General features: G+C 37.0%; 1 protein-coding gene across 1 annotated transcript; it reads left to right on the forward strand.

Annotated features, from left to right (window-relative positions):
* Positions 1 to 294: 294 nt before the first annotated feature.
* LRRIQ3 (leucine rich repeats and IQ motif containing 3) lies at positions 295 to 174,375 on the forward strand. The gene is made up of 7 exons (XM_052637937.1): positions 295 to 543; positions 4,232 to 4,555; positions 22,846 to 22,979; positions 37,333 to 37,486; positions 89,289 to 89,397; positions 160,064 to 160,793; positions 174,219 to 174,375. The coding sequence occupies exons 1-7, from the start codon at positions 295 to 297 to the stop codon at positions 174,373 to 174,375; spliced, it is 1,857 nt and encodes a 618-aa protein (XP_052493897.1).
* Positions 174,376 to 288,358: the final 113,983 nt, after the last annotated feature.

Below are 288,358 nucleotides of genomic sequence, written 5' to 3' on the forward strand. Positions count from 1 at the left end.
AACTAAGAACCTTCACGGGGAGCTCTACTCAATACTCTGCAATGGCTTATATGGGAAAAGAATCTTAAAAAAATGGGTGGTTATGTGTATTTGTATAACTGATGCAGTTTTCTGTATACTAATAATACAGCATTGTATATCAGCTATACTCCAATAAAAATTTAAGAAAAACTCAAAAATGCTTTGGGATGGAAGATTCTTAAGATTAAGATTTCTAAGATTCTTACTCTTAGAAAATATTATTTTCAGACACGTTTATTTGAGAAAAACTCAAAATTTCTCATTTTTTCTTAGATGTTTCATGGAACAATCATAGAAGAGCTAACCAATCACAGAGAATGGAGTCACTATAATGAAAATATAATAGAAGATCAAAAAGATTTTGTTTTTGTGAAGTTCAGTGGCCTTCATTTAAAATCTATGGAAAATCTTCAATCTTGTATCTCTCTTAGAGTATGCATCTTCTCAAACAATTTTATTACAGATATTCGTCCACTTCAGAGTTGCATGAAATTAATCAAACTTGATCTCCATGGAAATCAGGTAAGCAGTAGTCATTTCACTTGTTTGCATATAAATGAAGCTGATATCTAATAAGCTCGTAGGTTATCTATACACAGTATTTCTCCCAGGTAGTCTTTTGTGTGAAATATAAACAATTCGGAACTAAATAAAAAATAAAAAAAATATAAACACAAATATAAGCAAACACTTAAATTAACCATTTAATAAACACTTTAAATATAATCAAACATTTGTAATTTAAAATATGTAAACCCAACAGTGTGTGATTTGGTTTATTTTGCTTCTTAAATCCATAGTGTTAAGACTACTTCTTGACTGCTTCATTTTTTTAATGATATGTACTAGACATACAGCATTATATTAATTTCAAGTATACAACATAATGATTCAGCATTTGTTTATATTGCAAAATGATCACAATAAGTCAAGGTAGCATCCTTCCCTAAAAAATTAAAAATTTTCCCTCATGATGAGAACTTTTATTATTATTATCTATTTTCTTAACAACTTGCAAATATATAATCCTATGGTATTAACTATACTCACCCTGCTGAATATTATTGAATATATCCCCAGGACTCATTTATCTTATAACTGAAAATTTGTATCTTTTTTAGCACCTTCACATTTCCCCCACCACCTCTGCCTCTGAATCACTGATAGTTCTCTGTAGGAGTTTTTTTTTTTGTTTTTTTCAGATTCCACCTGAGTGAGATCACATGGTACTTGTTTTTCTCTCTTATTTCATTTAGTGTAATACCCTGAAAGTACACCATGTTGTTTCAAATGGCGTGATTTCATTCTTTTTTTGTGAGTCAATAATATTACACTGGATGTGTATATCACATTTTCTTTACTTACTCTTCCATAGACAGCAGGAGACAGACATTTTGGTTGCTTTCATGTCTTGGCTATTATAAATAATACTGCAGTGAACATGGGAGTGTATGTGTCTATTTGAGCTAGTATTTTCACTTCCTTGTAATACATTTCCAGAAATAGAATTGCTGGGTCATATGGAAGCTTTACTTTGAATTTTTTGAGGAACCCCTGCTGTTTACCTAGTGACTACACCAATTTACAATCCTCCAAACACTGCACAGGTTCCCTGTTCTCCACATCCTTGCCAACACTTTATTTTTTGTCTTTTTGATAGTAGCTATTCTCACAGGCATGAGAATGGTCCCATGGTTCAGTATGCATTTCCCTGATGATTGGTGATGCTGAGTAACTTTTGATGTACCTGCTGGCCACCGGTATGTCTTATTTGGAAAAAACATTGTCTTAGATCCTCTGCCTATTTTTTAGTTGGATTTTTTTTCCTATTGTTGTATGAGTTCTTTATGGTTTTTTGATGTTGGCCTCATCTCAGATGTGATTTGCAAATATTTTCACCCATTGAATAGGTTACCTTTTCTTTTTATTGATGGTTTCCTTTATGTGCAGAAGCTTTTTAGTTTGACATCATTTCACTGTTCAGTTTTGAGTTTTTTGCCTTTACTTTTGGTGTCTAATTGAAAAAACTATCACCAAGACCCATACCAAGGTGCTTACCACCAGTGTTTTCTTCTAGGAATTTTATGGTTTCAGATTGTGCCTTCAAGTCTTTAATCCATGTTGAGTTTACTTTTCTGTACAGCATAAGATAGTGGTCAACTTTCATTCTTTCACATGTGTATGTCCCGTTTTTCCAACACAATTTATTGAAGAAAATGCTCTCTTCTTAGTGTATGCTCTTGACTCCATTTTTGTAAATAAATTGATCTTTGCTGTAAATCAGTTTTGTAAATCAATGTGTAGGTTTATTCATGGGCTGTGTTTCTGTTTCATTGACCTTTTTAAAAAAAATGCCAGTACCATTCTGTTTCTTTCTTTCTTTTTTTTTTTTTATTGTAGCTTTATATTATGCTTTGAATTCATGAAGTGTGACAGCACCAGCTTCATTCTTTCTCAAAGTGTTTGACTATTTGAGTGTTCTTTAGTTTCGTACAAATATTAGGATTATTTGTTCTATATATGTTAAAAATGCCACTGGAATTTTGGTATGGCTTTTGTTGAATCTCTAGGTTGCTTTGGGTAGTATAAATGTTATAACAGCAGTAATTCTTACAGCCCACAAGGACAGAATATCTTTCAGTTTTTTGTATTCTTCAATTACTTTTCAGTATGTTTTATAATTTTCACTGTATATGCATGTCTTTCACCTCATTGGTTAAATTTATTTCTAAATATTTTTACTATTTTGATGTAATTATGAATGAGATTATTTTATGAATTTCCCCTTCCAATATTCAATAGCTCAGGCATAGAAAGACTGCATAATTTTGTGTATTGATTTTGTATTCTGAAATGTTAATTGATTTTGTTTATTCTGACAGTTATTTTCTGGAGTATTTAGGGTTTTCTGTATACAGGCATACTGTATTTTAGTAGGTATCACTTTATTGCACTTCACAAGTACTACATTTTTTACAAATTGAAGATTTGTGGCAATCCTACATTATCAGATGATGATTAACAATTTCTAGCAATAAAGTATTGGAGTAGGCAATGGCAACCCACTCCAGTACTCTCGCCTGGAAAATCCCATGTTCGGAGGAGCCTGGTAGGCTGCAGTCCATGGGGTCTCTAAGTTGAACATGACTGAGCGACTTCACTTTCACTTTTCGCTTTCATGCATTGGAGAAGGAAATGGCAACCCACTCTAGTGTTCTTGCCTGGTGAATCCCAGGGATGGCGGAGCCTGGTGGGCTGCCGTCTCTGGGGTCGCACAGAGTTGGACACGACTGAAGTGACTTAGCAGCAGCAGCAGCAATACAGTATATTTTACATCAGATGTATACTTTGATTTTTTTCTAGACATAATGCTGTTTCACACTTAATAGACTGTGATATAGTGTGAACAATTTTAATATGCACTGGGAAACCAAAAAACTCCTTCTTTATTGCAATATTTGCTATATTGCAGTAATCTGAAACCAAATGCACAAAATCTCTGAGGTGTGAATGTAGGTCATTTAATTTGCAAAAAGTGACAGTTTTACTTTTTCCTTTCCAATTTAGATGCCTTTGTTCCTTCTTCTTGCCTAATTACTTTGACTAGGACTTCTAGCTCCCAGTGCCATGTTGAATGAAAATATAAAACTGGGCATCCTTGTCTTATTCTTGCTGTTAGAGGGAAAGATTTTATCTTTTTACCATTGAGAATGATGTTAGCTGTAATCTTGTCATACATGGCCTTTATTATGTGGAGGTACATTCCTTCTATACTCTTTGTTGAGAGTTTTAACTATAAATGGATGTTGAATTTTGGCAAATACCTTTCTTATATCTATTGAGATGACTATATGTTTTTTATCCTTCATTTTTGGAGTATCATATTGATTGATTTGACCCCTTACATTTTTCATGTAAGGGAAATATTTTAGAAAAGATTAAAAAGTCTACTTATTACAAAGGAATTTTTATTGAATGGATTATATGTTTGTTTGTTTAATTACTCTAGTAATTACAGGTACCTAATGTATTTTAGTTTACCCCAGTCATCCTTTGGACAATTAGAAATTCCATTTTTGTTTACTAATGAGAAATTTGCTATTTACATTGAATATTGAATTATAGAAGATATTTAATGTTTTTCCTTTTTTTCCATATAATTCAGGGATTACTGGTATTTGTATTTAAAGTATTACTATTATTGCTTCAGATAAAGAGTCTACCAGGTACCAAATTTTGGAGTGGATTGAAGAATCTAAAACTTCTCTATCTACATGACAATGGGTTTGCAAAGTTAAAGAATGTATGTATGTTATCTGCCTGTCCAAGCCTCATTGCCCTCACTATGTTTGATTGTCCAGTAAGCCTTAAAAAAGGATATAGACATGTTCTTGTCAACAGTATATGGACTCTCAAAGCATTGGATCATCATGTGATTTCTGATGAAGAAATAATTCAAAACTGGCATCTTCCTGAAAGATTCAAGACATGTAACCACCGACTTCTCTTTAATTTCTGCTCTGCTTTGAAAAAGGTAGTTGGCTTCATTTGAGTTTCGTTTTAAATAAATGAAGTAAAACCTTAACTTCTAATTTCTATTACCTAAGTTATACAAATCAGTATTTTTATCACTTACATGAAATATCAGAAACTAGTGAATATATTATCATACTAATGTCTTAACAAAATTTATAAAAGCTTATGTGCCTACTGCTAAAAATTACTGATCATGTGATTATCAAATTGTGGAGAAACAAGTATTTAACATTTTGAGGGGTCTCCATTATGTTTAATAGCTTTAGGAACGTATAGCTTATATGCTATAAAATTTACCCATTTTGCATTTATGAGTCCATAATTTTGGTAAATTTGCATTAATATATAACTGTATAATTGTCTTCACAATCCAGTGTTAGAAATTTCCACCATTCCCAAAATTCTCCTCCTTCCCATTTGCAATTAACCCCCACTGTTACCTTGGTCTTACGTAATCATTTGTCTATTTCTGTCTCTGTAAATTTGTTTCTCTAAACATTTTATTTATTTTTAATTCAAAAAACATTAATTAAACATCTTTCTACAGCACGCTAGACAGTTTAAGGAAATACATACACAAAGATGAATGTAGAATAAAATATTTCCTTACTGGCAGCTGATAGACCACATGGGATGAAAAATAATCACTAAGAAAATATATAGGGCCCAATTATTGGGCCTGTTATTGAGGATCCTAGAAAGTTTTTGTTTATACAGATTATATACATAGATATTAATGTATTAAAAATTAAAAGAGAATTTTCAAATATATACTTAAGTCATTTGAAATAACAAACCCATTTTATATCAACATAAACACATTTTATGAAAAAAATATACTTTCCAAAATAAAAATAATTAAAAGAATGACATTATTTTACATTTTTGTACATCTCTTCAATATGTCTTAATAAAACAGATATTTTCTCATATCTACTTCTGCATTCAAACTGTTGTGATATGTTGTTTTGACTGAAGTAAATAAAGAAAATATGGCCTCATACAGATATGTAATTAGAAAAAGAAGGCCCTCATGGGTTCTTGAAGGGTCTTGGGGCCTCCCAAGGATTCTAAAATCACATTCTGAGATTTACTGAATTATAAGAAAAAAACATTCTATCAAATTATGTCAGTTATAATTCTAAAATGAAAGTAGTTAGATTGGGCATCCCCTGTCTGTATTAAAATACTAAATGAGAATTAATCTAACAACTTAATTCTTATACTCAGTAACCTAAATGCCGAAGGATTCTATATCTAGAATCCACAGGATTTTCTTTTCTTTTTTTTTTCTTTTTTAAGTAAAAGATCATCATATAGTACAGTTGTTTTTAAACATGGCTGCTCATTAGAAACACATCTGGAGCTTTTGAGAAAAATATCAATACCTGGGCATTTGTATTTTTCGAAAAATTCCATGATAATTCTGATATGCATCTGGATTTTAAAAAATGATTACAGGATTTGTATTAAATGGTAGAGTTAGTGATATAGAATTCTATTATTTTCTGTTTATCAATCATGATACAATGATATTAAGCAAATAATAGTTATATAATAACAATAATAAATTATATTTATCAGTTTTCTTAATCAGTTCAGTTCAGTTGCTCAGTCGTGTCCGACTCTTTGCGACCCCATAAATCGCAGCACGCCAGGCCTCCCTGTCCATCACCAACTCCCGGAGTTCACTCAGACTCATGTCCATCGAGTCCGAGTCCGTGATGCCATCCAGCCATCTCATCCTCGATTGTCCCCTTCTCCTCCTGCCCCCAATCCCTCCCAGCATCAGAGTCTTTTCCAATGAGTCAGTTCTTCGCATGAGGTGTCCAAAGTCCTGGAGCTTCAGCTTTAGCATCATTCCTTCCAAAGAAATCCCAGGGTTGATCTCCTTCAGAATGGACTGGTTGGATCTCCTTGCAGTCCAAGGGACTCTCGAGTCCTCTCCAATACCACAGTTCAAAAGCATCAATTCTTCAGTGCTTAGCCTTCTTCACAGTCCACAGTTCACAGTCAAGCCATAATGGAAACATGATTAACCTAACTATAAAATAATTGAATACAATTTGGGGGGGTCAATTGGAGTGATTAGTAAGTGGAAATGCATACGTACACATGTTTTCATCTGCCCAGCCAGTCTATGTCTTTGGGTTGATGCATTTAATCCACTTACATTGAAAGGTGGTTATCAATATATATGATCCTATTACCATTTTCTAAATTGTTTTGGGTTTATTTGTTGTTAAGTTTTTTCCTTATCTTGTATTTCTTGTTTAGAGAAGTTCTTTTAGCTTTTGTTGTAAAGCTGGTTTGGTGGTGCTGAGTCTCTTAACTTTCGCCTGTTTGGAAAGCTTTTGATTTCTCCATCAAATCTGAGCAAGAGTCTTGCTGGGTAGCATATTCTTAGTTGTAGGTTCTTTCTTTTCATCACTTTAAATATCCTGACCTTCTCCTCTGATTTGTAGAGTTTCTGTTGATAAATCAACTGAAAACATTATGGAAGTTCCTTGTATGTTACTTGTCATTTTTCCCTTGTTTCTTTTGACATTTTGTCTTTATCTTCAATTTTCATCATTTTGATTACTATGTCTCAGTGTGTTCCTCCTTGGGTTTATCCTGCATGGGACACTCTGCACTTCCTGGACTTGGTTGACTATTTCCTTTCCCATTTTTTTAGGAAAGTTTTCAGCTATACTTCTTCAAATATTTTCTCAAGTCCTTTCTCTTTTCTCCTTCTAGGACCCCTATAATGCAAATGTTGGTGCATTTAATGTTGTCCCAGAGATTGCCAAAGAATTGATGCTTTCAAACTGTGGTGCTGAAGAAGACTCTTGAGAGTCCCTTGGATCTCCAGGAGATCAAACCAGTCAGTCCTAAAGGAAATCAACCCTGAATACTCATTGGAAGGATGGATGCTGAAGTTCCGATACTTTGGCCACTTGATGCAAAGAGCAAGCTCTTTGGAAAAGACCTTGATTCTGGGAAAGATTGAGGACAGGAGGAGAAGGGGATGACAGAGGATGAGAGGTTGGATGGCATCACTGACTCAATGGACATGACATTGAGCAAACTCTGGGAGATATGGAGGACAGGGAAGCCTGGTGTGCTGTAGTCCATGGAGTTGCAGTCAGACACAGCTGAGTGACAGAACAATAAATCAGTTATAAGGGAACACAGGAAAATTCACAATTATGTAGAGATTTAAAAACTTACAACAACCAATGTATTGAAAAAAAAATCTTAAATGAAAACAGAATGACAACTAATAGGATATAGTAAAAGCTGTTTAGAGGTCATTTTATAGTGATAGATGCCTACATTAAAAAAAGAACTCAAATGAACAACATAACTTTATACCCCAAGGAACTAGAAGAAAAGAACAAATTAAACCAAATTTTGTGAGAAGAAGGAGATAAAGACGAGAAATAAATGGAATAGACATTAAAAAGACTACAGAAAAGATAAATGAAACCAAGAGATTTTTTTTTTTGAAAAGATAAACAAAATAGACAAACTCTTTGTTATACTTGAGAGAGAGGATTCAAGGAAGTAAGGTTAGGAAGAAAGAGGAGACATCACAGTTGATACCATACAAATACAGAAGATTATGAGAGACTGCTATAAGCAATTGTATGCCAACAGACAACATAGAAATGGATACATTCCTAGAAACATACAACTTACTAAGACTAAATCATGAAGAAACTAAGGCACTAATTAGCAGGGAGATTGAATCAGTAATCAAAAGTCTCCTAACATAGAAGTTTAGAACCAGATGGCTTCACTGGTAAATTCTATCAAACATTTAAGGAAAAACTAATACCAATTTTCTCATACTTTTCAAAAGAAATAGAATCTAAAGGAACACTTAACTGAAACCAAAACTATATGAGGACACTAGAAGAAAAATACAGATCAATATCCATGATGAATATGGATACAAAACCCTCAACAAAATGTTAGCAAACTGAGTTCACTAATATATTGAAAAGATCATACATCATGATGAGGTGGGATTTATCCCTGGGATAAAAATATCCCTAGTGAATATAAACACAAAAATCTTTAACAAAACATTAGCAAGTGTAATTTAGCATATGTAAGAAGAATTATATACCATGAGGAAGTAGAACTTGTTTCAGGGATTCACAGCTGATTCAATATTTGAAAATGAATTAATATAATCTCCCATATCAGAAGACTCAGGAATGTTTTCTTCCTAAGGCTGGGAACAAAACAGATGGCTCTTCTTATTCCTCTTGTCAACATGTTGCTGGTAAGTCTAGGTGGTGCAAAAAAGTGAGAAAAGGAAATAAAAAAATACCGATGAGAAAAGAAGAAATAAACTATTTGCAGATGAAATGTTCACCTATGTGGAAAATGCCACAGAATCTACCAAAAAATTTCTTAAAACTAAAAAGTGAGCTTAACAGGGCTACAGGGTGCTAGGTAAACAAAAATCAATCCTATTTCTGTGTACTAACAGTGAGTACATGGTCAACAAAATTAAATACATATTGTCATTTATAATCACTCAAAAATGAAATACTTAGATGTAAATCTAACAAAATATGAACAATTGAACTTGATGGAAAAAATATAGCTTTTTCAATAAATTTTACTTGGAACAGTTGGACATACATATACAGAGACATACACACACAAGAAATGAACTTCCTTAAGTTTTACAACTCAAAAAAATTAACTCAGATTGGTTCTTGGAGTTAAATGTAAAACTGAAAACTAAAAAACAAACAAAAAAAACAACAAAAAACTTTTAGAAAAAATAAAATTGAAGGAAATCTTTAGGATCTAGGCTGAGGCAAAGACAGATCTGATACTAAAAGCACAATCTTTAAAAGAAAAAATGGTGAAGTGAACTTCATCAATTTTTAAAAATACTCTGTAAAAGACCCTATGAGGTGAATGGAAAGATAAGCTCAGAGTCAGGGAAAGCATTTGGAAGTGAAATTTTTACAATGACAATAGGGGTGGTCCTAAGATGGCAGAGGAAAAGGACGGAGAGACCACTTTCTCCCCCACAAATTGATTGAAAGAATATTTGAACGATGAGCAAATTCAACAAAACAACTTCTGAATGCTGGCAGGGGACATCAGGCACCCAGAAAAGCAGTCCATTGTCTTTGAAAGGAGATGGATAAGTCTTGAGACTACTGTAAGAATAAGACTGAAATCCAGGGGCAGGAGGCTTAAGTTCAAAACCTGAGAACACCAGAGAACTCTTGACTCCAGGGAACATTAATCAATAAGAGCTCATCCAAAAGCCTCCATACATACACTGAAACCAAGCACCACCCAAGAGCCAACAAGTTCCAGAGCAAGATATACCATGCAAATTCTCCAGCAACACAGGAACATAGCCCTGAGCTGCAATATACAGGCTGCCCAAAGTTACACCAAACCGACTGACATCTCAAAACTCACTTCATTGTACTCCAGAGAGAAGATATCCAGCTCCACCCACCAGAGCACCGACACAAGCTTCCTTAACCAAGAAACCTTGACAAGCCACTTGACCAACCTCACCCACAGCGAGGAACCTCCACTATAAAGAGAAACCAAAACTGCCAGAATATGGAAAGGCCACCACAAACACAGCAATCTAAACAAGATGAAAAGGCAGAGAATTACTCAGCACGTAAAGGAACAGGATAAATGCCCACCAAACCAAACAAAAGAGGAAGAGATAGGGAATCTACCTGAAAAATAATTCAGAACAATGATAGTGAAAATGATCCAAAATCTTGAAAACAAAATGGAGTTACAGATAAACAGCCTGGAGACAAGGATTGAGAAGATGCAAGAAATGTTTAACAAGGACCTAGAAGGAATAAAAAAGTAAATATATAATGAATAATGCAATAAATGAGATCAAAGACACTCTGGAGGGAACCAGCAGTAGAATAATGGAGGCAGAAGATAGGATAAATGAGGTAGAAGATAGAATGGTAGAAATAAATGAAGCAGAGAAGGAAAAAAAGAATAATTAAATGAGGACAACCTCAGGGACCTCTGGGACAATGTTAAATGCCCCAAAATTCAAATCATAGGAGTCCCAGAAGAAGACAGAAAGACCATTGGAAAATCCTTGAGGAGATAATAGTTGAAAACTTCCCTAAAATGGGGAAGGAAATAGTCACCCAAGTCCAAGAAACCCAGAGAGTCCCAAACAAGATAAACCCAAAGCGAAACACCCCAAGACACATAGTAATCAAATTAACAAAGATCAAACACAAAGAATAAACATTAAAAGCAGCAAGGGAAAAACAACAAATAACACACAATGGGATTCCCATAAGGATAACAGCTGGTCTTTCAATAGAAACTCTTCAGGCCAGGAGGAAATGGCAGGACATACTTAAAGTGATGAAAGAGAAAAACCTACAGCCCAGATTACCCAGCAAGGATCTCATTCAGATATGAAGGAAAAATCAAAAGTTTTACAGACAAGCAAAAGCTGAGAGAATTCAGCACCACCAAACCAGCTCTCCAAAAAATGCTAAAGGATCTTCTCTAGACAGGAAGCACAGAAAGGGTGTATAAACTCAAACCCAAAACAACAAAGTAAATGGCAACGGGATCATACTTATCAATAATTACCTTAAATGTAAATGGGTTGAATGCCCCAACCAAAAGACAAAGACTGGCTGAATGGATACAAAAATAAGACCCCTATGTATTTTGTTTACAAGAGACCCACCTCAAAACAAGGGACACATACAGACTGAAAGTGAAGGGCTGGAAAAAATTACTCCATGCAAATAGAGAGCAAAAGAAAGCAGGAGTAGCAATACTCATATGAGATAAAATAGACTTTAAAATAAAGGCTGTGAAAAGAGAGAAAAGAAGGACACTACATAATGATCAAAGGATCAACCCAAGAAGAAGATATAACAATTATAAATATAAATGCACCCAACAGAGGAGCACCACAATATGTAAGGCAAATGCTAACAAGTATGAAAGGGGAAATTAACAATAACACAATAATAGTGGGAGACTTTAATACGCCACTCACAACTATGGAAAGATTAACTAAACAGAAATTTAACAAGGAAACACAAACTTTAAATGATACAATAGACCAGTTAGACCTTAGTGATATCTAAAAGACAATTCACCCCAAAAGAATGAATTTCACCTTTTACTCAAGTGCACACGGAAACTTCTCCAGGATAGATCACATCCTGGGTACAATCTAGCCTTGGTAAATTCAAAAAACTATGAAATCATTCCAAGCATCTTTTCTGACCACAATGCAGTAAGATTAGATATCAATTACATGAGGAAAACAATTAAAAATTCCAACATATGGAGGCTGAACGACATGCTGCTGAATAACCAACAAATCACAGAAGAAATCAATAAAGATAAAAATATGCATAGAAACAAATGAAAATGAAAACACAACAATCCAAAACCTATGGGACACTGTAAGCAGTGCTAAGGGGAAGGTTCATAGCACTACAGGCTTACCTCAAGAAATGAGAAAAAAGTCAGCTAAATAATGTAACTCTACAACGAAAGCAACTAGAAAAGAAAGAAATGAAGAACCTCAGGGTTAGTAGAAGTAAAGAAATCTTAAAAATTCAGTTCAGTTCAGTTCATTCGCTTAGTCGTATCCAACTCTTTGTGACCCCATGAACCACAGCACGCCAGGCCCCCCATCCATCACCAACTACCAGAGTTCACCCAAACCCATGTTCATTGAGTCGGTGATGCCATCCAACCATCTCATCCTCTGTCGTCCCCTTCTCCTCCTGCCCTCAATCTTTCCCAGCATCGGAGTCTTTTCAAATAAGTCAGCTCTTCTCATCAGTGGCCAAAGTATTGGAGTTTCAGCTTCAGCATCAGTCCTTCCAATGAATATTCAGGACTGATTTCCTTTACGAGGGACTGGTTGGATCTCTTTGCAGTCCAAGGGACTCAAGAATCTTCTCCAACACCACAGTTCAAAAACATCAATTCTTTGGCGCTCAGCTTTCTTTATAGTCCAACTCTCACATCCATACATGACCACTGGAAAAACCATGGCCTTTATTAGACAGACCTTTGTTGACAAAGTATTGTCTCTGCTTTTTAATATGCTAAGTTGGTCATAACTTTCCTTCCAAGAAGTAAGCTAAATGCAAAGAAACAAAAGAGACCTTAGCAAAAATCAAAAAAGCTAAAAGCTGGTTCTTTGAAAAGATAAGTAAAATTGACAAACCACTAACCAGACTCATCAAGAAACAAAAGGGAGAAAAATCAAATCAATAAAATTAGAAATGAAAACGGAGAGATGGAAACACAGAAATATAAAGGATCATAAGAGACTACTATCAGCAACTATACACCAATAAAATGGACACTTGGAAGAAATGAACAAATTCTTAGAAAAGTATAACTTTCCAAACCTGAGCCAAGAAGAAATAGAAAATCTTAACAGACCCATCACAAGCATGGAAATTGAAACTGTAAGCAGAAATCTTCCAGCACACAAAAGCCCAGGACCAGACGGCTTCACAGCTGAATTCTACCAAAAATTTAGAGGAGCTAACACCTATCCTACTCAAACTCTGCCAGAAAATTGCAGAGGAAGGGAAATTTCCACACTCATTCTATGAGGCCACCATCACCCTAATACCAAAACCTGACAAAGATGCCATAAAAAAAGAAAACTGCAGACCAATATCACTGATGAACATAGATGCAAAAATCCTTGACAAAATTCTAGCAAACAGAATCTAACACCATATTAAAAAGATCGTACATCATGATCAATTGGGCTTTATCCCAGGGATGCAAGGATTCTTCAAAATCTGCAAATCAATCAATGTAATACACCACATTGACAAATTGATAGATAAAAGCCATATGGTTATCTCAATTATCATATGCAGAGAAAGCCTTTGACAAAATTCATCATCCATTTATGATAAAAACTCTGAAGAAAGCAGGAATAGAAGGAACATACGTCAACATAATAAAAGCTATATATTACAAACCCACAGCAGACATTATCCTCAATGGTGAAAAATTGAAAGCATTTCCCCTAAAGTAAGGAACAGGACAAGGGTGCCCACTTTCACCACTACTATTCAACGTAGTTTTGGAAGTTTTGGCCACAGCAATCAGAGCAGAAAAAGAAATAAAAGGAATCCAGATTGGAAAAGAAGTAAAACTCTCACTCTTGCAGATGATATGATCCTCTACATAAAACCCAAAAGACTCCACCAGAAAATTACTAGAGTTAATCAATGAATATAGGAAAGTTGCAGGATACAAAATCAATACAGAGAAATCCCTTGCATTCCTATATACTAATAATGAGAAAATAGAGAAATTAAGGAAACAATTCCAGTCACCATTGCAATGAAAAGAATAAATAACTTAGGAATATATCTACCTAAAGAAACAAAAGACCTATATATAGAAAACTATAAAACACTGGTGAAAGAAATCAAAGAGGACACAAATAGATGGAGAAATATATCATGTTCATGGATCGGAAGAATCAATACAGTGAAAGTGAATATACTACCCAATGCAATCTATAGATTCAGTGAAATCCCTATCAAGCTACCAACGGTATTTTTCACAGAGCTAGAACAAATAATTTCACAATTTGTATGAAAATTCAAAAAACCTCAAATAGCCAAAGCAATCTTGAGAAAGAAGACTAGAACTGAAATAATCAACCTGCCTGACTTCAGGCTCTACTACAAAGCTTCAGCCATCAAGACAGTATGGTCCTGGCACAAAGACAGAAATATGGATCAACGGAACAAAATAGAAAGACCAGAGGTAAATCCAAGCACCTGTGCACACCTTATCTTTGACAAAGGAGGCAAGAATATACAATGGAGAAAAGACAATCTCTTTAACAAGTGGTGCTGGGAAAACTGGTCAACTACTTGTAAAAGAATGAAACTAGAACCATTTCTAACACCATACATAAAATAAATTCAAAATGGATTAAACATCTAAACATAAGACCAGAAACTATAAAACTCCTAGAGGAAAACAGGCAAAACACTCTCCAACATAAATCGCAGCAGAATCCTCTATGACCCACCTCCCAGAGTAATGGAAATAAAAGCAAAAATAAAAATATGGGGCCTAATTAAACTTAAAAGTTTTTGCACAAAAAAGGAAACTATAAGCAAGGTGAAAAGACAGCCTTCATAATGGGAGAAAATAATAGCAAATGGAGCAACTGACAAAGAATTAATCTCAAAAATATACAAGCAACTCCTGCAGCTCAATTCCAGAAAAATAAATGACCCAATCAAAAAATAGGCCAAAGAACTAAACAGACATTTCTCCAAAGAAGACATACAGTTGGCTAACAAACACATGAAAAAATGCTCAACATCACTCATTATCAGAGAAATGCAAATCAAAACCACAACGAGGTACCATTTCCCTCCAGTCAGAATGGCTGCCATCCAAAAGTCTACAAGCAATAAATGCTGGAGAGGGTGTGGAGAAAAGGGAACCCTCTTACACTGTTGGTGGGAATGCAAACTAGGACAGCCACTATGGAGAACAGTGTGGAGGTTCCTTAAAAAACTAGAAATAGAACTGCCATATGACCCAGGAATCCTACTGCTGGGCATACACACTGAGGAAACCAGAATTGAAAGAGACATGTACCTCAATGTTCATCACAGCACTGTTTATAATAGCGAAGACATGGAAGCAACCTAGATGTCCATCAGCAGATGAATGGATAAAGCCGTGGTACATATACACAATGGAGTATTACTCATCCATTACAAAGAGTACGTTTGAATCAGTTCTAATGAGGTGGATGAAACTGGAGTTTATTATACAGAGTGAAGTAAGCCAGAAAGAAAAACATCAGTACAGTATACTAGTTCAGTTCAGTTCAGTCACTCAGTCGTGTCTGACTGTTTGCGACCCCATGAATCACAGCCCGCCAGCCCTCCCTGTCCATCACCAACTCCCGGAGTTCACTCAGACTCACGTCCATCGTGTCAGTGATGCCTTCCCTCCATCTCATCCTCTGTCGTCCCCTTCTCCTCCTACCCCCAATCCCTCCCAGCATCAGACTCTTTTCCAGTGAGTCAACTCTTTGCATGAGGTGGCCAAAGTACTGGAGTTTCAGCTTCAGCATCAATCCCTCCAATGAAATCCCAGGGCTGATCTCCTTCAGAATGGACTGGTTGGATCTCCTTGCAGTCCAGGGGACTCTCAAGAGTGTTCTCCAACACCACAGTTCAAAAGCATCAATTCTTCGGCGCTCAGCTTTCTTCACAGTCCAACTCTCACATCCATACATGACCACCGGAAAAACCATAGCCTTGACTGGACGGACCCCTGTTGGCAAAGTAATATCTCTGCTTTTCAATATGCTATCTAGCTTGTCATATATATATATATAGAACTTAGATAGATAGTAAATTTAACCCTATATGCGAGACAGCAAAAGAGCCACAAATGGATAGAACAGTCTTTTGGACTCTGTGGGAGAAGGGGAGGGTGGGATTGTTTGGGAGAATGGCATTGAAACATGTATATTATCATATGTGAAATGGATCACCAGTCCAGATTCAATGCATGGGATAGGGTGCTTGGGGCTGGTGTACTGGGATGACCTAGAGGATGGGGAGGGAGGTTAGATGGGGGTTCAGGAAGGGGGGAAAATGATAATAGATACTTCAAGTGGTGGAAATTTGTGTTAAAGTTTTTTGCTCTTGTACTTTCATCTGTCCTAAAAATTTTAGTGTTTTATTATTATGCTTCTAAATTTTTTTTTGGTTATTTAATGTTATTTAATTCAGGTGAAATTTTTTAATTGGTGAATTGTCTAAAGTTTGTTCCCAAAGTGTTTACCAGTGATCCTAAGAAATGTTGATTTAAAATAATATAAAATCTTTCTAGCCTTTGTGGGGAGTTTCAGAGATACTCACCATTTCATGTGAGTGTTAAAGTGAATATATTACAGATAGAATAAAAAGGTGAATACTGCATGTTTTTATTCTATGTGAAATACATACTTCTGGGAGTAGCATAATTTACATATTTCAGTTATGCTGAGACGAATGTGTCAAATCAGTAAATTCTGATGGAATAAATTACAAATAGAATTTTAAAAGAGTATAGGGAATAGATACATATAAAAGAAATAAAAATGGTGAAAAGGAAGAAAATATAAGTACAGGTGTATTTAGAATATCAGATTAATTGGGAATCTTTGTGTAATTATATTTACAATCTGAGAAGAATGTAGTTTGAAATTTTGTTTTTTAAGCTATGCTTCATGTTAGAACACAGAGCTCTATCTTCCATACGAATCATGTTTCCAAAATTCTTCCCTTTCTTGGAAATGCCTTGTTATGCTTTATGCAAGGATTTGCAGTAGCCATTTTTTCATTCCAAGATTAAAATGGCAAGTGAGAGAGTACAGATATTTCATTATTTTATCATCTGTTTTTTTGATTCTTGATAATATTTTCTGTAAATGTGTGTTGTCCTTTGGCAAGCTTTTTACTATAATTCTTTAATTCATTTTATTTGGTTGAAAATATTAGTTTACAGTTAATTTCTTAATTTTGTTATGTTTGAATAAATTGCTTAGTAAATTCCTGTACTAATTTGTTAAATATCAAATAGAATAAGGTATACAGAAGTCCTTAAGCTGTTGACAGATGACCTTATTTGGTTGCTTTAAATGTTTTAGCACTGTTCTATGTGCTTTACAAATATTTTCTCACAAAACCCAAATGACGTTTTCTCTATTTTACAGATGATTAATAGGGGACAGATGGGTTACTTACCCTAGATTGCATAGTTAGCAAGTGGTAGAAATGGAATTTAAACGTAGGCAGTTTTTCTTTAGAGTCATCACTCATGTAGTATAGGAAATATGCATTAGTTTCCCTTAGAAAATACATCCATTTGTCCTCAGCTATCAAATGGTTTATGGCATTTGTACAAGTTTGCAGTGATGTCTTTTTTTTTTTTTTTAAATTTGGAGTGTAGTTGCTTTATAATGTTGTGGTAGTTTCTGCTGTACCTCAAAGTGAATCAACCACACATATACATATGTACCCTCTTCCTTGGATTTTCTTCCCATTTAGATCACCACAAAGCATTGAGTAAAATTCCCTCTAGTATACAGTAGGTGGTATCTTTATTGGCATTTTACAGCATAATTGTTTTAGGACATCATAAATCTTGACTATTGTCTAGAGGTTACTTGCTTTTTGGCAAAGACTCCTATGCTACCCACAGCTGATGATTTTCTTTATTGCTTAAAAGAGAGGGATTATCCATACCTTGGAGGGAAGCAAGACTCTGCTGTAAACTGCAGTGTGAGCTTGATGGTTCTCTGCTGGTGAGAACTGTGGAGTCTGACCAGGACCACTTAAACCTAGCCATCTAAATTCTTTCCTGTATTACTATTCCTCACTTTCAAACTAGAGGATGAAAAACAATTTTCCCTCTACCCTTCTGAGCTCTTGGCTGAGACCCTGTAATATAAGACTGGTTAACAAGAGAAAAACAAACAGAAGCTTATTAACATTTATATCTCATGAGTACTGAGAAGATGCTAAGGGAGAACTGAGCATCTCCTTGAGATGGGAATTCATTCTTAATACCATCTAAATAGGGGGAAAGGGAGGGAGGATATAGGCCTCTTATGAGACAGTAAATTATTTTTAAGAAAGACAAATGGCTCTCTAGAAGAATAGATGGGAATTTGTGACAAAATTCATTTGGTTGTAATGTCTTCTAATTTTCTCCCCTTCTAATCACCTGATCTCCTTTCTTGTGATATGACTCCTTTCCTGGTTGATAAAATATGACAATTGAATGCCTTTGGAGGAATCTGTCTTTAGAAAGATAAAGGAAGTTCAGAGAGTGCCTCTCCCTGCATTTGCTGTTTTTCAAATGCCTCTGACTCAATAATCAGTATACAGAGAATGTTTGAGGCGGCATACTTTATTACTCTAAACACACATGCACATACACACATACCGTGAGCTCAAATGCAATGAACAAAAAACTCAATGAAGACTGGAGGAAATCACATCTTTACTAGAAACCAGTAAAGGATAGGAATTAAGTAATAGATTGTATCACAGAGGTACCTTTATACATAATGAAGAATTTTTGATATAATGAAGATATGATTGAATTAAAGGTAGGGAATGGGTCAGCCTGACTTTGAGCTATTCTTCCTGAAATGTAAAACAAAATGACAGAAATTAGAAGAGATTCTGCAAATCTCCCTATTTGTCACAGTTGATAGTAGACTAACAGATGGAATCTCTTGCTAGAAATCAGAGGATACATGTCATGGAGAGGCCCTCATACAGGCAGGGTTATAATAGCAAACTGTTATAGTTTGTGGAAGGACTCGTCTGTGATAGGGCAGACAGGAGTTGCAGAAAGGAGCTTAGGCTCAGCCACATAACTGAAGTAGTTGACAAGCTATTAAAAAACCTCAGTATGAGAAAGCTAACCTTTGACAGCATGGCTTCACCAAATTGAGAAAAAATAACTGAAAATGATGAGAAAAAAATGTAAAACATCGAGGTGAGCTCTAGAATACCTACTACACATGAATAGGAATTAGAGTAGAGAAAATAAGGAAAATTAAGGAGAAGCACTAATCAAAGAGATGGGAATACCAGACCACCTTACCTGTCTCATGAGAAACCTGTATGTGGGTCAACAAGCATCAGTTAGAACTGGACATGGAACAACTGACTGGTTCAAAATTGGGAAAGGAGTGCCACAAGGCTGTATATTGTCACTCTGCTTATTTAACTTGTATGCAGAATGCATCATGTGAATTGCCAAGCTGGATAAATCACAAGCTGGAATCAAGATCACCAGGAGAAATACTAACAACTTTAGATATACAGATGACAAGCACTCTGATGGCAGAAAGTGCAGAGGAACTAAAGGACCCAGTGATGAATGTGAAAGAAGAGTGAAAAAACTGGCTTGAAACTCAACACTCAAAAAACTAAGATTATGGCATCCGGTCCCATCACTTTACGGCAAATAGATGGGGAAAAAGTGGAAGCAGTGAAAGATTTTATTTTCTTGGGCTCCAAAATCACTGCAAATGGTGACTGTAGCCATGAATCTAAATATGCTTGCTCCTTGGAAGGAGAGATATAACAAACCTAGACAGCGTTATTAAAAAAACAGAGACATCCCTTTGCTGACAAAGATCCATATAATCAAATCTATGGTTTTTCCTGTAGTCACATATGGATGTGGGATTTGGACTGCAAATTTAGGCTGAGTGGCAAAGAATATTGATATGTGGTGCTGGAGAAGACTCTTGAGAGTCCCTTGAACTTCAAGATCAAATCATTCGATCCTAAAGAAAATCCACCTTGAATATTCACTGGAAGGATTGGTGTTGGAACTGAAGTTCCAAAATTTTGGCCACCTGATGTGAAGAGCTGATTCATTAGAAAAGACCCTGATGCTAGGAAAGATTGAAGGAAGAAAAGAAGGGAGTGGCAGAAGATAAAACTGTTAGATATCATCACAGGCTCAATAAACATGAATTTGAACAAACTCCAGGAGATAATGGAGTACTGGGGAGCCTAATATGCTGCAGTCCATGGAGTTGCAGAGTTGTACGTGATTTAGCAACTGAACAACAGCAGCAGTAATCCAAGAAATAATGAGAAAAAAATATAGATCTGAATATGGGACAAAATCTGTGAAAGATCTACATATGTTTTCTTTAAATTTTTGCACTTCATACCTACGTGGGAAAACAGCAAAATCAAAAATATTTATACTTCAGATGAGTTTTTTTGAAAATAGGAAGTAAAGTAGATAGAGATGTTGGCAATTGTGGAATGTTGAGATAGAGTAAAAAGCATGGCAAAGGCACAGAGGTGACGCTAAACGCAGTTAAGTGACCACAAGTGATTTAGTGTTCTTGGGGTTTAGAAGACATGCTTGAGCATGACAAAGGATGCTGGAATCAAAAATAGGATTAATAGAGCAAAGGGAGTTACGTGTAATACTAAGAATATAGCACAGTATGTTGTAAGATTTGGGGGAAATATTTAAGGATTTTAGATGACCTGATTTTCATTTTAGAAAAAAAGTCTTATATTCTGTAATTTTGGAGTGGAGGGAAATTGAACATAGGGAAATTAGAGGAAAGTCTATAGGTCGGACCCTAGTTTATAAGAGCTGATTTAGTAAATTGGTAGTACATATAGATTATAGGGAACAGATTGAAGAGAGATGTTTTTGATGGAATTAAGTGATTTAGTAGATGGAAAGGAGAGAGAAAGAAGAATGTGAGTTTATTTGGTTGATAAGGTAGAAAATAATTTTAATGACTCCATCTGTAATGTGGTATGAAGTATAGATTGTGGGTGTTTTCAAATGGGAAGAATTATTTCAGTTTTTGACATGTAAGTAGACAAATGGAACTAGAAGTTCCATTGGAATTAGATAATTCCAAGAATTATCTCAGAGATAATTCTTGCTAGGAGATATATAGGATAATCAGCATATGTGAAATAGTAACATATAGCAAAGAAGGTGCTCATTCAAAGAAACTTAGCACAGAGAAGTGAAAAAAGAAGCAAACCTAAAATTATATTCTACTTAAATAGTTATAGAAAAAGAGCAAACAGGAAAACAGACTGAAAAATAAAAATCCAAAAGGTAGAAAAATTAGTATGTTACTACAACCAAGTAAGAGTTAAGTTATAAGAACAGATTGACATTGCCACAGCAAGCTTGGAGACCAATATGAAGGTGTACAAGTGTCTGTTACTTAGTGATTTAATAGTCAACTGATATTTGAATGCCAGTTACAAACTAGATAGCTTACTTACTCATAGAGATTCAGTATAAAGAAAGAGGTGTTACACTTGATGAGTTTATGTTGCAGTGGGAAGGACAGACCAATAATTACTTTATAGCATAAGCTTATCAAATAAAATAGCAAATCAGGACTTAAGAGACTTTTTCAAAAGGATTATCTCAATGGAGGGATAAGGGCTATTGCAATAGGCAAATGAATATTATTGCAGTAAGGAGAATGCTTCTGTTAAGGTCTATAGCATCTTAAAGGTGATATTTTGCCTTCTTTTAGAGGAGGGATTAAGGCTAGAAAGAAATGGTGTGGCTAAGTAGAACGGAAAGACCCTGATGCTAGGAAAGATTGAGAGCAGGAGGAGAAAGGGGTGACAGAAGATGAGGTGGTTGGATGGCATCATTGACTTAATGGACATGAGTTTGAGCAAACTCTGGGAGATAGTGAAGGACAGGGAGGCCTGGTGTGCTGCAGTCCATAGGGTCACAAAGAGTCTGACATGACTGAGCAACTGAAGAACAAAGTAAGGTGAGGGAAAGTGGCATGATCTGACAATAGAACAGAAAAAGAGAGCCTGGGATGGTTCAGGGTTTCTGGATTAGGTTTGTATGGGCAGTACCACCATTCACTAAGAGCATGTGAGAAAGCAAGTTAGGGAGGAGGATTCATATTTGGACAAGTTGAGTTTATAGGCATATCTCATTTTATTGTGCTTTTTGATCACAAATTGAAATTGGTGACAACCCTGCGTGGAACAAGTAATAAGTGCCATTTTTTGGGGTGGCTAGCATTTACTCACTTCATGTCTCTGTGTTATGTTCTGGTAATTCTCACAATATTTCAAAATTTTTCATAGTTATATTTCATTATTGTATATTTATGAGAATATAGGAGTCTGTGGTTCCAAAATCTAAAAATATACAGGACCAAATATCTTAGAGATAATTTCTTTAAAGATAATATAGAAGTCTTTACCCCAGGGAATGTACTGTCTTCCTGTAAAATATTTAGTTAAGATGCAACAAAATTTTGAACTGCTGCAAGTTGTTATAAATCCAACATATATAAGTTTCATCTATGATGATTCACAGAATACTTTTAAGGGTCTTTGGATATCTATTCATGCCCCTACCTTTCAGAGATCAACATGATTATGGACAAAATTTTATACCTGTGATAGCAGATAGAAGAATCTAGAATGGAAAAAGTTATCCTCATTGATCTTGAATTTTGTGTAAAGATTTGAAATTATTTTGTGCTACTAATTCTTGACCTTATGATCTAATAAAAATAGATTTGAAAATGTATATGTTACTTAAGTATTATGTGTATAAGACAGCTGTGAATGTTTTAATAAATAGTTTATACCATCAGACTAGCAAGTTAAAATATCTTTTGGAAATACTTTCATGAAATATGATTATTAAGTAATTTTCTTTATACAGGGATCAACCTATGAAGATGAAATTGATAATATCAAACACATTATTTCAAAAGTTAATGAAATTCTGGCTCATAACTCACCAGTTTTGATTATTCAAAGATGGACACGTGGTTTCTTAGTTAGGAAAAAAGTGAGGTATGTTTTATTTTATTCACTATTTCAATATTAAAAGATAATTGACAAAAGTCATTTCTGTAATAATATGCATTTTTGTATTCCCTATCAACCTGGTAATGTATAGACTATTTAATTTTGAGAAAAACATCACAGACTCTATAATACTATAATATTTAGTATAATCATTTGATTACCTTCTTTCTTTTAAAATGGCCATATAAATAACTAATCAATAAAGTTTTTATTAATCTTGAGTAATTCTGACAGTGTTATAAATTAAACTTAAAAGCATTAGTAGAAAATGTAAATTAAATTTCTCTATGTAATGGGACATAATAGAAATATAAGCCATGTACAATATAAGAAAAAAGTACAAGCCATGAATATATGAGGATTTTGTGTTTTGTTTGGATATGAAGATAGTTTTGCCAAAACATCTGCTACCACCTTAATCTACATTATCCTTTGATTAATACTTTTCCCTCTCTCTTTGTTCCGTGCATCCCTTTTCAGTAGCAGACATTTTACAAATACAGGAAATTTTTCCCTGTAAGACTCAACATTGTATCTGGAGAGGGAAGATAGTATACTGTGACATCAGTGTATTTGTGTTAGTCATGCAAAACACTAAACACATGAGAAAAGAAATGAGCTTTCTCCTAAAGCTTATTTTCAGATGCTAAACGGTAGAGTTCATAAAATAGAAACAGAACATGGCCCTGAAATACAGGTAGGATTAAATAGATCTGGAGTTGGGAAACAGACATTCCTTGAGAAAGAAAGATTAGGAAGTATCACTGAAATGATATTCAACGTTCTGTGGTAAAGCAGAGACAGTGTTGTCTTGTGTTAGCCTGCATGTACTACATCATAGATGGCAATAGCCCTGATAGAGATCAGTATGGAAGACAAAACTGAACATAATACAGTGCCTGCAACTTCTGAAGAAGAGATTCCATATACTTCTCTAACAAAGGCCAAACTGTGGGAGAGACTGGGCTTATGAATGAAGAAAAGTAAAGTGGTTTGGAGTAAAAGATGTGAAAAGAATCAGGCAGTTGCTAATACATACATATTTATTTAAAATATTTTTTCTATCTCATGTTTTAGTTAAATTGTATGTATTTTATGTGAAATAAACATTTAATTAAATGGACTTGTCTTTAATTTATGCCCCTGGGATTGAGTTTTTCTCTCTTAGAATCAAGGTTTCCTTTGATATTCATGTACCATGAGATAATAACCTTGTACATGGAAACAATCTGAAAATTCAGCAGGCAAGAAAAGGGTCTGAATGAGCTTTGTGGGGAGAAATGTCAGTAGTAAAAATATATCACAGTACTTCAAGACAGACTGATTTTAATTCTTTTTCTTTTTAAAATGCCGTTCCATTAGGTGTATTACTCACCTACTGTGGGCCGGAGTTTCCTGATAAATTACTAATAAATGGTAGAGAGCAGGGGCTAATAGCAGTACTTAATTTTCTACTTGCTTGTGAGAATTGAGGTCATGAATATAACCCACATAGTATCAGGCAAATGTGAATATTCCATTCTTAATAGCTGATTTTTTATATATCATTATTATTGTTGTTCTATCTCATATACTCTGTGCTATTTGTTTGCATGGGAAACAATCTTTCCTTGAATTTCTTGCTCCCTTCCAATTACATTTACTACAGCATTCACAGAGTAATCTTTTAAAATTATAAATCAAATCTTAAAATCCTCCAGTTGCTCCTAATTTGCTTAGGGCAAAGTATTGGGATATTGGCCTCTACAATGTACATCACATACTTGCATTATCAACATTTGGAATACTGTATTGAAGTTGTCTGAATAATTATTTATATCTTATACCTACAGATATGTTCAGTTCAGTTCAGTTCAGTCGCTCAGTTGTTTCCAACTCTTTGCGACCCCATGAATCACAGCATGCCAGGCCTGCCTGTCCATCACCAACTCCCGGAGTTAACTCAGACTCACGTCCATCGAGTCAGTGATGCCATCAGCCATCTCATCCTCTGTCGTCCCCTTCTCCTCCTGCCCCCAATCCCTCCCAGCATCAAAGTCTTTCCCAATGAGTCAACTCTTTGCATGAGGTGGCCAAAATATTGGAATTTCAGCTTTATATCAGTCCTTCCAATGAACACCCAGGACTGATCTCCTTTAGGATGGACTGGCTGGATCTCCTTGCAGTCCAGTGAGACTCTCAAGAGTCTTCTCCAACACCACAGTTCAAAAGCATCAATTCTTTGGCACTCAGCTTTCTTCACAGTCCAACTCTCACATCCATACATGACCACTGGAAAAACCATAGCCTTGATTAGACGGACCTTTGTTGACAAAGTAATGTCTCTGCTTTTGAATATGCTGTCAAGGTTGGTCATAACTTTCCTTCCAAGGAGTAAGCGTCTTTTAATTTCATGGCTCCAATCACCATCTGCAGTGATTTTGGAGCCCCCCAAAATCAAGTCTGACACTGTTTCCACTGCTTCCCCATCTATTTGCCATGAAGTGATGGGACCAGATGCCATGATCTTAGTTTTCTGAATGTTGAGCTTTAAGCCAACTTTTTACTCTCCTCTTTCACTTTCATCAAGAGGCTTTTTAGTTCCTCTTCACTTTCTACCATAAAGGTGGTATCATCTGCATATCTGAGGTTATTGATATTTCTCCTAGCAATCTTGATTCCAGCTTGTGCTTCTTCCAGCCCAGAGTTTCTCATGATGTACTCAGTTCAGTTCAGTTGCTCAGTCATGTCCGACTCTTTGTGACCCCATGAATCGCAGCACGCTAGGCCTTCCTGTCTATCACCAACACCCGGAGTTCACTCAGACTCACGTCCATAGAGTCAGTGATGCCATCCAGCCATCTCATCCTCTGTCATCTCCTTCTCCTCCTGCCCCCAATCCCTCCCAGCATCAGAGTCTTTTCCAATCAGTCAACTCTTCGTATGAGGTGGCCAAAGTACTGGAGTTTATACCCAAAGAGAGTAAAAGGGAAGGAATAATAAAAATAGTATCAAAAACTGATGAAATATAAAACGAGGATACAAAGAACATGAGAAAATTTGCAGGAATATCAATAAAGCCATGAGTTGGTTATTTTCAGAGTAATACATTGATAAAGCTCCAGCATGACCGCTCTAACAAAGAGACAGAAGGAAAATTTTACCATGATAAGGAATGAAAAAACAACATTGCTGCAGATCCACAGAAATTAAAGGGAATACAGTGAATAAATTTATGCCAAATAATTTGATAATGTGTGTGAAATGGACAGATTCTTTGAAGGAACACAATTTTCAGTCTGACAGAAGAAATCACAATGCTGAATAGTCATTCATACATTAAAAGAACTGAATCCATTATTAAAATCCTTCCCATGAAGATTCTTCAATTGTAGGTTACTAATGAATTATCCTGGACATTTAAGGAATGTTTAACACCATCTTAAACCAAAATTTCCAAAGAGTGGGAGAGAATGCTTTTCAGGTTTTGAGAGATCAGCATAACTTTAAAAGTAAAACCTGACAAGAACGTTATAAGAAAGGAAACTTTAGGCTGTCTTATGTATGCCCATGTAAAAATTGTAAGTAAAATATTAGAAAATTAGACACAGAGCTATGCAAAGTGGTTAACATCCTATAACCAACATAGGTTTATTCCAGGAATAAAAAGTTAGTTTAACATTAGGAAACCAATCACATTAATACAATATGAGTGAGGGAAAAACACCTCAGTGTTTCTCACTTTGTTATCACATTAACTAAAATTTGTGCATACTTTGAATGTACTCTCATTTTTCAAGCTTCTAAAGTAACTGAGATTTGATCTCATCTAATTTGTGATAGGCAGAATTCCAAGATGGCCCACGTGATCTTTGTTCCCTGGTGTTACTCCCATGATCATGTTATATTGCAAGGCAGATGGTATTTTGCAGATGTCACAAAGTTCTTTACTAATAAGCTGACCTTAAGATAGATTTTCTGAGTTAGTTTAACCTAATCAAATGGCCTCTTTAAAAACAAGAGTGTTTTCTGACTGATAGCAGAACAGGATATCAGAGAAAGTTGAAACGCAAGTAGGATTTGATATACTGTTGCTGTGTTAAAGGTAGAGTGGACCACATTCAAATGACCTGAGAGTGACTTTATGAGCTAGGAGTAACCCTCCACCAACAATCAGCAAGAAAATGGGGACATTAGTCCTACACAAGGAACTGGATTCTACCAACTACTTGAATGAGCTTAGAAGCAGATGTTTTCCCCTAAGCTTCCAGATAAGAAAGAACACAGATTGCTCAGTTTGTGCAATTTGTTACTCAGTAATAGAAAAAATAATATGCAGTAGAACTGTGCAAAATGACAGTATAGTTCTGGTATGCACAGGGATTAATTAATGTAGTTCTGTGTAAAGTGAGGACTGCCTGAATACAATCATCTTAATGTCTACACAAAAAATATAAAATTCAGCACTTATAAAAGGTTAAAAAAAGAAGAACACTTTTAGCAATCTAGGATTAAAAGGAAACTTTCTTAATCTAATTATATGTATTTTAACACATTTATTAATACTTAGCAACATCTTGAAATTATTTCCCTGAGATTAGCGAAAAACGACAAGGGCATCAGCTGTTAGCACTTTTGTTTAGTATTGCTCTGGAACTAAGTGGAACTGTTCTGGAACTATTGCTAATGAAACAAAGTAAGGAAAATAAAAAGATAAAAGATAAGATAGGAAAAAAACAAAATTATAATTTCTTATAGCTGTTATGATTTGAATGTGAAAGCTAATAAAAATACAAAAATCAATATTATTTAGATATGTAGTACCAATCACCAACTTGAAATTAAAATCTACCATTTATAATAGTATAAAAACCCCGCTACTTGTTGGATTGATCTTTAAGAGGCAGACACATAAACTAGATTAAGTGTACAAGAAATTTATTGGGAGTAATAACTTTGACAAACAAAAGAGGAGGAAGTGGGAATAGGCAGGGAAACATATTCATGCTTTTATGCTAATCTGTGAAGGGAGAGAGAAAATGAATTGGGCAGAAAGAATTCAGCATCACAACTCTGAAAAAATCTAGGCCAGACCAGTGGGGGATCCCTGAGCAAAGCTTGACCATTTTAGGAATCCTCCATCAGGTAGAAATGGGCCAGTTCTATTACAATTCCTCAGTCAATGACTGGGAATAGCCTTGGCAAAATGTAGTGATGGATCTAAAAAAAAAAAAGGCAAGAGCTGGGGCTGTCAGTCAGCTGTGCTCCTCGTAGTGGGTCTTCTTCAAGGAGATCTGAGCAGTACACTTCCATAGCTGTCATTAAACATGTACTAAGGATACATGAAAGGCAAGATGTGAATTACCTCTAAAAAGAAACCTACCAAACATTACTGATAGAACAAGATGGAAATAAATATAAGACTATATCATTTTTATGACATTGAATGAATCAGTGTAATAAAAATGTCAGTTTTTCCTAAATTGATTTGTATGTGCAGTGCATTCCTAAACACAATTGTAGGAGTTTTCCTTTAAAACACATACTTTGAAAAATAATATCATGCTGGCCTTTCAGTTTGCCTTTGCTCACTCTAAATCCCATTTAACTGATAATGTGAGGATTTAGAAAGGCAAAGGGCAAGAGAAGTGTGAAGAGAAAGATGGCAACAAAATTTTGCAAAGTAAGAAGCAAATAGGTATGTATAACTGACTTTGCAGATCTTAGAAGTCTACAACTAGAAATCAGAAAACTATGGTTCCTAGGACGGCAGCCTGATTTTGTAAATAAATTATATCAGAACACAGTCACACCCATTCTTTTATATATTGTCTGTCAATGTGCTTTTTAAGCTATAATGGAAAAGCTGAATAGCTAAGATACAGACTGTAGTGGCCACAAACCTAAAATATTTGCTATCTGTATTTGGCTCTTAAAGGAAAAATTTGCCAACTTCTGCTATAGCTTATCCTGACTATATCAGAAGCCCAAGAGTAAAGCTGTGATTCATATTGCAAAACGCAGGCATAATTAGAATTTAAAGATGCTAGGAACCAGTGCTGCACGAATAGGAACATTTATTAAATCCCTGTTTAGAATCAGTTAAACTCTCCTAATTTTATTCTAATGTAAGTTATTTAGTGTTTTATTCTAGAGATGAAAGTATAGCTGACCATCACTAGACATTATTTAATCACTCTAAAATTATAGACTAAAACAAACAAAAGCATAGGGAAATTTTTTTCCTGTGTGAAACTTGATATATACTTTTGAGAATTCTAATTTTATGCTGATAGATATTTTCCTTTAGCTCACTGAATATATTTTCACTATTTTTGGCTTTCATTGTTGCTGTTGAAAGTTAAACTATCAGACTAATTTTTCATTTACAGGTTATCTTTCTTTTCCCTCTTACTACTTTTAAATCTAAGGTATTTCTGATATTTTTCTAAAGATGTTTTCTTTGACAATTCTAAAAATCACTTTATTTTTATTATGCAGCTTAATATTTATGCATCTAGGGATTGGTTTCTCCTTTATCAGTTCTGGATGATTTCCAGCCATCATTTTATTTATTGATAATCTATTCAAAATATCTATATTTCCCATTTTTCTTATGATGGGAAGTTACCGTCTTTACAGTGGTGTCTGTAAGTAAATTAACAGGTAGACTGGAACAGAGGTCATGGTCACAGACTAACTTGACATTTGGTAATGCCATTGGGTTTAGGATTTCTTCCTATTGATCCCAGAGTCTAATTGGAGATAATAATCAGCCCTCCATTGAGTTTTGTTCTGGTTTTATTTTCTAATCTCTAGCTCAGTTTCTTCTCTACTCTATATTATGGGTAAATTTTAGTGGTTCTTTTATATTGCTTTGATTTGATTTGTGAAGCAAGATCTTTCTCTTATAATTTATTTAGGATGCCTTTTAATTGTATCCCATTCTCATTGCCAGCTGTAATGGTGGAAAGTTACCTAGATGCTGTGACAGCCTCCAAGTAAGTTACCAGGCAGTCTGTTTCAGAGCTCACAGAATAAAAAACCTCAGAGATCAAATTAAGATGCTTGAATCAGGTTATTTAATCTACTTAAAACATATAGCAAGAAATGAGGGAGAAAAATGGAACAGAAGTGAGTACAAGTGGGGTGAAATGACCATGTTATCTGAGTCATGTATTATGCAGTGTTCATGTATCCTGTTTCTTACTTTGTTCCATCAGGCTTTCTCTGATGGTTGGGTTATAAGAACCAGAGTAGAGGTGAGTGAAGGTCTTCAACAGCCAGAAAATGATTGGAGCCACCATACTCTTGACTTTTTAGAGAGGTGTAGGAGCAAGTGTTCCTCACCATAGCTATGAACTAAGTAAATGACAACCTGCCAAGAAGTGATGAGTTTTATTTGCATGTTTTGGGTATAGCATGCATGAGGTTGTATTAGGTTACTGATGGATGATTGATTTGGTGGGAGCCATAGCTGTGCCTCTGAAGATAATGTAATAAATGCTTTATGAATGTTCTAAAATGTTAATTTAGTCCTTCCATGCTTTATTCCTTCCTTTATGACAGTATTCTTCACACACTTGCTTCATTTATTACATAGTGTTTTTCAGGTTGCTACCTTACTATGTATACCTGAGACACCTTATGAATCTTACCTGTATCTCTCATTTGCTTGTTCAATATCTATACTTGGCATCTTAAGAGGTTTGCCTGTTCTAAGTGTTTGTATTCTTTCCCTTTAAAATATAATTGAATATTCTTAAATCATACAACAAATACAAATTTACAATGTCTATTAATATTTATTTTATAATTATTTCTATTCTACATCCTATACAGAAGATCCTTAATCTTCTAGTTGAATAATTTTCTCCTCAGTGATATATAATCTGCTATTTAGCCATTGAAATTTTCATTTTAATTATTATATATTTTAATAGGTAGAAGTATTGTTTGGTTCTCTTTCAGATTTTGTTTTCTTAATAGCTCTTTTCTCCTATTTTTAATATCCCTTTATTTTTTAAAAAAAAAACATTAAGCATACTTATTTCAGTAGTCCATAACTCTAGTAGTTGCTGTCTTTATGGATTTGATTCTGCTATCTGCTTTTACTATGGATTTCACCTACTGTGCATTATTCCCTTGTCCACTCTTAATTTTGAAAGTCAACTCATATTCCTTGGAACTTTTTCTAAAGTCTTTGATACTCTGTTATGAAGATTGGTTTTTCCATAGAGGATGTTTTGGTTACTTTTAAGTGTCTATTGAAACTGAAAAGGATCATCTCCAGTTTTTACAGATTACTCAGGTCATGTGAGAAATATATTGCTTTTAAAACTTTTCAGTAAAGACTGTTTTCCTTTCTTTGGACAAAGTAGGTCCGTGATGGAAACTTTCTTCTTCTGGAAATTTTTAGAGTGAGGGGAATAGTGATGTTGGTGCACTGGAAGTGCACTTCATATGATCCTAGATTTTTTGTGAAAGTTTCTCATTATAACCACCTTTCTGATGAGATGCTACACTCTCCTCTATTTGTAATACCCAAGCCTATGAGTAATACCAAAGGTCAAGATTATCTGAGTGAAGTAAATGTCCTGAGGTTGAAAGTTGGGTTTGGGTTTATTTTTATCTCTTTGCACTGAGGCTTTCAGTTCAGTTCAGTTCAGTCTCTCATGTCTGACTCTTTGCAACCACATGAACGGCAGCACGCCAGGCCTCCCTGTCCATCACCATCTCCCGGAGTTCACTCAAACTCACGTCCATCGAGTCGGTGATGCCATCCAGCCATCTCATCCTCTGTTGTCCCCTTCTCCTCCTGCCCCCAATCCCTCCCAGCATCTCAGTCTTTTCCAATGAGTCAGCTCTTCACATGAGGTGGCCAAAGTGCTGGAGCTTCAGCTTTAGCATCATTCCTTCCAAAGAAATCCCAGGGCTGATCTCCTTCAGAATGGACTGGATGGATCTCCTTGCAGTCCAAGGGACTCTCAAGAGTCTTCTCCAACACCACAGTTCAAAAGCATCAATTTTTCAGTGCTCAGCTTTCTTCACAGTCCCAACTCTCGCATCCATACATGACCACTGGAAAAACCATAGCCTTGACTAAACGGACCTTTGTTAGCAAAGTAATGTCTCTGCTTTTGAATATGCTATCTAGGTTGGTCATAACTTTTCTCCTTTTGTGTTTAAATTTGAAGGAATGTAAGAATTTTTTAAAGGAAGTAAAATTTAAAAAAGTAAATTGATATAGATTTCTGCATTATGAGAAAGATAATGGCCACATAGTTTACCTCTCTACACTTTACTTAACAGTAAAGAGACTCTTATCAAGCATCCATTCTCATGCATTCTATATTCTTAAAATTTAATATATGTTTCTTAATAATGTTAAAATTGATGCTTTTGAACTGTGGTGTTGGAGAAGACTCTTGAGAGTCCCTTGGACTGCAAGGGGATCCAACCAGTTCATTCCGAAGCAGATCAGCCCTGGGATTTCTTTGGAAGGAATGATGCTAAAGCTGAAGCTCCAGCACTTTGGCCACCTCATGTGAAGAGTTGACTCACTGGAAAAGATTCTGATGCTGGGAGGGATTGGGGGCAGGAGGAGAAGGGGATGACAGAGGATGAGATGTCTGGATGGCATCACCGACTTGATAGAAGTGAGTCTGAGTGAACTCCGGGAGTTGGTGATGGACAGGGAGGCCTGGCATGCTGCGATTCACGGGGTCGCAAAGAGTCGGACACGACTTAGCGACTGAACTGAACTGAACTGAATAATATTAAAAATAAACACATAAATAAACAGATTTTGGTAATTCCATCAATGTTAATGACCTATTGTGAAATATTTTATAGTTGACAAGATTTAAGGAGTACTCATTTATACAAGTAACACCAGTGTTCCTATATATTATCAACCTTTTACTTGTGTCCTCTATATTTAACTGTTCCCAATATGTGTAATATGATTTGGGCTGATTTGACTATACACATCACACCCAGATGAGTGATTTCTGACATAAGGAACTTTGTTTTTATTAATACTAAGATTGATTTGATTATCTTAATAAAAGAAGTAGAAGATCAAAAACATTTTATATTAGGGTAGAGCCAATTAGCAATGTTGTGGTAATTTCAGGTCAACAGTGAAGGGACTTAGCTATACATATACATGTATCCAAAATAGTTGAACAGAGGAAAAAAAAAGAAATAAAAATATCCAAGACAAACTAGTATAAACAATAAACAGATATATTAGTTTATGTGAATGAGCAGACAGACCTACAGATATTGATTTGGAATCCCAAATAAAACCTGAATCCCACCCTAACCCTGATATTACCCTTGAAGTTTGTACCAGTTTGAGCTTTTTACTGTTATGTGTAAAAAGAAGTTGATACTATAAGGAAGAGATTTCAAATTGTAAAATTGGCTAAACTGAAAAGAGAATGGTGATAAATTGTTTGTCCTGAGCTGGGCAGTTGGTCTTTCTTTTTATGTAGTTGAGAAATAGTTGGTTAAATTTTTATTTATATTATAGATTGACCTTTGCCTACAGAAGGTATGAAATTAAGATGATTAGTTGGAAAAAATAACAGATATTGAATATTTTGATTACTTTTGGGGTCCTATGTATCATCAACATTTTGCTTATCTCTTCTCTAACTCTAATAGTATATTATTTTAAGAAATATGCATATAATAATTAACTTGAAATGGATATAAATGAAATCAGTGAAGGAGGAACATACAACTTTGCCAAGAAGTGTCTTTTTTGCCCATGATCTGGGATTCAATTTGATGAAACTTTTGCCATTTGGGAGTCTTATCAAATAGAAAGGAAAATGTATTTTCCCCAAGATAAAGTTAGGACTTGGAAAGGTAAGACATTAGAAGAAACTAGTATCTTCTGTAAAGCATTCTCTTTCTGAGTCAAAGACTAGTAAACCTCACTAGAAAGGTAGAACCTTTGATGTTAAAGAAATACTAGTCGACCCCCAGGCAGAGCTTAGCTGAAGTTGTTAAACTTAATCCTGTTGGGAGGGCAGAGAAGAATGTCTTCATGCTGACAGAAAGGTTTTTTTCCATCTAGAAAGTTGTTTGTTTTCAAGGGTGGGCATTAAAAATATGAACTTGCATACTGAGTTTTTAGGGAATGGAGTGGCCAGATAAATCTAGAGCTATTTTATTTATTTATTTATTTTTTTAGTGTTAAGACTGCTTGGTCTCTTTCAAGGCAATTTTATCATCCTATTTTTGCTTTGACTTTTTTTTTTTTTACTTTATTTTTCTTTACAATACTGTATTGGTTTTGCCATACATCAACATGAATCTGCCACGGGTGTACACGTGTTCCCAATCTTGAACCCCCCTCCCACCTCCCTCCCCATACCATCTCTCTGGGTCATCCCAGTGCACCAGCCCCAAGCATCCTGTATCCTGCATCGAACCTAGACTGGCGATTTGTTTCATATATGATATTATACATGTTTCATTGCCATTCTCCCAAATCATCCCACCCTTTCCCTCTCCCACAGAATCCAAAAGATAGTTCTATACATCTGTGTCTCTTTTGCTGTCTCGCACACAGGGTTATCATTACCATCTTTCTAAATTCCATATATATGTGTTAGTATACTGTATTGGTGTTTTTCTTTCTGGCTTACTTCACTCTGTATAATCGGCTCCAATTTCATCCACCTCATTAGAACTGATTCAAATGTATCCTTTGTAATGGCTGAGTAATACTCCATTGTGTATATGTACCACAGCTTTCTTATCCATTCATCTGCTGATGGACATCTAGGTTGCTTCCATGTCCTGGCTATTATAAACAGTGGTGCAGTGAACATTGGGGCACACATGTCTCTTTCAATTCTGGTTTCCTCGGTGTGTATGCCCAGCAGTGGGATTGCAGTTCTATTTCCAGTTTTTTAAGGAATCTCCACACTGTTCTCCATAGTGGCTGTCCTAGTTTGCATTCCCACCAACAGTGTGAGAGGGTTCCCTTTTCTCCACACCCTGTCCAGCATTTATTGCTTGCAGACTTTTGGATCTCAGCCATTCTGACTGGCATGAAATGGCACCTCATTGTGGTTTTGATTTGCATTTCTCTGATAATGAGTGATGTTGAGCATCTTTTCATGTGTTTGTTAGCCATCTGTATGTCTTCTTTGGAGAAATGTCTATTTAGTTCTTTGGCCTATTTTTTGATTGAGTCATTTATTTTTCTGGAATTGAGCTGCAGGAGTTGCTTATATATTTTTGAGATTAGTTGTTTGTCAGTTGCTTCATTTGCTATTATTTTCTCCCATTCCGAATGCTGTCTTTTCACCTTGCTTATAGTTTCCTTTCTTGTGCAGAAGCTTTAAATTTTAATTAGATCCCATTTGTTTATTTTTGCTTTTATTTCCAGTATTTTGGGAGGTGGGTCATAGAGGATCCTGCTGTGATTTATGTCGGAGAGTGTTTTGCCTATGTTCTCCTCTAGGAGTTTTATAGTTTCTGGTCTTACGTTTAGATCTTTAATCCATTTTGAGTATAATTTTTGTGTAAGTTTTCTTTCTTTTAATGTATTTCACCCTAACTGTGGTGCTGGAGAAGACTCTTGCGAGTCACTTGGACAGCAAGGAGATCCAACCAGTCCCTCCTAAAGGAGACCAGTCCTGGGTGTTCATTGGAACAACTGATGCTGAGGCTGAAACTCCAATATTTTAGCCACCTCATGCGAAGAGTTGACTCATTGGAAAAGACCCTGATGCTGTGAGGGATTGAGGGCAGGAGGAGAAGGGGATGACAAAAGATGAGATGGCTGGATGGCATCACCGACTTGATGCACATGAGTTTGAGTGAACTCTGGGAGTTGATGATGGACAGGGAGGCCTGGCGTGCTGCAATTCATGGGTTTGCAAAGAGTTGGACACGACTGAGCAACTGTACTGAACTGAACTGTTTTATTCTTTTAATGTATTTCACCCTAATTTTAACTCATCAGTGAAAATATTTAAGTGAAGGAATAAAGTGATAGAACCCACTTAAAACATTTCAGAAATGAAAAAATTGCTTTCCTTGGTTAATTTTTTCTTTTGCTGTTTAATAGTAATGGTAGCAGTAAGCTTCCTACCTGTTTCATCATTTTAGTTCAAATGATTTTGCTCTTTCATCACATGTAATAAATATTACCGGTTTTTGGTGATTGTCTATATGATATTGAAGTAGCTTATTTTATGTCCGCTCTTAAAAATTTTTGAATAATGATTGGTTATTGAATTTTATCTTGTGCCTTTCTGCATCCATTTATATATTTTTACATTTTCTCTCTATTATTTATGTAATGAGCTTTGTAATAGTTAATCATAGTGCTCTTATTATTGTTTGCTTACATTGCTGAATTCTTTTTACTCATGTTTAGAATTTTTACATCTGTTCTCAAAGATTAGATTGGGTATGATTTTCTTCTTATTGCCTCATTGGACTGAACAGGGCTTTGAGTACAATGTTGAATGTGTTGAATAGGTTGGGTGAGAGATGTTATCCCTTGTTTTTGATCTTACAGAACTAATGTTTATTATTTTATTATTACAATATTAAGTTATTTATGTCATTTATCTAGTAATATTTTGAATACATTAAGTTAAATAAAACATAATATAGTCATCTTTTTATCTGCAAGAGGTTGGTTTCAGGACCTGCTGCAAGTACCAGAATTCGCAGAAGCTCTAGTTATTTACCCTTGGTCCTGTATACCTATGGTTTTCACAGTGTGATAGATTCAACCCACCACAGATAGTATAGTACTTTTTTTATTGAAAAAAAATTCATGTATAATTGACTCATGTAGTTCATACTTGTGGTGTTTATGTGTCAACTGCATTAAAATTAATCTCATCTATTTATTTTCACTGTTTTTTAGCGTAGCTAATATAAACTTTTAAGTTATTTTATGGCATACGTTACATTCTCTTGGACAGTGTTGCTGTAGAGTAGTATTCCGAGGTGGAAATAAGGTATTTCATAAATGGAGAAAGAAAGTAAGAAGAGCTCACATTGGTTATCTTATATCCCTATAGATAATTTAGTCATGTTCTAACATTATATTATAAAATTCATAGCCAGGTGTAGTTTGATAATTGTTTGGGCATTCATATCACCAGAAATTTCTTAGCACTCATTCATCCCTTGATGAATGTTGATGAGAAAGTCCTAGAGTGCCTAAATAGTTTTATATAGTAATAATATGAAAACAAGTATATTAAATTTACCACTATGTTTTCTAAAATGTAAGTGAACTCAAAAGTAGTTTTCTCCCACTTTTTTTGGTAAAAAGACTAAACGGGAATTCCGTCTTCCTTATATTCAGCCACTTGTTCTTGTATAAAAAACGTGAAAAATCTATTAGTGAATGTGAAAAAAGATGGATTTACAAGCACAAAGGATTTGATGATAAACTCTTTAAGGAACTCTTTTTTCAGCCTGGAACTAATATAACAGAAAAGTTTGCACGCTGGAAATATGTAAGTACAATTATTTTATTATGTTTCTCTTTTATTACTATTTTTATTTCTTTATTTTTTATTATGTTTCTTTGAAATACTGTTAAGATACTATAGTTATAGTTCATATTATATTAATAATTTCCTTAATCTCTTTTAATATCTTCTATTATCTTGTTAATATTCTTCTTGATATTTTTGTGGTATGATAAAAGTCATATAATATAGTATAAATATAATTTTTGTGGTATATTAATCACTCAAAAACTAATTTCTGCTTTGTATATATGTTTTCTCTTATTATTACAAGTAATTATTAACAGTGATGTAAAATCTCTTCTCAGTAGCTGAAAACATAAAGAAATATTTAGTTTATTAAAGACTGCTAATTGTACATATAGCAAAATATTCACTGAGTGATTTATGCTAAATTATGTATTGCTTTAAGGACACAATAAAAATAGAAAGAAATTTGTATTTATTGAGTGCCTACTATGTACCAGGCACTGTGCTAGATATTTCGCATGTGGTAGGTAGTTTATTCTTCACAATACTGTAATATAGGTACTTTTACCTCTTTTTTTATGAGTAGGGAAACTAAAGCTCAGAGGGGTCAATTAACTTGCTAAAAGCCAGACAGTTAAGTGACGTTGCTGGGACTTAAGTCAGAGATCTTCTGACCTCAAAATTTGTGCCTTTTTTATTTTTTAGAGTTTTGCTTTGAACGCTAAGGTTAAAGCGTCTGCCTGCATTGCAGGAGACCTGGGTCTGATCCCTGGGTCAGGAAGATCCCCTGGAGAAGGAAATGGCAACCCACTCCAGTATTCTTGCCTGGAGAATCCCATGGACGGAGGAGCCTGGTGGGCTACAGTCTATGGGGTTGCAAAGAGTCGGACACGACTGAGTGACTTCACTTTATTTTTTAGAGTTTTGCTTTGAACACTAGGTAATTGTAAAAATGAAAACTTGGCATTATAGTATAATTAACTGAAATGAACTTTTTGCGAATTCTAAAGCACTGTTTTTGTATGTAAACTCCTTCGTATTTGCAATTGTACCTGAGTAGCCTAAGCTACAAATGTTTCTATTACATTAACATAATTAGAAGGAAATGCATAATTAGAAGGAGTGCAATTAGTCTGATTTCAGTGTAATTGAGGACATGTGTTCTAGACACAGTAGATATAGGAATGTCCTCAATCCCTTAAATCCCACCAAAGTTTTTCCATTGAATAAAAGGATAGATTTTAAAAAGCAAATTATCCTATTCAAAACATTTTCCTCACTAGCACTCAGTGCCAACTGTATTAATTTACTCCAGATAATAGTATGCACTGTAAAGATTATGTGAAACATCTTTTGGCTCTCTTTGTAGAATATAAATTTAGTAATTTCAGCATGTCCCATGCTTTTTAATGTGCTTTATATAGAGAAGACTTTCACTGATGTTGTATAGTGATATCCAAGTTGGATATGGATGTGTTATATACTGATAATCAATTTAGGTATGCCAATATCTAATAACCATATGTAAATACAGATCCATATATACATACATTCATATATAATATGTTGTATTATAGCAAGCAACTATTACAGATAAATAGGAATAGGATATATTATAAAGGTTATGTTATTTAATGCCTATGAAGATATGTAAAATATACAATTTTGGATCTTTGGAAGTATTTTGAATACTACAAATATTTTGCTAAAATATATTAATTATAAGGAGTTTTCTAAAGCTCCTTGATGTTAGTAACACTATTAACCACATCACTACTAATGTCATTTATTAAAGCTATTCTTTTCTAGTCTTATGTTTTTTCACTGCTTATAGCTACCATTCATGGAGCATTATTCATAGAACATTATTGAAGTTGTCTCCAAAGCTCAATTTCTTTTTTAAATTTATTTTTTGCTGTGCTGTTTCTTCATTGCCTTGTTGGCTTTTCTCTACTTGCGGTAAACCAGGCTACTCTTGCTCGCAGTGTGTGGGCTTCTCGTTGTGATAGCGTCTCTTGTTGGAGCGCATGGGCTCCGGAGTGTGTGTTCTTCTGTAGCTGTGTCATGTGGAATCTTCCTGGATCAGGAATCAAACCTGTGTCTCCTTACCACGGAGCCACCAGGGAAGCCCAAAGCTCACTTTCTGAAAGTAACTGAAGTACTTTTTCTCTGTAAGATTCATCTTTGAATCTATGCCTTTTATATAAAATTGCCATTCCATCTTATGTTAGTTTCATTTTTAGTCTTTTCTTCAGCTCACTCTGTTGATATATTATTCTTTTATTATTTTTACTACTCACTTGTCTAGTCTTTATTGACTTGGTTTGTTGGAAACTATAGTGAGAATAATTAATACCCTAGATGCCTAAGAAAACCTAGGATCCAGAAAACACTAAAGAAGTTAGGGAGGAGAGAAGGGGAAGGCTTGAGAAAATATCAGCATTTAATAATGGAAGCTCATTAGAAAAATATACTGAGAGCAAAGTAATGGAAAGGGTTAAACAAGAAAGGAATTCAGGTTTCAGTAATTAGATAAAGTAATCATTGTCTGAATCTGCTCCTCTTTTGAGATGAAAGAGCCAGAGGAGTGAGTTCAAGACACATTCATTTAGGAAATGTGTTTTAAAGCCAAAAGTCCCTTGAACATCCACAGTTCATGGTGCAAGAATAAAGTGTAAATGAGATACAGAACCAAAAATCAGAAGCCATGATGAAAGAATATGAAAAAAAAAAAAGTATTGACACAGAAGAAATTGAGAATCTAAAACAATTGCTATGGACATTATTTGTCCCTGGCTTACAGATTTTCATCAGAGGGTGGTTTTTCTATTGTTACTGAATCAGTTCAGTTCAGTTCAGTCGCTCAGTCATGTCCAACTCTTTGCAACCCCATGAATCGCAGCAATCCAGGCCTCCCTATTCATCACCATCTCCCGGAGTTCACTCAGACTCACGGCCATTGAGTCCGTGATGCCATCCAGCCATCTCATCCTCTGTCGTCCCCTTCTCCTCCTGCCCTCAATCCCTCACAGCATCAAAGCCTTTTCCAGTGAGTCAGATCTTCACATGAGGTGGCTAAAGTAGTGGAGTTTCAGCTTTAGCATCATTCCTTCCAAAGAAATCCCAGGGTTGATCTCCTTCAGAATGGACTGGTTGGATCTCCTTGCAGTCCAAGGGACTCTCAAGAGTCTTCTCCAACACAACAGTTCAAAAGCATCAATTCTCCGGCGCACAGCCTTCTTCACAGTCCAACTCTCACATCCATACATGACCACAGGAAAAACCATAGCCTTGGCCAGATGGACCTTAGTCAGCAAGTAATGTCTCTGCTTTTCAATATGCAATCTAGGGTGGTCATAAATTTTCTTCCAAGGAGTAAGCGTCTTTTCATTTCATGGCTGCAGTCACCATCTGCAGTGATTTTGGAGCCCCAAAAATAAAGTCTGACACTGTTTCCTGTGTTGCCCCATCTATTTCCCATGAAGTGATGGGACCGGATGCCATGATCTTCGTTTTCTGAATGTTGAGCTTTAAGCCAACTTTTTCACTCTCCTCTTTCACTTTCATCAAGAGGCTTTTTAGCTCCTCTTCACTTTCTTCCATAAGGGTGGTGTCATCTACATATCTGAGGTGATGGATATTTCTCCCGGCAATCTTGATTCCAGCTTGTATTTCTTCCAGTCCAGCGTTTCTCATGATGTACTCTGCATATAAGTTAAATAAGCAGGGTGACAATATACAGCCTTGATGTACTCCTTTTCCTATTTGGAACCAGTCTGTTGTTCCATGTCCAGTTCTAACTGTTGCTTCCTGACCTGTACAGATTTCTCAAGAGGCAGGTCAGCTGGTCTGGTATTCCCATCTCTTTCAGAATTTTCCACAGTTGATTGTGATTCACACAGTCAAAGGCTTTGGCATAGTCATTAAAACAGAAATAGATGTTTTCCTGGAACTCTCTTGCTTTTTCCATGATCCAGTGGATGTTGGCAATTTGATCTCTGGTTCCTCTGCCTTTTCTAAAACCAGCTTGAACATCAGGGAGTTCACAGTTCATGTATTGCTGAAGCCTGGCTTGGAGAATTTTGAGCATTCCTTTACTAGGATGTGAGATGAGTACAATTGTGCGGTAGTTTGAGCATTCTTTGGCATTGCCGTTCTTTGGAATTGGAATGAAAACTGACCCTTTCCAGTCCTGTGGCCACTGCTGAGTTTTCCAAACTTGCTGTCATATTGAGTGCAGCACTTTCGCAGCATCATCTTTCAGGATTTGAAAGAGCTCAACTGGAATTCCATCACCTCCACTAGCTTTGTTCGTAGTGATGCTTTCTAAGGCCCACTTGACTTCACATTCCAAGATGTCTGGCTCTAGATGAGTGATCACATCATCATGATTATCTGGGTCGTGAAGATCTTTTTTGTACAGTTCTTCCATGTATTCTTGCCACCTCTTCTTAATGTCTTCTGCTTCTGTTAGGTCCATATCATTTCTGTCCTTTATCGAGCCCATCTTTGCATGAAATGTTCCCTTGGTATCTCTAATTTTCTTGAAGAGATCTCTAGTCTTTCTCATTCTGTTCTTTTCCTCTACTTCTTTGCATTGAATGCTGAAAAAGGCTTTCTTATCTCTTCTTGCTATCCTTTGGAACTCTCCATTCACATGCTTATATCTTTCCTTTTCTCCTTTGCTTTTCACCTCTCTTTTCACAGCTATTTGTAAGGCCTCCCCAGACAGCCATTTTGCTTTTTTGCATTTCTTTTCCATGGGGATGGTCTTGATCCCTGTCTCCTATACAATGTCATGAACCTCAGTCCATAGTTCATCAGGCACTCTATCTATCAGATCTAGGCCCTTAAATCTATTTCTCACTTCCACTGTATAATCATAAGGGATTTGATTGAGGTCATACCTGAATGGTCTAGCGGTTTTCCCTACTTTCTTCAATTTAAGTCTGAATTTGGTAATAAGGAGTTCATGATCTGAGCCGCAGTCAGCTCCCGGTCTTGTTTTTGTTGACTGTATAGGGCTTCTCCATCTTTGGCTGCATAGAATATAATCAATCTGATTTCGGTGTGACCATCTGGTGATGTCCATGTGTAGAGTCTTCTCTTGTGTTGTTGGAAGAGGGTGTTTGCTATGACCAGTGCATTTTCTTGGCAAAACTCTATTAGTCTTTGCCCTGCTTCATCTGCATTCCAAAGCCAAATTTGCCTGTTACTCCAGGTGTTTCTTGAATTCCTACTTTTGCATTCCAGTCCCCTATAATAAAAAGGACATCTTTTTTGTGTGTTAGTTCTAAAAGGTCTTGTAGGTCTTCATAAAACCGTTCAACTTCAGCTTCTTCAGCATTACTGGCCGGGGCATAGACTTGGATAACTGTGATATTGAATGTTTTGCCTTGGAGACTAACAGAGATCATTCTGTCGTTTTTGAGATTGCATCCAAGTACTGCATTTCGGACTCTTGTTGTCCATGATGGCTACTCCATTTCTTCTGAGGGATTCCCGCCCGCAGTAGTAGATATAATGGTCATCTGAGTTAAATTCACCCATTCCAGTCCATTTTAGTTCGCTGATTCCTAGAATGTCGACGTTCACCCTTGCCATCTCTTGTTTGACCACTTCCAATTTGCTTTGATTCATGGACCTGACATTCCAGGTTCCTATGCAATATTGCTCTTTACAGCATCGGATCTTGCTTCTATCACCAGTCACATGCACAACTGGGTATTGTTTTTGCTTTGGCTCCATCCCTTCATTCTTTCTGGAGTTATTTCTCCACTGATCTCCAGTAGCATATTGGGCACCTACTGACCTGGGGAGTTCCTCTTTTGGTATCCTATCATTTTGCCTTTTCATACTGTTCATGGGGTTCTCAAGGCAAGAATACTGAAGTGGCTTGCCATTCCCTTCTCCAGTGGACCACATTCTGTCAGACCTCTCCAGCATGACCTGCCCGTCTTGGGTTGCCCCGCAGGCACAGTATAGTTTTATTGAGTTAGACAAGGCTGTGGTTCTAGTGTGATTAGATTGACTAGGTTTCTGTGAGTATGGTTTCAGTGTGTCTGCCCTCTGATGCCCTCTTGAAACACCTACCATCTTACTTGGGTTTCTCTTACCTTGGGTGTGGGGTGTCTCTTCACGGCTGCTACAGCAAAGCACAGCCGCTGCTCCTTATTTTGGACGAGGGGTATCTCCTTACTGCTGCCATTCCTGACCTTCAACATGGGATAGCTCCATAGACTAACAGACATATAGAATTTGGTGGTAATTAGATCAAGCTATAGGGACATTTATATATTATTATGGAGGATTTTTTTGAAAATCTAGATATTATTGTGATGAATTTTGGTGGGGTACCCAAAAATATTTGAAATCTGCTTTGGCACAGTCAATCTTTTTACTCGAAACGTTACTCAAAAGTTACCAAGGAGAATATATGTATAGAAAGTAATAACTAACAAAACAGTTCCTAACTGAGGCTTTGGTCTAAAATTAAATTGCAATATTTTAGTAACCTGGACCACACTATGAGATATTTTTTGTCACCTATGCTTTTTTATCTTGAATAGTTATTTTCTATATTGCAAACATGAATTTTAGAAGGGATATAGTATAAGAGAAAGTCACACTCATTCTAATCTAAAGGTTAAGATTTGAAGTCAGGGAAAGGAACTTGTCATGTATTTCTTTCAGAGTAGCTTTGTTTGTGACTGAAAGACTACTCTTTCAGAGTAGTGACTCTTTGTGACTGGATGGACTGCAGCACAACAGGGTTCCTGGTCCTTCACCATCTCCTGGAGCTTGCTCAAACTCAGGTCCATTGAGTCGGTGATGCCATCCAACTGTCACATCCTCTGTCATCCCCTTCCTCTCCTGCCTTCAGTCTTTCCCAGCATCAGGATTTTTCCAGTGAGTCAGCTCTCCCCATCAGGTGGCCAAAGTATTGGAGCTTTAGCTTCAGCATCAGTCCTTCCAATGAATATTCAGGGTTGATTTCCTTTAGAATCGACTAGTTTGAGCTCCTTGCAGTCCAAAGGAATCTCAAGAGTCTTCTGTAATACACCATTCGAAAGCATCCATTCTTCGGGGCTCAGCCTTCTTTATGATCCAGTTCTCACATCCGTACATGACTACTGGAAAGCCATTGCTTTGATTATTCAGACCTTTGTCAGCAAAGTAACGTCACTGCTTTTTAATATGCTGTCTGGGTTTTCAAAGCTTTTCTTCCAAGGAGCAAGCATCTTTTAATTTTATGGCTACAGTCCCTATCCAGAGTGATTTTTGAGCCCAAGAAAATAAAGTCACCATGTCCATTGTTTCCCTATCTATTTGCCATGAAGTGGGATGGGAGCAGATGGGACGAGAAGATGGGACCAGATGCCTTTTCTTAGTTTTTTGAATGTTGAGTTTTAAGTCAGCTTTTTCACTCTCCTCTTTCACCTTCATCAAGTGGCTCTTTAGTTCCTTTTTGCATTGTGCCATAAGATGATGTCACCTGCATATCTGAGATTATTGATATTTCTCCTGGCAGGTTTGACTCCAGCTTGTGCTTCATCCAGTCCGGCATTTTGCATGATGTACTCTGCATATAAGTTAAATAAGCATGGTGACAATATACAGCCTTGATATACTCCTTTCCCAATTTGGAACCAATCTGTTTTTCCATATCAAGTCTAACTGTTGCTTCTTGACCTGCATACAGTTTTTTCTCAGGAGATGAGTAAGGTAACCTGGTATTCCCATCTATTGAAGAAATTTCCACAGTTTGTGTGATCCCCACAGTCAAAGGCTTTATCATAGTCAGTGAGCAGAAGTAGATTATTTTCTGGAATTCTCTTGCTTTTTCTATGATCCAACAGATGTTGGCAATTTGATCTTTGGTTCCTCTGCCTTTTCTAAATCCAGCTTGTACATTGGGAAGTTCTCAATACACATACTGTTGAATCCTAGTTTGAAAGATTTTGAGCATTACCTTATAGCATGTGAAATGAGTGTAATCATTTGGTAGTTTGAACATTCTTTAGCATTGCCGTTCTTTAAGATTGGAGTGAAAGCTGACCTTTTCTGGTCCTGTGGCTGAATTTTCCAATTTTTTGTGGCCTATTGACTGCAGCACTTTAACAGGATCATCTTTACAATTTGAAATAGTACAACCGGAATTGCATCACCTTCACTAGCTTTGTTCATAGTGATGCTTCTAAGGCCCATTTGACTTCACACTCTAGAATGCTTGTCTCTAGATGAGTGGTCACACCATCGTGGTTATCTGGGTAATGAAGATCTTTTTTGTATAGTTCTTCTGTGTATTCTTTCCACCTCTTCTTAACGTCTTCTGTTTCTGTTAGGTCCTTCCTGTTTCTGTCCTTTATTGTGCCCACCTTTGCATGAAATGTTCCCTTGGTATCGCTAATTTTCTTAAAGAGATCTCTAGTCTTTCCCTTTTTATTGTTTTCTCTATTTCTTTGCATTGTTCATTTAAGAAGACTTTCTCATCTGTCCTTGCTATTCTTTTGAACTCTGCATTCAGATGGGTATATCTTTCCTTTTCTCCTTTGCCTTTTACTTCTCTTCTTCTTTTCAGCTATTTTTAAAGCCCACTTAGACAACCATTTTGCTTTTTTGAGTTTCTTCTTCTTAGAGATGGTTTTGATCACTACCTCCTATTCAGTGTTATGAACTGTTTGATCCATAGTTCTTCAGGCACTCCATCTATCAGATCTAATCTCTTGAATCTATTTGTCACTTCCACTGTATTATCGTAAGGGATTTGATTAGGCCATACCAGAATGACCTAGTGGTTTTCCCTGCTTTCTTCAATATAAGTCTAAATTTCGCGATAAGGAGTTCATGATCTGAGCCACAGTCAACTCTTGCTCTTGTTTTTGCTAACTGTATAGAGCTTCTCCATCTTTGAGCGCAAGGAATATAATCAATCTTATTTCACTATTGACCATCTGGTGATGTTCATGTGTAGATTCTTCTTTTGTGTTGTTGGAAGAGTGTGTTTGCTATGACCTGTGCATTCTCTTGGCAAAACTCTGTTAGCCTTTGCCCTGCTTCATCTTGTACTCAAAGGCCAAACTTAAGGCCTATTACTACAGGTATCTCTTGACTTTCTACTTTTTATCCCAGTCTCCTATGATGAAAAGAATATCTTTTTTGGGGGGTGTTACTTCTGAGTTCTCGTAGGTCATCACAGAACCATTCAACTTCAGGTTCTTTGGCATTAATGGTTGGGGCATGTACTTGGATTACTGTGATGTTGAATGGTTTCCCTTGGAAATTAACCAAGATCAATCTGTCGATTTTTGAGATTGCACCCAGGTACTGCATTTTGGACTCTTTTGTTGACTTATGAAGGCTAGTCCATTTTTTCTAAGAGATTCTTGCCCACAGTAGGAGATATAATGGTCATCTGAATTAAATTCACCCATTCCAGTCCATTTTAGTTCATTGATTCTTAAAATGTCAGTGTTCACTCTTGCTATCTCCTGTTCGACCACTTCCAATTTACCTTCATTCATAGGTTCCTGTACAGTATTGTTCTTTACAGCGTTGGGCTTTACTTCCATCACATGTCACATTCACAACTGGGCGTTGTGTTTTCTTTGGCTCCATCTCTTCATTCTTTCTGGAGCTGACCTGGGGAGTTCATCTTTCAGTGTCATATATTTTTGCCTTTTCATACTGTTCATGGCTTTCCCAAGTCAAGAATACTGAAGTGGTTTGCCATTCCCTTCTCCAGTGGACCACATTTTGTCAGAACTTTCCACCATGACCTATCCATCTTGGGTGGCCCTACATGGCATGGCTCTTTGTTTCACTGAGTTAGAAAAGATTGTGATCTATGTAATCAGTTTGATTAGTTTTCTGTGATTGTGGTTTTCATTCTGTCTCTTCTTTGATTGATAAGGTAAGAGACCTGTGGAAGCTTCCTGATGGGAGGGATGGGCTGTGTGTAGAACTGGGTCTTAACTTTGGTGGGCAAGGCCATGCTCAGTAAATCTTTAATCTAATTTTTTGCTGATGGGTGGGTTTGTGTTCACTCCCTGTAGTTTGGCCTGAACGACCTCCTTCAAAAGGACTTATACTGGCAAGTCCTACTCAGTCTATTGTGGGGTCACTGCTCCTTTTTCCTAGGTCCTGGTGTGCACAAGGTTCTGTTTGTGCCTTCCAAGAGTCTGTTTCCTCAGTCCTTTGGAAGTTTTGTAATCAAAATCTCATTTGCCTTCAAAGTGTAATTCCCCGGACACTCTCAGTCCCTTTATCAGATCCTCCGGTTTGGAAATTTCAGTTGTGGGCTTACAACTTTCATAGCAGTGCGAGAACTTTCTTTGGTATAATTGTTCTCCAGTTTGTGGGTCACCTGCATGGCGACTCTATGGTAGGGCTAATGACGACTTTCTCCAAGAGGGCTTACATCATACTCCCCCTCTTCCAGGACTGCTGCTACCTTGAGAACCCCTGTGGTAGGCCACGGCTGACCTGTGCCTCTACAAAAGGCACTCAAATACTCAAAAGCAGGTCTGGTTTAGTCTCTTGTGGAGGCCACTGCTCCTTTCCCTGAGTCTTGATTCTCACAAGGTTTTGTTGCGCCCTTCGAGCAGCTTAGTTGCCTCCTTTCCTGTTGCCCTCATAACCTCACATCTGAATCTTCCTTGAGCTGGTGTAGTAATATGTTGTTTGGTAGGAAAGGAATCACCTAAGAGGTAAGAAAACGTGATGGCCTGGAACCTTTGCAGTTAAAACCTCCTGGAAAGGAAGAACATTCTATGTGTTGTGGATCTCTATCTTCTTTGGCAGCCCAACTCCTAGAATCATATTCTAATTTTTTCTTAGGACTTCAGCAACAGTCTCCTGTCTTGAGGCTCTGATATTGGAATTTCACACCCTTTATCTTGACTCATCTTCTGGAGAGGGTACATATGTTCTCCCTAGTAATCAGCAAATGAGGAAAAAGATCGATAGGGCAATCCAATCAGCTTCTCTGAAACAAATTTCTTAGTTTGATCTACTTCTAACACAATGAATGTTCACATCTTGTTCTCCTTATGGCATTATATAGTTCCTGGAAACATAATATAATATAGGAATCATCTATACTAAAGTAAGATTTGCTTTAGAACTGCTAATTTGTTTGAATTCTAGGATACTTTTATTGATTTTCCTTTGCTTCCAAAGATTTATTTTTAGCATAACTAATACAGATAAAACTATTACATTTCATGTTGAATACCATTTCTGTAAAATAAAATAGAGCAGAGTATACTCAAATTTAATCCTCCTGTGAACCTTTTCCATTGATCACTGTTAAATACAACACACACATACACATACACACACACACACCCCTGAGGTTGTTTAATGTAATATTTAATAAGATTCAAAACTATAAACTGACTTTTAAATTATATCATATATGCATTCAAAATACATGAAAATCCAAACCATCAATATGTTAATTGTGGTTATTTAAGAGGCAGAATGTTATTATTCCTTTCTTTCTGACAGTTTTGTATATTCATTTTTCTAATTGAAACCATGTTTTATTTATATAATAAAAACAACGTTTTTGCATTGTGAATGAAAACATTTTTCCCCATTTTTTATAATATAAGTATATAAATATTGGAGAAGGCAATGGCACCCCACTCCAGTACTCTTGCCTGGAAAATCCCATGGGTGGAGGAGCCTGGTAGGCTGCAGTTCATGGGGTTGTGAAGAGTAGGATATGACTGAGCGACTTCACTTTCACTTTTTACTTTCATGCATTGGAGAAAGAAATGGCAACCCACTCCAGTGTTCTTGCCTGGAGAATCCCAGGGACGGGGGAGCCTGGTGGGCTGCCGTCTGTGGGGTCGCACAGAGTCAGACACGACTGAAGCGACTTAGCAGCAGCAGCAGCATATAAATATTGCTTTCAGGAACCTCTATTTTGTGTTATATTCCACATTAACTATTCTCTTTTTTTAGTTAAACATTCTCTTTAGAGCACTTTTAGGTCCCTAGCAAAATTAGCAGAAAGTAAGGAGAGTCTCTATGTACTGCCTGTCCCCACATATGTACAGTATCCATTATCCACATCCCATACCACAGTGGTATATTTGTTACAATCAGTGAACCTACATTGACACAACTCTATAATATTATAAGCCAAAAAATGCTGAAAGTACTTTTGACCTTTTCTTTGTTTAGTTTAACAGTAAATTATATTAAAAAGTATTAAGATGGTTGATCTTATATCAGATTTAGAAAATATGGAATGGGTCACTTTATTTCATTAAGTGGGTTGTTTAAAAAACTTGTGGATAGATATTTCAATTTTTGCATTTCATTGTTTTCTGAAGAGACATTCCTTACACTAGGAACTGACCTTTGTTATCATGAGCTTCTGGGATGTTGTACTAACTCACCTCAGTCTTAAGAAAAAAGCTTTGTAATAACTTCCTTACATCTTGTCTAAGAATTGCTCTTTATTATTGCCTATTAGTCATTTTCAGGCCCTGTCAGCATAACAGCTCATTTCAAATGGGTATTTTTTGAATACTTAGAATGCCCTTAGCACTATAACAAATTCTAAGACCTTAAAAATTGCCATCAAGCAGTTACTATCTGGAACTTTTAGGGAGATGGGGGGAAATAGGAGAAACTTACTGGGTAGGGACTGATGATATAATATGTAACTGAAAGGTGTAGGCAGATTCAAAGCAAGTTTCATCAGTTGCCTGACTGATGTCTAAGGGTCTGATCAGAGGAGTTGGAGTTTTGGGAAATAGTGGCTTTTAGGGTAAGATAGAAATATGAGATATTTATCAGAAGAGTCTCTTAAAAGTAGATACTTGGGCTACCAGGAGTTAAGGACAGTTTAATTCACCCTTCTTTTGGGACCCAAAGAAGGAAACATGATAACTTATAAGTGAAGCTATGGCTTACTGACTTAACACATAGGGGCTAACTTTTATCATTTTTTTTCTTTTTTCAGTGAAATATTTATTTATTTAAATATATAGATTTATTGAAGTATAGTTGATACAATGTTTCAGATGCACAGCAAGCTGATTCAGTTACACAAATACACATATATTATTGAAATTATTTTCCATCATAAGATTACTAGATATTGACTATAGATCCCTATGCTATACAATAAATCTTTGTTGCTTGTTGCATATCTATTTTTTAATTAGAAATCTAGCATTCTAGTTATACTAAGTCAAACAAGTAGAATCAAAATGTCATAATATTTTAATCAGGCAAAAATTCATAAGTTTTCTAAAATATATATATTTACATATTTATATATATATGTATATGAAAGTTCTACTACACTTGATAAAGACTTAAAAAAGAACATCAAAAAAATGAGATGGAGAAATTTTAGAACATAAACTAAATGAAATGGGAGCACTAAGTATGAAATAGAAAAAGTGAAACAAACTAAATAAAAGTGAAAATTATCATATAGTCCAGCTTTTAAACATGACTGCTCATTAGAAACATATCTGGAACTCTAGAGGAAAAAAAGCAATACCTGAGCATTTGTATTTTTCAAAAAATTTCAATATAATTCTGATATGCATCTGGGTGTTAAAAAGTGATTACAGGTTTTTCTGTTAGACCCTAATTTTGGTGATATAGAGTTCTATTATTTTTCTGTTGACCTATCATGATACAGTGGTATTCAGTGAGTAATAGTTACATAATCACACTAGTAAAAGATGTTTATCAGTTTCCATAATCAGTAGCCAAACAAAAAATAAAAGACAATTACAATTGCAAGCCATAAGGGTAACCTGATTAACAATATCAATGGTTACATACAATTTGGAGGGGGGGTCAAGCAGAGTGAAGTGGTAAGTGAAAGTGCATACATGCACATGTTTTCATCCACCCAGTCAGTCTATGTCTTTCGCTTGGTGCATTAATCCATTTACATTTCAGGTAATTATCAATATGTGTGATCCTGTTAGTGTTTTCTTAATTGCTCTTGGTTTATTTTCTGCAGGTCTTTTCCTTCTCATGTGTTTCCTGCCCAGATAAAAGTTCCTTTAGCATTTGTTGTAAAGCTGATTTGGTGGTGCTGAATTCTCTTAATTTTTGCTTATCTGGAAAGCTTTTGATTTCTCCATCAAATCTGAAGGAGAGTCTTGCTGGGTAGAGTATTTTTTGGTTGTAGGTTCTTCCCCTTCATCACGTTAAATATATCATGCCATTCCCTTCTGGCTTGGAGAGTTTCTTTTGAGAAATCAGCTGATCAACTGATGGGAGTCCCCTTGTATGTTATTTGTCATTTTCCCCTTGTTGCTTTTAATATTTTATCTGTCTTTAATTTTTGTCAGTTTGATTACTATGTGTCTTGGTGTGTTCCTCCTTCGGCTTATCCTTCCTGGGACTCTTTGTGCATCCTGGACTTGATTTACTATTTCCTTTTCCATGTTAGGTAAATTTCAGCTATTATCTCTTCAAATAATTTCTCAGGTTCTTTCTCACTCTTTTTTCCTTCTGGGACCCAAATGTTCATGTGTTTAATGTTGTCCCAGAGGTCTTAGGCTGTCTTCATTTCTTTTCATTCTTTTTTCTATACTCTGTTCTGTGGCAATAATTTCTACTGTTTTGTCCTCCAGATCAGTTATCCATTCTTCTGCCTCAGTTATTCTGCTTTGGTTTAGTTATTCTTCCTTCTCATATATTTTTCATCTCTGTTTATTTGTTCTTTATTTCTTCTAGGTCTTTAATAAAAATTTCTTGCATCTTCTCAATATTTGCCCCCACTCTTTACCCACGATCCTGGATCATCTTCTCTATCATTGTTCTGAATTTCTTTTTCTGGAAGGTTGCCTATCTCCACTTTATTTAGTTGTTTTTTAGGGGTTTTATGTTGTTCCTTCATCTGACAACTTTCTACTTTTTCATCATGATTAACTTTCTGGAATATGGTTTTTGGTTTAGCTGCTGTGGGATTGTTCTTCTTGCTTCTTCTGTCTTCCCTCTGATACATGAGGCTAAAAGTTTCCTGTAAGCTTCTTGATGGGAAGGACTTGCTCGGGTGGGCAGGGCCTTGTTCAGTAAAACTATTATCAGCTGATGGGTGGAGTTGCACTTCCTCCCTGGTAGTTGTTTGGCCTGAGGAAATCCTGGGGCTTAGGGGCTCCATGATAGGGTTAGATGTTTCCCCATCTATTTGCTATGAAGTGATGGGACTGGACACCATAATCTTAGTTTTCTGAATGTTGAGTTTTAAACCAGGTTTTTCACTCTCCTCGTTCACTGTCATTCAGAGGCTCTTTAGTTCTTCTTCACTTTCTCTCATAAGGGAGGTGTCATCTTTGTATCTGAGGTTATTGATATTTCTCCTGGCAATCTTGATTCCAATCTTGATTCCTGGAATCAATTCCTCCAGCCCAGCTTTTCCCATGATGTACTCTGCACATAAGTTAAATAAGCAGGGTGACAATATATAGCCTTGACATACTCCTTTCCTAATTTGGAACCAGTCTGTAGTTCCATGTCCGCTTCTAACTGTTGCTTCTTGATCTGCATACAGATTTCTCAGGAGGCAGGTAAGTCTGTTATTCCCATCTCTAAGAAATTTCCAGTTTGTTGTGATCCACTCAGTCAAAGGATTTGGCATAGCCAATAAAGCAAAAGTAGATGTTTTTCCAGAACTCTTTTGCTTTTTTTGATGAACCAGCATATGTTTGCAATTTGATCTCTGGTTCCTCTGCCTTTTCTAAAACCAGCTTGAACATCTTCAAGTTCATGGTTCATGTACTGTTGAAGCCTGGTTTGGAGAATTTTGAGCATTACTTTGCTAGCACGTGAGATGAGTGCAATTGTGTGGTAGTTTGAACAAACTTCGGCATTGCCTTTCTTTGGGATTGGAATGGAAACTGACCTCTTCCAGTCCTGTGGCCACTGCTGAGTTTTCCAAATTTGCTGGCATATTTAACAACATCAATTTTGGGGGATTTGAAATAGCTCAACTGGAATTCCATCACCTCCATTAGCTTTGTTCATAGTGATGCTTCCTAAGGTCCACTTGACTTCGCATTCCAGGGTATTTGGTTCTAGGTGAGTGATCACACACACCATCATGATTATCTGGGTCATGGAGATCTTTCCTGTGTAGTTCTTCTGTGTATTCTTGCCACCTCTTCTTAATATCTTCTGCTTCTCTTAGGTCCATACCATTTCTGTCCTTTATTGTGTCCATCTTTGCATGAAACTTGGTAGAATAATAATTAACAAATAGTGTAGGAATAATTTAATTGCCATATATAAAAATATAAAGGATTTTTCTTGTAAAATTAATTTTTTCAAAAAATTTAAGTATAGTTAATTTATAATATTAAGCTAGTTTCAGGTATACAGAATAGTGATTCAGAGTATTTTTCCAGATTATACTTCATTATAGGTTATTAAAAGCTAATGGATATAATTCCCTGTGCTAAATAGCATACCTTTATTGCTTATCTATTTTATATATAATAGTTTGTACCTGTTAATCCTATATCCCTAATTTGTCTGTCCTCCCTTCCCTCTCCCTTCTGATAACCACAAATTTGTCTCTGATAACTATGGTTTTGTTTCTGTTTTGCATATACTTTTATTTGTTTTAGTTTTTAGATCCGATATATAAGTGATATCATATAGTATTTGTATTTCTCTGTATGACTTACTTCTCTAAGTATAATATTTCCTAGGCCCATCCACATTGCTGCAAATGCCAGTATGTCATAAAAAATATATACATAAAGTTATATCCTTATTACAATCCCAAACTAAATAATCTCTAAATGGAATAAATATTTAAAAGTAAAAATACAAAAGCAATAATGTCAGAATAAAATGATTCATCTTTTTATAATCCCAGAGTTGGGAAGAATTTTTTTTAGCATTGTATAAAGAATAGAATCCCCAAATACTCACTGGTTTGATCACTTTAGAATTAAAATTTTCTGAACAGAAAATGACACTAATAAATAAAAGTAATATACAAATGATAAGCTGGAAAAAAACATGATAAAGAAAAATTCACTGAAATTATTCCTTCCAAATTAAATGGAGTAAAATTCTATATGGCAAGTGCATACCTACAGAATAATGTAAAAAGAATATGAGCAAAGAAAAAGATAATAAAGATAAGTCACAAAGTAAAAATAAAAGTGGTCACTGTAAAGAAGTTATCTTTTATTAATGATAAATCTAAGTCAAATTTGCATGTTTCATAATACAACTATATTATCTTATTTGTTGAGACATTTCCAAAGAGTTTAAGGTTTACAAAGTCATTTAAGTTTATAAATTTTTAAAGTTAATTATCAAACTGTGACATAATCAGAGGTAAGAGCCAATGAGCCATAGGATATCATTTAGAAGGGGATATTAATAATTTTGTAGCATAATGGAAAGAAAAATTACAGTAATAGGTTGGGAACTTATCAGGAAAGGGGCCTGTAGCAAATTTAGCTTACTTCAAGTGAAGGAGAGAAGAAGCAAAAGGACAGCTGTCTGAAAGTGTACAATAAGACTATGGTTTCAGAATTACAGCAAAAACCATGATCATGCCAGAAAACCTATCTTAAGAAATGGTGGTATAAGTGCCTATAGTATGGAAAATGAACTGGATGAAAATAAATTAAGGACATAAACTTGAGCCAGTTTTCTTCTTGTCATAAAATCAGTATTCCCCTCTGAGTCAGTTGCCAGGAAAAAAAAAAGGGAGGGGGACCAAGAAACTTTGAATACCAAAGAGAACTGAGCTGAAGAGTGTGTGTTCTCAGCTGCTTAGTCATGTCTGATTCTTTGTGATCTCATAGACTATAGCCTGCCAGCCTCCTCTGTCCATGAGATTTTCCAGGTAAAAATACAGGAATGGATTGCCATTATCTCCTCCAGGGGATCATGCCAACCCAGGGATTGAACCCATGTCTCTTGCATCTCCTACAGGGTACCAGGTATATTTCTAGTCTTTCCATGATATAATTCAGAGAGGAATACTCCTTTCAGTCCTTGGAAATGTGGACACAGTATCTTTATACACAGAGCAAAAGGTAAATTCCACATTGTATATTTTAACCAAAGAAGTTCTGTGGTTACAGTGCCAGCTGTTCTCTAACTAGTGCCAGAGGGTCAGGATAACATGAAGATATATGAATATGAACTGCTGAGGTGGAAATATGATTATGAAAAACATTTTTCAATAAGAGAAAAATGGATATTTCATTGAATAATATTAACAATAAAGGAATTTTTACTTACATTTGTATTTCTATTTGTCTTATAACCCTTATGAGAAAGTCAACATATTGTATATTACAGTTCTTAGGTATGCATGTGGAATCAACAGAATTGACATTTGCAAGGAGATGTTAAATCATGCCAAGAGTTACCATCTCGTATAATTTATAGGTATCTCCCTTATAAGTTTTTCCTCATTTCTATCTATCTCAGGTTTAAGTCACTTCATTCTCCTTTATTAACCTCAGTATACAAAGTATTTGCTGAGTAGTACGGGCTTCCCAGGTGGACCTAGTGGTAAAGAATGCCTGCCAGTGCAGGAGACATATGAGATGCAGGTTTGATCCCTGGGTTGGGAAAATCCCCTGGAGAAGGAAATGGCAACCCACTCCAGTATTCCTGCCTGGAGAATCCCAAAAGAAGACTGTCAGGCTACAGTCCATAGCATCACAAAGAGTCATACACAACTGAAGCAACATAGCACACATAGTCTGTCATGAGCACTTCATAGTTCCAGTCCCTGTGCCTTTTCCACATGTATTATGCTCTTAGGTAAATCATCTGCTCAGTTCTGTCATTTCCTAGTGAGCTCTCTGGTGACTCAGGCAACCCTCACAGTTTCACAGCTTTAATTATGTGTTAATATAGCATTCACTTGCTACTTTTTAAAAATAATTCTGAAATTTCTGGATTTAAAAAATTTTCTTATCATGTCTATGGAGTCAAGCACAGTTTGTGATGTCACAGGTTTTTCCAGAAAGGAAGTACCATGGCAGTTAAGTGTACAAAAGTTTTAATGGGAAGTAACACTCTTTAAGGGCTTCCCAGATGGCACTAGTGTTCAAAGAGCCCACCTGCCAATGCAGGAGACATAAGAGACATGGGTTTGATCCCTGGGTTGGGAAGATCCCCTGGAGAAGTACATGGCAACCCACTCCAGTATTCTTGCCTGGCGAATCCCATGGACAGAGGAGCCTGGCGGGCCATACTCCATAGTGTCACAAAGAGAGGGACATGACCGAAGAGACTTAGCATGCACACAGAAAACACTTCAAAGGAAAATGGAAGAAATGGAGAGTCAAAGTTTCTGCCAACCAACCAGGAGCTCTGAAGCAAAGTCTGTCTCTATCTGAAAGTCTAATAATGACCAGTAATGGCCAGGTCCTTGTAACACTGCCTTAATCAGTAATCACCTAAAGCTGGCCCAGAGAATAATATGACCTCAACTTGAAAGCAGGGGTGAACACTGAACAGCTAACAGCTGGAGCTGTCAGCTAGCCACATCCCTTGCATCTGAGTAGCTACAAATGTTGTCTCATATTACCCTACTGTGACTCTGTCCTCAGTTCAGTTTAGTTCAGTCACTCAGTCGTGTCTAACTCTTTGCTATTCCATAGAGTGCATGACATTCTTTGCCAACTAAAGTCCATCTAGTCAAAGCTATGGTTTTTCCAGTAGTCATGTATGGATGTGAGAGTTGGAATATAAAGAAAGCTGAGCCCCAAAGAATTGATGTTTTTAAACTGGTGTTGGAGAAGACTTTGAGAATCCCTTGGACACCAAGGAGTTCCAACCAGTCCCTCCTAAAGGAAATCAGTCCTGAATATTCATTGGAAGGACTGATGCTGAAGCCCCAACACTTGATCACCTGATGTGAAGAGCTGACTCATTGGAAAAGACCCGGATGCTGGGAAAGATTGAAGGTGGGAGGAGAAAGGGATGATAGAGGATGAGATGGTTGGATGGCATCACTGACTCGGTGGGACATGAGTTTGAGGAAGCTCTGGGAGTTGTTGATGGACAGGGAAGCCTGGTGTGCTGCAGTCCATGATGTCGCAAAGAGTTGGACATGACTGAGCAAGTGAACTAAACTGATTTAATTATGTGAACTTATGTGCGTATGTATTCACTTATGATGCTTATGTGTAAATCTAACTAATGACAGCAATGGTACAAAGCATAATTAGCATAATTAGAAATTAGAATTACTTTCTTATTAAATGGCACTTAATTGTACCTGTGAAGCTGTATAGTGTTAATTTAAGTGAACTTGGATGAGTTAGAAGTTTATATTGCAAACTGTGACAACAATTAAAAAGATTTTAATAAAGGATTAATGGTATTCTAAGAAAGGAGAGAAAATGGAATTATATAAAAAATGCTCAATTAAAATTACAGAGGTCGGAAATAGTATAGAATACAAGAATGAGAACAGAAAAAGGAAGGAATTCAGTAACAATTAGGATAAATATTAATCCAACTATATATAGCCACTTTAAATGATGATCCAAGTGCATGTTATATATAAGAAACTTACTTTAATTATTAAATACATATGTAGATTAAAAGTAAATGGTCAAGGAAGGATATACCATGTTAACATTAATTAAAAGAAAATGGAAATAGCTATGTTAAGTTCAGACAGAGCAGACTTCACAGCAAGGGAAGTTGTCAGGCATAGAGGAGTATTTGTTGTTATTGTTCAGTTGCCAAGTCATGTCATGTAGACCCCATGGACTGCAGCATGCCAGGCTTCTGTGTCCTTTACTATCTCCTGGAGTTTGGTCAGACTCATGTCCATTGAGTCATTGGTGCCATCCTCTCATCCTCTGTTGCCCCCTTCTCCTCCTGCTCTCAGTCTTTCCCAGCATCAGGGTCTTTTTCAGTGAGTCGGCTCTTTGCTTCAAGTTGCCAGAGTATTGGAGCTTCAGCTTCAGCATCAGTCCTTTCAGTGAATATTCAGGGTTGATTTCCTTTAGGATTGACTGGATGGATCTCCTTGCTGTCCAAGGGACTCTCAAGAGACTTCTCCACAGTTCGAAAGCATCAGTTTTTTGGTGCTCAGCCTTCTTTTTGGTCGAACTCTCACATCTGTTACATGATTACTAGAAAAGCCATAGCTTTTACTATATGAACCTGTGTAGCAAAGTAATGTCTTTACTTTTTAATACACTGTCTAGTTTTGTCATAGCTTGTTTTTCAAGGAGCAAGCAACTTTTAATTTTGTGACTGCTGTCACTATCTGCAATGATTTTGGAGCCAAATAAAATAAATTCTGTCACTGTTTCCATTTTCTCCCCCTGTCTGTTGGCCATGAAGTCATGGGATGGGACTGGATGCCATGATCCTCGTTATTTGAATGTTGAGTTTTAAGCAAGATTTTTCACGCTCCTCTTTCACCTTCATCAAGAGGCTCTTTAGTTCCTCTTTGCTTTCTGCCATTAGGGTGGTCTCATCTGCATATCTGAGGTTATTGGTATTTCTCCTGGCAGTCTTGGTTTCAGCTTGAGCTTCATCAAGCTGGCATTTCACATGATGTACTCTGCATATAAGTTAAATAACCAGGGTGACAATATATAGCCTTGATGTACTCCTTTCACAGTTATGAACCAATCCATTGGTCCATGTCCCCTTCTAACTGTTGCTTCTTGACCTGCATACAAGTTTCTCATGAGGCAGGTAGAATCATCTGGTATTCCCATCTATTGAAGAATTTTGCAGTTTGCTGTGATTCACACAGTCAAAGGCTTTAGCATAGTTAATGAAGCAGAAGTATATGGTTTTGTTTTCTTTTTTTTTTTATTTCCCTTGCATTTTCTATGATCCAGTGGATATTAGCAATTTGATCTGGTTCCTCTGCCTTTTCTAACCGATCTTGTACATCTGGAAGTTTTTGGTTCACGTACTGTTGAATCCTAGCTTGAAGGATTTTGAGCATTATCTTGTAGCACGTGAAATGAGTGCAATTGTTCTATAGTTTGACCATTCTTTGGCATTGCCCTTCTTTGGGGTTGGAATGAAACTGACCTTTTTTAGTTCTGTGGGTATTCTGGGTTTTCCAAATTTGCTGGCATACTGTGAGTGCATCACTTTAACAGGATCATCTTTTAGGATTTGAACTAGTTCAGCTGGAATTCCATCCTGTCCACTAGTTTTGTTGGTAATAAGGCTTCCAGTGTCCCACTTAACCTCACACTCCTGGACGTATGGCTTTGGGTGAATGATCACACACTCATGGTTATCTGGGTCATTTAAATCTTTTATGTACAGTACTTCTGTGTATTCTTGCCACCTCTTCTTAATATATTCTGTTTCTAATAGGTTTTTACCATTTCTGTATTTATTGTGCCCATCTTTCCAGTAGACTTTGCATTTTCATTCCTAATTGATACAGATTTACTCAGCTTTTTTGTTTCTTTTCCAAACTTTCCATTTTATTTTTTCCGTTTTCTTTTTTCCCTGTAGCTATTTCAAGCTTGATTTTTCTTTTTAAAAACCTAGTAAGCAAAGTAACTCTATAGCCTACATCAGTTTAAATAACTCAGGTCTTTAGTACTGGTCACTGTATTTGAAATTTTATTTTATGGAATTTTGGACTCTAGAAGGAAGATAGTTTCCTCCAGATAGTATTTCCATTTGCTCTCACCAAGTTCCATCAATACTGGTCTAGCTGAAATTTCAAAACTTGAGATTTTATGAATTATTCAAGTTTCATTTTTGTTTACTACTGTTCGCTTACATTTTAGCATGTAGTCTTTTGAATTCCCAGTTAAATGTGGACAACATCCTCTCCTTGGGTGGACATGGGCTTTGATAATTGACTCTCAACCTCCTGAGCCACCAAATCTGTACTTTAGTTTAAAAAGTTGTTTCTCCAGATAATCTCAGAACAAAAGCTGCTTTTAGTGCTGGGCCTACCTTGCTGGGGTTTTCCCTTCTCTTAAATTTTGACCTGATAAATCCTGACTTTCTTGATAAATCTCTCCTGCTTTTCAAAAGAATTTTTAAAAATTCTTTTATCTGGAATTTTTAAATTTCAGAATTGGCCCAAATTTCTGTTCTATCAACTGTGAGTGTGTGTTGACTCTATATATTCCCTTTCTGTTATTAAATAACTGGAACAGTTTTTTTTTTTTTTTTCCCAATAGCTATTGTCTTATTTTCTTAGAGTGTGTTTTAAATCTCAAATCTAATTTACTTTACATTGATTTTATAATTTAAAGGGTTAACTGTATTACTCAGTGTTTCTTTTTGCAGTCACTGCCACAATAGTCTGTATCTTACACATTATTGTTTGCTATGGAGTAACTATTATGTGTTTGGTGGAATATGTACCCAATAATTGTCATTATTCTTTTATTTTACAGTTGAATTCTGATAATGTTTTATCTCAGCCTTAAAATAAATGGTTTTATAGGTTTCTCTCTCAGTTTTAAGTAGTATAGCTTGAAACTTGATTCATTATAACTTTTTAAATGCCACTGATAATTTGTGTTGGAGATTCAGAGTAATAAAACATATTAAAATTCTATTAATGAGTTCAAATGAAATTTCTTAAAGTGTATATGCTTCAGTTCAGTTGTTCAGTCATGTCCAAATTTGCAACCCATGGACTGCTAGGATTCCCTGTCCATCACCAACTCCTGGAGCCTACTCAAACTCATGTCCATTGAGTCAGTGATGCCATCCAACCATCTCATTCTGTGTTGTCCCCTTCTCCTCCCACCTTCAATCTTTCCCAGGATCAGGGTCTTTTGCAATGAGTCAGTTCTTTGCATTACATGGGCAAATTATCAAGTGTCAGCTTCAGCATCAGTCCTTTGAATGAATATTCAGGACTGATCTCATTTAAGATTGACTGGTTTAATTTCCTTGCATTTCAAGGGACTCTAAAGAGTCTTCTTCAATGCCACAGTTCAAAAGCATCAATTCTTTAGCACTCGGCTTTCTTTATACTTTCACATCCATACATGACTACTGGAAAAACCATAGGTTTGACTAGATGGACATTTGTTGGTAAAGTATTGTCTCTGCTTTTTAATATGCTGTGTAGTTTGATCAAATTTTTCTTCCAAGGAATAAGTGTCTTTTAATTTCATGACTGCAGTCACCATTTGCAGTGATTTTGGAGCCCCCCCAAATAAAGTCTGTCACTGTTTCCATTGTTTCCCCTTCTATTTGCCGTGAAGTGAAGAGACAAAACATGGTCCCCTGGAGAAGGGAATGGCAAACCACTTCAATATTCTAGCCTTGAGAACCCCTTGAATAGTATGAAAACACAAAAAGATAGGACACTGAAAAATGAATTCCCCAGGTTGGTAGGTACCCAATTTACAACTGGAGATCAATGGATAAATAACTCCAGAAAGAAGAGACAGAGCCAAAACAAAAACAGTACCCACTTGTGGATGTGACTGGTGATGGAAGTAAACTCTGATGCTCGAAAGAGCAATATTGCATAGGAACCTGGAATATAAGGTCCATAAATCAAGGCAAATTGGAGGTGATCAAACAAGAGATGGCAAGAGAGAACATGGACATTTTAGGAAACAGTGAACTAACATGGACTTGAATGGGTGAATTTAACTCAGATGACGATTATATCTACTATTTTGGGCAAGAATCACTTAGAAGAAATGGAGTAGCCATCATAGTCAACAAAAGAGTCCGAAATGCAGTAACTGGATGCAATCTCAAAAACGACAGAATGAACTCTGTTCATTTCCAAGGCAAACCATTCGATATCACAGTAATCCAAGTCTTTGCCCCTTCAGTAATGCTAAAGAAGCTGAAGTTGAATGGTTCTATAAAGACCTACAAGACCTTCTAGAACTAACACCCCGAAAGGATGTCCTTTTTATTATAAGGGACTGGAATGCAAAAGTAGGAAGTCAAGAAACACCCGGAGTAACAGGCAAATTTTGCCTTGAAGTAAAGAATGAAGCAGGGCTAAGGCTAATAGGTTTTGTCAAGATAACACACTGGTCATAGCAAACACCCTCTTCCAACAGCATAAGAGAAGACTCCACACATGGACGTCACCAGATGGTTGACACTGAAATCAGATTGATTATATTCCTTGCAGCCAAAGATAGAGAAGCTTAATACTGTCAGCACAAACAAGACCAGGAGCTGACTGTGGCTCAGATCATGAACTCCTTATTGCCAAATTCAGACTTAATTGAAGAAGTAGGGGAAACCATTAGACCATTCAGGTATGACCTAAATCAGATCCCTTACGACAATACAGTGCAAGTGAGAAATAAAATTCAATGGATTAGATCTGATAGACAGAATGCCTGAAGAACTATGGATAGAGGTTTGTGACATTGTGCAGGAGGCAGGGATCAAGACCATCCCCGGGAAAAAGAAATGCATAAAGGCAAAATGGTTGTCTGAGGAGGCCTTACAAATGCTGTAAAGAGAAGTGAAAGTGAAAGGAGAAAAGGAAGGATATACCCATTTGAATGCAGAGTTCCAGAGAGTAGCAATGAGAGATAAGAAAGCCTTCCTCAGTAATCAATGCAAAGAAGCAGAGGAAAACAATTGAATTGGAAAGACTAGAGATTACATCAAGAAAATTAGGGATACCAAGGGAGCACTTTATGCAAAGAAGGCCACAATAGAGGACACAAATGGTAAGGACCTAACAGAAGCAGAAGATATTAAGAAGAGGTGGCAAGAATACACAGAAGAACAATACAGAAAAGATCCCTATGACCCAGATAATCACGATGGTGTAATCACTCACCTAGAGCCAGACATCCTGGAAAGCGAAGTCAAGTGGGCTTTAGGAAGTATCACTATGAACAATGCTGGTGGAGGTGATGGAATCCCAGTTGAGCTATTTCAAATCCTAAAAGATGATGCTGTGAAAGTGCTGCACTCGATATGCCAGCAAATTTGGAAAACTCAGCAGTGGCCACAGAACTGGAAAAGGTCAGTTTTCATTCCAGTCCCAAAGAAAGGCAATGCTAAAGAATGTTCAAACTAGTACACAACTGCACTCATCTCACACGCTAGTAAAGTAATGCTCAAAATTCTCCAAGCCAGGCTTCAGCATTACATGAACCATGAACTTTCAGATGCTCAAGCTAGATTTAGAAAAGGCAGAGGAACCAGAGATCAAATTGCTAACATCCATTGCATCATCAAAAAAGCAGGAGTATTCCAGAAAAACATCTACTTATGCTTTATTGACTATGCCAAAACCTTTGACAGTGTGGATCATAACACACTGTGGAAAATTCTGAGAGATGGGAATACCAGACCACGTGACCTACCTCCTGGTAAATCTGTATGTAGGTCAAGAACCAACAGTTAGAACTTTACATGGAACAACAGACTGGTTCCAAATTGGGCAAGGAGTACATCAAGGCTGTATTTTGTCACCCTGCTTATTTAACTTACATGCAGAGTACATAATGTGAAATATCAGTCTGAATGAAGCACAAGCTGGAATCAATATTTCTGGGAGAAATATCAATAACTGCAGATATGCAGATGACACTGCCGTTATGGAAAAAATCAAAGAACTAAAGATCCTCTTGATGAAAGTGAAATAAAAATGTGAAAAAAGTGGCTTAAAGTTCAACATTCAGAAATCTAAGATCATGCCATCCGGTCCCATCATTTCATGGCAAATAAATGAGGAAACTGTGGAAACAGCCGCAGATTTTTTTTAGGCGGGTTGGGTGGTGGGGGGCGGGGGCTCCAAAATCACGGCAGATGGTGACTGCACCCATCTAATTAAAAAATTTTGCTTCTTGGAAGAAAAGCTATGACCAATCTAGAGAGCATATGAACAAGCAGAGATGTTACTTTGTCAACAAAGGTCCATCTAGTCAAAGCTATGGTTTTTCCATTAGGCATGTAAGGATGTGAGAGTTGGACTCTAAAGAAAGCTGAGCACCGAAGAGTTGATGCTTTTGAACTGTGGTATTGGAGAAAACCCTTGAGAGTCCCCTGGACTGCAAGGAGATCCAATCAGTCCATTCTAAAGGAAATCATTCTTAAATATTCATTGGAAGGACTGATGCTGAAGCCAAAACTCCAATACTTTGGCCACTTGAAGCAAAGAACTGACTCATTGGAAAAGACCCTGATCCTGGGAAAGATTGAAAAAGGGAGGCAAAGGGGATGACACAGGATGAGATGGTTAGATGGCATCACTGACTCAATGAACATGAGTTTGAACAAGCTCCAGGAGTTGGTGATGGACAGGGAAGCCTGGTGTTCTGCAGTCCATGGTGTTGCAAATAGTCGGACACAACTGAGTGACTGAACTGGACTGATGCCGTGATTCTCATTATTTGAATGTTGAGTTTTAAGGCAATTTTTTCTCTCTCTTCTTTCACTTTCTCTAAGAGACTCTTTAGTTTTTCTTTGCTTTCTGCCATAAGGCTTGTGTCGCCTGCATATCTTAGGTTGTTGATATTTCTCCCAGTAATTTGATTCCAGCTTGTGCTTCATCCAGCCTAGCATTTCGCATGATGTACTCTGCATATAAGTTAAATAAACAGGGTGACTATATGCAGCCTTGATGCACTCCTTTCCCACAGTCTGTTGTTACACGTCCAGTTCCAACTGTTGCTTCTTTACCAGCAAGAGATTTCTCAGGAGGCAGGTCAGGTGGTCTGGTATTCCCATCTCTTGGAGAATTTTCCATAGTTTGTTGTGATCCACAGAGTCAGAGGCTTTGGCTTAGTCAATAAAGCAAAAGTAAATATTTTTCTGGAACCCTCTTACTTTTTCGATGACCCAGTGGATGTTGACAATTTGATCTCTGCTTCTGCCTTTTCTAAATTCAGCTTGAACATCTCTAAGGTCACGGTTCATGGTTAGTTTTTGATAAATGTGTTGTTTTGCACAGGTAGTTTGCATTTCAGTTTCAGCAAATACTAAAAAAAAAAGATTCTGCATGTTTATTTGACTTTTTGTTTACATTCCTTAACTATAATGAAGAACACTTCTATAGTTTTTTGAAAACTTGAATCCTAAACACCTGGAAAATCATGTCTCTTAGTATTCTGTTAATAATTTTGATACTTTATAATTTAAGCATTTCATTAGAATTCTGACAAGCACTACTGAAACTATTCTCTACAGTTTTTTTTATAACATCTCTACTGAGATATGACTTACATAACACAAAATTCATCCTTGTTAGGTATATAACTCAGTGGTTTTTAGTCTTTTCACAAACATTCCCAAACCTACTATCTAATTCCAGAACATTTCGTCAAAACCAAAAATACCCCACACCTATTAGCAGTACTCCCAACAGGCCTTCAGTTCATTTCAGTTCAGTCGCTCAGTTGTGTCCGACTCTTTGCGACCCCATGAATTGCAGCACGCCAGCATCCCTGTCCATCATTAACTCCGGAGTTTACTCAAACTCATGTACATCGAATTGGTGATGCCATCCAACCATCTCATCCTCTATTGTCCTCTTCTCCTGCCCCAAATCCCTCCCAGCATCAGGGTCTTTTCCAATGAGTCAACTTGCATGAGGTCACCAAAGTATTGGAGTTTCACCATCATCATCAGTCCTTCCAATGAACACCCAGGGCTGGTCTTTAGGATGGACTGGTTGGATCTTCTTGCAGTCCAAGGGACTCTCAAGAGTCTTCTCCAGCACCACAGTTCAAAAGCATCAGTTCTTCGGCACTCAGCTTTCTTCACAGTCCAACTCTCACATCCATACATGACCACTGGAAAAACCATAGCCTGGACTAGATGGACTTTTGTTGGCAAAGTAATGTCTCTGCTTTTGAATATGCTATCTAGGTTGGTCATAACTTTCCTTGCAAGGAGTAAGTGTCTTTTAATTTCATGGCTGCAGTCACCATCTGCAGTGATTTTGGAGTCCCAAAAAATAAAGTCTGACACTGTTTCCACTGCTTCCCCATCTATTTGCCATGAAGTGATGGGACCAGATGCCGTGATCTTCATTTTCTGAATGTTGAGCTTTAAGCCAACTTTTTCACTCTCCTCTTTCACTTTCATCAAGAGGCTTTTTAGTTCCTCTTCACTTTCTGCCATAATGGTAGTTTCATCTGCATATCTGAGCCTTCAGTTCTGTTCAGTTCAGTCTCTCAGTCGTGTCCGACTCTTTGTGACCCCATGAATTGAAGCACCCCAGGCCTCTCTGTCCATCACCATCTCCCACAGTTCACTCAGACTCACGTCCATCTAGTCAATGATGCCATCCAGCCATCTCATCCTCTGTCGTCCCCTTCTCCTCCTGCCCCCAATCCCTCCCAGCATCAGAGTCTTTTCCAATGAGTCAGCTCTTCGCATGAGGTGTCCAAAGTACTGGAGCTTCAGCTTTAGCATTATTCCTTCCAAAGAAATCCCAGGATTGATCTTCAGAATGGACTGGTTGGATCTCCTTGCAGTCCAAGGGACCCTCAAGAGTCTTCTCCAACACCACACTTCAAAAGCATCAATTCTTCGGTGCCCAGCCTTCTTCACAGTCCAACTCTCACATCCATACATGACCACAGGAAAAACCATAGCCTTGACTAGACGAACCTTAGTCAGCAAAGTAATATCTCTGCTTTTGAATATACTATCTAGGTTGTTCACTTTTCTTCCAAGGAGTAAGCGTCTTTCAATTTCATGGCTGCAGTCACCATCTGCAGTGATTTTGAGCCTTAGCAACCATTAATTTATTTTCTATCTCCATGAGTGTGCCTCTTCTGACAATTTAATATAAATTGGATATAAAATGTGTGATCTTTGAGTGGCCTCTGTCAGTTAATATAATATTTTAAAGATTTATCCATGTTGTAACATGTATTAGTCCTTTATTTTTATAATTTAATAATATTTCACTATAAGAATATACCACATTTTAAAGTCAGTCATTATTTGTATTGCTTCCTGTTTATGACTGCTATTACTAATTCTGCTCTGAATAGGCATATACAAATATTTGTGTGGACATGCTTTCCCATTTTATTGTGTATATATCTATTAGTGGAATTATAGGATGATGCAGTAATTATGTTTAACTTTCTGAGGAACTGCCAACTATTGTCCACAGCAACTGCACCATTTTACATTGATATCATCAATATACAAGACTTCTAATTTCTTCAAATACTCACCATCCCTTATTGTTTTCTGTATTTTTAATTATAGATATAGTGAGTACGAAGTAGTACACTGTGACTTTTATTTGCATTTTGCTAGCAGAGACATTACTTTGTCAAATAAGGTCCGTCTGGTCAAGGCTATGGTTTTTCCTGTGGTCATGTATGGATGTGAGAGTTGGACTGTGAAGAAGGCTGAGCACCGAAGAATCAATGCTTTTGAAGTGTGGTGTTGGAGAAGACTCTTGAGAGTCCCTTGGACTGCAAGGAGATCCAACCAGTCCATTCTGAAGGAGATCAGCCCTGGGATTTCTTTGGAAGAAATGATGCTAAAGCTGAAACTCCAGTACTTTGGCCACCTCATGCGAAGAGTTGACTCATTGGAAAAGACTCTGATGCTGGGAGGGATTGGGGGCAGGAGGAGAAGGGGACGACAGAGGATGAGATGGCTGGATGGCATCACTGACTCAATGGACATGAATCTGAGTGTTTCCGGGAGTTGGTGATGGACAGGGAAGCCTGGAGGGCTGCGATTCATGGGTTTCAAAGAGTCGGACACGACTGAGCGACTGAACTGAATTGATCTGAACTGAACTGAGTGGCTAATAATGCTGAGAATCTTTTCATATATTTACTGACCATTTGTATATCTTCACTGGAGAGCTATCTATTAGAAAATCCTGTGATCATGTTATTATAACTTGTCTTTTCATTGTTGAATTATAAAAATCCCCTGTATATTTTTGGATACAAGTCTGTTATCATACATATTATTTGAAAATAGTTTGCCATAATGTATGTTGTCTTTTCACTTCCTTAATGGTATCCTTTGTCGCACATAGTTTTTAACTTTGATGAAATCCAATTTACATGGTTATTTTTGTCACATATTTTTCTGGTGACATCTAAGAAACCATTTTCTAAACCAGCGTCTCAAGGATTTATTTTTATGGTTTTTCTAAGAGTTTTCTAAATTTAGCTCCTAAATGTAGGCATATGATTCATTTGAGATGATCTTTATATAGTATGAGATAGAGGTTCAAAATCATTTTTTTAAATTAAATATCCAGTTGTCTCACACCATGTTTTTTGAGGGGAAAACAGAGAAAAACTTCTCCTCCTCCTATTTAATTATCTTGGTACCCTTGATTGACTATATATAAAGATTTATTTATGGACTGTAAGTTTTATTTCATTGATCTATATGTCTATCCCCCGCAATCAGTTTTTACTCTGGAATTTTTAGTATTTAAATAATATGCAACTGTAAAAAGAAAGCCCAATGTCTTACACATATCTAGCAAATCTCTATTTTGTTATGCTTAAGATTTAAATTTATATCCTCAGATTTGTGTTTGATATCACCATAATCAAATTCAAAGATGAATCAATATGGAAACTCCTCTCATGTGTTCCAATGATATATTACTTACTTCCAAGTTTTTAAAAAGTTTTTCAATCTTAAGATTCATGGATAGATAGAAAATTTGATGTGGGGAGAAAGTTTCTATGAATTGACAAGTAGAAAGAATATTCAAAGACCTTAGAGACAGAGACTTCTTATATCCATAGAATTTTTGTTTATCCTACTGAGAGACCACAGTGTATATTACAAATTTTGTGGCCTTCATAATACAAAATCAACTTTGCCTGCATACTTTAAATATAACTGATATATATTAGCATACTTATATATATTTTTTTTTATATGAATGTTAAAACCTGGTATTATTTTTATCAATTTTCATTGGATTTTACCTGGAGAGGGAAATGGTAACCCAGTCCAGTATTTCTGCCTAGAGAAATCCTTTGCGACAAAGGAGACTGGCAAGCTACAGTCCATGGAGTTGTAAAGAGTCAGACATGACTGAGGAAGTAATCATGCATTGGATTTTAATTGCCTAACAATGTTGTGGTAGTCTCTGCTGTACAGCAAAGTGAATCGGTTATATATACACATGTCTCTACTCTTTCCTAGATTCCTTTCCTATTTCAGTTCAGTTCAGTTCAGTCGCTCAGTCGTGTCTGACTCTTTGCGACCCCATGAATCGCAGCACGCCAGGCCTCCCTGTCCATCACCAACTCCTGGAGTTCACTCAGACTCACGTCCATCCGGTCAGTGATGCCATCCAGCCATCTCATCCTGGGTCGTCCCCTTCTCCTCCTGCCCCCAATCCCTCCCAGCATCAGAGTCTTTTCCAGTGAGTCAACTCTTCGCATGAGGTGGCCCAAGTACTGGAGTTTCAGCTTTAGCATCATTTCTTCCAAAGAAATCCCAGGGCTGATCTCCTTCAGAATGGACTGGTTGGATCTCCTTGCAGTCCAAGGGACTCTTAAGAGTCTTCTCCAACACCACAGTTCAAAAGCATCAATTCTTCGGCACTCTGCCTTCTTCACAGTCCAACTCTCACATCCATACATGACCACAGGAAAAACCATAGCCTTTACTGGAGGGACCTTAGTCGGCAAAGTAATGTCTCTGCTTTTGAATATGCTATCTAGGTTGGTCATAACTTTTCTTCCAAGGAGTAAGCGTCTTTTAATTTCATGGCAGCAGTCACCATCTGCAGTGATTTTGGAGCCCCCCAAAATAAAGTTTGACACTGTTTCCACATCTTTAGGTCACCATAAAGCATAAGTTTCAAGTGCTATGCTCTAACTTTAGTGCTTATTTTCACCTCAGCATACTGTGGGAACATCAGAGGGGTGGAATTTTTTGTTCTTTAGGAGATTGTCATTTATATGGGGTTATAGAAAATGACCAATACATCTATATAAATAAACACAACATGTGATAGAAATATTAAAAAATGAACATCAAAAATGAATAAATCAAAGGTTCAGTTTAGTTCAGTCACTCAGTCATGTCCGACTCTTTGCAACCCCATGAACTGCAGCACACCAGGCCTCCCTGTCCATCACCAACACCCGGAGTCCACCCAAACCCATGTCCTTTGAGTTGGTGATGCCATCCAACCATCTCATCCTCTGTGTCCCCTTCTCCTTCCCCCAATCCCTCCCAGCATCAGGGTCTTTTCCAATGAGTCAGTTCTTTGCATCAGGTGGCCAAAGTATTGGAGTTTCAGCTTCAACATCAGTCCTTCCAATGAACACCCAGAACTGATCTCATTTAGGATGGACTGGTTGGATTTTCTAGCACTCCAAAGGACTCTCAAGAGTCTTCTCCAATGCCACAGTTAAAAGCATCAGTTCTTCGGGGCACAGCTTTCTTTATAGTCCAACTCTCACATCCATACTTGACACTGGAAAAACCATAGCCTTGACTAGATGGACCTTTGTTGACAAAGTAATGTCTCTGCTTTTCAATATGCTGTCTAGGTTGGTCATGATTTTCCTTCCACGGAGGTAGCGTCTTTTAATTTCATGGCTCCAGTCACCATCTGCAGTGATTTTGGAGCCCCAAAGAATAAAGTTAGCCATTGTTTCCACTATTTCTTCATCTGTTTGCCATGAAGTGATGGGACTGGATGCCATGATCTTAGTTTTCTGAATGTTGAACTGTAAGCCACCTTTTTCACTCTCCTCTTTCACTTTCATCAAGAGGCTTTTTAGTTCCTCTTCATTTTCTGCCATAAGGGTGGTGTCATCTGCATATCTGAGGTTCTTGATATTTCTCCCGACAATCTTGATTCCAGCTTGTGCTTCCTCCAGCCCAGCGTTTCTCATGATGTGCTCTGCGTATAAGTTAAATAAGCAGGGTGACAATATACAGCCTTGACATATTCCTTTCCCAATTTTGAAGCAGTCTGTTGTTCCATGTCCTGTTCTAACTGTTGCTTCCTGACCTGCATACAGATTTCTCAAGAGGCAGGTCAGGTGGTCTGGTATTCCCATCTCTTTCAGAATTCTCCACAGTTGATTGTGATCCACACAGTCAAAGGCTTTGGCATAGTCACTAAAGCAGAAATAGATGTTTTTTTCTGGAACTATCTTACTTTTTTGAAGATCAAAGATTAGACTGAAAAAAGTGTGAACAAAATTGTGGAAGTGAAAAATAGCTTCACAAATGTGTGAATGGGAAGGGAACTATGAGAGGAACTATGCAAACTGAAGTTGGTTAGGGCTGTTAATGGACATTTTAGTCTTCACTTGAGTGCTTAAAATTATTATTTGGCAAAAAAAATGTCTCTCGTACCTTTTAATACCATATGTGCAGCTATATATCTATTGAATTACTTAGAATTAATAAGTTACCTTTACTGTTCAACTTTGTATAGGATAATGGGCAATGAAATCTTAGAATGATTATTTAATTATTTATGTTGTAAAGGAGAGAGTAAAGAGTGAAATCTTATAAGCCTAAACTTGTCTATGTGTTAAAATGTCACAGAGGGCAAGAGAATGTAGAAAGTTTTCCAGAAACTGGGTGAAAGAGCCTTGTTGTCGAGTTGCTCAGTCGTGTCTGACTCTTTGCGAACCCATGGACTGCAGCACCCCAGGCTTTCCTGTTACTCACCATCTCCCAGAACTTGCTCAGACTCATGTCCATTGAGTCAGTGATGCCATTCAACCATCTTATCCTCTGTGGTCCCCTTCATGTCCTGCCTTCAGTCTTTCCCAGCATCAGACTCTTTTCTAATGAATCAGCTCTTCATGTGAAGAGCACAATACAGGCCATTGATTCCAGTACTTCATGGGAGTTTTATAATTTTTTATCCATTTATGCTTGCTCCTTGGAAGAAAAGTTATGACCAAACTACACAGTATATTAAAAAGCAGAGACATTACTTTGCCAACAAAGGTCCATCTACTCAAAGTTATCGTTTTTCCAGTAGTCATGTATGGATGTGAGAGTTGGACTATAAAGAAAGCTGAGCACTGAAGAATTGATGCTTTTGAACTGTGGTATTGGAGAAGACTCCTGGAAGTCCCTTGGATGGCAAGGAGATCAAACCAGTCAATCCTAAAGGAAATCAGTTCTCAATATTCATTGGAAGGACTGATGCTGAAGCTGAAACTCCAGTACTTTGGCCATCTGATATGAAGAACCAAATCACTGGAAAAGACCCTGATCCTGGGAAAGATTGGAAGCAGGAGGAGAAGGGGACAACAGAGGATGAGATGGTTAGATGGCATCACCGACTTATTGGACATGAGTTTGAGTAGGCTCCGGGAGTTGGTGATGGACAGGAAAGCCTGGCGTGCTGCAGTCCATGTGGTCAGAAAAAGTCAGACACGACTGAGCGACTGAACTGATGTTTTCATTGCTTCTTGCTTCCTATTCTATTATACACAATATATTTCAAATGGCTCAGTCTCCTCACCTTTCCGTTCAGTCTCCTGTTTGCCCCCATGCTTTTCTTATGTGAATTAAGCATTATCACTTATTGTACATGTGCCTGATTCATGTACCCAGTTTCTTCAAGATGCTTTCCAATGAGCTCAATCTTATAATATTTCATGTTCAAAAATACCATTCAGATTTGAACTTTAACGTGCATTTAAATGGCATATTAATTAAAGCAAAATTGTATAGGCTAAGAAAGAATTTGGACTTGGCCACTGGAGCAGGATGGTTATAGTGCTAGGAACTAGCAGAGGAGGGTCAGTTTGGTAAGTAGCTTCATCTCTAGTGAGCTCTATTCACTGTCTACATGACTAGCAACAAATGACCTACTGATATGAAAAAGTTTAGCAAAATGAAAATTGAGTCATGTTGAGAAAAAAATCGGTATTAATGAAATCTGTCATTAGGTATTAAAGCCTAGACAGTGCTCAACGACTTTAAAAACAAAAACAAAACAAAAAACGGGTACTTAAGACTGCATTGCTCAAATGGAGTCATGTTAAATTGTCCAAGGCACGTGTCACGTTAGAACTAGGAAACATTTCAAAGGTAGAAGGGAATGGTGAAGGCTTCAGAATGATGCAAAATACAAATTAGCATAATATTGTGTAGCAATGAGCAAAGGTAAATTAATAGGAAATTCCCAAGTATTGGTCTGACTTCAGTCTTATCTCCTATGTTAGTTAAGTCCTAGAATTGAAAGGAGAATGGAGTCTGTATATTGGAGATTTAACTCCAAAGCAGGGAAAGGATGCTTACAGAAACTGAGCATTATATCTCACCAGCACCTTTTCCTTCAGAAGAGAGCCATTTCTGCATTTTGTATAAGATTAAAATTAAACTCAGTAGAATTAACATTTGATCCTGGCTGCTGTGAATCAGCCAGTTATTGAGAGCAAAGTCTTTTTCAGAGATAGATCTAATGTATAAAATATTGCTATGTATTTCCTCCAATTCACCCCCATTTCAGCACATTGCCTTCTTTCTACAATTACACCATCATACAGCCTTCATCTCAAAGTAGGGACTAAAATGCTTTTGTTCATTCACCTTAAGGTTTTGGTGGCAAACCCAAAGCCTCCTTCCTGGAATCTCATCTTTACTTCCTTTTAAGAATGAGATTATTCCCAGAATTGTACCTCTTATCTATTTCTCTCTTCAGTTTACAGCATTAAATAAAATAATAAAATCCCTGATGTGGTCCAGAACAGAGATTACTTCTCTTTTTATATCAGAGGAAATTAGTTTCTCTCAGTTAAAATATTGTTAGTAATATTTTTCTTATATCTACTTCTATGTAAAGTTATCTACACCATACTTCCTTAGAAGGTGACTATTTTATGTAAATGTCTTTATTCTAGGAATATAAGCCACTTTATGGCAGATTGTAATTTATTTGTTTTTCCACCTTTTACCTAGCACAGTAATATGCACATAGGAGGCACTCAACAAATATTTACTGATTTAAAATTCTATTATCTGCATTTACAAGAAGTTTGAACTTAACTCATATTTTGAGTCATAATTTATAACTCATGGCATGGTTTTGGTATATTTTCTGAAAATACTAATGCACTGTGCTAACATGAAAAGAGTAGCTAATAGAATTCTGCTTATCATTGAGATCTTTGTGTGGGACAGAAATAATTAAGGTTATCATTGCAAGAAGATAGATTAAAATAAGATGCAAGTCAAAAATAAAATATAGAGTGTAAAAGGATCTAACAAAGTTTTGAACTATGTAAATAAAGCAGATTTTCTTGCTGGGCCTGTTAACAGAAGAACTTAGAACACCTTTCAAAGACAGAGAAGGAAAAGGATTACCATACTGTGATAATTATAATAAAACTCATTATTCTGGAAATGCTATAGGCCAATGATATAAAAAAACTAAGTTATGTAGATAAATTAACTAATAGTAAACCCTTAATGAGTTGTTAAAGTAAGTGAAAATACTCTGTTGAATAGCCTTGACTGTTCACAGCATTTCTTTTTGCTGCTGTTAGAGGTAGGATGTTTGATTTAGGGGCAATTGATCTGACTTATTATACCATGTCATTTCTCCCCGAAATCTTAGGAATGCTGATATAATTTTGAAAATACAAAAAGATCCACACATTTTTAATTTGGTGGCTAGTCTTTATGTGTAAAATCATGTATATTTTCCACCACTAAATATTTATAGAAAATACATACACTCATTTCATAAGAAACATCTTAAGGGAGAGTAGAGGTAGAAGAAAATATTTAAAAATTATGCCTTTTCTTTTTAGTTTTAACTTTTGAGTTCATTGAAATGTGAAAAACCTATCAGTCATATTTTTAGATTTATTTCTATCATATAGAAAACCATGATCATTAGAATTCATGAGCACCTGAAACCAAATCTGGAGCTCACAGTCCTCAAGGCAAAATATAATGTTTGCTGACTATTGTTAAATAATGGTGCACCTCAAGAGTTTTAACTGTATTTTTTTCCATCTTTAAACTTTATTACCTGTATTTTTCTTCAGGGTAAAAAAAAATTATGGGTCAATTTTCACTGAAGTGGGCTGGATTTATGTATTCACCTCTCATCAGTGTCAAAGGAATTGTGCCCATCATTCCCTGGACAACAGGATGAAAACCTGTCTCTGATTGGACACTAGGGATATCAGCTGTACACACAAGATAAGTGTAAAGTTGAAAAGAGAAATACACTTAATAATCATCCAAGCATGCATGAATTAGCTATTTGAAACTTGCATAAAAATGTTCATGAAATTATTTACTTCCTCATGCAAGAAAGCTAATATTACCATTTTTAAATCCAGTGAAATGTACTAGCAAAAAAAAAAAAAATGGCTTTGCAAAGACTGCTAATGCAAAACTTTTCAAGCTGTCCATCTTTTTATAATAAAAAGAAGCAAAGTTAATAAAATGACCTTTCTTTACCACTTACTTAAAATGAATTTTTATTTGTTCATGGTAAGAGAGAGTAGCTATTTCAGTGTATTTTAATATTGGTCTAAGCTTTGAAAGACAAAGATTTGTGTATTATGACTCATCTGGACATTGATAGGACTAAATTTTCTCAAATCAAATTTAACACCATGACTTGGAAAATATTAATTACTGAATCACATTGCTGCTCACAGATCTATTAAGATATTTTTAGAGACATTCCATCTAAGCATGGATTTAGCTGATTATATCCATCTAGAAAGCCTGTAGAGACTCATGGTAAATTGCAGGCATTTCTTTATATTTAAGTTTTTGCTTTACAAATGATAATGATTCTGACAATACCTACTTTATTAGCTTAAGAACTGCAAATAAACCTGTTTGCTTTTGAAAGTTTTAGTAGCTACAGTTTTGAGCCATTTACCTAGCCCCAGGAGCATTTGACTTCCTGTAAATAATAAACATTTGGACCATGGCTGAAATATTTTCTACTGGAAATAAGAGCAGTAGGATTGAAGTTGTTTAGGAAGCTGTGCTGAATACATTGTGAAGTTGAATAGACTGAGATTTGTACTGAAGCTGTAGAACTTACAGGCTGGCAATTCAGAGTTAATTAAAGCACTTGGTTGAGCCTTTCTATTTATCTGTCTCAGGAGTGTGTGTACATATACTGTTTTACACACACACAAACATATGTAGACATATATATTATAAATCCTGACTATCATATAATCCACTTTTTGCTCAAAGCAGTCCCCGCAGTTTATTTTTTATATATATATATATATATGTGTGTGTGTGTGTCATTTGGAGGGATGAAGCATGATTATACTGCATTTAAAACAATTGTTTTAGTCCTTGGTATAGTAATAAAATCTTACATGAAGCAAAATTTACAAATATTCTGAATTCCCCAAATGAGTATATCATTGCCAGGTACAGAAGTCTAAATCCTCAGTTCTAGAAAATATTATCCAAGTAGTTGTTACCAAGTCAATTTAATATTTTATGAATATGTATTTATAAAGCACATTTGAGATGTACATAGTATGCTTAGCTCAGTTGGTAAGGAATCTACCTGTTATGCAGGAGATTGTGGTTCAATTCCTGGGTGGGAAAGATCCCCTAGAGAAGGAAGTGGCAACCCATTCCAGTATTCTTGCCAGGAGAGCCTGGCAGGCTACAGTTGATGGGGTCGCAAGAGTCTCACAATTTAGCAACTAAACAACCACCACTTTACACAATTATATCTATGGCTACTATGTTAATTTATTGAGATCTTTATGGTAAATATAAACACTTTCTCAGATTCTAAACCAACTTAAAACTTTCTATAATGTTATATCTGCTTAAGGTGTGTAGGTTAAGGACTTCCCTTGTGGCTCAGCTGGTAAAGAATCCGCCTACAATGAGGGAGACCTGGGTTCGATCCCTGGGTTGGAAAGATCCCCTGGAGAAGGGAAAGGCTACTCACTCCAGTATTCTGACCTGGAGAATTCCATGAACTGTATAGTTCATGGGGTTGCAAAGAGTCCTACACGACTGAGTGGTGTAGGTTAAAGAAGAATAACCTAAACATCATAAAATATTGGCAGTTTCAATTTTTGCTCTTTTCTCCTTTTTTCATAAATACAAACATTGTTCAAATATACCTAGAAATATAGATTCTTGAGCTATGTATTTTACTGTTAATGAAATAGTTCTTGGTTTTTTTTTTTCCTAAAAATACTATTTCATTGCCCATCATTACATTTTTCCACCAGCATGTTAGTGATCTCATTTGGGGATTACTGAAGGAAACGGCAATCCACTTCACTACTATTACCTGGAAAATCCCATGGACAGAGGAGCCTGGTAGGCTACAGTCCATGTGGTACAAAGAGTCGGACACGACTGAGCGACTTCACTAAGCAGTATTAACTTATATTACTAATGCATAGTATGTCTCTTTCATTTCAAAATGATTAGATTTAAAAATTATTTATTTACTAAACATTATTTTAACCAATTGAATTAATACTTGGGTGTAATAAAATGCAGATTTTTATCAGGAATGTGTTTAGCAGTCAGCCTGTGCTTTCTACTATGCTTTTTCTCACTTTCAATATTTTTATCTTGCTTCTGATATTTTCCATATCTATATAGAGGGTTAATAATTAAATCATACCATATTTTGAGAAGTATATAATTTAAATATTCATGAAATAAAAAGTTTGTACCTTTGCCTAGCATGGTACCATGGATATAGCTGGCACTCAGTTCATATTTGTTGAAACACTAATCAAATGTCTCAATTCTTTTTTGTTGTTTGTGAATTGATACTGCAACAGAGGTTGAAGAATCCAGTCAAAGTGGTGCAGGGATATTGAGATAAGTAAACTATGGCCCCAGTTCTCAGAGAGAATAATGTCTTCTAGGGATGAAAAATGTACTTAACTATTATATGAGGTAGAATGCAATAAGTGCTTGAAAGATATAAAAAATGATATTGATTATAGAGTTATATACTTTTTAAAATGTGATCCTTAGGTAAATCAGATACAGAATTATTTTAAATTACTACTATATAATATGTTAGCTATTAGACAATGTAAAAATGTCTTAGAAAAAAAGGATCATGAATAGAATTGCATTGTCATGTGAATAGTAATTAATCAAACATATTTCTGGAGAGATTTTTCAAAGAAGCATAAACCTGTATACTCTGAAATGTCCTCATGCTCTTCTGTTCTATAGTATCAGTTATTATTATTGAAGAACTACCATTGTATTCTCTGAACTTGAAATTATAACTTACTTTGAAATCTGGAAGTTTGCAACATCGCTTTTTACTGAGTTTTTGACAACTGCTGCTACCAAACAGTTGCTATATTGCCAGTGTCATATAGCACACTTAAGAGTGGGCCTCAATGATTTGCTTAATGGCACCCCTGATCTTGGTAAGGATAGACCTTAGACTTTAATCATTCTTCAATTGAGGGAGCATAACTTCCTATGATGCTTTTTTCACATGTTCTTTAACTGGACAATTGCAGCAAAATATAATTTCAGCTATCCTTATTTCTGTGGCTATTTTCTAAATAGACGAGAAATGTCGCATTTCATTTTATATCTACTAGGTTTCTCCTGTATTTGTTTATCCAGGTTTGTGAAATGTCTTCCCCATTTATCAAGAATATTATCTCTTCATTTCTAGTCTTTTTTTTTGTTATGATAAAGTAAGATTTGGATCAAATATAAGATAGTAGCATTTTTCAACTAGCAGTTAAACCTGCCAGTTGCTTAAGGGGAATATCTTAAAAAGTAACTTTTTCTCATAAAACTTTTTATCTTAAATCATGCCCCTTCCTCAAGGGCTTTTCCTGTTAACCAACACATTGTTGAAAGCCAAACTTAAGTGGAACTCGCCATGCATGGATCACTATGCATCATCAAAAGTTTTGTTTACTAAGTTAGTGACAGGATGTATAGCCAAACACTAGAGCTACTAGTTATCATTCAGACAAAAGAGAACAACATTTTTAGTTTGGATTTTAGCATATTCCTAAAGTTTTCTGAATATTATATAGAATACCTAAGATCTGGATTAGCACTTTTAAAAATCATGTTTTGGCTGAGAAGAGGAAAGGCAACAGAAACAACAACAAATGGGGTAGGGCAACAGGGCCTGGTATCTAGGCTGTGTTTCTGAGGAGGTTTTTAGAAGCATCATTAAAATGGAGACTACTTACAATGAATAATAGATAACATAGTCAAAGCAAATGCTTGTTCAGGTATAGGATACTACAGATAGTATAGGCATAAATAGATAACATACCAATGAGTCTCCATTAACAATCTGCTTTAATCAAAAACATAATTTCCTTTAAAGTCAGTTCAGTTCAGTTCAGTCACTCAGTCGTGTCCGACTCTTTGTGACCCCATGAATCGCAGCATGCCAGGCTTCCCTGTCCATCACCAACTCCCCGAGTTCACTCAGACTCACATCCATCAAGACAGTGATGCCATCCAGCCATCTCATCTTCTGTCGTCCCTTTCTCCTCCTGCCCCCAATCCCTCCCAGCATCAGAGTCTTTTCCAATGAGTCAACTCTTTGCATGAGGTGGCCAAAGTACTGGAGTTTCAGCTTTAGCATCATTCCTTCCAAAGAAATCCCAGGGCTGATCTTCAGAATGGACTGGTTGGATCTCCTTGCAGTCCAAGGAACTCTCAAGAGTCTTCTCCAACACCACAGTTCAAAAGCATCAATTATTTGGTGCTCAGCTTTCTTCACAGTCCAACTCTCACATCCATACATGACCACTGGAAAAACCATAGCCTTGAATAGACAGACCTTAGTCGGCAAAGTAATGTCTCTGCTTTTCAATATGCTATCTAGGTTGGTCATAACTTTTCTTCCAAGGAGTAAGTGTCTTCTAATTTCATGGCTGCAGTCACCATCTGCGGTGATTTTGGAGCCCCTCCAAAATAAAGTCTGCCACTGTTTCCACTGTTTCTCCATCTATTTCCCATGAAGTGCTGGGACCAGATGCCATGATCTTCATTTTCTGAATGTTGAGCTTTAAGCCAACTTTTTCACTCTCCACTTTCACTTTCATCAAGAGGCTTTTTAGCTCCTCTTCACTTTCTGCCATAAGGGTGGTGTCATCTGCATATCTGAGGTGATTGATATTTCTCCTGGCAATCTTGATTCCAGCTTGTGCTTCTTCCAGCCCAGCATTTCTCATGATGTGCTCTGCATAGAAGTTAAATAAGTAGGGTGACAATATACAGCCTTGACATACTCCTTATCCTATTTGGAACCAGTGTGTTGTTCCATGTCCAGTTCTAGCTGTTGCTTCCTGACTTGCATACAGATTTCTCAAGAGGCAGGTTAGGTGGTCTGGTATTCCCATCTCTCTCAGAATTTTCCATAGTTTATTGTGATCCACACAGTCAAAGGCTTTGGCATAGTCAATAAAGCAGAAATAGATGTTTTTTCTGGAACTCCCTTGCTTTTCCGATGACCTTTCTTTGGGATTGGAATGAAAGCTGACAGTTTCCAGTCCTGTGGCCACTGCTGAGTTTTCCAAATTTGCTGGCATATTGAGTGCAGCACTTTCACAGCATCATCTTTCAGGATTTGAAAGAGCTCAACTGGAATTCCATCCCCTCCACTAGCTTTATTTGTAGTGATGCTTTCTAAGGCCCATTTGACTTCACATTCCAGGATGTCTGGCTCTAGGTGAGTGATCACACCACTGTGATTATCTGGGTCGTGAAGATCTTTTTTGTACAGTTCTTCTGTGTATTCCTGCCACCTCTTCTTAATATCTTCTGCTTCTGTTAGGTCCATACCATTTCTGTCCTTTATCAAACCTATCTTTGCATGAAATGTTCCCTTGATGTCTCTAATTTTCTTGAAGAGATCTCTAGTCTTTCCCATTCTGTTGTTTTCCTCTATTTCTTTGCATTGATCGCTGAGGAAGGCTTTCTTATCTCTCCTTGCTATTCTGTGGAACTCTGCATTCAGATGCTTATATCTTTCCTTTTCTCCTTTGCTTTTCGCTTCTCTTCTTTTCACAGCTATTTGTAAGGCCTCCTCAGACAGCCATTTTGCTTTTTTGCGTTTTTTTTTCCATGGGGATGGTCTTGATCCCTGTCTCCTGTACAATGTCTCGAACCTCCGTCCATACTGCAGATAGTATAGGCATAAATAGATAACACACCAATGAGTCTTCATTAACAATCTGCTTTAATTAAAGACATAATTTCCTTTAAAGTCAAAGGACTCTTATTTGCATAATATATATTGTGAAAACCCAACAATCTTCAGAACATGTAACTACACTAAATTTAGAACTCAGACCACTAAGGATTGGAAATGAATCTTGATTTTCAGAGACAGAAAGTTTAACTTAAAATATTTACCCTTGATCTAGAAAGAAGACTGAGGAAATTGTTACCACTCTCACCATTCTTGGGAAGAGGAATTAAATAGCTAGTACAGTCAGCCATCTGAATTTTACAACCATGTACTTGTATGGTTCGTCAATTACAAGGAACTCCATGGATCCTCAGTTAATCTATTCTAATTTTCCTTAACACTCTGAGTTTTTTCCTCATTACAATTGAATGAGATTTATTCATATACAGATTATCTCTCCCTATTTTAACACTACTTACTGATGATTTTTTTTTTTTTTTCTTGGCTTCTCTACTCAGTATTTTCAAGGAAGAACTCTTTCATTGTGATTTTTGTTCTCTGGCTTATTGTGATGTAGAAATCAAAAGAACAGGTACATAGAGAGATGTACCTGAATCATATATGTGTGTGTGTGAGTGTGTGTAAATATATATATATATATATAATAATTGTTTTTACCAGATGGTTATGTTTTTCTGTGGGTAGCACATTGAGAAATGGTAAAGTTAAAGAGCCTTCAGGAAATTTAGAGAGTCTCTGTTGATGTATATGATAAAATGCTTAGAAGAAAGGAATAGGAGAATTGTAAAGGGTTGCTCAGTTAAATGCTTTGGAGTAGACCTAGAGTAGGAAAAATTTCAGGAATTAAAGAACCGATTATTTTAAAGTGTTACTTGGGTTCACTTCAGTTCAGTCCAGTCGCTCAGTCGTGTCTGACTCTTTGCGACCCCATGAATCACAGCACGCCAGGCCTCCCTGTCCATCACCAACTCCCAGAGTTCACTTAGACTCATGTCCATCGAGTCAGTGATGCCATCCAGCCATCTCATCCTCTGTCATCCCCTTCTCCTCCTGCCCCCAATCCCTCCCAGCATCAGGGTCTTTTCCAATGAGTCAACATTATTTGGGTAGAGTCCTTTAAAAAAAATTAAATAAAAATTAAAAAAATAAAAAATATAAACTAGCAATATAGGAAAATGTCAGTTTTCATTTCAGTCCCAAAGAAAGGCAATGCCGAAGAATTTTCAAACTATCGTACTGTTGCACTCATTTCACATACTAGCACAGTAATGCCCAAAATCTTTCAAGCTAGGCTTTCACAGTATGTGAACCGAGAACTTTGAGATGTTCAAGCTGGATTTAGAAAAGGGAGAGGAACCATAGATCAAATTGCAAACATATGTTGGAGCATAGAAAAAGCAAGGGAAACACCATCCTCTTATGTTTCATTGACCATGTAAAAGCCTTTGACTGTGTGGATCACAACAAACTCTGGACAATTCTTAAAGAGATGGAAATACCAGACCATGTTACCTGTCTCCTGAGAAACTTATATGAAGGTCAAGAAGGAACAGTTTGAACTGGATATGGAACAATGGACTGGTTCAGAATCGGGAAAGCATTACATCAAGGCTATATATTGTCACTCTGCTTTTTAAACTTCTATGCAGAGTAAATCATGTGAAATCCTGGGCTGGATAACTCACAATCTGGAATCAAGATTGCCAGGAGGAATATAAACTTCAGATATGCAGATGATATCACTCTCATGGCAGAAAGTGAAGAATTAAAGAGCCTCTTGATGAGGGGAAAGAGGGGAGTGCAAAAAGTTGGCTTAAAACTCAGCATTCAAAAAACAAAAATCATGGTATCCGGTCCCATTACTTCATGGCAAATAGATGGGGAAAAAAATGGAAGCAATGACAGATTTTATTTTCTTGGGCTCCAAAGCCATTGTGGACATTGACTGCAGCCATGAAATTAAAAGATGCTGCCTCCTTGGAAGAAAACCTATGAAAAACCTAGACAGCATATTAAAAAGAAGAGATTTCACTTTGATGACAAATGTCCATCTAGTCATAGCTATGGTTTTTCCAGTAGTCATGTATGGTTATGAGAGTTGAACCATAAAGAAGGCTGAGTGCCAAAGAATTTATGCTTTTGAGTTGTGCTGCTGGAGAAGACTCTTAAGAGTCCCTTGGACTAAGGAGATCAAACCACTCAATCCTAAAGGAAATCAGCCCTGAATATTCACTGGAAGGACTGATGCTGAAGCTGAAATACTTTGGCCACTGAAGTGAAGAGTCAACTCATTGGAAAAGACCCTGATTCTGGAAAAAATTGAGGGCAGGAGGAGAAGGGGGAGCAGAAGATGAGATGATTGGATGGCATCTTTGACTCAATGGACATAAGTTTGAGCAAACAGTGGGAGACAGTGAAGGACAGGGAAGTCTGGCGTGCTGCAGTTCATGGGGTCACAAAGTGCTGAACAAGACTTAGCGACTGAACAGCAATGTCTAGTTGTTAGACTATTTCCAAAAAACGAGTGTGTATTATGTTAGCCAATGTTCCTAAACCTCCACTCGTTGCTTCTAGCACTTCTCTTTAATGCTATTCATTCCACATGTAATAAATAATTATTGAGTATGTGCTGAGTGTCAAGGGCCACTCTTCACTTTGAGTAAACAAGATAAGCAAAGTTCTTAGTGCTTTGTGGACTAGATTCTAAGAAAAAATAGATAACCTTAGTAAACAAATACAATTGTGATAAATGTTACGAATTAAATAAGGTGCTGAGAGAGAGAATAATAGGAGGATGCCTACTTCTCATAGGATTTTCACAAAATGTTTTCTTTCTGAGGGGATAATATTTAAAATTAAGACATAAAGGATAAGAAGCTAGTCATGAAAAGTATAGGAAGGAGAGTGTTCTAGGCAGAGGAAAGAGCTTACACAAGGAACTGAGGCATACAGTAGCTTATTCAGTTGGATTGGGTTCAAGGGACTGAATGAAATCCATATAGTAGGAGTATAATTAACCAAGTTGAGTAGCACAAGATAGTTTGATTGTGTATTTGAGAGCCATATTTTACTGAGTTTTTGTGTCTCATAATTAGGATTTGGACATAGTAAGGACCTTGGAGAGACATTACTTTGCCGACTAAGGTTCGTCTAGTCAAGGCTATGGTTTTTCCTGTGATCATGTATGGATGTGAGAGTTGGACTGTGAAGAAGGCTAAACGCCAAAGAATTGATGCTTTTGAACTGTGGTGTTGGAGAAGACTCTTGAGAGTCCTTTGGACTGCAGGGAGATCCAATCAGTCCATTCTGAAGGAGATCAGCCCTGGGATTTCTTTGGAAGGAATGATGCTAAAGCTGAAACTCCAGTACTTTGGTCACCTCATGCAAAGAGTTGACTCATTGGAAAAGACTCTAATGCTGGGAGGGATTGGGGGCAGGAGGAGAAGGGGATGACAGAGAATGAGATGGCTGGATGGCATCACTGACTTGATGGACGTGAATCTGAGTGAATTCCAGGAGTTGGTGATGGACAGGGAGGCCCGGCGTGCTGCGATTCATGGGGTCTCAAAGAGTCAGACATGACTGAGGGACTAAACTGAAGGACCTTGGATGGCCATTATGGGATTTTAAAGCCAAAGAAAAACAATGCTCAGAGTTACCTTTTGACAAATGTAAATATATCTTGTGAGAGCAAGGCAGAGACCAATAGGAAACCATTGATATTTCTGTTTGGAAGAGATGATTGTAGATTATACTAAAAAAGTGAAGTGAAGTCAGAGAGAAGCAAACAGATTTGAAATAGATTTAGAAAGTAGAATTGCCGAGATTTGCTGATGACTTAAAGTGTTTCAGAAAAAGGATAAAATAGAGGTGAAATTCTAAATTTCTATGATTTGAAGAAGAGAATGGTATCCTTTTAGAAGATAAGGAAGATCGAAGTTAGAGTACATGAGAAGCCTGGATCTCTATTACCTCTTCTCTACGCTTATGCATAGCTTATTTATGTAGGTCTTATTTTAAAAATAACTCAGTAGGTAGGCTCCTTTCTTTTCATAGTCCAGGGTATCTTTAATCTGAAAATCTGTTGCTCTGACCTGACATAGTACTTTGGCTATGGTTCTGATCAGAAATAAATATAGTAAGACTGTCATTTCCCTCATTCTAGATAGAATGCTTAATACAGCATAAAAGTCATCACACAATAGACTTTTACTATAGTTTTAATTAAAATATTTTTATCATTCATGTTTTTAATAATATTATTTTAGTGATTAAATGTATTTTCCCAACTGCAATATTTATTCCTATTAAAATTCATCTATTCCAATTTGACCCATTTCTCCATCTATCTGTAATCTTTTAAATTTGTCTGATCTTAACTGATTTTGTTCTTTTACCACCTCCTTTGAAAATTTGATAAGAATTTTCCTTACAGTTTTAGTCACATCATTCAGATAAATATTGATCAGCATAGGGCTAAGAATATGTCCATGTATCATGACATTAGAGAGTTCCCTTCATTTTATTAATCCATACTATTTTCCATATGATAACCCGACATCTCTGATCTGTATCTAATTGTATTATCTTTTGATAAAGTAGTGAAAGTATTTATCAAATGTTGTTGGGTCTATCTTATAAAGGGTATTTGAACCTGATCCTGACTCTGTTAAAAATAAAATTATACCTGATGTAATTAGTTTGTTTTCAATATATACTGCTCCTTGGTGATTATTTCTTTTCTAAATGCTACCAAAAATCCTTAAAATATTTCCCTAAGTTATTGAAGACCAGTGTAAGGTTAAGGCACTTTAGTTAATAGAATATCTTTTCTGTTATTGAAAACAAGATACTTATTAGATTATCTCCAGTGTTATCATGACTTGCTTTCTCTGTGATTTTGAAGATCAATCAATAAATGGGTACATCCTTCCTTTTTTTAATTGTAGTATATAAAACAAAAATCCAATTTTATTTATATTAACAGCTTATATAAGTCTCAGTTCATTTGAAGTTTTAGACTCTGATCATCTTTCTATAGATTTGTTTCATATCACATATGCATCCTGTGTCATGGATTCTTCTTTTATAAAGTCCAAGGAAGGGAAAATTATTTTAAATGATGACAAACAATGATATGTGAATTATATGTTAAAAAGGATAAGGGGGCAAACGAATATATATATTGATTTGACTTGAGGGCTTTAAAATTACATGATTCTGCAAATAAACTTTATTTTTAATAGAGTTTGGCTACTCAGATTTGACAAATATATACATTTAAAATTTTTTCTATTCTTCTGGAGGGGTAAAGGAATAAGTACTAGTAGAAAAAGAATTGTTAAGTGTACCATTTCATTCTACTTTTATTATTTTCTTATAAGGAGAATGTAAGTGTGAGATCGTAAAGAAAGAAACAGTCCATTTCTATCACTGAATTAGAATTTGAATTGATTTTTAACATATGATGAATTACATTGTTAAGAGGGAGAGACAGAACATGGTTACCAAAACAGAGCAAAATTCATAGAAGTAAAAGGATACAAGAATGATAATATGTCATGAAGAAGATTGATGGACAAATTTGAGACTGAAAAAGCCTTTGAAATTGGTTGTTAAGATTTGGTTGCAAAACAGTAGTCTACATTTTTCTATCATACTTTGTTTAGTGGAGAGAATTGAGCCCAAATGAAAATAGAAACAGCATTATTTAAAATATTGCCATTCTTTGATAATGTGTTACTGTGTGTTACTATAATTATTCTTGATAACCTTAAGAAAAATTTCTAAATATAGAGAAAATAGGTGAGCTCAAAAGTAGCTACCTATTTGTCTTTCTAGCAAAAAGTAGTACTTTTGTCATGTAAGAAACTGAAGTAGTGTTGAGTAAAAGTTATTAGGGAAGGATTTTTTAGAGCAGAATAAAAATTGAGATTCATTCCAGGACCAGATAATACAGAGTACCTAACACAAACATTAAAAAGAAAATTCCTTGCATAGTGAGTCACTACATAGAGACTGTGCTTTCAAAAAATAATTTAGAGGACATATAGAATTTTAAAGATAAAAAGAAATTCAAGGATATGTAATTAAATATGTCTATTATATGGTACAGAAATTTGTTCATAAAATTGTGAATACAGGGGACTAGAACACATATCCAAGTGTTCCTTCTAAACTGTAGAATAAAAGAGGTTTTGCAACTGGACAGTTAAGGCAAGGGGACTATGAAAAAAAAATCTGTTTAAAAATTCTATCACCTATCATATATTAGAGAATTTTTGTGAGTTTCTCCCCTTCATGAAGGTACTACTATTCCCAAGAACTAGAAATAAGTACTAAAAGGTTTAGAGGAAAGTTATGACATCAAAACTCTTGAGTATGTTGTGTCTGTGAGATTTTCAAAAGAGCTCAGTTAATAATGGTTATGAGTGTTACATAAATTAATATCTATTAAGAGCATAAAATAATGGCAAATGTGATAAACACTATACAAGTATTCGATAAACAAATATACAGAAACAAATTTCAGAAAAGAGATCTACCTGAGGACACACACATACACATATATATGTGTGTGTGTAAATATATATATATATTTACAAATTCACAAATTACAAATATATTTATGATTCACAAATGTATATATATATAAACATACACACATATAAATATATATGTCTAATCAAAATTTAGACCAATGAATCATCAAAATTTAGACCAGTGGTTCTCATCAAGGAAAGCATAATATCCTGGAAAGGTTTTTCCTAATACAAGCGTTTGTCCCTTCCTAAAATTCTGATTGATTATATATATATATATATTTCTGTAGCAATGTGTTAGTTGTGTACGAATGTCTGTCCTTCTCTTCTTTTTTGGTAACAGACCCACCATTTTACTCCAGGAAGTAAAGTCCATAGCACAAAAGCTGCATTTCTTGCCTTCTCAGTTTCAGTTGTGGGAAGTCAATGAGATGTGAATAGAAGTTACTGGAAAGGCCTCTAGGAAAGTTCCTTAAGACAACATGGCCTGTGCCCTTTTATCATTTTATCCTTTGTTCCATCTTGCTGACTGAAATATAGATATGATATTTGATGCTCAAGTAGTTATCTGTACCAATCCTGAATGGACTGTGAAGAAAGAGATAACACAGTATCAATTATTAAATCATTCCCAACCAGTTTACAGGGATTGTATGGTTTACATCTGAGAGTGCCTCTGTTCTCCACAGAGCTCCTTATCAGTATGCTACTTATTATCCTTTCCACACATACTTTTAAGGCTTGTGATAATTTTGACCCCAATTATTTCTTCCTATTTTACTGTCTTTTAGTGTTCTGTGAAATAATTTTGTCCCTTCTTTCTTAGAATCTTCCTTTAGGCTCTCTGAAGGAAAGCTTCTTGCTTCTTTTGTTTATTCTTATTTCTTCTCCTTTCGAGTTCCTTTGTCATGTCACCCTCCTGACGGATCCCCTTTCCCTTCCCCTCAGTCTCTGTTAGAACATTGTCTTAAGTATATCATCAGCTCTTAATAGGCGGGCTGTTTATCAGAATCATACATAATGGAACTCTTTTCGTCTATTTTAAACTCTGCCTACCTCACAGAGGTTTTGATGTTGTTTTTTAAAATAAAAGTCAATCATGATAATGTATTATAATACATGTGAGAGTTCTTTGTGAACTCTAAAACATATATGAGATATTATCATTGTTGTCATTGCTTTTATTTTGTTTCCACAGAGTATATATTCACCTGTTGATTTAAAATATTCTACTGAACAGAGAAAACATGTTTCTTCTATTTTATATGAATTAAAAACAAGAAAACCAAGATATCTCATTCAAAAAGGTTAGTTGTATGAATTTTTAAATTATATTTAATAAACATATTTTGATGAAGAGTAATTATATTTGTTAAACATTGGGCATGTTAATTTGAACTATAAATATAACTCCATGAAATATATGTTGAGACTTCTAAATAAAATATATATATTTCATTTAATATTTTATAAATATATACATATTCAGAAAGTTGTTTCATGAATATGAAAGCCCTGATTTTGACTAGCAGTTGGGAATTAGAAATAAGTATTATCAAGAAGGGCTCCCTCAGTGGATCAGCAGTAAAGAATCTACCTACAATGCAGGGGACGCAGAGACGTAGATTTGATCTCTGGGTCAGGAAGATCCCCTGAAAGAGGGCATGTCAACCCACTCTACTATTCTTGCTGGGAAAATCCCATGGAAGAGGACCGTAGCAGACTACAATATGTGGGGTTGCAGAGTTGGACACACTGAGCAACTGAAAACACACACACACATTAGCAAGAACCATATTGAATTTTTTTGTTACTGTATAACTGTGTCAGCATGGTACATCCTTCAGGAAATCTGTCAATTATCAGATTAATATAAATCATTTAAATTAAAAATGATATAAAATGTCTTTCAGACTTGAAGATAATTATTTCTTATTACACAAAAACTCTTATCTTAATAACATTTTGGTCATCATATCTGTGCATGCATGCTAAGTTGCCTCAATTATGTCTGACTCTTTGCAACCGTATGGTCTGTAGCCCACCAGGCTTCTCTGTCCATTGGTTTCTCCAGACAAGAATACTGGAGTGGGTTGCCATGCCATCGCTTAGTGGATCTTCCCAATGCAGGGCTCGAACTCTCATCTCTTATGTCTCCTGCATTAGCAAATGAGTTCTTTACCCCTAACACCACCATCATATGTGTACTTGTTTTTATTTTGCTTTTACAGAATTTCATCTGATAAAATGTTGTACTCTAAGCAGATGACATTACTTTCTTTATCTCTGTCTTTCACAGAAGACTGATAAAACCAGTTCTGTAAAATAATTCAGTTCAGTTCAGTTCAGTCGCTCAGTCGTGTCCGACTCTTTGTGACCTCATGAATCGCAGCACGCCAGGCATCCCTATCCATTACCAACTCCCAGAGTTCACTCAGATTCACATCCATCGAGTCAGTGATGCCATCCAGCCATCTCATCCTCTGTCGTCCCCTTCTCCTCCTGCCCCCAATCCCTCCCAACATCAAAGTCATTTCCAATGAGTCAACTCTTCACATGAGGTGGCCAAAGTACTGGAGTTTCAGCTTTAGCATCATCCTTCCAAAGAAATCCCAGGGCTGATCTCCTTTAGAATGGACTGGTTGGATCTCCTTTTGGTCCAAATTAGAAGGGCATTGCTCTTTTTTTTTTTTTCCTCAAAGTTTCTCTTCAGTTCAGTCTCTCAGTTGTGTTTGACTCTTTGTGACCCCATGGACTGCAACATGCCAGGCCTCCATGTCCATCACCAACTCCCAGGGTTTTTTTCAAACTCATGTCTATTGAGTCAGTGATGACATCCAACCATCACATCCTCTGTCATCCCCTGCTCCTCCTGCCTTAAATCTTTCCCAGCATCAGGGTCTTTTCAAATGAGTCAGCACTTCTCATCAGTGGCCAAATATTTGAGCTTCAGCTTCAACATCAGTTCTAGTGAACACTCAGGGTTGATCTCCTTTAGGATTGACTGATTAGATCTCCTTGCAATCCAAAGGACTCACAAGAGTCTTTGCCAACACCACAGTTCAAAGCATCAATTCTTCGGTGCTCAGCTTTCTTTATAGTCCAACTCTCACATCCATACATGACTACTGGAAAACTGTAGCCTTGACTAGACAGACCTTTGTTGACAAATAATGTCTCTGCTTTTTAATATGCTGTCTAGGTTGGTCATACTTTTCCTGTCAAGGAGTAAGTGTCTTTAATTTCATGGCTGCAGTTGCCATCTGCAGTGATTTTGGAGCCCCCCAAAATAAAGTCTGCCACTGTTTCCACTGTTTCTCCATCTATTTCCCATGAAGTGATGGGACCAGATGCCATAAACAGTTTTCTGAAAGTTCAGCTTTAAGCCCACTTTTTCACTCTCCTCTTTCACTTTCATGAGGAAGCTCTTTAGTTCTTCTTCACTTTCAGCCATGAGGGTGGTATCATCTACATATCTGAGGTTATTGATATTTTTCCCAGCAATCTTAATTCCAGCTTGTGCTTCTTCCAGCCCAGCATTTCTCATGATGTACTCTGCATATAAGTTAAATAAGCAGGGTGACGATATATAGCCTTGTCATACTCCTTTTCCTGTTTGGAACCAGTCTGTTGTTCCATGTCCCGCTCTAACTGTTGCTTCCTGACCTGCATACAGATTTCTCAAGAGGCAGGTCACGTGGTCTTGTATTCTCATCTCTTTCAGAATTTCCCACAGTTTATTGTGATCCACACAGTCAAAGGCTTTGGCATAGTCTTTAAGGCAGAAATAGATGTTTTTCTGGAACTCTCTTGCTTTTTTGATGATCCAGCACATATTGGCAATTTGATTTCTGGTTCCTCTGCCTGTTTTTTTTTTTTTTTTTTTCAAGGTACCCACCTGCTTTCTTTTTTATTTTTTTACTTTACAATACTGTATTGGTTTTTGCCATATCCTCTGCCTTTTTAAAAGCAGCTTGAGCATCTGGAAGTTCAGGGTTCATGTATTGTTGAAGCCTGTCTTGGAGAATTTTGAGCATTACTTTACTAGCGTGTGAGATGAGTGCAATTGTGCAGTAGTTTGAGCATTCTTTGGCATTACCTTTCTTTGGGACTGGAATGAAAGCTGAGCTTTTCCAGTCCTGTGGCCACTGCTGAGTTTTCCAAATTTGTTGGCATATTGAGTGCAGCACTTTCACAGCATCATCTTTCAGGATTTGAAATAGCTCCACTGGAATTCCATCACCTCCACTAGCTGTGTTCCTAGTGATGCTTCCTAAGGCCCACTTGACTTCACATTCCAGGTCTGGCTCTAGGTGAGTGATCACACCATCATGATTATATTGGTCATGGGGATCTTTTTTATACAGTTCTTCTGTGTATTCTTGCCACCTCTTCTTAATATCTTCTGCTTCTGTTAGGTCTGTACCATTACTGTCCTCTATTGAGCCCATTTTTGCATGAAATGTTCCCTTGATATTTCTGATTTTCTCGAGGAGATCTCTAGTCTTTCCCATTCTATTGTTTTCCTCTATTTCTTTGCATTGATCGTTGAGGAAGGCTTTCGTATCTCTCTTTGCTATTCTTTGGAACTCTGCATTCAAATGGGTATATCTTTCCTTTCCTCCTTTGCTTTTTGCTTGTCTTCCTTTCACAGCTATTTGTAATACCTCCTCAGTCAGCCATTTTGCTTTTTTCCATTTCTTTTTCTTGGGAATGGTCATGATCCCTGTCTCCTGCTGAATGTCACAAACCTCTATCCATATTTCATCAGGTACTGTGTCTACTATCAGATCTAGTCCCTTAAATTTCTTTCTCACTTCCACTGTATAATCGTAAAGGATTTGATTTAGGCCATACCTGAATGGTCTAGTGGTTTTTCCTGCTTTCTTCAATTTAAGTCTGAATTTGGCCATAAGAAATTCATGATCTGAGCCACAATCAGCTCCCGGTCTTGTTTTTGCTGACTGTATAGAGCTTCTCCATGTTTGGCTGCAAGGAATATAATCAGTATGATTTCAGTGTTTACCATCTGGTGATGTCCATGTGTACAGTCTTCTCTTGTGTTGGTGGAAGAAAGTGTTTGCTATGACCAGTGCGTTTTCTTGGCGAAACTCTATTAGCCTTTGCCCTGCTTCATTCCGCATTCCAAGGCCAAATTTGCCTGTTACTCCAGGTGTTTCTTGACTTCCTACTTTTGCATCCCAGTCCCCTGTAATGAAAAGGACATCTCTTTTGCATGTTAGCTCTGAAAGGTCTTGTAGGTGTTCATAGAACTGTTCATCTTAAGCTTCTTCAGTGTTACTGATCAGGACATAGACTTGGATTACTGTGATACTGAATGGTTTGCCTTGGAAACAAACAGATCATTCTGTCGTTTTTGAGATTGCATTCAAGTATCTCATTTTGGATTCTTGTTGACTATGATGGCTACTCCATTTCTGGGATTCTTGCCCACAATAGTAGATATAATGGTCATCTGAGTTAAATTCACCCATTTCAGTCCATTTTAGTTCGCTGGTTCCTAAAATGTCCACATTCACTCTTGCCTTCTCCTGTTTGACCATTTCCAATTTTCTCTTAAACCCTTTAAAAAGTATTATGATAAGACCACTTAGCATTAGGCTTACCCTCTTAACAGATTTTTTAAGTGTACAATACATTTAGCTATAGGCACAGCAGATCCTTCTGACATTTTCATCTTGTATAACTGGATATGTATAATATCTAAACCTAGTTCCCCATTTTTCCCTCCCTCCATCCTTTTAATTCTTAAATATTTGATTATTTTTCTTTTTAAAAATTCATGGTGATGTCTTTATCCTTCCTGTTTTTTTGTCTTCTGTGTACGTGAACTCATCATCTACTATATTCTTATTTGTCAATGGCTTTGTTTGTTATTTCATCACTTCTCTATTAAGTTCATGTAGTTTATATATTTCCTAAAGCTCTGCATCTTTTATTTAAAAGTAATGTTATTTTAATCCAATTATTTAAATCCTAGGTTTACAAGCCAAAATGAAATGAAGGACATATAGTGGTCCCATGTTCCATACCCTCCTACTTACTTTTGTAGCTTCCCCAGAGCAATAAACTTTAATAATTTTTGATGACTCTTCTGTTACTCACTTTCATATTTCCAAGTTATATATTTATTCTGGTAAAATTTCTTTTTTAATTTTAGAATTTGTATGCAATTTCTACTGTAATAGATGAAGATTTATTTATAATAATTTATTTATAATTTATTATTTATAAATCCTCTCTAATACACATTCTTAACATATCCCCTCCCCTTTTCTCCTAATAGAATTATATTCTCACTATTTGGGGATTAATTAGTAATTAACATTTTAATTATGGCTATATAAATAACTACTTACAGCTGAGTCATACAATATAGTAGGCTATGTTTGCTTTCTTATACTATTATTTAAAAACTTGTTTGGAAAACTCGTAAGAGTCAACTTTCACCAAGCACATCCATGCATATATATTTTTTCAATATACTTCTGCTTGAGACCTTAATTTGCTAATTTACTCAGGACTACTTGCTTTCTAAACCTGTTTTTAACAGCTGTCATATTGGTACATCACTTCATCTTGGTGCATTCATTCAGTACTGTGATCCTGAGAATTCATTTGTCTTGTATACTGTGTTATGACCTGTTTACAGGGTTCTATATCTTTTTTTCTTGGTTTATTTTCTTATATTAATATAATACTTTACTAGTTTACAGAGAAATTATACATTAGAAGTAATTTTAAAAAGCTTAAAAGCCTAATATTTTTATGCTACATATATATTTAATTGATGATTTAACTGTGCAGTCTTCATAGTTTTCTCAGAATTGCTTCATTGTCTTCTAGCTTCCAGTGTTACCTTTGAGAAGTCCATTGCCATGTTATTCTCATTCTGATGTGTGTGAAGTTCTATGTGTTGTTTTTGTCTTCTGATTAGAAACATTTAGCAGTTTATCTCTGTACCAAGTATTCTGCAATTTTGCAGTGATTTGGCTCAGATATTTGTTTGCTGGTGAAGATTTTCTTTTTTTATTGTGACTTTTCAATCTGAAAATTTATATCCATCATTTGTCAATATTTTTCTTGTCTTATTTAAGATAATACATATATTAAATAGAACATACCATTGTAACCATCTTAACTGTACATTAAGCATATTTATATTGTACAATCATCATGACCATCCATCTGCAGGAGCTTTTTATAAACTCTTTCAAGTGGAATGTTATACCCATTGAACACTAACTTCCATTCCTCCCATCCTCCCCTTTTCTGGAAATCACCATTCTCATTGTGGTTTTGATTTGCTTTTCCATAATCATTAGTGATATTGAGCATTTTTATTGCGTTTATTTATTATTTGTGTTTCGTCTTTGGACAAATATCTATTCACATCATTTGCCCATTTCCTTGTTAGTTTGTTTGATTTTTGTTGTTGAGTTGTATGATTTATATATATATTCTCAATATCAACCCCATTTTGGATATGTAATATGCAAATATTTTCCCCCATTCTGTGGATTGCCTACTTTTGATGTAGAAAATTTTAATGAAGTTGAGGTATTTAGGTTGTTATTTTGCAATGGTATGTTAGTTTCTGCTGTACAACAGTGTGAATTAGCTGTACCTATACATATATCCTCCCCCTGGGCTATTTGTTTTTGTGTGTGTTGTATGTGCTTTTGGTGTTATAACAAAGAAATCATTCAAAATCCTGTCATGAAGTTTTTTGCCCTGTGTCTTCCTCTAAGAATTTTATAGTCTTAGTCCTTATATTTAGACTGTTAATCCATTTGGGGTTAATTTTGCATACGATGCTAAGTAAGGGTCCAGTTTCACTTTTTTGCATATGGAATGCAGTTTTTCCAACATTTTGTTGAAAGGTTGTCTTTCCCCATTGAATGGTTTTGATACCCATGTTGAAAGTCATTTGACCATACCTGCAGAGGTTTACATCTGGGCTCTTATTCTGTTCCCCTTAATTTGTGTGTCTGTCTTTATATCAGAGCCATGCTGTTTTGATTACCAAAGCTTTGCAGTAAGTTTTAAAATGGGGGCTTATGTGTGAGAAAAAGTCGATTTTTATATGGATTGCATTGAATTTGTAGATTACTTTGAATAGTAGCCTAACAATATTAAGTCTTCAAGTTCATAAACGCAGGATGTCACTTACTTGTGTCATCTTTAATTTCTTTCATCAGTGCATTAACGTTTCAATGTACAGTTTCCTCACCTCTTTGGTTAAGTTTATTCTGTGTATGGTAGTCTTCTTGATACTATTATAAATGGAATTTTCTTAATTTCCTTTTTGGATTCTTTGAGAATGTGTAGAAAAACAAAAGATACTTGTGTATTGGCTTGTATTCTGTAATTTTGCTGAATTTGTCTATTAATTCTGACAGGATTGGGGGCATGTCAGAGTGTGTGTGTTTGTTTAAAATCTTCAAGATTTTTCTAAATATCAGATCATGTCCTCTGTGAAGAGAGATAATTTTATCTCTACCAAATTTGCATGTCTTTTAATTCATTTCTTTGCCTAAATGGTCTGGCTAGGACTTCCAGTACTATATTAAATACAAGAGACAAAAGTAGGCATCCTTGTCTTATTCATGATCTTAGAGGAAAATTTTTTCAGTATTTTACATTGACTGTGATGTTAAGTGTGTTATTTTCTTGTTATTTTCATTTGCTAAGTTTTGTCTGACTCTTTTGTGACTTAGTGGACTGTAGCACATCAGGATCATTTGTCCATAGGATTTCCCAGGCAAGAATACTAGGGTGGGTGGATTTTTCCTTCTCCAGGGAATCTTCCATCCAGGAGTCAAATTGCTTCTCTTGCATTGGCAGGTGGATTCTTTACCACTGAGCCACCAGGGAAGCCCTTATATTTTCCCATATGATGTAAATTATGTTGAGGTTTGTGCATACATGCATGCTCAGTCATGTCTGACTGTGACCCCATAGACTGTAGCCCACCAGGCTCCGCTGTCCATGAGATTTTTCAGGCAAGGATACTGGAGTGGGTGGCTATTTCCTTCTCCAGCTGATCTTCCCAAACCAGGGGTTAAACCTTCATCTCCTGCATTGACAGGTGGATTCTTTACCACTGAGCCAACAGGGAAGACCGTGTTGTTGCCCTCAGTTCAGTTCAGTCGCTCAGTCATCTCCAACTCTTTGCGACCCCATGGACTGCAGCACACCTGGCTTCCCTGTCCATCACCAACTCCCAGATCTTGCTCAAACTCGTGTCCATTGAGTCGGTGATGTCATCCAACCATGTCATCCTCTGCCGTCCCCTTCTCCTCCTGCCTTCAGTCTTTCCCAGCATGAGGGTCTTTTCCAATGAGTTAGTTCTTCATATCAGCTTCAGCTTCAGCATCAGTCCTTCTGATGAATATTCAGGACTGATTTCCTTTAGGATTGATTGGTTTGATCTTGCAGTCCAAGGGACTAGCAAGAGTCTTCTCCAACACCACAGTCCAAAAGCATCAATTCTTCGGCGCTCAGCTTTCTTTATAGTCCAACTCTCACATCCATACATGACTACTGGAAAAACCCATAGCTTTGACTAGTCGGACCTTTGTCAGCAAAGTAATGTTAATTTCCTATACTAACTTATATTGAGATGTGTGCATGCATGTGTTCTCAGTGATGTCTGCCACTTTGTGACCCCATGGACTGTAGCCCACCAGGCTTCTCTGTCTGTGGGATTTTTCAGGCAAGAATACTGGAGTGGGTTTCCTCCTCCAGGGGATATTCCCAACCCAGGAGTAGAACCCAACTCTTGTGTGTCTCCTGCATTGACAGACAGAATCTTTATCACTGAGCCACTTAGCAAGCAAGGTAGTTTCCTTCTGTTCCCTGTTTGTTGGGTATTTTTTATCATCAAAATTTGTTGAATTTTGCCATTCTTTATCCTGCACCGACTGAGATAGTTGTGTTTTTTTAATTCATTCTGTTAATGTGTATTACATTGATTTTCATATATTGTACCATTTTTTGGATTTCAAGAATAATTCCCACTTGGTCTCAGTGTGTAATATTTTAAATATGCTGTTTAATTGAATTTTGTTGAGGATTTTTATATCAATATTCATAAAGTATATTCATTTTCATTATTTATAATTTCTTTGTCTGGCTTTGGTATCAAGCTAATAATATAACCTCATAGGAGTTAGGATATAATCCTTCCTCTTCAGTTTTTTGAAAGAATTTGAGAAGTATTGTTATTCATTCTTCTTCACTAAGGGAGCCATCTGGTCTTCAGCTTTCTTTGGGAAGATGTTGGGATGTCTTTGATTATTTTTCAATCTCCTTGTGAATTATAAATCCATTTAGAATTTCTGTTTCTTCATGATTCATTGTTCATAGTTGCATATTTCTAGGAATTTGACCATTTCTTCTAAGTTTTCCAATTTATTTGAATATAACTTTATAGTACTCATAATATTTTTTATTTTTATAATATTGATTAGTCCCCTTTGATTTCTGATTTTAGCTATTTGATCCTTATCTATGTTTTTCTCTTAGTCTTTCTAGATAAAGTTTTACAAACTTTGCTTACTTTTTTGAAGAAGTAAATCCTGTTTTCTGTTTTTTTTTTCTGTTGTTTTTATAATTCTCTTTTGTTATTTCTATGCTAGTATTTAATATTTCCATTTTTTCTGCTAGCTTTGAGTTTAGTTCATTCTTCTTTTTCTAATTCCGTAAGCTATATAGTTTGTTTACTTCCAATCTTTCTCTTTCTGTAATGTGATCACTTTACACTTTATTCTTGCTTCTTGGCACTAATTTTGCTGCATCCCATAAGTTTCAGTATACTGTGCATGCATTTTTATTTGCCTCAAGATATTTTATACTTTCCATTGTGACTTCTTCTCTGACTTATTGGCTCTTTAACAGTATGCCATTTAACTTTCACAGATTTATGAATTTTCCATTTTTCCTTATGCTGTTGATTTTTTCATTCCCTTATGATTTCAAAATACATTTGGTATGATTTCAGTATTTTAACATTTTTTAAAACTTATCTTATGGCCTTACATATTGTGTATCCTGGATTATGTCCCATATACACTTGAGAAAAATGTATATTCTGCTGTGGTTGACCGAGTGTTTTGCATATGTCTGTTAGGTCCAGTTGATCTATAGTTTTGTTTGAATCTTCCATTTACTTTTTGATCTCTCTGTTGTTCTATCCTGTATTGAAAGTGAGGCACTGAAGTCTCCTACCATTTATTGCAGAGATGTTTATGTCTGGTTTCAATTCTGTAAATGTTTGCATCATATATTTTGTGCATCTGAAGTCTGACACATGTGTGTTCATAATTATTATGTTTTGTTGGTTAACTCACCCTCTTTTATGTAATGCCTTTATTTTGTTATACAACATCTTTATTTTATTATATAATATCTTTCATGTCTTTATTTTATTATAGAATATCCTTACTCAAGGTCTATTGGTTAAGTGTTAATATTGTCCAAAATTTACCTTCACAGAAACATCTGGAATAATGTGTGACCAAACATCTGAGTACCATGGCCTAGATTGTCATATAAAATTGACTATCAAAGGTAGTTTTACTAAATATAAAATTCTCAGTGGACACCTTTTTTTTTTAATTTCAGCATTTTAAATATATCATCCCGCTGTCTTCTCAATTGTAAAGTTTCTGCTGATGCATTTGCTGGTTGTCGTATTGAAAATCCTTTGTATGTGATGACTCACTTTCTCTTTTGGCTTTCAAATTTCTCACCTCGTTTGGGACTTTTGACAGTTTTTTTATTCTGTCTTTCAATATGAGTCTCATTTTGTTTATCTTCCTTGGGATTCATAGAGCTTCTTTGATTTGCAAATTCATATATTTCCTCAAATTTGAGAGTTCAGCCAATTTTTCTTCAAATAACCTTTCTGCTCCTTTCTCTCTTCTTTTTCTGGGAATTCTGTAATGAATATATTATAACATTTTGTGGGATTTTATAAGGTTTTTAGTCTCTGTTCACTTATCTTCATTCTCTTTTCATTTTGTTCCTCAGGCTCAGTTATTTCAAATGACATCTTTAAATTTTGCTGATTCTGCTTTCTTTTTTAAAGGTCTGTTTTTGAACCCTTCTCATGAACTTTTTGGGCTTTCCTGCTGGCTTCAAATCGTAAAGAATCCACCTGCAATGCAGGAGACCTGAGGTCAGACCCTGGGGTGGGAAGATTTCCTGGAGAAGGGACTGGCAATGCATTCCAGTATCCTTGCCTGGGGACTCCCCATGCACAGAGGAGCCTGGCAGGCTATAGTCCATAGGCTTACAAAGAGTCAAACATGGCTGAAGGACTAGGCACTGCACAGTAAACTTCTCAGTTTGGTTGTTATATTTTTCTGCCCCCCCAATTCTGTTTCTTTGATTATTTCCATGCCTTCATTGATATTTTATTCAATGATTGTTTTCCTTATTTCCTTTACTTCTTCGTCTATATTTTCCTTCATATCTTTGAGCGAATTTTAAAAGTGTTGTTTTAAAACTTTTGGGGTCCAATAAAGTTGATATGAATGTTTCTTTGGGGAAAGCTTCCGAGTATTTATTTTTTGTCCTTTGAATAGGCCTTGTTTCCCCATTTCCTTTGTATGCCTTGTTGAAAATATGACATTTGTAAAATAGTCACATGTTCCAGTCTTTGCAGACTTGCATGGAAATCTCTTACTAGTTGCTACTGCTGCTGCTAAGTCCCTTCAGTCATGTCCAGCTCTGTGCGACCCCAAAGATGGCAGCCCACCAGGCTTCCCCATTCCTGGGATTCTCCAGGCAAGAACACTGGAGTGGGTTACCATTTCCTTCTCAAATGCATGAAAGTGAAAAGTGAAAATGAAGTCACTCAGTCGTGTCCAACTCTCCACGACCCCATGGACTGCAGCCTATCAGGCTCCTCCATTCATGGGATTTTCCAGGCAAGAGTACTGGAGTGGGTTGCCATGGCCTTCTCCCTCTTACTAGTTAGCAAACCCGTTAAACTTGAGTTTAACCCACGGTGAATATCCTTAAGGCTTTTTTGGGTCTTTTCTGGACATGCATCCTGTCTGGGTCAGTGAATCCCACCTCTCCCACCCTTTTCCCTTTGGTAACCTTAAGTTTGTTTTCTATGTCTGTGAATCTATTTCCATTTCCTAAATAAGTTCATTTGTGTCGTTTTTTTAGATTCCACGTATAAGTGATATCATTTGCTGTTTGCCTTTCTTTGTCTGGCTTGCTTCATTTATGATAATCTCTAGGTCCATCCATTTTGCTACAAATCACATTATTCTATTCTTTTTTACAATGGCACCCCATTCCAGTACTCTTGCCTGGAAAATCCCATGGGTGGAGGAGCCTGGTAGGCTGCAGTCCATGGGGTCTCTAAGAGTCGGATACGACTGAGCAACTTGACTTTCACTTTTCACTTTCATGCATTTGAGAAGGAAATGGCAACCCACTCCAGTGTTCTTGTCTGGAGAATCCCACGAATGGGAGAGCCTGGTGGGCTGTAATCTATGGGATCGCACAGAGTCGGGCATGACTGAAGCGGCTTAGCAGCAGCAGCAGCGATATTACATTATATATAATATATAATATTACATATATTATTAATATATATAATATATATAATTATATAATATATAATAATAATATATAATATATAATATATAATTATATATATGTATATTATGTATACACATATTATGTATATTATATAATATATATAATATACATAATATATATATAATTATATATAATATTATATATAATATACATGCCACATCTACTTTTCAATTCATCTGTTGATGAACACTTAAGTTGCTTCCATGTCATGACAATTTTAAATAGTACTTCGATGAACATTGGGTTGGATGTATCTTTTCAGATTATGTCTTTCTCCAGATATATGCCTAGGAATGGGATTGTGGGATCATATAGTAGCTCTATTTTTAGTTTATTAAGGATCTTCCATACCATTCATTGTGGTTTTACCAGTTTACATGCCCATAAACAATGTAGTGGTTTGTTTATTCTCCACACCATCTTCAGCATTTATTATTTATAGACTTTTTTTATGTTGGCTATTCCAACTGGTGTGAGATGATACCTAACTGTACTTTTGATTTGAACTTCTCTAATAATTGGCAATGTTGACTATCTTTTTAGGTACCATATGGCCATCTGTATGTGTATTCTTTAGAGAAATGTCTATTTAGATCTTCTACCCATTTTTTTTGCACTCTAATCCTAGGTTTATTCAACACAATTATTTTATTCTACACAACAAAACGGAAACACAGCATTATCTAAAATGCTGCAAAGTTAAAAAACTCAAAACAGAAAATTAATAATACTGACTGTACAAGAAAAGCCAGAAAAGAATGTACATGTTGCCAAGGTAACTTGCACAGCCTCCATGAATACCAAAACCACAGGGGGTTTTGTGATGACCTATCGAGCTGGCTTGCAACTTACCATTTCAGAAAGAAAGGGAGATGTGGGTGTGTTTGTGTGCACACATGTGTATACACATGAGTACATGTGAAAAGAATCATTTTGGGCAGATAACAGGCAATATTTGACCCTAGAGATCAGAAGACTCAAGCAGGGAAACAGGGTCAGGCTAACAGGAAAGGCAGTTGTGTAAAAGCATTCCGTTTCCCGTAGGACTCTGCAGGCCAGCAGGTTAGGTCCTGACCAGACCACCAGAGGGGCCCCAGATCATCTGTGGAATGGCAAAACAAGCTCCCACCTGGAGCTGTAACACCACTTGAAGCCCTCTGTTCATCCCTGCTGACTTTGCCGTTGAACTAACTCTCAGGAACTGGAAGTGTGGAATCTTTCTAGCCAGAAAGTAAGAGGTCATCCTTATAAGCACAACCCCAAACCAACAACATGCCTGCAACCCAAATCATGCTGACAGAGGAAATATCTCAGTTGGTTGCTTCATCTTTGAAGCCTGCCCCCAAGTGAGGGATTTCTTTCCTGGCAATACTCCTTGGCTAGAAAAGTGACAAGAGTGTGTTGGATGGGATACAAGTCACAGGGGCAGGACTTCAGTGGCCCTGCTTATAGGAACAGTCGGAGCTGGAGTGCCTTCTTTGGCGGGCCACAGGAGGAGCAGGCTTTCCTTTGCAAAGAGGCCCTGTGCCAAGGGGAAAGCGACCTTCTCCTCATCCATGGGAGTGACCTGTGCCATGTGGGAGGTGGTAGTAGCATTCTCCTGAGAGGACTGACTGGAATTGCCGGTGGAGCTGGCTGAGGCCAGGGGACCAGCACAGCAGTGGCAGTGCTCTCCTGACCATCAATTTGTCCTCCATCCATGTGCTTCAGTGTCTTTTCCACCTCATCTGGATTCTCAAACTCCATTTATGTGTTGTCTTTAGACAGATAGGGGTGCATCCTTTCCACAGACATGTCAGTCATCAGTCTTCCCAGAGTTGGAGTGTATCTGCATGATGTGATCCTTGGTCACGTTCATGGTGAGCCTCCTGATGTGCACTTTGGTGGGTTTGGGGGAAGGTTTCTGCCTTTTCTTTTCATTTTCTTCTCTTTTGGGAGGTTTGAATTTGGAGGGGGAGCCCCACCTGTTGTCATATTTGCCCTGAGAAGGACTCTGAGACCCAGAGGTGCTGCTGGAGCTGGAGATGCAGGATATGCTGGAACTTCTGAGAGGCTGGAGGCTGAGGATGAGCCGGAGCTGCTGCTGGAGGCCGTGCTGGGGCCCAAACTGGAGATGGAGCCAACTGAGACCTGGTGCTGCTGCTACCACTGGAAGCACTGCACCACTTTTGAGTTTCATACCAGTCATGATCCTTCTCTCCTGACTCCTTGGTGGTCACTGTATCTCTAGAGCGATCCTTGGAGTTTTATCAGAGTGATCTTTGCACTTGGTAGGAGAAGGAGCAGGAGCCCTAGTGCTGGACCTTTTATTGTCTTTGACTCATAGCAAACTTCTCTTTCACCTCTAAGAAATCCATTCTCCCCTTCCGAGGTGTTAAAAGCAGCAATGGGGACCTCACTTATCTGAACTCTCACTTCTAACTTAAATCTGAGAAATGATCCCTGATCAAGTGAAATTTACACCAAAGTGCAGACTCTTCCCACCTCCATAACCTCCTCCAGCTATGCTCAGCCTCTGAAGCAGGCATTTCTCTGTTCTGCCCATTTTTTCATTGGATTCTTTTACTTGTTTGTTTGTTTATTGAGTTATATGAGCTGTTTGTATATTTTAATTTGAGATTAATCTCTTGTCAGTTACATCATTTGCTAATATTTTCTCTGATCCTATAGGTCTTTTTGTTTTATGGTTTCCTTTGCTGTGCAAATGCTTTTAAGTTTAATTAGGTCCCATTTGTTTATTCTTGTTTTATGTCCCCAGGTGAAATGTCTTGATTTCCCAAAGAGTTTCTACCCAGCTTTATTTTGGGATCTCAGATTTTCGATTTGTATTTCTCAGTCCACACTGCTTTCCCCTGGGGTCTGTGGATCAGCAGTTCCCTGCAGTTTTTACAGTGTTCACCACTGTTTCTTTGGTTTCTAGCCTGGAATCTTTATTTCCATTTCTCTTCTGATCTTTAGGTCAGGTGAGAGACAAACTAGTCAATCAGGCAGCCCCAAAACAAGCTGGAACATTCCAAAAAATTCTACCCAGTTCCTTCCAACGAAAGTAAGAGAACTGACATTGGTTTGATTTCTACCAACTCTGCTTCACCACACTGGGAAAGGAATCAGTTCAGTTCAGGTCAGTTCAGTTGCTCAGTCATGTCTGACTCCTTGCTACCCCATGAACTGCAGGAGGCCAGGCCTCCCTGTCCATCACCAACTCCTGGAGTTCACTCAAACTCGTGTCCATCGAGTCAGAGATGCCATCCAGCCTTCTCATCCTCTGTCGTCCCCTTCTCCTCCTGCCCCCAATCCTTCCCAGCATCAGAGTCTTTTCCAATGAGTCAACTCTTCAAATGAGGTGGCCAAAGTACTGGAGTTTCAGCTTTAGCATCATTCCTTCCAAAGAACACCCAGGACTGATCTCCTTTAGAATGGACTGGTTGGATCTCCTTGCAGTCCAAGGAACTCTCAAGAGTCTTCTCCAACACAATGGTTCAAAAGCATCAATTCTTCGGCCCTCAGCTTTCTTCACATTCCAACACTGACATCCATACATGACCACTGGAAAAACCATAGCCTTGACTAGATGGACCTTTGTTGGCAAAGTAATATCTCTGCTTTTCAGTATGCTATCTAGGTTGCTCATAACTTTCCTTCCAAGGAGTAAGCATCTTTTAATTTCATGGCTGCAGTCACCATCTGCAGTGATTTTGGAGCCTCCAAAAATAAAGTCAGACACTGTTTCCACTGTTTCGCCATCTATTTCCCATGAAGTGATGGGATCAGATGCCATGATCTTCGTTTTCTGAATGTTGAGCTTCAAGCCAACTTTTTCACTCTCCTCTTTCACTTTCATCAAGAGGCTTTTTAGTTCCTCTTCATTTTCTGCCTTAAGGGTGGTGTCATCTGCATATCTGAGGTTATTGATATTTCTCCCAGAAATCTTGATTTCAGCTTGTGCTTCATCCAGCCCACCATTTCTCATGATGTACTCTGCATAGAAGTTAAATAAGCAGGGTGACAATATACAGCCTTGCCGTACTCCTTTTCCTATTTGGAACCAGTCTGTTGTTTCATGTTCCGCTCTAACTGTTGATTCCTGACCTGCATATAGGTTTCTTTAAGAGGCAGGTCAGGTGGTCTGGTATTCCCATCTCTTTCAGAATTTTCCACAGTTTATTTTCCACACAGTCAAAGGTTTTGACATAGTCAATAAAGCAGAAATAGATTTTTTTCTGGAACTCTCTTGCTTTTTCCATGATCCAGCGGATGTTGGCAATTTGATCTCTGGTTCCTCTGCTTTTTCTGAAACCAGCTTGAACATCTGGAAGCTCACAGTTCATGAACTGCTGAAGCCTGTCTTGGAGAATTTTGAGCATTACTCTACTAGCGTGTGAGATGAGTGCAATTGTACAGTAGTTCGAGCATTCTTTGGCATTGCCTTTCTTTGGGATTGGAATGAAAACTGACCTTTTCCAGTCCTGTGGCCACTGCTGAGTTTTCCACATTTGCTGGCATATTGAGTGCAGAACTTTCACAGCATCATCCTTCAGGATTTGAAATAGCTCAGCTGGAATTCCATCACCTCCACTGGCTTTGTTCGTAGTGATGCTTTGTAAGGCCCACTTGACTTCACATTCCAGGATGTCTGGCTCTAGATGAGTGATCACACCATCGTGATTATTTGGGTTGTGAAGATCTTTTTTGTACGGTTCTTCCTTGTATTCTTGCCACCTCTTCTTAATATCTTCTGCTTCTGTTAGGTCCATACCACTTCTGTCCTTTATCAAACCTATCTTTGCATGAAATGTTCCCTTGATATCTCTAATTTTCTTGAAGAGATATCTAGTCTTTCCCATTCTGTTGTTTTCCTCTATTTCTTTGTGCTGATTGCTGAGGAAGGCTTTCTTATCTCTCCTTGCTATTCTTTGGGACTCTGCATTCAGATGCTTATATTTCCTTTTCTCCTTTGCTTTTCACTTCCCTTATTTTCACAGCTATTGGTAAGGCGTCCTCAGACAGCCATTTTGCTTTTTTGCATTTCTTTTCCATGGGGATGGTCTTGATCCCTGTCTCCTGTACAATGTCCCGAACCTCATTCCATAGTTCATCAGGCACTCTATCTATCAAATCTAGTCCCTTAAATCTATTTCTCACTTCCACTGTATAATCATAAGGGATTTGATTTAGGTCATAGTCATACCTGAATGGTCTAGTGGTTTTCCCTACTTTCTTCAATTTAAGTCTGAATTTGGCAATAAGGAGTTCATGATATAAGCCACAGTCAGCTCCCGGTCTTGGTTTTGCTGACTGTGGTTTCCATCTTTGGCTGCAAAGAATATTATCACTCTGATTTCAGTGTTGACAATCTGGTGATGTCCATGTGTAGAATCTTCTCTTGTGTTGTTGGAAGAGGGTGTTTGCTATGACCAGTGCGTTGCCTTGGAAAAACTCTATTAGCCTTTGCCCTGCTTTTTTCCGCATTCCAAGGCCGAATTTGCCTGTTACTCCAGGTGTTTCTTGACTTCCTACTTTTGCATTCCAGTCCCCTATAATGAAAAGGACATCTTTTCTGGGTGTTAGTTCTACAAGGCCTTGTAGGTCTTCATAGAACCATTCAACTTCAGCTTCTTCAGTGTTACAGTTGGGGCATAGACTTGGATTACTGTGATATTGAATGGTTTGCCTTGGAAATGAACAGAGATCATTCTGTCGTTTTTGAGACTGCATCCAAGTATAGCATTTCGGACTCTTTTCTTGACCATGATGGCTACTCCGTTTCTTCTAAGGGATTCCTGCCCACAGTAGTAGATATAATGGTCATCTGAGTTAAATTCCCCCATTCCAGTCCATTTTAGTTCGCTGAAGTTCACTCTTGCCATCTCCTGTTTGACTACTTCCAATTTTTCTTGTTTCATGTTCCTATGCAATATTGCAATATTGCTGTTTACAGCTTCGAATCTTGCTTCTATCACCAGTCACAAACAACTGGGTATTGTTTTTGCTTTGACTCCATCCCTTCATTCTTTCTAGAGTTATTTCTCCACTGATCTCCAGTAGCATATTGGGCACCTACTGACCTGGCGAGTTCCTGTTTCAGTATCCTATCATTTTGCCTTTTCTTACTGTTCATGGGGTTTTCAAGGCAAGAATACCAAAGTGGTTTGCCATTCCCTTCTCCAGTGGACCACATTCTGTCAGACCTCTCCACCATGACCTGCCCATCTTGACTAGCCCCACACAGCATGGCTTGGTTTCATTGAATTAGACAAGGCTGTGTCTGTGTGATTAGACTGAATAGGGAGCTGCAAATAAAGATGTTATGAAATGTCTTACTTTTCTGTCAATTTATTAATACATATTTTCATTAAATATTAATAAGTATTATCTTTCTGATAAAATATATTTTCTGCCATATGTTTCTACATCTAAATGATCCCTTGAAATATCTGACTCTTTTGAATGTGGCTTTTTCTGAATTGAATGCTTACTTAGTTGCTGTAAATTATTGACTCATTTCCAGAGCTTGTATAAAGCTGTTTTAGCCATTCTGTAGTTATTTATTTGATTTCCCTATGAAAGATTGAGGATATGGGTGGTACTCTCTTAGATTCCTAGTCTACCATCTTTCTGACGCATTATTCTTGTATTTATTTCATCCATTTTATCTTTCTAGAATCCCTATTATTCAGACAGACCTCTTGGACTGATCCTCTTACTTTCCTACTTTTTATAACCTACTTCCTCCTTTCTTAATTTTCCCTCTTTTATGGAATATTTACTGAGTTTTTCCTTCTAACTCTGTTTTTTAAATTATGTAATCAAAATTCTAAAATCCACACTAAAATACACAACAAGAGTTCCTAGTTAATAGATGCAATTTAGTTAATAGATGCAATTTATTCTCCTTATCCTAAAATACTAATATCACATAGATTTGATGTTTTTTATTGGAATATAGTTTCCTTACACTTCTGTGTCAATTTCTGCTGTACAGCATAGTAAATCAGCCATACTTACACATATAGCCCCTCTTTGTTGGATTTCCTTCCCATTTAGGTCACCATAGAGCACTGAGTTCTCTGCAAAACTTGATATGATGACCCTCATTCCCCAATTTTTCAGTCAGGTACCCTGGAATCCTTAGCTGTACTTATGTCCCCGAATATAGAATCTCTCTAGTTTAACTTTTCTGCAAAATGAATCTTTAATCTCCCATCTCCTACAAAGGGATGGAAGAGTCACTTGGTTACATATGGTTGCTAAAAGTTCTGTTGACATAATTATGCCTTTAAAACAATTATTTAAGTCATGTTTCCAATTCTCTGCCTTTTTAGTGTTCTGTATTGTGAATCAGCTTTCTTCTTGTTTCCTTGCAGTAAATTTTAACTTTATAATATTTATTGTCCATTACCTTTTATTCATCTGCTTTCCTGCTTCCAATTTTTTTAATATGTCACTGCTATTTTCTTTCTTTCTTTCTCATTGTCTTTACATGTTTTTTTCATTTTTTTATTATGGTACTCAGCTGCAGGGAGGAAGCAAAAATTAATATGTTGAAACAATTTAACTTATTCTTTTAAATCTGAAATAAACATTGATATTTTAAATTGAGCTGACTAGTATTCACAATTTATATTAGATATGTGAAAAGAAGGTAAGATAAGAATGTGAAAAGGAGGGAATATGAAGTTTTGGAACATATATTCTGTTAGAGACAAGGGAGTTTTAACCCTTGGAAAATGTCAGTTATAAATTATGCTGAATTCTGATTGACTTCCTTCTCAAGGGAATACTTTTTGTAGCCATCATCAGCGGATCATGAAGATTAAAATGTGTTAACCATCCCAGATAATGTCACATTGTAACATTTAATTTAATTTATTGTTTCCCTTTTATAGATGAGGAAAGTGAGTTTAAAGAACTAAGATAGTTTACTCAAGGTCAAATAATCCATAAGTGCCAGAGCTTTGCTGTTCCCAGGCTGTTTCCTGATTCAAAGTCTAATGGCTTTTCTATTTCACCATGATGCCTCCTGAGGACCATAAATGTATCACTATGAAATAATTAAAATCATATGCATCGGAATATGGTTGTATTAGATTAAGCTATCTGAATCCATGAGGCCTAATAAAATCTGTCACTCCCTCTGTCATTCCAAATATTGTGGGACCACCCACTTTGTATAAAATTCTATTAATTATTTCCTATTTATTCTAATATTCCTGATGTTTAAAAAAAGCCATGAAAGTTAAAGAGTATCTTACTTATCTAAAATCATTATACTTATCTAAAAACATTGGAATTAGAGTAAAAAATAACATTTCTCCCTATATTTTTAAATTTAAATCACAGACAATTACCTTATACTTGCTTTAACAAATTGGTCAATTTTAATCAGCTAGAAATTATACTGATGTTACTTCAACAGTTTAGTATTTTTTTTGCATAAGATTTTATCAATTCAGTATTAAAGATCACTTTTATTTTTTTAACTAAGTATTTTCTGTTGCTTTCCAATTATTGCATTTTTATATTTAGGATTATCTTAAATCATTCTACCAATTTCTATACAATAATATATTCAAATATATAGTCAAAGTGATATAGAATGAGAAATACTTTTCTACTGAGCAGTGTTTCTCCTTTCTTCACTATAAAGATTTCCTTTCAGAATGATTGGTATAATTTCTTTCTCTGAACATATTCAAGTGTGAGTTCAATAAACCTTAGTTTGAAAGATTAGGAAGTTTGACAGTTTCTTTCTACTATTTAGTTAATATCAGGTAATACCATTGTGTTTGTGATGCAAACCTTTCTGCACTAGTTAATTCATTTCCTCTAAAATGAAAGATGAGCAATTCTGGGAGTACTGAGTGAGAGGAGTGCTTTTGCAATCCCACAGGAAGCAGCGTCTTTTAACTTTCATGATTTTCATAAGAAGAACCTTTTTCAATCCCAGCTTATACCTACTCTTTGATATTTGTAAAAAAAAAGTAGTTATGACAAATTCTTAAGTCCATTGGATCAAACTTTGCATAGTTATCCAAATATTCTATTTTTATTATCCAATTACTTCTGCCTCCTGATTTTTCTTTTGTCTACTTAACCAAGAATTGAAAGAGATACACTGAAATCTTCCACTATAATTGCGAATTTGTTTGCTTCTCCTTAATTCTGTCAAATTTTGTTTTCCTCATTTTGAGGTTATTTTATTAAGTACCTACCTGATTATAATTGATACACATTTTTGGTAAGTTGAACCTTTTATTATTATCTATTTACCTTCTCTCTTCCTAATAATGTTTTTTTCTTCGTATTTTGTTGTCTGATGTTAGTATATATGCTCAACTATATTTTAGTTTAAATTTTCCATATATACTTTTTCATCCTTTCATTTTGAATTTATATATATATAATGAAAATAGGAAATTGCTGGTCCAGTTCTGTAGTCCATTTATTTTTACTATATTTATTGAGATAACTGGGCCTATTTCTAGCTTCTACTTTTTTCCAGTTCTAATCTTGTTTACTTTCTTGTTTTTTCATAGTAAGTATCTATATTTTTCCTTTCCTTTGACTTATTATTTTGAAATAATTTCAAATTGCAAAAAAGGCACATATATTACAAGTTAATCCTAAATACCCTTCACCTGTTCCCCAGATGTTACCATCTTATATAATCATAGCACAGTTATCAAAACAGGAATTTAATTAACATTCATACCATACTGGTGGTTCAGATGGTAAAAAATCTGCCTGCAGTGTGAGAAACCCAGGTTCAGTCCCTCCAGTCAGGAAGATCCCCTGGAGAAGGAAATGGTAACCCATTCCAGTATTCTTGCCTGGAGTATTCCATGGACAGAGGAACCTGGCGGACTGTCCATAGGGTTGCAAAGAGTCTTGCGGGACTGAGTGCCTAACACTTTCACTCTCATACAATCCTATTAATTTATCTGTGAACCATATTCATGTTTTAACAGTTGTGTAATGTTTTTGATTTGTCCAGGATCCAGTCCTAATATTGCCTAGGTTTTAGTTGCATCATTTTTGTTTAATTTTAATTTTGAAACCTTTTTTTAAGAAACTACAAATCTTGTTATTTGTTGACCTTTCCATATCTTTTGCAGCATCTCCTTGATTTATTTCTTAACTTGTTGCACCTCACTTTTCTTCAAAAGTATTTATTACGTGAGGCTATAGTAGAAAACCTTTCACCTTTTATCCTAGACACTAATTTTTTACCTCACATTTGAATAATAAGTTGACTAAATTTTTAAGTCTATGTTTAAGATTATTTTCTTTCTATACAAGCATACCTCAGTTGTTGTTGTTTTGTTTTGTTTTTTTCCGTACTTTGTGAATGTGCATTTTTACCAACTGAAGATTTGTGGCAAAACTACATCAAGCAAGTCTCCTAAACACGGTTTTTCTAACCACATTTGCTCTCTTTGTGTCTGCTTCACATTTTGTTAATTCTTGCAGTATTTCAAACTTTGTAATTATTAAATTTGTTACGGTGATCTGTAATTATATTTGATCTTGCTATTGTAATTGCTTTGGGACACCACAAACCATGCCCATAAAAATGACTAACTTAATCAATAGCTGTCATATGCATTCTGGCTCCTCCACCCACCAACCGTTCACCCGTGTCTCCACCTCTCTTTGAGCTTCCCTTATTCCTTGAGACACAAAAATAGTGAAATTAGGCCAATTAATAACCCTACAGTGGCCTCTAGATGTTCAAGTAAAGGAAGATTCACACATCTCTAACTATAAATCAATAGCTAGGAATGATTTAGGTCACCACAGAGCATTGAGTAGAGTTCCCTGTGCTAGGGAACAGTAGGTTCTCATTAGTTCTCTATTTTATACATAGTATCAAGAGTGTATATACATCAATCTCAATCTCCCAATTAATCCCAGCCCCCATTTCCCCTTTGGTATCCATATGTTTGTTCTGTACATCTGTGTCTATTTCTGCTTTGCAAATAAGATCATGTATGCCATTTTTATAGATTCTACATATATGCGTTATCCAAAAAAGAGGCAATATGCACATATCCAGAGCAGTTTCGCTTTGCTGTATAGCAGAAGCACAACATTGTAAAGCAAGTATACTCTAATTAGTTTTAAACAGAATATGAAAAAGATATCTGTGGGGCTTCCCAGATGGTACTAGTGGTAAAGAACCTGTCTGCCAGTGCAGGAGACATAAGAACTGTAGGTTCGATCCCTGGGTAGGGAAGATCCCCGGGAGAAGGAAATGGCAACTCACTCCAGTATTCTTGCCTGGAGAATTGCATGGAGAGAAGAGTGTGGTGGGCTACGGTCCATGGGGCCACAAAGAGTCAGACACGACTGAAGCAATTTAGCAGCAGCATCTGAATAACTTTGCTACACAGCAGAAACTAACACAACATTGTAAATCAATTATATTTCAGTTAAAAAAATTTAAAACTAGAAATGATTAAGCTTATTGAGAATGGCAAGTTTTGCTGGGCATTTTGCACCAGTTAGCCAAATTGTAAATGCAAAGGATGCATTTTTGAAGGAAATTAAAAATGCTGCTGGAGAAGGAAATGGCAACCCACTCCAGTGTTCTTGCTTGGAGAATCCCATGGACAGAGGAGCCTAGTGGGCTACAGTTCATGGGGTCTCAAAGAGTCGGACACGACTCAACAACTAAAACACCACCACCACCAAAAATGCTACTCCAGTGAACACATGAATAATAAGAAAGTGAAACATTCTTACTACTGATACTTAGAAAGTTTTAGTGGTCTGGATAGAAAATCAAGTCAATAACAACATTCCCTTAAGCCAAAGCTTAATCCAGAGCAAGACTCTAACTCTCTTCAATCCTGTGCATGACAAGAGAGGTGAGGAAGCTGCAGGAGAAAAGTTTGAAACTAGCACAGTTTGGTTTATGAGGCTGAAGGAAAGAAGCCATCTCTGTAAAATTTAAGTCAAAGATGAAGCGCCAAGTGCTGATGTAGAAGCTGTAACAAGTTATCCAGAAGATCTTTCCAAAGTAATTAATGAAAGTGGCTACACTAAACAACAGATTTCTAATGCAGACAAAACAGCCTTATATTGGAAAAGGATGCCCTTGAAGACTTTAATAGCTGGCGAGGAAAAGTCAATGTTTAGATTCAAAGGTCAGGATGACTCTTTTATTATTGGCTAACATAGTTAGGGACTTTAAGTTGAAGCCAATGCTCATTTACCATCCTAAAAATCCTAGGATTCTTAGAGTTGCAACCTTAAATCATCTCTGTGTTCTTTTACTAGAACAATAAAGCTTAGATGACAATAACATGTTTTCCTGACTATTAAGTCTACTGTTTAGACCTACTGCTTAAAAAGGAAGAAAGATTGCTTTCAAAATTTTACTACTCATTGACAGTGCAGCTGGTCATGCAATAGTTCTGACTGAGATGTACAGTGAGATTAGTGTCACTCTGATGCCATAATGTTCTGTGGTCCATTTACCAAGAAGTAATTTTGACTTTCAAGTCTTATTTTCAGAAATACATTTTGTAAGGCTGTAGCTACACTGGTTAGCAGTTCCTCTGACTGATCTTTTCAAAGTCAATTGAAAACCTCCTGGAAAGGATTCACCATTCTAGATGCTCTTAAGGACACTTGTGATTTATGGGAGGAGGTCAAAATACCAACATTAATAGGCATTTGAAAGAAGTTGATTCCAACCCTCCTCGATGACTTTGAAGGGTTTAAGACTTCAGGGAAGAAAGTAACTGCAGATTTTGTGGAAATAGCAAAAGAATTAGAAGTGGAGACTAATGATCTCACTGACCTGCTTCAATCTTACCATAAAACTTGAACAAATGAGGAATTGCTTCTTATAGATGAGCAAAGTGATTTATTGAGGGGGAATCTACACCTGGTGAAGGTGCTGTGAAGATGGTGGAAATGACCAAAAAGGATTTAGAATATTACATAAACTTAGTGGCTAATGCAGCAGCAGGGTTTCAGAGGATTGACTTCAATTTTGAAAGTTCTACCGTGGGTGGCTCAGACATAAAGCATCCTCCTGCAATGCAGGAGACCTGTGTTCGATCCCTGGGTTGGAAAGATCCCCTGGAGGAGGGCATGGCAACACCACTTCAATATTCTTGTATGGAGAATCCCCATGGACAGAGGAACCTGGCAGGCTACAGTTCATAGGGTTGCAAAGAGTCGGACATAACTGAGTGAGTGAGCACACAGATCATGGGAAAATATGTTATAGAGAAATTGTTTGTGAAAGGAAGAGTAGATTGAAGAGGTAAATTTCATTACCATCTTATTTTACTTGCCACAGCCACACTGACCTTTAGCAACCACCACCCTCCAGCCAACAGCCATCAGTGTCAGGGCAAAATCCCCTGTGACTTGCTGAAATCTCAGATAATGGTTAGCAGTTTTTAGTAATAAAGTACTTTTAACTAAGATATATACATTTTTCAACATGATACTTTTGCACACTTAATAGACTATACTATAGTGTAAATATAATTTTATATGCACTGGGAAACCAAAACTTTGTGTGTCTCACTTTATTGTGATGCCTGCTTTATCATGGTGGTCTGGAACTGAACCTGTAGTATCTCTGAGTTATACCTGTGCTTCCAAACTATCACTCCATTGTCTTCTTGCATTCAATGTTGCTGCTAAGCAGTGTGATGTCATTTTATTCTTGTTCCTTTAGAAGTTTTTAAAGCTGTCTGACTTTGGCCCTACAATTTTACTATAATATGGTTATATATATATATACACACACAAGCATATATATAAAATTAAAAGTAAACATGGTTATATGTATATTTTACTATTTCTCCCTTCTACTTAGCATATCTTACATTTATTTGTTCATATATTTTCTGCTCTCCATTTTTCTTTTTCTCATCTTCTAGGAAACCAGTTACCTCAGCACTTTTACTTCTCTATATCTTTCCATTTCTTTTTAATTTTATATTTCTTCATCCTTCCCAGAATTCTTTCAGAAAATTGGTCAGTCTGATCTTCAAGCTCATGAACTATTCTTTAGTAACATCCATTTTACTATTTGTATCATCCACCTACATAAGATTTTCACTTCTAAACTTTATTACTATTTTTTCTCATTCTTATTTTATTTTATACTGTTTTTATTCCCCCTTTTTTGGTAAGTTCAATGAATTGAAATTCTTATTCTGTCTAATATTGCTTCTTGTAGCATCTCTTGTCCAGCTTGTTATCTTTCTTGATATAGTTTTATTTTAACCTGTGAGGACGTATTCCCAGAGATTCTCTGCTATCTCAGTACTTATTCTTCTTACCGGGTCTATGTTCTAGTTACATATAAAGTGCTACTTACAATTCCAAGAATATAACATTTTTCCTGTGCTTATGTTTTTTCCTCCAACTGAAAATACGTCCATTTTTGCCTTTTGAAATCCACTTGTTCTGCAGTACCTTAATTACATTTGTTTTCTACACTAAGTTTTTGTTCTCCTTAATAATAACAATTAATGCCTTCATCTTATACATTCCATAACACTCTATTTGTCCTTTTTATTGTGGTTGTTTTGAGCAACCTTCCCCTTGCCAAAATATGAATTTATTGAAAATGATGGATTTTCTGTCTCTGTGTCTTCCTTAACATTTGGCAGCTTATCATATCCACATGGAGTACTCTTAAGAGATCGCAAATAAATATATAAATGAAGTTTATATTTATCTGAGCAAGGCAAATTACATGGCAACAAGTATGCAAATGGATAAATAGAATGTGGGTATGCAAACTATCCATAAGGATAATATATGATTTTTTAATGTTTAATTAGAAATGACACATAATTATGTCATACTATGATTTTTCTAATCCTTATATTGTTACTGTAAGGCCAGCAAGAATAATTCATATTTTATATATGCTGAGTATTTTAACTCCTACATAGGGCCATATTTCCCTATTTACTTTCTCACTGTGATATTTCAAGTAGCCAAAACTTGTAAAATATTTACCAGATAAACAAATAGAGTAGTGAATGAATGACCCATGGTTGTTTGTACCATGACCATGTACTTATTGCTCTATAAAGTCTCTATTAGTGCCTGCTGTCTTGGTATAATTATTAATAATATTGCCTTTCAATCTTGAACATGTTCTATGTTTCTATGACTTTCTCCAGAGAGTGTAACCTTATAGATTCTGAGTTTATTTAATATAAGCAATCCTTTAGCCAGGCATCATCCTGCTAAGGGCATTGGATAGATAAGATCTCTTCCTCCTAGAAAATATCATGTTTTTTTTTTTTTTTTGGAGTTCCATTTGATATGGGGATTAGATCAGATCATGCGTATTCTTTCCTTTCCCCCTGGGCACTTTACAAACAGAATGAATGAATCACCGTCCAAATACTTTAACTCCGTCTTCCCACACCTCCAACAGGTTTTGAAATTTAGAGAGCATTTTATTACACTTAGTTTTTTTTAACTACACTTTAGATTATTATTACATATATATTGTTAACAGCTCTAGGTATTCAGAATCCAAGAGTAAATAAGGCATATAAAACTCAATCCTCATGAAGCTAGTGTGTTAGCGGTAAAGATGATATTATATATGTCAGTGGAATTTCTGTAAGATTATGGTTATAACATATGCTTAAGGATATATACTATATTGTTTCAATTATATTAGCAAATAAATCAATCGAATTACACATGACAGCTTAACTACTGATCATTTTTGTCGTAAACATTATCCAAAATTCCTCTTTCTAGTTATCAACTTGTAATAAATATATGTTTTACATAAATTAAACCTGTTATCCCTTCTAGTTTTTATTCTAAATTGCCTAACCAAATATTTTATTTTTTCTTCATGAAATACAGCATGTCAGATATTTTAAAGAGATATGATGTTTCAGGAATACTTATTCTATCTTGTATTTTGAGTTTTTTCCATTATTTGAAATTAAACATATAAATTTCTTGATTTATACTGAAGGGATATGGCACACCAAGCAGACATTGCAACCCTACAAGTATGTGCTAGTGTTTTCTTAACCTTCTGTTATAAGTATAGCTGAAAGATGGGACAATTGCAGTTATTTCAACAAAATTTATACAGATTCAGTTATGAAGAAGCAAATTCAGATATTTTTCACAAAGTGCCAGCTGTTATATAAAAGACATTTCTGAGAACAAAACTGCTATTTTCAATTCAGAATATAAGGTTACAGGATTAATTATTTGAGGGTCATTATTATATCCAAGTGCCTGTGATCAGATTTATACAATCTTTAGTTATTTAATCTCCATTATGTACTTTGTCTTTCTCTAAATCCACTTATGAGTCTGAAATGAAGACTCTCAAGGAGATTTTACGGTTTCCATTGAAATGCATTACATTTTCTGCCTCCAACATTTTTCTTCCAAATTCATCGAATTTATCATATCTTGCTGATTTCAATCCACTTGTGCTTTAGGCAGTTCTATCAGTGCTTTTTTTTTTTTTTTTTCCCCTCCTAAATTGTTTGCTGGAATGACTGAATTTTAGTCCAGGATATAAAACAGTATAAACTAAATTACTTCAGATGACTAATTAGAGCATACTCATGCATGTAAATCTAGAAATGTTTGTTGCTGGATTTAAAATTGAAGGCAAACAAAATTTATTTTGTATCAGTATAATAGTTTAAATTGCTTTTTAAGTATTTTTAATATTCTTACTACCAGGAATAGAGAGGAAGAAGGTTAAATACAAATGAAAGTAAGTATAGCTTGATGGAAAGAAAATAGGCTTTGAATCAAATATATTGGTTTTACTTTCTAATTCTAAGCCACAATACAATTATATTCCAGTCCAGTATTCCATATACCCCCCAGCATTGTCCAGCTTCCCATGCACTAAAAGAGTATATGATTACTTCTGCCTACTTGACTGTGAGCAAAAGTGAAACTTATCACTTCAGAGAAAAAGCAATTAAGAGTATCATTCTCTTTCCCCCCTTATAGATCTTGGAGCCCATGTGTCCATTAGCATATTTAAAAGGTACTGCTGACACACATTGGTTCTTAGATGAGAAATGGATAAATCTTTACTAAGCTACTGGGTTTATAGAGATAGAAGAAATTAAGATTAATTGTGCTAATAAATACAGAAATTGATATATAAGAAAAACCTTAAATATGGCCTCACTTAGTGACCACATATGAAAACTGTTAGAGATTGGGAAAAATTGGCAGTCTAAGTTTTGTAGTAGCAAAGCATTTCCCTGTTATAACTTGGAAGGCAAACTGTGTGTCCACTAACTTAACAGCTTTAGGGGAAAAACAGAGTATTGATTTTGTGTGTTGGTTGTACTCTACCGTGTTTGGAAAGTTACCCTATAGAAAAGAAGAGTTCAACAAAGTAGGGGCTTCCCTGGTGGCTCAGAGGTTAAAGTGTCTGCCTGCAATGTGGGAGACCCAGGTTTGATCCCTGGGTTGGGAAGATCCCCTGGAGAAGGAAATGGCAGCCCACTCCAGTATTCTTGCCTGGAGAATCCCATGAAGAGAGGACCCTGGTAGGCTACAGTCCACTGTGTTGCAAAGAGTCAGACATGACTGAGCTACTTCACTTTCACTTTCAGCAAAGTAGCTGGTTTTCAAGGCCAAATAAAAGAGAATGAAGAGTTCAAAACTTTTAAGGCTTTGGAAAATCTGTCTGCTTTTGTAATCCCAGATAGTAAAACAAAACAGGAAATTAAAAAAGGCTTTGAGACAAAGGCCCAAACCTCTTAGTTGAAGATGATGACTTAGCTGAAGCAACTGACAAACAACTAATCTCAAAAATATACAAGCAACTCCAGCAGCTCAATTCCAGAAAAATAAATGACCCAATCAAAAAAAGGGCCAAAGAACTAAATAGACATTTCTCCATAGAAGACATACAGATGGCTAACAAATGCATGAAAAGATGCTCAACATCACTCATTATCAGAGAAATGCAAATCAAAACCACAATGAGGTACCATTTCACGCCAGTCAGAATGGCTGCCATCCAAAAGTCTACAAGCAATAAATGCTGGGGAGGGTGTGGAGAAAAGGGAACCCTCTTACACTGTTGGTGGGAATGCAAACTAGGACAGCCACTGTGGAGAACAGTGTGGAGATTCCTTAGAAAACTGGAAATAGAACTGCCTTATGACCCAGCAATCCCACTGCTGGGCATACACACCAAGGAAACCAGAATTGAAAGAGACACTTGTACCCCAATGTTCATCGCAGCACTGTTTATAATAGCCAGGACATGGAAGCAACCTAGATGTCCATCAGCAGATGAATGGATAAGAAAGCTGTGGTACATATACACAATGGAGTATTACTCAGCCATTAAAAAGAATACATTTGAATCAGTTCTAATGAGGTGGATGAAACTGGAGCCTATTATACAGATTGAAGTAAGCCAGAAAGTAAAACACCAATACAGTATACTAATGCATATATACGGAATTTAGAAAGATGGTAATGATAACCCTGTATCTGAGACAGCAAAAGAGACACAGATGTATAGAACAGTCTTTTGGACTCTGTGGTAGAGGGAGAGGGTGGGATGATTTGGGAGAATGGCATTGAAACATGTATAATATCATATATGAAATGAATCTCCAGTCCAGGTTTGATGCATGATACTGGATGCTTGGGGCTGGTGTACTGAGACGACCCAGAGGGATGGTATGGGGAGGGAAGAGGGAGGAGTGTTCAGGATGGGGAACATGTGTATACCTATGGTGGATTCATGTTGATGTACGGCAAAACCAATAGAATATTGTAAAGTAATTAACCTCCAAGTAAAATAAATAAATTTATATATATTTTTTAAAAGATGATGACTTAGGACAGAGGTTAGATTAAGTGTATGGGCTTCCCACCTACTGTTGTGGATAGCTTCATAGTAACTTCCATTAGATTGGTAGAGTAAGAGAGATTGGAAGAAAGAAAGAAAAAGCAGATCTGAACACTATATATGACTCCAAACGACTTTTACATGTGATTACTGATACTTAGAACTGAGAGAAGAAATAGGTCAACAGCTGAAAGTTTCATGGAAAGGTATTACAAGAGTATCTTAGTCTGAAGTTACTTTGAGCATTCAAGACTTAAATATACACTTGAATTCCAATCTTTAGCAAGCAAGAAATACACTGAGAAAGCTGTTGTACCCTTCAGAGTAGGCAATTCACCCCATCTGAGATGTGACCAAGAAGGATAATGAAAGACAGAACTTCTCACAGAAAGCAATATGAGAGACTAATCCAGGAGCCATCCACACCTAAAGGTAGGAGAAGTTCACAGAGAAAACCAGTAACTAGTGTGTTCCTCCTGTTCTCCCCATTTGTAGTTGATTTTTCCCTATACCAGTATGTGTCTGGGTGGGTGATTCAGGAGATGACTTGTCTTTGTAATTCATGTCTTTAGACAAAACCTTATTCAGGCCTGATTGATAGACTTAAAAACATCTAGAGATTCTGGACTTGATGGGACTTTCAATTGTTTTTCTTCAGGAGTATGTTCTATATTTAGGGGAAAAAGGATCATATGATCTGTGATGACTTGTGGCAAGGATTTTGTGCTTATACAATATTCCAGTTTTTTGTCTACAATTCCAAGCCTCTCTCAAAATTTGAATGGGAGGCCATAGTTTAGTTCTAGTTGATAGATTGTGACTCAAATTAAGTATATTACTTTAGGATAAGGTATTTAAGCATACCTTTCCCTCACTTTTTTCCTGTGGAGTCCTTGGAGAGCTCATGTTTTCAGATGGTTTAGCTACATTATAGAAGATGGCTATCCTATCTACTTTAGATTTACATGAGCAAAATCAACATTTATGAGCAAAATCAACCTTTGTTAACCATTTGACTTTGTTTTTATCTGTTGCTATATTTAGAATTAAGGGCCTCCCTGGTGGCTCAGTGATAAAGAAACTACCTGCCAGTGCAGGAGCCACAGGAGACACGGGTTCAATCCTTGGATCAGAGAGATCCCCTGGAGGAAGAAATGACAACCCACTCCAATATTCTTGCCTGGAAAAATCCCATGGACAGAGGAGCCTGATAGGCTACAGTCCATGTGATTGTAAAGAGTCAGACACAACTGAGCGAGAGCATGCACACATGTGCAGTTAGTGTTAATTATTCCAAACATAGTGATCCCATTTTACTTAGTCAAAAGGGTATACTAAAAGGATGTACTAAGAGTATTCCACAAGTTTGCTATAAAAATTAAACAATAACATATGTATAGTACTTAGCATGAAGCTTATCACATGGCATATACCCATACAGTAAAATGTCTAACATGTAGTAAATGTTCAGTAAATGTTAGCTGTTATTATTATTATTATTATGCTGTTATTATTTCTGTTGTTATCGCTAGACCTCATGTGCCCACAAGTGTTAAAGCAATAATAGATAGATAATGTCTATACAGTCTGTCTTGATTTCAGGAATATCTTTGAATTAAAAAAATTCTCATAAGAACATTTAGGATAAAGTGGAAAATATTTAGACAGTGGCTCAAGTGGTAAAGGATCCGCCCGCAATGTGTGGGACAGAGGAGATGCAGCTTTGATCCCTGGGTTGAGAAGACCACCTGGAGAAGGCAATCCCATGGACAGAGGAGCCTGGGAGGCTACAGGCCATAGAGTTAGAGTTGGGCATGGCTGAAGCAACTTAGTATGCATGCATGCACTTCCCAGCTACTAGTCTCTGGCTTCAGTTCAGTTCAATTCAATTCAGTCACTCAGTTGTGTCTGACTCTTTGCTACCCCATGGACTATAGCATACCAGGCCTCCCTGTCCAACACCAACTCCTGGAGTCTACTCAAACTCATGTCCATTGAGTTGATGATAATATCCAACCATCTCATCCTCTGTCGTCTGCCGGGGTCCAGCCCCGGTGGATCCAGGGTAATTCAAAGCAGGGACGGAGTCAGCGTCTTAAGAATTAATTGCTTAATTAAAGATATAGAGGGAGATTAGAAAGGAATAGTGTAGTAGGAAAATTAGTGGAGAAAAAGAGGCTGAATAACTTGGTATATGTGGGATACCAATAAATCTTCGAGACAAGAAGCTTACACCACCCACGCAGGCCACCGGCACCCACTTGAATATCGGTGGGTGCCCCGCCTTGGGCTCCCTCTTGCGTGGAACTTAAAAGCCAGGGCAAAATCAGCAGGCTTGGTGAGCACCCACGCTCCAGATGGGAATTCAGCCAGAAAAACGGAGAACAAGAAAGAATGACACGGGGGAATCAGTCTTTCCAGAAACTGATCTGTTTTCTTTATTTTCAGGTTTGCTTATATACTTTGTTACACATAGAGACAAATGGAAATTTTAAAGTCACATGTGGGTCAGCAGTCCTGACCTTTATCAAAATCAGGTGCTTCATATAAATGTATACAAAAAGGTCTTAGGGGTTTTACATCATCTTCTGGCCATGAGGCCTGCTGACATTTTATGATCCTTTCTTTCTGATAATGGTCAGTCAACCAGAAACTTATTTTCCAGGGGTGATTTTTCTTAAACCAGGCACCACCCTCCGAAGGTACCAGATAAAGTTGCATTCCTATAGGGTGAGGGTATAGTGGGTTACAATTAAGAAAGGAAATTACTTAGCCTAAGGTTAACATGATTAATCTTAAAGGTTAATACTTATTTCTTCTATATGCTAGTTATATTCATTATAAGGGCAGAGAATATGGAGACTTCGTAGCAAATATTGGCTCAACAAATGAAAAACCCTTAACCAATATAATTTCTAATCAACCCACTATACTATACTAATAATTTTCTAACTTCTCAAAAGAATCTGTATTTAGAAAGTTTACAGCACCTCATGCCTCTCACAGTTGGGAGGCTGTAAATAATCACATGTGGCCGGATGAACCTGTACAGGCAGGCTAGATAACCTTCAGAGGAGTTTGTAAGTTGAAACACTCTTGTCACACCCAGGAATTTTTATTAACTGGAGCTGCAGGTTAACTCCTTCTCCGAGAGAGGTGATGGGGGAGAGCCCCCCATAAAGTCAGAGGTGTAGGTGAGAGCATAAAACAGTAAAGTAGGCAGATTCTGGTTTGGGGGGTAGATGCTTGGGAACAGGGGGTTTCCTGAGGCTCGATCCCACCTTTGCATATGCCGAAGCCTCCTTCCTCATGACCTTTGCCATGGGCGGAGTTCCTCACACTGGCTCCCGGCAGTCGTCCCCTTCTCTTCCCGCCTTCAATCTTTCCCAGCATCAAAGTCAGCTCTTCACATCAGATGGCGAAAGTATTGGAGCTTCAGCTTCAGCATCTGTCCTTCCAGTGAATATTCAGGACTGATTTCCTTTAAGATGGACTGGTTAGATCTCTCAAGAGTCTTTTCCAATACCACAATTCAAAAGCATCAATTCTTTGGCACTCAGCTTTCTTTATAGTCCAACTCTCACATCCATACATGACCACTGGAAAAACCATAGCCTTGACTAGACGGACCCTTGTTGGAAAAGTAATGTCTCTGCTTTTTAATATGCTGTCTTGGTTGGTCATAGCTTTTCTTCCAAGGAGCAGGTATCTTTTTATTTCTGCAGTCACCATGTGCAGTGATTTTGGAGCCCAAAAAACTAAAGTTTGTTACTATTTCCACTGTTTCCCCATCTATTTGCCATGTGGTGATGGGACTAGATGCCATGATCTTGGTTTTCTGAAGTTTTCTTAGATTTCTTAGTCTCTGGCTCAACACTGGTCAAAAGCATATATATATATATAAATTATGATAGCAGTCTCCAAAACCACACACACACACAACAGTAGAATTTAAAAACCTTAATTGGATAAGGGGATAAACACAGTCCTTGACTGATAAGTGGCTGTGCTGAACCAGAGGCTGAACTTGACTAGGTGGCTAAACTAAAAAAAATTGGAAAAAGAGGAAGAGGACCTGACCAGGAACGTGCGGCTTTGCACTGAGAGGGAAATAGACTTCAAAGAGGTACTTCAGTCCTGTTATTGAATAAATTAGAAAAATGACCAAGCAAACAGCATCGGCCCTTGGTGGGGATGGGTGGGAATCAACATCCTGAGTTGCTACCATATACTATATTAAAATGTCCAGATTGCAGTGGAAGATTATGAGATCACAAAGAAGAAGAATGTGTAAGTCATACACAGGGCGGGAAAAGAAGCCAGCAATAGAAACTGAGTTTAAGAGGATCTGTTTTAGTTTCCTTTGCTGGAATAACAAGTCACACTAAAAAGAAACAAAAGTATATTATCTTATAGTTCTAGAGGCCAGAAGTCCAAAATTGACCTTAAAGGCTGAAACTGAGATATTGGCAGGACTACTTCCTTCTGGAAGTGCCAAGGCGGAATCCATCATTGCCTCTCCTAGCTCCTAGAGGTTGCCAACAGGCCTTGGCTTATCACCACAGTCCTTTCCCTATGTCATCACATTTCTTTCTCCAGTGAGAACCAGTGAGCAGAAACCTCTGAAGGAACCAATGCCAGAGTAGGAAAACCTGAAATCTAATTAATGGATTGCTAGAGGCACAGTGGTACTGGAGAAGACTCTTGAGAGTCCTTGGACTGCAAGGAGATCCAACCAGTCCATTCTGAAGGAGATCAGCCCTGGGATTTCTTTGGAAGGGAGGATGCTAAAGCTGGAATTCCAGTACTTTGGCCACCTCAGGCGAAGAATTGACTCATTGGAAAAGACTTTGATGCTGGGAGGGATTGGGGGCAGGAGGAGAAGGGGACGACACAGGATGAGATGGCTGGATGGCATCACTGATTTGATGGACGTGAGTCTGAGTGAACTCCGGGAGTTGGTGATGGACAGGGAGGGCTGGCATGCTGCGATTCATGGGGTCGCAAAGAGTTGGACACGACTGAGCGACTGAAATGAACTGAACTGAACTGAACTGAGAGGCACAATGTGGAGAAGTCTGAGCGATAGAAGTGATATGGGGACCCATTCATTGAGGGCTTCCTAGATTTTTGTTAGTTTTACCTCCTGGAACATTAAATAAGTTCTCATACAGTGAATATTGGGGAAATATCCTTTCAGGTTTCTGACAAGTGTGGGGTGAAAGGAATCACTTTGAAATACATAGGCGCATTCTATTCCTCCTATGAGAAGTTTTTTTGTGTGTTTTTTTTGACAAAAATCAGAATGGACTTTGTTGTTGAAATAAAGTTAATGTGCAATAGTAAATAATTTAGAGGTGTACAATATAATGATTCACAATTTTAATGGTTATACTGCATTTAGAATTACTATAAAATTTTGGCTATATTTCCTGTGTTGCTTAATATATCCCTGTAGCTTATTTTATACAGTATATTAATAGTTTGTACCTCTTAACCCCCTACTTCTTTATTGTTCCTCCTCCCTTTCCTCTCCTCACTGGTAACCACTAGTTTTTCCTCTATATTTGTGAGTCTGTTGCTTTTCTGTTTTATTTACTGATTTATTTTATTCTTAGTTTCTACAAATAAGTGGTATCATTCAGTATTTGTCTTTCTCTGTTTCAGTTATTTCACTTAGCATAATACACTCCAAGTCCATCCATGTTGTTGCAGATGACACACTGTCATTCTTTGTTATGACTGAGTAGTATTCCATCATATATATACTACTGCTTCTTTGCCATTCATGTATTGGTGGACACTTAAGTTGCTTCCATAACTTGGCAATTGTAAATAATAATCTATAAACATTAGGATACATGTATCTTTTCAAATTCATGGGTGATTTTTGAGGGGTTATACACCCAGGAGTGGAATTTCTGGTTCACATGGCAGTTCTAATTTTAGTTTTTTGAGAAACCTCCATACTGTTTTCCACAGTGGCTACACCAGTTTACATTCCCATAAACAATGTCTGGGAGTTCCCTTTTCTCCATATCACCACCAATACTTATTGTTTGTAATCTTTTTGATGATAACCATTTTAGCAAGTAGGAGGTAATATGTCTTTGTGATTTAAATTTTCAATTCCCTGATGATTGCTGATGTTGAGCATCTACTCATATAATCACTGGCCATCATTGACAATCTGCATGTCTTCTTTGGAAAAATGTTTTCCAGTGCAGTTCAGACCCCATGGACTGCAGCACACCAGGCTTCCCTGTCCATCACCAACTCCCAGAGCTTACTCAAATTCATGTCCTTTGAGTTGGTGATCCCATCCAACCATCTCATCCTCTGTCATCCCCTTCTCCTCCCGCCTTCAATCTCTCCAGTTCTTCTGCCAGTTTTTAAATTGAATTGTTTTTTGATGTTGAGTTATATGAGATGATTATGTATTTTGGATATTAACCTCTTATTGGCTATAACATTTGCAAATATTTTCTCCCATTCAGCATGTTGTATTTTCATTTTGTCAGTGGTTTCCTTTGCTGTTTGAAAGCTTTTAAATTTCATTAGGTCCCATTTGTTATTTTTATTTCCTTTGCTTTAGGAGACAGAGTCCCTCCTTTCCCCCGCCCTCCCAAAAAAATTACTGTTGTGATTTATGTCAAAGAATGTTCTGCCTGTGTTTTCCTTTAAGAGTTAAACTGGTAACTGTTAAACGTACTTTGTGCATCTATAGATTTGTGTTTCTTAGACATTCCACATAAATGTAACAAGAAAATATGAAGTCTTTTGTGTCTGTTTCTTTTATATTGTGATGTTTGTAAGGATCTTGCATGTTGTAGCATTTTTCAGTATTTCATTTTTATGACTGAAATTCATTTTATAGATATAACATTATTTATACGTTATATAGATACACCATATTTTGTTTATCAGTTGATACTTTATTTTTTCAATTTTAGAGCTATGATTTTTTTTTTTCATATATGAGTTTTTATGTGGACATATATTCTCAGTTCTTTTGGGTATATAGCTAGGGGTGGTATTGGTGTGTCATATGGTAAGTCAGTGTTTAACATTTTGATGAATTGCTTTCAAAAGTGGCTGTATCTTTTTTATAGACAGCAAGGTATGGGAGTCTATCAACAATACATGAGGCTTCCAGTTTCTTCTAATTCTCACCAACACTGATACTGTCACTTAATGATCGCCATACAAGTGGGCATGTAAAGGAACTCTCACTGAGTTTTATTTGCATTCCCTTGATTACCCTTTGGTTGAGCATCTTTTTAAGTGCTTATGGCCATTTGAATATCTTCTTTGGATTAATTTATTTCAAATACTTTGCTTATTTTGCAACTGAGATATTTTCCTTTCTATTATTAATTTGTAAGTGTTCTTTATATATTCTGGATGCAAGTCTTCTAGCAGATATGCATATATTTTGCATATATTTTCTCTATGTCATTAGTTGTCCTTTCACTTTTTTGTTGGTATCATTAGAAATACAAAGATTCTTTTAAAAAAATTTTAATATTCAACCTCTCTCTCTCCTGTCTGTCTCCCTCCCTGCATCTTTCCTCCCCTTTCTTTTCCTTCTCTCCTTATTTTAATTTTAATTGACTTGCACTTTTTGTTTGATAATTAAAACATCATTTCCTGAGCCAAAGTTATGAAGAACTATTTCAGTGTTTTCTTCTAAAAGATTTTTAGCTTTAATTTTTACACATTTGTCTATGATCCATTTGAATTGATTTTTACATTTGGTGTGATAAATAAGGATCCAAGGTCACTTTTTAGAATGAATTATTTAATTTTCCCATCACCATTTATTGAAAAGACAGTACTACTATTCCCCCATTGAATTGTCTTGGCACTCTTGAAAAAATCAATTGACCATAAGTGGACTTATTTTTGGATTCTCAATTCTATTAAACTGATGTTGATTGATGGACAGGGAGGCCTGGTGTGCTGCAATTCATGGGGTCACAAAGAGTCGGACACAACTGAGCGACTGAACTGAACTGAATGTTTATCTTTATGCCAGTATCACCCTGACTTAAATACTGTAGGTTTGTAAAAAGTTTTTGAATAAGGAAATGTAAGTCCTCCAAATTTTTATTTTTCAGATTGTTTTGGCTATTCAGAATCTCTTGCAATTTTGTATGAATTTTAAGATATCTGCTTTTTTATTTCTTCAAAAAAAGTTCCTTGGCATTTTATTAGGGATTATTTGACTCTCTAGATTTGTTTGGGTATTATTGCCATTTTTAACAATTTTAAGTTTCCTGATGCAAGAACATGATGTTCTTTCCATTTATTTAGATCATCTTCAATTTATTTTAGCTTTTTTTTTAGTTACAGTATACAAGTCTTACAGACTTTCCTGGTGGCTCAGCAGTAAAGAATCAGCTGACAATGCAGGAAATGTGGGTTTGATCCCTGGAAGATCTCCTGGAGAAGGTAATGGCAACCCACTCCAGTATTATTGCTTGGAAATCCTATGGACTGAGGAGCCTGGGCTACAGTCCTTGGGGCGGCAAAAGAATCCTAAATGACTTAGTGACTAAACAATAACAACATACAAGTTTAGTATTTGTTTTACTAAATGTATTCCATAATATTTTTCTTTTGATGCTATTATAGATGGAATTATATTCTTAAATTCTTTTTGAATTGTTCATTACCAATGTGTAGAAGTAAAATTGACTTTTGGATATTACTGAACTTGTTAGTTGTAATATTAGTAGTTTTCTAATGTAGTCCTTAGATTTTCCATACAGTATATCATATAATCTACAAGTGGAGGAAATTTTACAATTCCTTAGTAATTGTGACCCATTTTTCTCTTTTTCTTGGTGATGAGCATTGGCTAGAGCCTCCAGCACAGTGTTGAGTAGATGGAGAAAGAAAAGACATCTTTGCCTTGCTCCTAATCTTAGAAAGAAAGCTTTAAGTACATTGTTAGGTGTAGGATTTTTGTAGATAATCTTTATAAGATTGAAGCCGTTACTTCTGTTCTGAATTTGTTGAGTCAAGAAAGGTTGCTGAAACTTTACTTTTTCTCCATTTATTGAGATGATCATGTAGTTTTTGCCCTATATTCTATTGATCTGGCATACTACATCAATTACTTTTTATGTTCAACTTTGCTTTCCTAGGATAATTCAACTTGGTCATGATGTATATAATACTTTAATGTAAGGCTGGATTCAGATCACTAGTATTTTGATGTTGGTCTATAGATTTATTTTGTTGTCTTTGGTTTTGGTATCAAGGTACTACTAGCCTCTTAGAATGAAATGAATTGTGCTCCTTCCTCTTCTGTTTTTTGAGAGGGTAAGAATTTGTGAATAATTGGCATAAATTCTTTTTTAAATGTTTGGAATAATTCCCCAGCGAAGGCATCTGGTTGAATGGTGTTTCCTAAAATATCAGGGTCTAATCACTGTAATCTATTAATGTGACCTTGTTAGAAAAAGGGTCTCTGCAGTTGTGTTTAAGTATCCTGAGATGAGAACAGATCCTAGATTATCTGTAAAGTCCCTGGATGCCATCACAAATGCCCTTATGTTAAAAAAAAATGTAGCAGGAGATTCCACATACACACAAATGTGAAGAAGAGAAGATAATGTCAAGATGGAGGCAGATAAGTAAAGGAATGCTGGCAGCTATCCAGAAGTTGAAAGAGGCAATAAACAGATTCTCTCCCATAGCTTCTGAATGGAATGCAGCTCTGCTGACATCCTGATTTCAGCTTAACAAAGGTAATTTTGAATTAATGGCTTCCAAAGCTGTAAAGAGAATATTTTTTGTTGTTTTCAGCCAACAAGTTTGTGATAAGTTTTAAAATAGTCACAGGAATCTAATATACCACTTGTAGCTAGGGTTTTATTTGTATGAAAACATTAAACTGCTGACTTGATTTCCTTAATTGTTATAGGATTATTCAGATTTTCAGTTTTTTCTTGGGTCAGTATGAAAAGTTTTTGACTTTATAAGAATTTATTCATTTCATCTAAGTTACATAATTTTGGAATTTGTTATTCATTGTATTTCTTTATAATCCTTTATATTTCTATAAATTTGCTTATGTACTTTCATTTTTTATTTTAGTAATGTGAGCCCATTCTTTTTCTCTCCCTCTGGCTTTTTTCATGGAAAAATCAATCTAAAACTTTCTCAATTTTGTTGGTCATCTCAAAAAAATCAACTTTATTTTTGTTGATTTTTCTCTATTTTTCTATTTCCACTTATATTTACAACTACTTTAATCTTTATTACCACTTTCTTTCTTCTGGGTATCAGTCAGTTCAGTCACTCAGTCATGTCTGACTCTGCAACCCCATGGACTGCAGCATGGACTTCCCTGTCCATCACCAGCTCTCAGAGGTTGCTCAAACTCATGCCCATCGAGTCAGTGATGCCATCCAACTGTCTCGTATTCTGTTATCCCCTCTGCTCCTGCCTTCAGACTTTCCCAGCATCAGGGTCTTTCCAATGAGTTAGTTCTTCTCATAAGGAGGCTCAAGTATTGGAGCTTCAGCTTCAGCATCAGTCCTTCCAATGAATACTGAGGACTGATCTCCTTTAGGATGGACTGATTGGATCTCCTTGCAGTCCAAGGAACTCTCAAGAGTCTTCTACAACACTACAGTTCAAAAGCATCAATTCTTCGGTGTTCAGCATTTTTTATGGTCCAACTGTCACATCTCTACATGACTACTGGAAAAACCATAGCTTTGACTATATGGACATTTGTGGGTAGTGTAGTGTCTCTGCTTTTTAATATGCTAAGTTGGTCATACCTTTTCTTCCAAGAAGCAAAAGTCTTTTAATTTCATGGTTGCAGTCACCATCTGCAGTGATTTTGGAGCTCAAGAAAATAAAGTCTGTCACTGTGTCCATCGTTTCCCCATCTATTTGCCATGAAGTGGTGGGACCAGATGTCATGATCTTAGTTGTTTGAATGTTGAGTTTTAAGCCACATTTTTCACTTTCCTCTTTCACTTTCATCAAGATGCTCTTTAGTTCTTCTTCACTTTCTGCCATAAGGCTGAGGTCATCTGCGTGACTGAGGTTATTGATAGATCTCCCAGAAATCTTGATTTCAGCTTGTGATTCATCCAGACCGGCATTTCACATGATGTACCCTGCATGTAAGTTAAATAAGCACAGTGACAATATACAGCCTTGATGTACTCTTTTCCCAATTTGGAACCAGCCTGTTGTTCTATGTCTGGTTCTAACTCCTACTTCTTGACAGCACACACAGTGTGACCCGCACACTACCTTAGTCAGCTAAGGTAGTCTGATCTTCCCATCTATTTAAGAAGTTTCCATGGTTTATTGTGATCCACACAGTCAAAGGCTTTGGTGTAGTCAGTGAAGCAGCAGTAGATGTTTTTCTGGAACTCTCTTGCTTTTTCTGTGATCCAGCAGATGTTGGCAATTTGATTTCTGGTTCCTCTGCCTTTTCTAAATCCAGCTTGAACATCTGGAAGTTCTTGGTTCACATACTGTTAAAGCCTGGCTTGGAGAATTTGAGAATTTGCTAGATTGTGAGATGAGTGCAATTGTGCAGTACTTTGAGCATTCTTTGGCATTGCCTTTCTTTGGGATTGGAATGAAAACTGACCTTTTCCAGTCCTGTGGCTACTGCTCAGTTTACCAGATTTGCTGGCATTTTGAGTGCAGCACTTTTTTTTTTTAATTTTTATTTTTACTTTATTTTACTTTACAATACTGTATTGGTTTTGCCATACATTGACATGAATCCACCACGGGTGTACATGCGATCCCAAACATGAACCCCCCTCCCACCTCCCTCCCCACAACATCCCTCTGGGTCTAACAGCAGCATCTTTTAGGATTTAAGGTAGCTCAACTGGAATTCCATCACCACTAGTTTTGTTTGTAGTGACGCTTCCTAAGGCCCACTTGACTTCACATTCCAGGATGTCTGGCTCTAGGTGAGTGATCACACAATCATGGTTATCATGATGTATTCTTGTTACCTCTTCTTAATCTCTTATGTTGCTGTTAGGGCCTTTCTGTTTCTGTCCTTTATTGTGCCCATCTTTGCATGAAATGTTCCCTTGGTATCTCTAATTTTCTTGAGGAAATCTCTACCCTTTCCTATCCTATTGTTTTCCTCTCCTTCTTTGCATTGATCACTGAGGAAGGCTGACTTATCTCTCCTTTCTATTCACTGGCACTCTGCATTCAGATGGGTATATCTTTCCTTTTCTCCTTTGCCTTTCACTTCTCTTTTTTTTCTCAGCTATTTGTAAGGCCTCCTCATACAACCATTTTACCTTTTTGCATTTCTTCCTCTTGTGAATGGTTTTGATCACTGCCTCACAGTGTTATGGACCTCTATCCATAGTTCTTCAGGCACTCTTATCTCTCAGATCTAATCCCTTGAATCTATTTGTCACTTCCACTGTATAATCGTAAAGAGTTTGATTTAGGTCATAGCTGAATGGTCTAGTGGTTTTTCCTACTTTCTTCAATATAAGTCTGGATGTGGCAATACGGAGTTCAAGATCTGAGCCACAGTCAGATTTTTCCCAGTCTTATTTTTGCTGACTGTATAGAACATCTCCGTTTTCAGCTGCAAGGAATATAATCAATCTAGTTTCAGTATTGACCATCTGGTGATGTCCAAATGTAGAGTCATCTCTTGTGTTGTTGGTACAGGGTGTTTGCTTTGACCAGTGCATTCTGTTGGCAAAACTCTGTTAGCCTTTGCCCTGCTTCATTTTGTACTCCAAGGCCAAGTTGCCTGTTACTCCAGGTATCTCTTAACTTCCTACTTTTGCATTCCAATCTCTTGCGATGAAAAACATTGTTTTTTTTTGCAGTTAGTTCTAGAAGGTCTTGTAGGTCTTCAGAGGACGGTTCAATTTCAGCTTCTTTGTCATTTGTGGTTGGAGCATAGACTTGGATACTGTAATATTGAAGAGTTTGCTTTGGATTTACCTTGGATTACTGTTATATTGAATGGTTTGCCCTCTGTTGGGTTTTGATTACCTTATCTTACTAGTTTGTTGAGGTGGAAGGTTAAGTTATCTATTTGAGAACTTTCATTTTAATATAGGTGTTTACAGGTATAAATTTTGTTTTGACCAATGCTTTTGCTGAATCCCATGATTTATTTTTCTTTTCTGTCATCTTATATTTTTCTAATGTCACAGGTGATTTCTTCTTTGATCTATTAGTTATTTGGAACTGTATTTCATTTCCACATATTTCTGACTATTCAAAATTTCTTTCTACTACTGATTTCTAATTTAATTACATTGTGATAAAGGGCATGCTTTGTATGATTCAGTATTTCTAAATTCATTGACTATTGAATATCATTGACTATTGTTTCATAGCCTGGAAAATGGTCTATTCTATAAAATGTGGGAACTTGAGAAGAATATGTTTTATTCTGTCATTGGGTGGTCTCTTAGGATTGATTAATTTAGTGTTAGTGAAGCCTTGTATACAATTGTAGATCTTCTTCCCAACTCATTTCTTTTTGTTGTTTTTTAGTCACTGATTCGTGTCCAATTCTTTGCCACCCCATGGGCTGTTACCCACCAGGCTGCTCTGTCCATGGGATTTTCCAGGCAGGAACACTGGAGTGGATTGCTATTTCCTCCTTCAGATGAGCTTCCTGACCCAGGGATCAAACCTCCATCTCCTTCGCTGGCAGGTGGATTCTTTACCACTGAGCCACCTGGGAAGCTTCTCTGTATATACACTATTTACTTATCAGTTATGAAGGACATCTTGGTTACTTCTAAGTGTGGTGGTTATAAGTAAACTTGCTATAAATACTAATGTGCAGGTTTTTGTGTGGACATAAATTTTCAGTGTATTTGGTTAAATACCAGGGAGCATGATCACGAGATCAGATTGCATAGTAAAAATATGTTTGGTTTTGTAAGAAACTGCCACATTATCTTCCAAAGTAACTGTCGTTGTTGTTCACTTGCTTGGTCATGTCTGACTCTTTGTGACCTCATGGACTGCAGCCCTCCAGGCTTCCCTGTCCTTCACTTTCTCCTGGAGTTTGAACAAACTCATGTCCATTGAGTTGCTGATCCCATCCAATCATCTCATTCTCTTTTGCCCCCTTTTCTTCCTGCCCTCAGTCTGTCAAAAAATCAGGGTCTTTTCCAGTGAGCTGGGTTTGCTTGTACATCTGGAAGTTCTCAGTTCATGTACTGTTGAAAACTAGTTTGAAGATTTTCAGCATTAATTACCTTGCTTGCATGTGAAATGAGGGCAGTTGTGCAGTAGTTTGAACATTGTTTGGCATTGCCCTTTTTTGGGATTGGAATGAAAGCTGTACCATTTAATATTTCTGCCAGCAATGAGTTAGATTTCCTATGCTCCACATCCTCCCCAGAATTTGTTATTGTCATTGTTTAGATTTTCACCATTCTGATATGAGTGTAGTATATCTCCTTATTGCTTTTATTTCCATTTCCTTAATGATATATGGGGAGAAATATCAATAATCTCAGATATGCAGATGACACCACCCTTATGGCAGAAAGCGAAGAGGAAGAGCCTCTTGATGAAAGTGAAAGAGGATAGTGAAAAAGTTGGCTTAAAACTCAACGTTCAGAAAACTAAGATCATGGCACCTGGTCCCATCATTTCCTGGTAGATAGATGGGGAAACAGGAAACAGTGATGGACTTTACTTTTGGGGTCTTCAAAATCACTGCAGATGGTGACTGCAGCCATGAAATTAAAAGACTCTTGCTTCTTGTAAGAAAAGTTATGACCAACCTAGAAAACATATTAAAAAACAGAGAGATTACTTTTCCCACAAAGGTCCATCTAGTCAAAGCTAGGGTTTTTTCCAGTAGTCATGTATGGATGTGAGAGTTGGACTATAAAGAAAACTAAGCACTGAAGAATTAATGCTTTTCAACTGTAGTGTTGGAGAAGACATCTAGAGAGTCCCTTGGACTGCAAGGAGATCCAACCAGTCCATTCTAGAGGAAATCATTCCTGAATATTCATTGGAAGGACTGATGCTGAAGCTGAAACCTCAATACTTTCACCACCTGATGCAAAGAACTGACTCATTGGAAAAGACCCTGATGCTGAGAAAGATTGAGGGTGGGAGGAGAAGGGGACGACAGAGGATGAGATGGTTGGATGGCATCACCAACTCAATGGACATGAGTTTGAGTAAACTCCAGGAGTTGTTGATGGACAGGGAAGCCTGGTGTGCTGCAGTCTGTGGGGTCACAAAGAGTTGGACACAACTGAGTGACTGAACTGAACTGAACTGAATGATATATGGTATTGAATATCTTTTCAGAGGTTTATTTACCATCTATATATCTTCCTGGTTGAGGTGTTCATTTTATGTTTTACCAGTGTTTTTATCTGGAGTGTTGTTTTCTTATTGTTGACTTTTAGGAGTTTTTCTATATTTTGAATAATAGCTGCTTATCTGGTATGTGTTTTGCATATGTTTCCTCCCAGTTTGTGACTTGTCTTCTCATTCTATTAGTGTCATCTTTCTCAGAGCAGAAATTTTTGATTTTAATAATGTCTAATATATCAATTTTTTTTCAAGGATTGTGCCTTTGGTGTTACATCTGTAAAGTCATTTCTTCACCCAAGGTAATCTAGGTTTTCTTCTGTGTTTCATCTAAGAATTTTCTTAGTTTTATTTTTTACAGTTAGGTTCATGATCCATTTTGAGTTTTTTTTAAAGGGCATAAAATCTGTGTTTAGATTCATTTTTTTGCTTATGATGTTCAGCATCACTGGTCAAAAAGACTGTTTTGATCCCTTGTGTTGGCTTTGCTCCTTTGTTAAAGATTAGTCACTGTGTTTATGTGGATCTATTTCTAGGCTTTTTATTCTGTTCTGTTAATCTATTTGTCTATTCTTTCTCAATACCACACTGTGTTGATTACTGTAGTTGTACACTGTAAAATATATATTCTTTGGTATGTGAATTATATCTTAATAAACATGATTTGAAAAAACATCAGAAAGAATAGTTAACAAGTAAATGGATAAACAGTTTTCTTTAAACTGAAACTTAATTGCAAACCTGGATTAATAACAGTTTTAAGATTCACACAATCAAGAGTTTTGTTTTAAGACACCCAGGTGTGACAGATATATGATACTAAAACAAGTGTAGTTCCAGTATAAAGAGAGAACAGTTTAAGAAGAGATTTGTAATCATTGTATAATAAAAGGTTAATCACAGTTTATTATCTCACATATAGTAAATGTGTATCAGTTCATAGTGTACTCTGATTAATTGTAGCAGTCTGCCTAAAGTACTGTTTTTAAATTCTGAAAAACATCTGGGAGTGTGAAAAAAGGCTTTTGGGTAAATCAGTAATGTTTGCCATCATCAAGGAAGTGAGAATTTATAGTGTTCAAAATGAAATTAATAGTTGAACTAATAAAATTGAGATTTAACAAATTCATCCTATGCACAAAATGTTTCACTCAACAATAATATTTCACAGCTAATCTATAAAGAAAGCACTTTTGCTCTTCAGTTTTATAGATGAAGAAACAGTGGCATAGGAAATTAAGTGTCTTGCTTAAAGTTACTTTCTGGAATGCTAGAATATTCCTAGTTCCTGTTTTTATATTCCTAATCACTATCCAGTAGTAGCTGTTATTGTCCAGTGATTCAAAATCAACAGAATGGTAGAGTCAAAGCATTTTTTCAATAGAATTGGACTAGTATGATCTGTGTGATCAGTATGGTCCAAGTTAAACACATATTTGACAGATTTCAGGTTAAGAAGTTTAGATCCTCAAATTAAGATAGGGTAGTTGGAGGGAAAAAAAAAAAAAAAAGAGCCATCATGTTCCTTAGAAGATTACAGAAATGGTGAACCTGAGTAAAAGGAAGTAATATAATCATCAAAAGACTGAAAGAAATTGAAAGCATTAGTTATTCAGTCATGTCCAACTCTTTGCTACCTCATAAACTGAAGCCTACCATGCTTTTCAGTTCATGGAATTCTCCAGGCTAGAATATTGGAGTGGGTTGCTGTTTCCTTCTCTAGGAGATCTTACCTTCAAACCCAGGTCTCCTGCATGACAGGCAGATTCTTGACCATCTGAGCCACCAGCAAAGCCCATATATAGAAAGTTCGCTGATCCAAAATTTGTGGAGAGTTGATTGTGTTTTTCACTGTTTATGGCTAGGTGTGGAATTGGTTTGAATATTTTGTTCTATCTAAAATTACCACAGAAGTAGAACTATATAAAACTATACAAAAGGCAAACTTAAAAAGGAAAGAAATCTTAAAGCTGCAACTGACTTCTTTGAAATAATGAAACTCATCACAAAAGGCCATTTTATGATCTATCTGTAATAAATGTTGAGAATACAGTCTATAGGGATATGATGTAGATAAGCCATTGGCTAGGGTTGGGGAGATGGTGGAGGCTGGGGGATAGAAAGTGACTCTAATAGTTATAGCATTTATTTTTGGCATAATAAAAAATGTTCTAAACATGGTGATGGAGGCACAACTCTGCATGTGCCATTGTGTTATACACTTTAATGTTTTAATGGTTAATTAGTATGATATGTTAACTATATCTTAATAAAGATCTTTTAAAAAGTCACTGTGAACATTTTTAAAACACATGAATGTCAACAATGGTGATGTTTATCTGAGATGTTGCTGTCATTAACAGGAGGAATTGAAACAGTTATTTGTAACCAGCCTTACTAGTTTATGACAAAGTAACAATATTTTATTTATTTTACTTATTAGTATGTAAGGTGCTTGTAAATATGTTTTTTTTTTTTTTTACTGCTATCATGTTTAAAGAATTTGGGGGGTAGATTATAAGGTTTTGTATTTAACTCATAATGCATTACAATTTCTTCCATGTAGAATATACAGATACAGTTTCTTGGATAGCATGTCTGCATAGAATGTCTAGTTTCAAGAAATATATTCATGGTATTAAGTGGAGAGATGATTTCTCTGTATCTATCTTTCTATCCTATTGTAATCAGTTTTCAGTATGCCTCTGTTTCATTTGAGATTTACGATTTTTGGTAACATTCATTATTATGGCAATCGTGAATCATACATAGGCTGTCTATGTGTGAATGTGTAATAGGATAGATAGGGTAGGGGAAGCCCTCAGACACTTTTGTATTGTTACCAAGAAAACTGATGGCCACTGTAATTTCAGTGAAGTTTATATGCCTAACAAATCAGGAAAAATTCAGTGCATGACAGAAGTCAGTGTCACTGCTTTTTCCTTTACATTTACTTTCTCTTTCCCTCTCCCTCCTATTCTTTGCTACACCTGAACTCAAAACTGCCTCAAAGCTTGTTTACCGTGAAAGCCATCCACTTGTGCTGAGATATCAGACACTTTTGTTGAAAAGAGCAGCTGCTTCAGACCCATTTTTGACCATTCAGATCATAGCTACACTGATTTTAAATAGTCTTAAACTGTTTGTTTCTTCAAAGATAGCTCATAAATCTATAATCCATTTAGAAGGACCAGACAGGCTCTGTTGACTGCAAATGGTACTACTGGCTTCTGTGTTCCTATTAAAGGTTCACGTGACAGTAAAACTATCTATTGAGACAATTGAAAATAAATGGATTATAATGTGGTCTAGTTGTTTTGTTCTTTAATAGAAAATTTCATATAAAGTACAAATATAAGGATAATTTCCTTTTAGCAAATAGTTATTATTCATATGATAAACTATAGCTAAAGAAATTATATCACCCTTTGTTGAATAAAAGTTTCTGGACGTTATAGCTGTACCTCAAAATTCCCTAGTATTATTAAATAAAAAGTATTAGTTAGTTCAGTCGCTCAGTCATGTCCGACTCTTTGCGACCCCATGAGTCACAGCATGCCAGGCCTCCCTGTCCATCACCATCTCCCGGAGTTCACTCAGATTTACGTCCATCGAGTCAGTGATGCCATCCAGCCATCTCATCCTCTGTCGTCCCTTTCTCCTTCTGCCCCCAATGAGTCAACTCTTCGCATGAGGTGGCCAAAGTACTGGAGTTTCAGCTTTAGCATCATTCCTTCCAAAGAAATCCCAGGGTTGATCTCCTTCAGAATGGACTGGTTGGATCTCCTTGCAGTCCAAGGGACTCTCAAGAGTCTTCTCCAACACCACAGTTCAAAAGCATCAATTCTTCAGCACTCAGCCTTCTTCACAGTCCAACTCTCACATCCATACATGACTACTGGAAAAACCATAGCCTTAACTAGAGGGACCTTAGTTGGCAAAGTAATGTCTCTGCTTTTGAATATGCTGTCTAGGTTGGTCATAACTTTTCTTCCAAGGAGTAAGTGTCTTTTAATTTCATGGCTGCAGTCACCATCTGCAGTGATTTTGGAGCCCCAAAAAATAAAGTCTGACACTGTTTCCCCATCTATTTCCCATGAAGTGATGGGACCGGATGCCATGATCTTAGTTTTCTGAATGTTGATTTTTAACCCAACTTTTTCACTCTCCTCTTTCACTTTCATCAAGAGGCTTTTTAGCTCCTTTTCACTTTCTGACATAAGGGTGGTGTCATCTGCATAACTGAGGTTATTGATATTTCTCCCGGCAATCTTGATTCCAGCTTGTGTTTCTTCCAGTCCAGCGTTTCTCATGATGTACTCTGCATATAAGTTAAATAAGCAGGGTGACAATATACAGCCTTGACATACTCCTTTTTCCTCTTTGGAACCAGTCTGTTGTTCCATGTCCATTTCTAACTGTTGCTTCCTGACCTGCATACAGATTTCTCAAGAGGCAGTATAAAAAGGTGTAATTTTCCTCAATTTTTGAGTATTATTAGTAATCATGTAAATAGAAACAAACAATATGAGTTCAAAATATTTTTTCTTATTTTTAGAAAAAAATCTTAAATGACATTGTGTAGCAAAAATGATGTTTTAAATTAAAGAATTTAAATGTGATCTTATTAAGGAAGTGTTAGCTTGTGTTTGAGTATGAAAGCTGTGAACTTCAGAAAGAATAATATGTATAAGCATATTTAATCTAGTTCACCAAATCTGATTTTCCTCCTGTATTTCCTGTCTCAATACATGGCATCACTATCTAGCCCCTCAAGCCCAAATGCGAGCATTCATCCTTAATTACTTTTCCCCCTCTCCTCTATGATCTGATTTATTGTCGAGCCATATTGGCCTTGCTTTTAAAACATATCCTAAATCTTTCCTCTTCTGTGCAACTTCATTGCTTTCACTCTAGCACTGCTGCTGCTGCTGCTGCTAAATCGCTTCAGTCGTGTCCAACTCTGTGCGACCCCATAGATGGCAGCCCACCAGGCTCCCCCGTCCATGGGATTTTCCAGGCAAGAGTACTGGAATGGGGTGCCATTGCCTTCTCCGTCACTCTAGCAGTACCTGCCATCAAATCTTATTTGGGCCACTACAGGAGCCTTGTAAACAAGTTTCCTTCCTTTACCTGCTTGTGGTCCACATTCAGATCCATTTTCTTCATGGTAAAATCACATATCATCTCACTCACCTACTTAAATGGCTCTGAATCTCAGAATAATATCCAAGCATTCCATCCAGTTATTCTATGACCTGTATTGTCCCATTTAATCTGACTCCTGTCTTACTTCTCTGACACATCGCGCATCACCCTCCTTTTGCTCACTGTGTTCTAGCAAAAGTGGCTTTCTTTCTGTATCCCCAACAGACCATGTGTTTTCCTGCTTGGTTTCCTTACAATAGCTTCTCATTTCTCCTACCATATGCTTTTCCCCAAAATTCTGCCACTACGTATCCTTTATTATCTTTCACATTTGAGATGAAATTGTATTTATTTTAAAAAATCTTGTCTACCTAATATAATTACTAGACTTGCTGTCGTTTTAACCTGATTGATCTCCACCAGAGAACTTATTTCCTGATATTTTCTTGTTTACGATTTTGTTATGTATTTCTCCCACTAGGAGTTCAATGAGACTGTACCTTTCATAGTACTTCTTCTCCTTGTGTTTAAGTGTCTTACACATAGCAAATGTTCAATGTTAAGTTTATAGTTTTTATACATATTGTATTTGTTATTTGATTGCTTTGTTTAGCAAGTAAAAACATTTTTTATTAAAGAAAGGTTGAAAATATACATAGAAAACAAATAATTCTCAAGCCATTAAAAATGAAAATAAAATTTAGAGGAAAATCTAAGAAAATAAGACCTGGAAGGGGTTTAAATAAGAAATTTCATACTTGTGTTTTCTGAATTTCAGTTGAATTTTCAAGCTCCTAAAATATGAGTGGATGGATGGAGGAATGGATAGATAGATGAATTAATAGATAGATAAATCAAAATGATTTCAGGAAGCTTGAAGCTATTAAATTCTTCATTGAGACCATATGTAATTTTAAGTAGCTGCCATTGCGAGAAATTGGTGTCTATTACATTAATAAAACACTGAAATTGAGAGTTGAGATCTGAGGCTGGATAAATGTTCACAGAAGCTTGGACTTACTAGGTCAATTATCCAAAAAGAAATTAAAATAAAAAAATCATTAACATATCAGAATGAATTATAATCAAAATGAAATAGGAATTAATAATTTAGGAATGAGAAAAAGAGAAAAATGACTTCTAATATGACCACAAGCAACAATTAAAATCTTAAATAGCTCCATTGTAGTGGAGTGTATTTAGTCTATGAAGGTTTTTTAAGGTTTCTGACATTTCATTTCTGTTTATTGATTTATACTTTGAAGCTTGTATCATTGGAACTTATAAAATTAGATCCTTTAGAGGTTATTCTAAGAATTACTTAAAGGGACTTATTTAAATAACACTTAAGGTCAACTGTTCTGGCTTCTCTAATTGCTGTACTGGAACTTGGCATTATCTTTTGGTCTCTACATGTTTAAAGTGAAGAATGATATAAAAGAAAGGGTGAAAGCAGGGAGTGAGGAAATATATCTCTCATTGTTTGTATTACAGACACTTGTTAAATTCAAGGTGGAGAGGTGCATTTGTGGATTAGGCCTAACTCTATATTTTTATTAAAAATTATTTTTGGTATGGTAAGAACTCTTAACATGAGATCTTTCCTCTTAACAAATTTTAAGTGTACAATACAGTATTGTTGAATACTGATACAATATAGAAAAGTCTCCCCCCACCCCGAACATTTTTCAGTATGTCTGCTGGCCATTTTGTATATCTTCTTTGAATAAATGTCTGTTCATGTCTTCAGTACATTTTTAAAATTGGAATGTCATTTTTTATTATTGTGTTGTAGGAGTTCTTGATTTGTTATAATTTGCAAATATTTTCTCCCATTCCGTAGGTTGTCTCTTTATTCTATTGATTGTTTGCTTTGTTGTGCAGAATCTTTTTAGTTTGTTGTAATCTCTATTTTTTTTTTTTTTTTTTTTTTTTTGCTTTCATCGCCTGTGCTTTTAATGCCATGTCCATTAAATCTTTGTCAAGACTGATGTCATGACATTTTCTCCTATGTTTTCTTCTAGGAGTGTTTCAGAATTAAGTCTTTAATCCATCTTGAGTGATTTATTTTTATATTATATGAGATAACTTTTCAATTTCATTCTTTTGCATGTAGAGATCCAATTTTCCCACACAATTTATTTAAGAGACTATCCTTTCTCCATTGTATATACTTGGCACTCTTGTCAAAGATCAGTTGACTATATGCGTGGATTTATTTCTGGCCTCTATTCTATTCTCCTTTGGTCGATATATCTGTTTTTATGCTATTACATTAGTGTTTTAATTAACTACTGTAGCTTTGTAATATATTTTAAAATCAGGAAATGTAATCCTTCTAGCTGTGTTCCTAAGATTGGTTTGGCAATTTATGGTCTTCTGTGTTTTCATTTCAAGTGTAGAGCTGTTCTTTTTCTGTTTCTGTAAACAATGCCTTTAGAATTTCGCTAGGGATTGCACTGAATATGTAGATCACCTTGTGCCGTATGGACATTTTACTAATACTCTGCTGGTCCTTGAACATGAGGCATCTTTGTGTCTTCATTTTATTTTATCAGTGTCTCCGTGTTTTCGGTTTAGAGCTCTCCCTTAACTGCTTGATTAAATGTATTTCTTAGTATTTCATTGTTCAGTAAATGTGACTGTTTTATTAATTTCTTTTTCACATAATTTATCATTAGAATATGGAAATGAAACTGATATTTGTATGTTGATTTTATAACTTGCAACTTTACTGGATATATCAGTTTTAATCATTTGTGTGTGTTGGGGGAAGTCTATAGTTTTTTTCTAGATATAAGATCATGTCTTGTTGCAAACAGGGAAAATTTTACTTCTTCCTTTCTGATTTTAGGTGCCTTTTATTTCTTTTTCTCCTCTAACTACTCAAAGAACTTCCAGTATTGTTTTGAACATCCTTGCTTTTTCCTGATATTATAGGTAAAGTTGTGTGAATTCATTACCCATAAACCTGCCTACAGGAAAAAGGCTAAAGGGAGTTCTTTAACTTGAAAGAAAAGAATACTAAAGAGCAAATGATAAACTATCTATTTTTAAAACAAATAGTAAGGCGTTCTAAGACACTAAGCCAGAGACCTATTTTATGCCCTCTATTATCTACCAAAACAGTATTAAGCATTTCATCATTTTGTCTGTATGTACACTCCGTTTACCCTCTGCTTAAGAAACAGCAAAAAGAAGGAAAAAACAATGAAACAGAAAAGTTTCTGAGTATATTTATACCATAAGTGTATTTTGCTAATTTATTTTTTTTTTTACCTGGAGTGTTTGTGTTAGATATAAAAGACTTCTTTGAAATGGAGTTTCTCATTCTAAGTGTGGAGGTCTTCAGGCCATTTTACAACATATTTTCAAACAGAAATCATTGGCAAGGATGACATCCAAACATGACTGCATTATTTTACTCAAAGATTGTTTAGTGAACAAATTACATTTTTTAGTAGCAACGTTAAAAAGAAAGAAAGAAAATCAGCCTAACATGAATTTTGCTTGGGTTTCAGAATTTCATGTTATTTGCTTAACAGTTTCAATTTGTTAAACATCTCTTTTTGTATTCAGGAAGTAGAAATAATCATTAATTTCTTGGTAAATGTTAAAGAGCTTCTCAATGTCAGTCTCGGTTCAGTCACTCAGTCGTGTCTGACTCTTTGTGACTCCATGGACTGCAGCATGCCACGCCTCCCTGTCTATCACCAACTCCCAGAGCTTACTCAAACTCATGTCCATTGAGTCGGTGATGCCATCCAACCATCTCATCCTCTGTCATCCCCTTCTCCTCTCGCCTTCAATCTTTCCCAGCATCAGGGTCTTTTCCAGTGAGTCAGTTCTTCGCATCAGGTGGCCAAAGTATTGAAGTGTCAGCTTCAGCATCAGTCCTTCCAGTGAATATTCAGGACTGATTTCCTTTAGGATGGACTGGTTGGATCTCCTCGCATTTAGAATTTCAGCCTAAGGTTTCCAAGAACACCTGTGGATGTACCCAATTATGATTCTAATAGCCTGCTCTTGTCTTTCAGATTAAATGTGCAACTGGAAGCTATGTTAATACCTTATTTACTTCCATCTTATGGCAGCTCTTTAAATCAGTGACCAAGTAATTGTCATTTCTAAGCCTACAATTCAAGTAGTCAATTCTATGTGTGTGTTTTTTTCCTGTAAATTTAAAAAAAAATGCTATGCAAAGGAAGAGTGTTAAATAGGATTATATAAATTATTTTCTTAAGAGATTCAATAGTTTAGGTAAAGAATTAATTTCATAATAATGTCAAGCAATGTTTGGGAAATATGCATCAGTCCATCTGTTGGCATTTTCCTATGGTAAGCTTGGATCAGAGGTGCAGTATCAAAACTACCTCATGTCACATTTTTCCTTTTCTATTTGAACAGTATTTTGTTTGCAATATTTTTATGTCAATGCCCTTCATATTCAAAGGTGATGCTCCTTATTGTGTTGCTTACCTTGTATATATAGATAGGTGACCTTCGGGACTTTTCATTTGGATTGCATTTATTGTCAATTCCCAGTTCACAAAAAGGAATGTCATTTTGGGGCCTATTGTTATTGAAAAGTTTTTGCCGGATATCAAGTCACTCCAAGTCATACAGAAGCTGCTTACATATCAGGTCAACAAGCTACCTCAAAGATTTGAACTTGTATAATGAAGGAGACTTTGTGATTATTATTTTTGTTTTATAATGTAAAAGAAGCAGAAAACAATGTCACCAATACAAAACTGTTATACATGTAGACCTTATACTTGCTTGTATAGAAAGTTCACTTTGCAACCTCCTAGATTATTAAAGTCACTGTTTTGATCCCTAATGCTGTCAACTAGATCTGATAAAGACCCTTGATACCATTGTCAGGAAACACATAGTTGAAGCAAAAAGACTGTTAATTGGGAAAAGATGCCAGTAGAAGGGAAAGTGGAATGAAAGTATAAGTTAACAGGATGAGGAAAGTAAATATCAAATAAATCAAATTGTCCATCCATCTACTATACTTAAATCTTATAGTGGAACTCTTTGATTTCTTTAGGAAACACAGGCTGCCTTTGAGAAAAATTAATATATTTAAAGTTCATTTCACACATATACTTTTTTTAATTCCAGTTTTGTATATGAATACTTATATTCAATAAATAGCTGAGTTTTTAAAATCATATACCAAAAACGTAAAATATGATTTTAACTATAGAAGATATAAAGAGATATAAGATATAGTCCTCATCCTTTAAAATCTAAAACTTATAAAATGAGTTAAAATGGATAGTTATTGCACAAGCAGAATTCTCTATGAACCATATGAGTGGATTTTGTCCCAGTTTTATAGGATAGTGCTTCCAGTTATGGCACCAATTAATAATAATAATATTTATGTTTGTTGTGTTAAAATGAGAGAATTTGTAATTAGTAGAAAATGTGTTGTTTATATTATAAATTACAGTCATAAAAATAGAATATAAATGATTAGATATCAAATTTTAAATTTATATAAAACTTATAAGTAGTCTTCAGAACCATCTCATTGATGGACTTGAGCCTGAATCCCATGAACATAAAACATTTACATCAGATGTAGTGATTTTTAAAATGTCCACAGACCCACTGATACTCTTCCCTTCAAAAAGTAGACCCTAATTCTCCTCCCTTTGTGGAGTAGATTTAGTAAATTAATTTTAATGAACAGAATATGACAAAAGAGATGATATGTGACTCACTGTGTCCTGCTCTGGGCTCTCTCTGTTAGATCACTTGATCTGGGCAAAGTCAACTGCCATATCAGAAGGATACATATATTTGGATACATGCTACAACTGTTGCTTAGTCATTCAGTCTTATCCAACTTTTTGTGACCTCATGGACTATAGCCTGCCAGGCTCCTCTATCCATAGGATTTTCCAGGCAAGAATACTGGAGCAGGTTGACATTTCCTCCTCCAGGGGATCTTCCCAACCCAGGGACTGAACCAACATCTCCTCTGTCTCCTATATTGCAAGCAAATTATTTACCCTTGAGCCACTGGGAAAGCCCACACATAAGTATACCAAGTAATTATTTTGAAAGGCTCACAGACAAGGAACTGAGGCTTTCAGCAAACAGCCAGTAAGAAACTCAGACCTTTGTCAATAGCCATGTTAATGAGCAAGCTTGGAATGGAATCCTCCAACTCCAGTACAGCCTTTGATTGTCTGCAACCCTAGCTGACATCTTGATTATAATATTGTTGGGAAACTCTGAGCCACAACCACCCTGCTAGGCTACTCTAACATTCTTAACCCAAAGAAACTGTGAAAAAATAAATATTTATTGTTTTAAAGCATTTGTGTTTTAGAGTAATCAGCTAAGTAACAGTAAGCATCTAATATACCAATTTTTAATGATAATCATTTTTAAGTCTTCATAGTCTCCAACAGGAAGTAATTTAGGCTGAGTAACTGATAAAAATATAAAGTTTTTCTATAATAATTTAGACATTTCCAATAGTTGAAATATTCTGTGCAAGAACTTATTTTCCTATTTCTTTAATTGACAGATATAACCTTGATTGTGTATGTATGTATGAAAATGTGAATGGACTTCAAATATAGTTGAATTTGTATATCATCTTATATTTCAAAATTATGATGAAATTCTAATTTACAGAAGAAAAGCCATTTTGCTTCTAGGAAGTATATCATTAAATATGTATATCAACCAAGAATAGATTGAAGTATCTGATATATCTGAACAGTCACCCCTCTATATCTGAGGGTTTCACATCCACAAATTTAACCAACTGGATCAAATATATACAGGGAAAAAAAATCCAAAAAGTTACAAAATACGAAGTTTGAATTTGCTAGTCACAAGCAACTATTTTCATAGCATTCACATTGTGTTAGGTATCTTAAGTAATCTATATATGATACATTATATACAAATACTATACCATCTTATATAAGGGACATGAGCATCTGTGAATTTTGGTAACCACAGAGCCAGGCAGGGTGGGGTGGGGGGTTGTCCTGGAACCAACCCCTTGTGGATACCAAGGGATGATTAGACTGGATTTGGAAGGCCCTACCCCAAATCAGCCACACCTTGCACTATGTGCCATGTTAAGAACCTATTTCATGAGTCTCTTGTCAATAGTAAACAGCACCATACACAGTAACTCACTGCTCAAGCACATTTTCAAGTGACAGAAAGCCTCCTCAGCCACCTTCTATTGCCGTGACTGTAGAACAGTGTCAGACAATGCATGAACTCAAAAGACTATATAAAATTTATGACAAAAGGGAGCATAATGGCTGTAGAAACTCCAGTCTCTACCAGGGTGACCAGTGGACCATATCTAGTGAGACCTCTCATTCTGGTTTTTACATGCCAGCCATCTTGCTGTGTGCTCAGTGTGGCCCTTTTTGAGCATGTGTGCAAGGAGAAGTGGTGAAAGCAAGCTCTCTGGTGTCTCTTTAAGGACAGTAATCCTGTTAGAGTGGGCTTTCCACCCATTTTATTTGTTATCTGCTCTGTTTTGTATGTGTGTGTTAGTAGCTCAGTGGTGTCCAACTCTTTGTGACCCCATGGACTGTAGCCCACCAGGTTCCTCTGTCCATGGGATTCTCCAGGCAAGAATACTGGAGTGGGTTGCCATTTCCTTCTCCAGGGGATCTTCCTGACCTAGGGATTAAACCCAAGTCTCCTACATTGCAAGCAGACGCTTTAACCCCTGAGCCACCAGGGAAGCCCATTTTTTGTATTGGTCCCTAGTTTTTGTTTCTGTTTTCTTTTTTCCTATTTTCTTTTTGATTATTCAAATAATTTTTAATACATTTTAATTTATCTGTTGGATTTTTAGTTGAACCTCTTCACATTATATATTTATTTTCTTTAGAGATTATAATATAAATACTAAATTTAGCACAATCTATGTAATATTGTACCACTTCACAGAGACTACAGAAAGAAGGAATCTAAATAGCATATATGGTTGCATGAGTTCTGTATTTTATTTGAACTGCTACCTTTCATGAATCTTTCATAGTATAATTTTTATTAATACTATGTGTTTTGGGCTTCTTTAGTGGCTCAGATGGTAAAGAATCTGCCTTCAGTGCAGGAGACCCAGGTTCAACCCCTGGGTTGAGAAGATCCCCTGGAGAAGGGAATGGCAACCCACTCCAGTATTCTTGCCTGGAGAATCCCACGGACAGAGAAGCCTGGTTGGCTACAGTCCATAGGGTCACAAAGAGGACACGACTGAGCAACTAACACTTGGGTTTTATTGTTGGCATTGCAAATATTGTGTTTTAATTCTCTGGATTGTGTTTTAAGAGTGTTAATATTTTTGTTTTAACATACTCTTAAAATCTACTTGCTTCTGATCTTTTTCCAAAGTCTTTAGGCCTTTTTTTTTTTGCCAGATATTAAGTATTAAGTTCTTACTCCAATGTATTGACTACTTCTTTAAGCCTCAGTTTCTTTACCTGATAATGGGAATAAAAATAGTATAGTACTTACCTCATAAGTACTCCAGCTGTGTGGTGCTGGATCAGCTGTGAGGAGATGCCCCACTTCCAAGGTCAGGAGCAATGGCTGTGAGGAGGTACCCCACATCCAAGGTCAGGAGCAGTGACTGTGCTTTGCTTGACTGGCTGTGTGGCGACACCCCACGTCCAAGGTCAGAGAAACCCCAGTAAGATGGTAGGCACTGGAGCAGCTATGAGGAGATACCCCACATCCAAGGGCAAAGGAGAAGGGGCGAGATGGTAGAAGGGGCGAATTCGCATTTAGAATCAAACCCCTTTCCTACCGGAGATGCTCAAGGGCTCAAACAAATCTTATGTGTACCAGTACCTAGGGACTCCACAGAGACTGAGACAGAACTGTGTTTGAGCATCTCCTGTGGAGGTACAGGCAGTGGTTTTCCACAAGAGCAGGAGCTTTGGGTGTGGATATGGCATAAGTAAGTCCTCTTGAAGGAGGTCGCCATTAACCCCACCATAGAGCTGCCAGAACTTACACAGGACTGGGAAATAGACTCTTGGAAGGCACAACAGAACCTTGTGCACCTGGACCCAGGAGAAAGGAACAGTGACCCTACAGGAGACTGACCCAGACTTGCCTGTGGGTGTCCAGGAGTCTCTGGCATGGGTTGTTGGTGGCCTACTGCAGGGTTGGGGGCACGGATTGTAGCAGTACATGCATGGGATCTTTTGAGGGAGGTCACCATTATCTTCATTACCTCCACCATAGTTTGGCCCAAGGTAAATAGCAGGGAGGGAGCACAGCTCCACCCATCAAAAGAAAATTGAATTAAAGATTTACTGAGCATGGCCCTGCCCATCAGAACAAGACCCAGTATCCCACTCAGTCAGTCTATCCCATCAAGAAGCTTTCATAGGCCTCTTATCCTAATCCATCAGAGGACAGAGAGGCTGAAACCACAATCACAGAAAACTAATCAATCTAATCACATGGACCACAGCTTTGTCTAACTCAATGAAACTATGAGCCGTGCCATATAGGGCCACCCAAGACAGACAGGTCATGGTGTAGAGTTCAGACAAAATGTGGTCCACTGGAAAAGGGAATGGCAAACCACTTCAGTATTCCTGGCTTGAGAACCCATGAACAGTAAGAAAAGGCAAAAAGAAAGGACACTGAAAGATGAACTCCCTGTCAGTAGGTGTCCAAAATGCTCCTAGAGGTCAGTGGTGAAATAACTCCAGAAAGAATGAAGAGACAGAGCCAAAGCAAAAACCAAACCCAGCTGTGGATGTGACGGGTGATGGAAGCAAGGTCCGATGCTGTAAAGAGCAATATTGCATAGGAACCTGGAATGATAGGTCGATGAATCAAGGCAAATTGGAAGGGATTGAACAGGATATGGCAAGAGTGAACATAAACATTTTAGAAATCAGCCAACTAAATGGACTGGAATGGGTGAATTTAAATCAGATGGCCATTTTATCTACTTCTGTGGGCAAGAATTCCATAGAAGAAATGGAGTAGCCATCATAGTCAACAAAAGAGTCTGAAATGCAGTGCTTGGATACAATCTCAAAAACGACAGAATGATCTCTGTTCATTTCCAAGGCAAACCGTTTGATATCACAGTAATCCAATTCTATTCCCCGACCAGTAATGCTGAAGAAGCTGAAGTTGAATGGTTCTGTGAAGACCTACAAGACCTTCTAGAATTAATTAACACCCCAAAAAAGATATCCCTTTCATTATAGGGGACTGGGATGCAAACGTAGGAAGTCAAGAAACACCTGGAGTAACAGGCAAATTTCACCTTGTAGTACAGAGTGAAGCAGGGCAAAGGCTAATAGAGTTCTGCCAAGAGAATACATTGGTCATAGCAAACACCCTCTTCCAACAACACAAGAGAAGACTGTACACGTGGACATCACCAGATGGTCAACACCAAAATCAGATTGATGATATTCTTTGCTGCCAAATTTGGGAAAGCTCCATACAGTCAGCAAAAACAAGACCGGGAGCTAACTGTGGCTCAGATCATGAACTGCTTATGGCTAAATTCAGACTTATATTGAAAAAAGTAGGGAAAACCACTAGGCCATTCAGGTATGGCAATAAATCAAATCTTTAACTATTATACAGTGGAAGTGAGAAATAGATTTAAGGGACTAGATCTGACAGAGTGCCTGATGGACTGGGGACAGAGGTTCGTGACACTGTTCAGGAGACAGGGATCTAGATCCTCCCCAAGAAAAAGAAATGAAAGAAAGCAAAATGGTTATCTGAAGAGGCCTTACAAATAGCTGTGAAAGGAAGACAAGCAAAAACCAAAGGAGAAAAGGAAAGATATAAGCATCTGAATGCAGAGTTCCAAAGAATAGCAAGGAGAGACAAGAAAGCCTTCCTCAGTGATCAGTGCAAAGAAATAGAGGAAAACAATAGAATGGAAAGACTAGAGATCTCTTCAAGAAAATTAGAAATACCAAGGGAACATTTCATGCAAAGATTGGCTCAATCAAGGACAGAAATGGTATGGACCTAACAGAAGCAGAAGATATTAAGAAACGGGGCAAGAATACACAGAGGAACTGTACAATAAAGATCTTAACAACCCAGATAATCACGCACGATGGTGTGATCACTCACCTAGAGCCAGACATCCTGGAATGTGAAGTCAAGTGGGCCTTAGGAAGCATCACTACAAACAAAGCTAGTGGAGGTGATGGAATTCCAGCTAAGCTATTTCAAATCCTAAAAGATGTTGGTGTGAAAGTGCTGCACTCAATATGGCAGCACATTTGGAAAACTCAGCAGTGGCCACAGGACATGAAAACGTCAGTTTTCATTCCAATGCCAAAGAAAGGCAATGCCAAAAAATGCTCAAACTACTGCACAATTGCACTCATCTCATACGCTAGTAATGCTCAAAATTCTCCAGCTGAGGCTTCAACAATATGTGAACCGTGAACTTCCAGATGTTCAAGCTGGTTTTAGAAAAGGCAGAAAAACCAGAGATCAAATTGCCAACATCTGCTGGATCATCAAAAAAGCAAGGGAATTCCAGAAAAACATCTATTTCTGCTTTATTGACTATGCCAAAGCCTTTGGCTGTTTGGATCACAATAAACAGTGGGAAATTCTAAAAGAGATGGGAATACCAGACCACCTGACCTGCCTCTTGAGAAATCTGTATGCAAGTCAGGAGCAACAGTTAGAACTGGACATGGAACAACACAGACTGGTTCCAAACAGGAAAAGGAGTATGTCAAGGCTGTATATTGTACCCTGCTTATTTAAATTCTATGCAGAGTACATCATGAGAAATGCTAGGCTGGAGGAAGCACAAGCTGATATCAAGATTGCTTGGAGAAATATCAATAACCTCATATATGCAGATGACACCACCCTTATGGCAGAAAGTGAAGAAGAACTAAAGAGCCTCTTGATGAAAGTGAAAGAGGGGAGTGAAAAGGTTGGCTTAAATCTCAACATTCAGAAAACAAAGATCATGGCATCCAGTCCCATCACTTCATAGCAAATAGATGGAGAAACAGTGGAGACAGTGTCTGACTTTATTTTTGGGGGCTCCAAAATCACTGCAGATGGTGACTGCAGCCATGAAATTAAAAGACGCTTACTCCTTGGAAGAAAAGTTATGACCAACCTAGACAGCCTATTAAAAAGCCGAGACATTACTTTGCCAACAAAGGTCCATGTAGTCATGGCTATGGTTTCTGCAGTAGTAATATATGGATGTGAGTGTTGGACTATAAAGAAAGCTGAACACTGAAGAATTGATGCTTTTGAACTGTGGTATTGGAGAAGACTCTTGAGAGTCCCTTGGACTGGAAGGAGATCCAACCAGTCCCTTGTAAAGAAAATCAGTCCTGAATAGTCAATCGAAGGACTGATGTTGCAGCTGAAACTCCAGTACTTTGGCCACCTATTGTGAAGAGCTGACTCATTGGAAAAGACCCTTATGCTGGGAAAGATGGAAGGTGAGAGGAGAAGGGGACAACAGAGGATGAGATGGTTGGATAGCATCACCAACTTAATGGACGTGAGTTTGAGTAGTCTCCAGGTGTTGGTGATGGACAGGGAGGCGTGGTGTGCTGCAATCCATGGAGTCGCAAAGAGTCAGGCTTGACTGAACAACTGAACTGAACTTACCTCATATTTGGTAAATGAGATAATTTATTTAAAGGACTCAAAACAGTTTGACATAAAGTAATCATTCAGTAAATATTAACTATATTCTTATGATTGCTGGTCAGTAATATCTATCTTATGAAGTAATCAATGTAAATGGTAAAAATATTGCATAAGAAAGTAAGCCCAGCAGGTGCCACATAGTAAGGGCTCAATAGATGATAGCATTTATGTTACTCAAGATACAATCTTTTTATAGGTGTTGATTCACATGAAGTCTTTCATAATATTGGAAATAGCAGTAGACAAAGATAAGAAGTATCTAAGTCCTGTTCAGAAGTTGTAACTTTTATATTTGAAGTGTAGGTTTTTTAAAGTGAATAATGAGAGATATGGGGAATATTGAAAGGAAAATGAAGAAGTAAGAAGTAAGAAGTAAGTGCAAATTTATCATCAGTAGCCTTCAAACAAAACTGGAGAGTGTCCTTGAGCTGGCCTAACTGTCTCTAGAAAAAATGTTTGTTGAAAGTAGTAGACACATATTTATTGAAAGAATGGACCAGACATTCTTTAAAGTGCTTAGTATAAACTGGTAAACAAAATAGGCATGGTTGTAACTTTCTTGAAGCCTCAAGGGTTTCTTAACCTAAGTTTTAACAAAAATATTTATTATATTTCTACTAGGTCCTAGGCATTGTACTAAGATCTTTATTTAACTTAAACAATGAAGATCACACAGTGTTACTCTCCTCCTTCTTGTCTATCATTGGACAGTATCCATGTAGCTAGGGTGACCATATAATTTTCTTTCAAACTAGGTCACTTCTGAAGCTAAACTTCACCAGGATGGTAGGCATAAACTGGGACTATCTATGGCAAACCAGGATGCATACATATACCAGTTTCCTTTACATATAGTGATTTCTTTAGAGACTTACATGTAGAGTCTGGGAAACATTTTTCCTCCTTAATGTTTGGTTTACCTAGTATGTACTTGATAATTATTGATTTCCCAAGATTCTATCTTAAGCTCTCTTGTCTTCCTTTGATTATGTTCATTAGTTAGTTCAGATGCTCAGTCGTGTCCAATTCTTTGCGACCCCGTAGATCACAGCACGCCAGGCCTCCCTGTCCCTCACCAACTCCCAGAGTTCACTCAAACTCATGTCCATCAAGTCGGTGATGCCATTGAGCCATCTCATCCTCTGTCGTCCCTTTCTCCTCCTGCCCCCAATGCCTCCCAGCATCGGAGTCTTTTCCAATGAGTCAACTCTTTCGCATGAGGTGGCCAAAGTATCGGAGTTTCAGATTATGTTCATAGTTATACCTAAAAAACTCTGTGCTATTGTTACCCAAATATTTATCTCCCTATCTTTCAGCATTTAGATTATGTTCATGTACCTTCTTGCTTACTGGACATTTCTAGCAACTAACTGCTGATAAAAGCTGTGTGTGTTAGTCACTCAGTCGTGCCCGACTCTTTGCGACCCCATGGACTGCAATCCACCAGGTTCCTCTATCCATGAGATTTTCCAGGCAAGGATACTGGGGTGGGTTGCCATTTCCTTCTGCTGACTTTATATTTTGTAAAACCAAATTTCACATTTCTTTTTTTCACATCTGCATCTTTGATTATAAAATTCTTTTTTCCTGGGAATGCCTTATTTCCTATTCTCTTAGCTATACATTTTGCAAGTTCATTATATTTTCCCTCATACCCAAAACATGAGCTTTATAATAATACAAATATAAAATAATGTCTCTCTTTAAAAGCAAACCCAATTGTTACTTTCTCCAGAACATTTTTGCTGACAACCACCTACCTGACCCAGACATCTTTCTTCAGTGATTATTAGGCTCCTGTGTATACTTTTGTTTTAACACATGCCAGAGTCCTTAGAAGTTGCCTCCTTTATGTATTTGCCTTCCCCACTAGACTTAAAATTTTTTCTTATACTGTAGGATTCTTGAGAGTCAGCATTATTTTCATTTTTTCAAGACCCTGGATCATAGGTACCCACATATTTATTTAACTAAGTCAAATTGAACTTTCTATTTGTAAGACTATAGTCAAAGGACCTGATCTTGTTTTCTCTTTTCTTGTTCTGCCACTCAAAAACTACCTGGAAATTACTCCACAAATCATTTATGTCTTGCCTATAGCAGTTAGAAATGCATGTTAGAAATAGTTTGAAAATTATATTGGGTGAGAAAACAAGTATAAACTCATGCAAAGTTTTGTAGGCTATGGCAAGAACTTGAATTTTATCATGAAGGCATACATAAGTCATAGATCTTTAAACCCACAATTTTAAGAGATTACTCTGGCTTGATCACTGTGTGGGATGTGTGTTGAAAAATGCAGAGACTACTTAAGAAGACATTGCAAATAGTCTAAGAGTTAATAAAAACCTGAAGTAGGGTGATAGCAAGGAAATGGAGCAAAAAAAATCAGTTAATTTGAGCTATATTTTTGAGATAAAAATCTATAAGACTGATTGATAAAATTGAATAAGCTATTAGGTATTATTTGTTGAGATAAGAAGGGCTATTTTTTAGAGGCAATAGATTACTGGTAGCAAATGAGATCTTTTGAATATGTTTTGAATGTGCCAAGTTTGAAAAATACATATAAGACTTCCAACTTGAAATGATAAAATTGAGAGTTCTCAGCATAGAAGCTGATATTTAAGGCCATGAGTGATTCATTTCAGCAGAGAAAGTGGAGATGGGAAGGGGACATAGTATCAAATCTTCAACCACTCCAGAAATTTGATGAAAAGTAAGAGTCTTCAAACAAAACTAAGAAGTCATCAGAAAGCTAGAAGAAAAATCAGGAGAGCTTTAGACAATATGGGGGGGAGAAGGGGGGGACAAGATATCTTCATGATACCAGAAGAGTTTGAGAGAATCTAGAAATCAGAAAATATGAAAAAATGTTTTTCAAAAAGGACAAGTGATTGACTCTGTTAAATGCCATTGAAAGTCCAAGAAAGATTAGAACAGAAAAAAAGGTGTCCTTTATACTTCCCACCATAGAAGCTTTTGTTAGGGAGAGCTTCAACAAGTGGGTGAGAACAGTAGAGTTAAAATCTATATATAAAAAAAAAAATGGTAAATTGACGAGTTACTAAAAGGTGAATACAACATGGTACAGGGAGACAACTTTCTCAATAGCTTTCATTCTAAAATTGAATAGGAAAAATGAATGGTAACTATAGGGCAATGAGGGTCAAGGAAATGTGGTTCTTGCATTGATGGTGGTAGCGGCAGTTATGGTTGTTAAAACATGGCTGTGAATGATCCAGTAGAAAGGGATGATAAAGGAAAAAGCTTAGATGATCATAGAAACAAAGCTATAGGGGATCGGGCCAAAGCATGTATGAAGAATTTCAGGATAGAAGAAGATGCATGAATATACAGACAAGTTTATATATTTGGTTATGGAAACATGAGAGCATTTCTATCACTTGATTTCTATTAATATTTTTCCTATAATGAATGAGATGAATTATACAGTCTTGAAATAAAATACATATACAAAGAAGGCTTGCTTGTACTTTCTATGTTAAGTGTCCAGTGGATGTTGAGGGGTGTGAAAAAGTACCTTGGTGTCTTTTCCCTATTCATTACTAAATTATATGGCTATTTGAACATAATACCATTGATGGAAATAAAGAGATAAAATAAACTCGTTGTTTTCCATATCAAATATAATGAAAAAAGAACAAAACAAAACACACCCTAACATCGTTCTTACTCTTTGTCAGGCATTGTTCTAATAATTATATATACCTTGTTGGGCTTCTTTATCTTAACTCATTTAATCCAGTTAGAACCCTATAAATTGGGAACCCTATAAATTGGGTATTATTATATCCATTCACAGTTATCATACTGAAGTCCAAAGAAGTAAATAACTTGCCTACACCTAGTAAATCCTTGGTGGCTCAGACAGTAAAGTATCTACCTGCAATGCAGGAGACTTGGGTTCAATCCCTGGGTCAGGAAGATCCCACTCCAGTATACTTCTTGGAGAATTCCAAGGACAGAGGAGCCTGGCAGGCTATATGGTTCATGGAGTCACAAAGATTCAGACATGACTGAGCCACTAACACATGCACACAATTTCATAGGCTAGAAGTGAGAGGATTACTACAACTATTTGGGGGGAGGGGAGGAAATTTCCAGAAATTTCACCACTCACTTTTTGGCCTTTTATGATCAGCCTCAGAACTGTCATGGTGCCTGCAGGAGTGCCATTTAGCTTATTGATGTATTACAGTGAAGGTATAATGAGGCTCAAGGTCTGCTGGAAGTCGAATCTTCAGCCATCTTGGGCCTAGTAGGTTCTAACCAGTTTTTATGTTTCCTCATGAGTTATGTCATTCTTTTAAAGATTGTTCCCTGCCCCTTTCTCTCCTGTGATAGACTTGCAGTCGGTGTCCAGAGAGGAAAGGGGGCAGACAGCCTGGTAGAACTGAGCTCATAACCTGTGGAATCTGATCCTATCTCTAGATACATAGTGCTAGAATTAAGTTGAATTGTAGGATACCCAGCTGGTGTCAGAGTATTGCTTAGGAGTATGGGAAAACTCCACCACACACAAATCAGAATTTGTAACCAGAACCTTTAGGAATATTGTGTTTTCTAGCCCTGACCTTTAATTCTTGGCCAACTTTCTCGTGTCAAGCTATCCATATAAAATTAAATTTATACATAAGAGTGCCTTTTCTAGGTAGTCATTCCAGACTATATCCTGTTTACTCTAGACTTGAAATTCTGGCTTTCATCCCTATGAGTCTCTAGTGCCTTGCTATGGACTCAACCCTTAATACTTATTTCTGGACACTTTGGCTTTGTATCCTGGTGGATTACCTTTTCTACTTGCTAGCTCTAGAATCTGCTTCCTTTTCTAATGTTAATATTCCAGAGGTCTTTAGTGATAATCCTACCTGTCCACTTCTTTCCTACTGCCTGACTAGCCCACAGGCTCTGCCATTCTTCATGGCTACCTTAATGTCCATGTATTTACTCCACCATAAAATTTGGCATTATGACATATGAAACTTTAAGAGAATCTTCTATTAGAAGATTAAAAGATTAGAAAAGATAGAACCCTCATAGATGAGAGTAAGCAGCGATGCAGTTTTAATAGCAATAATCAATCAATTATGGAAAACATTTTTTCTGAAGATGAATCAGTATTTTTTTTCACCTGTATTTGCCACCTGAGCCTCACTTCATCCACCGGCTTGTCAGAAAATAAATAATTAACAATAACGTGATTCATTTAGATTGCTATATTGGATGGGTTGGCTATGATTAAAATAAACAAGCCTAGAAATGTATGTTGATCAAATATAATTGCCTTTTATTTCTGGCTTCCGTAAGAATCCAAGTTGGATAATCCTGGTCACTGAGTACTTTTATGAAAAATCAGGGATTCAGGGAGCCAGAGTCCATTGATCTACCATCTTCTAGCACTTTATCCTCATCTCTATGCAGTGGGTCAGAAGCAGAAAGAAAATACAGAAGAAGCACATTTGTGTCTTAATAGCCTTGGTCCAGATATTACCCATATAACTTCTATGCACACTCTCCTGGAGAAGACTTAATCTCATGGCCACACATAAGAATAGAGGAAGCTTAGAGATTTTGTTTCTTTGCGTGTTCAATGAAGAGAAAAACAATTTTGATGGCAGCTATTAGTTCTCACTAGAGTTAAGAAAAATAAGGTAAAATGAATTACAAAGTCTTTTACAAATGTGAGATAATAATTGTTGTTTAGTTGCTAAGTCGCATCTGACTTTGTGTAATCCCACAGTTGGCAGCCTGCCATATTCCTCTATCTATGGAATTCTCCTGACAAGAATAGTAGAGTGCGTTGCCATTTTCTTCTCCAGGGGGTCTTTCTGACCCAGGGATTGAACTCATATCTCCTGCATTGCAGGTGGATTCTTGTACTACTGAGCTACCAGGGAATCCCAAGATAATAATAACTATATGTAAAAATGATATGTATAATTACATACTTAGTATAAGATAAAATGCTGCTACTGAGTCAGAGCAAGCTAAATAATTGTGAGAAATAATAAAGGAAATAAAGTAATCTGTGTATTTCTTTGTTAAAATGTTCCAATAGTGATTTTTCTCTCCAAAATCATGATTAAATCACAAACTGAAAAGGAATATCAGTTGGGAAAATGTTTCTTAATAAGGTAAATAGTAGGTTCTTGTCAACTTTATTAATGTAGCTTTCAAAACAATTGGGACAGAAAATAAACTGTGCTTAACACTTGTGTAATGGATTATATTTGTCTGCTGTGATGTAGGTCAGAAAGAGTCTGAAGAGGAAACTGAGGATGAAGAATTGGATGTCAATTTTAGGATATCAGTGTTCAAACTACCCATACATACTTTAGATTCATTGAGATATGCTGCACTATTGAGAGCAAAAGAACAAGATTATTTTCCTATGTATGCCCAGCCATTTTCTCCTGCTCATCAAAAACCAATAGTCAAAATAAAAGACGTGCCGATGGAAAAGAAAATAAGAAGAGAGTTTTTGGCAACACACAGAGCTGGTATGAAACTCCAAGCACTTTGTGATGTTGATAAATATTTCTCAGAACAAAAGAAGCAGGAAAGTAGTAAAAATAAAGTAACAGCTGTAAGCATGGCACAAATAGCCCAAGAACGAAGTAGAATAACTATTAGAGAAAATTTAAATAATAAAATATATGCTACACATAAACTGACTGCAAGAGATGATGAGATAATTCAGGATGGTTTACAACAACTTTATCAGGATAGATCCAGCTACCTTGAGAAAGTTAAAGAGAGAAGAGCTCAGTTCCTGAAAGAAAAAAAACAAAAGGCTAAAGACCGTTTATTAATTCAGAACCTAAATAATGAGCGCACTCTTTTGACCAAAGGAATGACTGCAATTGACAGATTGAAGAATAAGCAGGCTGCCTTGAAAGAGAAAAGTCTGATTGTTCAGCAAAAACTGGCAACTGAAAAGTACCAAAGGGATTTACGTAAACAAATGAAGGAAATTAGGTAGGTACAGTTTTTATATAATAGTAGCTTTCAAGTTGTCAGGGAGGAAGAAATTTGCCTCTGCCTTCTAGGTTCTCCTGGCTGGTTTAAGAATTAAACTGATATAAGACAGAGTAATGGGAGAAAATCAAACAAAAGTTTAATAACATCTATACATGGGAGAGACCCAGGAAAACTGAGTACCCCCCCCCCCTGCAAGTAGCTGAAGCCATCACCATAAATATCATTTTCAGCTAAATATAAAAGGAGATTTTGGGAACAGAGAACCAAATATGAGAGGTTACCAGGAAAAGCACAGTAAAAAAGGTAAGGTTGACAGATCTCAGTCATTGTCTTCTCCATCAAGTTTCTAGAGGTTTGGTCATCCACCTCTCCCTCAACTTAGAGTTGTAGGAAAGCTCAAAGAGATGGAAAGACACACATAATACTAAACGGTACACTAGACAGGACCCCAGTAATTTTTTTACCCTTTTTTACCCTTGTGTGTTCTTCACACAGGTTTGTTCATTTGCTTTTTCTAATATTAGAAAGCCATTTTTATCCTCAATTCAGTTCAGTCAGTCAGTCAGTTCAGTACTCAGTGGTGTCCAATTCTTTGCGACCCCATGTATCGCAGCACGCCAGGCCTCCCTGTCCATCACCATCTCCCGGAGTTCACTCAGACTCACGTCCATCGAGTCGGTGATGCCATCCAGCCATCTCATCCTGGGTCATCCCCTTCTCCTCCTGCCCCCAATCCCTCCCAGCATCAGAGTCTTTTCCAATGAGTCAACTCTTCGCATGAGGTGGCCAAAGTACTGGAGCTTCAGCTTTAGCATCATTCCTTCCAAAGAAATCCCAGGGTTGATCTCCTTCAGAATGGACTGGTTGGATCTCCTTGCAGTCCAAGGGACTCTCAAGAGTCTTCTCCAACAGCACAGTTCAAACGCATCAATTCTTCGGCACTCAGCCTTCTTCACAGTCCAACTCTCACATCTATACATGACCACAGGAAAAACCATAGCCTTGACTAGATGGACCTTACTTGGCAAAGTAGTCTCTGCTTTTAAATATACTATCTAGGTTGGTCATAACTTTTCTTCCAAGGAGTAAGCGTCTTTTAATTTCATGGCTGCAGTCACCATCTGCAGTGATTTTGGAGTCCCAAAAAATAAAGTCTGACACTGTTTCTACTGTTTCCCCATCTATTTCCCATGAAGTGATGGTACCGGATGCCATGATCTTCATTTTCTGAATGTTGAGTTTTAAGCCAACTTTTTTGCTCTCCTCTTTCACTTTCATCCAGAGGCTTTTTAGCTCCTCTTCACTTTCTGCCATAACGGTGGTGTCATCTGCATATCTGAGATTATTGATATTTCTCCCGTCAGTCTTGATTCCAGCTTGTGTTTCTTCCAGTCCAGCGTTTCTCATGATGTACTCTGCATATCAGTTAAGTAATCAGGGTGACAATATACAGCCTTGACGTACTCCTTTTCCTATTTGGAACAAGTCTGTTGTTCCATGTCCAGTTCTAACTGTTGCTTCCTGACCTGCATACAGATTCCTCAAGAGCCAGGTTAGGTGGTCTGGTATTCCCATCTCTTTCAGAATTTTCCACAGCTTATTGTGATCCACACAGTCAAAGGCTTTGGCATAGTCAATAAAGCAGAAATAGATGTTTTCTTGGAACTCTTGCTTTTTCCATGATCCAGCGGAGGTTGGCAATTTTTATCCTGGTGACACATTAAGTGGCCAAACCATGAATACATATGTTTAAGGCTTATCTGGAAATACATAAAGATCATGACAGTGAAAAGTGAAAGTATTAGTCCCTCAGTCATGTCTGACTCTTTGAGACTACATGGGCTATAGCCCGCCAGACTCCTCTCTCCATGGTATTCTCCAGGCAAGAACACTGGAGTGAGTTGCCATTTTCTTCTCCAGGGGAACTTCTTGACCCAGAGATCAAATCCCAAGTCTCCTGCATGACTGCTTATTTCATTTACATTTTTAATTGCTATTGTTTTAAAAAGTAGTCTGTACTACAAAGAAGTATAAAATAAAAAGAAAGCATTTGTCTTTTCCTCAGTTCAGTTCAGTTCAGTTGCTCAGTTGTGTCCGACTCTTTGTGACCCCATTAATCACAGCACGCCAGACCTCCCTGTCCATCACCAACTCCCAGAGTTTATGCAAACTCATGTCCATCAAGTTGGTGATGCCATCCAGCCATCTTATCCTCTGTTGTCCCCTTCTCCTCCTGCCCACAATCCCTCCCAGGATCAGAGTCTTTTCCAGTGAGTCAACTCTTCGCATGAGGTGGCCAAAGTATTGGAGTTTCAGCTACAGCATCAGTCCTTCCAATGAACACCCAAGACTGATCTCCTTTAGAATGGACTGGTTGGACCTCCTTGCAGTTCAAGTGACTCTCAAGAGTCTTCTCCAACACCACACTTCAAAAGCATCAATTCTCCAGCGCTCAGCTTTCCTCACAGTCCAACTCTTACATCCATACATGACCACTGGGAAAACCATAGCCTTGACTAGACAGACCTTTGTTGGCAAAGTAATGTCTCAGCTTTTGAATATGCTGTCTAGGTTGGTCATAACTTTTCTTCCAATGAGTAAGTGTCTTTTAATTTCATGGCTGAAATCACATCTTCAGTGATTTTGGAGCCCCCCAAAATAAAGTCTGACACTGTTTCTACTGTTTCCCCATCTGTTTCCCATGAAGTGATGGGATCAGATGCCGTGATCTTTGTTCTGAATGTTGAGCGTTAAGCCAACTTTTTTGCTCTCCTCTTTCACTTTCAACAAGAGGCTTTTTAGTTCCTCTTCACTTTCTGCCTTAAGGGTGGTATCATCTGCATATCTGAGGTATTGACTCCCGGCAGTCTTGATTCCAGCTTGTGCTTCTTCCAGCCCAGCGTTTCTCATGATGTACTCTGCATATAAGTTAAATAAGCAGGGTGACAATATACAGCCTTGACGTACTCCTTTTCCTATTTGGAACCAGTCTGTCGTTCCATGTCCAGTTCTAAATGTTGCTTCCTGACCTGCATACAGATTTCTCAAGAGGCAGGTTAGGTGGTCTGGTATTCCCATCTCTCTCAGAATTTTCCACAGTTTATTGTGATCCACACAGTTAAAGGCTTTGGCATAGTCAATAAAGCAGAAATAGATGTTTTTCTGGAACTCCCTTGCTTTTTTGATGATCCAGCAGATGTTGGCAATTTGATCTCTGGTTCCTCTGTCTTTTCTAAAACCAGCTTGAACATCTGCAAGTTCACAGTTCACGTATTGCTGAATCCTGGCTTGGAGAATTTTGAGCATTACTTTGCTAGCATGTGAGATGAGTGCAATTGTGTCATAGTTTGAACATTATTTGGCATTGTCTTTCTTAGGGATTGTAATGGAAACTGACCTTTTCCAGTCCTGTGGCCACTGTTGAGTTTTCCAAATTTGTTGGCATATTGAGTGCAGCACTTTCACAGCATCATCTTTCAGGATTTGAAATAGCTCAACTGGAATTCCATCACCTCCACTAGCTTTGTCTTTTCCTAGCTATAAGCAAATTTAAAACTATTTACTGAGGTACTTTATATCTTTTTAAGTATGAAAAATATTTTATATTTTCTCCTCCAAAGTTTGCAAATATTTTCCTTAATGTATACCATGTTGGGGAGGGGGAGAAAGATTTTGAAAACAAATTTTTATAATTTAACAGAAAATATATTTTGGAGGAGCGAATGAAAAGAGAATGAAAGCTAGTCTATTATATCAAAATATAAGTCTAGCACAAATCAGTGTTAAAGAGAATTTAATCAACTTGGTTTTATTACAGCAAATTGAATATCTGCCCATCATTAATTTGTAGAAGATACAGAGTCAAGTAAGCTTCCTGATGTGTATTAACTGAATTATCTCTTCTTGTAAGCTGCTGCAAAGATATCCTTGAAAGCACACAGGAATAAGGCAATGTTCTGATTATGTCAGTAATGTTTCCTACAAGGCATTATGAGTCTTATTATAAACATTTTCAAATAAAGATTGAGTATCAATGTGCAGAAAAGAGCTGTGACTCAAAAAAGTAAAACCTGTGTAAAGACTTCAGAAGTTTTTCACTTATTTTTTTTGCCAGTTGAGTCTTCATTAATGTATCAAACACTACTAAAAGCATTCTAATGAATCTCAATAGCTAGTGAAGTCATTACCGAGAATATAGCTTCATGATCCTGTTCTGGAATGAGGGAAAATGAATGAAGAAAGGGGAACTGCAAAGCTCTAGTTTAGGAAGTTGATAAAATACCCACAGGAGTGTTTAAGAATGAATTTAAAAGAGTCTTTAAAATGAAAGAAGTTCTGTATTAGGTAAAAGCCTGATCATAACTTTCCCCAAATATTCTTGTGCCTACTCTTAAAAAATGATGACAGTGCTCAGTATTGTACCCATTTTAGAGTAGAGTATCATTTAGCTTGGAAGATCTGGCACCTAAGGCAATTATCCAGGTACATCATCATCTTCTTGTCCTTAATCTTTGTCATCAGTTGACCTCCTGTCATTCCCTGTAGTCTTTCTATGTTGATGCATGAAGCTTTCCTTTATCCAACTTCTGCCTTTATCACAGTTAACTTCGGAATTCATAAGAACAATTCTCTTAATTGCCTAACCTAAACATTATTGAATCCCAACAGCCTTTTAACTCATTTCCACAATCATACAAGTGACCCCTTATCTCTTGGAACTGCCCCACCTCTTAAATTTTATATCCCTGTATATTTATTTATGACTAAAATCTTTTATATTTTCAATTCTTTTTTTCCTTTCCTTTCCCCACATGTATTCTTCAAATATATTATGACACTCATCCCTCAAATAACCCTTTTTATAGACTTTCTAATGTAGCTTCCTGGAATCTTACATTGAATTATTTTTCCCATTTCATCCAGTGTCTCTGAAGTCCTTTCCTTTCATTGCCTCTACCATGCTAACCACCTCAGCCCGTACATTGGAACAGTCCAATTATGTTTCTTCATTTTTTGTATTCAGGTAAAAATGGCTGGAAGGCATCAGTGATTTGTAAATTTATGCTGAGTTTAATTCTGTGGCATCCAGCTTTAGCAGTTCTCTCAAGTGCTTGCTCTTTCTCTCATTACCTAAAAAGATTTCAACTTCATCAGCTATGGAGCTTCCTATGCAAATGCCACCTCTGACCTTTCCTACTCAGCAAGCCATTCACTTTATCCCAAAGGAATTTTAGTCCTTCAAGCTTGAATTTGTTTCACTTCTCTTGCACTATTTATAAAATTCTGTGTGCATGCGTGCTAAGTCACTTCAGTTGTATCACAACTCTTTGCAACCCTATGGACTGTAGCCCACCTGGCTCCTCTGTCCACAGGATTCTCCAGGCAAGAATAATGGAATGGGTTGCCATGCCCTCCACCAGGGGATCTTTCCAACCCAGGGATCAAACCCACATCTCTTAAGTCGCCTGCATTAGCAAGCAGGTTCTTTACCACTGGCAACACCTGGGAAGCCCAAAAGATTCTACATATCCTATATTTATCATTTCATTTTCTACTGTCTCAAGATTAGGTTCCTATTTTCCTGTTAATAATGCCTCTGTTTTTGCTCTTAGTTAGTCTTGAAATGAGTAATGCAAGACCTCTGTGCTAGGCAGAATTACGGCCCACAAGAAGATGCCATACCCTGATCCCTAGGACTATGAATAGGATAAGATACGGGAATGGGTAGCTATCCTCTTCTCCAGGGGATCTTCTCAACCCAGGTCTCCTGCATTGCAGGCAAATTCTTTACCATCTGAGCCACCAAGGATGTCCACTGTTGGGGTTGGAGATGGAATTTCCTCTTTCCCCATTAGTTCCTTTTGGCTGGCAATTAAAATAGCATAAGACAGATTGACAGAAGAAAATCTAATTACATGTACAAAGGGAATCCACAGAAGTATGAAGAATTCCAAAGACATCAAGGCAGATACACCATAACTTAGGTTATTTAGGTTATTTTTTCTTGTTTCTTGAGGTATGCGTGTATTGCTATGAACTTTCCCCTTAGCACTGTTTTACAGTCTCCCACAGGCTTTGGGTTGTTGTGTTTTCATCTTCATTCGTTTCTATGCATATTTTGATTTCTTTTTTGATTTCTTCTGTGATTTATTGGTTAGCAGCGTATTGTTCAGCCTCCATATGTTGGAATTTTTAATAGTTTTTCTCCTGTAATTGAGATCTAATCTTACTGCATTGTGGTCAGAAAAGATGCTTGGAATGATTTCAACTTTTTTGAATTTACCAAGTCTAGATTTATGGCCCAGGATGTGATCTATCCTGGAGAAGGTTCCGTGTGCACTTGAGAAAAAGGTGAAATTCATTGTTTTGGGGTGAAATGTTCTATAGATATCAATTAGGTCTAACTGGTCTATTGTATCATTTAAAGTTTGTGTTTCCTTGTTAATTTTCTGTTTAGTTGATCTATCCATAGGTGTGAATGGGGGTATTAAAGCCTCCCACTATTATTGTGTTATTGTTGATTTCCCCTTTCATACTTGTTAGCATTTGTCTTACATATTGCGGTGCTCCTATGTTGGGTGCATATATATTTATAATTGTTACATCTTCTTCTTGGATTGATCCTTTGATCATTATGTAGTATCTGTCTTTGTCTCTTTTCACAGCCTTTGTTTTAAAGTCTATTTTATCTGATATGAGTATTGCTACTCCTGCTTTCTTTTGGTCTCTATTTGCATGGAATATCTTTTTCCAGCCCTTCACTTTCAGTCTGTATGTGTCCCTTGTTGTGAGGTGGGTCTCTTGTAGACAACATATATGGGGGTCTTCTTTTTGTATCCATTCAGCCAGTCTTTGTCTTTTGGTTGCGGCATTCAACCCATTTATGTTTAAGGTAATTATTGAAAAGTATGATCCTATTGCCATTTACTTCATTGTTTTGGGTTCAAGTTTATACACCCTTTTTGTGTTTCCTGTATAGAGAAGATTCTTTAGCATTTTTTGGAGAGCTGGTTTGATGGTGCTGAATTCTCTCAGCTTTTGCTTGTCTGTAAAGCTTGTGATTTCTCCTTCATATTTGAATGAGATCCTCTGGGCTATAGGTTATTTTCTTTCATCACTTTAAGTATGTCCTGCCATTCCCTCCTGGCCTGAAGAGTTTCTGTTGAAAGATCAGCTGTTATCCTTGTGGGAATCCCCTTGTGTGTTATTTTTTTCCCCCCTTGCTGCTTTTAGTATTTGTTCTTTGTGTTTGATCTTTGTTAATTTGATTACTACGTGTCTTGGCGTGTTTCGCCTTGGGTTTATCTTGTTTGGGACTCTCTGGGTTTCTTGGACTTGGGTGATTATTTCCTTCCCCATTTTAGGAACGTTTTCAACTATTATCTTCTCAAGTATTTTCTCATGGTCTTTCATTTTGTCTTCTTCTTCTGGGACTCCTATGATTTGAATGTTGGGGCGTTTAACACTGTCCTGGAGGTCTCTGAGATGGTCATCATTTCTTTTAATTCATTTTTATTTTTTCCTCTCTGATTCATTCATTTCTACCATTCTATCTTCTACTTCACTAATCCTCAGTTCAGTTCAGTTCAGTCACTCAGTCGTGTCTGACTCTTTGCAACCCCATGAATCGCAGCACGCCAGGCCTCCCTGTCCATCACCATCTCCCGGAGTTCACTCAGACTCACGTCCATCGAGTCGGTGATGCCATCCAGCCATCTCATCCTGGGTCGTCCCCTTCTCCTCCTGCCCCCAATCCCTCCCAGCATCAGAGTCTTTTCCAATGAGTCAACTCTTCGCATGAGGTGGCCAAAGTACTGGAGTTTCAGCTTTAGCATCATTCCTTCCAAAGAAATCCCAGGGCTGATCTCCTTCAGAATGGATTGGTTGGATCCCATTGCAGTCCAAGGGACTCACAAGAGTCTTCTCCAACACCACACTTCAAAAGCATCAATTCTTCGGTGCTCAGCCTTCTTCACAGTCCAACTCTCAAATCCATACATGACTACTGGAAAAACCATAGCCTTGACTAGATGGACCTTAGTCAGCAAAGTAATATCTCTGCTTTTGAATATACTATCTAGGTTGGTCATAACTTTTCTTCCAAGGAGTAGGCGTCTTTTAATTTCATGGCTCCAGTCACCATCTGCAGTGATTTTGGAGCCCAAAAAAATAAAGTCTGACACTGTTTCCACTGTTTCCCCGTCTATTTCCCATGCAGTGATGGGACTGGATGCCATGCTCTTCGTTTTCTGAATGTTGAGCTTTAAGCCAACTTTTTTGCTCTCCTCTTTCACTTTCACCAAGAGGCTTTTTAGCTCCTCTTCACTTTCTGCCATAAGGGTGGTGTCATCTGCATATCTGAGGTTACTGATATTTCTCCCATCAATCTTGATTCCAGCTTGTGTTTCTTCCAGTCCAGCGTTTCTCATGATGTACTCTGCATAGAAGTTAAATAAGCAGGGTGACAATATACAGCCTTGACGTACTCCTTTTCCTATTTGGAACCCGTCTGTTGTTCCATGTTCAGTTCTAACTGTTGCTTCCTGACCTGCATACAGATTTCTCAAGAGGCAGGTTAGGTCGTCTGGTATTCCCATCTCTTTCAGAATTTTCCACAGTTGATTGTGATCCACACAGTCAAAGACTTTGGCATAGTCAATAAAGCAGAAATAGATGTTTTTCTGGAACTCTCTTGCTTTTTCCATGATCCAGCGGATGTTGGCAATTTGATCTCTGGTTCCTCTGCCTTTTCTAAAACCAGCTTGAACATCAGGGAGTTCACGGTTGATGTATTGCTGAAGCCTGGCTTGGAGAATTTTGAGCATTACCTTACTAGCATATGAGATCCTATCTTCTACTATTTGTTGCCTCCAGAGTGTTTTTGATCTCATTTATTGCATTATTCATTATACATTGACTCTTATTTATTTCTTCTAGGTCCTTGTTAAACCTTTCTTGCATCTTCTCAATCCTTGTCTCCAGGCTATTTACCTGTGATTCCGTTTTGATTTCAAGATTTTAGATCATTTTCACTCTCATTATTTGGAATTCTTTATCAGGTAGATTCCCTATCTCCTCCTCTTTTGTTTGGTTTGGTGGGCATTTATCCTGTTCCTTTACCTGCTGGGTATTCCTCTGTCTCTTCATCTTGTTTATATTGCTGAGTTTGGGGTGGCCTTTCTCTATTCTGGCAGTTTGTGGAGTTGTCTTTATTGTGGAGTTTCCTCGCTGTGGGTGGGGTTGTACAGGTGGCTTGTCAAGATTTCTTGGTTAGGAAAGCTTGTGTCGCTGTTCTGGTGGGTGGAGCTGGATTTCTGCTCTCTGGAGTGCAATGAAGTGTCCAGTAATGGGTTATGAGATGTCAATGGTTTTGGTGTAACTTTGGGCAGCCTGTATATTGGAGCTCAAGGCTGTGTTCCTATGTTGCTGGAGAATTTATGTGTTATGTCTTGCTCTGGAACTTGTTGGCCCTTGGGTGGTGCTTGGTTTCAGTGTAGGTGTGGAGGCATTTGATGAGCTCCTGTCAATTAATGTTCCCTGGAGTCAGGAGTTCTCTGGTGTTCTCAGGATTTGGACTTTAGCCTCCTGCTTCTGGTTTTCAGTCTTATTTTTACAGTAGTCTCAAGACTTCTCCTTCTATACAGCACCATTGATAAAACATCTGGGTTAAAGATGAAAAGTTTCTCCACCGTGAGGGACACCCAGAGAGCTTCACAGAGTTACATGGAGAAGAGAAGAGGGAGGAGGGAGCTAGAGGTGACCCGAATGAGATGAGGTGGAATCAATAGAGGAGAGAGTAAGCTAGCCAGTAATCACTTCCTTTTGTGCACTCCACAACTGGACCGCTCAGAGATGTTCATGGAGTTATACAGAGAGGAGAAGAGGGAGGAAGGAGACAGAGGTGGCCAGGAGGATAAAAGTAGGGAATCAAAAGAAGAGAGACAGATCCAGCCAGTAATCAGTTCCCTAAGTGTTCTCCACCTTCTGGAACACACAGAGATTCACAGAGTTGGGTAGAGAAGAGAGGGGGTAGGGTGGAGACAGAGGCGACCTGGTGGAGAAAAAGGAGAGTCAAAAGGGGGAGAGAGCAGTCAAGCCAGTAATCTCGCTCCCAAGTAAAAATGGGTACTGAAGGTTGGGTTCTTAAAGGTACAAAATTGATAACAAATACCAAAAAGCAAAGATTAAAAATCTAGAGTAGAGTTTGGAATTTCAAAAATACAATATTAGAGAAAAGAAGAAAAAAAGTCACAAAAATTGTAATATATATATATATATATATATATATATATATATATGAAGTTTGCTTTAAAAAATAGGGTCTTTTTTTTTGCAAAGTAATAGTAGGTTATAAAAGTGAAAATTAAAGGAGTAATAGAGAACTTAAAAATTTTAAAAATTAAAAAAAAAAGGATGATCATAAAAATAGTAAAACTATATCTAGGACTTTCTCTGGTGTTGTTGTGGGTATTGTGCGGTCAGTTCATTTTTGGATAGTTCCTTGGTCCGGCTTATATTTCTCAAGATCTATAGGCCCCTTCCTATGTAGTCGTACTAACAACAGGGTTTTAATCTATTGCACCTGTCCCTTCCAAGGCAGTTCCCTCTGTTTTAGCTTCTTCTGCTTGCTGGTCTCTTCAGTGTCTGATTTTTGCCCTGACACAAAGAGGGTGGTGGTGGACCCTTGTTTTAGGCTCACTTGTTCAGTCTCACTGTGGGGAGGGAGGGACGCTGCAAACAAATAACGTTGGCATGTGCTCGCAGTGCCTCAGCCACACTGGGCCTGCCCCCACTCACTTTGCGTGTGCCCTCCCCGCCCACACTGCTCAGGCTCTAGGTTGCTCCACTGGGAACCATCCGAGGTCGGCCCTGGGCTGCACGCACCTCCCAGGTCTAAGCCGCTCAGGTTCAGGCACTTGGGTAGTTCTCAGAGGCGCAGACTTGGTTGGGCCTGCGTTTTGTGCCCTTCCCTGGTCCGAGCAGCTCAGGTGGTGAGGTGTTTGGTGAGTGTGGTCGCTACGACTTATCACCTTCCCTGTCCCCGCCGCTCGGTTTTCTGGGTGTACAACTGGCGCACCTCAAGCGGATGTTGACTGTCTAGAACCCCAAGAAGTCTAATTAGTAAAGAAGCCTGCTTGCAGTTTGGTAGATAATGTTTCTCTGGGACTGTGACTGCTCCCTTCCGGCTCTGGCTGCCTGTCACCGGAGGGGGATGGTCTGCAGCCGGCTAGTTCTGTTCAGTCCTTTGTTCTGTGCCCCGGCCTGGCGGTGTCTTAGGGCTTTTCGTGTTGTAGCTATCCCACAGTCTGGTTTGCTAGCCCAAGTTAGTTCGCTCAGATTGCCCTCGGGGCATTCAGGCCAGATCCTTACTCTAAGCGATGCAGCCCGCGCCCCCCTACCCAGCCCCCGCTTGCTAGTGGCAGGTGCAGGCGTCTTCGCTGCTTCTCCGCTGGGGCAGTTACCGTTGGGCTCGTAATCTGTGGGTTTTAATTATTTATTTATTTTTCCTCCCTGTTATGTTGCCCTCTGTGCTTCCAAGGCTCGCCACAGACTCAGCAGTGAGAGTGTTTCCTGGTGTTTGGAAACTTCTCTCTTTTTAAGACTCCCTTCCTGGGATGGAGCTCCGTCCCTCCCTCTTTTGTCTCTTTTTGTCTTTTATATTTTTTCCTACCTCCTTTCGAAGACAATGGGCTGCTTTTCTGGGTGCCTGATGTCCTCTGCCAGCATTCAGAAGTTGTTTTGTGGAGTTTACTCAGCATTTAAATGTTCTTTTGATGAATTGTGTGGGAGAAAGTGGTCTCCCCGTCCTATTCCTCCTCCATCTTAGGACCGCCCCCCTCTCATGGGTCTTTAAATGCAGAAGCAGAAAAGAAAGTCAAGAGACTCAAAGAAGAAGGAAGATTTGACACGACATTGCTGACTTGAAAATGAGAGGAGTCATGTAGGAAGAGTGAAAAGGAAATGAATTCTTTAGCAATCTTGGAAAGAGGACCCCAAGACCTGAATGAGAACCATGGCCATGCTTAACACCTTATTAATTGTTGGGTACACCAGGATTTTAAATGCATTAACTCATTTAGTCCTTCACTAAATCCTATGAGTTGAATTATTCCCTTTTAAAAGATGAAGAAAATGAGGTAGAGAGAACTTAAGTAACATTCAAAATCATGGAGTCAATAAATTGCAGACTTTCTAGACTTAGGCCTCTCTTCCACTCCCCAAATCCACATTTCTGAGTATACCTAAATACAAATATATGTATAATAATATATATTTCATTTATATATTCATATACCTTTATTTCTCTTTACCTTCTATAAGTGTCTCATAATTATACCTTATTTATCTTTGTTTCAAGCATCTAGGGATAGTGGCAAACATTATAGTATATAACTCTTGAATGAATGAGTATTAATGAAATAATTCTCCTAAAGCCTATGGCATTTCTCAGGTTTGCCTACGTAATCTGGTTCAAATTTCTCTAACATAGTAAGAGTTTATTGGTCTGCCGATGGCACCCCACTCCAGTACTCTTCCCTGGAAAATCCCATGGGTGGAGGAGCGTGGTAGGCTGCAGTCCATGGGGTCGCGAAGAGTCGGACACGACTGAGCAACTTCACTTTTACTTTTCACTTTCATGCATTGGAGAAGGAAATGGCAACTCACTCCAGTGTTCTTGCCTGGAGAATCCCAGGGATGGGGGAGCCTGGTGGGCTGCCGTCTATGGGGACCCACAGAGTCGGACACGACTGAAGTGACTTAGCAGCAGTAGCAGCAGCAGGGCTACCATAGCAAAATAGCACATATTCGGTTATTTAAGCAACAGAAATTTGTTTTCTCAAGTCGTGGAGAGTAGAAGTCCAAGATGAAGACGTTTTTAGGATTGGCTTCCCCTGAGGCCTTTCTCCTTGGTTTGAAGATGGCTACCTTCTCACTGTGTCCTCACATAACCTTTGTTTTATGTGTGTGTATCATTGATGTCCCCTCATGTTCTTATAAGGACACCTCTAAAAGACCTTTCTCCAAATACAGTCTCATTCTAAGGTACTGTGGGTTAGTATTTCAACATGTGAGTTTGTGGAGTACTGTCCACAGATAGAGTCCTAGACAGAGCTTGGATTTAGTGAGGCTTAAGTACAAATTCTGCAAATCATGGCAGTCTGGTTTAGAAGCCACTTTGGGAATCTAAGCCAATGTTTTTAAGAATTCTCAGTTACAGCTAATAGAAAACTTAGAAATATTAGCCAAAGATGAATATTATTTAATGATATAATAAAATTTTATGCAGTAAGTGGAGCTTTATCTTTCTCTCATTTGTATGTATCTATTTTGAAGACATCTAATTATAGTTACAGTGTAATTGATTGTTATGGTTTTAGCTGTGTAAAAGTATCTCCTTCTGTTACCTTTCTTTGTTCTTAGGGCTCAAGAAATACATAAAAGACACTATGAAGAAAAGTTTGTTAATGATATGATTGCCTTTGAGAAAGCTTGTGAAAGACTTCAAGATGCTAGAACAAAAGCTGCAATTGTGAAAAAGAAGTTAGTCACTAAGGTTCCTGATGGAATGACAAAGTGAACTGAAGCCAGATCACATTCTGTGGTCATTTTGAATTATGGCCATTGTTTAGTTAAAGGACTTTGAAATAATACTGTGAAAGAAAAAGTACTCTATGTCACAAGATTGATTTGTAAATATATCTTCTAAAATATAAAGAATAATTAAAATGTATATCTTCTTGATCATAACTTAACTTAAATCAAGTTGACTTGGCACACCTAAAGATTCCTTATATATCTAGATATCCAGGGAACGATGAAAGCTGACTTAATTTATTTCAGGAATTATTGCAAAGCCATTACTTTTATTGTTTCATATTATGAGTTCAGCAATTTGTAATCGATTTACAGCTTCTATGGCAAACTTTGAATAGTTTTTGTGGTCCCAACTGTTGACTTTTATTGAGACACTGTGTTCATTGATCAGTTTCATAGCCTGCTTTCATATATTTAATTATATTTCATGTTTATTTTATTAAAACTTTCTTTTTTCAAAATAAAAGTTTCACCATTATATCGGTGACTTGTGTTCTTATAAGAATTCAGAAAATATAAATTGAAAAGGAAAATTAAATATTTGTAATAACTTCCTAGAAGACTGTAAGATTTTGTATATTTACTTTTGTTGTGTTAGCCTTCACTTATATAGGGAACAGAGGAGAGAGTTAAGAGAAAGAACACATATAATCAAGTAACTGTGATTATAAAGTATCCAGAAATGGTATATAATCATTTTAAATCTATGTAATATATCAAGATTGCCAGGAGAAATATCAATAACCTCAGATATGCAGATGACACCACCCTTATGACAGAAAGTGAAGAGGAACTAAAAAGCCTCTTGATGAAAGTGAAAGAAGAGAGTGAAAAAGTTGGCTTAAAGCTCAACATTCAGAAAATGAAGATCATGGCATCCGGTCCCATCACTTCGTAGCAAATAGATGGAGAAACAGTGGAACAGTGTCAGACTTTATATTTTTGGGCTCCAAAATCACTGCAGATGGTGACTGCAGCCATGAAATTAAAAGACACTTACTCCTTGGAAGAAAAGTTATGAGCAACCTAGATAGCATATTGAAAAGCAGAGACATTACTTTGCCAACAAAAGTCTGTCTAGTCAAGGCTATGGTTTTTCCAGTAGTCATGTATGGATGTGAGTGTTGGACTGTGAAGAAAGCTGAGTGCCAAAGAATTGATGCTTTTGAACTGCGGTGTTGGAGAAGACTCTTGAGAGTCCCTTGGACTGCAAGGAGATCCAACCAGTCCATTCTAAAGGAGATCAGTCCTGGGTGTTCATTGGAACGATTGATGCTAAAGCTGAAACTCCAATACTTTGGCCACCTAAGGCGAAGAATTGACTCATTGGAAAAGGCTCTGATGCTGGGAGGGATTGGGGGCAGGAGGAGAAGGGGATGACAGAGGATGAAATGGCTGGATGGCATCACCGACTCGATGGACATAAGTTTGAGTAAACTCTGGGAACTGGTGATGGACAGGGAGCCCTGCCGTGCCGTGATTCATGGGGTCTCAAAGAGTCGGACACGACTGAGCAACTGAACTGAACTGAACTGAATATATGGTATAGAATTTAAAATGTAAAGAACAATATAAAAATACATGAAAAGTCTTTGTAAAATTTTGGATGATTTTCAATAGTATTTTCAATCTAGAAAAATAAATGTCTCACTATTATTATGACATTGTTCACTTTATGCAGTAGAGCTAATATCATTCAAAATTTCTCTTTACTGCTCATCAGTTATATATGCAGGGTTTGTGTTTCTTTTTTAAAATTCTCTAATTTTCTTAATCTATGCTAAAGTTCCAAAAATTAAGTATTTTGCAACAGCAGTTATGCATTGTGCTTCTTTGCTGGACTGCTAAAAAATCCTAGTAGCATTTCCCTAATTTTCTGTAAAATCGTAACTTTCTATTTAAATCATGATTCCAGCTCTCTGTTTTCTTGTTAATTTGCAGAAAGCTAATGAGCAAGTCATATTGGTATTTTTAATTATCCTTCAAAAAGAACAAAGGGGGATACTGTGATAAAAGTATGACAGATGTAGAATTCCATAACAAATTAGATAATCTCTTTGTTACCCCATTTTTCTGTTCTGTATTTAGAACAATACATATCTTCTGGGGACTTAATTAAAAATAATAGTCCATGTCACATAGCATTGTTATGAATTGAATGAAAAAAACATAAAAAGCAACTTAGTGCATTCCACAGAGTAAGCACTTAATAAAGGTAAGTGTATACATATTATATTACACACAATGCTTTTTCTGTCTATAGCTCTGTTTTCCTATTTATGTGTAGTCCCAAGTCAATCTCATGACTTTTACTGCTGCTTACTGTTTATATTTTGAAGAATCAAAATTCTGTGTCCCTGGGTTATATCTTAAATTTAATATAGCTCCTATATGTCCAAATGCATGCTAAATACTTCTGCTTTGAAGGCCTAAAATCTTTTGAAAATCATACATTGAAATGGAATTTATTTATTTTTTTATTTGCTTCCCTCCCTTTCCAATGTTGCTTTTCTTTCTATATGCCCAACCTCCCCTAGGTTCATAACCATCTGAAGTTTCCCATATTAAAATTTTTGAACATATCTTTGACTTTTTTTTCTCTTACCTCACCACATCTTATTAGATCTCCAGCCCCAAAACTTTATCTGCAAGGTCTCTTTGGCAGAGACAGGCTCGCTTTTCACCAAACCCATTTTCTGTTTCTTCAGGACACAATTAGCCTATATTTTCCAGCCTCCTTACTCAGTTAATTGAAGCAAAAGACTGAATTTTGATCTGTGGAATCTGGGGAAAAGTGATTGGCAGCCCTTCCAGGTACATACCATGCAGTAAACTCCGTGATTTTTCCTCTTCTTTTGCTATCTTGGAAAACACATGTTAAAGATGGCTGAACCATAAGATGGTTCTGGTTGGGAACCAGAGTCCTGACCAAATCATGGCGGTAGGGTGAACAACAACACACATTTTGTTCCTTGGCAAACTTTTTCACTAAAGCCAAGATAGTAAATACTTAATATTTGTGGACCATATGATATCTGTTGCAACTGCTCAATTACATGTTGTAAAACAAAGGGAACCATAGATAAGATGAAAAACAAATAAGTATAGTTGTTTTGCAATAAAAACTTATTTACAAAATAAGAAGTTGGTCAGATCTGGCCTATGAGTGATAGTTTTCCATAAAGAATTAGACTTGCAGTTTTTTAGACCTTATATACACAAGAATGCTAGATTCTTCTAACCCAAAACAAATGTTAGACATAACAAATTTCTCACATAAATAAATACTTATTCCTATATAAGTAAGGCTACTCTAAAGCATTGTTACAGATTAAAATAAAATTGTTTACACATGGTAATAATACTGAAGTACTTCAAAATAAATCACCACTAAAACTAATATACAAACACCAGGACAAAATTTGCTTAAATAGGAAAGTGCTATACCAAAGCCAAGGTTAACAGGAAGAAATAGCGGGAGTTTATGCAAAAAAGAAGGTGATGGAAAAAAGTGGGATTGGAGCCAAGAAGTGACATACTATGAGCCCTTTCTTTGAGTAGTGAGATACTGATAGAAGAAGAAAAGGTTTCTTTTGTCTTCTTCCCAGAGATTTCTTAACAGAAGCAGTGACCACCAAGGATTACAGGAGCAACATTTCATCTTAAAATTAAGAGGTCAGTTAGCAACTTTTCCTTCTTTATATTTCTTAGAATCAAGAGTAAACTTGTATTTTCTGTCTGATAATCAATCCACTAGTCCAAATTAGTAAGAGAGTACAATGTTTAAGGTCACCAACTTTGAAATAAAAAATATTTAAGCTTAAATTCTTTGTCATTTTATTAATTGCTTGACATAAAGTTATTGAAGCTCAGTAGAAATTTCGGTTTCTTCATAGATGAAGTATGCAATGCATTTAGGATGTTAGTGTATCACAGTAAGCACTCAGTTCATGATAGTGATACTTATGTACAAAGACAATAGAGATTCCATGAATTCACAAGGAATGACTCATTCTCTTGAAATTCACCTGATGTCTTTTTCAATACCTTTGTATTGTGTTTTGAAGAATATATTTCCTAAAGTTGCACATTTATCTGCTAACAGGAGTGAGCCTTGTAATTACAGAAGCTAAAAATGCCTATCATTTTCTGGGAAGGTGAAAAGGATGAATAGAACAGAAGCAAGAGAAAGGAGATATTATGCAGATATATGTTCTTTCACATAATCACACGAGGGCAAGCATAGACAGAGACTCAAAGTGTTCCCAGATAAATTTTATGCATATTATTTTGACTATTTATTATTAACTACAATGATTTGTTATTGGATACACAATATTAAAAAGATGTATTTTGTAATATCAATGACCTAAAATGTGAGTGAAGAGGTAAGTATAGTTTCTGTATGTTATCAAAGTTAAGCTGTTATTATGTTAACATGTTAGCATAACATATTATAACTATAATAGATTTTATGTTAACCTCATTGTAACCACAAAAGTAAAACCTGTAGTAGATACACAAAAGATTAAAATAAAGAGATCAAAGTATACCACCACAAGAAGTCATCAAATCAAAAAGGAAGACAGCAAGAGGAGAAGAAAGGAACAGAGACATTGTGAAACAGTGAACAGTTAACAAAATGGCAATAGTAAGACCTTAACTATCAATAAGTACTTTAAATGTAGATGGATTAAACTCTCCAATGACGAAATAGAATAACTGAATGGATTAAAAAATAATAGACTCACTTTAGCTTTAAGGATAAAGTGAAGGAATAGGAAAAGATATTATAAGAAAATGGTAATCATAGAGAGCAGGAATAGTGATACATACATATATATATATATATATATATATATATATATATATATATACTGTAGACTAAAAATGGTGAAAAAAGACAACAAAGTCATTAAATAATGATAAAAGATCAATTCACAACAAGATATAATGGTGTTAAATATTTATCCACCTCACACTGAAGGACCTAAATGTATAAAATGCAGAACTAAAAGAAGAAATAAGCAATAGTACAATAACAGAAGACTTTAATACTTGACTCACAGCAGTGGAAAAGTTATAAGACACAATAAGAAACTATATTTGAATATTTTAGACAAAATGGACCTACCAGACATATATACAACATTCCTTTGAGTCACAGAAGAATATGCATTCTTATCCAGCATATATGGAATATTCTCCAGGATAGATCATGTGTTAGGTCACAAAACCTGTCTCAACAAATTCAAGAAGATAGAAATTGTATCAAGTATCTTTTCGAAACACAATGCTACAAAACTAGACATGAATAGCAGGAGTAAAATAGAAAGTCATATTTTCCCATACCAACTAGCCAAAATGGGTAACCAATATCTCTTAGACTCTCTCACCCTCTGTCCCTCTCTGCCCCCCTCTCTCCATATATGTATGTATTGTGCATGTATGTAATATCCGTTTGACAGCTAGAGAGCTGTAAATGAAAAGAAAACTAGAAAATTAATTCTTAATAAAAAGAAGCCCTTCCTAGGTAAGCAGAAATGCCAAAATCTGGGATGGTAGGATGAAACGGGCTTCTTTGGCAGAGAGATTTTACTGGGGTAATTGAAATTTTATAGTTTCATGAGTTATAAATTTACAAAGATTTTTGGGCTAATGTGATGTATTAGAGTCTTTAAAACCCTCAGATAGAGAACTAGTTCTTGTTAAATTTCTCCAGTGGAACTTCTGCTGAGTTTTTAGTATTTCAGGAAGTTGGAAGGCTATGATTGAAAGCAGAGAGAGAGAGAGAGCAATTTATAACCATCATGCTTAGATTCCAAAGACCTGCTAGAATGAGGAATTGGTAATATGCATAAGGTTGATTTCACCCTCAAAGCCATAGAACAAGAACCTGCTAAAGCCTCCACAGATTCCTTCATCCAACTCAATCTCTAATTGGACAAAAGTGATCAATTCCTTACTCTTAGGGTCCTGAAATGTCTTGCCCTCTTTAAGGGAAAACAAAATGTACTCTATTCTCTCAAGTTATTTTAAACACATTGTCTTATGTATAAAAAAGAAAGCTGTGAGACATATGAAACATAGAAAAATATGGCCACAAATGCCCCAGATGTTGCAATCATTAGACAAGAAATTTATGTAAAATAAGCGACATAAATATTTAAAGAAATTAGATGGAAAATCACTTAAATAGATTAAAAGATGGAAAATTTTAAGGGAAATAAAACATCTAAAAGAGAATCAGATCAATTTCTAGAAGTTAAAAAATGCCATATAATGACACCAGTTCAAGATGGTGGAGAAGGATGTGAGCTCATCTGCTATGAGAGCATGAAATTGCAACTAGCTGTTGAATAACCATCAACAAGAGGACACGGGAACCCACCACAGATGATACCCCACGTCCAAAGACAAGAAGCTGCAGCAGGACGGTAAAGGTGCAATCATGATAAAATCAAATGCCATACCCACCGTGTGGGTGACCTTCAAACTGGAGAACAATAACACCAAAGAAGTTTTCCCACTGTTGTGAAGGTTTTGAACTCCATGTCAGGCTTCCCAGCCTGCTGATCCAACAAAAGGACTGGGAATCCCCAGGGAATCTGATCTTGAAGGCCAGTGGGATTTAATTATAGGACTTCTACAGGACTGGGGAAAAGACTTCGCTCTTAGAGGGAACAAAGTCTCATGTGCACTGAGACCCAAGGGAAGGGAGCAGTGACCCCACAGGAGACTGGACCAAAAATACCTGCAAGTGTTGAAGAGTCTCCTGTGGAGGCATGGGTCAGCAGAGGCTCACCACAGGAAGTAGGGCACTGGCAACATCAGTCTGGGAAGGCCCTCCTTGGTGTATGCCTTGGAGGTTGTCATTAACCCTACCATAGAGCCCTTACACCCCCGGGCTGTCGACTCAGGCCACAAACTACCAGGGAGAGAGTGCAACCCCACCCATCAGCAGATAATTGAATTAAAGTTTTACTGAGCAAGGCCCTATCCACCAGAGCAAGACCCAGTTCTTCCCCAAACCAGTCCCTACCATCAGGAAACTTACACAGGCCTGTTAGCCTCCTTCATCAGAGGGCAGACAGAAGCATGAAAAATCACAGTCCCACAGGGCTAAAACAAAAACCACGTTATAGAAAGTTAATCAGGATGAAAAAGCAGAAAGTTATATCCCAGAGGAAAGGACAAGATAAACCCCCAGAACAAGTAAATGAAGTGGAGATATGTAAGTCCAGGAAGCACAGAGAGTCCCAGGCATGATAAACCCAATGAGGAACACACTGAGACACATAGAAAACAAATTGACAAAAATTAAAAACAGATAAAATATTAAAGGCAAAAAGGAAAAATGACAAATAACATATAGGGGGACTCCTTCCAGGCTATCAGTTGATTTCTCAACAGAAACTCTACAATCCAGAAGGGAATGACAGGATATATTTAAAGTGATGAAACACAAACTTTAAACGATACAGTAGAACAGTTAGACCTAATTGATAGTTATAGAACATTTCACCCCAAAACAATGAATTTCACCTTTTTCTCAAGTGCACACAGGAACCGTCTCCAGAATAGATCACATCCTGGGCCATAAATCTAGCCTTGGTAAATTCAAAAAAAAAAAATGAAATCATTCCAAGCATCTTTTCTGACCACAGTGCAGTAAGATTAGATCTCAATTACAGGAGAAAAACTATTCCAACATATGGAGACTGAACAACATGCTGCTGAATAGCCAACAAATCACAGAAGAAATCAAAAAAGAATTCAAAATATGCATAGAAACAAATGAAAATGAAAAAAGCACAACAACCCAAAACCTGTGGGACACTGTAAAAGCAGTGCTAAGGGGAAAGTTCATAGCAATACAGGCATATCTCAAGAAACAAGAAAAAAGTCAAATAAATAACCTAACTCTACACCTAAAGCAACTAGAAAAGGAAGAAATGAAGAACCCCAGGGTTAGTAGAAGGAAAGAAATCTTAAAAGGTAGGGCAGAAATAAATGCAAAAGAAACAAAAGACACCATAGCAAAAATCAACAAAGCCAAAAGCTGGTTCTTTGAAAGGACAAATAAAATTGACAAACCATTAGCCAGACTCATCAAGAAACAAAGGGAGAAAAGTCAAATCAATAAAAGTAGAAATGAAAATGGAGAGATCACAACAGACAACACAGAAATACAAAGGGTTATAAGAGACTACTATTAGCAATTATATGCCAATAAAATGGACAACTTGGAAGAAATGGACAAATTCTTAGAAAAGTGCAACTTTCCAAAACTGAACCAGGAAGAAATAGAAAATCTTAACAGACCCATCACAAGCATGGAAATTGAAACTGTAAGCAGAAATCTTCTAGCAAACAAAAGCCCAGGTCCAGAGAGCTTCACAGCTGAATTCAACCAAAAATTTGGAGAAGAGCTAACACCTAACATACTCAAACTCGTCCAGAAAATTGCAGAGGAAGGTAAACTTCCAAACTCATTCTATGAGGCCACCATCACCCTAATACCAAAACCTGACAAAGGTGACACAAAAAAAGAAAACTACAGGCCAATATCACTGATGAACATAGATGCAAAAATCCTTAACAAAATTCTAGCAATCAGAATCCAACAACACGTTAAAAAGATCATACACCATGACTAAGTGGGCTTTATCCCAGGGATGCAAGGATTCTTCAATATCTGCAAATCAATCAATATAATACACCACATTAACAAATTGAAAAATAAAAGCCATATGATTATCTCAATAGATGCAGAGAAGGCCTTTGACAAAATTCAACATCCATTTATGATTAAAAAAACTCTCCAGAAAGCAGGAATAGAAGAAACATACCTCAACATAATAAAAGCTATATATGACAAACCCACATCAAACATTATCCTAAATGGTGAAAAATTGAGAGCATTTCCCCTAAAGTCAGTAATAAGACAAGGGTGCCCACTTTCACAACTACTATTCAACATAGTTTTGGAAGTTTTGGCCACAGCAATCACAGCAGAAAAAGAAATAAAAGGAATCCAAATTGGAAAAGAAGTAAAACTCTCACTATTTGCAGATGACATGATCCTCTACATAGAAAACCCTAAAGACTCCACCAGAAAATTACTAGAGCTAATCAATGAATATAGTAAAGTTGCAGGATATAAAATCAACACACAGAAATCCCTTGCATTCCTATACACTAATAATGAGAAAATAGAGAAATTAAGGAAACAATTCCATTCACCATTGCAACAAAAAAATAAAATACTTAGGAATATATCTACTTAAAGAAACTAAAGACCTATATATGGTTTAGTTGTTAAATCGTGTCTGACTCTTGCAACCTCGTGATATGGTTTAGTTGCTAAATCATGTCTGACTCTTGCAACCTTGTGGACTGTAGCCTGTAAGGCTCCCCTGTCCATGGGATTTTATAGGCAAGAATACTGGAGTGGATTGCCATTTCCTTCTCCAAAAGACCTATATATCTCTCTTTCTAAAGACCTATATATAGAAAACTATAAGACACTGTTGAAAGAAATCAAAGAGGACACTAATAGATGGAGAAATATACCATGTTCATGGATCGAAAGAATCAATATAGTGAAAATAAGTATACGACCCAAAGCAATCTATAGATCCAATGCAATCCCTATCAAGCTACCAGCGGTATTTTTCACAGAACTAGAGCAAATAATTTCAAGATTTGTATGAAAATACAAAAAAAAAAAAAACCTTGAATAGTCAAAGCGATCTTGAGAAAGAAGAATGGAACTGAAATAATCAACCTGCCTGACTTCAGGCTCTACTACAAAGCCACAGTCACCAAGACAGTATGGTACTGGCACAAAGACAGAAATATAGATCAATGGAACAAAATAGAAAGCCCAGAGATAAACCCACACACCTATGGACACCTTCTCTTTGACAAAGGAGGCAAAAATATACAGTGGATTAAAGACAATCTCTTTAACAAGTGGTGCTGGAAAAACTGGTCAACCACTTGTAAGAGAATGAAACTAGAACACTTTCTAACACCATACACAAAAATAAACTCAAAATGAATTAAAGATCTAAACGTAAGACCAGAAAATTTAAAACTCCTAGAGGAGAATATAGGCAAAACACTCTGACATAAATCACAGCAGGATCCTCTGTGACCCACCTCCCAGAATATTGGAAATAAAAGCAAAAATAAACAAATAGGACCTAATTAAACTTAAAAGCTTCTGCACAACAAAGGAAACTATAAGCAAGGTGAAAAGACAGCCTTCAGAATGGGAGAAAATAATAGCAAGTGAAGCAACTGACAAACAACTAATCTCAAAATTATACAAGCAACTCCTGCAGCTCAATTCCAGAAAAATAAATGACCCAATCAAAAAATGGACCGAAGAACTAAATAGACATTTCTCCAAAGAAGACATACAGATGGCTAACAAACACATGAAAAGATGCTCAACATCATTCATTATCAGAGAAATGCAAATCAAAACCACAATGAGGTACCACTTCATGCCAATCAGAATGGCTGTGATCCAGAAGTCTACAAGCAATAAATGTTGGAGAGGGTGTGGAGAAAAGGGAACCCTCTTACACTGTTGGTGGGAATGCAAACTAGGACAGCCACTGTGGAGAACAGTGTGGAGATTCCTTAAAAAACTGGAAATAGAACTGCCTTATGACCCAGCAATCCCACTGCTGGGCATACACACCAAGGAAACCAGAATTGAAAGAGACACGTGTACCCCAATGTTCATCACAGCACTGTTTATAATAGCCAGGACATGGAAGTAACCTAGATGTCCATCAGCAGACGAATGGATAAGAAAGCTGTGGTACATATACACAATGGAGTATTACTCAGCCATTAAAAAGAATACATTTGAATCAGTTCTAATGAGGTGGATGAAACTGGAGCCTATTATACAGATTGAAGTAAGCCAGAAAGTAAAACACCAATACAGCATACTAATGCATATATATGGAATTTAGAAGATGGTAATTCGAACCCTGTATGTGAGACAGCAAAAAAGACACAGATGTATACAACAGTCTTTTGGACTCTGTGGGAGAGGGAGAAGGTGGGATGTTTTGGGAGACTGGCATAGTAACATGTATAATATCACGTATGAAATGAATCACCAGTCCAGATTCGATGCATGATATTGGAATATTTGGGCTAGTGCACTGGGATGACCCAGAGGGATGGTACAGGGAGGGAGGAAGGGGGGGCGGGGTTCAGGATGGGGAACATGTGTATACCTGTGGCGGATTCATGTTGATGTATGGTAAAACCAATACAATATTGTAAAGTAATTAACCTCCAATTAAATAAATTTATATTTTAAAAAGTGATGAAAGGGAAGAAACTGCAGTCAGCGATACTCTACCCAGCAAGACTCTCATTCGAATTTGATGGGGAAATCAAAAGCTTTCCATACAAGCAAAATTTGAGAGAACTCAGCACTGCCAAACCAGCTTTACAACAAATGCTAAAGAAAATTCTCTAGGCAGGAAACACCAGAAAAGGAAAAGACCTGCAGAAAATAAACCCAAAAGAGTTAAGAAAATGATAGTAAGTTCAAATGCACCACCCAAAAGACATAGACTGGCTCAGTTCAGTCATTCTGTTGTGTCCGACTCTTTGGGACCCCATGGACTGCATGCAGCATGCCAGTCTTCCCTGTCCATCACCAGCTCCCAGAACTTGCTCAAACTCACGTCCATTGAGTCAATAATGCCATCCAACTATCTCATTCTCTGTTGTCCCCTTCTCCACCTGCCTTCAATCTTTCTAGGCATCATGGTCTTTTCCAATAAGTCAGTTCTTCACATCAGCTGGCCAAAGTATTGGAGTTTCAGCTTTAGCATCAGTCCTTCTAATGACTGTTCAGGATTGATTTCTCTTAGGATTGACTGGTTGGATATCCTTGCAGTCCAAGGGTCTCTCAAGAGTCTTCTCTAACACTACAGTTCAAAAGCATCAATTCTTCAGCACTCAGGTTTCTTTATGGTCCAACTCACATCCATACATGACTACTAGAACAGTAGACTAGACAAACCTTTGTTAGCAAAGTAATGTCTCTGCTTTTTAATATGCTGTCTAGATTGGTCATAGCTTTTCTTCCAAGGAGCAAGTGTCTTTTGATTTCATGGCTGCAGTCACCATCTGCAGTGATTTTGAAGCCCAAGAAAATGAAGCCTGTCACTGTCTCCACTGTTTACCCATCTGTTTTCCATGAAGTGATGGAAACAGATGCCATGATACACTGGCTGAGTGAATGTAAATGTATGCATGGATGCACTTCCACTTACCACATCACTCTGCCTGACTCCCCAAATTGTATGTAATTATTTTACATTATTGGGTTAATCATGTTCATATTATGGTTTGCAATTGTAATTATCTTTTTTGTCTGGCTATTGATTGTGATAAATTAATAAACATCTTTTATACTGTGATTAAAAAAAAAAAAAAGGAATCAGTCTTGCAAGGGGACTCCAGTTCTATCCCTGGTCTGGGAAGATCCCGCATGCATCAGAGCAACTAAGTGCCTGCACCACAACTGCTGAACCTGCACTCTAGAGCCTGAGAGTCACAGCTACTAAGCCCACATATAGCAGCTACTGAAGCCCAAGTGCCTTAGAGCCTGTGCTCTGCTACAAGAGATGCCCCTGCAACAAGAAGCCCTTGCAATGCAGTTATAGAGTAGCCCCAGCTCACCACAAGTAAGACATAGCACAGCCGACATAAATAAATAAACAAATAATTTTTTTAAAACTTTACAATAAATTGAGAGTATACTGGAAGGGCTTAATAGCAGACTGGTCAGAGCAGAAAAAAACAATTAGTAAACTTGAGAAGTTTACTAATTTACTAATTTCAAGAGAAACTACTAATTTACTAATTTATTAGCAATTACTAATTTACTAATTTCAAGACAAATTGGAAATTACTCAAACTAGAGCATAATTAGAAATTATCCAAATTAGAATTTATTAATTTACCAATTTCAAGAGAAATTAAAAATTACCCAAACTAGAGCATACAAAGGAGACTATATGTGTGTGTGTGTTGGTGAAATATTTGAGGCTTTGAACTGCAAGGAGATCCAACCAGTCCATTCTGAAGGAGATCAGCCCTGGGATTTCTTTGGAAGGACTGATGCTAAAGCTGAAACTCCAATACTTTGGCCACCTCATGTGAAGAGTTGACTCATTGGAAAAGACTGTGATGCTGGGAGAGATTGGGGGCAGGAGGAGAAGGGGACGACAGAGGATGAGATGGCTGGATGGCATCGCTGACTCGATGGACGTGAATCTGAGTGAACTCTGGGAGTTGGTGATGGACAGGGAGGCCTGGCGTGCTGCGATTCATGGAGTCGCAAAGAGTTGGACATGACTGAGCGACTGAACTGAACTGAACTGAACATCTAAAAGTAATGAAGAATTCATAACAAACACCATCAAAAATAATTACTGAAAGCCATGTGTTACTGGTGTTACTAGTGTTTGTGTTACCAGTGTTAGACCCCTCCCCTGCCTTTGAATCTCAGTATTTTCAGATTGCTTTTATCTAAAATCAACAGAAAATTTTTCTCAAACTGAAACAGTAATATTGCATATTATATATGGAAATGTAAATAAATAAATGTATATATATATATATATAAATTTTCCCTACTTCACTCTTTCACCCAGTTCATTTTTTAAAGCTTCTTAGAATTCTGTTGCAGTATTTCATAGAATAACTCTTGCCTTCAATGTAAATTCTAGACTTAATCAGGATGATATTTTTAAATCTCTACCCATTCACAGATACAGATCCCATATATGTGCATACATAGAAAAAATAAAAAAAATCTTAAAGAACAATATTTGACCTCTGCTAGAATTCTCTCTTTAGAAGTGCTACCAAATTCCCTGATTTGTTTTTTATATTTACCTTCTAATACTATTCTTGGTTGCTTATGTTCCAATCATGCTGAATACCACTGATTCTTGAAAATGCCATGATTTTCTGCTTTCCTCCTTTGATGTCAATATTTCTCCCTCCCAGCTACAATACTCCATATTGCAAACACTACCAGAATGATTTCTCAAGAAATATCCCAACATTGTGGTCTATAAAAATTTGACTAATTCTTTCAATTGTTGCTGTTCAGGAACTAAATTGTGTCCAATTATTTGAGATCCCATGGACTGCATTCCAGGTTCCTCTGTCCTCCACTATCTCCCAGAGTTTGCTCAAATTCATGTCCATTGAGTTGGTGATGCTATCCAACCATCACATCCTCTGCTGCCGCCTTCTCTTTTTGCCTTCAATCTTTCACATCATCAGAGTCTTTTAAATGAGCTGACTCTTCACATCAGTAGCCAAAGTATTGGAGCTGCAGCAACATTCTTCCAATGAATATTCAGGGGCTAATTTCTTTTAGGATTGACTGGTTTGATCTCCTTGCAGTCCAAGGGATTCTCAAGAGTCTTCTCCAGCACCACAAATTGAAAGCATCAATTATTGGGTGCTCAACTGTCTTTATGGACCAACCCCACATCTGTATAAGACTACTGAAAAACCATAGCTTTGACTATATGGACCTTTTTCAGCAAAGTTGTGTCTCTGATTTTTAATACACTGTCTACTTATGTCGGAGCTTTCCTTCCAAGGAGTAAGGGTGTTTTAATTTCATGGCTGCATTTACCATCTGCAGTGATTCTGGAGCCCAAGGAAAGAAAATCTGTCACTGCTCCCACTTTATCCCCTTCTCTTTGCCCTGAAGTGATGGGACCAGATGCCTTGATCTTAGATTTTTGAATATTGAGTTTTAAGCTAGCTTTTTCACTCACCTCTTTCACCCTAATCAAGAGCCTTAGTTCCTCTTTGCTTTCTGCCATTAGAACGATATCATCTGCATATCTGAAGATGTTATTTCTCCTGGCAGTCTTGTTTCCAACTTGTGATTCATCCACCCCTGCATTTCACATGATGCACTCTGCATAGAAGTTAAATAAGCAGGGTGACAATGTATAGCCTTGTCATACTCATTTCCCAGTTTAGAATCAGTCCATTGTTCCCTGTCTGGTTTTAACTGTTGCTTCTTGATGTGCATACGAGTTTCTCAGAAGACCAGTAAGGTAGCCTGGTACCCCTATCTTTTGAAGAATTTTCCATAGTTTGTTGTGATGCAAACAGTCAAAGGCTTTAGAGTCATCAATGAAGCAGAAGAAGCTTTTATGGAACTCCCTTGGTTTCTCCATGATCCAGCCAATATTGGCAATTTGATCTCTGGTTCCTCCGCCTCTTTAATACTCAGCTTGTACATCTGGAAATTTTTGGTTCATGTACAACTGAAGCCTAGCTTGAAGGATTTTGAGTATAACATTGTTGTCATGTGAAATGAGCACAATTTTAAAATAGTTTCAATATTCTTTGGCATTGCCCTTCTTTGGGATTGGGATAAACACTGAACTTTTCCAGTCCTGGGATTAACTCTGAACTTTTCTAGCCCTGGGGTAATAACTGACCATTTCCAGTCCTGTGACCATTGCTGAGCTTTCCAAATTTGCTGACATATTGAGTGCAGCACTTTGACACATCATCTTTTAGGATTTTAAATAGCTCAGCTGGAATTCAGTCACCTCGTGTAGCTTGTTCACTGTAATGCTTCCTAATGTCCACTTGACTTCACACTCCAGGATGTCTAGCTCTAGGAGAGTGACCACACCATTATGGTTATCTGGTTCATTATGACATTTCTTAGAGTTCTTCTATGTATTTTTGCCAACTCTCCTTAATCTCTTCTGCTTCTCCTAGGTCCTTACCATTTCTGGCCTTCATTGTGCCCTTCCTTGCATGAAATGTTCCCTTGATATGTTCAGTTTTCTTCAAGAGATCTCTAAATTTTCCCATTCTATTGTTTTTCTTTATTTCTTTGCATTGTTCATTTAAGATTTTCTTTTCTCTTCTTGTTCTTCTCTATAACTCTGCATTCAGGTGGGTATGTCTTTCCCTTTTCCCCTTGTATTTTGCTTTTTTTTTTTCTTTTCTCAGCTATATGTAAAGACTTGCATTTCTTTTTCTTATGGATTGTTTTTGTCACTGGCTCTTGTACAATGTTAAGAACCTCCATTCATAGTTCTTCAGGCAATCTGTCTATCAGATCTATTCCCCTGAATCTATTCACCACCTCCACTGTATAATCATAAGGTATTTGATTTTGATCATACCTGAATGGCCTAGTGGTTTCCCCTACTTTCTTCAGCTTAAGCCCAGATTTTGCAATAAGGAGTTCATGATCTGAGCCAAAGTCAGCTCTGGGTCTTGTTTTTGCTGACCGTGTAGAACTTCTTCATCTTTGAATGCCAAGAACATAATCAACCTGATTTTGAAAGTGATCATCTGGTGATGTCCATGTGTAGAGGTCATCTCTTGCATTGTTGGAAAAAGATGTTTTCTACGACCAGCATATTCTGTAGAAAAAGCTATGTTAGCCTTTGCCTTGCTTCATTCTGTACTCCAAGGCCAACTTGCCTGTTATTCTGGGTATCTCTTGACTTCCTACTTTTGTATTCCAGTCCCCTGTAAGGAAAAGGAGAATCTTTTTTTGGTGTTAGTTCTAGAAGGTGTTTTAGGTCTTCATAGAACCAGTCAGTTTTAGCATCTTCAGCATTAGTTTGGGGCATAGACCTGGATTACTCTGATGTTGAATGGTTTTCCTTGAAAACGAAATGAAATCATTCTGTTGTTTTTGAGGTTGCACCCAAGTACTACATTTTGAACTCTTGTTGACTATGAGGGCTACTCCATTTCTTCTAAGGGATTCTTGCCCACAGTAGCAGATATAATGGTCATCTGAATTAAATTTGCTTATTCCTGTCCATTTTCATTCACTGATTCCTAAAATGTTGATGTTCACTCTTGCCATCTCCTGTCTGACCATGTCCAATTTACCTTGCTTCATGGACATAACATTCCAGGTCCCTATGCAATATTGTTCTTTATATCATTGGAGTTTTTTTTTTTTTTTTCACCACAAGACACATCCACAACTAAGCATCATTTTTGCTTTGGCCCAGTCACTTCATTCTTTCTGAGCTTTTGGTAATTGCCTTTCACTCTTCCCCAGTGGCTTCACTAGTGCCTCAGACAGGAAAGAATCTCCCTGCAATGCAGATTCAATCCCTGGGTTGGGAAAATACCTTGAAGAAGGGAATGGTTACCCACTCCAGTACTTTTGCCTAGAGAATTCCACGGACAGAGGAGCCTGGTAGGCTACAGTACGTGGGATTACAAAGAGTCAGACATTACTGAGTGACTAACACTTTCTTTCTTCTCCAGTATTGTATTGGACACCTTCCAACCTGGGGGGGCTCATCCTCTGGTATCATATCTTTTTGTCTTTTCATTCTATCAGCGGAGTTCTCCAGGCAAGACTGCATGAATGTATTCTTATTTCCTTCTCCAGTGAATCATGTTTTGTCAAAACTCTTCACTATGTCCTATCTGTCTTATGTGGTGTGCATGGCATGGCTCATAGCTTTATTGAGTTATGCAAGTCCCTTCACCCAAGTCTGTGATCCATGATGGGAAATTCTTTCAATTATATGTATTCTGTTCCTTCTTTTGAAACACCACAGTACTTAAAATATCGTATTTCGATTATAAAAGCATTATCATGATTTAAAAATAGAAAATACAGTGAAACAAAATTAATAGCACTTAAAATATGCAACCTGTAGGTAATCACTGTTAAAATTTTGATGTTTTTCATTTCACATTGCCAGGCATATATGTGTCCTTCTCATCGATGTCTCTTCCATGCTTCCCACCCAACCCCTCCACCCCACTTTCTGGGTCATGCATGGTTGTTAGCTGAGCTCTTCTTGTCTTTGACCACATACACATCCCTGTGGTAACTAGGTCTAATATGAGCTACTATCAGCACTACCCAACACATCCAAGCATATCCTCCCTCTGACCAATGTTTATTATAATTCATGTATCATAAGTGGTGAATATACAGAGTCATTCAGCAGAATCTAACATAAATAGTGGCACTTGCACAGATTGGGAAAGAATTATCCCATTTTTATGCTTCTATAGATCCAGAGTTTGAACCAGGAGGCAGAAGTGGTAGTAGGACAACCTATCTTCATACTTTAAGAAAGTGAAGTCTTTTCAGCTCCACTGGCAAAGTGGAGGCAAAGTACTGATAGACTAGAGAATTTTTTTCTCAGTTTGGTGGGTATTTAACCTTGAAAAAACTGTATTGCAGCATCCTTATTATATTTGCAGACACTTCTCCCACTTTGCAGGCTTTTAAAGGAAAAAACAGATCTGTCTACCACAGTGGAGGGGGTTTTTTATTTTAACTATGGCCTCATAAATACATACAGAAATAAAGATTACAGCTTCTACTCATACTGTTTTCATAGTTGTGTGATGAACATATTTGTATAGTTTAATTAATATTTTTTTCCTCCTCTCCATTTTTCCAAGTCCTTATATGTGTATTATTAATGTAATCATAATAGAACTAAAGAGGAAAGGACATTGCATAGTGATCCTGAGCTCAATGTAAGATATAGTAACTAATGAGATTTGAATTATTTCCCTTATGGAAGTAGATGCATTTTCTTTTTGTTTAATGAAAACATTTATGCTAGAATCGAGTCACTTTGGGGGATTGAGAAGTGTTAGAAGAAAAATGTAGCTGCGAATTTGTCAAGGTTTTTTATTTTTGTCTCTATACCATCTGAATGCCATTTCTGGGGAACATATCCTTTAGTTAGATCATATTTTGAGGTACAAACCCATGTCCCAACACAAAATTTAAAAGGATCAAATAATTTTCACCCCAGCTTCTGCCAGTCATTTGATGTCCATGCTATCACTTTTAATCCTAAAAGAGTAGTACAAAGACCATTAAGAAGTTAAGAACAGACCTATGGACATAGGTGGAGGGGTGGAGGGAGAGAATGAGATGTATGGAGAGATTAACATGAAAACTTAACAATACCATGTGTAAAATAGAGGTCAATGGATATTTGCTGTATGACTCAGGGAACTCAAACAGGAGCTCTGTATCAACCTAGAGGGGTGGGATAGAGAGTGAGATGGGAGGGAGTTTCAGGAGGCAAGGGACAGGGGTGTACTTATGGCTGATTCTTGTTAATGTTTGTCAGAATACAACAAAATTCTGTTAGGCAATTATCCTTCAATTAAAAATAAAGTGGCAAAAAAAGAAGACATTAACAGTGACATTAAGAGTTCAATAGTGGTAGCATCAAATTTCCAGCATTAGAAATCCCAAAGTTGATCATTTCTGTGGTATTGCCCAGTCTGGATTCCTGCTACCTAACCTCCCTTGGTTTTAGCCTATTTTGTGAGCTTTGTCTCCAGATTGCTCCTGTTGATTTGAGTTACCTAATATCCTTCCAGTGAGTACCTTTATTGTTTCACTAGCAATGTTCTCAGTTGCATGCAAGAACAAGAATCTAATACACTTAGTTTGTCTCAAGTGTAAATTATATCTTTTCTGAAACTGTAACAGTAGGGTTTTTGCCTTAATCATTTGCCAAAGATTATAATAACATAAGTATTATATATGTATTATATAATTATTATGTAATAATCTATAATTATTATAAAATAATGAAGATTTTAAATGTAGTGAATACAATGCACCCAGAACAGTGCCAGGGCTGAGAGAAACGCTATAATAATGTTATTAATCATTGTATTAATTTATATTAATAAATTATTATTTTTAATCATTTTCAATGCTGTAACTATTCAGCTTTTAGGGAAATTGGAAAGGGATGCATCAGAGGTTGATAATGAGAAGGCATATATTGAAAGTAAGTCATGGTACTTTGAGGCTACAATCCTGCGACACTCATCTTTTCTTGTACTATGGTCACTTGTCTTTTCGTATAACATCTCTAGTTAGGGTATAAAATTCTTGGTGTCAGGAATATGTGTCATCATTTTTTTGTTCCAAGCTGTCTCTACCAAAGTCCTGTACACTATAGGTGGTCCTCAGTGATCATTCATTGATGTTTTTCTCAACTGTGATTTAGTCAGTGTTCACTTCAATAACTAAGTGGAAAGACTTTTCTTAAAGCCTACATCCAAAAAAAAGAGCAGAAAAACAGCTTTTATATATTTATTTTTATTATAAATGTGTATACTGAAATACACATATCAATTCTGTGAAATCAGATTTCCATTACCTTCTATGACACATTAGTGAAAAAACCTTTAAAAATATCACTAATGATCTTCTATGGCTAAATTAAATCAACATTTTTTAGTTCTTATTTTTCTGGAGTTTGTGGAAGCATCGGATAATGTTGATCTCTTTCTTCCTCTTTGCTGCATCTGCTCTCAAAATTCTCCATCTCTGATTCTCTAATGACACTATCTAATTCTTATTATTTCTTTCCTCAAATCTACCTTGGATATCATCCTAAAATGCAAATCCACTCTTTGGTTGTGTCTTCCACTTATAGGAGACATGGAGGATGGAGTCAAAAACCTTTTCATTTAGCTGAAAAAAAAAAAAAAATCTTTAGTGATCTTGATAACCTCTATCTTTCCAGCTCTCTCCAGCCACCAGAACTCTCAATCCCAATGTTTCAGCTATTGGACTAGTCACAATTTTCAAATTCCTTTGTCTGAAGTTGTCTTATATTCTGGTCTGCTTGGAGAATTTCTGATTACAGCAAAGTTGATTACATAATGTTCCACTCATTTGACTAGTCCAGTACAGTCGCTCAGTTGTGTCCAACTCTTTGTGACCCCATGGACTGCAGCATGCCAGGCTTCCCTGTCCACCACCACTCCAGGAGCTTGCTCAAACTCATGTCCATTGAATCGCTGGTGCCATCTAACCATCTCATCCTCTGTCATCCACTTCTCCTGCCTTCAATCTTTCCCAGCATCAGGGTCTTTTCCAATGAGTCAGTTCTTCGCGTCAGATGGCCAAAGTATTGGAATTTCAGCTTCAGCATCAATCTTTCCAATGAATATTCAGGAATATTTATTTTAGGATTGACTGGTTTGATCTCCTTGCAGTCCAAAGGACTCTCAAGAGTTTTTTCCAACACCACAGTTCAAAAATGTCAATTCCTTGGTGCTCAGCTTTCTTTATAGTCCAACTCTCATATCCATACATGACTTCTGGAAAAACCATAGCTTTGACTAGATGGACTTTTGTTGGCAAAGTAACATATCTGCTTTTTAATATGCTGTCTAGGTTGGTCATAGTATTTGACTAGTATTGCATTTATTTTGGTTTCCCTAGTGCTAAAAAATGAAAATAGGATTTTTTAAAGAAATTTTCTGTGTATATTACTTAGTCCTTGGAATAATTTCAAGACCAAATGGTTGCCTTTAATATATTTGGTTTTCATTAAAATATTTTTCATCAATGTAGGGAAAACAGATTGATGAATATGTAGACTAATAAAATTGAGATAAGAACATTAAGTGCCACTAAAATTTCAAGAAGTAAACTCAGTTCTATCTTATTCTTTGAATTAACTATCTCAATTGTTCTGCTGATGAATCAAATTTTAGGTTAAAAGCCCCATTTTTAGTAATTCCAGAAACCTCCTTCTCGCCCTTCTTTCCCACATTTAGAGGGGAAAAAACAAACTTGAAAACTGATTTTTTTTTTGAATTTTGCTTCTTCTAAAAATGTGGTTCTTTAGATAAAGAAGAAGAGTGATTATGGGAATTTAAATAAAGAATGAAGTACTTTATCATAGCTTTGGAAAGAGTTCCTAACATACTACCTGCATGCATAATTGTAACTATGCTTTTCCTGGCATCCTCTCTCCTTTCCTGTTGCATTCTCCTTACTAGAATACAGATTGCAGTTAAGCTGTTTGCGAAAATGAGAGCCATGGTCATGCCACTACCCTCATGATACACGAAGTAAAGTACTTTGGAAAAGAGGAAAGCCTGCTCCTTATCCTACAGACATTGATTTTCTTCTGTTTGAAGGGCCAGGGAGTACTAACTCCAAGAAATCATCAGCACAGGGCTTTAATTCTTAAGGTAATTTGCCTCAGAGAACAATATGTGGCCTTAGCGATGAGCTGGGCCTTGTGAAAATGATTGACTTATGTGTCAGAAATCTGTAGACATTCGCCTTGCTTACCTGATACTGGCCTGTGGTAAAGGTCTCTGTTACAAACAAAGGTCTCTATTACAAAGTCATCTTAATACATGGTGGAAAAAAACCCAACAGATCATAAAATATATGCTCTTAAGTCTCTGAGTACATGTGTGTTTTTCCATTTGTATATAAATATGCAGGTGCCAGTTTATATGTGTAAATGAGCACTACTGAAAGTAACTGAAGCTAGGAAAAGCAGTAGTTTAAACACTCACCAAAGGAAACATTTCTTGGATTTAATTGCTTAAAGGGGAAATATATACATGATAATTTCCCAGATCATGAGGAGAAAAGGCCTTTTTAATCTAGTTTACTTTAGGAGAGTGAGACAAATCCCTGCTGTAAATGGAAACCCAATGCCTAGTGCCAAGTAAGAGTTATCTTTTTATATAAGTTTACTTTTGGAGAGTGAGATAAACACCTGGTGAAAACAAAGATAGCACCTAGTGCTAGGTATGAAGTGTAATGTGAAAGACTGGGTAGGGCTGGAGCCAGGGTTTTGTCTGTCTGGAAATTTATTCAAATTGGGAGAATCCTTTTGACTCAGACAGTAAAGAATTTGCCTGCAATGCAGGGGACCTGGATTCAATCCCTGGGTTGAGAAGATACCCTGGAGAAGGGCGCAGCAACCCACTCCAGTGTGCTTGCCTGTGCATTCTGTGGACAGAGGAGCCTTGGCAAGCTACAGTTCATGGGTTGCAAAGAATCAGGTACAACTGAGCAACTATTGCTTTTTTTTTTTTTTTTTAGAAAAATTATCCAAAATTATAAACATGAAATTAGACAAAGACGTTGGAAGGGACCTATAAAATGGCAGGTACAAAAACTTAAGTCCTATTGTCTTCCTGTACAGCCTGAAACCTAGAAATCTCTTGATGAGGTAGGAAAAAATTCTTGAGAAAATGAGACTGTCAGAGCTACAGAATCTTCTTTCATCTTCTCATAAATTGAGATGAACCAGGCAAGAAATGAATGTTGTGTTTCTACAGTGTGCAGTACTTCTGAAATGATGTGCGTGGTTTCTAGAATTAAAAAAATGTTTCAAATGTAATCTCTGTGTTTCATATCAATGCTTCCTCTGTCATACTAAGATAATCTCTTCATGCTTGCTGGGTTGAAACAGTCAAGCTAGGGTAACAGACCCTTCAGTCTCAGTGGCTTAGTTCTACTTAGTTCATTTCTCACTGATACTATGTGTCCAATGGGCCTAAGGAAAGTGTCACCATTTTATAGCTTCAGCATCTGTTACACATGGCTGCCAAGGCTGCTATGGCAAGGAAAGGGAGCATAGTGAAAAGAAGATAGTCCAACAGCCCTTAAATGTCTTGGCTCTAAAATGATATATATCACATCTGTTTATAGCTCTTTGTCCAGAAATTTTTGCATGGACTTGCCTAACACAACAGCATTGGGAAATGCTGGGGAGCAGATAAAATGTATTGGGTACATGTACAGCCATACTCACCGATACTATGGAGACTATTTGGGCATTCTTTTAGATCAATATTCCCAGGGAGAATTCATTTCTGATATTTATGCTTATATGGAAACTTAACATCTATGCCATTTATATAATTAATAATTAGCATAGTGATTGGTATAGACAGAGTCCTTAAAAATGTTTGGCAAATAATTGAGTGAATGAAGAAATTAATGAATACAGATTATTCACAGTGACTCTAATTCCTGAAAGAAGCAAAAAGCGAGCATATTTCTCTATAACATACATCAAGTCCTAATACTCTAACTTTGTGCTGCTGCTCCTCTTCCCCTTCCTCTTTCCCATTCTTCTCCTTCCTCTTCCTCCTCTTCTTTCTTTTCTTCTTCTTTTTTTTAATTTCTCTTTTCAAGTGTGACCTGATTGTAGCTTTTACTAAATAAAATTATTTGCAGTTCAAAAATCTTATATTCAATCAAATGAGCCAGGTTTAGAAAATAATTTGAACTCAGAATTCTTAATAGGTTTGATATATTTTCAACCAAAAAAAAAAAAAAAAAAAGACCTTGAGAAATTAAATGTCAGGAAAACCAAATTAGGCCCAGGGAGAATTTGGCTGTCAACTATAGATCTACTTGTCACTTGCCTCAAAAGGAGCTGAGAAGGAAAACTGAGAAGATATGTGTTTCCTTTAAAGAGGGAAATTGTCTAAATTTAATGAATAAATTTTCATGATCATTGGTTTTGGTGAATCTTTGGTAGAATCTTTCACTTCTTATGATTGTTATTTAAACATACTCTATCACTCTGTAGTTTTTCATTTTTAATAGCGCTGATATCTTGTCTTTGTCATGCAATTTTACAACTTACTAATATTTTAAATGAATTTATTTCTACTAGATTGTATTTTGTATGGTGAATTGAATAATATAGTTTATTGCATTATAGCACTATTTGAGTGATATTATTTTATCTTGTACTTTCCACTGGCTAATGTCTGGTACAGTCCTAAAATATCATGTGTGAGATTTTTTCCCCTGCATCTTCACTACTGCTTTCTGTAGAACTGTAAGATCCAGTAGAGTTCACCTGATTCTGCCTTTCCTTTCTCCTATAAATTACAGGCACTATCCTTTCTGTAAACTACTGAGTTTTCTTTGAAGAGACTGGCTTGCACACTTATTTTATGGTGTCTGAGTCCATCACCAGCAAAGAGCCTTGGGAAACTGTTTTCACTAATGGACTTCATAGTCCCCAGTGTAGTTAATTTTACCCTTATGGTCAGAAAGAGTTAATGTTCTTTGCTATCGGGGTGTTACTATGTGTTTTTCCAAAATGGATATCCTTACAAGTCATTAAGAATTTATCTTCAGAAGTTTTCCTTTAGTTTTTTGTTTGTTTGTTTGTTTACTTCCAGAAACTTTAAAGTTATTTAATATACAACCATCACTTTTCAGATAGGGCATTTCAACAGGTTTGATTTTCTTAAATATTTTTGCCTTTTAAACAACTTGATGAGTTGCTTCATTAGTCTCTTGGTCTCCGTGCCTCTCCTCCATCTGGCATCACGAGCAGATGGAGACAGAATTGCTTAGATATAAAGGGACAGACTCCAACTGCAAATGCATTACAAAGATAGCAAACAAAGATACTTTGTGATTGCTGGATGGTAAAAAATTTGGGTAAACTCCATCTATTATTTAATGCAAATTATTAAATATAGATTTTAATAATTTGTAATTATGGTATATAGAAGATAATTGTTTCCATAAATTGTTAACAGTGATTTGCACATTTATTCAACAAGTATTTGTTGAATACCTACTATGTACCATAAAAGCTTGGGAGAAAATAGAGGACAAAATAAGACAATTTTTGTTATCAAAAATATATAAATAATTGTTCTTAGGATTCCTCATATTTAAGGTTACACACAAGAAATATATAAGGTTTTCATAAATATGCTATGCCACTGTTCTTCTAACCCTCACACATAAAATCTTTTTCAAACCTTTACAACCTTTATCCAACTTTACTCAGTATGTATTAGAGTCAACACATAGCAATTGATCAATGAATTCAGTTGTCAAGAAACAAATCTTTCCTGAGCACCCACTATTAGCCGTATATTGTGTGTGACCTGTGATAAATGCAAAGAATAATAAGGAAATGCTCACTCTTTGCTCAAAGAATTAAAAAAAATATATACTTGGCCAGAATAAAAATGCACATGAAATAGTAAATTACAATAAAAATGAACGTGATATATCCCAGTCAGTTCATACAGAAATATACACTGGGAATTCCAGTTTGAAAGTTGGGAGGCACCTCAAGCCCATGACCAAACGTAGCCTCATCTCTTCCTCCATGCCACCAGTACTGCTCTTCCCAAGGTCCCACCATCCAAGGCAGACCCCAAGACATCATTCTGGACCCAGCTTTTCCACTGATGCCTCTCTTTTCCTCGCATCTAGAAATCTATAGACCATTTCTGTTTAAAATCTATTTATTAAAGCAAAGTACATTTTGCCATCACTAGTTCAGACCCTCATCATCTTTGTCTTGGATATACTGCAACAAAGTCATTTAACTCCTCTCCTTCTAGCTTTTCTGTCTCTAAACCTGAGACATATTGATCTTTCCAAAGTAAAAATCTAGGCCCACTTAGCTAAAAAAAACAAACAATTAATACCTCCCCATTACTTTGAGATTAATATCTAAGCAATGTAGCACAGCACAGAAAGCCCTTTAAGATCTAGCTCCTCCTTCTGCCTCAGCTCTCCACCAGTATTTATTAATTACACTATTTTCCAGTCACACACAGACACTCTGAAGACAGTGTCCCTTTTATTCCTGGTGTATTCCAACCCACACCACCTACTTGTTTTGAGAAAGAATCCACCTGCAATTCAGGAGACACTGGTTCAATTCCTGGGTGGGGAAGATCCACTGGAGAAGGGATTGGCCACCCACTTCAGTATTCTTGGACTTCCCTTGTGCCTCAGCTGGTAAAGAATCCACCTGCAATGCGGCAGATCTGGGTTTGATCCCTGGATTGGGAAGATCCCCTGGGAGAAAAGAAAGGCTACCCACTCCAGTATTCTGGCCTGGAGAATTCCATAGTCCATGGGGTCACAAAGAGTCAGACACAGCTGAGGGACTTTTGCTTTCACCCATATTCATAATTGAAAGATTGCATATGTATACCTTCCTTGGAAAGTTATCTTTCTCACTTTATTCTTCCTATTCCCATTCTGGGTCTAGAGTCTTTTCCATATGTGCATACAACTCTATAGATGGTTTTGATTATTTTTCGTCATATAGTGATGTATTTGTCCATTGACTTTCTTCCCTTAGGCTGTAATGTTCTTGAGTTTGAGACCTGTCCTCTCATCATTTTCTCATCAGCAACCCACACAATGCCTGAAATCTAATGAGCACTTAGTAAATATTTGTTGAGCTGAGTCAGTAAGTATCCTGGACATTCGGAAGAGTGAGCAGTTACCTTAGATATAATGACTTACTCATGGAAATAAGTAGGAGATCAGTCCTGAATGTTCATTGGAAGGCTGGAGGTGAAGCTGAAACTCCAACACTTTGGCCACTTGATATGAAGAGCTGACTCATTTGAAAAGACCCTGATGCTGGGAAAGATTGAAGGCAGGAGAAGAAGGGGATGACAGAGGATGAGCTGGTTGGATGGCATCACTGACTCAATGGACATGAGCTTGAGTAAACTCCAGGAGTTGGTGATGGACAGGGAGTCCTGGCACGCTGTAGTCCATGGGGTCACAAAGAGTTGGACATGACTGAGCGACTGAACTGAATTGAAATGAACTGGAAATAAGACCAGATAAGATGCAAAAGACCCAGCAGACATTGTCTGTAAGGCATAGAAGCTGCTCAATTAATGCTAATTCCCTTTCCCTAGAATTATCTATTAAAAATTGATTGCAATTCATTCTACATGAATGAAGATGGAAAAGAAGAATTTTATAAATTAGTGACTGTATCAGTCAGCTTCAAAAGGTATTTTTGGGAGTAGAGGGAATTTAGAGAGTAAAGAATATATGAGGAGGTGAGGAAAGGAAGGCCTGAAAATGGAACTGGAGGATTGTGTGTGTGCTAAATTACTTAAGTCATGTCTGACTGTTTGTGACCCCAGAGGAGATGCCAGGCTCCTCTGTCCATGGACTTCTCCAGGCAAAAATACTGAAGTGGGTTGCCATGCCCTCCTCCAGTGGATCTTCCCAATCCAGTGATCAAACTTACATCTCTTAGGACTCCTGCATTGACAGGCAGGTTTTTTACTACTAGTGCCACCTGGGATTAGACAGCTAGTCACTGACTATTGCCAGAAGCATGGCTGGAGAGGCTTGGGCCCACACAGAAGTTCAAGAAGATGCAGTGCCTTGTGCCTTGTGGTGGTGCTGGTGTCATCTAGTGGGTTCAGCACAGGAATAAAGTGCAAAGGAAATGGGAGGAGATAATGAAACATTAGTTGAGATCAGAGAGTAAAGCAGGGAAAAATTGTTGAGAAAATTAGATTGGCCAGGTAAAGAAGCCTGAGAGGCTGTGGGGGAAACGGGGAAAGTTTGGAGTTAGAATAACGTGTTATCAATCCAGACTCTCCCATTATTAGCTATATGATCTGTCTAAATATTTAATTTCTCCAAGTCTCAGTAACCTAATATGGAAAATGGGGATAAACCTTGTAGGCAAAGTTGTCATGAGGATTAAGTGAAATGATATATGTAAAACTCCTGGGCTTGACACTTATTAGACACCCTGTAAAATTTAACTACCATGGTATCTTTGTAGATCCTTAGGTCTTTCATGGCCATTTTGATATCTGTTGTTCTTAATAGTATTAGCAGTGGAATCCCGATGAACTTTCAGCAAAGAATTGGAGACATTCATCTATGACACTTGAGCTGGTACTTGAAATATTGCTCTTTAAATATCTGTAATGTGTTTTTCTAGTGTATCTTACATTTCCAAGAGAGTATATTAAATGAATTTCATTAGATTACATCATCATTGAGGGCAGAAGCTAAGGGTCCATCTACTTATAACTTTCCATAGTACTTACTGCAATCTGGTATCCTGCACAGAGTTGACAGCTGATGAATGTTGTGAACAGCAACAACTGTATCAATTCCTGCCTCATACTACCTATAAGCTTCCCAAACTTGAAATGAGAAAAAAAAAAAAAAGCAGGGGGAAAGAAAAAACATCTTATGTGTTGAAATGAATTGACCAACTATGCAAAGTAGCTAAAACAGATGAACAATATGAAATAAATTTTGTATAAATTCAAATGTGAAAAGGCAATACTAGAATAAACATAAAATAACTTGTATTGTTTGATTTTAACCCTAGCTGAATGGCTACAATAGAAATTATCACAAGAACATTTTTGAGATGACCTCGTACTTGAAGTTATAAAAGTATCCATGGAAATTTTCATTTTCAGAAGGTCATAGTAGTACATTTTTCATACTGTGAAAAAATCAACAATCTTATTGTTAAAAGTAAATCTGCAAGACTTAGATAATGATCTGTTTTCTGGTCAATTGTTTTCTCTCCATTGTGTGCAAAACTAGATCATTCAGAGGGCTCTCATTTGTCTTGAGCTTTATGGCATAATTTGCCAAATACCCACAGAGGCGTTAGCCCAGAATTCCAATTGATTTCCAAATGAAAATGTGTAGGCATATTTAAAATAGAAACCAACAGCACAGTGATATATAGGTTTAATTTTTTTCTCGATTTTAATGATGTGAAAAATTCTTCTAGGAACAAAGAATTGATTGTGTGAACATTGTGTAAAAATAGAGCAAGAAGATAATTGGACTCTGCAGCAATTAAAATCAGATTAGTCACTACTACAGTGTACTGTATCATCCTTACAATATCTTTTTGTTCCTTTATTAAGTGAGTAAATATGGGCACATATCAGTGATCCTTCTTGGTCATTTCTGTTATCTTGAATTGCAGTTAACTTACTTTAACCCTGGCATATCTTTATTGAACCAGTAAGCTAGTAGCTCTTACAGATTTTATTTACCCTTTTAGGTGATAGGACTATCTATTAACATATTAGAGTCAAGACAATAGAGAAGGAATAGATTTACTTTCTGAGAAAGCAACAAAGAGGAGATACAACATGAGGATATTAATAAATGTCCACTGACAGATGAATAGGTAGAACAAAACAACCAAAAAAATTAAAAAAGAAAACTTAAAAAATACTTTTTAATCTAACTCTAAAATTTTTGGCTACTTTAAAAGTCATTTTTAAATTAAAATCAAATCCCAGCTTTCATGGGATCTGTTCAGCAGAGCATGTGGCACAGGCCCAGGGCAGCAGTGAGATTCTCTGTTGCTATAAGGAATATGACATGGTATTCAGTGAACATTCCTCTTCAGCAGACCTCTTTCCTCCCTTTATCTCTGAACTTTGCAACTCAGAGTTAAATTAAAAGTGAAATTTCATTTTTTGTTTCATTTTAGATATTAATCACCATTAACAGTGGAAGAATAAAAGCATGATAGATAAGATTATGGGTTCAATCCTGGGTTGACTATTGGCTGAGAATATCCTCCAGCACTTTCAGATTACACATATAAGTGGTATCATTGGTCTTTGTCTGACTTACTTCACTCAGAATGATAATCTCTAAGTCCATCCATGTTGCTGCAAATAGCATTTTTTCATTCTTTCTTTATGACTAAGATTTTAAATCCAGAGCTGGAGCTTCATGTACCCAAGTTATCAGCCTATGGTCCACTACAAAGTTCAGCTCTAGAGGCTCCTTGGGACTATTGTTTTCACATTGTTGTAGGATCTGGTCCTAGAAGATGTGTTGAGAGGATTCTTTCTCAGGCAAGATACAAATGCGTGCAGAATGCAAGCTGTTCATTCAGGCTTTGCCGTCCTTTCTTGGCCCTGGGAGTACATTTAGAGGTATACCTTCTACTATTGTTATTCAGAAAAAAAAGGTGTGGTACTTCCACACAGGTTATACTCAATAACGTTTTGTTAAATGGAATTACCTCTGGTGACCTTTAAATGTTACTTCCTTAGAGGATAATTCCCTCTCACACTCAGTCAAGTCCTTGTTTTGTGTTATCATAGCACCCTTTATTTCCTCATAGACTTTGTATAGCATTAATTAATTGATTAATTAATTGTCATCACTTAATATATATTCTTCTGAAGATTCAGGCAGTTATTGTACCTGTCTTACTGACCGCTGTTCCTACACTTGTTGCACTCAAGATATTTTATAAATCAGTGAAAAATGCTTAAACAGTTACTGCCTCATTCTGCAGTTACAGAAACTAAATTTTATTCCTCTGTCCTATGCAGCCTGTTCACTTACTCCATTTATATCTCATAATATGTTAAGTCTCTGTGTATGTATAGTGCGTGCATGCTAAATCACTTCTATATAGTGTCCAGCTCTTTGTGACCCCATAGACTGTAGCCCACCAGGCTCCTCTATCCATGGGATTCTCCAGGCAAGAATACTGGAGTGGGTAGCCATTCACTTCTCCAGGGAATCTTCCCAATCCATGGACTGAACCCATGTCGCTTATATCTATGTGCATTGGCAGGTGGATTCTTTACCACTAGTGCTACCTGGGACACCCGTGTATGTATTACTTGCACCCGATAGGGCAAACTTTGGCCTGCATTTTATTCAATCCAATTATCCCCTCTTCCACTGCTTTAAAGGAGTGTTTTGAGAGTTAATAATGTAATTACCATATTTTTCAGATTCCTCTTTTCTTTCTTTCCTCTTTTGCTACTCACCTTTTGGTCATTTCCCTGATAATTAATCCTTTAATTTGAATTTGCTTTATGAAATATGTTATTTGCGGTTTAGGCAAGGAAGTGATTTGTAAATCTAGCTATCTTTGCTATTTTCTATACTCTGCTCTCTTAGATAATAAAAAACTGAGTGTACATCATGACTTTTCTTAGATTAAATTGAAAAGCTATAAATGCAACCTTAAGAGATATTTGATTCCTTTAGTTAGATCAATATTTTTATGGCTGTTATTGTTCTATCTCTATATTAGAAACCAAAATCTAAGAAACTTTTTGAGAGAAAAATAATTAGCTTTAGTAGTGTATAAAGTGGTATAGTAGATAATAAGTTACTTAGAATTCTATTGAATTTTTCATATAGTTTAATCACAGAATAAAAAGTATTTTACTAATTATGTTACCTTAAATAAAATCTGCTCTCATCCATCCTTCCTAAAATAGAAGAACAAGTTTCTCTCTGTTTTCTGTGGAGAATCAAATGGAGAAATACATTCCTTTAAAAAGCTGAGTTGTTCTAAACAGGAGTTTCTTTATCTTTGTTATCTTTCTACATGGTACAAAAAATTGGCTTGTCCCTAAGCAATCATGTTGTAATTAGTCAATAATGACAGTAAACAAGAGTCCTACTCTCACTCCAATATTTCATTCCTCCAACAAAATGATTTGCAGAGTTAGTTTAATGGATTGCTGTCACCAGATTAATGGCCTCTCTTTGAAACTATGTCAACCTCTTGACTGGACATGCTTTTGATAGGTGTCCCAGCATATAGTTATAAGAAACAACCTATTAGCTTGTAACAAAGTTGTAGTTTTCTGAAGCATTCAAAATGTGTACTTTGTTTGCACTAATACACCAAATTATCATATGTGTGCTTCTTTATTTTACAAAAAAAAAAAAAAAAAAGAAATGCAAGATTTTTCTTTCTTTTCAGTCTTGGAAGGTGAATGTACTTTGTGCAAAGTACTACACAGAGCTATGCATGATTCCCGTTTTGCAAGGTGGAGGATGAAATCCTTTAAAGTATAGTATTTTTCTCTCCCTGTAAAAAAAAATTTACATTTTTCTTTCTGAGTGGCAGGTATTTGTGTCTGTGTGAATTACACTTGATTTGCAAAACAAAAGAGCTCTATTTTATGAACAAAAGCTTTACTTCTCTAGTCTTTTTTTTTTTTTTTAATATCTCCAAATACCTATTTTCTTTAAAAATCTCTTGCATGTTAAGCTCTTCAGTATTCTGAAGCAAAGCACTGGAGGATTTCTTGTGCTGGGATGGCTTACTCTGTAAGAGAGACATATGTTTTAGCCATGCATCTTGGCATGCAAATTGTTCAAGTCTGGCCACCTTAACGCAAACTACTTTGGGGAATATAAAATCCTTTGGGGAAATGAAGTACTTTTCATCTTAGGGGACTGGAATGCAAAACTGGAAGTCAAGAGATACCTGGAGTAACAGGCAAATTTGGCCTTGGAGTACAAAATGAAGCAGGGCAAAGACTAACAGAGTTTTGCTAAGAGAAATCAGTAGTCCTAGCAAACACCCTCTTCCAACAAGACAAGAGAAGACTCTATGCATGGACATCACCAGATGGTCTATACCAAAACCAGATTGATTATATTCCTTGTAGCCGAAGATAGAGAAGCTCTATAGTCAGCAAAAACAAGACGAGGAGCTGACTGTGGCTCAGATCATGAACTGCCAAACTCAGACTTAAATTGAAGAAAGTAGGGAAAACCACTAGACCATTCAGGTATGACCTAAATCAGATCCCTTACAATAATACAGTGGAAGTGACAAACAGATTCAAGAGATTAGATCTTATAGACAGAGTGCTAGAAGAACTATGAACAGAGATTCATGACATTGTACAGAAGGCAGTGTTCAAGACCATCCCAAGAAAAAGAAAGGCAAAACAGTTGTCTGAGGAGGCCTTACAAATAGATATGAAAAGAAGAGATGCTAAAGACAAAGAAGAAAAGGAAAGATATACCCATTTGAATGAAGAATTCCAAAGAATAGCAAGGAGAGATAAGAAACCCTTCCCAGTGATCAGTGCAAAGAAATAGAGGAAAACAATAGAGTGGAAAAGACTAGAGATCTCTTCAAGAAAATTAAAGACACCAAGGGAACATTTCATGCAAAGATGGGCTCGATAAAGGACAGAAACGGTATGGACCTAACAGAAGCAAAAGATACTAAGAAGAGGTGGCAAGAATACACAGAAGAACTATACAAAAAAGATCTTATCCAGATAATCACGATGGTGTGATCACTCACCTAGAGCCATCCATCCTAGAGTACCAAGTCAGGTGGGCCATAGGAAGCATTACTATGAACAAAGCTAGTGGAGGAGATGGAATTCCAGCTGAACTATTTCAAACCCTAAAAGATGATGCTGTTTAAGTGCTGCACTCAGTAAGTCAGCAAGTTTGGAAAACTCAGCAATGGCCACAGGATTGAAAAATGTCCGTTTTCATTCTACTCCCAAAGAAAGGCAATGCCAAAGAATGTTAAACTACAGCACAATTGCACTCATCTCAGGCTAGCAAAGTAATGCTCAAAATTATCCAAGCCTGACTTCAACAGTCTGTGAACCATGAACTTCCATATGTTCAAGCTGGATTTAGAAAAAGAGGAGGAACCAGAGATCAAATTGCCAACATCCATTGGATCATAGAAAAAACAAGAGAATTCCAGAAAAATATCTACTTCTGCTTTATTGATTACACCAAAGCCTTTGACTGTGTAGATCACAACAAACTGGAAAATTCTTAAAGAGATGGGAATACCATACAACCTTACCTGCCTCTTGAGAAATCTGTATGCAAGTCAAGAAGTAACAGTTAGAAATGGACATGGAAGAACAGACTGGTTCCAAATTGGGAAAGGAGTATGTCAAGGCTGTATATTGTCAATCTGCTTATTTAACTTACATGCAGAGTACATCATGAGAAATGCTGAGCTGGATGAATCACAAGCTGGAATCAAGATTGCCAGGAGAAATATCAATTATCTCAGATACACAGATGACACCACTCTTATGGCAGAAAGTGAAGAAGAATTAAAGAGCCTCTTGATGAAAGTGAAAGAGGAAAGTGAAAAAGCTGGCTTAAAGCTCAACATTCTAAAAACGGAGATCATGGCATCTGGTCCCATCACTTCATGGCAAATAAACGGGGAAACAATGTAAACGTGTCAGACTTTATTTTGGGGGGCTCCAAAATTACTGCAGATGGTGACTGCAGCCATGAAATTAGAAGACACTTGCTGCTTGGAAGAAAAGCTATGAGCAACCTAGACAGCATATTAAAAAGCAGAGACACTACTTTGTCAACAAAGGTCTGACTAGTCAAAGGTATGGTTTTTCCAATAGTCATGTATGGATGTGATAGTTGGGCTATAAAGCAAGCTGAGTGCTGAAGAACTGATGCTTCTGAACTGTGGTGGTGGAGTAGACTCCTGAGAGTCCCTTGGACTGCAAGGAGATCCAACCAGTCAATCCTAAAGGAAATCAATCCTGAATATTCATTGGAAGGACTGATGCTGAAGCTGAAACTGCAATACTTTGACCACCTGATGCTAAGAACTGACTCATTGGAAAAGACCCTGATGTTGGAAAGATTGAAGGCAAGAAGAGAAGGGGACAAGAGAGGATGAGATGGTTGGATGGCATCACCAACTCGATGGGCGTGAGTTGAGCAAGCTCCAGGAGTTGGTGATTGACAGGGAAGCCTGGCATGCTGCAGTCCATGGAGTTGCAAATAGTCAGACAAGACTGAGTGACTGAACTGAACTGAATTTTGGGAACATCAGCAACTAACTCTGTGAGTCCATCATGAATTTATCTTATATAGAATATTACTTCTTTGTGTCTGTTAACTTTAGAGCAATATTCCAGTATATTTAGATTAGTGAAATTTATTCTCCAAAAATGAGTTTGCTAGCAGAAAAAAGTACTGGCAGGAAGCAACATGTATCTTTTTTTCTGAATAATTTTGTGCTTTACTAATTCACCCATTTAGGAAAACTTTCCTGAATACTTAACTATGGGAAAGTACTGATAGGTGTTAGAATAGTGAACAAGTTAAGATACGATGCTAGCCCTCACAAAATTTAGAGAGGAGCTGAGTGATAAGTTCTACAACAGGGTTAAGTACTGAGTTTTCTGGTCATATGTGATGGCAGAGGAGGATAGCACGTGATCCAGCCTTTAGAAATTCAGGGAAGTTTTATGCAAGAATCAAGGGCTCAGCTGAGTTAGCCACATGAAGAGATGATGTAGAAAGTGTATTGCAAGCGGAAACAAAAGCAAGAGCAATGACCTGAAGGACAAAAATTGCAGAGTGAATTCAAATAATTGAAATTCATTTTTTTAAAAAATGCCTAACAGTTATTATTAGTGTTTGGAACCTATCCTAAGAGCAGTTAAGATAGGTAAGATATGTAAGATAATCTAGGATTTTGAGGATAGGAATGACATAATTAAATGAGCGATTTAGGAAGATCACTCAGGATTTAAAATGAAGAACGGGTCTGGCAGGGACAAGATTGGGGGCAGGAAGCCCATTAGGAGGTTGTTAAAAATAATCTTAAGTAGAAGATTCTGAGGCTTAAATTTAGGAAATGAACCTGGAGGTGAAGTAGGAGACAGTTAAAGAGACATAACAATTCCAATGTCTCTCTCTCCAACTCTACTTGTGTTTTGTGAATTAGCTAAAGGTTTTGCCTGTATCTCTACTAGTGACAGAATACTTAGACTTCTAGATGCCTTAGAACCCTCAATATTAGAAAATGTCACTTGGCTAGGAATTTTATGAGCTATTGCTGAAACAACTGTTGGATGAGAATGGACAGAAAATTTATTTGTGGGTATGAATGGTGTCATCTCTATCTTCCTCCAAAGATAACACAAAGGAAATCCTAGAAAGAAGGCTTTGACCTTTGACAATTAAAAGTTCAACGGATACCAGAAGCAAAAACAATAATAACAAGTGGGGTGACATCACACTAAAAAGCTTCTGCACAACGAAGGATCATCAGCAAAATGAAAAGACAACCAACTAAATGAAAGAGAATATTTATAAATCATATGTCTGAAAAGTCCTTAATATCTAAAATATATAAAGAGCTTATACAAAATTATAGCCAGCTGGTTAACACCTGGGGTGGCCCTCTAGATGCATGAACTTGTGGGTACTGCCTGAACTGAAGCCTTCTAAAAGACTGTGCCCTTAACCTCTGGCATTTGGCTTACTTTGGGTAGTATAAATCATTCAGAATGTAAGATGAAAAGCATTATTAATAATAAAGATGGTCATAATATAATCATGATCTTGTTTTTCTCAGGAAAATATAGTCTACTTTTAATAGAATGGGGCTTCGCTAGTGGCTCAGAGGATAAAGAATCTGCCTGCAATGCAAGAGACCAGGGTTCCATTCTTGGGTCAGGAAAATCCCTGGAGAAGGGAATGGCTACCCACTCCAGTATTGTTGCCTAGGAAATCCCAGGGACAGAGGAGCCGGGGGGGGCTAGTCCATAGAGTCTCAAGAGTTGGACACAATAGAGCAGGTTTAAAATTCAAGAAGCAAACTTGCTAGAACAAGATATATTTTCTAAAATTCATCATGATAGTGGGAGAATTTAATGTACTTATATTAACTAATAGCTCAGACAAAAAACTTAGTATGATATAAACATGAACACCATAATTAACAGTTAACAATTTTGATTTCTCTATCTACTTAGCACTCACAAACTAGAAAATGCACATTTTCAAGCATACATGAAATGTTTAAATATTGACTATGTGCTAGACCATGGAAGTCTCAACAGTTTTCTACCCCAAATGGTATTATCTTACATTTAACTCATGAAAAATTAAGGCTATGTCTTTTACTCTGTAGAACATACACATTTATCTGTGTGCTTTTTTAAAGAGGCATCCAGTACTATAAATGAAATTCCTTGAGACAATGGCACTCCTTTCTAATACATGTAACTGTAGGACATGTGCAGAACCAGGGATCTGTTAAATTTTGGCTCCTGTGGCCTGCAGCTTGACTTTAGGAGTTCATTGTCAATGTGTGCATGTGTGTGTACCCATGTCCTTGCAATTTACTGCCTAAATTTACCGTTCTCAACTCAATACTTTAGCTTGTTTGTATTTTTCCCTTGATTATGTAACTCTTGACCTATTTGGTAAGCGTGGCAATTTCAGTAATTAATTATGTAGAAAGTCTCATCAATGATGCTGAACAGTTTAATGAACTTCAGTATGCACAAATGTATAATATTAACATATAGCCTGAGGGCAATGTTCTTTGTCTTTCTTTAACAGAGGTATAATTTGTTCTAAGACTGCTTCAATTGGTCTCACAGTGATTCAAAAAAATTAACTGCAAGATAAAATCCATTTGAAGATTGAAAAATGAAAAATTATTCTGAAATCATGATAAAACTCTTGAGCACCTCCCTTTCTTGAAAAAGGTCTTTTGACATACAATGCTGTACAGTACTTCCTATCACAGCTTCCCAAAGTTGAACGTGCATATACATTACCTAATGATCCTGTGAAAATGCAGATTCTTGTCAAGTGGGTAAATAGAGAAACCTAAGATTCATTTCTAACAAGTTTCCAAATGATATTGGTATTGCTTATATATACACACCATATTTTTTGCATCAAGCTGAATATTATACTGAACTTTGATACCTTATTCAATGTATGTAACTATTAGACTTTTTTGGGGTGTTAGTTCTAAAAGATCTTGTAGGTCTTCATAAAACCGTTCAACTTCAGTTTCTTCAGCATTACTGGTTGGGGCATAGACTTGGATAACTGTGATATTGAACGGTTTGCCTTGGAGACGAACAGAGATCATTCTGTCATTTTTGAGATTGCGTCCAAGTACTGCATTTTGGACTCTTTTGTTGACCATGATGGCTACTCCATTTCTTCTGAGGGATTCCTGCCCACAGTAGTAGATGTAATGGTCATCTGAGTTAAATTCACCCATTCCAGTCCATTTTAGTACACTGATTCCTAGAATGTCGACGTTCACCCTTGCCATCTCTTGTTTGACCACTTCCAATTTGCCTTGATTCATGGACCTGACATTCCAGGTTCCTATGCAATATTGCTCTTTACAGCATCGGATCTTGCTTCTATCACCAGTCACATGCACAACTGGGTATTGTTTTTGCTTTGGCTCCATCCCTTCATTCTTTCTGGAGTTATTTCTCCACTGATCTCCAGTAGCATATTGGGCACCTAATGACCTGGAACTGGAATGCAAAAGTAGGAAGTCAAGAAACACCTGGAGTAACAGGCAAATTTGGCCTTGGAATGCGGAATGAAGCAGGGCAAAGACTAATAGAGTTTTGCCAAGAGAACGCACTGGTCATAGCAAACACTCTCTTCAAACAACACGAGAAGACTCTACACATGGACATCACCAGATGGTCAACACTGAAATCAGATTGATTATATTCTTTGCAGCCGAAGATGGAGAAGCTCTATACAGTCAACAAAAACAAGACCAGGAGCTGACTGTGGCTCAGATCATGAACTCCTTATTGCCAAATTCAGACTTAAATTGAAGAAAGTAGGGAAAAACACCAGACCATTCAGGTATGACCTCAATCAAATCCCTTAGGATTATACAGTGGAAGTGAGAAATAGATTTAAGGGTCTAGATCTGATAGATAGGGTGCCTGATGAACTATGGACTGAGGTTCGTGACAGTGTACAGGAGACAGGGATCAAGACCATCCCCATGGAAAAGAAATGCAAAAATCAAAATGGCTGTCTGGGGAGGCCTTACAAATAGCTGTGAAAAGAAGAGAGGCGAAAAGCAAAGGAGAAAAGGAAAGATACAAGTATCTGAATGCAGAGTTCCAAAGAATAGCAAGAAGAGATAAGAAAGTCTTTTTCAGCGATCAGTGCAAAGAAATAGAGGAAAAGAACAGAATGAGAAAGACTAGAGATCTCTTCAAGAAAATTAGAGATACCAAGGGAACATTTCATGCAAAGATGGGCTCGATAAAGGACAGAAATGGTCTGGACCTAACAGAAGCAGAAGATATTAAGAAGAGGTGGCAAGAATACACAGAACTGTACAAAAAAGATCTTCACGACCCAGATAATCATGATGATGTGATCACTCATCTAGAGCCAGACATCTTGGAATGTGAAGTCAAGTGGGTCTTAGAAAGCATCACTACAAACAAAGCTAGTGGAGGTGATGGAATTCCAGTTGAGCTGTTTCAAATCCAGAAAGATGATGCTGTGAAAGTGCTGCACTCAATAGTCCAGCAAATTTGGAAAACTCAGCAGTGGCCACAGGACTGGAAAAGGTCAATTTTCATTCCAATCCCAAAGAAACGCAATGCCAAAGAATGCTCAAACTACCGCACAATTGCACTCATCTCACATGCTAATAAAGTAATGCTCAAAATTCTCTAAGCCAGGCTTCAGCAATACATGAACCATGAACTCCCCGATGTTCAAGCTGGTTTTAGAAAAGGCAGAGGAATCAGAGATCAAATTGCCAACATCTGCTGGATCATGGAAAAAGCAAGAGAGTTCCAGAAAAACATCTATTTCTGCTTTATTGACTATGCCAAAGCCTTTGACTGTGTGGATCACAATCAACTGTGGAAAATTCTGAAAGAGATGGGAATACCAGACCACCTAACCTGCCTTTTGAGAAATCTGTATGCAGGTCAGGAAGCAACAGTTAGAACTGGACAGACTGGAACAACAGACTGGTTCCAAATAGGAAAAGAAGTACATCAAGGCTGTATATTGTCACCCTGCTTACTTAACTTATATGCAGAGTACATCATGAGAAATACTGGACTGGAAGAAACACAAGCTGGAATAAAGATTGCTGGGAGAAATATCAATAACCTCAGATATGCAGATGACACCACCCTTATGGCAGAAAGTGAAGAGCAGTAAAAAACCTCTTGATGAAATTGAAAGAGGAGAGTGAAAAAGTTGGCTTAAAGCTCAACATTCAGAAAACGAAGATCATGGCATCTGGTCCCATCACTTCATGGGAAATAGATGGGGAAACAGTAGAAACAGTGTCAGACTTTTTTTGGGGGAGTTCCAAAATCACTGCAGATGGTGATTGCAGCCATGAAATTAAAAGACACTTACTCCTTGGAAGAAAAGTTATGACCAACCTAGATAGTATATTCAAAAGCAGAGACATTACTTTGCCGACTAAGGTCCGCCTAGTCAAGGCTATGGTTTTTCCTGTGGTCATGTATGGATGTGAGAGTTGGACTGTAAAAAAGGCTGAACGCTGAAGAATTGATGCTTTTGAACTGTGGTGTTGGAGAAGACTCTTGAGAGTCCCTTGGACTGCAAGGAGATCCAACCAGACCATTCTGAAGGAGATCAGCCCTGGGATTTCTTTGGAAGTAATGATGCTAAAGCTGAAGCTCCAGTACTTTGGCCACCTGATGTGAAGAGCTGACTCATTGGAAAAGACTCTGATGCTGGGAGGGATTGGGGGCAGGAGGAGAAGGGGACGACTGAGGATGAGATGGCTGGGTGGCATCACTGACTCGATGGACGTGAGTCTGAGTGAACTCCGGGAGATGGGGATGGACAGGGAGGCCTGGCGTGCTGCGATCCATGGGGTCGCAAAGAGTCGGACGCAACTGAGTGACTGAACTGAACTGAACTGAACTGAACTATTAGACTTATTCAGATATTTTACCCAGACTCATTTAAGAATTATTTTGTTGTTCAGTTGCTCAGATGTCTCCAACTCTTTGCCACTCCATAGACTGCAGCATGCCAGGCTTTCCTATCTTTCACCATCTCCCAGAGTTTGGTCAAACTCATGTCCATTGAGTTGGTGATGCCATCCAACCATCTCATCTTCTGTCATTCCCTTCTCCTACTGTCTTCAGTCTTTTCCAGCACAGGGTCTTCTCCAATGAGTGAGCTCTTTGCATTAGGTGGCCAAAATATTAGAGATTCAACATCAGTACTTCTGATGAATATTCAGAGTTGATTTCCTTAAGATTTGACTGGTTTGGTCTCTTTACTGTCCAAGAGACTCTCAAGAGTCCTCTCCAGCACCACAGTTCGAAAGCATCAGTTCTTCAGCCCTCAGCTTTATAGTCCAAATCTCACATCCATATATGACTACTGAAAAACCATAGCTTTGAGTATATGGACCTTTGTCAGCAAGGAATGTCTCTGCTTTTTAATATGCTATCTAGGTTTGTCATAGCTTTTCTTCTTTGGAGCAAGAGTCCTTTAATTTTATGGCTGTAGTCACCATCCACAGTGATTTTGTAGGCCAATAAAATAAAGTCTGTCACTGCTTCCACTTTTTCTCCATCTATTTTCCATGAAATGATGGGACTGGATGCCATCATCTTAGTTTTTTGAATGTTGAGTTTTAAGCCAATTTTTTCACTCTCTTTTTTCACTATCATCAAGAGGCTCTTTTTAGCTCTTCTTCACTTTCTGCCACAAGCGTGATGTCATATGCATATCTGATGTTATTGATATTTCTCCTGGCAATCTTGATTCCAGCTTGTGATTCATCCAGCCCAGCATTTCTCATGATGTACTCTGCTTATAAGTTAAATAAGCAGGGTGACAATATACAGCCTTGATGTACTCCGTTTCTAACTTTGAATCAGTCCATTGTTTCATGTCTGGTTCTAACTGTTGCTTCTTGACCTACATACAGATTTCTCAAGGGGCATATAAGGTGGTCTGGTATTTCCATCTGTTTAAGAATTTTTGCAGTTTGTTGTGATCCACACAATCAAAGCCTTTGGCATAATAAAAGTTTTGTTTTTGTTTTTTTTTTTATTTTACCAACTAAAACATGTTTTTGGGAAAATCTGAGATAGAAACCAAAGCCTTTGACTGTGTGGATCACAATTTCCGCAACTGTGGAAAATTCTGAGAGAGATGGGCATACCAGACCACCTGACCTGCCTCTTGAGAAACCTATATGCAGGTCAGGAAGCAACAGTTAGAACTAGACATGGAACAACAGGAAAAAGAGTACGTCGAGGCTGTATATTGTCACCATGCTTATTTAACTTATATGCAGAGTACATCATGAGAAACGCTGGGCTGGAAGAAGCACAAGCTGGAATCAAGATTGCCGGGAGAAATATCAATAACCTCAGATATGCAGATGACATCACCTTTATGGCAGAAAGTGAAGAGGAACTAAAGAGCCTCTTGATGAAAGCGAAAGAGGAGAGTGAAAAAGTTGCCTTAAAACTCAACATTCAGAAAACGAAGATCATGGCATCTGGTGCCATCACTTAATGGCAAATAGATGGAGAAACAGTGGAAACAGTGGCAGATTTTATTTTTCTGGGCTCCAAAATCACTGCAGATGGTGATTGCAGCCATGAAATTAAAAGATGCTCACTCCTTGTAAAGAAAGTTATGACCAACCTAGACAGCATATTAAAAAGCAAAGACATTACCTTGCCAACAAAGGTCTGTCTAGTCAAGGCTACGGTTTTTCCAGTGGTCATGTATGGATGTGAGAGTTGGACTATAAGGAAGCTGAGCACTGAATAACTGATGCTTTTAAACTGTGGTGTTGGAGAAGACTCTTGAGAGTCCCTTGGACTGCAAGGAGATCCAACCAGTCCATCCTAAAGGAGATCAGTCCTGGGTATTCATTGGAAGGACTGATGTTGAAGATGAAACTCCAATACTTGTGGCCACCTCATGCGGAGAGCTGACTCATTTGAAAAGACCCTGATGCTGGGAAGGATTGAGGGCAGGAGGAGAAGGGGATGACAGAGGTTGAGATGGTTGGATGGCATCACCAACTCGATGGACATGGGTTTAGGTGAACTCCAAAAGTTGGTGATGGACAGTGAGGCCTGGCGTGCTGCGATTCATGGGGTCACAAAGAGTCGGACACGACTGAGCGACTGAACTGAACTGAGATAGAAGAGTACTTAAACATGGTGGGTCAATAAATAATGCCCATATAACATAAATATTTATTATTTGGTCTGTTATGTATTGAGAAGACTGTCTTTTCAGCAAATATGCTCTCATCATTTTGTAGAAGCTGCTCTCTATATATTAACTTGATTTTGTACCACTTACCAGTAGATGGCAGTACATATTCAATCTTAAGAGAGTTTGTATAATAACAACACAGTAGCCCCTGATATTCAGGTGTCATTGCGTGTGTGTGTGTGTGTGTGTGTGTGTGTGTTCCTATAAGTGCTCCCCAAATCCCAAGACAAAATCCCGAATTCTTATTTCTAAAATTGCCTTTGTTTGGTATAGGTTCTAAATATTTACTTTATTCAACTTGGATATTAATACACATTTTTATGTCATGGAATCAGAAAATCCTATATGATGTCAGATAAGAAAAATAAAATTAAGAATCTATTAGATATTTAGTTCACATTTGTGTTTTGGGTGTTCTGGGAGGAGTAATTTTCTTTTAATGTAGGTATAAAATTAAAAAAAAAACTTGGAACTTAAGTAAGAAGAGCTTTTCTTTGAAAGGATTATTACAGCAGAAAGAGTCTGTTTTAATGGTGGAGAGGGACTATTGCAGTGAGCTTTGAAAGCATTCAAAACTTAGTCAAAAAGGGTTTTTCTTTCATAGGTAAAAATAAACAAGGCTAGTAAAAACAGAATGTGGGTAAGTGGGATGGGAGTGTATCAGGGATTGTGTTACCCTGAGCTGTCTATTCTCAGGCGGGACTCTTAGTAGGAGTTTTATGCTGGCTCAGGTCAAAGTTCAGAGGTTTGGTGGAAGGAGAGAGGCTAAAGCAAACTTTGATTAACAATCATTTTGTCCTGATAAATCAGTGGAGACAACTAGTTCAGCTAATCATTTGTAAGTGAAAGAGAGAGATTTTATCTGTCTTTGTCGTAGGTCAACAAGGGGAGCCTTGATTAATCTTATCTAACTCACATGGGAAACGTTGTTTCTTTACAGTAAATCACTGCCTGGAACACAAAAAGATGTTTTGTTTATTTTAATTATTACTGCTTTCCCAGGTCACAGGATTTTGATAAATTTCAATATCGTCATAGGTAAAAAAAGTTTTAAAACAGATTTAAAAACAAAGAAGATTTATTTTGGTAGTAATTTATTCTATAAATATTTATTGAAAAGTCAAGCAATGGGTAGATGTGAGCTGTTGCCCTTGAAGAGCCATATGTTATAATTAAAAATTCTCCCCAAAGATCTTGCTGCATATCCAGTGCTGAGCATTCTATAATTACCTGGGTAATTTAAAAAAATGGCTTGATTTTTCCTAAATAATCTAGGTTAATAAGTCAAACTAGGTACTTAATAAATGTCGGATAAATGAATAGATTCTGCAATACACATATCATTACATATTTATATATTTGGTCTGCACTAAATAGGAATTGACTAAAAAGTTAATTTTTTTCAAAATGTTCACTATTGCTTATGGACAAAATATTTTAGGTGTTTTTTACTGTCTAAATGTTATTTTTCAGGGTGTGTTCATGCTAAGTCACTTCAGTTGTGTTTGACTCTTTGTGACCCTATGAACTGCAGCCCGCCAGGCTCCTCTGTCCATGCGATTCTCCAGGCAAGAATACTGAACTGGATTGCCATGCCCTCCTCCAGGGGATCTTCCCGACACAGGGATCAAACCCATGTCTCTTATGTCTCCTGCTTTGGCAGGTGGGTTCTTTACCTCTAGTGCCACCTGGGAAGCCCTATGTTTCAGGGTACACTAGCGTATTTTTTGTAAGTTTGCACAGTCTAATTATTCTAGAGTACAATATAACATCATTTTCACTTTTTTTTTTAATTTAAATTTTTAATTTAATTTTATTTTACTTTACAATACTGTATTGGTTTTGCCATTTTATTCACTTAAAAACCTGGGGTTATGGAGATAAGTTGAAAGAATAAAGGAATATTTCAAGCCCTGTCTCTAAGATCAGGATTTCAAAAAGAGCCTTGACCTCCATCTGCTTATGAAGGGGGTATGGTTTTCAGAGGATAATGAAGGGCTGGGAATCATCATTTATATCTAGACACTTAATGAGTTTTTTCATGTAATAATCCTAACAAGTTTTATAGGATCAATGGGTTCTGATAAAGATCTACAACAAAATTTTTTAGATTTAAGATACTTTTCCAAGTTAACATATTGTGGGAAAAAAAAAAAAACAAACCATAAATGTAGGAGAGAGGATTTTGAGTAAATTCATTTAGTCAAAATTTGTTATTGAATAATACTTTGTTCCAGAATAGGGCCAGGTGCTGAGAAATACATGGCTGAATAAACAGTGGTCCCTGCCCTTGAATATTTGTCACCTAAAGAAATCAAATGGTGGAGGTACCAGGATAGTGTTCTGCTTGAGTGCAGAGAGGAGTGGTTAATTCTTTGAAGGAGGGAGGTGGTCATCAAGAAAAACTAGATGAGGGCGAAATGTTCTCCACAAATTTGGCTCCCTACTTCCACAGGATGAAGTTGGTGCTGGTAGAAGGGTCTCCAGCCATCCGCTGAATTTTCCAGTCCTCCCTGCATCCATGTAGGGCTGTGTGTTCTCTCTAGTGGGGTCTTTGTCCAGTGGAAGGTGAGTAGAGTGATGTATGTCACAGCTAGACTGGGCTTCTCCACTATGCCCCTTGCTTCTTCTGAGTAGAAGCAGAGGACTCTGAGGCTCCAGTGGAGGATGGAGTCACTAGATGGAAGAAAACATGGATTTCCTGAGTCAGAGTGTCGCAAAAAAATCACCTGTTGGAGAGGAATACTATTCTGTGGATTAAAAATAAAATTATGTTATTTTAAGCCATTGAAATTTTGGGGTGTACTTGCTATAGTAATTATTACTCTAATTACCTAGTAGTTACTCCTAAACTGAGTTATGATAAGTTGAATTACATAGGTCAAATAACTTTAGGTTGCAAGGAACCTTATACATCTCTTCCATTTTTCATTTTATATACCTATAGAACACCCAGTTCAGTTCAGTTCAGTTCAGTCACTCAGTCGTGTCTGAGTCTTTGCGACCCCATGAACTGCAGCATGCCAGGCCTCCCTGTCCATCACCAACTCCCGGAGTTCACTCAAACTCATGTCCATCGAGTCGATGATGCCATCCAGCCATCTCATCCTCTGTCATCCCCTTCTCCTCCTGCCCGCAATCCCTCCCAGCATCAGAGCCTTTTCCAATGAGTCAACTCTTCGCATGAGGTGGCCAAAGTATTGGAGTTTCAGCTTTAGCATCATTCCTTCCAAAGAACACCCATGACCGATCTCCTTTAGAATGGACTGGTTGGATCTCCTTGCAGTCCAAGGGACTCTCAAGAGTCTTCTCCAACACCACAGTTCAAAAGCATCAATTCTTTGGCACTTAGTTTTCTTCACAGTCCAACTCTCACATCCATACATGACCACGGGAAAAACCATAGCCTTGACTAGATGGACCTTTGTTGGCAAAGTAATGTCTGCTTTTCAATACGCTATCTAGGTTGGTCATAACTTTCCTTCCAAGGAGTAAGTGTCTTTTAATTTCATGGCTGCAATCACCATCTGCAATGATTTTGGAGCCCCCCAAAATAAAGTCTGACACTGTTTCCACTGTTTCCCCACTTATTTCCCATGAAGTGATGGGACCAGATGCCACCCAAGGACACATAGCTAATTCATGATGAACTTAGGTCTACAATCTTGGGCTTTCCTACCAAGTGTCCTTTTTTATTTTTTGTATGCCATGGCATTTTTATGTAACTCTTATGAAAATCACCTAATTTGATGTTTAAATATTGATTTTAAGTCTATTTCTTTAAGTCATCTGAGAAAAACTTACGATGGTTTTTCCTATAATCACCTTCTCTATGGTTTAAGTCAGCCATTTTTCACTCAAATATCTTAGTTTTAAGCCAAGATGTATAGTTCATTGAACAGTTTCACATTCATTTTATTTAATCAGAATCATCTTAAAATATATCTCTCATCTATTGTATCTTTTCTGAAATAAGAGATTCCAGAATTGCTTGGGAGAAAGAATTCAAGGCTAGATATGAATATTATATTCATCTTAAATATATGAAAATTATACTCAACTTAGATTTGTGATATACTTATTATGGGATCTCCTTGGTGGCTCAGATGGTAAAGAATCTGCCTGCTATGTGGGATACCTGGGTTCTATCCCTGGATAAGGAAGATCCCCTGGAGAAGGGAATGGCTACCCACTCCAGTATTCTTGCTTGGAGAATTCCATGGACAGAGGAGCCTTGCAGACTACAGTCCATGTGGTTGCAAAGAGTTGGGACAGGACTGAGCGACTAGCACTTTCAATTTTTACTTTTTCATACTTACCATAGATATTTCTACAAGAGCCCTGATTAACTTGCATTTCTATGAAAAATGGTTGCTAACCAAGTATCTCCAGTCCTTCCTCCATCAAGAAACATGGAAGAATTGTGTTTCATGATCTCCTTATTGGTTGGTGGGGAATATGACTGGTCTTATGCCATGAGCTGTGAGTGGACACTACATGTGTAACTTCCATGCCATAGCTAGTGCCAGAACTTTGCCATAGCCATAAGCAGTGCTCACATTTGCGGCTGGTCCATCAACCTTTGTCTTTGAATGAAGGTGTCAACTGTCCCTCCTAAGCCATGGTGGAACTATATTGGGAGTAATAGATAGAACTTTATTGTTTTAGGCTTTGGGGATTTTTGGTTATTCCTACAGCACAATCTAGCCTATCCTGACTGAAATCATAGCACTTCTGACATTATGAGTATGACATTGAACAATTCACTAAATTTCTTGGGTTTCAAGTCTATGATTTGGAAATTAACTGTTATTTGGAGACCAAATTAGATGATGGTGGGAAATAGTAGAGTAGGAGTCAGAAAGTCTGAGTTTTACTGTCTACTCTGCCACTAACTTGTATAACTTAAGGTATCTATTTCTTCTTTCATTTATTCACAAAACACTTATTAAGCATCTGTGGCGGTAAAATACTAGAAGACAAAGATGAATAAAACATAGTTTTTGTCCTCACAGGAGCTCACAGGCAATATGGGGCAAGTAGATGTAAATAGACACAGAAATATGTTGAAAGGTGTAGTAGAAGTGCAGTTTATTATGCAAAGCCTAGGGGAGACTGTTGCATGGCTACAGGGGAGTTAGGAAAGGTATCACAAAGAAGATATTTCAACTTGAATCTTTTCATTAGAAGAAGTAGCATTTTTAGCAGGAGAAATAAGACGTGAAAATACTTTAAATAAAAAGGCAGTAACTTTTTTTTCTCCTCCAACATTCACACGTCTAACCTCTCCCCGCCACCCCTCCCACCCCCCCATCCCCCGGGCAGGAGTATGCAATGTTTGTCATGGTATCCTAGTGGACCACTTTCAAAGATCCAATAATCCTTCAGACATTATCTGGGACTTGAAAAAGAATAGAAAAAGACGGTAAATGTGCTCTTTATTAAAAGATTCAGTTCTACATAAATTGTGGCCAGGGAAAACAGTGCAGGCCTTTTGCACAGAGAACAAAAATTGTTTTAAGGTCAGTTCAGTCACTCAGTCATGTCTGACTCTTTGTGAGCCCATGGACTGTAGCACACAAGGCTTCCCTGTCCGTCACCAACTCCTGGAGCTTGTTCAAACTCTTGTGTATTGAGTCAGTGATACCATCCAACCATCTTTTTCTCTGTTGTGCCTTTCTCTTCCTACCTTCAATCTTTCCCAACATCAGGGTCTTTTCCAATGAGTTAGTTCTTCACTTGAAGGTGGTTTTCTATTATTATTTCCAATGTTCTTATTAAGGTCTTCTCTGGTGTATACATGCCTTAGTAGTTGCCCACCCCAAACTACACAGGGAATTAGGAAGTGTGTTGATTGTACCTCACACCATGATAGAGATTTAGAGAAGAGTATACGTGGTGTGACAAGAAGTTTCCTAGTGCACTCCCTGGACTCTACTGCCGAAGCCTCACGGTTCCAAAGCTAGAACAACTTTAATTGTTATGGATGGATTGGAGTATCTTGGGGGAACTAGGTAGGAGTAGGATTGAGCTGAATACTAATCCTGGGTGCACTGAAGTATGCAGTTACTTCAGAGGGAGAAAGGAGAAAAGTAGGATGGGAAAGCAAGTCTAGGAACAAAGGAATAAAGGATTCTTTTTCCTTGAACACAAGAAATGGTGATTCATAGCATCTAGATTTGTTTTACATTCATTTTAATTCTTCTAATTATCAACACTGCAATAACATCTCATATCCAGAAGACTATTTGTCTTGATTCTTGTGGAGAATTAAGGGATGGGCGCATAAAGGAAGGAGTGTCTGTCCCTATATCATTTTCCATTGCAGCTGCAGAAGATTAGAGCATCCTGAAGTACCAGGTGGTATCCAGCCACAGAGTTAATGATGACCAGAGCTGAGAGCAGAGGGAAAGTCATATCTCATACAACAGCAACACCAAAGGGATAACTGAGGATCAGATATAAGACATACTCACTTTTCCCCAAATATACTAGAAAAAGGGAGGCTAACATTCTGTGTTTACAATGTGAAAGTGCCTGTCATATTTGGGTAAAAGTTAATATTTCATTGTAGCTATAGCACAGAATCTATGGGATGGTAGACCAAGAACACATACATAAACCAGGAAAGGGACCTAAATCATAAGGCAGTTCATACTGAGAAGAGATAGTGGATTCAGTGTTAGTCCCACAGGATAGCAGAAAATTATTGAGAGCTTTAGTCAAGGAAAATTGTAATAAGATTTGTGTTTTGTAAAAATTCTTCAGGAAATCTGTGCAAGATGGATGAAAATGAAGAGCATGTGCTAAGTTGCTTTGGTCCTGTCCGACTCTTTGCGACCCTACACTACTCTGTCCATGAGATTTCCTGGGCTAGAATACTAAAGCAGGTTGCCATTTTCTTCTCCAGGGGATCTTCTCAACCCAGGGATCAAACCCACATCGCCTGTGGCTCCTGCATTGTAGGCAGATTCTTTACCTCTGAGCCATTAGGGAGCCTGACGCAGTGTCAGGTATTAAAGACCATACAGAAAGCTGAGCACTGAAAAATTGATGATTTTGAACTGTGGTGCTGGAGAAGACTCTTGAGAGTCCCTTGGACTGCAAGGAGATCAAGCCTGTCAATCCTTAAGGAAGTGAAGTGAAAGTCACTCAGTTATGTCAGACTCTGCAACCGCATGAGTTCTAGCCTGTCAGGTTCCTCTGTCTATGGAATTCTCCAGGTCAGAATACTGAAGTGGGTAGCTGTTCCCTTCTTCAGGGCATCTTCCCAACCCAGGGGATTGAACCCAGGTATCCCACACTGCAGGCAGATTCTCTACTGTTTGAGCCACCAGGGAAGCCCAATCCTTAAGAAAATCAACCCTGAATATTCGCTGGAAGTACTGATGCTGAAGTTGAAATTCCAATACTTTGGTGACCTGATGAGAAGAGCTAACTCATTGGAAAAGACCCTGATGATGGGAAAGATTGAAGGCAGGCGGAGAAGGGGATGACGGAGGATAAGATGGTTGGATGGCATCACCAACTCAATGGACACCAGTTTGAGCAAATTCTGGGAGATGGTGAAGAACAGGGAAGCCTGGTGTGCCTGCAGTTCACGGGGTCACAAAGAGACGGACATGACTGAGTGACTGAACAACAACAATGATACAGAGACAAACAGAATTTTGCTGTTGTATTTCCAGTGTATGTTGCACAGAAATAGCTGTGGCATGAAAGAATGGAGGCAGTGATGAAAACCTGAAATTCCTCTGTGGCTGTGGATAAGTGACGTGTTTAGGATATGAAAATAAAGAGCACATGGATCACTAATTGGGTATGGGGTGACAATGACCTTTGGCTGATTTCCGACAGCTTTAACCCAAAAAGAGAAATCATGGAAAACAATTTTGTTTAATTTGAGCTTAACTTTGCCTGTTGTTGTTGTTTAGTTGCTGCTGCGGGAAGTTGCTTCAGTCGTGTCCGACTCTGTGCGACCCCAAAGACGGCGCCCACCAGGCTTCCCCGTCCCCGGGATTCCCCAGGCAAGAACACCGGAGTGGGTTGCCACCTCCCTCTTCAATGCATGAAAGTGAAAAGTGAAAGTGAATTCACCCAGTTGTGTCCGACTCCTAGCGAACCCATGGACTGCAGCCCACCAGGCTACGTCATGTCTAACTCTTTGTCACCTCATGCATGTACTGTTGCCTCCTCGGTCCTCCACTATGTCCCCGAGTTTGCTCAGATTCATATCCATTGAGTCAATGATGCCATCTAACCTTTTTTGCCTAATAGAGCTTAAGTCCACTATTTTTTTAAATAAGGAAGACAAAGTATGAAGTCTCTAGGTTGTCAAACTGCTCCAACAGTTAATGATTTGATGATTCTAAAATGTTAAATAAAAGAAAATAAACTACTATGAAAAAAGCTACTATTAGTAGAAATATTGGCTCCCAACAATTCACGGTTATACCAGAAGTTCAGTTATTGGTGAATGAAGATGACTACTTGCAGGCTCTTGCTTGACCTTTTCTGTTTTAACAGCTAATTGTCTTGCCCATTGTTTGTTTCTTTTTAGAGAGCGTCATACACCTTACATTTCTGCTTAAACTTATGAACTGTGTTATCAGTCCATTTTGCTGGATTTTGACTTATAATATCTTTCTTTATGCTCTCCTTTAAAAAAATCACTAAGTGCACATCTGCATTTTGATCCTGATCTTCTATCTATTTACTTTTGGTTAACTTTGAATTTTTCACCTGCTCTTAAGATAGTAACAATCCTACTTGGCTTGGAATTATCTGAAAATGCACTGGTTTTACTCACAAATATATTCTTGAAATCATTTATAGAGATAAATGCTTATCAATTCCATAATAACAGTAAACAATCAGAGAATAAAATCTAATAATTTAAAATTCCACTGACAGTAACAAATAAATGTAAAGCATGTAGAAATAGCTCTAATAAGAAATGAATGAAAGCATGCTTGAATAAATGAGTATACCATATTTCTGGATGATAAGTCTGAATACTGTTAAGATATTAGCTTGTCTAAACTTATATTGTAAGTTTAATATAAGTAAAATAAAGCCCAAATTAGAATCTTTTTACCTTGATAAAAATATTTTAAAATTCTTGCAAAACAGTGCTCAGAAATAAATAACACAAAAGAAAAAGTAGAATTTATAATACTTTTATAGATTATATTACATTTAAAGTTGTTATAAAATAATGACTGTATTTCCATGTGCTGTAGTATTCTTGCCTGGAAAATTTCATGGACAGAGGAGCCTGGCAGGCTACAGTCCTTGGGGTCACAAAGAGCTGGACACGACTGAGTGACTAAACCACCACCCTCTTGCCCCTTGCCATCCCCTCTCCCTCTGGTAACCACTAGTTTGTCCTCTATGTTTGCAGGTCTGTTTCTGTCTTGTTATGTAGGTTCATTTGTTTTATTTTTAGTTTACACATATAAATGAAAACATAGAGCATTTTTTTAGTCTGACTTATTCCATTAAATATAATACCCTCTATCTAGGCTGTTGCAAATGGTAGACTTTCATTATTTTTATGGCTGAATAATATTCCATTATATATGTCTATCACATCTTCTTTATTCATTTGTTGGTGGATACTTGGGTTGCTTCCACATCTTGGGTATTATAAATACTACCACTGTGAATATTGGGGAGAGGGTACATGTAGCGTTTCAAATGAGTGTTTTTATTTTCTTCAGATATATGCCCAGCAGGGGAATTTATGGATCATATAGAAGTTCTATTTTCACGTGTTTGAGAAACCTCCATACTGTTTTCCATAGTGGCTGAACCAGTTTACATCTCCACCAATAGTGTTCCCTTTTCTCCACATCCACATCAACATATTTGTACACTTTTTGATGTTAGCCATTTTGACAGGTGTGAGATTATATCTTGTGGTTTTGATTTTCATCGCTCTGATAATTAGTGATATTGAGCATTTTTTCATGTACTTGTTGGCCATCAGTATATCTTCTTTTGAAAAATGTCTATTTGGGTCTTTTACCCATTTTTAAATTGGGTTGGCTTTTTAAAATATTAAGTTAAGTATTTTAATGGTAAATTGTATGAGCTGTTTATTTATTTTAGACATTAAATTATTCTTAGTCATATCACTTGCAAATATTTCTTCCCATTCATTAGGTTTCCCTTCTGTTTTGTTGATGGCTTCTTTTTTTTTATTAAATTTTTATTTTTACTTTATTTTACTTTACAATACTGTATTGTTTTTGCCATACATTGACATGAATCCACCACGGGTGTGCATGAGTTCCCAAACATGAACCCCCCTCCCACCTCCCACCCCATATCATCTCTCTGGATCATCCCCGTGCATCAGCCCCAAGCATCCTGCAATCCTGCATCGAACATAGACTGGCGATTTGTTTCTTACATGATAGTATACATGTTTCAATGCCATTCTCCCAAATCATCCCACCCTCTCCCTCTCCCTCTGAGTCCAAAAGTCCGTTATACACATCTGTGTCTTTTTTCCTGTCTTGCATACAGGGTCGTCATTGCCATCTTTCTAAATTCCATATATATGTGTTAGTATACTGTATTGGTGTTTTTCTTTCTGGCTTACTTCACTCTGTATAATCGGCTCCAGTTTCATCCATCTCATCAGAACTGATTCAAATGAATTCTTTTTAACGGCTGAGCAATACTCCATTGTGTATATGTACCACAGCTTTCTTATCCATTCATCTGCTGATGGACATCTAGGTTGTTTCCATGTTCTGGCTATTATAAACAGTGCTGCGAAGAACATTGGGGTACATGTATCTTTCAATTCTGGTTTCCTCAGTGTGTATGCCCAGCAGTGGGATTGCTGGGTCATAAGGCAGTTCTATGTTGAGTTTTTTAAGGAATCTCCATACTGTTCTCCATAGTGGCTGTACTAGTTTGCATTCCCACCAACAGTGTAAGAGGATTCCCTTTTCTCCACACTCTCTCCAGCATTTATTGTTTGCAGACTTTTGGATCGCAGCCATTCTGACTGGTGTGAAATGATACCTCATTGTGGTCTTGATTTGCATTTCTCTAATAATGAGTGATGTTGAGCATCTTTTTATGTGTTTGTTAGCCATCCATATGTCTTCTTTGGAGAAATGTCTATTTAGTTCTTTGTCCCATTTTTTGATTGGGCAGTTTATTTTTCTGGAATTGAGCTGCAGGAGTTGCTTGTATATTTTTGAGATTAGTTGTTTGTCAGTTGCTTCATTTGCTATTATTTTCTCCCATTCTGAAGGCTGTCTTTTCACCTTGCTTATATTTTCCTTTGTTGTGCAGAAGTTTTTAATTTTAATTAGATCCCATTTGTTTATTTTTGCTTTTATTTCCAGAATTCTGGGTGGGTGGATCATAGGGGATCCTGCTGTGATTTATGTCAGAGAGTGTTTTGCGTATGTTCTCCTCTAGGAATTTTATAGTTTCTGGTCTTAACGTTTAGATGTTGATGGCTTCTTTTGCCATGCAGACACCTTTAAATTTAACTAGGTCCCATTTCTTTATTTTTGCTGTTATTTATTTTGCTTTAGGTGACAGAGTCCCAAAAATATTGCTAATGTTTATATGAAAGAGTGCTGTGCCTATATTTTCCTCCAGGAGTTTTATATTTTCAGGTCTTACATTTCGGTCTTTAATTCATTTTGAGTGTATTTTTTAATATGATGTGTGGAAATGTTCTAATCTTATTCTTTTATATGTAGTTGTCCAGTGAGTTCTGCCTTTTTCCTATTCAAGTGTCAGTGTATTGTATCTTGCCATCAAAATAACCTTTAAACCTAAGAAAAAAATATAAGAAACTAGAGGAAAGGGGATCCTTTTTTATACATGGCAGAAAGATTACTTGAATTGTGTTCTCTATTTATAAGTGATGAACTTGGATATTTAACTGAGATTTCCAAGCAAAGTACTGAAGATGAGGCTTGGTTTCTTCTTCTTGCTTCTAGTAATAAGTGGGAGGAAGCAGTAAATTGAGTAAACAACTATTAATCAAAAAAGAATCAGATTTTGATGGTCTTGAAAAGTTTCAGCCTATCTAATTGTAAAAAATTAAGAGGTTCACAGTCAAAAAAGTGTACTTTTAAGAAAACCAAGGATCTGGTTGGACGAGTTTTTGTTAGTACCCCAGAAAGAACAAGAAGTCACAGTATGCAGTCACACATAGGACTCTTTAAGGAAACTAGATTCATGACTCACGCATTCCCTTTGCCAACTTGTTATTGCTGTTCAGTTGCTAAGTTATATCCCACTCTGTGACCCCCTGGATTGCAGCACATCAGGTTTCCCTGTTCTTCACTGTCACTTGGATTTTGATCAAATTCATGTCCATTGAGTCAGTGCTGCTATCTAACCAACTCATCCTCTGCCAGCCTCTTCTCCTTTTGCCTTCAATCTTTCCCAACATTAGAGTCTTTTCCAATGAGTCAACTCTTTGCATCAGGTAGCCAAAATTCATCAATTGGAGCTTCAGCTTTAGCATCAGTTCTTCCAATGAATATTCAGAGTTGACTTCCTTCAGGATTGACTGGTTTGCTCTCCTTGCTTGAGAGTCCTTAGGACATCAAGAGTCTTCTCCAGCATCACAATTCCAAAGCATCAATTTTTCGGTGCTCAGCCATCTTTATGATGGGCCACTTCTCACATCCATACATGACTACTGGGAAAATCATAGCTTTGATAATATGGACCTTTGTCAACAAAGTGATGTCTCTTCTTTTTAATATGCTGTCTAAGTTTGTCATAACTTTCCTTCCAAGGAGCAAGTGTCTTTTAATTTCTTAGCTGAAGTCACCATGACAAGGCTGTGATCCATGAAGGGGTTTGCCAATTTAGGAAGCGTCAAAAATATAGATGGAATTATCTAGGAAAACCTGTGAAGAAGCTTCTTGTTTAATGGAATGAATCCCCATGACATACACAGAAAACCCACAAAGTTTTGAGACTATTGCAGCAGCAAAATATTACCAGCTTTATCCTAAATGGATAGAGTGGAGATAAAATGAAAGGAGGCTGTTGGACTCTCCAAAGCCTAAAGGAAAACAGGAAATAGGCTGACTGAACTACTCAGCTACAAACACATTCTAACCTTCATGAAAAAGAAAGAATGACTCAGAGTGGCACTACTGGCCCAGAGTGGTGAGACTCAAGTCTCAGAGGATTATTCCTAGGCCTTAAAATGTAATGAAACAGGATTTTGAAATTACTTAAGAGCAGTGACTTTTTCTCTTTCATTTTCTCTCCTTTTGAGTGGGGTTGTCTAAAACTTTTATGCTATGACTCTCTTAGCATTTTATTTGGAATGCAATTACTGTTTTCTAGGACTATGTAAGAAGTCAGCTTGGATATTTAGCTGAAAATTTTTAAGAAAAGTATGGAAGATGTGGCCTGGTTTCTTCTTGCTGCTTGTAGTAAAATGCAAGAAGAGAGGAGATGATAGAAAATAGATTTGAAGATGCCACACTTCGATGATTGAGGAAGTAGCCACAAACCAAGGAATAAGGAATAGAAGTTGAAAAAGGCAAGGAAATAGACTTTCTCCCTAAGACTCAGCAGAAGGAAAATTAATTGATTATAACTGCCTAGGTTTATTTCTGGGCTCTGTGTTCTGATCCATTGATCCATGTGTCTGTTTTTGTGCCAGTGCCATGATCTTTTGATTACTGTAGATTTGTAGTACTCAAGTTAGGCAGCATGATACCTCCAGCTGTTTTCTTTTTTCTCAAGATTGCTTTGCAATTTGGGGTCTTTTGTGATTTTATATAAAGTTTTAGTATTATTTGTTCTAGTTCTGAGAAAAATGTGGGTAGACCCAGAGAGTATTATGCTCAGTGAAATAAATCAGACAAATACATTATGTTATCACTTATATGTAAATCTAAAACATCAAATGAATATGTATAATAAAACAGAAACAGAGTCAGATAGAGAGAACAAACTAGTGGTTACAAGTAGGAGAGAGGGGAGGAGAGGAGCAATATAGGTATGAGGGATTAAGAGACACAAACTGCTTTGTATAAAATAGATAAGAAAAACAGTTATATTGTTTAGCTCAGGGAAATATAGCTGCTATTTTATCATAGATTTAAATGGAGAATAATCTGTAAAAATGTTGAATCACTTATATTGTATCTGAAATTAATATTCAAAATATAAACCAGCTATAGTTTAATTAAAAAACAAAAAGAAAAAAGTTCACTTTTTATGTGAATGAAGGAACTGGTTAGTAATGTCTTTTTAGAACGGCAGAAGATTAGAAGCTGATATCTGAGATTTTTCTAATCAGATTACAAAGGATGATACACCAGCAGGATATGTCAACACCTGGGTCCACAGAGATTTTGATGAAGGAAAAATATTATTATTTTCTGACTCAGAATCTTATTGTATTGATTTGAAACAAGTTATGGAGTATGGTATGCAGAATTCTGTGATGGCCCCCAAGGGTTCCACCAACTGGCATAAGATCTTCCTATAATCCTCTCCTCTTGAGTGTGATCAGGACCTGAGGACATGATGGGGCAGTTATTCTCCTGGTTAGATTTTGTGATGCACAAGTGCTTAATTTGAGGAATTGAGGATCAAGGTTGTGGCAGCTTAGCTAGGACCTGACAGCGGCCTCCAATAGCTGAGAATGAGCCACAGCCACTAGCCATCAAGAAATGAAAGTCTTAGTCCTAAAACAGAATTCTTCCAACAATTTGGAAGAGGACCACAAGCTGCAGATGAGAATACATCCCTATCTGACTCCTTTATTATAGCCTGATAAGACCTGGAGCCGAGTACCCAGTCAAGCCACACTTTGACATCTGACACATGGAGAAAATAAATTTGTGTTGTTTTAAACCACTAAATTTCTCTTTATTTGTTATACAATACAAGAAAACTAATACATGGGGTAAACTTTAGTATAATATCTTCCTTTAAGAAAGAGTACTATTACCCTTAGTAGCTTGGCCTGGTGCACTCTTCTGCTATTTTCTAGTAAAGACTGGGAATACACTCGTACCCAGGGGATACTGCATTTTCTAAATCTTGTCTTTTTCAGAGTTTCCCCTACAGAAACTGGAGGAAGTAAGAGAAAACCATTGTAGGGTGCCAGCTAGGTTTCAAGGACTATACTTTCTACCTTTTCCTCGTTTTATCCTCAAAAATTCATGGAGAACCAGCTATTAGGAGCCCCATGTCTTAGAAAAATGGACTCATAATTATTTGGTCACTTGCAAAATGTGATGCGGTTAGCGAAAGTCCTATCCCCCAGATCCTGCTGACTTTTAGTCTCCTCTTTGTTCATTAATATTATTTATTCCTTTTCTAGACATTCTACTTTAACTCCTCAGCCAACCTTAGAACAAATAACAAATATCTATCTGTGGCTGATAAACTGGCAACCCAGTCTATCCATAATTATTTCATGTTTCTTGAGAATAAGGTGAAAAAACTAGCAGCTTTTTTAATGTATAGAAATAACTTGCATAATTATACAATTAATATAATTTTTTACAAGATAGGGATTATACTGTTAGTCATATCATTAGTTGATTCAAAAGTATTTTCAAATGTCGAGGTGAAACCTAATATGAAACTATTCAGCAAGATACAAGGCAACTTCCAAGCCAACATCTCCACTTACAGTTACTTTGGGATTTTGTACTCTTTAAATTGTCTTAGATTACATTCTTTCCAGTTACATGTTTTATGAGGTTTTATCTTTTTTTAATACAAATAATGCCTAAAAATCATCAGTAACATTTCAGGGAAGCTCAGAGTTGTAGAAGCAATTACAGTCAAGAGGGAAGTTATCAACCAGAATGAAAAGAGCTAAGAGATCACAAGACATTGGCTGCATTCTCTCCTTAGAGAGGACTTCATCAGAATAATACTCACACTGATGTCAAGATTAATGAAATTTCTAAATCTGGGGCATGACAAAGACTTCAAATGCCAGTTAATGAAGAAGATGTAGAAAAATATAGTTATTGGCTATACAAAAATGCTATCTATTGCTTGATTGATCATTGTCAATAAATTTATTTTATGAATACCTACTTTTAGATACTCAATTTTAAAAATTAGTTATTTACTCACTCTTCACATTGATATTGTATGTATTATTGACAGGCCTGATATATTATTTTATTTATTAGAAAAAAACTTTTGCTTTTTCTTTAATATGATACATTTTATTTTGTGCTAGAATTATTCACCACTTTTCAGGAATTTGAGAATCCACCTTCTATTGCAGGAGATGCAAGAGACATGGGTTTGATCCTTGAGTTGGGAAGATCCTCTAGAGTAGGAAATGGTACCCTACTCCAGTGTTCTTGCCTGGAAAATTCCATATGCAGAGGAGGCTGGCAGGCTACAGACCATGGGGCCACAAAGAGTTGTATACAACTGTGACTAACACACACAAATAATAAAACTTATCTTTTACTCCTGCACTTTTTATCTAAAGAGAAGAGACTTGAGGTATTACACAAGCCAATCTCACCCAACTGAGTCCCTCACCCTTATTATCCCTAATTCAAACCAAGCCTTTTCAGACTCCAACCAGGCCTGCCATCTCTCCCATCATAGATGCTTACAGAACTTTTGGAGAACAAAAGAGGAGGATACTGGAGGAGAGAACAGAAGACGTTAGACCTACCAAGTACAAAGGAACTTAAAGCAATCAGCTCCATGTGTAGCGGTGGTGTTCAGAACTAAACACATATGTGAATAAGGAGAGAAAAGATGACAACAAAAAGACCTGGACTGGGAATCAAGCAGTCTGGATCTTAATCTTGATTCTAAAACACATTTTCTATGACCAGTGTGTTCTCTTGGCAAAAGTCTGTTAGCCTCTGACCTGCTTCATTTTGCACTCCAAGGCCAAATTTGCCCGTTACTCCAGGTATCTCTTGACTTCCTACTTTTGCATTCCAGTCCCCTATAATGAAAAGGACATTTTTGGGGGGTGTTAGTAATAGAAGGTCTTGTAGATATTCATAGAACTGTTCAACATCAGCTTCTTCAGCATTACTGGTCGGTGCATAGACTTGGATTACTGTGACACTGAATGGTTTGCCTTGGAAATGATTAGAGATCATTGTGTCTTCTTTGAAATTGCATCCAAGTACTGCATTTCAGACTCTTTTGTTGACTAAGGTGGCTACTCCATTTCTTCTAAGGGATTCTTACCCACAGTAGTAGATATAATGGTCATCTGAGTCAAATTCACCCATTCTAGTCCATTTTAGTTCACTGATTCCTAAAATGTTGATGTTCACTCTTGCCATCTCCTGTTTGATCACTTCCAGTTTGCCTTGATTCATGGACCTAACATTCCAGGTTCCTATGGAATACTGCTCCTTACAGCATTGGACTTTACTTCCATCACCAGTCACATCAACAACTGGGTATTGTTTTTGCTTTGGCTCTGTCTCTTTATTTTTTCTGGAGTTATTTCTCCACTGATCTCCAGTAGTATATTGGGCACCTACCAACCTGTTGATTTCATCTTTCAGTGTCCTATCTTTTTGCCTTTTCCTACTGTTCATGGAGTTCTCAAGACAAGAATAATGAAGTGGTTTGCCATTCCCTTCTTCAGTGGGCCACGTTTTGTCAGAACTCTCCACCATGACCTGTCCAGCTTGGGTGGCCCTACAGGACATGGCTCAAGAGAATGCACTGATCATAGCAAACACCCTCTTCCAACAACACAAGAGAAGACTCTACACATGGACATCACCAGATGGTCAATACCAAAATCATACTGATTATACTCTTTGCAGCCAAAGATGGAGAAGCTCTATACAGTTAGCAAAAACAAGACAGGGAGCTCACTGTGGCTCAGGTCATGAACTCCTTATTGCCAAACTCAGACTTAAATTGAAGAAAGTAGGGAAAACCACTAGACCATTCAAGTATGGGCTAAATCAAATCTCATGATAATACAGTGGAAGTGACAAATAGATTCAAGGGAATAGATCTGATAGACAGAGTGCCTGAAGAACTATGGATGAAGGTTCCTGACATTGTAGAGAAGGCAGTGATCAAGACCATCCCCAAGAAAAAGAAATGCAAAAGGCAAAATGTTTACCTGAGGAGGCCTTACAAATAGCCGAGAAAAGAAAAGACATGAAAAGCAAAGGCGAAAAGGAAAGATACACCATTTCAATGCAGAGTTCCAAAGAATAGAAAGGAGGGATAAGAAAGCATTCCTAAGTGACCAGTGCAAAATAAATAGAGGAAAACAATCGAATGAGAAAGACTAGAGATCTTTTCAAGAAAGTTAGAGATTCCAAGTGAACATTTCATGCAAAGATGGGCACAATAAAGGACAGAAATGGTATGGACCTAAGAGAGGCAGAAGAGATTAAGAAGAGGTGGCAAGAATACACAGAAGAACTATACAAAAAGATCTTCATGACCCAGATAACCACGATGGTGTGATCACTCACCTAGAGCCAGACATCCTGGAATGTGAAGTCAAGTGGGCCTTAGGAAGTATCACTATGAACAAAGCTAGTGGAGGTATGAAATTCCAGTTGAGCTATTTAAAATCCTAAAAGATATGCTATTAAAGTGCTGCACTCAATATGCCAGCAAATTTGGAAAATTCAGCAGTGGCCACAGGACTGGAAAAGGTCAGTTTTCATTCCAATTCTAAAGAAAGGCAATGCCAAAGAATGCTCAAACTACTGCACAATTGCACTCATCTCACATGCTAGAAAGGAATGATCAAAATTCTCCAAGCCAGGCTTCAACAGTATGTGAACCATGAACTTCCATATGTTCAACCTGGATTTAGAAAAGACAGAGGAACAAGAGATCAAATTGTCAACACCAAAATCTTTGATTGTGTGGATCACAACAAAGTGTGGAAAATTCTGAAAGAGATGGGAATACCAGACCACCTGACCTGCCTTCTGAGAAATCTGTATGCAGGTCAACAAGCAACAGTTAAAAGTGGTCATGGAACAATATTCTGGTTCCAAATCGGGAGAGGAGTATGTCAAGGCTGTATAATGTCACCCTGCTTATTTAACTTATATGCAGAGTACATCATGAGAAATGCTGGGCTGGAGGAAGTACAAGATGGAATCAAGATTGCTGGGAGAAATATCAATAGCTTCAGATATGCAGATGACACCACCCTTATGGCAGAAGGTGAAGAAGAACTAAAGAATCTCTGGATGAAAGTGAAAGTGGAGAGTGAAAAAGTTGGCTTAAAACTCAGCATTCCAAAATGAAGATCATGGCATACAGTCCCAAAACTTCATGGCAAATAGATGGGGAAACAATAGAAACAGTTTCAGACTTCATTTTTTCGGGCTCCAAAATCGCTGCAGATGTTAACTGCAGCCATGAAATTAAAAGACACTTGCTCTTTGGGAGAAAAGTTATGATCAAACTAGACAGCATATTAAAAAGCAGAGACATTACTTTGCCACCTAAGATCCGTATAGTCAAAGCTATTGTTTTTCCAGTAGTCATGTATGGATGTGAGAGTTGGGCTATAAAGAAAGATGAGTGTCAAAAAATTGATGCTTTTGAACTGTGGTATTGGAGAAGGCTCTTGAGAGTCCCTTGAACTGCAAGGAGATCCAACCAGTCAATCCTAAAGGAAATCAGTCCTGAATATTGATTGGAAGGACTGATGCTGAAGCTGAAGTTCCAAAACTTTGGCCACCTGATATGAAGAACTGACTCAATGGAAAAGACCCTGATGCTGGGAAAGATTGAAGGCAGGAGGAGAAGGAGTTGACAGAGGATGAGATGGTTGGATGTCATCACTGACTCGATGGGCATGAATGTGAGTAAGCTCCATAATTTGGTGATTGACAGGGAAGCCTGACCTGCTGCATTCCTTTGGGTTGCAGAGTCAGACACCACAGAGCAAATGACCCGAACTGAACTGAACAACACAGCAAGATAAACCTCCATAATAAAGAAACCGTAACTTGCAAGAGAATTTTTTCCTTTTTTTTTCCTTTCTTAATAAAATGGCTTATGTTACTGTCATTTTCAGATTAGCAGAAAAGGAGAAAAAACTGGGCAAGACACTTTATGTTAAAATAGTGTGAAGTCATGCACATTATTTCCATTTCCATCCCATTGGCTAAACCTAATTATATGGTATACTTTTCCCACATTGTATACATCCAAGGGCATCATTGGCATTGGATTTTGTGATCATGATGCCCCCCTGGTTGTGTGCAGAGTGGCAGCCCTGGCTTGGTGGCTTCTACTGCGAGAGAGCTGTAGTAGGCAGAATTGTGTTATCCATGACCTTTGCCCTCTAATGTTTCTCTAAAGATTATATTTAATTATAGGTCAAATGGGGTATAATTATTATTACTAATGAGCTGAATTTAAGGTAAATAGGTTATCCTAAAATATACAGTTGGGCCTAATATAAGCAAATGGAACTACTAAAAGCAGAGATATTTCTGTGGTTGAAACAGAAGGGGAAATCAGAGATTCAGAGCAAGAGAATTCAGTATGCCACTGATGATTTGAAGATGAAGGACTATGTATTAAGAAAACAGAGACCTCTCAGTTTTAGAAGTGGCAAGGAACTCAATTCTGCCTACAATCTAACTGAGATTAGGAGCAGATTCTTCCTCAGAGTCTTCTGGTAAGAGCTTAGCCCAGCCACCATCCTGATTTTGGCTTTGAGAGGCCCTGGGTCAATAATGTAGCTGAATCTACATGGACTGCTTGCCTACAGAACTGTGACGGATAATAAATGGGAGCTATTTTAAGCTGATAAATTTTGATAGTTTGTTATGACAGGAATAGAAATCTGATTCAGGAAGTTTTAAAATACAGTCTCTAGCTATGAAGCCAAATGTGAAGCCAAAATTTATTACTAAAAGGCAAGAGGAGAGAATGTGTATTGCGGTGAATCAGTGGACTCTACAACAGCCACTCTGCAAGACTGTGGCCTCAGGTTATTCATCTGTGGAGATTTGACTTAACCAGAGGATCTCTGTGGTTCCTTTGCTATGATACAATATGATGGCAACATTAAGGATAGAGTAAGTTCTGTCTTTCTATGCAGACTACCCTGCATAGATTAAGAACTTGGTACTTTCATTGACTGCAGGAAGCATGGGTTTGATCCCCATTTGGGAACTAAGATCCATCATGCTGTACAGCATGGCCAAAAAAAAAAAAAAAAAAAAAAGTGGCAGAATATAGTAAATTTTCTGTTAGAGCTGAACCAGTTAATTAATATTTGATTCTAAGACATATAAGTCATTGCTTATTTTCAGACTCAGGTGAGTCTGCTCTCAAAAACTGCACAGTGAAGTCTAATGAATTCCCCGCATATGGTAACAAATGATAAAACGATTGTATCTGAGGTTATGACCTTCCTCACTACTAGCTTTTGATTTTGCTTTTGTTCCATTTAAGGTCTTATAAGATCTTAATTTCCTCCAATAAAGGTTTACTTAAGAACTGAAACTCATTAAACTCTGAAAGGACTCATAAAAATTCAGGTCTACTTTCCCTGTGAAATGCTAACTAAATTTCAAGTAATGCAATAAAGTAAAATGAAGCTTTTTATTTTTTTGTCCCCACCACGTATCTTGTTAGTTGACAAGCTTGGAGTTTAGTTTGTATGATGTTTCTTCCCAAGAATATGATGAGTCAGAAATTTCTGTAAGAAAACATGCTCCTCTATAGTCTCAAACTGATATATCATTAATGAATTGTGAAGAGTCTCAGTCTTAAAAAAGTTTTTTAAAAAATTATCTTTAGCATCTTTTCATAAAAAATCACTTGTCACTTAGTTATAAGGTAGTAGAATTTAAAAAAAATAATTTAAAAAAATTACTCTCCATACTTTTACTGCAGATGGAACCAGATATCCATTTAAAAACCACTGAAGATGCCTTTTGTGTACCCTCAAAATGATGTTGTACCCTTGATACCTGTGAATGTGACCATATTGAAGAACAGATGATCAAGTTAAAATAAGGTCTAAAGTGTGTTCTATCCTATATGGCTATGTCCTCACAATGGGAAATTTGGACTCAGAGATAGATGGACATACAGGGAAGATGGTATAAAGACACAGGCAAAATATCTATAAACCAAAGCCTGAAGCCACTAGAAGCTAGGAGAGAAGCATGGAACAGATGTATCCTTACAGCCCTGAGAAGAAACCAACCCTGCTGACACATTGACTTTGGACTTTTAGCTTCCAGAATTATGAAACAATAAATATCCATTGCTTAATCCACCTAGTATGTGGTACTTTGTTATACACAGCCCTGAGAAATAACCATGAGTCCCAAGTTTAATTGTTTGCTAGAAAGAAATCTGGGCTTCCCCAATGGCTCAGCAGGTAAAGAATACACCTGCAATGCAGGAGACATAGGAGACATGGGTTTGAGCCTTGGGTTGGGACGATCCCCCTGGAGGAGGAAATGGCAAACCTCCAATATTCTTGCCTGAAAAATCCCATGGACAGAGGAGCCTGGCGGGTTACTGTCCAAAGGGTCGCAAAGAGTTAGACATGACTAAGCACAAGCCCAGAAAGAAATCTATGCTAAACAGAGGAGAGGGCAAGTTATCTTCATGGATGCTTTCCTCTGGATATTTCCTGAATGGATACTTTTTTTAAAATCAATAAAAGTAGACATAAAGATGGAATTAATCAATATGCTCTTAAAATAGAGATGCTTAAAACATGCTTAAAATAAAATATCAATTGTCCCTAAGTCAATTTAAAAATACCATAGTTTTAGTTTTCTAGAACTATAAAAACTTTTAAAAGTTTATATATATATAAAAAAATTAACCAAGCAAGATCAGCCTGAGAACTCTAATAAAGTGGAGTCATATAACAAAATATCACAGACTTGAAAGACTTAAAACAACAAAATGTACCATTTCACAGTTTCTGGAGGTCAGAAGTCAAGCTGTGATATAACTAGCTTCTCTGCTCAGGGTGTTACAGAGTTAAGATGCTGGCTGGGCTATCTTATCATTTGGGGCTCAGAACCCTCTTCCAATTTCCTTTGGGTCCTTGGCAGGATTCAATTTCTTGCTGCTGTACCACTGAGGTCTCCATTTTCTTGCTGACTGGGGGTGGTAGTTTTTTATCATTTTAAGAAGTTGCTTATGATCTTCGACATGTGTCCCCCTGCTTTTTCAAAATTAGCTGTGGAATATTTTTTACTTGGTTTTGAACTTCTTCCTTCAAAGCCTACCTAGATTAGGCCTGTTGTTGTTCAGTTGCTAAGTTGCGTCTAACTCTTGTGTGACCCTATGGACTGTAGCCCACCTGGTTCCTCTGTTCATGGGATTTCCCAGGCAAGAATGCCAAGGTGGGTTGTATTTTCTTCTCCAGTGGATCTTCTGGACCCAGGGATTGAACCTGGGTCTCCTGCATTGGCAGGCAGATTTTTAATCACTGAGCTACCAAGGAAGCACCAGATCAGGCCTATCTGGGATAATTTCTTTCTCCAGTCAGCTGTGCCACAGAACATGCTAATCAAGAGAGTGATAGTCCATCATATATATACACAGGTGTCTTCTGCATTCAAGGGCTGGGGGATTATGTAAGGGTTTGGATCACTCGGTGGTCATCTTAGAATTCTGCCTACTGCAAAGCAAAGGTTATTCATTACAATATAGTTTAGGATGGTAGAAATGTAGCTTCACAACAGAGTACTATGCAATAAAAAGCATAAAGACACTTGGTTACAGAAAGACACGTTATTAAATTAGAAAAATGTCAAAAGCAAAGCAGTATAGAGCTATTTTTATCTTTGTGTAAGACTTGGAGAAAATAAGAGTTTAAAGTTATTTTTTATATTTGTGTACATTCATGTAAACACTGAAAAATTAAAGGGAGTTGTTATATTTTGGGTATAGTGGGGAATGGTCAAGGGTGGATAGAGATGTGAGTAAAAGCTTTCAATGAATAATTTTTTATACTATTTTGATTGTTGAACAATTAAAATATATTATCTATTAAAACTAGAATTTAAAATTATAGGAAGCAAACAGTTATTTCTACCTACTATGTGAAAATCCTTGCTGGGTAAAGAGTAAAATAATAATTAAAGTACAGTTCCTGTTGTAAAGTAGCAGAGAGTGTGCTAGTGGTCAAAAGTCAAATCCAGAATTGACTATAATTCAGATAAAGGAAATGTCATAACAGAAAGATTAGCAAACTATTCACTGGTTTTAAAAGAGAAAGTGATTGCACCAAGTGCCTGCATAACCTAGTTTATTAGTTGGATATACCCTTTTGTCTGCAAGAAAGGGCAGTTTAGATCATTGTCTATTGATCCACATAATTCAAACTTTCACATTTAAAGAACAAGAGGAAGCATTCGCATCCCTCAAATCTCATTAGGTATCATTACATCATTGATTTCTACATATTGATTAGAAGGCAATATACAGTTTGCATGATTAAAAAAGTATGTTCTTTTAAAGCATTAGTGTGTGTGAAAGATAGAAAAATAGGATATATTTCCTTTATTTTTGTTAAGATTGCTACACAAAGAAAGCTTGCTGGTAAATTGTAAACAAGACATGCTTATTAGATAATTAGACTACCCAAACTCTCCGTGTCTACTTTAGAATATCATTATTTAAACCTGAATTTCTTCTTTAGTTATTTCAAAGTTCCCATATTCATTCATATTTTAAGGAATAGCAAAATAAGTTCACTGGATTTTCATGTATCTTGCTTCCTCACTTCTCTCACATCTCTGCTCAAATGTCAACCTTACAATGAGAACTTCTCTAGAATAACCTCACCTCCCTACCCAAGTCCCTGTACTCTTATCCTGCTTTTTCATAGCACTTTCCTTTGAAACTATTACATACACTGTTACATATATGTGCTTACTCCTACTCCATTACAATGTGTGGTCTATGAACAAAGCAGGGGCTTTGTTCTGCTTACAGTTGTGTTCAGCACAACTAGAACAGTATTTGGCTTGGTGGTTGAAAAAAATCCATATTGAATGAATAAATAATCAATTTTAAAAAGAACAAACTCTGCTTTACATGCTCAAATGATCTAGGTTAATTCTTGCCTTTCTTTTTTTTTTAAAGGAAGTTTCCAGCAAATATTGAAAGAACTAAAGCTCAGTGCATCCTCTCTGCTTTGCTAGAAGCTGCCTCTTCATGGAAGCAGCCTGAGGACAGTTATCAGGTCACTGTAAATATCCAAGGGGGATAACCTGCCAGGTTGCCTTTCTTGAAGTGCAATACAATGAAAAGTAAATATCTGGTTTTGTCCCCAGTTCCCAGCATAGAGCTTTTTGCAATTTAATGTTGCATATGCTTAAAAAAGGGGGTTTTTCTGGTGGCTCAGTGGTAAAGAATCCACCTGCAATACACGAGCCAAAGGAGAGGTGAGTTCAATCCCTGAGTCAGGAAGATCCCCTGGAGGTGGGCATGGCAACTCACTCCAGTATTCTTGCCCGGAGATCCCATGGACAGAGGAACCTGGCAGACCACAGTCCACAGGGTTGCAAAGAGTCAGATATGACTGAGCAACTTACCATGCACACAGGCCTGCTAATAAAGTTACTCTGAGTGGGCTTCTAGATAGCTTCAGGATAGGGTCTTGTTATCCCAAAAAACCAATTGCATAATTAGAGTGTTAGAACTTTCAGCCTCCCCTGCCCCAGTTTTGGGGATGAGAAAGGGGTTAGAAAATGAGTAATTAATTGCCAATGACTTAGATACCCACTTAATGAAAACTCCATTTATTAGCTACATCAGGAGTCAGGGAGCTTTCCAGGTTGGTGAGTCCATCACTGTGCTGGCAGGCTGGTGTGCCCAGAGAGGGCATGAGCTCTGCACCCCCTCCCCCTGTATTCTCCCCTGTGCATCTCTACCATTCGGCTGTTTCTGAGTTATCTTTTATAATGAACTGGTTTTTGTAAGTAAAGTACTTTTCTGAATTCTGTGAATCATTCCACTGAATTATCAAACCTGAAGATGAAGTTGTAATGACCCTTGAATTTGTACTTATCTGGGCAAAAGTGTGGGTAGCCTGGACACCCCATTTTCAGCTGGCATTTGAAATAAGGGAAGTTTTGTGGGGTGGGGTCTGCATCAACTGGGTAGTTGGTATAAGATTTGAAATGCTGAGCACCCAGTTGGTGTCAGATAATTAGAGAATTGGTTGATGTTAAAATAGATACTATGTGGAATTTTAGAAAACGCCAGCAACTGCAGTCTCTCGGAGTGGTTTCTCTTAAGCATCTCTTCAATTGTCTGTGGAAATACCCTCTTCCAGTTGCCTTCTTTCTTTTAGTGGATAACTGCTATTTGGAGAAATTCCTTAAACTCCTTAGACTTTTACTTGAATAGGTAGACAGAAGGTTGCGTAGGGATGATGGTTCGGTAAGTTCTAGAGGCATGTTTTTGGTGAGTTTCTTTTGAGGTTTTAGATGCAATTCCAAAGAAACACAAAAAGTCTTAATCTCCACCCTGAAATGAAGAAATTAATAGTTAAATTTCTTATTACACATATTTGCTTGACTTTAATTTTGTGAGGACTTTGTGAAGGACTTTAACTTAAGAGAATATCAAAATTCATTCTAGGGCTAACTGGACTTATGGCTGATGTTTGAAAGATAGCTCTTAGCTTCTCTAATTATTATCTTTGGAATTCTTAAAACTAGCCATAAATTATAATTAATTCAATTAAGGACAAATATATTTTGACACACATATATATGTGTCATATATGTATATATGCTTAAATAATTACAAAAATAAAATCTATTGACAAAGTAGAGATACAACTAAAATTTGAGATTATGTAGTAATTCTAACTGAATGTTAAATTGACCTCGTCATTTTAGAAGCAAATATAAAATGGGTATCATACTGTTACTTAAGTCTTCTTTGTCTTAATAATAAGAGACATGCTCTCTTTAACCAGTATTGATAGATACGTTAATGGAATTTTTAAGTTTGACGGCTTTTGTAAGAGATGCTAAAGACAGAGAGGAAAATATACTTTAACAGCAGTTTCACAGAAGGAAAAGAGGAAAATAATAAAAACAACATTACCATAAAAGAGTGCTTGACACAACCCTGGAATTATACAAAGAACTTTATATATGTATATATATATATATATATATATATGTGTGTGTGTGTGTGTGTGTGTGTGTGTGTGTATATAAAATCAAAATTGAATTTATAGAAACTCTGTGAGGTACAGATAAGAGAACTCATTTTATAGAGATTTATAAAAATTATGCAGTTTTCCCAAGGTCACACCAGTTGATAGTAGTCAGAACTAAATTGAGGAACAGATCTTTTATATTCTATTTATTTTGATGTCATGTCCCACTTCAACTATATCCTCTTTTTGTTTCCATTTTTAATAGCAAAATTTCTTGAATTATCCATTGTATACTCTGTATTCCTCCGCTTTCATCATTCCTTCAACTCTTGTGAATCTGACTTCCACAACTACCATTCTACTAAAATTGTTTGTCATATTTTGTATCTGAAAACAATTCACTATCTTTCTAAAGTCAGTGTCTGCTTTTCTCTCTTCACTTTACTAGATGTCAACAGCATTTGACAAAGTAGATGACACCCTCCTCCTTGGAATTTTTTCTTCTTCTGGATTCTATGGTAATAAATTTTGTTGGTTTTGTTTTCCCTTGTGACTCTGCTTCTCTTTTACCAATGACTTCTGCCTCTCTTCAATGTCTTTGCACAACTTTTAAACAATGATATGCCATACATCTTGTTTGTGGGTACCATTTTTTTTTTTTACTGTATGTCCTGTTGTTAGGCGATTTCCTCCAATTTTATGGCTTTAAATTCAGTCTCTTTGCTGATGAATCCTAAGGCTTATTTTTACCTCAATCTCTTCTCTAAGCCTCAACTTTCTATGAGTTATCTATTTAGATACTTAAATATCTCAGTTATTAAGCATTCAAAGCAGAGGTCTTGGTCCTCCATCCCAACTTAATTGTTTCCCAGTCTTTCCCATCTAAGTGAATGCTATTAATATTTAGTATCTCAGCCGCAAACCAGAGGAGTCAATCTTTGTTCCTCTCTTTCCCTCATTTCTGACAAACATCTCTAAGTTCTATAGACTGTTCCTTTAAAATGTCCCCAAACTGTCTGCTCTTTTATTTCTCCAGTGCTACCATTTAGTGTCATGATGACAAATGAAATAGCCTCTTAACTGATTTCACTGTTTCCACTGTTTGTTCACTTCCTCCCTAAACTGTGCCTTTGCTAAACCAGTCTTTACAGAGTATGTGTAGGACATTTGGAATCATATTCTCTCATCTCCTTAAAATCTCCAATTACACACAACTGCACTTACAATTGACTGGAGTCAAAAGAAGAGGGTGGCAGAGGATGAGATTAATGAGCATGAATTTGAGTAAACTCCCAGAGATAGTGAAGGGCAGAAAAGCCTGGTGTGCTGCAGTCCATGGGGTCATAAAGAGTCAGATACAACTTAGCAACTGAACAACAACAACACATTTATAATAAAACTCAAATTCTTAGCTTACATAGCTCTCCATGATCTTCTCCCTGCTTATCTCTCTGCCTTTATTCCATGTTCCTTTGCCTGGAATGCTTTCACCAGATTTTTGAATGGCTGGCTCCTTGTGACTACATAGTCTTGGTTTAAATATCTCTTCCTCAGAAAACTGTTTTCTGATTATTCAGTTTGAAATAACTCCATATCACATCACACATTTATTTTCACCATAGGGCACTTGTCACTTCTTTATCTTGCTGTTTATTTTTCTGTGTCTCCAGTGGAATATAAGATGTGTCACATCTGTTTATTCTTTGCTATATTCACAGTGTCTAGCAAAGGATTTGGAAAAATAGTAGGCTTTTAAGAAATGCTCATTGAATATATAAGTACATATTTGGAAAACAGTAGGCTCTTAATAAATGCTCATTGAGTATATGAATGATGAGATAAATGATTATCCTTCTTGTGTATTGTATACAAAAGATTGGAATTGACACATTCACACTGTTGTATATAAAGATAACTAATAAGGACCTACTGTATAACACACAGAACTCTACTTAATACTTTGTAATGGCCTGTATGGGAAAAGAATCTAAGAAAGAGTGGATATACGTATATGTATAGTTGATTTCCTTGCTATACACCTGAAACTAACACAGTATTGTAAATTAATTTTACCCCAAAGAGTTGGACATGACTGAGCGAATGAACTGAACTGACTGAATAAAAATTAAAAAGAGAAAAAATTGAGAACTGCTTGAAATAGATAGAAGGACATTTTCAATCGATTAAAACTTAAAATTATACTTTTGAAATGACTTTTATTACTTTTAGGTAACCTAATCTAGATTAAGAAAGAATTGCATGGAACCTGCTAAGGAACCAGATTTAAAGAACAGAAGACAATGAATTTCATTTATACTATTGATTACTTTTATGCAGATAGATGCTTCTAATTACCTTTAAGGAATTCTTTTAAATCAGATAAATAGTTTTCCCTGTAAATCTTTTTCATATTATTCTTTGGCTTTGAAAGTAGACTTTTTTTAATCCTTGAATTTACAAGTATACAATTCACTAGTCTATGCCTGAATAATTACACATTTTAAATAGCAGAGTCTGAAATAATGTGATTCCTGTAATGACAATGAAATTTTAAAATACTTGGTATATAGAAGTTATTATCTGAATATCTTAAGTGGTTTTTCAGCCTGTATTTTTAAAAATTTTAAATGTATTGAACAAACAATGATAAAAATAGATTTAAAAAGGTAAATACCAACTGATCCTGAAAGATCAAAATTAGTTAAGATCAGGTTGGCTATCTACCACTATGTTTTGCGACCAGCATGTTATTTGTTCTTATAGTTCACAATCTTTTGGTGACATTTTAGTTTTCTTATCTTATAAAAGATTAATTAAAATTCTCTCAGTATATCTCCCTTCCTGATTTCCATCCACAAATATATATTGCACTAGGTTTTATAGTATATAAACAGTATATACACTATGTAACCCCATAAAGTTATACAAAGGGCTATATAAAGTTCGTAAGTTTAAATACATTTGCTTGTGCTCTGTTTGGGATAGAAGGATAAGCAACAGGCAATAACTAATATCTTGACTGATTTTTTTCACAACTTGCATAACAAGCTGACATTTTCATCATGCGTAATGTTAATAATATGGTAGAAACTCTCTTAAAAAGGTAAAGTGAGCAATCACAAAAAGTGATGTATGTAAACTGAAGTTTTTGAGTATAACTTAAACACATACTCATTTGCCAATAGCTGAATGATTTCTTTTAGTACAGGTCTGCTGATTGGGCTTCTGTGAGGTCTTACATAAACCATTCCTACTATGTTTCATCTATGATTTTCAGCCTTAGTTTCTTTCAAAGGAGCAAGAACAGACACTTGGGAAGTAATCTGTCTGAAATCTTTCTTTATTTTTATTTTTGATGCTAAAGTGGTTGCACAAGCAAATAATTCAAGAGAATTTCTTTCTATTGAGCCATCTTTATTCAACTCCCAAAAGAATCCACTTAATTTTATAGAAAACAATTATTTTTCTTAAGGTTTTTTTTTTTGTTTTTGATTTACAAGTTATTAAAATAGCATAATTTCAAAAGAATGACAACTGACCTTAAAAGTTTCAGGCTCCAACTCAACTGATTCTTGGTAGCAAAAAACCCAAACTCACGATGAAGAATACTTTTCAGTACTCTTGAGTATTAAAGAATGGCCTGGTGGTTACAAATATTCAGTGTGTGATAAACATTGTTCAGTATGTTTTTCTGGGGGGGTGGAGGATGTCAATCTATGGAAGATATTTAAGAAGGTATTTTGTAATGGCATCTACCTTATAAAGTTTATGGAAGAGTTAAATAGATTACAAGAAAGCAACTAACAGAATGCCAGGTACATGATAAATGCTTAAGACATTATACTATTTCTACTTTGTATTTAGTATTATTTATCCCTCAATAGGGCGTCCCTCGTGGCTCAATGGTAAAGAATCCACCTGTGATGTCGGAGTCACAGGAGATGCAGGTTGGATCCCTAGGTCGGGGAAATCCCCTGGAGGAGGGCAAGACAACCCACTCCACTGCTCTTGCCTGGAGAATCCATGGACAGAGGAGCCTGGCAGGCTCATAGTGTCATAAAGAACTGGACATGACTGAAGTGACTTAGCATGCATGCATGCATCCCTTAATAACAGACTAAAAGCTTTACTTTGGTATTTGTCTCTAGGACGATTCTTGCCCATACCATGCTTCTGTGGGAATTAGGAGAAGCACTCCATCTGAGAAAGCCAAGTCCTTCAGATCCATGGTTTCTGAGAGGAGAATACTTCTGTGTGAATTAGAAAAACATGTTACTTCTTCTGGAAGCATGTCTTGGCCTGTGAACTGGACGTCAGTTCCCTGTTACCCACTTAGCTAGATGTCTTTGTGTGGTTAACAATGACAGAATCTTCCGTTGCAGGTCAGGATTACAGCCCTAGTCTTACTGAAATTTCTGCAAGTATTCACTTTCCAGGGCAGTTCAGGGTTTGTGAACGGGTCTGCTGAGGTCAGTTGACCCAGCCTCTCCTTGTGCCAGAAAGGGAAATCCTTGTTCCCTTTAGATGATCACATCCATTCTTCTCTTTTCATATCTGTGCAACTAGTCTGTGTATTTCCATCAGTGTTTTCATTGCAAGTTCACGTTGGTGAGGGAGTCCCTTTTAGATATCTGCCTCGGATGCAAAGGATGAAGTTTGAGTGTTGATGAGGGATGACTCTCCAGCTAACAAAAAAGTGCATCCATAATAATGCATGCTGTTTCACCTCTAAACAGGATGACAGAACAGAAGAAAAATGTGGATGAAATACCAGCTTCCCATGTGTTTCTTCCTTGAATGGAGAACTGAATAACTTCCTCCTACCTGGTCTAAAGAATAAGTTTACGCATAAACCAACAAGAATTTGCTTCTGCTTGGTAAGAACTACCCATCCTTTTGGTCCCTGAAGTGCTACAGATTTCAGGAGGCAAGACATTTAATTTCACACAACTTAAACTTGGGAATACAGTCATCCTCTTTCTTAGATTTCTTGCTAGTACTCAAGTCAGACTTATAAAATATCAAGTGGGACTTTTTTTATCACTTGGAAGCAACATGCACATGAAATGACAGGTTAGTCAAATTCTTTCTTGAGCTTAAATGATTTTCTCCCCGGTACTCTGGGTATAAACAATGTCTTTCAATGGGAAACATACTTTTCTACATTGAGATCTTCTTTTGCTGAATACTGATTCACAGTGGGATTCTACTCATTTGGACTTATTCATGAGTAGGGCAGACATTGAAAGACATGGCAGACATGAAGGATGGACAGTTATTTGCTCTGAAAAATGTTCTGGGAATTGGAAGGCTTAGCAACAAGTTCTACAAACTGGTAAAGGGATGAAATGGTAGCTCAGTGGTAAAGAATATGCCTGCCAAAGCAGAAACTGAAGGAGACTCAGTTCGATCCCTGCATTAGGAAGATCCCCTGGAGGAGGAAATGGCAACCCATGCAAATATTCTTGCCTGGAAAATCCCATGAACAGAGTAGCTTGGCAGGCTACAGTCCATGGGATAGTGCAGAGGTGAATAAGACTAAGCATGCATGCATGCATGCACAGGGAAAACTAAAACATACATGTTGACTTTGAAGGGCTGGCTGGCCTTTTGACTATGGGAAGACTTATGATTACCTTGCTGTTGTTTAGTCGCTCGGTCATGTCTGACTCTCTGAGACCTCATGGACTATAGGCTGCCAGGCTCCTTTGTCCATGGGATTTCTCAGGCAGGAATACTGGAGTGGGTTGCAATTTCCTTCACCGGAGAATCTTCCTGACCCAGGAATTGAACCCATGTCTCCTGCTTGGCAAGCAGATTCTTTACCACTGAACCACCTGGGAAGCCCTATGATTATCTTGCTGCTGCTGCTGCTAAGTCGCTTCAGTCGTGTCCGACTCTGTGCGACCCTATAGATGGCAGCCCACCAGGCTCCCCTGTCCCTGGGATTCTCCAGGCAAGAACACTGAAGTGGGTTGCCATTTCCTTCTCCAATGCATGCAAGTGAAAAGTGAAAGTGAAGTTTCTCAGTCATTAGCGACCTCATGGACTGCAGCCTACCAGGCTCCTCCAGCCATGGGATTTTCCAAGCAAGAGTACTGGAGTGGGGTGCCACTGCCTTCTCCGATGATTATCTTAGGGCAGGTCAAAAGCAAAGATGAAAATAACATGGGGTTTGCTGATAAATGCACGACTGCTAAAAGAATAAGCCATCAGTAAACACAAAAGGGACATATATTTTAGCTGGATTTAAAAGAAAATATGCCCTTTTAATTTTAAAAATGCTAAGAAAATGAATACTTTTGCAACATTTTTCAATTTTTACCTTTCTTGTGTTTTCAATGTTATCTTTTCTCAATTTCCCATATTTCCAATTTTATTCTTTCACAAAATATTTCCTAATCTATTCATCCAGAAGTAAGGCTATCTTGGTCTCTGAATGCTCCCTCTTAAGATACGCATGGTTTTCTAACTAAATCAGATTAATATGTGTATGTATTTTAGCTTTCCTGCTATTAGATTCTTGAAGGCAAGATCAGTGCCTCACCTTTGGAGAATGTTCCACAAAATTTGGAGGATAAATGAAAGAATGGATACCTCTGTTGTAGAGCACGATCACAGCATTTTAGATGTGAGCTCCTGAGGGCTATAAAGGTAAAAATGTTCCAGGGTAAGTATATCATATCTGACATAAAATATTAGGAAACCTTAAAAACATTATTAAAAAGGAAGGTAATGATAAATAGAACATAAAGTTTGTGTTTTTAGAAGACATGATGTCAGCTGAAACTCATTAAGTTTAATGTCAAAGTGAAATGACAACTTGGGTGAAACTGTTAAACCTTTGTTTAATGGAACTTAAATAATGTTAAATGGGACTTAACGTGAAAGTTAAGGTTTTTAAGGTATTCTAGCCTTAAAGTGAAAGAGAAGACTGAAAAGTTGGCTTAAAGCTCAACATTCAGGAAAATGAGATCATGGCATCTGGTCCCATCACTTCACGGTAAATAGGTGGAGAAATAGTGGAAACAGCGGCAGACTTTATTTTTCTGGGCTCCAAAATCACTGCAGATGATGATTGCAGCCATGAAATTAAAAGATGCTTACTCCTTGGAAGGAAATTTATGACTAGCCTAGACAGCATATTAAAAAGCAGAGATATTACTTTGTCAACAAAGGTCCGTTTAGTCATGGCTATGGTTTTTCCAGTGGTCATGTATGGATGTGAGAGTTGGACTATAAAGAAAGCTGAGCACCGAAGAATTGATGCTTTTGAACTTTGATGTTGGAGAAGACTCTTGGACTGCAAGGAGATCCAACCAGTCTATTCTAAAGGAGATCAGTCCTGATGTTCATTGGAAGGACTGATGTTGAAGCTGAAACTCCAATACTTTGGCCACCTCATGCAAAGAGCTGACTCATTGGAAAAGATCCTGATGTTGGGAAAGATTGAAGGCAGGAGGAGAAGGGGACGACAGAGGATGAGATGGCTGGATGGCATCACCGACTCAATGGACATGAGTCTGAGTGAACTCTGAGAGTTGGTGATGGACAGGGAGGCCTGGTGTGCTGCAGTCCATGGGGTCACAAAGAGTCGGACACGACTGAGTGACTGAACTGAACTGAACTGAGCCTCTAGCAGAGATAGAAACAAGTTGGTATCCTATAGGAAAAAAAAAGAAAGCAATATAGAAATATGTTGTAGGTACATAGAAATCAGTTTTACCTGCAGTGTACTAAACTGAAGTGAAAGTTGCTCAGTCATTTCTGACTCTTTGTAACTCCATGGACTATACAGTCCATGGAATTCTCCAGGCCAGAATACTGGAGTGGGTAGCCTTTCCCTTCTCCAAGGGATCTTCCCAACCCAGGGACTGTTTTGAAACCAGGTCTCCCACATTGCAGGTGAATTCTTTACCCACTGAGCCACAGCTGAAGGCTTGACCATAAATTTCTTAATGCTATGTTATAAGAAGTGCATATTTCATTAAAAGTGGTAAGGAGACAAAGTACCCATGTCAGTTTGATCATGTGGGTCAGGAATCATTGTCTCATATGATTAAAATATTGCAGGTGAATCATTTACATATCACCATTGCTGGGCAGATAAGTTTTATGGGAGATTAAATAAATTCTCTCCTTTCAGAATCATGTTAGTAGCTCAACTGTCATATCCAGAAGACTGACAAATGATGGAAAGGTCTAACTGAGTTTCATTTTAATGAAGATTACATATTTGCAGAAACAGAAGTAAATTAAACTAGTGTAAAGAGGAGGAAATGCTTGTACACAGGTGTTGACACAGGTGTGTCCCATGGAGCACTGTGGCAAAAAGTATCCTTGAGACTCCAGTAGGATTGAAATAAAATTGTCAGGCTGTGAGGTAGAAACTGTCTTGATCTTTCTTTCTACGGAACTCATTGTTTCTCATGGTGGTTTCCCCTTTCAAGTCCATTTGATTTTTCTCTTTCTGCTTCTCTGGGCATATAATGGCAGATCATTTTCTTACAGCTGCCAAGTTTAGCTGTTGTCAATTCAACTAACTAGCAGGAACCCACATCTCTCTTTCAATAAACTTCTGGTAGAGGTAATGTTAGTGATCCAGCTTAGGGTACACCTTGTCCAGTCAAATATGCTCAAGGAGTGTCAGATACTGCAAATTTAGCTGCCGAGGCTTGACCCTTTGGAGAGAAGTGAGTTCTTAGTGAAGGGAGGTGGGTGATTATTGTGTTTGAGAGATAATTTAACAAATATTTCCTACTCTTTTCTTTCTTTCTTTTTTTACCATTTAAACTTTTTATTTTGTATTGGAGTATAGCTGATTAACATGCTTTGCAACCCCATGAACTGTAGCCCATCACAACCTTCTGTCTGTGGGTTTTTCCAGATAAGAATACTGGAGTGGGTTGCCATTTCTTCCTTCAGGGGATCTTCCTGACCCAGGGATAAAACCTGAGTCTCCTGCATTGCAGGCAGATTCCTTACAGCTGAGCCATTGGGGAAGCCACCTTCAGATGAGGGCACCATTAAGTGGTGAAATAATCCTTAAATGGGGCAACAGAGCAGAAAGTTAGCTGTCATTGTAAACTGTTGCCAAGTGCGTAACACTTTAGTGCATGGAAATGTATAATGCCTCCTGACTGCCTATACTCACACATCTCAGAAATTTGATAGGATATTCCCCAGGCTGCAAGATCTACCAGTCTCACTGGCCTTCCTTCACCCAGATGAAGAAAAATTGTCAGACATGCAGGGACACATGTGGGGAGAATGCCAGTTGATGACGGAGGAAGGGGTTAAAGTGCTGAAACTGCCAGCCACGGAGTCACAAGGCTGGCTGGAAAACCGCCAGAAGCTAGGAAGGTGCAAGGACAGATCTTCTCCAGGAAGTTTCAGAGGGAACACAGCCCTGCCATCACCTTGATTATGGACTTTCAGCCTCCAGAATTGTGAGACAAAAAATTTATGTTGTTCTAAGCCACCCCATGTGTGTTATTATGCTATGGTGACCTTAGAAAACTAAGACAATATGTAACAGGAAAGTCTGTAATTGTAGAGTTATAGCTGATTTTGTGTAATCATTTGTTAGATGTACCTCTTGAAGGATTGCCTTAGATATACCACTTCTCATAGCAGAATGACAAGAATTTATACCAGAGGTGTAGTCTAGGAGAATTGGATGAGAAAATAAGATGGGAAATTGAAGGGAGCTGAAATAAACCAGCAAGATAGTAAGAGGGTGAGGCAATGAGGGGTGGAGAAAAAGCCGGCAAGGGAGTGCTGGTGGCAGTTTTAGTAAGGGAGTGTCTGATACAGCTGATATCCAATATCTGTGGATCCTCTGTTTTCAAATTTGCCTGTGTGCTAAAAGTTATTTGTAATCTCTCAATCAACTCCCAGTGCTTTTGTAGCAAATGGCAGATTAGCAAAAAATTCTAATCTTTGGATAAACTCATTCCCAACTGAGGTCAGTGAACAGGAGCTACGCGGCTGCCTTGTTTTAGTGTTCAAATTGCAAATGTGTGTGTGTGTGTGTGTTTTGCAGTATATTTAGTGCTACATTTGGGGGCATTTTTGGGGTAATTTCTCTGTTCAAAATGGCCCCCAAGCATAGTGCCAAAAGTGCTGTCTGGTGTTCCTAAGTGCAAAAAGTCTGATATTCTTTGCAGAGAAAATAACATGTGCTAACTGAGCTTCAATCAGGTAGGCATCCTGTCAGTCACATACAAGGAAGAATAAGAAGAGAGACTGCAGCATCAACTCTACTAGAAGGTCATGGTTAGTTTGGGATTCCTGTGGTTGCAAGATTTGACTGAGTTGAGCTACAGTCCAAGCATCATTTTTTTCATTTATCTGTTTAAGAAACATTTTTTTTTTTAACAGTGCCTGCTTTGTATCAACCAGTGTTTATGCCCTGAAAATACATCAGTAAATAAGTTGACCAGGTTTCTGCAGTCATGGAGCTTACATGTCAATTGAATAGTCTCACAATAAACATAAAAATGTTTAAGGTAAGAGCAAGGGCAGGAATAGGTGTAGTGATGATCAGAGAAGCCCTACCTGAGGAAATGAGTTTTAAACTTGAACCTGAAAGATGAATAGAAAGCAGTCATAAGGATCCCTGCAGACAAAAATAATCCAAGCAGAGAGATGAACAAGAGCAAATGCCTTGGAAGAGAATAAACTTAACTCCAGGGACAAAGTGAAGACCAGTGAGGCTAGAAGATAGCAAGTAATGGCTTCCCTGGTGGCTCAGACATTAAAGAATCTGCCTGCGAAGCGGGAAACCTAGGTTCAATCCCTGGATCAGGAAGATCCCCTGGAAAAGGGAATGGCTACTCATTCCAGTATTCTTGCCTAGAGAATTCTAAGAACAGAGAAACCTGGTGGGCTACATTTCATGGGGTTGCAAAGAGTCAGACACAACTGAGCAACTAACATCAACATGAAGTGGGGACACTGCAGGGGTTTAACTAAGTGAAATGGGCAGAAGCTGGGATACCCTAGGCTTTGAAAATGCTTTTTATTTTACTGTAATTGCAATAGGAAGTTATGGGAGGGAAGGGAAGAGATAGGGGTTGACATAAAACTCTGGTTGTTTGGAGAATGACCTTGGAAGGTTATTGGAGACCTGGGCAGTTAGGATCCTTATTCCCTCTCTTGGAAGTACACTCAGCCCACCATTTCCACAGCTGGAACCGCTTTTGAGGATGCAGCCTTAAGAGAGTAATGTGTTATTAAGATCACCTGGATGGTATAGTGATTAAATCCAGTTAAGTCCTTGCTATAAACTTGTCAGGTGGCTCAGATGGTAAAGTGTCTGCCTGCAATGCGGGACACCCGGGTTTGATCCCTGGGTCAGGAAGATCCCCTGGAGAAGGAAATGGCAACCCACCCAGTACTCTTGCCTGGAAATCCCATGGACGGATGAGCCTGGTAGGCTCCAGTCCTTGGGGTCACAAGAGTCGGACACGACTGAGTGACTTCACTTTCACTTGAAGAGATTGTCACATTCTTGTAGGTGTGCTGAGATCTACTCATCTTGCCAACCATCCAGGACAAGACTTGTAAGTAAATACTCTTTCGCTCATGAAACCTGCCACCTACCAATCTGGACGAAATGCTTCTTTCTCCAGTCTCTACTCGCTGTCTGTGTATGGAGGCCATCAACAAATGAACCTTGGGGATAAGACTGGTGAGAAAACAGAGAATGAGAGAAATCACTGGAGCTCACTGAAGATGTCCAAGAGACAGATGGTGGTGACTCAGACTAGAATTATAGCAATAGGGGTGGTAGGTTTCCCAGTGAATTTGAGGTTCTTCTAGAAAGAATTTGGAGACAAAGCAGAAAGGTTAAGAAGTAAAGTAAAAGCTTATTTAAGCAAAGGTATGCTCTCAGAAGGAGAATGGGCAGAGAAGTGAGGAGCTGCTGCCCCTGGTTTCTTTGGCAAGCTGGTTACGAGAGGCATAAGAGGAAGGGGCACAATGTTCACTGGGAAAGGAGAAGTTTGGGGGTCGTTTTCCCTGATTTCCTGAGTGGACTTGGGATATTTGTTCTCATAGGTAAAGAATCCGCCTGCAATGAGAGAGACCTTGGTTGGATCCCTGGGTTGAGAAGATCCCTGGAGAAGGGAAAGGCTACCCATTCCAGTATTCTGGCCTGGAGAATTCCATGGACTACAGTCTTGGAGGGGGGCGGGGGGCGGTGTGGAGAGCCACAAAGAGTGGGATACAACTGAGAGACTTTCACTTACATACTTACCAAGTGTCATGGCGTCCGTGCATGAGGGTACTTCTTATCTGCACGGCTAATTTTATTGTGATAAGAGTATGATGAGCAACAGATTACATTTGGAGCAGGAGATTCTTGCCTTTCTCCACCTTCCTTTGTCGACCCTTACCATCTAAAATGTGTGGTTTCCTGTCAGTCTGGTGGTTCCTGTTTCCTGTGTCTGCCCATGGACCCTACTGTTTACAAGATACGTGATTTCCTGCAACCTGGTCCCTGCCCCATTTCTCTGCTCGTACCTAGCTACCTGCCTGCTGTAACAGTAGGAAGCAGTTGAGTAAACAATATATTTTAAATGGCTGATGGATTGGATCAGAAATTGAGAGGAATCGTGGGCATAAAAGGGCATGGTTAGGAAAAAGATGGCTTTGTAGGTACCATCATAGTGAGCGTGTATTGATCTCAGCACTGAAGGCCTTGTGTCTGGGGACCTCCCACAGAATCAGCCCCACTGCCTAGGGTCAAGATCCAGGGCCCTGAATGAAAGGAGTACAAATTAAGTCAATACTTAAAATCACTTCTTAAATTATATGCTCCCAAAAATACCCATTTTTACCCCTGATAACCACATGGCATATGGGCTGTGTGAGTGGGCAGGATTCTATTTAGAATCCTGTGTAATGTACTGTACCCCACAGCTGGAGCCCATCTAGCATATTAGCAAGCATCCTTTAGAAAAAAGGAGGAGGGGGCATCTATTGTGTAATGATCTATAGTGTGCATCTATTGTGTAATGTTTTGGTGGGACTCAGTCACATATTGAACATAACTCTGCAGATGGGCAACCCATAAAAGCTGTACTGAGCTCATTGGAAATGTGTGACTCTCACTGAAAGCCTACTCCCAGCTAGCCTTGTGAGTCTGACCTGCTTCTGTAAATTAACCTTATTGGCTCATTATCTCTATAGGATAGAAGCACTCCCTTCAGCCTCAGCAGTGTTCCAAGCCTTGGTAGGGTGGATGAATTTTAGGACTGAGATCTCCCGGGGTGAAAGGACCCTCTCAATGTCAGGAAATGAAACCTCTCTTTCTCTTTTCATGTCCCAAATGTTCAATTGCCAAAACATCTACCTTTCTAAGTTCAAGCTATAAAAGTTTTCTCAGTGGGCTTCTTTGAATGATTTTTTTTTCTCTTCCTCAGCTTCCTTCCTATCTTGTCCTCACCCCATTCTCCTTTTCTTCCTTTCCCCCCTCCTTCTCTTACTTTTTTCTAAATGATGCTTGCTAATATGCTAGATGGGCTCCAATTGTGGGGTATTGTACTTAAATTGATCACACATACTGTTGGTCTCTTTTGCTTTCCCCAGAAGCAAATCAGACATTTCTTTTCTCAAATGAGGTTGCTTTCTCCTTGTACATTTAGCTTCACTATAGCTACACATAGTCCATTTGAGATTTTGCTGGGCTCTGAGTCATGATAGCAGGCCTGATGGGGTAGGGACCGAGAGAGTCACACTCCAGATCTTAGTTCTAAAAGGTAACTCAATAATGATCAGACTCTCAATGGCTTCAAGACAGAGCACCAGCTGTATGCTCTCCAGAAGGCACTCTCAGTCCTTCACAGGAGCACTTTCCAAAGCATTCAACGTATTCCTCTGGATGTGTTCTATAAAAAAAAATCTGAAGGTCAGTGCATTGGAAAATGCTGGATTAAATGAATTATCAATGCTTTTAATAGAACTTCAATTTCTAAGTTTTTAGAATTCCCTTATTATGAAGAAGCAGATCACAAAATCCCTTTAAGAAATACCTCATGGGGAAAGTACTCTATTCCCTGCTGTTGCTCAATTATCTATAGTCACCTATGCCTTTTGGGAGAGTTAACTTTGAGGCCACTCGAAAGAGCAGTAGTGAGGACAATAGAAGCAATTTAGCCAATTGATTACCATCTTCCCTGTGGGTAGGCACCATGTGCTCCAAAAGAAAAGCATCTCTCCCTAGGGGAACTTAACTCATTTTCATTTTCTGAAAGCAGTTTAACAAGGAAGGGTTCCCCAAATGGAAACATTTTGACCTTGAGTGAGAACAAGGTTTATGGGTATTTGGTAATTGCCCAGACTTTGAGCTCTGACCACAGTTCCCTTTGATTTTTGGCATTGTTGTTCTCTCATAGCAGAGAAACTGGTTTAATTTCTTTAGCTTCTTTGTATCCCTAATAAATATGCCCTGAGAACAGTGAGAGTTGTTCTCTTTCTGGGGTATGTTGAGAATTAAACTGTGGCATTGCAAGAGGTTGTTTAGAAGCAAAAATGCAATGTTCATTAACTATATTGGTTATACCCTATAGCCCTCGCTTATTCCGGTCACTATTTATTGTGTTTTGCTGCAGAAGTTCTTTGTGCCTAAGGGCCAGCTGTTGATAAAGTACAGAAACAAAGTCAAATATGTGCTACCGTCAAGTAAGGGATGTGAATAGAACTAATAATCTTATTGGATTTTCAAAAAGAATGCTTCTAGAGTAAAGCTCTAGGCAATTTGAAATACAATAATAAAGGATAAAACTGTCATGCAATTGATTTTTACCCTGATTGCTTGCTCTACAGAGCAGTGTCTTAACCTCTGACTCAGGGGTTCCTTTGGATCCTAGAAGATATCCTGACTTCTTACCTGATACACTTTTTTATATACTTTCTTATCCAGAAATACTCAGACCTCTGTAGACAATCACGAGTTTTATTTGATTATGTGCTAACCATTGTAAGGTAGTCTAGAGACACTTGTATTCACTGCCTATAATGTCCAATCAAAAGACTGTTTTTATTCTAGAAGTTAGAAGTTACCAGAGAAAACACTTCCTCATTGTTTAAAATTATCCAACAAATATTAAGTGCTTCTGTGTGCAGACAATGTTCTTGGTACTTGGAATCCAGAAAAGCCAGGTATCTCTCAGTGCCATTTTATGACTTCATAATGCTACTGCAGAAAGATTGGCATTATTTAGAGAATCATTACAGCAACACCTCAAAAGGGCAGAAGGACAGGGCAATCTACTTGTTTAACTTCAGCTATCTGAGAGGTGCTGTGCTTTACAATAACTACTTCATTTGGCTTTGAGCTAGGACGCAGCTCCTATATAACAAAATGTTACTTTCACATCTCTATTTAAACACTAAGAAAATATAGTGGCCATCCCTTGGGGTGATTTAGCCCACACTGATTGCCCTTCTGGATTACGTGACTCTGACCTACTGGCCATAATTTAGTGATCTAGGAAAAGAAACTTGACCCTTGGAGCTGTGTCAAGGTAATGGTAGTATTCTAGGCTCTAGAATAAAAATCCATGAATCCTAGCTATTATGGTGTCTGGACCTGTCTGCTGCCTCTTTATACTGAATCTTAGTTACTTAGCTCTTCCTTTGATTACAATATTATTAGATATGTTATATTGTTAATATTAGCAACTTTAGTCTTTTTTAAGTCAATTATTTGACTTGATATACCAGAGATATTTAAATATTTTCCCCTTGAGACAAGAATTCTTACTAGATCAATAAATATTATAGAAGCTTGTCCAACCAAAATCTCTCACTTTAAACTAGTTCAGTATATTCTTTAACAATAAGCACGAATTTGATGGCATTGCACTTCCATTCAAGACAGTCCGGAACTCCCATTACGTTGCTTCTAACCTCTCTTCTTTCTCATTACAACAGATGAATTACTATTGTCTTAATATACTGTCTTTTACCCCGAGCCAAAGTCTTCCTTTAGACTTTTTGACCAATTCTGGGTTTTCTGGCTTGGCATTCATGGTCTGTGAGCACCTTAGTTCAGACTCCATACTATGATTGTCAGCACCATCCCCTATAGGATCAATTACTCCAACTTTAACTCTTTAAACTCTGACTTTAGTTGGTCAGAGCAGTGAATGGACCCACCCTGATTCTCTACAGGAGGATGTAGGGGAATATTTCAGTTGGCAATAAAGGACAGATTACTAAATATTATGATTTATGATTTGAAATCTTTATCACCTTTTTGGTTTCTTTTCAATACACTTAAACCAGTTTAAATTTTAAATCAGACTTCTGTGTCTTTTTGAACACAACAAAGTATTCAAACTTGAAATCACCTCTGATATTGTTTATTAATATGTCTGCTATTCATCCCACTTTAGGAAGCGGCGGTCATGTCTGATGTTTTTCTCTATCCTGAAGTTCTGATACAAAACTTCTTTTATATTTCAAAAAATAAACTTTTGAGTATGTTAGACCAGGCCCAAAAATTTTTTTTTGAACTGACCTTTTACTACTTATCAGTTACACTCTAGTTGACTTAATTAAGAAATTTTTGATTTTACCATTTTTCTTTCCTTCCTGTCTGTTCTGTAACTATATTCCTTTGGGTCTGATAATATTTTGAATCTATATTAAATCTTAGTTATATAATCTATGAAAAGCAAGTTTTAGGTGTATACATTTAATATTTTAGAAAATTCTGCTATTTTAATATAAGGAAGATGGTTTTGCAACTTAGAACTCAGGTTAAAAGTGGCCGAAATATTGGCTTTGAAGTTTTGAAGAAATTTCAATAGATTAGACTCAGAAGAATCACCTTTCAAGCAGTTTTAAGAAATATAATCCTTGTATACAAAGGCCCCAGACTGGAAATAGGAGTTCATATGATAGACAATTTACTTGTTAGGGTAAATCAACTGGTGTGAAAAGAACAAGAAAAGACTAGTTTTCATAAATACTATTTGGGGAAGAAATGATTTGGAAAAGAAATAATTTCATACCAGTCTATTCAAAAATTTGAGAATTTTTATCAATGTAAAATGGTACTAAGACTGATAAAATATATGATATGACCTTAAGCTTGACTTTCATGATGAAAAATGGTTTCAACTCAGGACCAAGCATTTGATTGCCAGGAGAGACTCTCAGTACTTTTCTTTTTTGTGTTCTACAATGATAGGTCATGTTCCAAACAGTGGTTGCAGCATTAACTTCTCAGAGTGAGGACAATATGTGCATATAGTACTGGGACTGTTACTGCACCATAGTCTGTCCTGACTGATACTCTAAGAATGCGGCAGAGGCAGGAGTTGCAGTGAAGATGAAGAGTTTTGTTTTGAATAAGTCAAATTATTTATGTACAAAGGACTGGTAAAATCACAACTCTTTAATAGAAGTGGCACCAACTGTAAATGTAATGGGGTTCATCACTCTTTTTTCAAGTTTTGGAGATATAGACTAAACTAGGGTTACCAGAAAGGATCAGATCTGAAGTCCATGTAAATATAAGGTGGGACGACTCTGAGAAACCATTTGATATTGATAATGACTATCTCAGGTTTACATTTCAGCTGCCTGTCTCAATTGTATAATTTCACTATACACATGAATTCAATCACTTGTGTACAGACACACCACCTGCTCAGAAAATTTCCAAGGAATCCTTCAATGCCTTCAGGCAATAGGCTTTTGGAAATTGTTTTCAAGTTCCATTCTTTAATATTCTCTTCACAAGTAATTTTTTGGTTGATCCTTATGTGTTTTGTTGGATGACAGAGCATGAAGGAACCTTTTATTGAGCTCAATGGCAGTTTGATCAAAGTAATATCTAATTTGGATGCATTGGCTCTGAACATTTTCTAGGAAGTGGAGAGGTGCCAGACATCCCCAGGGCTGCGGAGATGTAAAGTCTGATCAACAGCATCTCCTGTGGAAAGACTAGACTTTGCAATTCAAATATCTGAACCAAAGTGTTGGTATTTTGCTGGGTGGATTAGTAGGTGCACACAACAAAGTGTTTAGGAGCCTCTAATCTCACCTGATGTACTGAATTTCTCATGGCATTTCCTGCTTGCATCCAAGGTGTCAGCATTTCTTCCATCATCCTTCTTGTTATAATACACTCACATATCTATTCCTGTTCTTTTGTTTTTACTTTACTGAGTGTGATTGTTTCTTCTGTTCTTTCTCCATTTCCCAAACTCTTATTCATCCTTCAGATTCTGCTCAAAAAGTGCCTTTCATTATGCTTGTGTTAAAGTGTCAGTGAATTTATTAATACTTGCACCTTTCTAGTTCCACAGTGTTTTTTCCATTTAGTAAGCTCATCTGAATATGGAAGGGACACCTAACCACCTTTATATTGTCTGTTCTCTGTAAGAGCCATAATAATGTTACATACACACATAAGTGCATGCTCAGCCTCTAAATTACATCCAACTCTTTGCAAACCCCATAGACTGTAGCCTGCCAGGCTCCCCTGTCCATGGTATTTCCCAGGCAAGAATACTGGAGTTGTTGCCATTTCTTTCTCCAGGGGATCTTCTCGACCCAGGGATTGAACCAGTGTCTCCTGCAATACAGGCAGATTCTTTAACACTGAGCTACCCGGGAAGCCCTATATACACATAGAGAGCTCAATAAATGTTTATTAAGTTTAAATGGAATCAAATAATTTACAATCTCTTCTCCCTAAAAAAACCTTTTATCTAAAGAACCAGTAGCTCAACTTCTCTTGTATATCCTTTGTCCTTAATGTCATTCACTAATTCATGAGAGAGACCAAAGCAGAACATTCTTTCATATCTGTATAGTGTTTTATATTTTTCGACATACTCTCATGTGTATGATTGCTTTCAGAGGATCAGAGCAGCCCTTGAAATGGAAAGGGCAAGTATTATTACTTCCAGGCACGTGATTAAAAAACAGAGAAATGGATTGAGCATGTTCTCAACACTGGTCACCAGCTATGTCAGGACTCAAATTCTGGTCTCCTGACTGGTGGAGAACTGTCTCTTGCTTCTTCCTTTATCTCATTTCATTCTGCCACAAGAATTCCTTGCAGTTCCAGCATGTTCTCAGCCTAGGAATGGACTCTCTAGCCCACATAAATTTATTGGTCAGAGTAAGCTGTCCTGTAGCTCATCTGTGGCTGCAGCAGGAGACTGTCACTTCTGTGCATGGGAAGCATATTTATTCCTTTGAAAAGTGTGAATAGTTGCTTGGTTTTGCATGCCAGTACACAGGGCTACTAGGTAGATGATTTAACCTGATCAACAGCCTCTCCATCTTATCCCAGAGTCATTAGAATCTTTTCAAATTACCACTTGTCTGACTGAATCAACTGGCCCAAGTAAATTAAGAATTTGTTAAACTTGGCAAGGTTGGAGTAGAATGTATAATAGTTTGGTGAAAATCATAGATAGGAGAATCATAGAATATTTAGTAATTTCAAACATGACATATGTTTAAAAGAGAAAGTTAGTACAAATAGGTTGAAAGCAGAGCTATAATTAACAAAATACCAAACTCTTGGACTATCCTGATAATTAGTACATATTAGTAAAATCTACAATAACTTTATTGTAGATAAATTTATTATAAATTTATTGTAGAGGAAAATAATAGAATGGGAAAGACTAGAGATCTCTTCAAGAAAATTAGAGATACCAAGGGAACATTTTATGCAAAGATGGGCACAACAAAGGACAGAAGTGGTATGGACCTAAGAGAAGCAGAAGATATTAAGAAAAGGTGGCAACAATACAGAGAAGAAATGTACAAAAAAGATCTTCATGACCCAGATAACCACAATGGTGTGATCACTCACCTAGAGCCAGACATCCTGGAATGTGAAGTCAAGTGGGCCTTAGGAAGCATCACTATGAACAAACCTGGTGTAGGTGATGGAATTCTAGCTGAGTTGTTTCAAATCCTAAAAGATGATGCTGAGAAAGTGCTTCACTCAATACACCAACAAATTTGGAAAACTCAGCAGTGGCCACAGGACTGGAAAAGGTCAATTTTCATTCCAGTCCCTAAGAAAGGCAACGCCAAAGAATGTTCAAACTACCGCACGATTATACTCATCTCACATGCTAGCAAAGTAATGCTTAAAATTCTCCAAGCCAGGCTTCAACAGTATATGAATCGTGAACTTGAGATGTTCAAGCTGGATTTAGAAAAGGCAGGGGAACCAGAGATCAAATTGCCAATATCCATTGGATCATCAAAAAAGCAAAAGAGGTCCAGAAAAATATCTGCTTTATTGACTAAGCCAAAGCCTTTGACTGTTGGGAATACCAGACAACATTAACTGCCTCCTGAGAAATCTGTATGAAGGACAAAAGCAAGAGTTAGAACTGGACATGGAACATCAAATGGGTTCCAAATTGGGAAAGGAGTACATCAAGGCTGTATATTGTCACACTTCTTATTTAACCTGTATGCAGAGTTCAGTTCAGTTTCTCAATTGTGTCTGATTATTTGCAACCCCATGGACTTCACCGTGCCAGGCTTCCCTGTCTATCACCAACTCCTGGAGCTTACTCAAACTCATGTCCATAGAGTCGGTGATGCCATCCAGCCATCTCATCCTCTGTTGTCCCCTTCTCCTCCTGCCTTCAATCTTTCCCAGCATCAGGGTCTTTTCAAATGAGTCAGTTCTTCACATCAGGTGGCCAAAATATTGGAGTTTCAGCTTCAGCATCAGTCCTTCCAATGAATATTCAGGACTGATTTCCTTTAAGGTAGACTGGTTAGATCTCCTTGCAGTCCAAGGGACTCTCAAGAATCTTATTCAACACCACAGTTCAAAAGCATTAATTCTTCAGTGCTCAGCTTTATTTAATTCTCACTTCCATACATGACTACTGGAAAAACCATAGCCTTGACTAGACGGACCTTTGTCGGCAAAGTAATGTCTCTGCTTTTTAATATGCTATCTAGGTTGATCATAGCTTTTCTTTCAAGGAGTAAACATCTTTTAATTTCATGGCCGCAGTCACCATCTGCAGTGATTTTGGAGCCGAAGAAAAAGTCTGTCACTGTTTCCATTGTTTCTCCATCTATTTGCCATGAAGTGATGGGACCAGATTCCATATCTTAGTTTTCTGAATGTTGAGTTTTAAGCCATCTTTTTCACTTTCCGCTTTCACCAAGAGGCTCTTTAGTCTTCTCCGCTTACTGCCCTAAGAATGATGTTATCTACGTATCTAAGGGTATTGATATTTCCCCGGCAATCTTGATTCCAACTTGTGCTTTATCCAGCCCAGAATGTAATGTACTCTGCGTTTAGGTTAAATAAGCAGCGTGACAATATGCAGACTTTACGTAGTCCTTTCCTAAAATGCCAGGCTGGAGAATAACAAAAAGGCACTAGATTTCAAGACTTTCAGAAAGTCTTAGGATGTTCTTAACTATCTTACTATATTTAAATGATTATGGAATGAATGGTTCAACTCAGGATCAGAAAGAATTTGGACCCATAGACAATAAATCTTGTTCCCAAAGAGTAAACCTAAGGTTACTACTTCCCAAGAGTGCAATAAAGTTGTACATTTAATAGGGAAACTTGGGAGAGTTCTTAGTTATGGAAGAGTCTCTCTTTTACTCTGTAACCTGGAGCCTGGAATGGAGGGAGATTCTTAGTAAAGTTACCTAATCTGAAGTATTCAGAAGAAAAATCTGTTTTCTTATTTGGAATGAAGTTATAAGTTACAAAGCAAGAACGGAACAAAAAATTACATCTACTTGAGCTTAAACTTCAGCTTCTAAACTCTACTTGGATAAAAAAGAATGAAAGATAAAGCTATATCTCATGTTTTCAAGTCTTATGTTTAATAAAAATCAAATGTAACTCTGCCAAAAGGGCAAGTGGGAGTCAGATGTATAATTAAACTTCCTTCTGGAATATATGCCACTCAGAGATCAAATGGCTAGCATTAAATTGGTCTTTCCAAATGTGATCTATTGCCTCATGGAAGGCTGTTAATAGTTTTTCACCATGGAAATTTAAAGAAATAGATTTTTTTCAAGTAGATGTTCTGACTCAGTTAAGAATCTAAGCACACATTTAGAGGAAGAGAAAAATGAATAGTATATTTTAAATTGCACTTAATACAAGTAGTATCTCTGACTTTAAGAAGATTGCATGTTGAGTTTCTTTTAGAGTTAATGTCACATATGAGTTATTCCCCAGGCTTTTCTTCTTAGACCTCTCTCAATAATAATTTACAATAAATGGATGGGTATAGCTGTGTGATAAATGACATTTTATATAAAAACACTGAATATTTGAGTTTGCCCTTTTGTGACATCTAAGGAAAGAAAAGGAGTTGAGGGGAGGAGTTGTCAGGAGATATTCATAGCCAGAATAGAGCAGATGAAAATCCACCATTACCTTTAAATACCATTCCGCATAGACAAGCTCACTCTGTAAAAAGAGGTAAATAACATTTCAATTACAGGAAAAAAAAATTGTTTGCACAAGCACTCCCTTCTACTCCAAAGCCCAAAACGGATGCTTTTTTATAAGATTATTTCTATGATAATGATTGCGATTCATTAGATATCATTAAATAGCTATTCTCAAAACCAATGTACTAAAAATAAATGTCATACATGTTTCTGGCATTTTCTATTCAGAATTTTTTTTTAAAAGGAGAAGTCTTGCTTGAATGCAACGAGCAGTTATTTCTTCTATTAAAGCGACAGGTTGCAATTGATCTTTTCCAGGGTGGTTAATGAGCAAAAGCAGTTCCCATGGCACCAGAAGGGAAGAAGCTCTTATTGTTTGAAATCATATTTGGATCTTGGAATTTTCAGTTTTTCTTCATATTGAACAAAGCACATAGATATCATTCTGAATTTGATTACTGATTTTTGTTGTACACTCTTTTTCTAGGTAAAACCTAACTATAATCTTGTATTCAGGGTTAATATAGCTTGCCTCAATAGGTGGCACTAATCTAAGGAAATAGTAAATTAAGCCCTTCTCTACTAAAGGTAACCACTCTTAAGAAGTTTATTGTTTCTTAACAGTGAGAATAAACCTAGAAACCATCCTATTTCTAGGAAGCTGTCTCTCCCTTTTCCATGAGTGATGTTATACACTATTCTGTACTAACGTTCTTGCTGTACTAACGTAACATGATCTTGGCCTCCCTTTGAGTTTTCAACTAGGAAAAGGATTATTTCTCTTGCTTCATGACTCACACAGGATTACTGCATGCTGAGCACATTGGCGGTAGTTATCTCCCTTGAGGTCAATAGTAGTTGAATGTATCTTAGGGAAGATCTTAAAGCTCAATGTAGGCAAGACTGTAGGATGTCTTCAGCTTGATGGGTTTGTAAAGAGAAAAGTTGTACCCTCTGTTAAGCAAGTCATTAGTGTCATGGGAGAGTTCACGTAACTCTGTTCCCTGAATCTTGCCTCTGGATAAAGGAAAGATACAGAGGACAGTTAAATGACTGGAACATGGAATTGGGGATTCATATACTTTATTTCTGTCATTAACATGCTTAGGCTAGCCATTAAATTTTGCTTAATTAGTTTGTAAATGCTCAAAGTTCCCTATGAAAGAAAATATGTATTGTTTAAAACAGTTTTTTCTGATAAAACCTCTATGGTCACAACCTTCTTATTTTCTTCTGTAATGTTAATATACATATGGAAGTAGTGTAGAATAGTATTAAAGAAGTTCCTGTTGCAGCATTAGATTTTTTCTAAAGTTACAAGAGTAATTTTGGAGATGCAGATCACCTTTTGCAGGCAAAGGGGCATATATTTCATTCAACAGCAACAATAATTAAAAACAACCAGCAATGATTAGCTGGAAGTTCAATAGAAGTATAAACTACAAATGAACTATCCAGTCAATTTTGAAAAACTGGGATGTTTGGCACAATGTTTAGAGTTGTGACACAGTTTCAAAAAAGTTAATTCCTTTTGACTCCTGCCAGTTAGTATTAAACTTATGAGGCATGAAATCATCTAATTCTCAATAATAGGTTTTCTATAGAGTTCCCAATAGAAAACATTTATGCTTGAAACATATGTGCCTAGATATCACAAACCACAGGAACATTTATTTACAAAAATGCAGACTGTCTTTCCCTTTCAATGCTCAGAAACGAAATAATTTTTTAGAAAGATGGGGGGAAATGGTCCATAAATTTGCCCATATCTTTTGTGAAGCCTCAACAAATCAACCGAGTTAAAGCCTGGGATATATTACATTTGCATATTTATGTATCCAAACTTTTGGCAATTGCCACTTTCCCATCTTCTCCATTTTACTCCAGTTTTCTTCATTATTTTTTCTATTGGAGTGGTATGTTTTATTTTTGTCATCAAGTGAAGAGGTACAGGATGCCTGATAAAATCAAACTGAGATGAAAAATTATCCCATTTTATAGTATGAAAAGATCAATTTTAACACATCAAGTTTCATGAAAGGCAGGAGAGATAAATGTGTATTGGACACTGAACTGTCACTAACTTATTCTCAATCCTATTTTCGCCCAATATTTCAGAGTATAGTCAGACCCTTATGACAGAATTCTGGATTGAAATCTTGAAATTGTTTAGATTCAAAGGAAAGTATATCACTGCAGTTTAGTGCAGCTCATGATCTTTTTGAACATGCTGACCACTTATAGAAAATAGTTGGCTCTCAGTTTCTTCTTTTCCTTCAGGTTTCAAAACATCCCCCAGAAGATTATTCTATTTTCATGAATCTCTAATATCTTGAAGTTTTCACTCTGGGCATCTATTTTAGTATGAATTTCCATTTAGTGAAGTTTATATGTTGTATCGGGTTTAGATATAGTACATTTTACTGCAGAAAACATAGAAAATAAAAGTACAAAGAGTAAAATGAAAAACATTTGCAATGTTCAAGTCTAGAGATGATCATATTTGTGTCCATCTCTCTCTTTTTGTGTACATCACACACACACACACAACCATTCATACATGCATACACATAAAATTAAAACTATTATAAAGTGACACTGAAGTTATACTTATTTTCTTTATCATCATCTTAACAGTGAGGAATCTTTTCTTTAAACCCTGCCTGTACATTATAGTCACCTTCAGGAGCTATGAAAAAATTTTTTAAATGTCTGTCTTAGCCACAGATATTTTGGTTCAATTGTATTGTTATACTGCAGAGATAATTTTTTTTTTAAAAAGAAAACCTCCCCTGACATTTCTACTTCTCTACAAAGTAGAGAATAAATGCTATAGGAAATTCTTATTTTCTCTAAATCATTGTCCTTGGGAATTGGTTTACAACTTCATATTACAATAAACTCCTCCCTATTTGATGTCTGAGGGTTGATCACATCCTTTGATTGTAGATTGGATTGAATTATAGTTTTAAATTTTGACTTTGTATATTTTTGCTGTTGCTCAGTCATTAAGTTGTGTACAACTCTTTGTGATCCCGCAGACTGCAGCAAGCCAGCCTTCCCTATCCTTCACTACCTCCCAGACTCATTGAGTGGTGATGTTATTTAACCATCTCAACCTCTGATGCTCCCTTCTTTTGCCTTTAATCTTTCCCAGCATCAGGATCTTCTCCAGTGAATTGGCTCTTTGCATCAAGTGGCCACATTATTGGAGCTCTAGCTTCAGCCCTTCCAATGAGTATCCAGGGTTGATTTCCTTTAGGATTGACTGGTTTGGTTTCTCTACAGTCCAAAGAACTCTCTCAAGCATCTTCTCCAGCACCCCAATTCAAAAGCATCAAGTCTTTGGTGCTCAGCCTTCTTTTATGGTCCAACTCTCACCTGTACAGGACTACTGGAAAAACCATAGTTTTGAGTATACGGACCTTTGTTGGCAAAGTGATGCCTGCTTTTTAATATGCTGTCTAGGTTTGTCATAGCTCTCCTTTCAAAGAGCAATAGTCTTTTAATTTCATACCTGCAGTCACCATCCACAGTGATTTTGGAAAGAAAATCTGTCACTGCTTTCACTTTTCCCCCTTCTATTTGCCATGAAGTAATGGGACCAGATGCTGCGATCTTAGTTTTTTTAAATGTTGAGTTTTAAACCAGCTTTCTCACTCTTTCACTCTCATCATAGTATACATTTATAAATTCATGACACCCTTTTGAAATAACTTTGTAAACCTCTATTGTTAGAGTCAGTGGAGTATGTATCTCTGATCCTTTGATATATGTCTTTCTTGGGCCAATAGAATGTTGATGAACATAAGATGAGAAAGAGTTTAAAGATATTTCCCATATGCAGTGAGGAAAACATGCCCACTTAGTAGTAGTCTGGTCAGCAAAATGTACCATTAGGTCACACAGAGGGCACCTAAACTCAACCTGTAGCTGAAGTCAAGGCTGGCTTGCTCAAAGCATGAAGCAGAAATTTCCTGCTAACATATAGGTCAATAACAAAGAAAAACAGATGTTTGGTTTTAAGCACTAATATGTTGAGGATTTTTATATAGCATCAGTACAGAAAATAAAACTGACAGGTTTAACCCTTGTTCTGATGTTGTTGTTGTTGTTATTTGTTTCTATGACACTATATACTGCTTCTTATTATACCTGTGACCTTTCTTTAGATATTTGGCCTCTCTCATCACCACTTAAATAATGTTGCCCCAAAACTCCATCCTCAACCCTTATCATTCTTACTCAAATTCTTCCTGGCTATTCCTTTTGTTAATAATTCCCATTACTTCAACTATATTGCATCTTGATCAGTAATGCCAGAATTTGAATAGAAAGTTCTTGTATTTTATACATGAAATTGCCATCGAGCCTTATATTCAGTCGTGAATCACCCATACTGGTTAAGAGTACCACCTACATTGTTAGTTCAAGTAAAAAAAAAAAAGAAAAGAAAAGAAAGAGGTAGGGAAAGAAAGATTCTTTCAGGCTTCTATCTTCTTGAACTCCCATAGCCAATAAATTGGTAACCTGGCGAACTTCTTGTACTACATCCTCAAAATCCATTTTATGAAGAGTTTCCTGGCTACTACTAATCTCCAGAAAATTTAATAATCCTGAACTGCTTGTTATCACTTTGCTTTAAAGCTTGCATTTATATTTTTTCCTGACTTCTTTCTCCAAACTCATTTATGTCAGGGCCTATATTGTCTTCATGTTTGATTTTATAGTGGCCAACAAAGTGCTGACACATGGTAGGTATCCAGAAAATATTTTGTCAAGTGAATTGTGTCATAAGGTATCCAAAGCCAGATTAATAATAATGGCCTTGTCAGATACTGGCAGTATGACCAAGAATAAATTACTTCATGTTGATTATTTTCAGTTTTCATGTATATCAATTGGAAATATGCTATATTATTTATCTTCAGCAAAGAGATGTTGAATGATTAACAAATAGTCATTTAAAACAAAAATGAAGTGCTAGAGAAATGATAATGAATTATATTAGATTATAGAACTTGGCTCATTGTGTTATTAGTATTCTGTCTGTCTATTGAAATCACATTGCCAAATGATGACCTAATTATATCCCATTTGCCAGATGGTTAATTGTGTCAAGCAAAGAAGATTTGGAGTTATTGTAAATATTATCTTTTGATAGTAAAACATTTTCCAGAATTACTAATTTATCTTTTAAAATGATAATTTCTACCTTGCAACTTCAGAAACCTACTTCTGACTAATACAATTATTCTGAATACATAAAGAGAAGATAATGATTCAAAAAGGACTAGACTCTAAATAGCCAATTCGAATTTAAAACAATTCAATTTTATTTACAATGTTGGGACAAATTTTGTTTCAAGGAGCAGGATAATATAACATGACCCGTTACATATCTTCCAACTATTTCTCCTCTTTTTTATTCCTAAGAAAGCCTCAGGCTCTGAGATACAAGCTGTGCATGTCCAAATTTCAATAAACACTCCTATCAACATTGTGAAATTAGAATTCATACTCATCATATCCCATAATATGCAGAATTCATGTTCATAATATATGAAATTAGAATTCATATGCATAATATATAAAAGTCATTCTAATGTATATATAATATGAACATGCAATAGTTATTCTAATGAATAACAATCATTCTAATATGAATATATATCATTCTCATGACTCCAAAGTATAAATATATAAAAATCATTCTAATAAAGTGAACATATAGCAATCATTCATATTATATGATATATAATAATATGATATGTAACAATCATTCTAATGTACAGAGCTTAATTTATTCTTCAGTGTCCAAGGTAGCACTTCACCTTCCCCAAAATACAGTGCCTACTGAAACTTTTAAAGCATCTGTGCTACCTCTAGGCCTCACTCAATCTGGTGTAATTCAAAGCAAAACCAGTACAACATCAAATAAAGTTTTAATGTCCAATGGTGTTACTATTTCTTGTCATAAGTAGTTCTATACCTTTTTATAAAATATAAAATTATTCCAAAAGTTGGTGTTCTGCTTTGCTCATTCCTTTATTTCTGGTCTGCCTATTAGGTCATCTCGATGTAACCCAAAGGTTCTCTGACTTGCTATTATCCATTTATTTGATTCTTATGTCCACTATTGATAGTCACCTTGCCACTCTTGAATCAAATATGAAAACAAAAGGCTTTAGACTGACAAAATGTATTTTAAAGGTATTATTCATGTGTCAAACTATTTCTTGCTATAAGGAAAGTTAAACTATCAAAAGAAGAAACAAAAACAACTTCATAAAATTAACATATATTTACTGAATCCATGCCATTTGCAATATATTGGGCCTTATATGACTTTACTTTCTGAAAAGTTTAGCTTTACTTTATGTTATTATTTGCTGAACTCAGGCAAATGGATTGCAATAAAGTCACAGCTTACAAATACTAATGTTCCATGACATTCATTTCTTATCTTTAACACAGTTCAACATATTAAAAAAATAAAAGGTATTTACTATGTTATACTCATTAAGGTCCAACATTGATCAAATCTGTACCATATCACATAATCACCTTAATTGTAGAATGAATTGCTTAGTCACACATTTAATAATGAGTAGAATTGTCCTTCATAACTACTTCTCTATTGTTATCAATCAGCTATTTACATAGTCATGGGGGAAACCATATCATTATTCACTGTGAGACAGAGTAACAAACATCAAATTTAATTGTCCTACTAGGCACTGGAGTCATAATCTTTATGCAGCACTTAATGTTTTCATTACTTATCAATTCACTCATAATTATGCTGCACTCACAAAAGTTAAGCATCTAGCAAACAGTAGCTCTTTATTGCTGTTTATGCAGAGATGAACAAATAGATGCAAAATGTGTTTGAGTGAATCTATTAACTTGAATGATTATATAGAATGTCAGTTGTTCCAGTTTAGCTTTACTGATATTGTTGAAACAGATATCAGACATGCTTACTTTGTATGGGTGAAGGTTTCATACCCTTTTATTGATGTTAATTTTTTAAATGGCTTTTCCTAAGAAATTTTTAATGTTGTTGCTATCCATTAACGCCATTTTTCTAAAGAAGTTATTCTGAGAGACATGAGATGACTAAAATATACAATGTCATTCATGTATTCATTCATTCATTCCTAGTGCTTTTAAAAAATCATACTAGGATCTCAGAATATAAAAAATAATTAAAAAAATGATTTAAGAAAAGTTATATCCTACGGCATCTTATTTTGTTGAAAACTTTCCTTTTGAATTTGAAACAAAATGTTGATATTAGTATTTAGGAGATATTATATTGGATGCCCCATCCAGAACAATAAATCAGGAAGTTTTTTTTTAAGTTATGAGAACAGATAGGAAGAAATAAATGTCAATATCCACAAACAGCATACTGTGCCTGTATAAAATCCAAAGATTCTACAGACAAACTTAAAAACTTAATAATTAAACTATTAATGATCCTGGGTACAAGTAAGTTCAGTTCAGTTCAGTCACTCAGTCGTGTCCGACTCTTTGCGACCCCATGAACTGCAGCATTCCAGGCCTCCCTGTCCATCACCAACTCCCGGAGTTCACTCAGACTCACATCCATTGAGTCCGTGATGTCATCCAGCCATCTCATCCTCTGTTGTCCCCTTTTCCTCCTGCCCCCAATCCTTCCCAGCATCAGAGTCTTTTCCAATGAGTCAACTCTTCGCATGAGGTGGTCAAAATATTGGAGCTTCAGCTTTAGCATCATTTCTTCCAAAGAAATCCCAGGGCTGATCTCCTTCAGAATGGGCTGGTTGGATCTCCTTGCAGTCCAAGAAACTCTCAAGAGTCTTTTCCAACACCACAGTTCAAAAGCATCAATTCTTTGGCACTCAGCCTTCTTCACAGTCCAACTCTCACATCCATACATGACTACTGGAAAAACCATAGCCTTGACTAGACGGACCTTAGTCGGCAAAGTAATGTCTCTGCTTTTGAATGTGCTATCTAGATTGGTCATAATTTTTTTTCCAAGGAGTAAGCGTCTTTTAATTTCATGGCTGCAGTCACCATCTGCAGTGATTTTGGAGCCCCAAAGAAATAAATGCTGACACTGTTTCTACTGTTTCCCCATCTATTTCCCATGAAGTGATGGGACCGGATGCCATGATTTTCGTTTTCTGAATGTTGAGCTTTAAGCCAACTTTTTTGCTCTCCACTTTCACTTTCATCAAGAGGCTTTTGAGTTCCTCTTCACTTTCTGCCATAAGGGTGGTGTCATCTGCATGTCTGAAGTTATTGATATTTCTCCCGGCAATCTTGATTCCAGCTTGTGTTTCTTCCAGCCCAGCGTTTCTCATGATTTATTCTGCATATAAGTTAAATAAGCAGGGTGACAGTATACAGCCTTGATGTACCCCTTTCCCTATTTGGAACCAGTCTGTTGTAAATGAACAAAATTAATTGGCTTTCTATATTCTAGTGCCAAATGAATAAGAAATGAAAGTCCAAATCAGTACAATTTACAATAACATAGAAAACTACCTAGGAATAAATCTAACAAATATATACAAATCCTCTAAACTGAAAATTATAAAACATCAGTGAGATGCAGAGCTAAATAAATGGAGAAATATACCTTTACATGGATTGGGAAACTCAGTATCTGTCATGATATCAGTTACCCCCAAATTGATCAACAGATTTAACAAAATTCTAGCAAAAATTTTTGGTTTTTTTTTTTTTTGGTGGAAATTGAAAATCTGATTCAAAATTTATCTTGAAATGCACAGTACCAAAAATTGTGAAGGCAATTTTCAATAAAAATAAAGAGTAAAGCTGAAAGACCTACATTAATAACTACCAAGACATAAAAAATAATTACTAACTGATTCCATTTCCAGGATGCCAAGAAAGCAAGCAGATTGGTGCTTTGTATTTAGGGATGCATGCTTAGATAGTAAAACTCTCAGAGCTTTTATTATATAAGTCGTTATCAGTGCTTTACTTTGGAGGAGTAGTAAAAGCATGCTGTGACAAGATAAGGGTATGAGTTTATGCACATAAAATTCTACCTCTTGACTTATCTAGTGGTTATTTGAATGATGTCTTTATGATAAGTCATTGAGAAGTCCGATTTTGCTTTGTGTATTTTTCTGTGTTATTTTATATTTCATGAGAAAAGCATTAAAAATGATATACTGAAACCTATAAATATACAGTTGCTCCTCAAACAACATGGGTCTGAACTGTGAAGTTCCCTTTATACATGAATTTTAAAAAATAAATAACAGTGCTCCATGAATTATGTTTAATTAAATCCACAGATGCAGAATTCAGATATGGAGTACTGATTAATTTGTACTTAATTTTTGGCTGCACGCAGAGGATTTGTGTCCCTAACTTCTGCCTAGTTCTTGGGTCAACTGAGCTCTGAGATTGATGCTTTGGAAGAAAATAATCCCAGACTATGAGAGAATATAACAACCAGAGGAGGAAAAGCTTGAACTGAGCACAAGTATGCCAGTGGAGAGTGGAGACAAGGGAAAGAGCATTCCAGAGAGAGGAAGAGTCTGTGTTAAAGTCCAGTAGTGGAAGAGAACAAGGGCACTCAGGAATTGAATAAAGCCTATTATGCCTGGGATAGGGAGAAATGTAAGAGCTGCTCAGTTTGAGGTTTGAATGGTTGACCTGGCTACAGAGAGGTTTGTAGGACAGGTTATTCTTGTGAGCAGTGGGGAGCTATTCCAAGTTTTTTTTTTGCTGTTCAGTCACTAAATCATGTCTGACTCTTTGTGACTCCATGGGCTGTAGCCTGTCAAGCTCCTTCCATGGGATTTCCCAGGAAATTGGAAGGTTTAGAGTGGGGTTTACTGGAGGCAATGTAATCAGATTTACATCTGAAAGAGTAGCTCTCTTCAGTGGAAGAGTTTGAAGAATGGGTCAAAAGGCCAGAGAACATAATATGGGGATCAGTCAGTAGGCTATGAAAATAGTCTAGATGAGCACTCAAAGGATACTGGCAGTGGAGATGGTAAGAAATGGATAGATATGTAGGAGTTCTAAGTTTGGAGACAAACTATTGAAACATGATTGCTTTCTTGGCAAAATAATGCCTCCTATGCTACTAGCTGCTGAATCCATTTTCTTTAGAGGAGCAGGAGCTTCAGTAAAGGGGACAATAACAATCTGCTAATAATCAGTTGCATTTCTTTCTTTAAGAAAAACTAGTACCGTATGCATTTATCTGGGATTCTCCAGTGGCTCAGATGGTAAAGAATCTGCCTGTAATACAGGAGACCCAAGTTCAAAACCTGGGTAGGGAAGATCCCCTGGGGAAAGGAATGGCAACCTAGTCTAGAATTCTTGCCTGGAGAATTCCATGGACAGAGGAGCCTGGTGGGCTACAATCTATGGGGTCACAAAGAGTGGAACATGACTGAGTGACTAAACACACACACACACACACACTTATTTCTCCTTCCTGGCTCAAATTAGAACATAGAGGTTCTACTTCTTAGGCTGTATCTATCAGCCCAGTTTCCTATCTGTAGATGCAGTGAGGTCCTTATTTCCCCAGTATGATTGTACAATGAAAGTTAAAATGCAGATAACCTTATGCATTGTTTTGTCTCTTACCTCCTTTTGCATTTCCCTCTTTAGTCCCCATCTCCCCACTACTTTATCAGTTGCCCATTGTATTGCACAGTGAAGGATCCCACCGACTCCTTAGTTACTGAAATTTCATTTGAAAAATTATTGCCTTTGAATCAGAATTGGCTTAACAATTGTCTGTGAGTCAAATTTCATATTCTACTTCCAGCAACATGTTCCCCTAGTCCTTAGAGTTGGAGTGATTCCTTTTACTCCCCTTTACTTTTAATTTTTTTCAGTGAATTGTACGGTGATAAACATCTCAGAAAGAATTTTAAAATATGAGATTTAATTATGCTATGAAAATGCTCCCTGGTCATAATACTTGATTACTATAAATTCCAGATATCTAGGGCAACAGACCATCCTGGTTCAAGTGGAGAAAATGATGTGTGGCAATTTCAACTGATTGATCAGTCCTGTTGAATCTTGGAGGTCAATGTTTTACTAGGTTTTAACTCTAATTGCAGACTTTTCATCATAGCCTTGTCTCAATCATTTGCTTAAAAGGCAAGTGTTTGTTGCTTGTGATAAAAGTAAGCAGGTTAAAGTAGCTAGATTAAAGTAATCTATCACTGTAAAGGTCCTCAAGTGAGAACAAAATCCTGCTAGTATTATACCCACATCTTATACCATTTTTGAAACTGAAGTTAGCTATTTTTTATCATATGTAGATTAATACATGCAGGACTGAAACATTTTTGAACTTTAACTCTTCCTTTTAAGTTATCACCTAATCATTATTCACTATATGACCACATAAGGAAAAGTTAAATAATTCATAAGTAATGCTTTGAGAGATGCATTGTTCAAAAAGAGCAGAATTACTTTTCTCATTTCAAGTAAGAGTTTTCTGAAATATATTTCTTAAAGAAAATAAAATATTAACAAGTAGTATAGTGGGTTACTGAAAACTTTTATTCTAAGTTCTCTGATATTCTCTTCAGAGCTATTTAAAGGTTGCCTTTACCACTTTGATATATTTGTTCTTTAGTTTTCTTAACCATTCTCTCTGGGCAATAGTTTTTTTCTGGTAAAATTGAAAAATGCCCTCCTTACCTTCCAATTCTCCTAGTATAGCTAGTTCATATAGACTGTTGGAATTTCCCCCCTTTTCCTCTATATTCAAGTTGTATGGATTTTGAAAAAATGTCTGAGCAGTTTGAGCAAGGCTGCTTTGGTTGATTGACTGCATACAATATAACTGATCAAGGCAAAGGCTCACTTCTGGTAAGAGACATGGTGCTTACCCCACTTCTTCCTTTCCAACACTGCATACTATCATAGAAATTCATGTCAGTAAATTGTCCATTCATGGCTGCACAGGGCTATGTAATCTGTGATCTGAGTACTTCTTCCCATGAGATAGGGTGAAATCCACAATACATTATGGAGATGATTGAAGTCTACATTCCAGTGTAAGACATTTTACTATTTTTGTTGCACTTTTACTGATCTAATTGCTTCCCTGTTGGCTCGGACAGTAAATCTGCTTGTAACGTGGGAGACCTGGGTTTGATCCCTAGGTTGGGAAGATCCCCTGGAGGAGAGTAAGGCAACCCACTCCAGTGTTCTTGTCTGTAGAATCCCTGGGGACAGAGGAGCCTGGCGGGCTACAGTCCATGGGGTTGCAAAGGGCTGGACATGAAGCACACAAGCACACACACTCTGTGTCTCTTTAGTAAAAGCCTTCTGCAAAGCTGATTATTACATACAAGTTTGTTTCAACTCTTGTTTTGCCTGCAATATATTTACATAATTTTAATATAGAGTATAATATCAAACTGTAAGTATGTTTATGATGCTATAATACTCTCGCAAATTATCAGTCTCATTTGCTTTGTGGTGCTTTTTCTTTTGTAATTATAAAGTGATGGTAGAGGGTAACTTGTGAGTAACCCATTTTCATCTTAGGGATTTTAATGACCACTCACTTAAAATTTAAAATTCACTCACTCATAACAAATGTGAAATGTGGTTTTGTTTTGTTTCAACTGTTAATTGGGTATGAAAATGGTTATATTGCTGTCTTTTCATCTTCTCTTTGGTTATAATTGACCTAATATTTAAAATATAAGAATTTATATCAAGTGTGTAACTCTCCCACTCCCATGTTTGTGTTTCATGTTTAAAGGCTGACTATACAGTCTTATAAAGGTAGCTAAAGATCACATAATTTATAAATAATAATGTATAGTGTGTTGGGCTGGAATGTGTGAAAATCTACAATATAATGAAGCTCTAGATTTTCCAGAAAATTTTTTCTTTAAAATTTCAACTTAGAATTTAGACAGAGTTTTGAGTTATGAGGTTCACACTTTAGTTAAAAATAACAGAGACATAAAAGATGAAAAGTCATCACTATTATTACCACTATAATAACTATGATTTAGACAGTTCATTTTTTAATAAGAGTAATGCTGAATATTTTGAGTAACTCCAATTCAAAAGTTAGTCTTTGGGGCTTCTGTTTCAATGGGACAAATACAGTTGTTGGTGATCATTTTATTCATTTATTTAAAATCCCTCTTTTTCAATATTTGAATGTAAATAGCAAGAACAATGACTCTTTTCCTGACTAGCACAGAGGTAAAAGAAATATGGGACAGGAGCAAGGAATGATTTCAGGCAGGTAGTGACAAGACATGCACTTCCTTCAAAGATGAATTTCAGGCAGGGAGTTAGATTTCTGCTTATGTGCTCCAATTTCTCTCTTATTGGAGTCAGTGACTGCCTCATGCTCTCAGCATTACTCCATTTTTGCCTTCTTTAAATGGAAGGTCCACGGAAAAAGACAGCATATGTGGATGATTTATTATGGTCTGGAAAAGGTCACATTGGGAATAAATTACTATTTTTTTTTTTTTTAAATTTCTGAGCATGCATCATGTAAGCAGTTTCAGCTATTGTTCAGATAATCATTTAAGAATCTGATTTTGGAAACCTTTTAAAGAGAACTTATTTCGAAGAGAAAATGCTTTCATTTCTGCTTATTTGCATACAAACTTGAAATTTAAAACTTCTGATTTTATTTCTATTTTTAATTCCATTTTCTTTCAATAAGCCCAATACTTTTTTTTTTTTTTCCTAATTGGACTTGAACTTTTTACAGCAAGTTCCATGCTTCTGCTAGCTACTCTGATTTTATTTTACATCCACCCTCCCATTTTGTTCTGCCAGACACTTCCAAAACCAGACATGGTCATTCATAGAGTTTCTCTGATAGACTGGTTCCCATTTTCCTTCAAGAAGAGATGCTATTTTGAATAAATCCTTTTGTTTATTGCTGTCCCCATTTGAGAGACAATTACTTATATGAGTAACTTGCAGAGACATTACAGTACCCTCTCAATTCACAGTTACTATTTCCATAGCTGATACAGTTGCACTTCCTCCTTCAAGTTGACTTGAACTATTCCATTTATTAACCATTCTTTACCTTCCTTTTGCAATGCTGTCATAGCCATAACACAAATTAAATTTATCCTGAGACTTCTTCTTTTAAATATCATTTTGACTAAACATGCATCATTATAAATTACACAAGGCACAAGCACAGAACTCTTAATAATTTTAAGGGAAAACATGAATAGTCAATAGTAAGTTAATACTCCCTTTGCCTTTGTGTTATCTAAGGATCTATGTGTATACTCAAATGTTCCAATTTTATGATCTTGAAATAGCATTTTTGAAGTTGACTTTACTTTTACGGGGTTAAAGAATTACACATTCTAGATGTTAAAAGTACTTTTGAGCCCTGTACATTAGGCAGTTGTTCAAATGATTTGTCTTACTCCTCAGATCTAGACTTCAGAACCAGGGATAGTAGAGGTCATCTCTCACTTGTATTGGACTCATCCAACTGTTACTGTTTTGATTTTTGATCACAAATCATCATTCTTGGCAGTGTCTATTCAGTGCTTGCATAAGGCTGACCTAATAAGAGAAAAAGGCTCCCCACACCTCCCAGATAGTAGGTCCTAAATTTGGTTTCAGGTGACGTGAAAAAACATTGAACACATTTCTCCTGCATTTCAAATAACAATTTGTGGCTACTGCGCTCTAATGTGTTGGAGAAGAGAGCCCATTATCCAGACCTAAACCACAGGCAGAATGGTCTTGTGCCCCTGCAGTCAAGTAAAAGTGTCATCTCTGTCAACAAGAATCAGACTCACTTCTCAGCAATGCAGCAGCCAGGAGTCCTTGCTAACAGTTCCTCTGAAACTGCTTAGGGGCACCCATGCAGAAAAAGCAAAATCTCACCGTCAGTCAGGGAGTTTGTGAACGTAACACAGTCAACCTGTGTGGATTCATACGGATGAAATAAACCAGAAGACAGTGCTTGCTGTTGATGGGCATTCTTTTTTGGGGACCTTAATTTTACTGTGCTGATAATTTTTGCAGAGCATGAAGCCAGGCTTCCTTTGGATGCAAATGACTTATGAAGGTTATTTCTTTGGAGGAGGGCTGATTCCACCGTGTGTTTTGTGCGAGGTCACACGCCATCCTTTGAATTCTGTGTGTGTGTTAATTGCAGCAATTTGAATTATTTTATTTAAATTGCCAATGAAATTGTAGCAATTAGAACAGCATGAACTGTTTCTGTTTGCTTTTTTCTCTGCTGCATATGCCATTTTGGACTCTACCAGGTTAACTTTATTAGTGCTCTAATTTACTCCTCAACTTTTATATCTGCAGGTTTTACAGAGGATTGATATCAACAATTTGAGACTGACTTTTTTCATATATAATTTAGACAATGCCACGTAAACTGTAGCTCTCTTCAAATGAACAGATAGTTTTCTTTCAAAGATCATGCATTAAAATTTCTATATTTTAAATGTTAATGCCTGCCATGGAACTAAAGCGATAAATCTATAGATTCCACGTCTCAGTCTTCATCCTGGACAGGTGCTCTTGCCTTAAGTCCCATATACAAAGATACATGGGAAGGTTCTTAATGAGTTTTTGCATCTTTGATAGAGAAATGTTACAGGCAATTCTGATCTATAGCTTTTTCCTAATAGCACACACTGCAAATTTGTTGTTTAGTCGCTAAGTCATTTCTGACTCTTGCTATCCCATGGAGTAGCCTGCTAGGCTTCTTATGTCCATGGGATTTTCAAGGCAAGAATACTGGAATTGGTTGCCATTACCCTCTCAAGGGGATCTTGCGACCCAAGAATCAAACCTGTGTCTCCTGCATTAGCAATTGGATTCTTTACCATCAAGCCACCAGGGGAGCCTCAGAGTTGCAAATAGAAATTAGTGACACTAATCCATCCTTCCCTTGCCTTTCCTATACACATTAAAGTCCATTTCCTAACCATACACTTGAGAGTAAACTCCCTAGTCCCATAATTGTAGATATCTGTTTGAGGAAAGGCTACTTGAAGGACTAATTTTTTTCTCTGAATGTAAAGGTTTTTTTCTGGTTTGATGAACAAAGTTGATGGGTAAAAGAAGACCCAGTACAAGAGTCCATCTCCAATAGCTTATTTGTCACACCAGCTGAGTCAAATCTAAATATCCATACAAAGTCTCGTTTGAAAAGATTCTTTTAACCCAATGTTCATAGAACTACTATTTACAATAGTCAAGACATCGTAGCAACGTAAATGTCCAATGACAGAAGAATAGATAAAAAAAAGATGTGGCTTATTTGTGTATGAATCCCAGGGACGGGGGAGCCTGGTGGGCTGCTATCTCTGGGGTCGCACAGAGTCAGACACGACTGAAGCGACTTAGCAGCAGCATGTATACTTACCACAATGGAATATTACTCAATCATAAAAATAATGAAATCATGTCATTTTCAACAATATGGATGGACCTAGAGATTATCATACTAAGTGAAATACATCAAAGACAAACATATATCATAAGAAACCACTTATATGTGGAATCTAAAACTATGACAGAAATAAACTTATTTACAAAAGAGAAACAGATTCACAAGCATAGAAAATTTATGATTACCAAAAAGAAATGAGTGGGGGGGATAAGTTAGGAGTCTTGCATTAGCAGGTGATGGATAGGGAGGCCTGGCATGCTGCGATTCATGGGGTCACAATGAGTCGGGCACGACTGAGAGACTGAACTGAACTGAACTACTATGTATAAAATAGATAAACAGCAAGGTCTGACTTTATAGTCCAGGGAATCATATTCAATATCTTGTAATAAACTATAATGGAGAAGAAAAAGCAAATACCCTTCTAATAAGTTACAGGAAGACTCTATGAACACACTGTCATACACACAAACCATGAACATTTTTAAGAGTTGCAAAGGGATTTATAATGTCATTTGCCTTGGTTCACTCATGTATCTTTCATGGCATCTTAAATTGTCTTTCAAATTCTTCCTCACAATCTTTTTTCTATAATACTTTTTTGGTAAAGAATAGTCTAAGAAAATATGTTGCATTTTTTAAAATTAAGAACATTTTAAGAATATTCAGAGCAATTGATATTTAAAACTAATAGTCCAGAAACCTTTTTTTAGATTGTGACCTTTCAAATACTACTGTGGACTGAAAATGTGATTAACTCACAAACATGCAGATGTTTCTCTGAAATCTTAAACAAAATTCATCTCCCAACCCTCACAAACCTATAGGTTCCATCTATTATCTATTTAATGATATAGGTTATTCAGAAGCATTCAGCCATTATGGATATGAAATTTTGGTCAAATTTTATTTTGTAAGGAGACATATTTAATTTTGGGCCAATTTTCCAAGTGTCAAGATTATTATCACCAAGATCTCTACCAAACTTTCTACAGTGACAGGGTAGGCACAGCTCTGAGGACCCAGTCTGTCAAATGTGTCTGTGTTACTAATCATAGTCTGCCACTCTAAAGATTAGTTTGCGATGACAATGAATCTCAAGAGACTAAATCAGACAGGGAATGATTCATGGTTGCAAAATGAAATACCACATTGTTTCAGGTATTTCAGAATATTTACCTTTTTCATGGTACCAATCAGCTACAGCATGTGAGGTCATAGGGTCAGTAGTTAGATCCTTGATTTAGTTGATTGTAGTGAGAGCAGAGTCACCATAGTCTCTCCTGGACCCCAAATGTGATTAGTCCAGGATAACTTGTGAGCATGAAAGTCTGGAATTAGCTTTCTAAAAGAATAGTTTTTCTGGATGCAAGGCTTTGGGTCATGGAAGTGACTACCTTTGTTGCTTAGTAGTGACTTTTGTTTACAACTTTGCTCATTTGGAAATGAGGTAAGGAAAACCTGGTTTCCTTACCCAATCATGACGTAGAAATAAAATGGACCCATGTGAAATACTATTGCTACTACAGATCTCCAAGTAATTAAGGAATGTAATTAAGTATGCTGTGGCCATTTATCATATGGTACCTCTTGCTGGATTCAGTGTGAGCACAGGGGACCAGCGGAGATAATGCTTCTTCCCCGCCTTGATTCTAATAAAGGAAACTGCTGGCCTCTGTACTTCAATTTATGGCTTTTGATTTATTTTAGCTGAGTCATCCCAATGATATTCTTTTTATTAAATTTTCTTCCTGCTTAAAGTTTTGCTTTCCTAAAAATGAGAAATTATAGTGCACCCTAAAGAATAACTTTTCATAGTACATGAATTCAGACTACCAGATCTTAAGAGATGCTCTACTTCCTTACCTGTGTAAATTTCATTCATCAGTCTCTCCTCTAAATTCCTAAAGATTTTGCAGTTCAAACCAGATATCCCACCACTTGATTATACACTGTATGCTGTAGTCATTTGTGTAGTGATTCTTAAAACAGGGACAGGCCCAGAGGATGATTTCCAATGACCCAGAGCACCTGGACTTCTTCCTCAAGTGCACCTTTGATGATATACAACTCAAACTCTGTTCATTGCTTTTGTGGTTGATGCATTAATACAGAAAATAATAATGATATTTATTCTTTTAGCTATATCTCTAATTGTTCATACAATAATAAAGATGAATAGAAACATTTTTATTTTCTATATGTACTTATAGAATAATGCATATAAATATGTGGTAACTTTATATCAGATAAATTACACAGCCAATTAAAAGAGGGAAAGAATGATGCCATTTTTCATTTGGAAGAGGCTTTTGACAGCAGAGTCCTTATTTCTGCCATGAAGAGATACAGTTTTCACCTGAAAAATCAGTCAACCAAAGGCAAATCCTTAAGTAATAGGTTCTGAAGTAGGCAGAACTGGATTTAAGTCCCTGTTCAATTGCTTACTATCTTTGTAACCTTGTAAAAGCTGTTTGTTTATTCTCTGGGTGAGAAAATAATCAAATGCACTTTCTTGGGATTGCTGGGTGGGTTCAGCACATAAATATATGTGAAAATGTCTCATGTAATACCTGGTATCTGACAGGGGTTCAGTTAGCATCCTCACTGACTGGAGAAATCTCAGGGACACAGAAAAATAGGATGTTTTTTACACCATGAGGAGATTCCCCAGTGTTGACACTGTCAGATTTTTTAAATTTTCGTTGTGATATTTTGTTTATTTCTTAATTTCTTCAACCTGTACAAGTGGTAGAAAGCTGAGACTAAGTATGAGCTTTTGCATAAAGGAATTCGGATGATATTTTCAAAGTAAGCAAATGATAGCAATTTTGAAAAGAGCCCTTTTGGATTAAAAAAAATGAATGAAAAAGAGGGAAAGTAACATGAACTACTCCCTTTGCCATATTTTAATTCTGAATTTATATGAATTGTATTAAAGCTTCAATGTTTAATTTTTAAAAAAAATTATATATGTTACTGGCATTTCAAAGAATAAATATTTTTAATGTTTAGTCACACAGTTTTTGCTCCATAAGTGATGGCATTTTAATTGTATTTTCTTTTAAAATACATTAGAAAATTATTTCCCATAAAAAGCTCCTTGACTGTGGTCTTGTCTTAGTGTACATATTTGTTGTCTACTGGGAGACAGTGGAGGGATGCCATATCAGTGTCCATGGCCATATGTTTTGTGGGAAGACATGGCAAGTATGTGATTTAACAACAGTCATTCATTCTCACTCCTATGACTCAAAAAATATAGAACAGAACAATATAGTAGAGATATGATTAATTATATAGTTTGTTGCACTAAAAAGATCTTAAGTATCTCCCACTTCTTTATTTTTCCCAGAAGTTCTCACTACCATCATCTCTGAGATGATCTAGCCTCATGATATACCCCTGAAAACTATAAGAAAATTGTAATTGATATTAAAAAATTACCAAATATATAATTTCTATATAGAGAGCCAGATAATAATAAACATAGCCTTTTTTAAAATTTATTTTTAATTGGGGGATAATGGCCTTACAATATTGTGCTGATTTCTACTGTCCAACAGTGTGAATCAGTCACAAATCAGTCATAAACATACATACATCCCCATCCTCTGAACCTCCCTTCTATCTCTCCATTCTACCACTCTAGATCATCACAGCAACTTCCCACAACCTATCTATTTACACATGGTAGCATACACAATTGGAGAAGGCGATGGCACCCGACTCCAGTACTCTTGCCTGGAAAATCCCATGGACGGAGGAGCCTGGTAGGCTGCAGTCCATGGGGTTGCAAAGAGTCAGACACGACTGAGCGACTTCACTTTCAGTTTTTACTTTCATGCATTGGAGAAGGAAATAGCAACCCACTCCAGTATGCTTGCCTGGAGAATCCCAGGGATGGCGAAGCCTGGCGGGCTGCCGTCTCGGGTTGCACAGAGTTGAACACGACTGAAGCGACTTAGCAGCAGCAGCGGCAGCAGTGTACTAACATCTCTATATCAATATTATAATGAATAAGTAATTAATGAATAAAAAGGAGAAGAAAAGGAAAAGAAATACGGAAACCTTATTTTAGGAACCACTAATTGTTGTTTGTTGAATTCCATGAGAATATACTTATATCTGAAAATTTTCTATTTCAAATTTTGAAAATTCAAGATAGTGTCAAATGTATTATTGCTGCTACAAGGGGTCTTTCAACACATCAAATTTCTGTGTGTGTATTTACATATTTTCCCTAGTCTTTCACTAAAGAACATTTATTGACTACTGCACTAGAGATTGAATACATTTCTAACAAAATGTAGAAAGCACATGAAGACTATTTCTGACTTTTAAGTGTTTGCAGCCAGAAAGAGAAACATATGTGACAACAAAGACACTAAAAGTCTTTGATATAAAGTGACCACAGTCCAACTGCTGCCGCC

Source organism: Budorcas taxicolor, chromosome 3 (genome assembly GCF_023091745.1).
Source record: "Budorcas taxicolor isolate Tak-1 chromosome 3, Takin1.1, whole genome shotgun sequence".
Classification (NCBI taxonomy): Eukaryota; Metazoa; Chordata; class Mammalia; order Artiodactyla; family Bovidae; genus Budorcas; species Budorcas taxicolor.

Bases quoted from the DNA above. Each gene is read 5' to 3' on its own strand.
- LRRIQ3 (XM_052637937.1), top strand. From the start codon at position 295: ATGTTTCATGGAACAATCATAGAAGAGCTAACCAATCACAGAGAATGG. The intron at 544-4,231 runs GTAAGCAGTAGT...TTATTGCTTCAG, and splicing joins TTGATCTCCATGGAAATCAG to ATAAAGAGTCTACCAGGTAC. The intron at 89,398-160,063 runs GTTAGTTGTATG...GCTGTGATGTAG, and splicing joins AAGATATCTCATTCAAAAAG to GTCAGAAAGAGTCTGAAGAG.